The sequence below is a fragment of the Crinia signifera genome, chromosome 12, assembly GCF_055691185.1.
Source record: "Crinia signifera chromosome 12, ASM5569118v1, whole genome shotgun sequence".
In the NCBI taxonomy this organism is placed as follows: Eukaryota; Metazoa; Chordata; class Amphibia; order Anura; family Myobatrachidae; genus Crinia; species Crinia signifera.
In genome coordinates, this window is record NC_139228.1 from 49,702,140 (window position 1) to 49,990,497 (window position 288,358).

The following is a 288,358-nucleotide window of genomic DNA, read 5'->3' on the forward strand; positions in this document are numbered from 1 at the left end:
TGTATATTTATATATATATATATATATATATATATATATATATATATACAGAGAAATACCAGCGCAAGAGTCCTCTGAAAATATCAATGGAATCAAGTAGTTCTTGATGTGTGCAGCCTTTTAAGGGATCCTCACCACAGGATCCAACACAGTACTTGTGGAAAAAAGTAAAAAAGCGCACTGGTGAGTATATTGAGGGTATAAAATTTACTCAAGTACATATGCTCACATACATCGAGAAAAAGGACAATCAGCTTGCCAGCAATACAGGAGGTACATCAACCAATTAGATGGATAAAGTCGGGGAACGCCAGATGGTAACAGGAACCAGCATCCAGCAACCAGCTCTCACCGCCGCACTTGTACGCTTGAACCCAGGGGCGTTATCACCACAGGACCTCGGGACCTCTCCACTCGATGCTGGAAGCAGTAGCCAAAGACGTAACATGTCAGGAGTCTTAGCCACGCCCAATGCGTTTCGTCACCGTTGGACTTCGTCAGGGGGTGTCAAGACGAAGTCCAACGGTGACGAAACGCGTTGGCCGTGGCTAAGACTCCTGATGTGTTACGTCTTTGGCTACTGCTTCCATCATCGAGTGGAGAGGTCCCGAGGTCCTGTGGTGATAACGTCCCTGGGTTCAAGCGTTTGGCATTCACAGGCGTTTGGCGTTCACAGGCCCATCACTAACCTGTGAAGCTCGCGAGGGGACGCGGATACCTGTGAAGGTATCCATGTCCCCTCGCGGGGCTCGATGCGCTCGCCACGCTTCGGGCTCGGTGGCTCGCTGCGCTCGCCACACTTTCTATTCTCAACTCCACGCCGACGTGGATAGTGGGGGTATGAAAAGGTCGTAGGACGCATACCGCCACCCCTCACGGGGCTCACTGCGCTCACCGCGCTTCGGGTTCACGTTTATAGTGGGGGTTTGGCGTGGGGCTGCATCGAACATCGTAAGCAACCATTTGGGTACTTAACAGCACCCGGGGGGTTGGCGTGGGGCTGCATTTAACATCGTAAGCAGCCATTTGGGTGCTTAAAAGCACCCTTTAGGGCAGTGATTTTCAACCTTTTTACCTTATGGCACACTAAATACGATTTCAAATTTGCCAAGGCACACCATGAGATCCCAACAGGGCAAAACACATTGGCCCCCACAGAAAAAAAAAATCTATTGGCCCCCATATAAAAAACAAACACACTGGTAACAAACTAAAATACATTGGCCCTTTACATAAAAAGTAGAGACCAATAAATAGCAGTTGAACTGGTGATTGCTGTAAACTGGTTTTGGCATCTCTAGATCTGGGGGCACACTTGAGAACAGCTCAAGGCACACTAGTGTGCCACGGCACACTAGTGTGCCACAGCACAGTGCTTGAAAAACACTACTTTAGGGTGATTACACAATTTATACGTATAGGGGGCATACATACACCATAGTATATCGCACCCATCGCATTCATTGTACATCTACAACTACATACAATCCATACAATTGACTCGATGAGTGTGATGCATGCGATTTAAACGCAAACATCGCAGTCATCGCATCGCACGCATCGTAGCTAACTGTAGTACTGTTTTTCATACCATACCTGCGATTTAAAAACCAAAATCTGAATGCTGAAGGATTTTAGGCAAAGTGTGAAACTTGCGTTTTTGGCCCATTCCTTAAACACTTTGCCTAGGCATTGCATACAATACTCAGGCATTGTAAAGAATGACAAGTACAGAATGCCTAGGACATGTGATAATAAGAATCATTTCATACTTTTCTACCGCTTTTTTGGCATTGTATAGAATTCAACTTTCACTCATTGCCGGTAACATATAGAGTATGACCCATTAAGAACACATACACATCTGCACTTAATAATCTACCTCTAGTTAACGACCATTAGGTAAGTCCATTCCTATGATGCCTCTGAGAATCACGGAGATACTTACCATCCGCTGAGTATGGCACAGGATCCGTTCCTTATATATGGTAGGTGCTGTGGACCAGCTGTTACCACAGGAATAGGTTGTAGCTCCTTAGGGTTGTACACCGCAATGATGGTATGCTTGGCAGTAGCGTAACTAGGTAGGTAGGACAATAACCCTCCCCCCTGGACTTTAGAGTGTTTCTTTACACAGACCAACCCCCCCCCCCTAAACATGTTGGGGGTGTGACCTAATTACAGGGGGTGACCACGCCTCTTGTGATTAGGCCACCCCCCACGCATTTTTACCAGGGAATGGCATACCACTCGGCGGAAATGGACATGTGCAGTAAAAAAACATTGGTCCATGTGTGAATGAATGCACTTTGTAAAGGGACCTGAATAAGGTCCAGTATGCAGATGATGGTTCTCCTTCCTGACGTTGTGCTGTATGTGCAGCCTAGCAAACACTTCTAAATCAGCAGGCCCTTAGTTAAATCTGGCTTAGTTACATCTGGCTGCGCCCAATACTCTCACATCAGTACAAATAATTGTTCTAGCTACAAGGTTGCACAATTCCCAGCTGTGTAGTATCCAGCACACTGTCCGTGTAAGGCCGACGTCACCCTACATTGCAGCATTACATATGTGTGAGGTAATATCATTAGATAAAGGCATCCGTTCTTCTGTATGGGACATGTCTTGGGTCACTGACCTCCCGGTGGACGTGACACTAGGACTAGACAATGAAACTAGTTGGGGTGGTGCCAATCATTGGCCAATCCTGTAGTAGCAGCAAAGGTCCGTGTAGTGGGTCACAGTCTACTGTGTGCATGGCCTCTAGTGACCGTAGGGCTTACAGCCAGCTCTTATGCAAACATTGATCAATAAAGGCATAACAGACATACACACATGCACACACATACATGTAAACACGCAGACATACATACATACCGGGGCGGATCCAGGATAAAATGACAGGGAGGGCACCATGAAAATAGAGGATTTGGGTTGGGGAGGGGCGGTGTTAGTGGTGCTAGTGTACATGCTAAGAGAGCGGCAGAGAGAGGGTGGGAATGGGATTAAAAATAGGCCCTGGCATTTAAAGTACGCAGGCCCACCTTGGCGACAAAAGTAAAGAATGCAGTTGTGCGCGCGCCGAAAAGGGGGAAAAGGAGGGAAAGGGGTGTGGTCACTCAACAGGGGGCGTGTCCTTGAGTGTAGTGTACCACACCATATACAACTTCTACACATTATGCATCAAAATACTAGACCCCATTATACTTGCCCATTACACATGATGCCAAAAGGAATGAGCCAAAAGTCACATAATGCCACACGGATCGAGCCAAAATTCACATAATGCCACACGGATTGAGCCAAAATTCACATAATGCCACAAGGATTGAGCCAAAATTCACATAATGCCATACGGATTGAGCCAAAATTCACATAATAACACACGGATTAAGCCAAAATTCACATAATGCCACACGGATTGAGCCAAAATTCACATAATGCCACATGGATTGAGCCAAAATTTACAATACGCTTCATAAACAGGGACATTGGGGGACATTTACCAAAATGGATTCGTAGAAAAAAGGTGTATTCGTAGGGAGAAATACACCTTTTTTTTACGAATTTGTATTTTCGGGATTTACAATCCCGAAAATACAACAATTCGTATTCCTAAAGATGGAACATTCGTATTTGTATTTACAAATACGAATGTCTACACCATCGATAGAATATGACAGAAATCACCATTCAAAGAATGGTGGTTTCTGATTTACTAAGCAGCCGTACTGATAATACGGCTGCTCAGTGGTGTAAAACACCCACGCAAATACGACAGGAAAATAGAACACCATTTTCATGTCGTATTTGCGTTTTAGCCTGCACGGATCAGTCAGATCCGTGCAGGCTTCAGTGTAAAAAAATAGAAAAAATAAATAAATAAATAAAAAAAACGGCGTGGGGTCCCCCCCACAGCCGAAACCAGCACCAGGCTGACAGAGGCTGGAGCCGGTAATTAAAAATCAGGGAACCCGACAAATAGGGGTTCCCTGATTTTTAACAACCAGCCCCAGGCTCCTGCTCTGGGGCTGGTTCCCAAAATACCGGGGACAAAATGACTAGGGGTCCCCCGTATTTTAAGAACCAGCCCCAGGCAAAACCAGCCAGCAGGGTAATGCCACAGCCGGGGGGAGACTTTTTATGCAAGTCCCCCCGGCCAAAGCATTAACCCTACCGACCAGTCAGCCTGGCCAGGGGCCCTGGGGGAGTGGGGACCCCCCCAATAAAGGGGTCCCCCCCTCCAGGACTTACCTGACCAGGCTGAAGCCTGGTGCTGTCCTCGATGCCCCTGGGCGGTGGGCATCGAGCTGATAGCGGTGTAAAAAATAGAAAAAACGATTGTTTTTTACTGTGGCACTTTCTCGGCTCCTGATTGGCCTGCTAGGCGGCCAATAGAATTCAGTCTGAGGAGAGGCGCCGAATATGAAACATCTCAGCATCTCTCCTCAGCGCAATGCAGAGACAGCGGAGGCAGCGGGGACCGGCGACAGCTGTGAAGATTACCTGGATTACGTCGGATCAAGAGAAGACTTCTTCAGCGCAGGACCAGGTGAGTAGGATTTCCTTCCACAGCTCCAACATGGATTTCTACGGGCCCGGACACCGCCATGGACCTGGAGGACGACACGGACCGTCGACATGGACCTGGAGGACGACGCAGACAGCCGACATGGACCTGGAGGACGACACAGGACATCAGGACCAGGGCTACCTACGGGATCAAGAAAGGTAAGTATCAGTATGTATGTAATGTGTGTATTAAACTTTTATTTAAAATGGGTGTCAGTCAGTGTTCCCTCTAAGCTGTGCGCACGTGCGCGCGCACACAACTCGACAAGCGTGCGCACAGACATTACAACAGAGCGCACAAAGCAGCAGTGGTCCCTTTTTGCAGTTGTGGACTCAATTAATGTGTGTTTCAACCAATAACTACATTGTGTGCTATGTTTTGAATGTTTAAATGTTTAATATCATTTTGAAGTAAAGTTAACACAAATGCTGAACGTCATTTTCCAGTTATATATAATTGACGCACAAAAATTAAAATGTCCTTCCAAAGTTGCACAGCCAAAATCTTTTGCCGCACACAGCCTTCGTAAAATTAGAGGGAACATTGGTGTCAGTGTGTTTTATTTAACTATTTTTTTTACTGTGGCACTACAAGACCCAGCGGGCCCTTTAATGCCCAGCAGGCTGGGACTTGTGGTTCTCCAAGTCCCAGCTTGCTGGGGAGGCTTGCTGGCACTTGTAGTGCCACAGTAAAAAACAATAGTTTTTTCAGATTTTTACACCGCTATCAGCTCGATGCCCACCGCCCAGGGGCATCGAGGACAGCACCAGGCTTCAGCCTGGTCAGGTAAGTCCTGGAGGGGGGGGACCCCTTTATTGGGGGGTCCCCACTCCCCTGGCCAGGCTGACTGGTCGGTAGGGTTAATGCTTTGGCCGGGGGGACTTGCATAAAAAGTCTCCCCCCGGCTGTGGCATTACCCTGCTGGCTGGTTTTGCCTGGGGCTGGTTCTTAAAATACGGGGGACCCCTAGTCATTTTGTCCCCTGTATTTTGGGAACCAGCCCCAGACAAGGAGCCTGGGGCTGGTTGTTAAAAATCAGGGAACCCCTATTTGTCGGGTTCCCTGATTTTTAATTACCGGCTCCAGCCTCTGTCAGCCTGGTGCTGGTTTCGGCTGTGGGGGGGACCCCACGCCGTTTTTTTTTTATTTAGTTATTTAATTTTTTTTTACACCTTGCAGCCTGCACGGATCTGACTGATCCGTGCAGACTGCCTACAAATAATTCGTATTAGCAGCCGTATATACGGCTGCTAATACGAATTCCTACGACATCGGAGGGTTACAAAGCAGTCGTATATGACTGCTTTGTAACTGATCCTCCGGAACACGACTTTGCATACGACTTAAACAGTCGTATGCAGTCGTAGGGAAAATACCAATACGAAAAACTAGGTTTTTCATATTGGTAAATTTCCCCCATTGTGTCCGCCAAAGGTGCGCATTAAACATTTACACCATAATGTCCATTACACGTTAAGTTACACGCCATTATGTCCATTATGTATTATGCCAAACACCATAATGCCTATTAAACTTTATGCTACATAAGTGCTGCTTATCTATATGTTCATTGCCAAGGGTTCCATGCTCATTGCCAGAGGTTCCATGCTCGTTGCCATGTGGGATTACATGCTCATTGCCAAGGGGGAATACATGCTCGCGGTAAATGGGGGACAGCCAGGCAGAAGTGATAGCCACTCACAGTGGCAGAGCCTGGCTAAATTCAAAGCACTGCAGGTCCCGGCTATTTCAAATAATACCCCTCTCACACACCAGAAAATGCATTCCCAGGTTGGCCCCTTTTACACGAGCCTAGTCCATGCATTTTCTGGTGTGAGGGGGAGAGAAAACCACCCCTCCCCCCCCCCCCCCCCCTTTAACCAGTTATCACATTTAACCGGTTATATCTTCGGAACCAACTGACCCATTTACATGAGACAAGTATCATATTGAATAACTTTTGAGTGGGCTTTGAATGATTTTGGTCCAGTGAAACTGGAACGTTTGGTTCCAGGGTAATTTTCCCTCAAAGAACATGAACAGCCATGAAATTACATTTCAGAAAAAAATCGGTTTACCCGCAATATCTCTGGAACCGATTGACCGATATGGACTAGCCTGGTATCATATTGAAGGCCCAGCTATTTGGAATTGAATGAACCACAAGCTTCTGTGATGCCAGGGTTGGAACTGTCAGCCGTCGGAACCGGGTGGGGGTCGGAATTAATGGGTCCCATATTATCCTATGGGGAAAAACTTTACAGCTTTGCCAGGCGATATCTCCAGGCTCCCGGGGGGCTAGAGACACGGGGCTGGGCTCGTTGGAAAGCCCTGGTCCTCAGCTTAAAAATGAAATTGTAAAGCGCAACGGAATCTGCTGCGCTATATAAGAAACTGCAAATAAATAATAAATAAATAAATGACAGGGGAGGCACGTGCCCGGGTGCCCCCCCCCCTTGAATCCGCCAATGCATACATACACACACATACACGCACCTACACATACATGTACACACATACCTGCACACAATCATTCATGTACACACGCACACACAAGCATACACCCACACACATACATGTACACACACAGGCTCCCGTTACCAGCCCCACTCATCTGTGCCCATTACCAGCCCCTCCTATCCACACCCATTACCAGCCCCTCTCATCCCTGCCCGTTACCAGCCCCTCTCATCCACACCCGTTACCAGCCCCTCTCATCCATGCCCGTTACCAGCCCCTGTCATCTACATCCGTTACCAGCCCCTCTCATCCGCACCCAATACCAGCCCCTCTCATCCACGCCGTTACCAGCCCCTCTCATCCTCATCCATTACCAGCCCCTCTCATCTGCGACTATGACCAGCCCCTCTCATCTGCAACTATTACCAGCCCCTCTCATCCCCGTGCCTTACCAGCCCCTCTCATCCACGTTCATTGCCAGCCCGTCTCATCCGTGTCCGTTACCAGCCCCTCTCATCTACATCCATTACCAGCCCCTCTCATCCGCACCCATTACCAGCCCCTCTTATCCTCATCCATTACTAGCCCCTCTCATCCGCATCCGTTACCAGCCCCTCTCCTCTGCGACCATTAACAGCCCCTCTCATCCTCATCCATTACCAGACCCTCTCATCCGCATCCCTTACCAGCCCCTCTCATCTGCACCCATTACCAGTCCTTCTCATCCATGTCCGTTACCAGCCCCTCTCAGCTGCGCCCGTTACCAGCCCCTATCATTGCACCTGTTACGAGCCCCTCTCATCCACACCCATTACCAGCCCCTTTCACCCGTGCCAGTAACCATCCCCTCTCATCTGCTCCCATTACCAGCCCCTCTCATCCGCACCCATTACTAGCACCTCTCATCCGCACCCATTACTAGCCCCTCTCATCCGTGCCCATTACAGCCCATCTCATCCGCACCCGTTACCAGCCTCTCTCACCCGTGCCCGTTACCAGCCCCTCTCATCCACGCCCATTACCAGCCCCTCTTATCCGCGCCCGATACCAGCTGCTCTCATTTGTGCCCATTACCAGTTGCACTCATCCACGCCCATTACCCGTCCCTCTTATATGCACCTGTTACCAGTCCCTTTCATCTGCCCCTCTCATCTGCACCCATTACCTGCCCCTCTCATCCGCACCCATTAGCGGACCTTCTCATCTGCTTTTCTCATCCACACCCGTTACCAGCCCCTCTCATCCACGCCTGCTACCAGCCCCTCTCATCCACACCCGTTACCAGCCCCTCTCATCCGTGTCCATTATCATCCCCTCTCATCCACGCCCGTTACCTGCCCCTCTCATCTCCACCTGTTACCAGCCCCTCTCATCCACGCCCATTACCAGCCTCTCTCATCCATGCCCGTTACCAGCCCCTCTCATCTACATCCATTACCAGCCCTCTCATCCGCACCCATTACCAGCCCCTCTCATCAACGCCATTACCAGCCCCTCTCATCCTCATCCATTACCAGCCCCTCTCATCTGCGACTATTACCAGCCCCTCTCATCCGCGATTATTACCAGCCCCTCTCATCCATGCCCGTTACCTGCCCTTCTCATCTACATCTGCTACCAGCCCCTCTCATCCGCACCCATTACCAGCTCCTCTCATCCATTCCGTTAGCAGCCCCTCTCATCTTCATCCGTTACCAGCCCCTCTCATCTGCGACTATTACCAGCCCCTCTCATCCGCTACTATTACCAGCCCACCCCATGCCCGCCCGTTACCAGCCCCTCTCATCCACGCCGTTACCAGCCCCTCTCATCCTCATCCATTACCAGCCCCTCTCATCTGCGACTATGACCAGCCCCTCTCATCTGCAACTATTACCAGCCCCTCTCATCCCCGCGCCTTACCAGCCCCTCTCATCCACGTTCATTGCCAGCCCCTCTCATCCATGCCCGTTACCAGCCCCTCTCATCTACATCCATTACCAGCCCCTCTCATCCGCACCCATTACCAGCCCCTCTCGTCCACGCCGTTACCAGCCCCTCTTATCCTCATCCATTACTAGCCCCACTCATCCGCATCCGTTACCAGCCCCTCTCCTCTGCGACCATTAACAGCCCCTCTCATCCTCATCCATTACCAGACCCTCTCATACGCATCCCTTACCAGCCCCTCTCATCTGCACCCATTACCAGTCCTTCTCATCCATGTCCGTTACCAGCCCCTCTCAGCTGCGCCCGTTACCAGCCCCTATCATTGCACCTGTTACGAGCCCCTCTCATCCACACCCATTACCAGCCCCTTTCACCCGTGCCAGTAACCATCCCCTCTCATCTGCTCCCATTACGAACCCCTCTCATCCACACCCATTACTAGCACCTCTCATCCACACCCATTACTAGCCCCTCTCATCCGCGCCCATAACAGCCCATCTCATCCACACCCGTTACCAGCCTCTCTCACCCGTGCTCGTTACCAGCCCCTCTCATCCACGCCCATTACCAGCCCCTCTTATCCGCGCCCGATACCAGCTGCTCTCATTTGTGCCCATTACCAGTTGCACTCATCCATGCCCATTACCCGTCCCTCTTATATGCACCTGTTACCAGTCCCTTTCATCTGCCCCTCTCATCTGCACCCATTACCTGCCCCTCTCATCCGCACCCATTAGCGGACCTTCTCATCTGCTTTTCTCATCCACACCTGTTACCAGCCCCTCTCATCCACGCCTGCTACCAGCCCCTCTCATCCACACCCGTTACCAGCCCCTCTCATCCGTGTCCATTATCATCCTCTCTCATCCACGCCCGTTACCTGCCCCTCTCATCTCCACCTGTTACCAGCCCCTCTCATCCACGCCCATTACCAGCCTCTCTCATCCATGCCCGTTACCAGCACCTCTCATCTACATCCATTACCAGCCCCTCTCATCCACGCTGTTACCAGCCCCTCTCATCCTCATCCAATACAGCCCCTCTCATCCGCATCCGTTACCAGCACCCCTCATCTGAGACTATTACATGCCTGTTACCAGCCCCTCTCATCCACGCCCATTATCAGCACCGATACCAGCTGCTCTCATTTGTGCCCGTTACCAGTCGCTCTCATCTACATCCGTTACCAGCCCCACTCATCCGCACCCATTACCAGCCCCTCTCATCCACGCCATTACCCGTCCCTCCTATACGCACCCATTACCAGTGCCTTTCATCTGCCCCTCTCATGTGCACCAATTACCTGCCCCTCTCATCCGCACCCATTAGCGGACCTTCTCATCTGCTTTTCTTATCCACACCCGTTACCAGCCCCTCTCATCCACACCTGCTACCAGCTCCTCTCATCCATGCCCGTTACCAGCCCCTCTCATACGCACCCGTTACCAGCCCCTCTCATCCGTGTCCATTATCAGATCCTCTCATCCGCACCCGTTACCAGCCCCTCTCATCCACGCCCATTACCAGCCCCTCTTATCCGCGCCCGATACCAGCTGCTCTCATTTGTGCCCTTTACCAGTCGCTCTCATCAGTGCCCATTACCCGTCCCTCTTAAACGCACCCGTTACCAGTCCCTTTCATCTGCCCCTCTCATCTGCACCCATTACCTGCCCCTCTCATCTGCACCCATTACGGGATCTTCTCATCTGCTTTTCTCATCCAAACCCGTTACCAGCTGTTCTCATCCACGCCTGCTACCAGCCCTTCTCATCCACATCAGTTACCAGCCCCTCTCATCTGCGACTATTACCAGCCCCTCTCATCCGCGACTATTACCAGCCCACCTCATCCCCGCCTGTTACCAGCCCCTCTCATCCATACCCATTACCAGCCCCTCTCATCCGTGCCCATTACCAGCCCTCTCATCTACATCCGTTACCAGCCCCTCTCATCCACACCCATTACCAGCCCCTCTCATCCATGCCGTTACCAGCCCCTCTCATCCACGCCCATTACCAGTCCCTCTCATCTGCACTGATACCAGCTGCTGTCATTTGTGCCCGTTATCAGTCGCTCTCATCTACATCCGTTACCAGCCCCTCTCATCCGCACCCATTACCAGCCCCTCTCATCCACGCCATTACCCGTCCCTCTTATATGCACCCATTACCAGTGCCTTTCACCTGCCCCTCTCATCTGCACCAATTACCTGCCCCTCTCATCCGCACCCATTAGCGGACCTTCTCATCTGCTTTTCTTATCCACATCCGTTACCAGCCCCTCTCATCCACGCCTGCTACCAGCTCCTCTCATCCACGCCCGTTTCCAGCCCCTCTCATATGCACCCGTTACCAGCCCCTCTCAACCGTGTCCATTACCAGCTCCTCTCATCCGCACCCGTTACCAGCCCCTCTCATCTACGCCTATTACCAGCCCCTCTTATCCACGCCCGATACCAACTGCTCTCATTTGTGCCCGTTACTAGCCGCTCTCATCCGCGCCCATTACCCATCCATCTTAAACGCACCCGTTACCAGTCCCTTTCATCTGCCCCTCTCATCTGCACCCATTACCTGCCCCTCTCATCTGCACCCATTAGTGGATCTTCTCATCTGCTTTTCTCATCCACACCCGTTATTAGCTGTTCTCATCCACGCCTGCTACCAGCCCTTCTCATCCACACTCGTTACCAGTCCCTCTCATCCGCACCCGTTACCAGCCCCTCTCATCCATGTCAATTACCAGCTCCTCTCATCTGCGCCTATTACCAGCCCCTCTCTTCCGCACCCGTTACCAGCCCCTATCATCCACACCCGTTACCAGTCTCTCTCATCCATGTCCGTTACCAGCCCCTCTAATCTGTCCCTCTCATCCACACCCTTTACTAGCCCCTCTCATCTACCTCTCTCATCCGTGCCTGTATCACCATAAATCACCAAATATCACCATACTGTATATCACAATATATCACTACCAGTTGCAAACTGTGCTGACTGCACTAATCTCAATAACTGTTCTCTTCCTACTCACACATTGCACTGACCCCAGGGTGACACTGCTGTGTGACCAATAGCATCAATCTGGCTGAACCCAGAAACAAAACTATCATTAGTGTAGGAGGTGCACTGCACTGGGGCCCCTGAGGACTAAGGGGTCCAGTGCTGCCCCTTTCACCATCTTGCTTTAACCCACTGTTTTTCTATGTCACATTCAGCCTCTCCCTGTCTTCCACTGCTGTGTTCCCTATTGTGTACTTGGGTTGGGGTGGAGGAGGGGAGACCTGGGCTCAGCATCCACAAGTTCTGTAACTAGCTGAACCAATATACCCTTGGTAGGATTTATCCTCATTAATCACCTTCCTATTTCCCTCCAGGCCACCTCCCCTTTATGAGAAGCCACACCCTCTTTTTAAATACGTACCAGGTGACTGTCAGGTTTTTGTTACTGATCTATTAAGGTTTTGTTGCCAAATGAATAATGCAAAAATACAGTAAATGAAGGTGATATACTGTATATTAGGAAGTATTCCTAAATATAGAAATAATATATTATTGCTTCTGAAATTCTTTAATTGTCATCAGGGAACTGGTTAAACATATTTCAGTTTCCAAAGAAATGTCCGATCACATGCAAATTTATCTCTGGTGTGTTTCCCAATGTTCTACGTCTTTTCATCTCAGCTGGACAGGCCACAAATATAAACAGCCGCTAAAAGGAAAGCGCCTTCATTGGGGTTGAAAAGTTTAGTTTAAGAATTTGTGAGATAACAATCAAAGAAAAACTATTCCAAGCTGTGGTTAGAAGGAAATGCAATTAATTAAGTGGATAAATAAAGGCTATAATCATCTAAAAAGTGTGCAACCAGCCAGGATGTCACTTTCCCTAAGATGTATGCTCAGGAGTTCGATCTTTGTAGTCGATAGCCACCAAAATGTTTCTTCCAAGTTTATACAGAAACTTCAGTTCTAGGAAAAATTATTTCAATTCCTCTTGCATACATTTTAATAACATGCCACTGTCATAAATAATTATATAGCGCTCATATAAACTGACAGCTAGGGTTGCCACCTCTCCCGGATTTCCAGGATTTTCCCATTTTGGGTGACAACCAGGGCCGGCGCCACCACTAGGCAGGTTTAGGCATTTGCCTAGGGCGCCGGCCCTGGAGGGCGGAAGTTAGGATCAGGTGTGACCCCCTGGACCGAGGTAAGCTGCAACTATCAAAGTATCCCTCCCCCGAGTGACTCGGTGGCCTTTGTCGCATCACTCGCCACCCGTTCCCTCCGGTGGTGCGATGCCGGGCACTTCCCCCCACCCATGGAGCAATGCAGATAGTACGCTGCTATGAGCGGTTGAGTGACGGATCGGGACTGCAGCCCCCTAGCGTCCGTCTTGCTGCCCATACACACCCCCGGCAGCCCGGAGTCTGACAGCAGCGATGTCCCCCCGAGGAAGCGTGGACAGTGGCTGACACATCTGAGCTCGGAGGAGAAGGCGCTCACGAGGTGCTGTTACCCTTACACTCCTGGGGGGAATGTGTGTGGCTGGGCACTGGCAGGGACGGTGCTGACAGTGTGTGGGAGATAGCTTCCCAGCAGGTGGAGCGGATGAGCGCTGAGGCGCCGTTGAAACCGCCCCCCCCGAGCGGATGAGCGCTGGGGCGCTGCTGAACTCCCCCCCTCCTTGTTGCCTGGGGCGCTCCAGTGGCTTGCACCGGCCCTGGTGACAACCCTACCAGAGGCTTTTCCAGTCTCCCAGATTCCGGGTGTCTAGAAAAGCCTCCAGGCACCTCAAGCCCTCCGCAGCCTCTCCGCTCTATCCCCACCTTCCCACCGCAGCCTCTCCACTCTAACACCCCCCCACCCCCGTGCGTGCCGCCATCAGACGCACCCGCCGGGCGCTGTCATCTGGCTGCTTGACTTCCTGCCCGACCTGCCATCTTCTAGTTGCCCTGCTGCCTTCCAGCTGCCCTGCCCAGCCACACTGTGCCAGCCTGCAAAATTATTACCAGTTAAAATGTAGTTAATCTACAAACACGGATAATGTATATATATATATATATATATATATATATATATATATATATATATATATATATATATATATATGATAGATAGATAGATAGATAGATAGATAGATAGATAGATAGATAGATAGATACAGAAGTACCAACACACTCGCCATTCCTAAGAATGGGGTGCAAACAGCACCCACTTCCCAGGATGGGGTGCATTGGCCTGTGACCACACACTCTAGTAAATACAAACACAGGGGGCTTAGCACTCACTACAACAAACTGACTCACCTTAACATTCAAATAATCAATTAAATAAATAATGAGGTTTTAGTTCATGAATTGATCAATGCATTTAAGCTTGCAGCCCATCGCCAAGGGACCCCATTTCACTGCAAGTCCTACACTAACAACTGGTTTTCATGGGAACCTGGCAACTGATTGCTATTGCTAGGGGGCGGCAGCACTCACAAATGAACACACTGTAGGCAACTTTATCACCAACATTTCGGAGCCTCTTGGTCCCTTTATCAAAGTGCAAACTATATAATTATACATTGTGTGTGTGTGTGTGCATATATATATATATATATATATATATATAGAGAGAGAGAGAGAGAGAGAGAGATTGGATGTAGTGGCACTCCGACTTATGGCTTATTGCAGCTATAATCAGCAACTTTCTGGTGCCCTCCGTGACAGCTAGCAGCAGGGGCGGATTGGGGACTAAAAGTGGCCCTGGAAAATTTCTGAAAGTGGCCTCATGTGGGTGGCAACAAAGCAATAAAGGGTGGAGCCAACATTACAGTAGCCGGGATTATAACATCACTATACTTAGATACATTGTTGACAGGCAAAACGATGCCACATTTTCATAAGATAGGGCTAACAGGGGTAAAATCCACACCGTAACGCCTATTATGTGTCACACACCCATTACATAGTATACCACATGCAACGATGGCCTGCAAGGCTTGCTGGTGCCGGGCCCCCCCAACTAACGACTACACTACAGCACTATGGCTAGGGCCGTACAAGAACCGTTGTTAGGGTTTTAATGCTAGTCCACAAAGTAACTTACTGCTTTGTGGGAGATCCTGTAGAGAGGCAAGGAGAGCGCAGAGAGAGAGACAAGGAGAGCGCAGAGAGAGACAAGGAGAGCGCAGAGAGAGAGACAAGGAGAGCACAGAGCGAGAGAGAGAGAAGGAGAACGCAGAGACAGAGAGACAAGGAGAGCGCAGAGAGAGAGACAAGGAGAGCACAGAGAGAGAGACAAGGAGAGCGCAGAGAGAGAGAGACAAGGAGAGCGCAGAGAGAGAGACAAGGAGAGCGCAGAGAGAGAGACAAGGAGAGCGCAGAGAGAGACAAGGAGAGCGCAGAGAGAGAGAAGGAGAACGCAGAGAGAGAGAGAGACAAGGAGAGTGCTGAGAGAGAAAGAGAGAAAAGGAGAACGCAGAGAGAGAGAGAGATGGAGAACGCAGAGAGAGAGACAAGGAGAGCACAGAGAGAGAGAGAGAGAGAGAGAGATGGAGAACGCAGAGAGAGAGACAAGGAGAGCACAGAGAGAGAGAGAGAGAGAGAGAGAGATGGAGAACGCAGAGAGAGAGAGACAAGGAGAGTGTAGAGAGAGAGGCAAGGAGAGTGTAGAGAGAGAGACAAGGAGAGCGCAGAGAGAGAGACAAGGAGAGCGCAGAGAGAGAGACAAGGAGAGTGCAGAGAGAGAGACAAGGAGAGTGCAGAGAGAGAGAGAGAAGGAGAGCGCAGAGAGAGACAATGAGAGCGCAGATAGAGAGAGACAAGGAGAGCACAGAGAGAGACAAGGAGAGCGCAGAGAGAGACAAGAAGAGCGCAGAGAGACAAGAAGAGCACAGGGAGAGAGAGAGAGAGACAAGGAGAGCAGAGAGAGAGAGAGACAAGGAGAGCACAGAGAGAGAGACAAGGAGAGCACAGAGAGAGAGAGAGACAAGGAGAGCACAGAGAGAGAAAGAGGGAGGAGAGCTCAGAGAGAGAGAGAGAGAGACAAGGAGAGCGCAGAGACAGAAAGAGAGACAAGGAGAGTGCATAGAAAGAGAGAAGGAGAGCGCAGAGAGAGAGAGACAAGGAGAGCACAAAGAGAGAGAGAAGGAGAGCGCAGAGAGAGAGACAAGGAGAGCGCAGAGAGAGAGACAAGGACAGCGCAGAGAGAGAGAGACAAGGAGAGCGCAGAGAGAGAGAGACAAGGAGGGAGCAGAGAGAGAGAGACAAGGAAGGTGCAGAGAGAGAGAGAGAGAGAGATGAGGAGAGCGCAGAGAGAGTGTGACGAGGAGAGCGCAGAGAGAGAGACAAGGAGAGCGCAGAGAGTGAAAGACGAGGAGAGCGCAGAGAGAGAGATGAGGAAAGCGCCGTGAGAGAGATGAGGAAAGCGTCGTGAGAGAGACGAGGAAAGCGCCGTGAGAGAGACGAGGAAAGCGCCGTGAGAGAGACGAGGAGAGCGCCGTGAGAGAGACGAGAAGAGCGCAGAGAGAAAGAAAGAGACGAGGAGAGCGCAGAGAGAGAGAGAGACGAGGAAAGCGCAGAGAGAGAGCGCAGAGAGGGACAAGGAGAGCGCAGAGAGAGACAAGGATAGGAGAGAGAGAGGAGAGCAAAGTGAGAAAAAGAGGAGGGGAGTAGATAGAGCAGAGAGGGAGAGAAAGAAAGGGAGGGAAGAGTGGGGGAAAGGGAGAGGAGAGAGTTGAAAATGGTATGTGTCCCCCCCCCTTCCTTCTTCACTTTCAATATACAAGGCAAATAGTGTACCTGATCAGAGGGGCAACAGCAGATACCATAAAGGAGGCTGAGGAGGCGGGTCCATTGGTGGAGGCAGAGGCGGCAGGTCCCGTAGAGGAGGCAGAGGCGGCAGGTCCCGTGGAAGAGGCAGGCAGAGGCGGCAGGTCCCGTGGGAGAGGCGGCGGGTTCTGTGTGGAGGGAGATCGGGCAGCAGTGGCTCACGTGGAGAAGACCATGGAATATGAGGCCGCCAGTCCGGCGGCAGGACCTGCAGGCAGTAGCAGGTCACATGGAGGATGTGCCTGCCAGGCAGCATCATGATCACACCAGCTCTTCCTTCCTCTCTGCTGTTTCTTGCGCCGGGGCTGTCACATGACGTGAAGTCCCGGCAGCAGCATTAGGAGAGGCTCAGACAGAACTGCGGGTGGGAGGAGGCGGGCCACTAGCTCTGACTGCAGCAACTCACCTCCAGTGACGCTGCCTGCCACTATGTGGCTGAGCAGCCCCTCAGCCCGTCACTATAGTTGTGTCAGTGCATGCGCATGCACAACCGCGGCGGCGGCCTCACTAGTGTCGGTCCCCGGGAAAGTTCCAGGCAGATATAATGGCCAATCCGCCCCTGTGTAACGCCGACGCCAGCTGCCGACAGTAGTAGCGCTGCCTATATGTAACGCCCACTCCAGCTGCCGACAGTAGCGCTGCCTATATGTAGCATCCACATCAGTTGCCAACAGTAGCGCTGCCTATATGTAACGCCCACACCAGCTGCCGACAGTACTACGCTGCCTATATGTAACGCCCACACCAGCTGCTGACAGTAGCGCTGCCTATATGTAACGCCCACTCCAGCTGCCGACAGTAGCGCTGCCTATATGTAACATCCACATCAGTTGCCAACAGTAGCGCTGCCTATATGTAACGCCCACACCAGCTGCCGACAGTACTACGCTGCCTATATGTAACGCCCACGCCAGCTGCTGACAGTAGCGCTGCCTATATGTAACGTCCACATCAGTTGCTGACAGTAGCGCTGCTTATCTCTGACGTCCACATCAGTTGCTGATAATAGCGCTGCCTATATGTAACGCCCACACCAGCTGCCGACAGTATTACGCTGCTTTAACAGATGGAACCAGCCTCATTGTTGTCATATGGCGAGCAGCCCGCCAGCATAAATGGACATGCAAGCGTCTCGGACACTCGCATGTCAATTGCCGGGAATGGGGCGGGCAAGCATCAGCACACATGCCAGAATCCCCAGCGCACCGCGGTGATTGGCGCTCCGGGGACAGGTACAATGAGGATGGCTCCATCTGGACATAGGGTGTTATTCAGGTTGATTCGCAAGGCTGCGAATTCGCAGCCTTGCGAGTCCACCAAACCCCGCCCGGCGAACGCACGCCCCCCCAGCAAAGTGCGGCTTCGCCCGCACAGCAGCGAATGGATGTTTTGCATAAACATCCATTCGCTTTGCTGGGGTGTCCGCCCACATCATTCGCTGGTCACCGACCATCGAATGATGTTTAGCGTGCACGCATATATAAGTGACTTTTTAGTTGCGTATATATGCGTGCACGCTGGCGTGATATGGGCGGGCAGCTGACATCCAGTGATGTCAGATACCCGGCCCACACACCCGCGTCACTGCCTCATTACCATGAGAACGCCCAGCGTTCTCATGGAAACGCCCATGGAACGCTGGGCGTTCCCATATGGTAATGGGGCAGCCCGGCGCTCCCCGCCCATCTCCGTCCTCCCCTCGCTGCCATGGGTGCGTGCACCCGATGACCCTAAAGGTCGCCGTGGGTGCACGCACCATGCGCCTGCACATGCGCAAAAACACGCCTGCGCATGCGCAGACGCACAACATCGGTACTGCGTGCGAATGCGCGCAGTACCGATGCAATCTGAATAAGGCCCATAGTTTGGTGACAGTATTACTCGCTCTCACACACATTTTTTTTTACCTTAAACTCTGTGGCAGCTCATCAGCCCTGCTGTGCTCCGATGTAGCTCCGCCCCTTGTCCCGTGTGGCTCCGCCCATCCGTCCCGTGTGGCTCCGCCCCCTTTTCAGTGTCTGCTGGCTGACGCTGAAGTAGTTAAAGGGGGGTTGGGACATGGGATGAGAAGGAGCCTCAGGATGCTGGCGCTGCTGTGCTGCCTGTAGTGTGACAGGCAGCAGCAGCCACGCACTGAAAGCAGCAGCAACAGGGGGGCAGCGGGGGCTCTCTGCTCCTCCGCTCCTGGCTCCCCTCTGGGCTCCTTTTATGTTGTGCCCGATCCTCGTGCGGCACCCCCGCTGTCTTTGCAGCCGCAGCTCCACCACCTGAGCTGCTGCTGCTGCTGTTTGCCTGGCTGGCCTCATCTCCCTGTAATGCGGGGAGCAGGAAGAGGGGCAGTTATGCTGGAGCTGGGGAACTGCTTCCGGGCACGGCCACTGCTACCCATAACTCCGCAGTGGCCGGCCCCTTTGGTCATCACATGCAGATTTCAGCCTCAGGGTTGGCCGGCCTCCCGGGAAACTTCCCGGTGCCTTTAATGGCCAATCCGCCCCTGGCTAGCAGGACGCCAGCTGTGTAGATATCGGGATGAGGGGGGCGGCGGCACTCAGCAATAAATGATACCAGGACACTGGTTACGGTCACCAACGTTTCTGAGCCGGTGCGGCTCTTTTATCAAGGTGCAGAAGACAAAATACTGTGATACATACAAGATATAAATACCTTTCCAGCTCCCGCGCTGTCCACGCCGGCCGTCGGGTCTGCAGGCTCAATCAGATGACGTCACTGCTATCCCAGCAGCCGGGTAGCAGCGGGGGAGGAGGGCGGGACATACACATTACTGAAAAACAAATATAAATATACATGAGAAAAGTGCGTGATTGCTTAATCTGTCAAACATACTGAATTATCTAAAAACTCTCTGTGTCACTATTTGCGCTAGCGGTGAATCACAATCAATAAGAGCATATGGTTATGCATATAAAACAGTGCAACGTTAAAACATCTATAAAAAACATATATATGAAGTGCAAAAACAGTGACATAGTGCTAATACATAGACAAGAACAAGAATTCCGTGCACCCTGCGTGTTGCCAATTGCTTGCTACGTCAGGTATAGATTAATGCATATTTTTACCAAATACTGTCGACGCAGCCCATTTAAATTTTGTCTATGTGACAATCGACACAACCTAGCTTTATGTATCAATATGGGGACCTCTTGAAATTAACCCCCCTACTTTTTGATACATGTATCTAGCCGTATGTTACAGAGATCGCAAGTGTTAACTCCTGATGTATTAAACCCAAGGCAGATGGATTTTTGACCTACTGAATAGATATATATATATAACAAACCAAATCTCTAATACCGCGCTAATAGTAATGATCGCCAATCGGTCGCCAGCAATACTCAGCCCCCTACTAGTGGGGCTCACCAATCCAAATATACTCCCACTAGTATTGCCAGGGGCCCTATGGTGTTTCAATGGTGATTCCTGTCTCTCTCAGCTATAGAATTCATATGCAATAGGTTTTAAACATAAAACATTTATTAAAAGAAAATATTTCAAACACTTTTTCCATATCCAGTTCTTTATCAGAGGTGAAATTTTCACAAGATTAGGGATGGAACATAAACCCAACGCGTTTCGTCTCGTTATGAGACTTCATCAGGGGTATATATGTTTTAAACCAATCTTTAATAGGTCTATTGATGGTTCTTTCCCAGTTGTACAGAGAGTAATATATATTGGCCCTCTGGTGGAATAAATGGTTCCTCCTGTGTTAGGTGGAACGCTTATTTTGGTGCACACCCTTTTATATGGGATATTTAGCTAAACAGGGGCTCTCCTATAATCCAATATTGAAATCCAATTGAAACTACCATCAAATAATGACCTCTGTTGGTCCTCTAATAATTAGGAAATTTGGTCACCTAGAATATTATTGTTCAGTGACGTGCGGTGAGGTCATTGCCTGGGGAGGCACTGACCTCACCGCACGTCACTGATATTAGAGGACACGCTGTGCAGCCATGCACTGTCCTGAACCCACCAGGTCTGCCAGAAGTCACCTGGCTCCCCTACGCCACCGTGTCTTGGAGTCCAAGTTGCGCGTCCTCCCCCTCCTGCTTCTGTGTAAGTCACCTCGTCTTCAACCCCACTGAATCGTCTTACCGGAGTCTCTGCGCCTCCTTTCCCACTCGCTGCTGGGGACTGTTCTGCACCCCCCCCCCGCCGGTACATGCGCGCCCCACCTGCCCTCCCTCCACCCGGCAAACTCACCTGTCCTCTTCTCGGCGGTGACGGCGGCCGGTCCTCTCCACGGCGGTGGCGGCGGCCGGTCCTCTCCACGGCGGTGACGGCGGCCGGTCCTCTCCACGGCGGTGAGTGTCAACGGCAGTCTACCAGCAGGCGCCGGACTCCCCGCTGCCCGCGCCCCGCTGCGCATCCTCTCACAGGTCCTGCATGTGTGATTGGACAGCGGATCCAGCACTGGATCTGCTGGCCCAATCACATCTGGGGGCGTGCGTTTATACTGGTGCCCCTGTCATTGCGGCACCAGTATAAGTGCCGCTTCCCCATTCATTTTCAATGGGCTTTTACAGCCCATTGCTGCACCCTGCCCCCCCCTTCCCGCCCCACGCTGCCCGGAGATTCAATGTAAACAGCGGGAGGCACCTCTCCCGCTGCCTCCCACCCTCACATGCAGCAGTGTAAGAGGGTGGGAGGCAGCCGGAGAGGGAGAATGATGAAAATAACAAAAGATATATAAATATCTTCTTTTTATTATTTTCATCATTATGACAGGCCTGCCTCCCCTGACTGCACGTCCCTGTTATTGTTCGGGAAAACAATCAGGCAGCTTCTGTGAAGTAGGTGCATGTGCTCACATCAAGACTCAACTTGCAGGCTGAGTCTTGAGATCTTTACAGTTGGAAGATGTCATTCTCATCCACACCCTCATCAGTATTTACATCTTACTCACGCAAATTTTATCTTACAATATCTCCGCTACAATCCAACATTAGGTAAGTCACTGTTGTTTGATGTAACTGGTGGTAAAGGTTTTTTCATGGAATTTCCAGTTCATTTTGATGAACATAAGATTTTCAACACCTTTAGGAAGTAGCCTCCACGCTGATTGCTGACAAGGTCCCCTGAGTACACACTGGAGGGAGGGCAGCTTAAGCAATGCAAAGCAAATTTGTACCACTACCAGTTGTTCCCAATCTCATCCTATAGAGATGTACAGGAGAACTGGTGATGTTGGGTTAGCATATCCTACAGTAGCATACACAACTGGATATCACCGCCACAGTATGGAGAACTGATGAATAATGACCTTTGTTTTCTCATTTTCTATGGTCAAATGGTAGCAATATGGTGTATATAGGAGAAGTGTATTATTCTCCTCTCATTACATATCCTGGGAACAGTATGGTCTTAGTGAGATTACTCACAGCTGCAATGTCCCTTTAATTGCATCCCAATTAGTACATAAAGTCGGTATGTGCCGCCAATCCACCATCGCTGGGACTAGATATCTCTCTGTCCTGACATATCTTTGCAGCTTGGTAATATGGGGAGGTGGGCTAGCAGCAGTGCTATGTGAAAAGTGTCAACACACTAATTAAAACATCATTAATGGTTCTAATTGGCACCCTAGGTGGTAGTCTCAGCAGAAAGGCAAATAAATGAATGGACTTATTAAATTGCTATGGAAACTTGACCGCAGACATACACATGTTGTCTGTAGGAAATATTAATAAGACAGAATTGGGGCACGAGAATAACTGCACGACTCGCTCTTCCCGTAAAGTCCAACAAACACAAACTGTGCTGCTGTTTCCAGACTGTCTAACACGTGGACGTCTTACTATGAACAGTCACATCACATTATACTGCCATGTGCTTGCGCTATTTACACATAGGTATGTGGCCATGCAGAGTCTGCACCAGGGCAAGCATGGTGGCGAGAGAGGTAGGTGGCCATGCAAAGTGTGCACTGGGGCACATATGGTGGTAATACAGATAGATGGCCATGCAGAGTCTGCACCGGGGCATGTATGGTGATAAGAGAGGTAGGTGGCCACGCAGAGCAAGCACCAGGACATGCATGGTGATAAGAGAGGTAGGTGGCCATGCAAGAGTGTGTAACGGGGCACGTATGGTGATAAGAGAGGTAAATGGCCATGCAGAGTTTGCATCGGGGCACATATGGTGGTAAGAGAGATAGGTGGCCACGCAGAGTCTGCACCAGGGTAGGCTGCTTAGCAGAGTGTGCACCGGGGCATGCATAGTGGTAAGAGAGGTAGGTGGCCATGCAGAGTGTGCACCTTGGCATGCATAGTGGAAAAAGGTAGGTGGCCTCACAGAGTCTGCACCGTGGCATGCATGGGGTGAGAGGTAGGTAGTCACTAAGAGTGTGCACTTGAGCATGCATGCATGGTGGTTAGAGAGGTAGGTGACCAGAGTCTGTACCGGGGTATGCATGGTAATTAGAAAGGTAGGTGGTCACAGAGTGTGTACTGGGGCATGCATGGTGGTTAGAGAGGTAGGTGGCCACACAGAATGTGTACCGGGCATGTATTCAAGGCCGAATCTGCCTGTATTAGGGGAGGGTGTGTGACAACAGACCCTGGCAGGATCTGCCTGTATTAGGGGAGGGTGTGTGATGTCAGCTCCAGGCCGGATATGCCGGTATAAGTGGAGGGTGTGTGACATCAGCTTCATGCCAGATATACCTATTAGAGGAGAGTGTGCGACGTCAGCTCCAGGTATTTATGACAGCGCCGAGTGCGTCTCTGGCTACTCTGAGCCTGTGATGACTGGTGCCAAGTGGGAAAATCATTAGATGATTAGTCTGTAATGATGGAATTTGGACATATAGTGATGGAGCACTCTCAGCCAGCGCCCAGGCTGGCCAGAATCCCTCCTCCCGGAGCTCCATCTGACTGGGACACCGAGCGTCTCTCACGCACACGCGGCACAGTTTCTGGGCAGCAGGGGACACGAACCCTGGCCGTCTCCGCTTCAGGGAGACGGGCAGGGCATGGGGGGGTGCAGGGAGATGGGGGCAATCGGCAGGGAGCTCCGTTGGAAGGGGATGTGAGTGTCTCGTGCGTGCACGCCCCCTTCTGGCAGCTGGCGATTGTCGATCTGACCACCAGACCCCCGCTGGAAGAGAGCGGCTCCATCCTTTTCTGTTAGAGGAGGGTGTGTGATGTCAGCTCCAGGCCGGATATACCTTTTAGGGGTGGGTGTGTGACATCAGCTCCATGCCGGAAGTGCCTGTTAGTGGAGGGTGTGTGACATCAGCATCAGGGCGGATATGCCAGTATTAGGTGGGGGGGTGACGTCAGCTCCAGGCCGGATATACCTGTATTGGGGGGAGTGAGATCAGCACCATAGGTGAATCTAGGGGGTGGTCCGGGGGTGCACCGGACCACCCATTAGACCGCTGCCCACCGCAATTTAAAGAAATGACAGCCAGGCAGAAAAGGGCTGTATGCTGCCTGGCTGTATAATCACTGGCTAACTAATGCATTGCAAACAGGCAGCTAGCCTCTGTCCCCCATACCCATGGACCGCAAGCCAATAGGAGCTTGCGGTCCGGCAGCCAATCAGGAGAGGCCACCAATGCCGCTCCTGATTGGCTGCCGGCCACGAGCTCCTGGCCATACAGATCCATTCGCACAGCGAGCATATTCATTCGCAAGGCGGATTTACTATAGCAGGGCAAAAATAGGGATGAATGCGCCAATGTTTTTATAGCACCATGGATATACCCGAACAAATGAATCAATCCAATTACAGTATATAACACTTATTTAATATAAAGTTTGAGGTGGCCACCTACAAGAAAAATATTATGCACACATAATGCCGGCTGCCTAGCAACGGCTGCCTAGGAGAAATGCCGGTTCCAAAGAAATTTATTGGTAAAATATACAATGAGTCTGGCAGGATGGGGGGTGATCGCAGTTAACGTCACTGTGATCAGGGTAATGTCCAGAGCTCAGGGTACTACCGCTTCACCCAGTGGTGTCTGCGGTCTATTCCCCAGATTGTAAGTGGATGCGGTCCCGCACAAATGTCCAAACATGCACTTCAGTTGTCCGTTGCACAGTGGAGGTGGCGTAAGGGGGGCGGAGATGGAATTCAGCACAAAAGTCAGACTTAATAAATTCCAGACATACATAGACCTACATAAATTCACCAGGAAATTGTCACTAGCCAAATACTACAATAAACCACTTCCACACCACCAAAAAAAAGACACAACTCCAGACCCATACAAACACTCAGAACTTAAACCCAAGTCAAAATTTTACCCACAACACATGCGAGGCCACTTAGTGGACACTTTCGAAACATTAGTCACCAATGACATAGAAAACCTCAAATTAGAACACAAAACACCACTGAACCTAACTAAAACAGAACGCGAAACACTCAAAGAACTAAAAGAGAACAGCCAGGTTACAATCAAACCAGCAGATAAGGGGGGGGGTATAGTACTTCTGGACACATCAGACTACAACCTAGAATGCAACCGGATTTTGTCAGACAAAAACACATACGAGATACTACATACAAACCCAACACAGATGTACCAACAAGAACTCAAAACCCTCCTCAGCAGAGGATACGATTTAGGCATCCTAACAGATAAAGAACACCAATTCATTGACAACAATAATCCTACCATTCCAGTTTTTTACTATCTTCCAAAAATACACAAAGACACACACAAACCACCGGGCCGACCGATAATATCAGGGATCAATTCACTTACATCAAATCTTTCACAATACATCGACAGATTTCTCCAACCATACGTACAACAACAGCAATCATACATCAAGGACACCACAGACATCCTCAGAACACTGAAAGAAATAACATGGGAAGAACAATTCTGGTTATGCACAAGTGATATTACATCACTTTACTCCGTCATAGGGCACAACCAAGGTCTAGATGCCATACAATACCAGTTACAACAAGACAATACAATACCACCAGAACAGATACAATTCATCCGTGACTGTATAAAACACATCTTAGAACACAACTACTTCTGGTATGACGACAAATACTACAGACAGACAACAGGTACCGCCATGGGTACTAGATTCGCCCCGAGCTTCGCCAATCTCTTTATGATCACATGGGAGGACACTAACATCTGGTCCAAAGGGGAGCTCGGGGAGAATCTAGTACTCTGGCGTCGCTACATAGACGACATCATTTTCATCTGGCGAGGCAACGAAGATAGCCTCAGAACCTTCACAGACAAACTTAACACAAATGACAATAACCTATTCTTCACCACACAGTACAGTAAAACGGAGGTAAATTTCTTGGACTTAACCATTTTCATTAAAAATCAACAGCTGAACACCAAAATTTATCAGAAACCGGTAGACGTAAACAGCTACATACTTTCCACCAGTAGCCACCATCCAAACTGGCTGATGAGCATACCCCTCAGCCAGTTCCAGAGAGTGAGACGTAACTGCACCGATATTGAAGATTACCACACACAAGCAGAACACATGAGCAAACAATTCCTGGAAAGAGGGTACAAACAAGAAAACATCAAAGAGGCCTACAATAAAGTAGAACTGATGAATAGGGACCTCTTACTTGAATATAAAAACAAAACAATAGAGACAGACAACAAATACAAGCTTTCATTCATTACACAATACAACAAGGACAATAGGCAAATACAAAAAATCTTAAACAAACATTGGCATATCCTTCTCCAAGACAAAACATTAAACGACATACTAACACAAAGACCCAGAATCACATACAGAAAAGGGACAGACCTCAAACAACAACTCACACATAACCATATCAAAAATACACAGACAAATACAGAACAGAAAGGGTTCTATTATTGCGGGACATGTAAATACTGCATTAAAGGCCACAGATCAACCAAAAGACGTGAAGAATTCAAATCCAACACAACAGGAGAATTCCACAAGATCACAGACCACATATCCTGCAACCACACGGGAGTGATATATTTGGCCAGCTGCCCGTGTGGTCTCCAATATGTAGGCAGAACGATCAGAAAACTTAAAACCAGAACAGCAGAGCACATACGTAACATCATTAAAGGTAAAGAGACACATAGTTTATCCCAACATTTCAAAGAAAAACATGACAGCAACCCTGACGGTCTAGACGTGATAGGGATCAAATTAGTCAAAAAAAACTGGAGGGGTGGGGACTATATTAAGACAATCAATAAAGAAGAATTAAAATGGATGTATATACTGAAAACACTGACCCCCAGAGGACTGAACATCGACAACGAAGTCAGATCCATTAGCTTACTCTAGTAAGCTCCTTTTTTTCCCACACCCTTTTTCTCCATAGTAAGGGCAAATAGCCCCAGTCAAAGATGGCCGCTACCATTCACATACTCACCAGCTCCTGTGAGTAGAATCACTAGCGTTATTAATAAACCAGTAACCACACCAACCTGCTATCCTTATGAGGTGAAACAATCATCACCACACATGCTCCCACCCGCAATATCCCCCCTTCATTCAAAACAACCGCACAAAATACTGTATGGGCACTTTGCCCTCAACCATCATGGCCGCCAAGCACTCGTCACCTGACTTCCAATAGAGGTGAAATACCCTCCCCAATCCATGAACTACAATCATCATTGCTTCCTGAAGAAGACCCAGCGGGTCGATACGCGTTGGAGCTGCACCAGCACATCTCACAAAAGTCTCCTCTCCTCTGAGAGTTTGAGCGCGTGTCTTTCCGCCGACACAACACTCCCGCTGCCCGTTTTCCAGCGGCCCCGGGGAGTGTGTACCACCGGCGTTTGCAGAGACATGGAAGGAACTACAACTATTTCCAGCAACGCCGCATGTTGCACACATCCACACGGGACGTACGTTTGAACTACACCGAGGGACGTCTACAGGGTTAAAAGCCGGAAGGTATCAGGTAAGTGTGTCAGTGCACCACCGGGGGTGCTAGGGACGCCAGCCCCTGGTGCCACGGCAGCACTTGCCAAGACCTATAAGACTTTTGTGCTGAATTCCATCTCCGCCCCCCTTACGCCACCTCCACTGTGCAACGGACAACTGAAGTGCATGTTTGGACATTTGTGCGGGACCGCATCCACTTACAATCTGGGGAATAGACCGCAGACACCACTGGGTGAAGCGGTAGTACCCTGAGCTCTGGACATTACCCTGATCACAGTGACGTTAACTGCGATCACCCCCCATCCTGCCAGACTCATTGTATATTTTACCAATAAATTTCTTTGTTATACCCACAATTGTATCCATCCATTGATGTTAGCGCAGGTTTCCTTACCTTTTTTCCTTGCATATCACTAGGAGGGGGCCTCCCTTCATTCGGGTTACCTGCAGCTGCACTAGTACACATAAATCAGAGCGCCAGTCCCACTTTCTTGTTTAGCAGAAATGCCGGCTGCCTAGCACCGGTGGACGCTAGGCGGCGCGGCTATTAGTCCTGGCTATTACTAAGCAGCCAGGACGCGTTCTCATTCCCGCCCAGCCAGGTGCTGGCATTATTGTCATTAGGGGCTGGGCTGGCCTGCCTTCCATGTGGACACTGTGGGACGACCATCTCCCCTCTGCCATCCGATGTTGTGAGTAGTCTGGGACACACAGCTAGGTGTCAGACCTGCATTTGACCTAGTGGAGGTTGGGCTTAATTCCTCCTTTGGTTGTTTTGGGGTATAAACCCCTTAAAGTTGTGCTAAGCACAACTTTACCGTTTGCGACGAGGTCGCTTGGTTTTGGTTGCGACAAGGTCGCTTGGTTTTGGTTGCGACGAGGTCGCTGTATTTACGTTACCATTTGCGACGAGGTTGCTTGTTTTTTTGGTTGCGACAGGGTCACCATATTTACTGAACCGTTATACCTGTGTAATTTATCCTCTTTGCTGTACTTGTCTAACCATAGGGATTTGTGCTTCTGTGTGGTCCCTTTATTACAGTGGTAATTAGTTTAGTTAGATTCTCCTCTTGGACCTATCTTTGGCGGTCATTGTGGGCTTATCGTAACACCTGGCTACACCGGAGCTACGGCGGGCTTAACTCGCCCTTTCAAATGTGGCGGCTACAGGCGAAGCCTAGCATCCTACAGTCCACACCACCTCTGTGAGGGCCAATAGAGCTAGGTTAGAGGATAGCAGCACCATCCAGTCTGGGCGGCATTCAGTTACCTGAGTTACTCCCTGGATCGTAACAGTATCACCGGCCATAACAAGGGGAATTTTGCGAGACTCTATAGCAATTTCCCAACATGAATCCTGCGGAGCAGATCCAGGGTTTAACCCAGTTGATGCAGGACCTCCCTCTCCGGTTGTCGGTTCAGGAAGGGATCTCTCGCTCTTCCCAGAGCATCACCCCCGAACCTAAGATGAACCTTCCTGATAGGTGTTCAGGGAATCGGAAAGACTTCTTTATTTTAGAGAGTCCTGTAAACTTTACTTTCGGTTAAGACCTCGATCCTGCGGTTCCCCAGCCCAACAGGTGGGAATTATTAACTCTCTACTTCAGGCTGACCCCCAAACATGGGCTTTTAGTTCAAGAGCTGGAGATGAGGCTTTACAGTCTGTTGATAATTTTTTCAAAGCCCTTGGGCTCTTGTATGATGACCCAGATAAAGAGGCATCCGCGGAAAGTAATTTGAGAGCCCACAAACAGGGAAGAAATCCGGCAGAGGTGTATTGCATGAGTTTCGTAGGTGGTCAAATGATTGCGGCTGGAATGACCCAGCTTTTCGAGCCAGATAGCCAGTTACAGTATCCGGTTCTAGGGAGGCCAATTCCGGGATCGGCGGGATCCTGGGATTTGGCCTCAAAAAGTCCGGGATTTCAATCTCTTTGCCCACTTCTTCTCCTCCGTCCGTCCTCCCGCCTGCTGAGGAGGTGCACTTGCCGGGAGGCACCGTGCACCTCCAAACCCACTCCTGGCCGCCCGCCAGATCGCTAATGTGAGTATTTGTGAGGGTCGGCCGGTGTGGGGATGTCTATTGGATTATGATCCCAGGTAGGGATGCCAATACCGGGATCCCAGGAATCCCGGGATTGAGCATTTTTCAATCCCGGATCCCGGGATTGAAAAAATGCCCATGGATTGGCATCCCTATCCAGTTCCCAATACTCTGGATAAGCTCATGGAGCTAGCGATAAAAATTGATGGACGACTCAGGGAACGTCGGGCTGAGAAAGTTGTGGCCTCTTTGCCCAATTCAGGAGTATATACTGCTGCTGAGGAGCTGGATGAGCCTACGGAGGTGGGCCTATCCAGGGTCGCTCCCAGAGGGGGCTTTCATAAATGGACGTTTGGGGTCTGTTTTCTCTGTAATGAGAGGGGCCAATTTGTACAAAATTGCCCGCAGCATCAGGGAAACTTCCAGACCAAGTGAATAATGAGGAGGTTCACTTTGGTCTTCAGTTGGTCTCCTCGCAAAACTCGATGTTAGTTCCGGCTAAGATTTCTTTTAGAGATTCAGATTTTTCTTTAAAAGCCTTTGTGAATAGTGGGGCCACAGGCAATTTTTTGGGATGTTTCATTGGCCCAGAGATTGGGGAATCCTCAGGTTAAAATGCAGCAGTCCATTTCCATCCAAGGATTGGATGGAAACTATTTACCTAATGGTCAAGTTTTGTTTCAAACCCCACCCATTCGGTTAAATGTTGAGGCGATGCATGTTGAGGAGATTGTTTTATATCTATTCACTGTCCTATGGTGCCCTTGGTCTTGGGTCATCCATGGCTTGTAAAGCATAGTCCTATCATCCACTGGCAATCAGTAGTTGGGGATTTAGCCTCCACCATCCCATTCGAGTCGCCACAGTGCTGTGTGAAAATATTCCCGAGGTTTACAGGGATTATTGGGGGGGGGGGGGGGGGATCTTAGAATGCACACCCAAGATACATGAGGTGCTATCATGCTGGGACTTGTAGTTCTGCAAAGAAAAATACATGGTGCAGATGCACACTCCATATTATTAATCAATAATAGAGGATCTTGGTATATTAATTGGCCAAGAAATATTTGCCCACCAACCAGCTTCACGGTGGCTCATTTCTGGCGGATCCCTAATACTAAGTTTGAATCTGGGGCGCGGAACACCGAAAAGGTTGGCATAGGCCAGTCACCCCAGGGCAGCACACAAGTGAAAAACTAAGCTAAAGGTGTATTAATAAGAAAGTAGCAGAAGCTAGAGGTTAAAAAGTGAAGTGCTAGAATGTATAATATATTAGTGGGAAATAAATAGTGCTAAATAAATGTTAGGGTGTGCCACCCCGAAAGCAACTCAGCCACACCAACCCAAGGGGAGCCGCGCCCGCAAATCCATCCCCAAGACTAGCAATGAATGTCAATTTTAGGTCTTACCTATATTGTGCCTCCAGTTTGCAGTCTGGCTACCAGGGACCAAGCTGGTAAAATAATATTCAAATCAGGTGGGTGAGGTACTACTCTAAGTTGAAGGAGTCCCAACCTTCAGGTGTACAGGTGTACACAATATTAGCTTATTGGGGGGGGGGGACTTAGAATGCACACCCAAGATACATGAGGTGCAATCATGCTGGGACTTGTAGTTCTGCAAAGAAAAATACATGGTGCAGATGCACACTCCATATTATTAATCAATAATAGAGGCTCTTGGTATATTAATTGGCCAAGAAATATTTGCCCACCAACCAGCTTCACGGTGGCCTCATTTCTGGTGGGTCCCTAATACTAAGTTTGAATCTGGGGCGCGGAACCCCGAAAAGGTTGGCATAGGCCAGTCACCCCAGGGCAGCACACAAGTGAAAAACTAAGCTAAAGGTGTATTAATAAGAAAGTAGCAGAAGCTAGAGGTTAAAAAGTGAAGTGCTAGAAAGTATAATATATTAGTGGGAAATAAATAGTGCTAAATAAATGTTAGGGTGTGCCACCCTGAAAGCAACTCAGCCACACCAACCCAAGGGGAGCCGCGCCCCAAATCCATCCCCAAGACTAGCAATAAATGTCAATTTTAGGTCTTACCTATATTGTGCCTCCAGTTCGCAGTCTGGCTACCAGGGACCAAGCTGGTAAAATAATATTCAAATCAGGTGGGTGGGGTTTTTAACCTCTAGCTTCTGCTACTTTCTTATTAATACACCTTTAGCTTAGTTTTTCACTCGTGTGCTGCCCTGGGGTGACTGGCCTATGCCAACCTTTTCGGGGTTCCGCGCCCCAGATTCAAACTTAGTATTAGGGACCCACCAGAAATGAGGCCACCGTGAAGCTGGTTGGTGGGCAAATATTTCTTGGCCAATTAATATACCAAGAGCCTCTATTATTGATTAATAATATGGAGTGTGCATCTGCACCATATATTTTTCTTTGCAGAACTACAAGTCCCAGCATGATAGCACCTCATGTATCTTGGGTGTGCATTCTAAGATCCTCCCCCCCCCCCCCCCCAATAAGCTAATATTGTGTACACCTGTACACCTAAAGGTTGGGACTCCTTCAACTTAGAGTAGCACCCCACCCACCTGATTTGAATATTATTTTACCAGCTTGGTCCCTGGTAGCCAGACTGCAAACTGGAGGCACAATATAGGTAAGACCTAAAATTGACATTTATTGCTAGTCTTGGGGATGGATTTGGGGCGCGGCTCCCCTTGGGTTGGTGTGGCTGAGTTGCTTTCGGGGTGGCACACCCTAACATTTATTTAGCACTATTCATTTCCCACTAATATACTATACTTTCTAGCACTTCACTTTTTAACCTCTAGCTTCTGCTACTTTCTTATTAATACACCTTTAGCTTAGTTTTTCACTTGTGTGCTGCCCTGGGTTGACTGGCCTATGCCAACCTTTTCGGGGTTCCGCGCCCCAGATTCAAACTTAGTATTAGGGACCCACCAGAAATGAGGCCACCGTGAAGCTGGTCGGTGGGCAAATATTTCTTGGCCAATTAATATACCAAGAGCCTCTATTATTGATTAATAATATGGAGTGTGCATCTGCACCATGTATTTTTCGTTTACAGGGATTACGCTGATGTGTTCTCTAAGGGAAAGGTGGATACCCTTCCTCCACATCGGTCTTATGATTGCTCCATTACGTTAATTCCTAACTCAGTGTGGTCTAAAGCCAGGTTATATGCACTTACGGGGCCTGAGACCAAAGCTATGGAGGAGTAGATTGCCGAGAGCCTCAAGAAGAGGTTTATTCGGCCCTCTAAATCCCCTCTCAGTGCAGGGTGTTTCTTTGCAGGAAAAAAGGATGGGTCTTTGAGGCCTTGTATTGATTACAGGGCCTTGAATAAAATGTCAGTTAAGAATACCTACCCACTCCCTCTTATATCTGTGCTCTTTGATCAGCTCAGGAAAGATTGATCTCGGATCTCCGGGGGGCATATAATCTCATTCGCAGCAAATCCGGCGATGAATGGATGACCGCTTTTAGCACCTTGTCTGGGCACTTTGAATATTTGGTTATGCCCTTTGGGTTGTCTAACGCTCCAGCTGTCTTCCAGGATTTTATCAATGATGTCCTCCGAGAATTCTCGTCAAGCGCCATGGGCATTGTTGTTCACACATTTTAATTTTGTGATCACATACAGACCAGGGGTCAAAAATGTCAAGGCAGATGCCTTGTCAAGATGTTTTGTTGCTTCTCAGGACGTACGTGCCCCGGCAATACCTATTATTCCTGCAAAACAAATTCATGCTGGTCTTCTGCACGATTGGCAGACGCAGTTAAGACAGGCTCAAGACCAAGCTCCAGAGGGTATGCCTGCCAATCGTCTGTTTGATCCTTCTTGTTGAAGATGGGATATTCTTCTGGAGTTTCATGATAGCAAACTCGCCGGTCATCCGGGTGTGTGGAAAACTCAAAAACTCCTTTCTCGATCAGTGTGGTGGCCCAGCATGTCGAGAAATTTCAAGGAGTTTGTCTTATCCTGCCCAGAGTGTGCGCGACAGAAAGTGCCCAGGTCCTTGCCATTGGGTAAGCTTGTACCCTTGGAGATACCCACGAGGCCGTGGTCTCACATATCCATGGACTTTTTGGTAAAGTTACCCTTATCATCTGGTCATCAGGTAGTGTGGGTGGTAATGGACCATTTTAGTAAAATGGCACATTTTGTGGCACTTGCCCGGTTACCTTCAGCCCGAGGTCTAGAGGACTTATTTGTGCGCCATGTGTTCAGATTGCATGGGTTACCATCTGATTTTGTGTCTGATCGAGGTCCCCAGTTTATCGCTCAGTTTTGGCGAATGTTTTGCAAGTCTTTGGGGATTAAACTCAGTCTCACGTCTGGGTATCATCCGCAGTCAAATGGTCAGATGGAGAGACTTAATCAGTCCCTAAAACAATATCTGCACTGCTGCGCCTCCAATCTTCAGGATTATTTGGTTAGCGTCTCCCTGGTTGAATTCGCATACAATAATGCGTGTCATTTAGCTTCTAAGGTTTCCCCTTTTTATGCGGTTCAGGGGTTCCATCCTAGGTCTAATGCTCTGGATCCCAACTGGCCATCATCATCTTCTTCTTTGACCACTCGTTTGAAGGGGATGCGGTCATTTGGTCTACAGCATGATGGTCGAGTCATTAGGTCGACATGGGTCTAGGTCGACATAGGAAAAGGTAAACATGGTTCTAGGTCGAAAGGTCATTAGTTTGACAGGTCGTTAGTTCGACAGGTCATTAGTTCGACATTGTCTAGGTCGACAGTCAAAAGGTCGACATGTGGTTTTTCAGTGTTTTTTGAGCCGACATGTGCCAACAGGCGGTATTTCATGCCCTACAATTCACTGGGACGTGGCGGGAGAATCAAATAGTGTGCCGAGCGCAGCGAGGCACCATGCCCGACGCATTGCAAGTGCAGCGAGCAATGCGAGGGGATGCGGTGCACTTTAAACTGTGTCCATGTCGACTGTGTTGACATTCAGGTCACAAAAAAGTGAAAAACCACATGTCGACCTTTTGACTGTCGACCTAAACATTGTCGAACTAACGACCTGTTGAACTAATGACCTAGAACCATGCCGACCTTTTCCCATGTCGACCTAGACCCATGTCGACATTTTCCCATGTCGACCTAATAGTGTCAACCTGATGACTGTCGACCATCATGCTGTAGATCAAATGATCCCAACCCGTTTGAAGAAGGTTTGGCGAGAGGTCCGAATCGCCTTGGAGAAGGCAGTTGTCAAGGAGAAAGCACTGGTGGATCGGAATAGGCGGTCTTGTTCTTTTAAGGTTGGGGACAGGGTGTGGTTGTTGACTTGCAACATCAGGTTGCAACAACCATCGGTCAAGTTGGGACCAAGATTTATTGGACCTTTTACAATAATTAAACAGGTCAACCCCGTCGCCTTTCGCCTTCAAGTTCCTGGATCTTTGAAGATTGCTAATACTTTCCACTGGAAATTAATTATCAAGGGTCCTGTGACGTATATGACAGTAGGTGCGTGCCTGTGGTGATAGTACAATGCACCTATCTGAGGTACACAAATGGTATGAAATGAACACGCACGCAGGCAAGCACCTACTGTCATATACGTCACGGGACCCTTGATACTGATATCTGTCATATCAAGAGTCCAAGAAGGAGAGCGCAGTGCCATCTTTTTCTTATCTGCATTATTTTCAGAGCCTGGACCACTCTGGTCCTGCAGCCCCTTCGAACAAGGGTAATTCTAGCGCCAACCTACCCATCTCTTATCGAATATCTCTATTAAGTATACGAAGAGTTAAGTGTGAGCTACAAGTGTTTTTTATTTATTAGATCCAATAGGAAGACTCTGATATTATAACATTGGGTATATATAGGCATCAGTCTAAAGGACTGACACTCTTTGAAAAAGCCCTAAGGAGGACTACCCAGTTGCCAGAGGATCTACCAACCATCTCATATTCTGGTATTAAGCCCGTTTCCAGCTTTCTGTATCACTCTATAAAATCTCTATTTGAGTCCGGTAACCTACTCCGGCAAAGATTCACTCCAGACCATTTGGCTACACTACTACTGCTAACTAAACTGACTGCGGGAAACAGAGACAGGTGTTTTCATCAGCGTGGGTGAGAGATACGCTACCTGCTCTGGAGAGCTGCATGCTCCGGGAAACCGTCCGGCTTGCTAGTGTCCAGCTCCCTGTAACAAGTGGTATTCCAGGGGTTGAGCTGACACCTCTATGCATCAGCACCAGCACCCTGTATGGTCACTTACAGCAAACTGACTCCCCGCTAATAGCATCTGAACACGGGTCGGAGTCAGTACTAAAGCCGCTTCTGGAACAGAGACACACCATTTTGCGGTTGAGAGACGCATTGGCGGTAACATATACAATCTATTCCCATTTGAATTTCATATATCCTATTGGGATACTGAGTACTGTTGAACCTTCAACTAACTGTGCTATTAAAGCCTTTTACCTAATTACCGGGACTTATTAATAAGCTGGAATACGGACTATATCCAGAATAGATCCAGTATTTCTGATAACTGCATTTATTTGATGCTTCTATAAAATTGTCATATGACATACTTTTTTAAAATGTATGCTCACTATTCATGTTTTACTGTGTATTTGTGTGCATAATATTTTTCTTGTAGGAGGCCACCTCAAACTTTATATTAAATAAGTGTTATATACTGTAATTGGGATTCGGTATGAAATTCCGACAGTCAAAATCCCGTCAGGGTCAAAATCACGAATGGGTCAAAATACCGACAAGGACAAAATCCTGACAAGGTTAAAATCCCGACAAGTTCAAAATCTCGACATTTAAAATCCCGAAAAAGTCAAAATACCGACATATAGAATGTACAGGTGAAACAGTCAACACGACTTTGTGTCGACAGGTCACGAGGTCGACATGGGATTTTCACTGTTTTTTTACCCGAATGTCGACACGGTCAACATGGACACAGTTGGAAGTGAACCGCAGCCCCTTGCAGCGCTCACTATACTTCACTATACTCGCTGCGCTCGGCACACTATTTTATTCTCCCTCCACACCCTAGTGGATGGTAAGGCATGAAATACCGCCTGTCGGCACATGTCGGGTCAAAAAAACCATGTCGACCTCGCGACCTGTCGACACAAAGTCATGTTGATTGTTTCACCTGTACATTTTATATGTCGGGATTGTGTCCTTGTCGGTATTTTGACCCATTCTGGATTTTGACCCTGTCGGGATTTTGACTGCATCCGTGTAATTGTATTGATTCATTTGTTCGGGTTCATCCATGGTGCTTTAAAAACATTGGCGCATTCATCCCTATTTTTCTTTAAATTGTATTTTTTCCTAGCTCCCTTTTCCCCTTCTTAGTGGAATAGGGATAGGAATATTGGTGTGCATACACAATAGCACACCACGGGATTTACTGCCTATATTAATAGAACAGTTTATTGCTAAAGTATTTACATCAGTATTTTTATTTTTTAGTTTTTTTCTTCCATATAAACAATATATATTATCGCCCATTGCCTCCATTATTCTATAGTGGTTGTTGCTTAAGCAGGGCAGTATCTACCTGATCGCTGGCTGCTGTGAAATCGTGGCTGTGCAATCAGGTCTGAATTACCTCCAGAGTTTCCCAACAGCAGGACAGTGGCAACAACAGCTGGGCTTTCCATACAGTTTCAGCCTCTCCATATAAGATGCAGTGATTCTGAAATCAGATAGGTCAACGCGTTTCGTACCCGTGGTCGGCTGGGAACTTGAAAAAGTTCCCAGCCGACCACGGGTACAAAACGCGTTGACGTCACTATCATATGTGAATTGGAAACCCATTCAGCATACTCCCAGCCTGATCCACAGCTGAAGCGCAGCTTATCTCACGCTGCCGGAAATCAGTCGCTACACGCTAACCGGGACAAAATCAGCACAGGCTCATCATCTGGCTCCCCGCTGACCTCCCAACCCGGCCCTCAGCTGAAGTGCAGCCTCCATCCACGCTGCCGGCAATCAGCTGTTCCACACTGACCGGGACAACCTCATCTTCAACCCTGTGACTGCAGAAATCCTACCGGTCAGTCAACACATACTCCATTCATTTTTTGTGCACAATTTGGACCCCCCTTTTTTATTTTAATTATCAATATAAGCATACTACTGCAATATTCTGTCGACCAATTAACATTGCTGAATCCTCTAAAAGCTATTATAGCTCATAAAATTGGGATCCCAATTCACCATCAGATTTACTTGATTTTTAATATTGTTTTTATACTATGTATTAAATGTATATTTTTGTGTTTATTTACCTTCATATAAAATTGACAAAAAGCAACAGTGTGTCCAGCATTCATTTTCTACAGCCAAGTTCAGTGTGTTTTTAGTAACATTGTGTAGTCCAGCAGCGCAATTCACTTAAACTCCCCCCATTTTCCATTTTCATGGAATGACCCACCAGAGTTCAGTTAAGCCCCCTTAGAGTGAAATCCTGCCTAGTGAATTAATGTGGCTACTGTGCGAATACAAATACCTATCACAAAATTTCCTTATTAAGTTATAAGTCCTGACTTTGCAATTTACACTATTCTGTAAAGGTAAAATGAGCCAAGGGAGAGAGAGAGAAAGGGAGGAAGATATAGAGAAAGGGAGGGAGAGAAATAGAGAGAAAGGGAGGGATAGAGCGAGAGAGAAAGGGAGCCTGAAAGAGAGAAAGGGAGGGAGAAAACAAGGGAGAGAAAGGGAGAAATTGATAGAGAAAATAGGGTGGAAGAGATAGAGAAAGAGAGAGAGAGAAATGGAGGAAGATAAAGAGAAAGGAAGGAGAGAAAGGGAGGAAGATAGAGAAAAGGAGGGAGAGAGAGAGAGACGAGAAGAGGAAGAGAAATGGAAAGTGGAGAGAGAAAGAGAGTGCAGAAAGAGAGGGAGTGCAGAGAGAAAGCAGAATGCACAGAACGCCGAGAGATAAGGAGGAGCACCCAGAGAAAGAGAGAGGGAGCACCAAGAAAGAGTGCAGAGAGAGAAGGGGAAGCACAGAGAGGGAGTACAGAGAGAGAGGGGGAGTGCAGAGAGAAAGAGGAGTGCAAAGACAGAAAAAGGAACGCAGGGAGAGGAGTACAGAGAAAGAAGAGCACAGATAGAGATGGAAGACAGCAGAAACAGAGAGAGAGGGAATGGCCGGTATACTGGGAATGGCTGGTGCAATGAGTAGCTACAGGGAATGGCAGGTGTACTGGGAATGGCTGGTGCAATGCATAGTTACTGGGAATGGCTGGGATACCGAGACTGGCTGGTGCAATGCATAGTTACTGAGAATGGTCGGTACAATGTGTAGCTACTGGGAATGGTCAGTATACTGTGAATGGCTGAAGCAATGCGTAACTACTGGGAATTGATGGTATACTGGGAATGGTTGGTGCAATGCGTATTTTCTAGGAATGGACGGTATAGTGGGAATGGCCATTACAATGTGTAGCTACTGGGAATGGCAGGTGCAATGTGTGACTACTGGGAATGGTCGGCACAATGCGTAGCTACTGGGGATGGCTGGTAAACAGGTAATGGCCGATATACTGTGAATGGCTGGTGCAATGTGTAGTTTCTGGGAATGGCCGGTATACTGGGAATGGATGGTGCAATGCGTAGTTTCTGGGAATGGCCAGTATACTGGGAATGGCTGGTGCAGTGTGTGGCTACTGTGAATGGCCGGTACAATGTGTAGCTACTGGGAATGGCTGGTGCAGTGTATGGCTACTGGGCATGGCCGGTGCAATGTGTGGCTACTGTGAATGGCCAGTACAATGTGTAGCTACTGGGGTTGACTGGTGCAGTGTATGGCTACTGGGCATGGCCGGTGTAATGTGTGACTACTGGGAATGGGCGATGCAAGTTACAAGAAATACCTATAAGAAACCAAATGGGCTGCTGTTGTCTCCCCGAGATGTGTAAATTACACCACTCCAGGATTGTTAGACACAACATACTATGATGGAGAAGAGAACAGCAGAGCTTGTGTCAGAACAAAGATAACATCACTCTTTGGAAGCAATCCATCCTTTGAGGCTACGATGCCCTGGATGACTTCCCCTTCCAAAGAGAAAAGTGAACACACAAGACAAGGGACCTTTTCGACATATTCATGTGATGAATGGCAGCGCTGTATATCGACTCCCACACTGAGGAAATAAGTGCTACCACAATGCAACCTCAACAGTCAATGAGGCACCCCCAACCCCAGGCCTCTCAGGGCCCAGACTTGCCATGGACGCATGCTGCAATGCCAAGTGAATGTCCCTCCCAAGACGCATGGGTAGAATTCAGCAATTATCACTTGTGTATTTACTAGAACTGATCATTAAGCCAATTAAACTTAACAAACCCTCAACATGCAGGTCTATGTACTGCAAGATGCTGCAATTTGTCAATAGCATTCTTTACTGACACAATACCAACATGTTCTGGACAAGGAAATAATTAAGTTACAGTAGTCCCTGCCCCCAATAGAGCTTACAATCTAATTCTCCTTTGTGGGTACACAAGTGCCAGCACCAGTTATTCTTAAGGCCCCCATACACTATACGATTTGTATCCCGATTCAGATGGATCGGGCAGTGAAATCGGGCCAAATCGCAGGTATAGACATCCGGTCCGACCCAATGCGCGGTCCCGTGCTCCCGATCACAGTCGGGAGGTCGGACCGGCTGCACATAAGATTTGCTAAATCTTATGTGCAGCCGGGCAGGGGACACAAGCGGCGGATGCTGGCGAGGGAGATGGGCAGGGGGAGCCGGAGCAGGGAGCTGTCAATGCTCCGTCCGGTGGAGGGAGCAGGGGGGGGGCGGGGGGACGCTTCTAGTAGCACAGAGGCAGCGGACGCTGCAGGGGACACAGGCGGCAGTAACGTAGAGGCAGGGGGAGCGGGAGCTGTCAGCACTGGAGAAAAAAAAGCCCATAAAATGAATGGGCAGACTGTGATTGGCTGAGCGCTCTCTCAGCCAGTCAGCAATTGGCTGAGAGAGCGCTCAGCCAATCACAGGCAGCCCATTCATTGTATGGGCTTTTATTTTCTCCAGCGCTGACAGCTCCCGGCTCCCCCTGCCTGCCTCTACGTTACTGCCGCCTGTGTCCCCCGTAGCGTCCACTGCCTCTGGGCTACTAGCAGCGCCCCCCAGCCACCTTGCAGCGTCCTCCACCCGCCACCTGGATGTCCCTTGCCCCCCTGCTCCCTCCACCTTGTAGCTCCCCGGGAGTTGCAAATGATACATCGCATGCAATGTATCATTTGCAAAACTTGGCACATCAGTGCCTAATCGTGTGTCCCCCTCCCGGGGAGCTGCAGGGGGAAATCAGGTCCGACTTGTCCTTAGGCATTGATGACAGGAGACTAGAGAACATACAGTACATCATTTAATTCAGTGCTTGGCAAAGCTAAGTTCTGTGTTTCTATCTGAATCCTCATGGATCATAGAGACATCTCCTAGGGTACACAGATTTACCTAGAGTCTGACACTTTGAGATAGTAACAGCTAAGTATATCTAATAGCCTTCCTAATTATAAACAGGGGGTTTGACTTTGAGGAGTGACACAGTAGAAGACCAAAGATTCTCAGGTGAGGTCAGAGAGCAAGGTTCCTCAGGTGATGTACGAGAGTAGCATTCCTCAGGTGGATGTTGGGCAGCAGGGTTCCTCAGGTGAGGTCCGGCTGCTGGGTCCCTCAGGTAATGTAGGGGAGTAGGGTTCTTCAGATGATGTCAGGGTGTAGGTGATGTAAAAAAGTAGGGTTCCTCAGGTGAGGTTAAGGAGCAGGACCCTCAGGTGATGTAGTAGAGTAGGGTTCCTCATGTGATGATGAGAAGTAGGCTTCAAAGGTGATGTAAGCAAGTAGCTTTCCTCAGCATATGTCAGAGAGTGGGGTTCCTCAAGTGATGTCTGGGTGTAGGATTCTTCAAGTGATGTCAAGGTGTAGAATCCCTTAGGTGATGTAGCCGCTATTGTAGCACATGCTGTGGAGGGGCAGACCTGCTGCATGTCTGTGGCAGTTAGAGGAGGTGTGCCTGGTTCTCTGCAGTGTCTCCAGTATGGAGGCAGCCATGTTGGAGACCAAGGTTTCTCCAATCCCCTTGCCAGGGGTTTCTCCAGCCAATCAGGTGTGTCTTTCTCTGATAAAAGGGTTCTGGCCCATGTGTCCTTGCCAGCGCTTCAGTCTACCTTCTGGAGAGTGGTTCTGTGGCTTTGCGCTCCACAGTTGTTCCTGTTCAACCTGTTGTTGCTCCTGTCAGGTGTTCCTTAAAGGTAACCAGTGCCACAGTGATCCACCATTGTACTGCAGGGGACCCACCTCTTCCCTGCTGGGATAGCTTCTCTGTGCTTCACAGTTGTCTTCAAGTTCTTCCCAGCTATTCACAGTTGTTTCCAAGTCTTAAATAGAATAAAAGAGAGCACGCACTGTGTTGATCTATTTATAATTATTTTACTTAATTAATAACAAATTTAAACGGTACACTTGAATAAAAAACATACATAATATATAAAATACATACCGTATTTGCCGGCATATAAGACGACTGGGCGTATAAGACGACCCCCAACATTTCCACTCAAAATATAGAGTTTGTTATATAAGTGCACCCGGCGTATAAGACGACCCTCCCACTTAGAGGCATGTTTTTCAGGGGAAAAAAGTAGTCTTATACGCCAGCAAATACAGTAAGTAAATATACAATAAAAATCTTAATTGATGGGCATCCGACTTGTCTCCTTAGACCTGATTTTGTTATAATAGTGCCTCTGTTAAATCAATTGGATCCTTATGGAAATATCAACACTGACTCCCTTTTAAGAATGGTACGGATTAGTAAATGATCTTAGTTCACAGTATCAATGATATTACCACTTGCTGTCCTCGTCTGTGTGCGGTAGTTGTTGAGATCCTCACATCTGTCCGCTTCAACCGGTGTTGCTCCGTTGTAGGTGAGCTGGTACCGGGAGCAGACTCTGTGATCCGGGCGTCCACTCGTCTGCTGACAACCAGCGTGGCCCCAAGATGGAGAGGGCTGGCGCTGGGAGCTAACAAGCCGCAAGATGTTGGCTGCTGATGACCAGCGTGGCCCCAAGATGGAAAGGGCTGGCGCTGGGAGCTGACAAGCCGCAAGAAGTAGGTGTTAGCCCGGGCGTCCAGATGGACGGACGTCTTTTGAATTGCACCAGAACCGAGGGATAAGTCTGTTAAGGAGGTATAAACAGCAAAGTCCAGTATTGGGAGTATTTAAGGGTGTAGAAAGAGGCACCCAGAGGCAGTCAGGTTTCTTTGGCGAGGTCAGATGAAGGTATTCTAATTCTATTTTTGTTAATTCGATCCTAGAAAGGCTCTCTAGTCCTTCCTTTTGTATGGGAGCAGCCGTTAAGCTGTGGACCTAAATGTACAGATAATTATTAACTGTTTAATTACCTGCGCCTGATTTATCCATTTATTGGTAATTTGGTCTTGTTTCCAAGTCTTCACAGTTATCCACAGTTGTCTTCTAGTGCTTCACAGTTGTCTCCAAGTGCATCATAGTTATACACAGTCATCTCCAAGTGCTTCACAGTTGTTCACAGTTGTCTCCAAGTTCTTCATAGTTATACACAAGCGTCTCCAAGTCTTTCATAGTTATCCACAGTCGTCTCCAAGTGCTGCACAGTTGTTCAGAGTTGTCTCCAAGTTCTTCATAGTAATTCACAGTCGTCTCCAAGTCTTCACAGTTATCCACAGTCATCTCCAAGTACTTAAAGGTTGTTCACAGTCATCTCCAAGTCTTCACAGTTATCCACAGTCCTCTCAATGTGCTTCACAGTTGTTCACAGTTGTCTCCAAGTTCTTCATAGTTATTCACAGTCGTCTCCAAGTCTTCACAGATGTTTACAGTTGTCTCCAAGTCTTCACAGTTGTTCACAGTCATCTCCAAGTCTTCACAGTTGTTCACAGTCGTCTTCACAGTTATTCACAGTTGTCTCCAAGTCTTCACAGTTATTCACAGTTGTCTCCAAGTCTTCACAGTTGTTCACAGTCATCTCCAAGTGTTTCCAAGTTGTTCACAGTCATTTCCAAGTTCTTCAAATTTTGTTCACAGTCGTCTCGAAGTTCTTCAGTTATTTCCAAGTTGCTCACAGTCATCTCCAAGTTCTTTAAAGTCATCTCCAAGGTCTACACCATCATCTACAACTTCTTTACAGTGGGCTCCAAAATCCTTCAGTCATCTCCAAGTCTTAACAGTTATCTCCAAGGTCTTCACAATCATCTACAATTTCTTTACAGTGGTGTCCAAATCCTCCAGTCATCTCCATCCTCTTTACAGTTGTATCCAAGTTCTGTGCAACAGTCTATCCATTGATATACGAACTGCTACTGTTATTACTGTTGCCTGATTCTTTGCATTACATAGTAGATAAGGCTGAATAAAGACTTGTGTCCAACGAGTTCAACCTAGGTTTATTAGCTTATCCCTTGTAAAAGGCAGAATATGATTCTTATTAGTACCCTTGGATGTTTTTATCCAATAAATGTTTGTCCAACCTTATTTTGAACGTATTTATTGTGTCTGCTGACACCACTTCTCCAGGAAGAGAGTTCCACAGTTTGACTGCTCTGACCGTAAAGAAATGTTTTCTTTTGAGGTAACGAAATCTTCTTTCATCTAATCTAAATTCGTGCCCTTGTGTCCTAGATTCCTTTCTTGCAGTAAAAAGGGTGCTTGACAGTTCCTTATATTGGCCCCTGATATATTTGTACATGTTGAGCATGCCCCCCTTAAATGTCTCTTCTCTAGTGTAAATAGTCCCAAAGTGCTCAATCTCTCCTCATAGTTTAAATTCTCCATTCCCCTGATTAGCTTAGTTGCTCTTCTTTGGATTTTTTCCAATTCCAGAACTGTACTCCATATTTGAGGTGAGGTCTAACCAATGCCTTGTACAGTGGCATACTTACTTTTGAGTACCTAGTTTCCATGCCCCTTTTAATACATGCTAGAATTCTGTTGGCCTTTTTTGTTGCTATGTGACATTGAGCACTACACCCTAGACCCCAGCTTGTTATCTATTTGGACTCCTAGATCCTTTTCAAGTACTGAAATACCCAATGCCTCCCTGCTTAGGTTGTAACTAGCACACTGGTTATGCCTCCCGAGGTGCATAACCTTGCATTTATCCACATTGAACCTCATCTTCCACTTTTTAGCCCACTTATCTAGCTTGTTACGATCATTTTGAAATGCGGTTACATCCTCTGTTGATTTAATAACTCTACTCAATTTTGTGTCATCAGCAAAGATGGATACATTGCTGAGTATCCCCATCCCAATATCATTAATATATATGTTCAATAAGATGGGCCCTAGTACCGAACCCTGTGGCACTCCACTTAGTAATGGTGTCATATTTGATACAGCACTATTAACAACCACTCTTTGTTCTCTATTACACAGCAAGTTCCCTATCCATCTACAGATATTTGCCCCTAATCCCAGGTCCTCCATTTTATTTATCAACCTCTTGTGTGGTACTGTATCAAAAGCTTTTGCAAAATCTAGGAAGACTACTGCATTTCCACTATCAAGGTTTTTGCTGACATCCTCATAGAAGCCTAATAAATGTGTCTGGCATGAACGATTTTTCACAAACCCATGTTGGTTTATACTAAGTAAACTACGAAGGTCTAAATATTCCAGGACACCATCCCTTAAAATTCCTTCAAATATTTCACCCACTATTGATGTTAAGCTCACAGGCCTGTAATTAGCTGGGCCATCCCTTTTTCCTTTTTTGAATATTGGCACTACCTCTGCTATTTTCCAGTCTTTTGGTACCATACCTGATGATAGTGAATTATCAAAAATGCAATATAGAGGGGTCTCTAATTCCTCCCTTAATTCCATTACTACCCTAGGATGGATCCCATCTGGCCCTGGAGATTTGTTTGTTTTGATTTTGCTGAGCCTCATTATTATCTTATCGGTCGTGAAATCAATATTGAGATCAATATTTAGATCCCAATTGTGTTACCTGTGCATTCCTCTATCTGCTCTCCCCTAGTAAACATTGATGAGAAGAACCCATTTAACAGTTCTGCTTTTCCCTTATCCTCTGTAAAACTTTTACCATTGATATTGGTTAATGGGCCTATGTTCTCTTTAATTATTTGCTTACTATTTATGTACTTGAAAAACTTCTCTGGGTTAGTTTTTCTTTCAGTGGCTATGCGCTCTTCGTTTTCCCTTTTAGCTACTTTGATTACCTCTTTACAACTTTTGTTTGTATCTTTGTACTTGTTGAATGCCTCCTCGTTTACTTTTTTATAGAATTTAAACGCTTTTGTTTTATTGTTGATTGCTGTCCTTACTTTTTTGTCCAACCATGATGGCTTTTTTTTTATTGAATTTACCCTTATTTACTTTTGGGATGTATTTAGTAGTTAATGATTTGAGCACATTTTTTAATGTATTCCACATTTCCTCTGCATTCTTCTTCCCTTCAAATAGCTCTTCCTACTTAATTTCTTTTAGAGCTTCCCTGAATAATTCGAAGTTAGCTTTTCTGAAGTTTAGTATTTTGGCCGGTCCTGTATGTTGTAGTTTACAAAAGTTGATTTCCAGTGAAACCATGTTGTGGTCACTATTCCCAAGGTGTTCAATTACTTTGGTGTTTGATACTAAATCTGTGTTATTTGTTAATACTAAATCCAATAGTGCCTCATTACGAGTTGGAGCTTCTACCATTTGTGTGATACATTGATCTTTGAGCAAGCTTAGGAACCCACTGCTTTTTGCTGATTTACATGTCTCTTTTTTACAATCAATATCTGGTAAATTGAAATCCACCATTATTAGTACCTGCACCTAGTCTGACGATTTTTTGATTTGATTTAAAAGTAGAGACTCGTCCCTATCGTTCACGTTCGGCGGTCTGTAGCATACCCCTATTAAAATTTTATTATTATCAGTTATCTCTGCCCACACGGCCTCCGTGTTATCTTATTCTGTATCTGAGCTCCTTTCTTTCCCACATGATGTTAGGTTATTTTTTACATAAAGGCACACATCCCTGCCCCTTCTATTTTTCCTGTCCTTTCTGTAGAGAGTATATCCCTCCATGCTTAATGCATAGTTGTGCGACTCATTACACCATGTTTATGTTATATCAATAATGTCATAATCATCCCTAGTGACCATAGTTTCAAGTTCCCCGATTTTTCCTGCTAAGATTCTTGCATTAGCCAGTAAGCATTTAAATTTATGTTTATTTTTAGTTGCTTCCGTTGGGGCTAGGTTGAGTTCTCGATGCGTTATTGATTTCTTACTGAGTTTTTCTCCCCAACCCCCCTTCTCCAACCTCCAATCTTTTATTTGCCCATTCCTCACCGTTCTGTGTTACATGCCCATAGTTTATATCTGCATCGCCCCCCTAAGACTAGTTTAAAGACTCCTCCAACCTTCTAATCATGCTGCCTCCCAGCACTGCTGCCCCCTTTCCATTCAGGTACAATCTGTCTCGGCCTTATAGATGGCGCCTGTCTTAAAAGTCTGATCAGTGCTCTAGGAACCCAAACCCCTCTTTCCTACACCATCCCTTTAGCCACGCGTTCAGCTCCATAAGTTCCCTCTGTCTCCTTAGACTAGCGCGTGGCACAGGTAATATTTCTGAGAAAATTACCTTGGATGTCCTTGCTTTTAATCTTCGTCCTAAGTCCCTGAAATCATTTTTAAGGACACCCCACCTGCCACTGACTTGGTCATTTGTGCCAAAGTGCTCCATGCCCGCTGGGTCTTTCCCAGCCACTCCCAGTAATCTGTCCACCCGGTCCGCGATATGCCGTACCTGAGCACCCGGAAGACAACAGACTGTCCTATCATGGTCCCAGTAGTAGATTGCCCTGTCTGTCTTACGGATGATAGAATCCCCTACCACCATCTGTCTTGTGGTGCCTGGTTCTCTAGCCCCCACTAAGTCTGATGTGCCAGTCCTCTGGTTGCTAGAGGTGCCGGTCACAACCGACCCCACAAGTATTGAAGTAACATCGGCAGGAGTTACATCCAATCTGGGGAATCTACTGGGATTTGCATTGTCAGTATCTATTGCTTGTTTTCATTGAAGTTTATTCATTGACTGTATCGTAAGACTTTATTAGTAATCTAAACCTTGCTCAACTTCTCCTCCGTTTATCCTGTACTCCGGTACATGAGAAAGCACTACATCCGTCCACCAAGCTTCCGCCATCCAACTCCCATCTCCTCTAAGGTTACTCGTATTGTTGACAGTCATTAGGTCGATACCATTGGGTCGACAGGTGGCAAGGTCGACAGGGTTCTAAGTCAACATGGGTGAAGGTTGACGGGTGTCTAGGTCGACATGGGACAAGGTCGACACATGTTTTAGGTCGACAGGTCGTTAGGTCGACATGTGTTTTTTCACTTGTTTTTGAGCTGACATGTGCGGACAGGCGGTATTTCATGCCCTACCATCCACTAGGGCGTGGTGTGAGAATAAAATAGTGTGCCGAGCTCAGCGAGGCACCGTGCCGAAGCATCGCGAGTGAAGCGAGGGATGCGAGGGGCTGTGGCTCACTTCCAACTGTGTCCATAATGACTGTGTCAACACTCGGGTCAAAAAACCCTGTCGACCTAACCCATGTCGACCTTGTCCCATGTTGACCTAGACACCTGTCGACCTTCACCCATGTCGACTTAGAACCCTGTCGACCTTGCCACCTGCCACCCAATGGTGTCGACCTAATGACTATCGACCTAAGTGTGGTCGATAAAACGATCCACACCCGTGGGAGGCAGGGCTCCTTGGGTTATGTCTGAGTAGGGTTCCTCAGATGATATCTGGATGTAGGGTTCCTTGGGTGATGTCAGAGTGTAGAATTTCTCAGGTGATGTTAGAGAGCAGGGCCCTTAGGTGATGTAGGAGAGTAAGTTTCCGCAGGTGAGGTTGGGGAGCAAAGCCCAGAGGTGATATAGGAGATTAGGGTTTCTCAGGTGAGGTTACAGAGCAGGTTCCCTCAGTTGATGTAGGGGTATATGGTTCCTCAGGTGAGGTAGGAGATCAGAGTTCCTCAGGTAAGGTTAGTGAGAAGGACCAGTCAGATTCAAGACAGGTACAAGTTTTCAATGTGTCATCACAGCAAGCCAGTGTCTGGCTATATATAACAATAAAATTATAGGTGCGCTGACACTTTTTCTGTCCTTATAGGAACACTTTAAAAGTGATCCTTATCCACACTCACTCCAATGGGTTAACTTGTTTAGGGCAGCAGCACCCCTGCAGGCACTTGTAGTTCACTCACGGGACCTCTCACTGCTCCAAGAGCACGATGTCAATTCCGGAACCTGGCGCCTCAGCGTCTTTGAGCGAGAGCAGCCACACAGCTCGATCTCCAGCGGTACACAGTGCGTCATACAGGCCACGTCCCTACGCGTTTCGTCATAGGACTTCGTCAGTGGGGTCATATATATATATATAACAGCAGTGTAGACCCCTGGGCATAGCAATGTATTGGGGCCCCTAACTATCCTCCAGCGGTAGGGGAAGCTTTGATGTCCCGCTGGTGGTAGGGGGTATTATATCAACCGCTCAGCATGTAGGGCCTGGATCAGTAATTTCCACTAATAACCCCTTTACGGACAGATGGTGGGAGATGAAGTGGAAGAAGGGGGCATTGGGCTGAATGAAGGGGTCCTGATACATAACTTCCAGGGTGGTAGAGGATGTTTAATATGCAGAGGAGGGGTGTATAGTGGAGTGGGATTATTATTCATAATTTTCTGGTGGGAGGACAGCTTGCTTGACTGCAGATATCTCCAGTTGCCGGAACTAGATTTCTTAGCTTTTAATGGAATTAAAAACTAGAGAATACCACCTACCAAATTATGGTATTGGTATTGGGGACAAGGGGATCAGAGTTCAGGAGGCAGAGCAATCCGCCAACAAGTATATAAAACTACATACCAGGTGTGTGGAGCTGGAGCAGTAACCAGCTGCTGGAAGGCTGATATCTCTGGTTCTGGGAACAGTAGAGACAAGCTACTAGTGAACATCATAGGGGAGAGTCCCAGTTTTTGGAATATACCCTCAGAAAAACACTAAATCAGGGCCGATTTCTAAAATTCTTGTACCCATGGAAAGAGGGGACCCTCAGCTTTCAGTCTAGGGCCCTTAGATTCCTGGTGGGGGGGAGGGTTCTGACTACTCAGAAACCCCCACCTGCGTGCTCCACTGTGTATTGAGCCAAAATTCATGTCATGCCACCCAGATTGAGCCAAAATTCACATCATGCCACCCAGATTGAGCCAAAATCCACCCGGACGAGCCAAAATTCACTTTATGCAACAAGTATTGAGACAAAATTCATGTCATGCCACCCAGATTGAGACAAAATTCACATTTTGCCACCCAGATTGAGTCAAAATTCACATTATGCCACCCAGATTGAGCCACAATTCACATCATGCCACCCAGATTGAGCCACAATTCACATCATGCCACCCAGATTGAGCCAAAATTCACATCATGCCATCCAGATTGAGCCAAAATTCACGTCATGCCACCCAGATTGATCCAAAATTCACGTCATGCCACCCAGATTGAGCCAAAATTCACGTCATGCCACCCAGATTGAGATAAAGGGGGAAATTTACTAAAGGAAATTTGTAAAAAATTGGTGTATTTGTATTCCGAAATACACTTTTTTTTACCATTTACTATCCCGAAAATACGGCAATTCGTATCCGTATTGATAGCACATCAATACGACTACGAATTGCCGTATTTTCGGGATAGTAAATGTAAAAAAAAAAGTGTATTTCTGAATACAAATACACCTATTTTTTTTTTTACAAATTTCCTTAAGTAAATTTCCCCCAAAATGTATGTTATGCTACATGGATCTAAAAAAAGAATTCACGTTTTGCCACACGGATGGACACAGGGACAGGGAGCGGGGGGAGGCAGGGTCTGAGAGCGGGGGATGCAGGTACTGGGACCGTGGGGGGGGGGGGGGCGCAGGAACCCGGGGGATATACGCAGGGACAGGGACTGGGGAATGACGCAGGGATAGAGACCGGGGGATGCTGCAGGGAAATGACTGGGGACGACGCAGGGACGGGAGGAAGACGAAGGACCGGGGGGGGCGCAGGTACAAGGACAAGGACCGGGGACAGGGTGGGATGCAGGGACCATCGGGGGCTCAGAGACAAGGACTGGGGGGACCCATGGGGGATGCAGGGACAGAGACCTACCAGGAGTTCAGCAGTGAAGCCTGGCAGATCTCCAGTGGCGATGCCTGACAGGTCTCCAGCGGCGGGGATGATGAGAGCCGGGTGCACCCTTCTTGCATGCCCAGCTTTAATAGTAGAGTCCACAGCTGCTCTCCCTCCTCCATATGCAGTGACCGTGACACTGCGTCAACCTCCTGCACACTCACTGTTTATCACTTGGCGTCTCCTATCCCTCAAAAAGGGCTTTATGAGCAATTTATATTACTATATCATAGTTACATAGGGCCTTATTCTAGTTCACTCTTTCTGACAAAACCCTTCTTAGATGGGCAAAACCATGTGCACTGCAAGTGGGGCAGATGTTACTTGTGCAGAGAGAATTAGATTTGGGTGGGGTTTTACTTCAAAGTGAGATCTATATTTTAGTGTAAACAAAAAGCAGCCAGTATTTACCCTGTACAGAAACAAAATAACTCGCCCAAATCTAATTCTCTCTGCACATTTTACATCTGCCCCCCTGGAGTGCACATGGTTTTGTGTATCTAAGAAGGATTTTGTCAGAAAGAGTGAACTAGAATAAGGCCCATAGTGACATAGTAGAAAAAGCTGAATAAAGACTTGCGTCCATCTAGTTCAGTGGTTCCCAACCTGGGGTACTAGTACCCCTGGGGGTACTTTGCAGATCAGTTGGAGGTACTTGAAAATAATATTGGTAATGGCGGAAGAAGAAAAATAAGTCTCCTGATGGTGTAAGAAATCTCCCATTGCCATGGGAGCAAACAATTTTGCATCACGTCCGGTTTCATCTGCAGTGTCATCAGCATCTCCCTTTTGCCTGACCTGCAATCCACTGGGAGCTAGCTGCGCTGCCCACAGACATCAGTGATCATCTGCCCTGCATTGACACGGTGTGTAGGAAACAGCAGCATTAATCCTTCAGGCGTTAGCGGGAACCCCAGAGACAGTACACAGCCAGAGGCCAGACACAGAGGGAACCAATTCTTGACTGCACACTACTCCTCTACTACTCCTTAATATAAGGACACTCATACCGCTCACTTCCACTCCACTCATAAGTACTGTGGATATTTCAAACTGAGCGGAGGGGTACTCATGAATGAAAAGCCTAATCAAGGGGTACGGGAGAGAAAAAAGGTTGGGAACCACTGATCTAGTTCAACCTAGGTTAATAGAAAATTTAATTACAATGCAAATACACACTACCAAATTACTTTCTGTCAAAGTATAAGAAAGTTGATACTTATCTGTTCCTGCAGCTGTGTCCCATTCCTGATGTTCTCACACTCCTGGTGTGTCTGCAGCAGTGACAGTAGGGCTTTAATCCGGGTCCTCTGGTCACCTCCAGTATCTGGTCACCCGGCAGTCGCGTCCCGTAGTCCGACCTCCACCTGTGACCTGGGTCCCGGCTCCAGGATATATATATGGTCTCCTCTGTCCACACATGCCACATATACTCTTGTGTGTATACTTAATATCATTAACAAAGCACACTCCCGTGCTTCATCAACGAGACTCGCTGTCTGCTGAACATGCAGGTCAATTTATTGCCAATCACCTGCATGTTCAGTGGGTCACGGTGATGTCACTGAACAGGGGGGCAGATGTATTAAGCCTTAACAAGAGATAAATGCAAGTGTGATAGAGATAAACATCCAGCCAATCACCTGCTAACAGGTACAGGCTGTGTTTGAAAAAGGTCAGTAAGGAGCTGACATTTATCTCTACTTATCACACTTGAATTTATCTCTTTTTAAGGCTTAATACATCTGCCCCCATATTTTTTACCAATATCATTCAGTGTGTACACACAACATTGTCTAGTGTATATGGGGCTATGATCCCATACATACTAGAAGGGATAGTTCAAGATATTGCTCAGAAGGGCCCTTTACTGTCTCGTCTAGTGTGTACACTCAATGGGCAAGATGCAGCAAGCCGCCAGTCTCCACATGCATACCTGCATAGTCTTGTGCATGAAGAATTTGACAAAGGACGGCTCTTGCCATAAGAGCCGTCCTTTGCAATGATAGGACATCTGGGTTTCAGACTCGTAGTCCTATCTGTGCATGCGTCGAGTGACTTGAGCGCTGTCGGAGATGCTGGGAGGGATTCGGTTGGATCCCTCACAGGGGTAAACAGGGCATGATCTTTTGTATACATTCCACAACGTATGGACGTGCTGGCATTTGCAGATCCATAACAGCTGTGCCAGTGTGACAACAACACAGGTCTATGTCACCCAGTCACCCGAGCACATCCTGCAAGTGACACAGAAAGAGTATAACAAGGTGCTGCCTGAGACTGACCTGGAAATATAGGTAGACTCATCTCCCAGGTGGAGCTGGAAGTCCTTTCAGGCTGGGCTGGAATGCTCTTCTTCCTGATTGTCACTTTCAGAGACTCGGGGGGACCTCTGTGTCCCCATGGTGGGAATGTTGGCTTTCCCCACTGTTGGCACCTGGACGCCATTAGCGCCCAGGAAACCCATGACAAAGTCCTCAAAGGTGATGGATCCATCCCAGTCCGTGTCCCTGCAGAGTGACGAGCCTAGGACACAGAAGAGGAGCTCCACGCTGATGCTGATTGCCGCTCCCCCACTGTGTCCTAGGTTCGGTGCTCTGTAGGCTGCACTGTGCAGCATGCCTGACTGATGAGCTGCCTGGTGAGGAGAAACAGTGAGTGGTCAGGCAGCAAGGGAAGGTGCCCATGCTGCTGTCACTGCATGTGGAAGCGGTAGAGCAGCGGTGGACTCTACTTTTAAAGCAGATATGTCCAAACTATGGTCCTCCAGCTGTTGTGAAACTACAAGTCCCATCATGCTTTGCCACAGTTTTGCTATTAGGGAATGCTAAAACTATGGCAAGGCATGCTGGGATGTGTAGTTTCACAACAGCTGGAGGGCCACAGTTTGGACATGCCTGTTTTAAAGCATTTGGGGACAAAGAATGAGACAGGTGCCCCATACAGCTGTCACTCGGCAGCAGTAGTGTCCGTGGAGGGGGGAGCACCTCTCAGGTCCGGCGCCTACCTGCTTTGCAGGCTTTGCGGAGCGGGTAGCTCCGGCCCTGGGAGAATTTAAGCTATGAGGACAGATTGAACAAATTGTGATTATTTATAATATAGAAGAGACGTTTAAAGGGGGACGACATGCTTAACATGTACAAATATATCAGGGGCCAATATAAGGAACCGTCAGGCGCCCTTTTACTGAAAGAAAGGACTCTAGGACATGTGGGCATGAGTTTAGATTAGAGGAAAAAATATTTCGTTCCCTAAAAAGGAAACATTTTTACGGTCAGGGCAGCCAAACTATGGAACTTTCTTCCTGGTGAGGTGGTGTCAGCAGACACAATAAATATGTTTAAAATAAGGTTGGACAAACATCTATTGGTTAAAAACATCCAGGGGTACAAACAATAATCATAATCTGTCTTTAAAGATATCAGAATACACTACGTATAACAAGGGATGAAGATAATAGATCATACTCGCTAAAGGTTGAACTCGATGGACGCAAGTCTTTATTCAGCCTTAACTACTATGTAACTATGTAACACTCCCATAACACACACAGCACACTATCATAACATGCCCGTCACACTCACATAACACACCTACACACTCCCATAACATACCCGCTACACACCCATAACATGCCCATAACACACCCATAACACACCAGACACACTCCCATAGCATGTCTATACAGCAGTTCATCCAGGGGCAGAACTACAATTGGTGCAGCAGGTACCCACTGACATGTTGCACATTTTAAACTTGGGTTGGGGTGGAGGAGGGCCCAAATTATATATTCGTACCTGGACTCACATCCCACAAGTTCTGCCACTGGGTCCCTCTACAAGCGTCTGTATGTGTACCAGTTCAGAAACACACCTGCAACCCATAAAGTGGTCCCTCTTCTGGAATCTGTATTCACAAACACTACAGCACCACACCCACCACACTCACATAACACGCCCATAAAGTGATCCCTCTCCATGCCCCTGTGTACACAATCACTACAACACCACGCCCACCACACTCACATAACACGCCCCTTTAAGATGAGTTAAAAGGTCAATTACCTTTAAAGAGAAAAATGTGCTTGTACTTCTGGCAACTCCCAGGTAGCTTGACTCAGTGGGTAAGTGACCTCTCATTGTAGATTTTTCATTCAGTTCCTGGCTCTCACTGAGCTGGAGACAACAGTTTTGAGTGTTCTGAATATGTGTCCTTCTGCCAATGGTTTTCTGCTCACACTTAGTGGAAATGCTCAATTTACAGAAACAGCATGATGTCACCAGCAGAATCTGGAATCTGATTCAAGAATCCAGTGATCTGGAGTAAGGTGAAAAAAGCTGATGGAGCAAGTGATTCTGAGTTTGTAGAATCAGTTCTGCTGTCCACCTACACCACTCCACTTGCACTAGGCCACCTGCACCACTTTACCTGCACCTTTCCACCTGAACCAGGCCACCTGCACCACTCTACCTCCACCACTCTACCTCCATCTTTTCACCTGAACCAGTCCACATGCACCACTCTACCTGCACTATTTAACCTGCACCAGTCCACCTGCACTATTCTACCTGCACCACTCCACCTGCGCTATTCTACCTGCAGCAGTTCATGCATTGTCTGGTACACACCTTGTAATCATGGGGGAAATCATGACAGCAATGGGTAGAGGGATGCCAGGCAGTGATGGGGGTAATTAGAGAAGCAGAGGTAGGTACTAGGCAGTGATGGGTTAATTAGTGCAGCAGAGGGGGAGGGCAGTGATGGGGTTATTAGTGCAGCAGAGGGGGAGGGGGGTTTCCAGGTAGTGATGGGGGTAAACAGGGCAGCAGTGGGTAGGGGGTGCCAGACAGTGATAGGGTAATTAGTGCAGTAGTGGATGGGGAGGGGGATAGCAGGAAGTGATGGGGGTAATCAGGGCAGCAGGCGGGGCGTGTGGGAGGTACCAGGCACTGGCAGTGATGGGGGTAATCAGGGCAGCAGTGGGTAGTAGCTAGTGGGGTGCCAAGCAGTGATGGGGTAATTTGGGCAGCAGAGGGTGGCGGGTGCCAGTCAGTGATGAGGGTAATTAGGGCAGTGGTGGGGGGATACCATTCAGTGATGGGGGCAATCAGGGCAGTAGTGGGTAGGAAGTGCCAGGGATGGGGTAATAAGTGCATTAAAAGGGGAGGAGGGGGTAATTAGGGCAGCAGCGGGCAGGGGGATGCCAGTCAGTGATGGGATAACTACGGGCCGGGGGAGGGGGGGGACGGGGACTAGGCAGTGATGGGGGTATATAGGTTCAGCAGACAGGTGGGGAGGAGGTACCGGGCACTGATGAGGGTAATTAGGGCAGCAGAGGGGGGGGGGGGGGTACCAGGCAGTGATGGGGTAGACAGGGCAGTGCGGGCATACATCCTTCCCCTCCCCCGGCGGTCGCAGAGTCATCAGCCGCCTGTTGCGGAGACTTTGGCTGGCCGCCCCGTTCTCTGCAGCGAACGCTGTCCTCACATGAACCCAGCGAGGCCGCTGCCAGAGGCTACGGGAGGTAACGGTCGGACGGAGGAATCACACGCTCCGGGCGCAGACGGAAAGGTAAGCGCATCCAGGGGCAGGACCGGGCCGCAGCTACCCGAAAGGCTGAGGGGGACCAGAACAATTATATTTGATGCTGCTGTGCTGGGGGGGGGGGGGGGACACAGGAGCCATGAGCCATATGTGTCTACCATGTTGTACAGTGTATGGAGGGGGAGGGAGTGTGGAGGGAGGGAGTGTGGAGGGAGGGGGGGAGGGAGGGAGTGTGGAGGGAGGGGGGCACAGAGAGTGGGAAGCCGGGGGCAAAGAGAGGGTGGTTGGGGTAGAGACAGCGGTAGAGGGGAGGCAGGGGCTTGGAGAAAGTTGGGGAGCACGGTGAGGGAGCAGGAAGAGAGAGGGTGGGGGTAGGGAGGGTTTGGGAGAGAGTTTGTTCGGGGGGCAGAGAGGGGGTGGGTAGAGTCAGAGAGGGAGGGGCTGAGAGAGTTGGGGCAGAGAGAAGGGGCAATGAGAGAGGGTTGTGGGGTAGACAGGGAGGGAAGGATTGGAAGAGTTGGGGGCAGGGAAAAGGGGCAAGGAGACGGAGGGTGGGGGTAGAGAAGGGGGAGATATCAGGGTTATTACCGCAGTTATCTGGGTTTTTACCGCATTTTGGGATGCTCTAAGCATCCCTTCCCGGTAACGCGACGGGGGGCATCGCCAGAAAAATCTGGCAATGCCCCATAGAAGCCTATGGGCTACTAACGCGACCCACCGCCGCCCCGCACTCACCCACCGCCGCACCGACCCCCGCTGCCCCGCACCGACCCCCCTCACCTGTGTCTGGACCTGTGATCTCCTCCTCCCTGCACTATGATCCTCTTCCGGGTGCAGGGAGGATGAGAGCCCGGCGCAGCAGCAGCAGCGCCGGGTAAGGGAGGGAGGGAGGAACCGCCGGGACCCGATGGGACCTGCCGACTCTCACCGCAAAGGACAGCTCTTAACGCAAGAGCTGTCCTTTGCCACAATTATTGCATATGTTAGTGTATATGCGATAATTATGAATGCGATGGGGGGGGTGGAGCTGGGGTGCGGATGTTAGAACATCCCCCCCAGAGGCTGGGAGAGAGATGGGGGGGGGGGGGGGGTAGAGACAGGGAGGAATTGGGAGATAGTTGGGGGCAGGGAGAGAGGGGCCAAGGAGAGGAAGGGTAGGGTACAGAGGGAGGGGGCAGGGAGTGGCTAGAAGAGAGTTGGGGGCAGGGAGAGGGTGTAGGGCAGGGACAGAGGGGGCAAGGAGAGTAAGGGTGGGGTTAGTGACAGAGAGGGAGGGGCTGGGAGAGAGTTGTGGGGCAGAGAAAAGAGGCAAGGTGAGAGAGGGGGTGGGGTAAGGAGAAGGAGGAGGTTAGGGAGAGAGGGGGAAAGGAGAGGGGGAGGGGTAAAGCAGTGGGGCTGGGAGAGAGTTGAGGGGCAGGGAGAGGAACGAGGGCAGGAAGAGGCTGAGAGAGAGTTGGCGGCAGAGAGAAGGGGCAATGAGGGAGGGTTGTGGGGTAGAGAGAGGGAGGGGCTGGGAGAGAGTTGGGGGCAGGGAGAGGGAAGAGGGCTGGGAGAGGGAAGAGGGCAGGGAGAGAGGGAGAGTGGAGGTAGAGAGGGAGGGGGCAGGGGGAGAGAGGGGTTGAAAGAGGGAGGAGGGTAGCAAGAGGGAGGCAAGGAGAGGGAGGATGGGAGTAGAAAGGGAGGGGGCAGGGAGAGGGAGTGGGCAGGGTCAGAGGGGGCAAGGAGAGGGAGGTGGGGGTAAAGACAGAGAGCAAGGGGGCCGGGGGGAGGCAGGCTGGGAGAGAGGGGGCAAGGAGAGGGAGGGTGGGCGTTGAGAGCAAGGGGGCCAGGGGAAGGAGGGGCTGGGAGAGGGAGGAGGGCAGGGAGAGAGGGGGCAAGGAGAGGCATGGTCTGAGAGAGAATTGGGGGGCTAGGAGATGCGAGCAAGGAGTGAGAGGGTGGGGGTAGAGAGAGGGCGGGTTGGGAGAGAGTTGGGGGTCAGAGAGAGGGAGTAGGGCAGGGACAGAAGGGGAAAGAAGAGGGAGGGTGGGGGTAGAGACAGAGAGGGAGGGGGCAGAGGGAAAAGTAGGGGGCTGGGAGAGCGAGGGAGGAGGCAGGGGCTGAGACTGGGAGAGAGTTGGAGTGTGGGCAGAGGGGACAGGAAGAGAGAGGGAGGGGCAAGTAGAGAGAGGGGGAGATGGAAATAGGGAGGTCAGAGAAAGCGAGAGAGAGAGAGAGAGATAGAGGGTGCTGAGAACAGGTAGATAGGGATGGAAGAGGGAGAGTAGGGGTAGAGACAGAGTACGGGGGACCAGGTGTGAGATAGAGAGTGGGTGTGTGGATAGATAGACAGACAGATAGATACTGCGGTTCCCTGCCTCCCCCACCCCCCTTATTGATGTGAGTGGCATATGCTGATGCAGCGGTGGATATGTGCCCTGCACTATTGTATTCACCTGTAAGTCACTGATTCCTGTTCTGCTTATTGGTTTATTTATTATGTAAATGAGGATGCCTTGTGGTGCCATATAAATAACTGATAGATAGATGACCCTAAGGCATTACATGGCCGTCTATTAGAGAGATGAGGTAGGTATTGCAGGTAAATAGATATTATTATGATGTTTATAAGGCGCAGATAACAGCAGCGTTATTATACAGACAAACGTGAATATTATCTGAGACGCATAGTAGGACCACCCTCTCCACAATCTCCAATAATGGCTGCCACTGTGTGGGAAGGGGAGAACGGATTCTCAGTCAGGGGTACATGTAGCGGCAAGGGTAAGAGGAGGGACCCCTCATGCCTTATCCTGGTGTCTCCCTTGATGTAACCCAGGTAGCAGCAGAATTATTATGTTCGGTAATGTCGCTCTGTAAGCACTCTGTGTAATAACGTTCTGTAATAAAGCTCCGAAATAACGCTCTGTAATGATGATCACTAATAACGCTCCAAAATAACGATCTGCAATGATGATCAGTAAAACGCTCTGTAATGCTACATAACAACGTTCCATAACAATAATGATGATCGGCAGTAGCAGTTTTTATCTATGGGCTTCAGGGCTGCAGCCCCCCTGGGTAAAATCCGCTACTTTCTCTGCCTAAAGTGAAGCCAAATTCAGTCTGTGAGACTGCTCTGGCTTCAATGTGACTGGCAGTGACTTCCTAGTGGATGCCTCTCTGATGCCTCTCTGTGCGCAAATGCATGGCAGCCCCCAAAACGGGTTCTGCGCATGCACAGTAGCGCCGATGATACTGTGCATGCTCCAGACCCAGGATCCTGATTAAGCCTTCGGGCGCTGCTGCAAAGGCAGCCCATGGAGGCTTGGGCCAGCGCATGTATGTATGACGTTACTGTGCATCTGTTGGCCCTGTGGAGGGGGGGGGGGGGGGGTTTGAGCATTGCAAAAAATGGTAAGAGCCACCACTGACGATCAGTAATAATGCTCCATAATAACCATAGGCGTGCGCACAGGAGGTGCTCAGGCACCTCCTAATGAACCGACACCCCCCACAGGACTGCACGCAAAATGGATTTTCAGCAGCAGCACCCGCGGCGGTCAGGACTGCTGCATGACTTGCCTGCCGCTGCCAGTCTCCAGCCCGCCAAACAGATCACGGCGGCTGGGGACATAACTGGTGTTGCTGCTGCGTGGATGGACCTGCAGCGCTACCTCGCTTGGCTCCATAATGTCAGCCCTTCGGCCCCGCTCTGACCTTTAGACGTCACGGCGCACAGTGCACACACCCGCTCCGTCCCACCTCCCACCAGTCTGGACTCCTACCTGCTCTATCCCACCTCGCGTCCGCCTGGTCTCCCACCTTCTCCATCCCACCTCCCGCCCGCCTGGCTCCCACCTTCTCCATACCACCTCCTGCCCACCTAGTCTCCCACCTGCTCGGATTCAGATCACTTCACCTCCCCGTGACCTGCAAGTTCTGCCTGCAATTGTGCCACACCGAGCAGGAGCCAGCTGCAGGCAGTGTTCATCCTAGGTGGAGGAAGATTGCTTTTTAAAAATAAACCCCCTGGGCAACGAACACCTTGGCATTAAGCATGCAAGTCCCCTTGGCAATGATACAAAGTATAGAAATATAGGATATGGCCACCTACTGGCACCCTGCTGCCTAGGGTCTGTACTGGCCCACAGCTATCACTCAATAACAATTTTAAAATACCATACAAAACAAAAATTGGGAGTTCCAGACTTCTAAGGCGCAGATAATCAGGATTGTATCTCAACGGATCTTGTTTACGCTTTGAATGTTCTTGGCAATGAGCATGTAAGTCCCCTCTGCAACAATATTACAGTGGGTGGAATGATGTGTACTGGGCATTATAGTGGGTGGCATAATGTTTCATTGGCATTATGGTAGGTTGTATTATGCTTGATGGGCATTAAGGTGTGTGTCAGTATGTGTAATGGGCATTACAATGTGCTGCATTATGTGGAATGAGCATTATGGTGTGTGGCATTATGTTAGATGGCCTTTAATGTGTGATGTGCATTATGGTGTTTGGCATTATGTGGAATGGGCATTACAGTGTGCGGCATTATATTGAATGGGCATTACAGTGTAAATATTTGCAGCGCACCTTTGGCGTGCACTGTCCAGATTTCTAGTGCATTTAAGGGGTATTATTCATTCTGAAGTGCATATACATAAATAAGTCACCTTGTATTGTGTGTGCATTGATAAGAGTTTATAGACACGCCCAGAAGGCGGTGATGGACATGCCCAGAAGGTGGTGATGGACACACCGCTCCAATGGTTCACCCCCTAAAACAACGGGCTGCTCATGCCTATGATAATAACGGTCTGTAACAATGGTCTGTAAGTACCTCCTAAGCACATGGAGTTACACAGCGCTCGCTGTGGATGAGGGGAGAGTCACCAGGCCATATTGACGGTTGGAGAAGAATGGGACACTGGGCGGAGGTACTGTACAACACCTTTCAAGCCCAAATAAGTGATCAGGGCCGTTTCTAGAGGCGGACAAGCCGTGCAGCAGCCCGGGGCGCAGCACGTCTTGTCCGCCTCTGTTGAATAGCCGGGGCGCCCGGCAGCTCCCCCCACGCCGCTGCCCCCACCTTACTCCGCCTCTCCCCGGCTTCCGACACTGTTGGATAGCCGGGGCGCCCGGCAGCTCCCCCACGCCGCTGCCCCCCCCCTCCTCCGCCTCTCCCCGGCGTACGTACGCCGCGGCCACACCAGCAACAGATGATTTGAAAGGGGAGGAGAGGAGCGCATAGCGCGTCTCTGCCTTCCCCTGTCTGTGTCACTGGGCTGTTAGCGAATCATCTCGCGGGCCGGCAGCCAATCAGGAGCCAGCCCGCGAGTTATGATTGGCATAGTGAAGGGGAAGGAGAGATGCGCTAGAATGCGCTCCCCTGATCCCCTCCCCTCCCCTGGGAACTGATGAAGCAGCAACAGCAGCAGCAGGAGACCCGGACTCTGCTTTCCCCAGCAGCAGCAATGGTGAGTTGTGCTGCTGCTGGGATATAATATTCTAGCACTGTGGGGGCATATAGGTCTTGCACTGAGGGGGGCATATGTGTGGCACTGTGGTGGCATATATGGCACTGTGTGGGCATATGTGTAGCACTGTGGGGGCATATGTGTGGCACTGTGGGGGCATATATGTGGCACTGTTCGGGCATATTTGGCACTGTGGGGGCATATATGTGTGGCATTGTGGGGGCATAGCTGTCACTGTGGGGGCATAGCTGTCACTGTGGGGGCATGTTTGGCACTGTGGGGGCATATTTGGCATTGTGGGGGCATATATGTGTGGCACTGTGCGGGCATAGCTGTCACTGTGGGGGCATATATGTATGGCACTGTAGGGGCATATATGTGTGGCACTGAGGGGGCATATCTGCCACTGTGGGGGCATATATATGTGGCACTGTGGGGGCATATATGTGGCACTGTGGGGACATATTTGGCACTGTGGGGGCATATATGTATGGCATTGTGGGGGCATATATATGTGGCACTGTGGGGGCATATATATGTGGCACTGTGGGGGCATATATGTATGGCACTGTGGGGGCATAGCTGTCACTGTGGGGGCATATATGTATGGCACTGTGGGGGCATATCTGCCACTGTAGGGGCATATTAGTAAACAGCATCAGTTGTATGGCAGCGGCGTGTGGGGCATAATGTGTAATAGGCATTACGTTGTGGGGAGTATTGTGTAATTGCCATCATGGTGTGCGGCATAATATGTAATTGTCATCACAGTGTGCGTAATGTGTAATTGTCATCACAGTGTGCGTAATGTGTAATTGTCATCACAGTGTGCGGCGTAATGTGTGATTGTCATCACAGTGTGCGACATAATGTGTAATTGTCATCATGGTGTGCGGCGTAATATGTCATTGTCATCACAGTGTGCGGCGTAATGTGTAATTGGCATCACGGGTAAAAAGTGTATAATGAATTAAGTAGCCAGTCATTGTTTGGCCTTGATCTGTGAGGCGTACTAGGTAACTGTGTGGGCCTTTATATTTTTATGTCACTGTGTGGCCTTCAGCCCGCCAACTTAAGTGCGGGAGGACAATGTCTAGACGTGCAGGTTGCAAAAGTGAGATGTAAGGTAATTGTTTCCTGATAGACCACGCCCTTATATTAAGCCACGCCCCCTTTAAAATAAACCACGCCCCCTATTTCGGCGCGCGCCTTCGGCGCGCGCAATTTCTTCTATACCATGTTATGTGTTGGGGGGGGGGGGGGGGGGCGCATTTTTATTTCTTTGCCCTGGGAGCTAAATTGTCTAGAAACGGCCCTGTAAGTGATTCACTTAGGAAATGAGCTACAAACACTTTCCTGCCAGAAAGCGCTGCCGCATGGCAGTGCTATTATAAATGTTGTCAGCGTGCCATCTGATACTTGTAGTGCCACAACAGCTGGTTTGCCAGAGTTCATGGCTCCCATCCTCTGTACATCCCTTGTGACAGATGTGGCCTGTGTCCCCGCCCATGGCGCAATCTTACAGGGGTTCTGTGCCAGCCTTCTGATGGCGCAGATCTGGCAGAGGACATCTGAGGTGAAGCACACAAGTCTCCCACGCCTCCAGATCTCACAGCAGTGCACAACAAGCTGCTGAAATAAAACAAGTACATTTCTCTATTGTGAGATCCTTGTAATTTGTACCCACAAATTAGGAGCCGAGGGGGCTGACAATCCCCCAGGGCTAAGAAAATCACAAGGTCTCTGTACAGCAACAGCCTGCTTCACAAAACAGTACCCCCTGACCAAAATGTGCGCCTGTATACTGCCAGCCCCCCCAAACTCTCACCACTGCTCCTGTACTAAATAGGAGGTGCTATTGTATCTACACCCGCTAAGCATATGATTATCTCCGAGAGGGGCTCCGGAAACATATTTATCCTCAAATGACTCAGATATGCGCAGCTGCCATTGTCTGCCCAGCACCGTTCAGGAAGCAGTGATATATAGCTCTATGATGGTGTATACAGCAGTATCTATATTGTATGGCATAGAATGGTTATCACAGACAGACAGACAGACCAATAGATGGATAGTGGATAGCTAGACAGATAAAGAGATAAATAGGGGATAGATAGATAAACAGATAGGGGATATATAGATAAACAGGATATATATATATATATATATATATATATATGGATACACAAACAGATACAGTATACTGTATATATAAGCCTGATGACAACATATCTTTGTTGAAACGTTGCTGGATATGAATATATTTCTCACTAAGATTGTGATTTAATCTGGAGTGCTGCACCCTTTGTTCTCTGATGCTGCCACATAGTGCAGACACCTGCTATTATCGTTGAATGCTGTGGCTGTTCTGGACCAACTTGTTCTTTCTCTCTCTCTCTCTCTCTCTCTCTCTCTCTCTCTCTCTCTCTCTCTCTCTCTCTCTCTCTCTCTCTGTATGTATGTGTATATATATATATATATATATATATATATATATATATATATAGAGGTAGAGGTGTAGGCCTGGCACTCCTCCAGCAGTACAGGTAACCCAGGTGCCTTCAGGAACAGAAGTACAGGATAGTGAAGAAACAACAGCGGCACTCTGGGGATTTTTAGAAAAAAATATATTTTCAGCAAAAAAAGCTTCCAACGTTTCGGGGTATGTGACACCCCTTTGTCAAGGTTATACGTGCATATACATATATATATATTTAGGAGGAAAAATAAGAGCGCTCCATAGTGCAGTATCAAAGGTATAAAGTTTTTTGGTACTTATGTAGTATCTGGGCGTCCGATTTAGAATTCGGATCGGATCGCATCGCATCGTATCGCATCGCATGCGACCAAATCGTATGCGATGCGATGGTCAAGATTTTTCCATAGGATTCAATGTTAAAATGGTCTGAGTCCATTTTAACATAGAATTCAATGGGAAAAGGGGTCCTTTTCCTTTCCCCACTATCCAAGTGGGCATGGAGTTGGATATAAACCTGTGGCGAGCGTAGCGAGCCACCGAGCCCGAAGCGTGGCGAGCGTAGCGAGCCCCGCGAGGGGACACAGAATACTTTTAAAGAAATATGCGTCCGCTCGCCACGCTTCGGGCTCGGTGGCTCGCTGCGCTCGCCACGCTATATAAAATCAACTCTATGCCCACTTGGATAGTGGGGAAATGAACAGGACCTTCTTAACATTGAATCCTATGCAAAATCGCATCGAATCGCATCGCATCGCATCTGATTGTATGCCTTAAGGTAAGGCATACAATCACAAAATCGGCAGCCCAGATACTACATAAGTACCAGTTTTTTATTTAAAAGACATCTAAAGGTAAAACAAATATCGGGTAACGTACCAGAGTGGGCGGTTAAACCACTGCACTTTTACAGCATGAAAATCTGTGTATCCACACAGAAAGGTTGGAGCGGTTACACTCGTGGTCAGCGGACAAGACAGCAAGTGGCCTGGCGTTTGCTGTCTTGTCCGCTGACCACGAGTGTAACCGCTCCAACCTTTCTGTGTGGATACTGCACTATGGAGCGCTCTTATTTTTCCTCCTAGACTTAATCACCTGTGGAATCCAGGTGCTGAGAGCTGCCAGGTGGATTGGACCTAAAGTGCAAGGACAAAAGTTTTGAAGGAGATAATCAATCTCTGTGTTATACAGGACTTTAACTGCCGGTACTAAAGGTTATTTTGCGCACTTATCTTCCCATTGTTTGAGAGATATATATATATATATATATATATATATATATATATATATAAACGATAGGATGGGCAGCACACCTCCTGTTCATGTTACCTTGCTCCGGTGCCCTTCCTTAGCGGGCCTTGTTAAGGGTCCCCACGAATTTACACAATGTGATGATGGCGGCACCCGGAGGCAATAAACGAGACAGAGACGCAGTCTAATCAAACGTTTTCGATGTATTCAGGTTCACATTGTCATCAGGATTACAAAAACAAACAGTGAGCAACATACCTATATACAGTGTCTCCCACACCTCGTGCACCCTTCCAAGCCCGATGTCAGGATGGCGCGCCCCTTAGTGACGCAGACATCCTGTGCCGGTTGTCATAGTAACCAAGTGAATAAACATGATTGGCATCAATTAAGACAATTAATGCGGCAACAATTAGAAAGATCAAAATGAAACATGACATTAAAGCAACAAAACTTAAAGAGAAAGCATTGAAGCAAATGTTTCAAAAATGTAAAAGAAAGTGTTGAAAAAAATATTAGAGAAAATATTAAAGAAAATACAAGATGATACCTCCGGCGGGATGCCATTTATGCTCAGTAGATAATAAACAATAAATAAACTAAATGAGATTATCAGGCATAATGGGCCCATATATACATCAACAAAAAAGCAACATCTTGAGCATAAAGTTAATCAATGGGAAACAAATGTGTATATATATATATATATGTATCAGCATCTGGGACACAGATGTAGCAGCATCAAAGGGTAGGGAACCTAAGAGAGCAACACAGAGTGTGGCCAGCCGTCAGCAAGGCTGTGTCGACAGCCGGTAAAAGTTCAACCGCTTGTGCTAAAAAGGCTGTAAGGCAGACCAAGCGGGTAAGTAGATGGGATTTTACAGGAAACAGTGTAGATTCATTGAGGCCCCGGGGCGCCAGTGTACCTAAACGATTAATCCAGTGTGCCTCTCTCTGGAGAAGACTGTCACCCCTTCTCAGGTTGGCAGGCTCATGGTCAATGATCGTGTATTTGAGCATTGCCAGAGTGTGTTTATTATTGGCAAAATGCCTGGCCACAGGTTGGTCACTGTGGCCAGTGCTTAGTGCAGTGCATATGGAATGCTTATGACCCGCAATGCGTTCTCTTAATGTGCAGTCCATCTTGCCCACATATGACAAGCCGCATGGGCATGAGATGAGATAGATGATGAATTTGGTGGTACATGTCACTCTGTGGGTGATCGGGATGCGTTTACCAGATAGAGAATGGGCAAAGTTGCTACCAGTGATAAGGGAACGACAGACTACGCAATTTAAACAATGGAAGCAACCTTTTTGCAGAAAGGAGTTCTATTCTGATTGGGCACTTCTCATTCCTGTAATGACTGGTTTAACCACCCAGTCTCGCATATTCTTGCCACGGCTGTAGCATGACATGATTTTGGTGTCATGAAGATTGAGGTCAGGGTCACTACCTACGATGGGCCAGAGGTCTTTGGTAATATGGTGTATGGTGTATGGTGCCACTCAAATTATTGTAGTGGTTGACCCATGGAAGCCTTTTGGTGTACATTTTTTGTTTAGTGTTTTTTTTTTTAGAGTGGTTGCTAATGCTCTACTTCTTGCTTTTGCCAATTGTATGGGATCATAGCCCCGGATGATATAATCGTCGGTCATCCTATCAATGTGTTTGAGGGTGTCAGAACTGTCAGAGCAGATTCTGATGGCTCGTACGAACTGAGAATAGGGTAGTGAGAATTTCAGTTTATCGGGGTGGAAACTCGCTGCATGGAGTGAGGTATTGCGGTCAGTGTCTTTCTTATCAGAAAGACACTGACTGCAATATCTCAGTCTGGTGGAAGTCTCACTAGGTAGAATTCTCCTCAAGGTATTGGTTACCTGATATCGGTTCTCTGCTAATAGTAGGAAAGACCTCTCCATCAGATTGTGGGATACATTTCTCTCTATGCTTGGCCATCAGCCTCTCCAAAGGCTGTGAAAAATCCTTACAAATAGTAGAAAAAGGCCCATCTACTAGACTGTAGGATAGGTCCCTTTCCATTTGTGATAGGCTTCTCGCCATCCCAGATTTCTCTAAAAAGATTGTGAAAAACTAAAGAATTATTCCGGGCTTTTTGCCACTGGACCTCTTTTTACCACTATTGCGGGAAGTCTTACTAAAACCGACACTTCCATCAATGATTGATTCTATACTGTTCTTTTTCGTGCACATGTATATAAAAAAAAACCTGATGAAGCCTTTGTGAAAGGCGAAACGCGTTGGGTTAGTTTTTGGCATCTTGAAAGAAACTAAAGAATATGTCTATGGAATTTTTAAGAGAAAAACTTTTTAATAAAAGATTTTTTTAATATCAAGTTGTATATATTGTTATATGCGGTGTAAAATCACACTCTAACCAGGTGGTGGAACATAACTTAGCGCTCTCTATATCTTGGTATATATATATATATAGTTAGATAGATGAATAGATAGACCGATTATATAGATGTTACTGTTAGTTAGATAGACAGACAGATAGATAGATAGATAGATAGATAGATAGATAGATAGATAGATAGATAGATAGATAGATAGATATGCAGACTGATCTATAGATAGTTAGAGAGATAGATAGCTATACAGGCCGAAATATAGATAGGAGTTAGATAGATAAATCAATAGATAGACCAATATATAGATAGGGGTTAGATAGATAGATAGATAGATAGATAGACAGAAAATTAGATAGATATATAGAGGGGATAGATAAACAGATGGGGATAGATAGGCAGATATATATATATAAAAATAGATATGGGATAGATACATTTATATACAGACCGACAGATATAGCTAGAGAGATAGATAGATATACAGACCTACAGACCGATATATAGATATGGGTTAGATATATAGCATACCTCCCAACTGTCCCGCTTATCACGGGAACGTCCCGATATTTTGGGACATTCCCGCGTCCCTCCCGCCGCCGGCAGTGTCCCGCGGCGGGGGGGGGAACAGTTGGGAGTCCCCCCTGTGGTCCATGAATAGATGCTGTGCGCATGCGTCTATTCTTGCAGGCAGAGGGGCTGGGGGCTGGCCAGCAGCTCACAGAGCTGCTGGGCATGCCCCCACGAGGCGGAAAACGGGGTGTGGCGTCGCGGTAGCGTCTCGAGTATAGACCACGCCCCCTTTCCGGCAAGCCACTCCCACCAAAAGTCGCTGCGCGCCTTCAGCGCGCACACCGTCCCGCCACTGCCTTCACAGATGTTGGGAGGTATGATATAGATAAATATACAGACTGATAGATAGAGAGAGAGATAGATAGCTATACAGACCGATATATAGGTAAGAGCTAGATAGATAGACCGATATATATAGATAGGAATAGATAGAAAGATAGATAGATAGATAGATAGATAGATAGATAGGGGGTAGATAGATAAATAGATAGATAGGGGATAGAGAGATATAGAAGACCGATATATATAGAGAGAGAGATAGACAGACAGAGATAGATAGATAGAAGTTAAGCTGGCCATACATCTACAGATGGATTGTCAGATTGGGCTGGTTGGAACAAAAACCTGGTAATGGATGAGAGCAAATGACAGCTGACCATTTGCTTTGAAATGCTGGAAAACTGCCAAACTGTCATTCAGATATTACCAGGTTTTAGTTCCAACCAGCCCAATCTGACAATCGATCTGTAGATGTATGGCCAGCTTTAGATAGATAAATAGATAGATAGACTGATTCATAGATAGTGGTTAGATACATAGATAGATAGACTGATATATAGATAGGAGTTAGATAGATAAATAGATAGACCGATATATATAGATAGATATACAGACCGATATATAGATGGGAGTTAGATAAATAGATAGACATACAGACAGATAGATAGATAGATAGACAGACCCATATATAGATAGGAGTTAGATAGATAGACCGATATATAGATAGGGGTTAGATAGATAGATAGATCAGGGTTGCCGACCCTCCCGGAACTACCGGGAGGATCCCGAAAATCGGGTCCTCCTCCCGGCCCCCCGGAAAGGTGGGCAGCCCTCCCGGATTTCGGGGGACCCCCACGCCACCCCCGATTGCGGGGTCTTCCCCCATACCTTTGGATTGAATTGCATCAATTCCCGGGTCTCAGAGGAGGGGGCGGAGCTAAAATCGCGGCATTTTAATGATGTAAAGCTCAAGCCCCGCCCCCCGAACTGCAGCTGGAAGTCTCCTCTCCGGGCTTCTCCCGGAGAGGAGACAGAAAAAGTCGGCAACCCTGAGATAGATAGATAGATAGATAGATAGATAGACAAACCGTTATATAGATAGGGATTAGTTGGATAGATAGATTGATATATAGATAGATAGATAAATAAATATACAGATGGATATATAGATAGGAGTTAGATAGATAAACAGATTGGGGATAGATAGATGTATAGATAGATATACACACCATTATATAGACAGGTATTAGTTGGATAGATAGATAGATAGATAGATAGATAGATAGATAGATAGATAGATAGATAGATATACAGACCGTTATATAGACAGGGATTAGTTGGATAGATAGATAGATAGATAGATAGATAGATAGATAGATAGATAGATAGATAGATATACAGACAGATATATAGATAGGAGTTATATAGAGAAACAGATAGGGGATAGATAGACAGATACTGTAGATAGATAGATGTATAGATAGATAGACAGATAGATAGGGGATAGATAGACTGATATACAGATGGAGTAAAAAAGTATTTGTCTGTGTATGAGGTGATTCATACTAACCAATTAATCCATTAGGCAGCGATAGGCGCAAGGTCTAACTAAAACACTACTTATTTTCGATATACAGATGAAGCAACCTTCATTCTTGCAGGGGCTGGCGGTAGATGGGAACTCGCCTCAGGTGACGTGCGGTGAGGTTTGTGGTTTGTGAGGCACTGGCAGTGGGGAGCCTTGGGTCCAGGTTGCTCATGCGCTGACAGGCAGGTGCGGTAGCTGCCCCCTGCATAAGCAGCAGTAACCAGAAAGAACAGCTCCTGCCTGTCAGCACTGAAAGAAGCAACCTGGACCCAGTGTTCGCCATCGCTGGCTCCACCAAGCCGCCATGGTGTCTGCCCACATACATTTTTCAATAAAAAAAAAAATGCGGCCAAATGTAATAGCCTCTTAAGGGGCAGACTTGTTTGTGTATGTGTTGTGACAGTGTTGTGTATTTGTGTAAAATGACAGAGGTGTGTACTGTTTCTGTGTGATTGTGTAAAATAAGTGTGATTTTGAATGAAGTATATTGGCCCAATTCTCTTTAAAAGAACCTCTGAGGCTAGTACATTAGGCAAATATACTTCATTTAAAAACACTTATACACTGGAAAACTGCCAAACTGTCATTCAGATATTACGCGTGCGTGTGGGACGCTCCTGCATCCCAGTCATATAGAGCACCGGCTCTCCAGCGGGGGTATTCTGGCAAACCCCAGCGCTAGCTGAGAGGCGCTCCATCTGTATAGATAGATATACAGACCAGTATATATATATATATATATAGATAGATTGGAGTTAGATAAACAGATAAATAGGTAGACCGATATATAGACAGCGGTTAGGTAGATAGATAAACAGATCGGGGATAGATAGACAGATAAACAGATAGATAGATAATCATAGGCGAATCTAAGGGGTGGTCCGGTGCACCCCCGGACCACCCCTTAGATTCGCCTATGATTATCTATTAGACTGCCCGGCCATTCTGTTACAGTAACCTTAATTATGAATGCTGCCGACGCAGCCCGTTTTGCCCCCTATTCCCACAATAAAGATGGCCACGGGAGGTCTGCATGCATGGCGACTGTACGCAGCTCCTCGCATGGTCCTTTGTGGAGCTGTGAGCGACGGGCGGCTCCCTCTGTCTGTTCCATCCACTTCCTGCTCCATGGTCGGAGACGCATGCGGCGCCGGCGGGGGTTGAAAGCCTGGGTAGCTTAAAAATGTAAGTGTACTGTATGTCTACACAGTGTTCAGTGCTGCCAGTTTTAAGGCAGGCAGCCATCTCTCCCCCCCCCCCCCCCCCCCCCCGCCCTGCCTTTACTTTAAAAGAAATACCCGCGAAAATCTGTCATAAATATACTGTGTGTGTGTATATATTTATATATATATATATATATATATATCTATATATATATAGATATATATATATATATATATATATAAATAATATAGTGGATAGAGTTCTGGCTTGCGGCACACGAAAAGTGTAAGTGCGCCAGTTGCAGGCCGGCAGCATGTCCATCCCCCCGCCTTGCCTTTACTATTTAAAAACAGAAAAACATATACTGTATAAGTCATTGGCAGGCAGTCTGTCCACCCTTGGCCCTGGGTGTACAGATTTTTATTTATAGCTTTCCCAGTTCTAAAGCCATTTGAAAAAAAAATGTTTAAAGCAATAATAATAAATTAATCTGGGCATGCCATCACAGCAGGAATAAATGCCCCCTCAGACGACACAGCACCCCCTTTTTTTGCACGTGCGGCTATGCCGCGCACCAATCCTTTCTCTATTGGTGGTTTATTTTGGGACCACCCATTACCTTATTTCTAGATTTGCCTATGTAAATAATATATTGCACTCAAAGCGTGTAAGAGCAGCACCTCTAAAGGATCCTCTGTTAGGCAGAATCCGGAAATAGGTATGGAAAGAAAAAGAAGTTTCAGAGGGCGCTATGAGATAGTTTTGAATTTATATTATAACAATATTTAATAATCACTTCATATGAAATGGCATAAAAATAACATAAAAAATGACATAAAACATACAGATGTACAATTTTGGCTATATACAGTAGATACACTTCAAAATACTTGGAACTTGATGTCTCCTTTAATAAATCGTTAGCCAATGTTAGTAATGTTCTTTGGCTACTTGTTAGTAGGAGTTAGTCGGTTCAGGTGTGAAGCCCAGATATACATATACGGTATATAGATAGGTGATAGATAAATAGCTGCATAAATGAAGCTTTATGAGACACATTGCAGATATTTGGTTTCTATGTCTGTCCTTCTGTTACGTTGTATCTAAGCAACATTTTGTGTTGTTGTGTGTTACACTCAGTTTTACTTGTGTCCTTGTCAGAAGAAACATTTTAATTTGTGTTTTTGTGCCAGAATAATCTCATTTGATTTCCAATAAACATGGAATATTTGCGGCAAGTGCAGAACCTCAAACCGATATTGATCTCACACAACGCGTCCCAGGTGCCGTTTGCCTGCGTTCCACTTCCCTGTAATAAAAATTCAATAACCTTACTCATTAATAAGGTGTCACCATGTGCTGCCCAGCGGGTCGGGGATATAATGGGAGTATCCTGCCGGGGTCATTTCCTGTATAGTGACCTTTCTACAGTGCACCAGTTCTGGTACCTGTGTCTCCCACACATTACTGGTCACATAACCATCATCTAATAGTTATGAGATCCAAGAATATCAATTATATTCCTCTAATAGCAGAATGCTTGGCCTTGGTCTAGGGCAGGGGTGTCCAAACTTTTTGCGATGAGGGCCAGATTTGGTGAAGTGAAAATGTGTGGGGGCCGACCATTCAGCCTGACATTCTTTGAATCATTAATCACATCAGAATGGTCCCACACTCTGCCCCCATTCACTCTATGTCCCCCATTCACTGTATGTTCCCCACTTTGCACCCATTCACTCTGTACCCCAGCCTGCCCCCTTCTCTTAATGTCCATCAGTGCCTCCATTCATTGTATGTCCCCAAGCCTGACCCTCCTTCACTGTATGACTCCCATTCACTGTATGATCCCCAGCCTGCCCCTGCTCCCCCTTCTCTGAATGGCCATCACTGCCTCCATTCACTGTATGTCCCGCAGCTGGACCCTCCTTCACTGTATGTCCCCCACTCTGCCCCCTCCCTTCTCTGTATGTTTCCCAGCCCCTTGTGTGAGCCAGAGGAAGGAGAGGCAAATCAGGCACTGCAAGGACAGGAGAGCTGGGGCTCCCGCTGCTGCTCTCCTCCGCTCTGCATGTTACGGGAGCAAGCTTTCCCCTTGCTGCCCCCCTCCCCAAACACTGCTGTCACTGTGATTGTGGAGTAGGGTGATATACGATTGCAGCAGCAGGGGTAGGATGCCAAACACATCTGACTGTGGCGGCTGGCACCTCCTCACTGCAGCAGACAGCAAGGGCCCCACCTTTAGTGTCCTGTGCTGTGCTTCCCACATTTGATGCTCTGCCCGCTTCCAGCTGGTGGCTGCGGGCCGTTTGAAATGACAGCATGGGCCGCAATTGGCCCCTGGGCCTGACTTTGGACAAGCCATTGTCACTGAGCTGATCCACACCCAAAGTGACGATATGGTTGTTAACATAGGGGAAATTTACTAAAGCTCCTAAAATGAAAAGTTAGGATGTTGCCCAGATCAGATTATGCCTATCTTTTTCTAGGATGCAATTGGGAAATGGGAAATGGTATACAGATTCTGATTAGTTTTTTTAAACTGATATCAGTAGGCTGGAATGTGTGTTCTACCTACTGTGGGCAGCCTCCACATTGCAGGGTTACTTCCCATTAACACACAGAGGCCAATTCCCAGGAATCTCAATGGGACTTTTGGCGATATAAAAGTTACAGATAATGCGCAAGATGCGCCACCCCCCAGTGCTGGTGCATCAGTGTGGATAGAGGGTTACTGTAAAAAGAACATATGATGTGTAGAGTATCCAGATTGTCAGATATAGGGCCAGATTCTCTAAGCTTCAAAAGTGATAAAATGGAGAGTGATAAACAGCCAGCCAATCAGCTCCTGTCTGACATTTTTCAAACACAGTCTGTGACATGGCAGGTAACAGCTGATTGGCTGGCTGTTTATCACTCTCCATTTTATCACTTTTGAAACTTAGAGAATCTGTCCCATAACCTCTACATGAGGACAGCTGGCTTTATAATATGTCCGATATCTCCGTATAGCCTTCTTTATAGACAGTTCTATTCACAGTTTGTGCTACAGGGAGCTGAGTGCTTATAATTGGTATTAATAATTACGAAATCCGCTCTGAAATGATGTTGCCTGGTTACAATCCTTATGCTGCATTTTACATTTACACAAATTTCTGCCTGAAAGTGTCTGTTGAGAACTCGCACAAACACTTGTTGCTAACTGACAACCGTTGAGAATGATCCAACCTTCATTAGCAGCCACATATACTTCCATCATTAGAAATGTTGTTAAAGAAGGTGAGTTCACAATGCAAATAGAAAATGTCAGCAAGTCTATGGCCGGTCACTGGTCACAGGTAATAACTCGATAAGCTGGCTCGTGCTGTGGCTTATTGGGGATTTGAGGAGAATTAAGTAGAACCCCTGAAAGCAGCCCTATTTTCATCCAAACTGGGGCTTCTTCTGGACTAAATCACAGATTTCACTAAACCTGTATGTCTTTGCTGCGAAATGGGAAAACTGATATAAAGCATTGGCAAAACATCAGGAAAAATAACTAGAAACGCCCATTTTCTGCTCCCCATGCTTTATTGGGGTAATTGAATACCACCCGCACACTCTGAGTGTGCAACAATGCATTTCAGACATATGATACTAGGTCCAATATCATGAGTTAATTCAATAACTAAATGATTTCTGGTTTGAGATAGAATTTGGAAACATTTTGATTGCAATGTTTCTGTTATCAGTTGTCACTGCTGAACTCAGTGCTGGTATTTTCTGGACCTCACACTGGCCACAAAAAATCCTTGTTTCTATAGTTGATGGGAAATGGGCTTGTACTGCTTGATGTTCCCAGGATGCTCTTGTGTGATTGGGCTGCAGGGTGGCCGCAGTCCATCTTGGCACTGGCTGATACTCGCAGTAATGCCCCTTACAACACATTACACATGTGTCCATCTAGCATGTTTGTACCATAAAGCATGATGTACCTGGTGCAAGCTCTTTGAGACTGATATGCTGGGAATACAGGGATTGTCATGGAGAGAGCAAAAGTGAGGCAGCTGTGAGCTGGGAATACAGGGAGTGTCAGGGAGAGAGCAGAGGTGAGTCAGCGGTGAGCTGGGAATACAGGGAGTGTCAGGGAGAGAGCAGAGGTGAGGCAGCGGTGAGCTGGGAATACAGGGAGTGTCAGGGAGAGAGCAGAGGTGAGGCAGCTGTGAGCTGGGAATACAGGGAGTATCAGGGAGAGAGCATAGATGAGGTGTCTGTGAGCTGGGAATACAGGGAGGGAACAGAGGTGGGCAGGCTGCGATATAGGTTTTCAGGGACTGTCAGAGAGAGAGCAGAGGTGAGGCAGCTGTGAGCTGGGAATACAGGGAATGTCAGGGAGAGCACAGAGGAGAGGCAGCTGTGAGCTTTGAATACAGCAAGTGTCAGGGAGAGAGCAGAGGTGAGGGAGCTATGAGCTGGGGATAGAAGTAGTGTGTCGCTAGGCCCCATGCAATACTGCTAGCATCCAGCTCTTTGAGACTGATATGCTGGGAATACAGGGATTGTCATGGAGAGAGTAAAAGTGTGGCATCTGTGAGCTGGGAATACAGGGAGCGTCAGGGAGAGAGCAGAGGTGAGGCAGCTGTGAGCTTTGAATACAGCGAGTGTCAGGGAGAGAGCAGGGGGGAGGGAGCTGTGAGCTGGGGATACAAGTAGTGTGCCACTAGGCCCCATGCAATACAGCTAGCATCCAGCTCTTTGAGACTGATACTGTATGCTGGGAATACAGGGATTGTCATGGAGAGAGCAAAGTTACTGGGATGTAGTGCCCATTGTAATGTAGCTACAAAAAAGGCCAACAAAATTCTGGCATGTATTAAGAGGGGAATGGAAACTAGGGACTCAAGGGTAATTATGCCACTGTATAAAGCATTGGTTAGACCTCACCTCGAGTACGGAGTGCAGTTCTGGGCCCCACACTATAAAAAGGACATCATAGAATTAGAAAAAGTCCAAAGGCGAGCAACAAAACTTATTAGGGGAATGGAGAATTTAAGCTACGGGGAGAGATTAAGCAATTTGGGACTATTTACATTGGAAAAGAGACGTTTAAGGGGGGACATGCTCAACATGTACAAGTATATCAAGGGCCAAAATAAGGAACTGTCACACAGCCTCTTTTCTACTAGAAAGGAATCTAGGACACGAGTGCATGAGTATAGATTAGAAGGAAAAAAAATTCATTCAGCTAGTAGAAAGAATTTATTTACGGTCAGAACAGTCAAACTCTGGAACTCTCTTCCCAGAGAGGTGGTAACGGCTGGCTCATTAAATGCGTTCAAGGCAAAGTTAGACAAACATTTACTGGAGAAAAACATCCATGGGTACAAATAAGAAATATAATCTGTCTGTAAAATATCAGAACCTACCAAATCAGCAATGGATATCTATACCAGGTTGAACTAGATGGACGCAAGTCTTTTTTCAGCCTTACCTACTATGTAACTATGTAACTATGAGTTGAGGCAGCAGTGAGCTGGGAATACAGGGAGAGAGCAGAGGTGAGGCAGCTGTGAGTTGGGAATACAGGGTGTGTCAGAGAGAGAGAGAAAGAGAAAGCAGAAGTGAGGCAGCTGTGAGCTGGGAATACAGGGAGTGCCAGGGAGAGAGCAGAGTTGAGGCAGCGGTGAGCTGGGAATACAGGGAGTGTCAGGGAGAGAGCAGAGGTGAGGCAGCTGTGAGTTGGGAATACAGGGTGTGTTAGGGAGAGAGAGCAGAGGTGAGGCGGCTGTGAGATGGGAATACAGGGAGTATCAGGGAGAGAGCATAGATGAGGTGTCTGTGAGCTGGGAATACAGGGAGGGAACAGAGGTGGGCGGGCTGTGATCTAGCAATACAGGGAGTATCAGAGAGAGAGCAGAGGTGAGGCAGCTGTGAGCTGGGGATAAAAGTAGTGTGCCGCTGGGCCCCATGCAATACTGCTAGCATCCAGCTCTTTGAGACTGATATGCTGGGAATACAGGGATTGTCATGGAGAGAACAAAAGTGTGGCAGCTGTGAGTTGGGAATACAGTCAGGGAGAGAGCAGAGGTGAGGAGACTGTGAGCTAGGAATATGGGAAGTGTCAGGGAAAGAGCAAAGGTTAGCCGGCTGTAAGCTGAGAATACAGGGAATGTCAGGGAGAGAGCAGAGGTGAGGCAGCTGTGAGCTTTGAATACAGGGTGTGTCAGGGAGAGAACAGAGGTGAGGGAGCTGTGAGCTGGGGATACAAGTAGTGTTGGGGAGAAAGCAGAGGTGAGGCGACTGTGAGGTGGGGATACAGGGAGTTTTGGGGAGAGAGCAGAGGTGAGGCAGCTGTGATCTGGAATACAGGAAGTGTCAATGAGAGAGTAGAAGTGAGGCGACTGTGAGCTGGAAATACAGTTTTGGTCAGAGAGAGCAGAGGTGAGGGGGCTGTGAGCTGGGAATACAGGGAGTGTCAGGGAGAGAGCATAGGTTAGGGGGCTGTAAGCTGGGAATACAGGGACCGTCATGTAGAGATCAGAGGTGTGGAGGCTGTGTGCTTGGAATACAGGAAGTGTCAACAAGAGAGTAGAAGTGAGGCAGCTTTGAGCTGGGAATACAGTTTTTGTTGGAGAGAGAAAAGGTGAAGGGGCTGTGAGCTGGGAATACAGGGAGTGTCAGGTAGAGAGCAGAGGTTAGGTTAGAGGGCTGTGAGCTTGGAATACAAGGAGTGTAAGGGAGAGCAGTGGTGAGGGGGCTGTGAGCTGGGAATACAGGTGAAGTCAGGGAGAGAGCAGAGGTGAGGGTCTGTGAGCTGAGAATACAGGGGGCACCAGGCAGAGAGTAAAGGTGAGGCAGCTGTGACATGGGAATACAGGGGGTATTAGGGAGCGAGTAGAGGTAAGGCTGCTGTGAGCAGAGAATAAAGGGAGTGTCAGGGAGAGACCAGAGGTGAGGAGGCTGTAAACTGGGAATACAAGGAACTCTCAGGGATAGAGCAGACATGAGGCAGCTGTGATCTTGGAATACAGGGGGCATCAGGGAGAGAGCAGAGTCAGGCGGCTGTGAGTTGAGAATGCAGGGAGTGTCAAGGAGAGATCAGAGGTCAGGCAGCTGTTAGCTGGGAATACAGGGAGGGTCAACAAGAGAGTAGAAGTGAGGCGGCTGTGAGCTGGGAATATAGTTTTTGTCAGAGAGAGCAGAGGAAACTGAGCTGTGAGCCTGGAATACAGGGAGTGTCAGGGAGAGAGTAGAGGTGAGGTGACTGTGAGCTGGGAATACAGGGAGTGTTGGGAAGAGGGTAGACGTGAGGCGGCTTTGAGCTGAGAATACAGGGAATTTCAGGGAGAGAGCAGAGGTGAGGGGGCTGTGAGCTGGGAATACAGGGAGTATAAGGAAGAGAGCAGAGGTGAGAGGACTGAGCTGGGAATTCAGAGAGTGTCAGGGAGAGAGCAGAGTGAGGTGGCTGTGTGCTGGGGATACAGAGACTGTCAACGTTAGAGCAGAGGTGAGGCAGCTGTGAGCTGGGGATACAGGGGCTGTCAGGGATAGAGCAGATATGAGGTGGCTGTGAGCTTGGAGTACAGGGGGCATCAAGGAGAGAGCAGAGGTGGGGTAGCTGTGAGCTTGGAATGTCACCACTGCGGACTCTCGGCAGCGGGAGGTCGGTGTCCGGAGGGCGCACACGGCACTTCCGCCCGGCACCGCCAAGTGTCCGTGGCTTCCGCCCGGCAGGGTGACGTGGCTTCCGCCCGGCGGGAGGGGACGCGTCCTGTAGCTCTCGGCATTCCCCTGCAGCCTCAGCGGTTGCTTGGCAACAGGGGATGCCGAGGGACGTGTGCTCGGCCACCTGAAAGTAATTTAGATCAGGGGGCTGGGTCCAGCGGCGGTGGCCGCTGATTCGCCTGTCCATCCTTCTTAAGGGATGTGCACAGGCAACATGGCGCCGGTTATAGCTTTTGGACAGCTGCATCTGGTCCTCGGTCCTGCTCCTGGTCATTGGCTCCTGCTAGTCTTAGCCCAGCTTCCTAGTGCTTTGGAACATCCTTCTGTCTGTTCTCCCTCCTTGGCTCACGTAAGTGCTCCTGTGGAGTCAGATTATTTCTTTACTATTTCATTGGCAGTTTCACCGGATATCCTTTGGTTATTTGGCTGCCCAGCCATCTTCCTTATTTGAGGCTTTGGCCTAGTTTTCTTTCTGCTCTGTTTACCTCCCCTTTGGCAGATTGCCTGTACCTTAGTTCCGTCTTTCATATATCTCTCGCATTTAGGAGTTATCGTTAGGCAGGGAGGTCAATTGTTCTTTAATCCTTGTTTGCTTTGGGGGTTCGCTTAATTTGTCTCCTGTTTTTGCTTGGTGGATATTCCCTGTGTTTACGACTGGGTCGCATTACCATCCTTGGCCTGGTGCCGGTAGATAAGGTGTATTTCCCAGTCAGGCCCGGTAGTTAGAGTTTCCTCTTGAGTCTACCTCCATCGATCACAAGCTCTTTGTCACCACATAAGACCTGGCTGCATCGGGGTTGGAGCGGACCTAACTTGCTCCTTCAGATGCGGAGGCTAAAGGTGAACACTAGCGCTCGCAGGGGTTTGTCATCTGCCGGAGGTACTCAACAGAGTCAGTGTAGGGTTCGCCATGGCCATCCTAACCAGGCAGTGGGCTCATGCCTAATTTCTCTCCCCCCTTCCCCTGGCATAACAACCGGCCAGACAGGTTATATGACGTTCTTTATATAACATCTATTCCAGTGTGTGGATTCGTAAGTTGTTTTGTGAAATATGAATCCAACTCCTCAGACATTTGCAGATCCAGGGGTTAACTGAAATGGTTTGAGACTTGTCTTTGAAGGTGGCTTCCCAAAAACAGAGGATTCGTCCTTCTGATCCTGGGGTACTTGAGCCCAAGGTGAATTTTCCAGACCGATTCTCGGGAGATCGGAGGGCTTTCTTTAATTTCCGTGAAAGCTGTTTATTGCACTTTCAGCTTAGACCCCGGTCTTCCGGCTCACAGTCCCAGCGGGTAGGCTTAGTCATGTCACTCCTGCAAGGAGATCCTCAAACTTGGGCATTCGGTCTTCCTCCCGATAGTCCAGCATTGGCCTCTGTAGATAATTTCTTCAGTTCTCTAGGGCTTCTATATGGCGATCCCGACCGAGAGGCCTCCGCAGAGACCCATCTATGGGCCCTTAAGCAGGGTAAGGACCCAGCTGAGGTTTATTGTACAGAATTCCGTCGTTGGTCCAACGATTGTGGTTGGAATGACCCTGCTTTACGGAGTCAGTTCCGCTGTGGGTTGTCAGACGCCATAAAAGACAGCATAATCCAGTATCCAGTACCCAACTCCCTGGATAAACTCATAGAATTGGCTATCAGAATTGACCGACGACTCCGCGAGCGGGGATCGCAAGCTCGTTCACTTCCGTTTGTTCCTCTAGTTCCCGAGGACAGCGAAGAACCTATGCAGTTAGGTGCACTTCGCATCTCCCCAGAGAAAAGAGCCCGCCGGTTCAGTTCCGGCCTTTGTTTGTATTGTGGAGGTAAAGGACACCTCCTCCGTAACTGTCCTAATAGGCCAGTAAAAGCCCTGGCCAAGTGAACGAGGAGAGAGTTCACTTAGGCCTACAGCTTTTTTCCTCTCACGATTCTTTATTAGTTCCCAGTTGCATTACATTTCAGGGCATTAATTTTTCTGGTACCGCGTTCATTGGTAGTGGTGCGGCTGGAAATTTCTTAGACATTTCTTTAGCCCAGAAATTGGGTATTCCTCTCCTCAAACTCAATGGGTATATCACCTTACGGGGTTTGGACTGGAATGTCTTGTCCAACTGGGCAATTTCTTTCCAGACTCCCCCTGTATTGTTAACCATTGGTTGTTTCATTCGGAGGAGATCTCGTTTCTTTTGACTTCTTGTCCAGTCGTCCCTATAGTTTTGGGTCACCCCTGATTAGTTAAACATAACCCCGACATTGACTGGAGTTCTGGGGAGATAGCTCACTGGAGTCCCTATTGTTCGGGACATTGTGTTAACATCCCAGTGTTACAAGCATCCGTGTCCCTCTCCGAGATCCCCTCTCCTTACCTCGACTTTGCTGATGTGTTTTCAAAAGGGAAAGCAGACAGTCTTTCTCCACATTGTTCTTACGATTGTGCTTTAAAGCTTATACCCAGTGCTCCTTTGCCTAAAGCGAGACTGTATGCCTTATCCATCCCGGAGACCAAGGCAATGGACAAATATGTCCAGGAAAGTCTTATGAGGGGGTTCATCCAGCCTTCAAAGTCCCCGCTTAGTGCCGGATTCTTTTTTGTAGCCAAGAAGGATGGCTCCCTCAGGCCTTGTATTGATTTCCGTGCCCTCAACAAAATCACAATTAAAAACACTTATCCTCTTCCCTTGATTTCGGTACTTTTCGATCAGTTACGGTCGGCTACCATCTTCACTGAGATCAATCTCAGAGGAGCTTACAATCTTATCAGAATCAAGGAGGGCGACGAGTGGAAGGCGGCTTTCAGTACTCAGACGGGGCATTATGAGTATTTAGTTATGCCCTTTGGCCTTTCCAATGCCCCTGCCATTTTTCAAGATCTGATTAATGTTGTCCTCCGTGATTTTTTGGGCAAGTTCGTGGTCGTTTATTTAGATGACATTTTGATATTTTTCCCGTAGAAATCAGGGGTACTTCTTTACTTTCATGGCGCCACTCTAGATAGGACAGATAGGATACTAGATAGGATACGATTTGTATGCGATTTGACATAAGATATCGCATAAGATATAGGATAGGACAGATAGGATACTAGATAGGATACGATTTGTATGCGATTTGACATAAGATATCTCATAAGATATAGGATAAGATTTACTATCCATTTCATTACCCCACTATCCACTAGGGCGTGGAGTGAGAATAGAATAGTGTGGCGAGCGCAGCGAGCCACCGAGCCCGAAGCGTGGCGAGCGCAGCGAGCCCCGCGAGGGGACACGGATGTTGTTTGAAAGCAAGTTTCCAATATCGCATGCCATTTGCATGCAATTCCATAAAATACATTCCGTGTCCCCTCGCGGGGCTCGCTGCGCTCGCCACGCTTCGGGCTCGGTGGCTCGCTGCGCTCGCCACACTATTCTATTCTCACTCCACGCCCTAGTGGATAGTGGGGTAATGAAATGGATAGTAAATCTTATCCTATATCTTATGCGATATCTTATGTCAAATCGCATACAAATCGTATCCTATCCTATCTGTCCTATCTGTCCTATCTGTCCTATCTAGTGGCGCCGTGAAAGTAAAGAAGTACCAAATCAGGGCCCTTATTCTGATTGACGCGGACTTTACCGCGTACTTACGGATCGCGTCTTTATGGCGTCTGCGCATGCGTGGAGAACGCTACGCGCATGTGCCACGCCTTGACTCGGTACCAGTTCGGCCAAATCCCGTCCAAAACTGTTCACCGCTATCAGTCGGGAAATAGGGGCGTATTATGGGCGTCATGCGGAATGACACATGGGCGTAGTTTCAAAGTGGGCAAAACGGGGCGGAAACATGGGCGGACACGGGGGAGTACACTTATGTTGGGGGGCGTACATTCGGAAACCACTCCGAATGCACGCGATCAAAAAGGGCAGAAATGTGCGGTGTCCACAAGTGTACTATTGCTTTGCGGACACCACTCGTTCATGCGGTAGGCGAACGTACGCCTAATGACTACAACCATTAACACCTGAACCCAATAGAATCTACTCCTTTACTCCTTTACTCATTACTCACTAATAGGACGCTTGTCAGTGCTTTAATTGAAACCACTGTGTGCAATGCATGTGTTAGGCATGCTTGTAAGGATATATTGGCATCTAATTGATTCCAATTCCAAATAAGCAGTTTTTTATGAGGATAGGTAATTGAATAAGTGGGTCATGTGATGTATTGCAGAAGATACTTCATAGTGGGTTGTTTGGCGTAAATACTCCGCTTACGTGCGGTAGCACCGCTTGGCTCCCGTTCGGATGCGGTATTCCCGAGCATACTCTGTAATACTCTGTAATACCGTGCCGAATCGGAGTGTTTCTCCCGCACACGCATGCTTTGTATGTCGTCCGTAAACACGCCCTGTTCTTAAAGAGTGAGTCCGTCCGAATGCGGAGGACACGTGGGCGTTTCGACGGACGATGGCCGCATGCGGCAAAACGCCGTGGCGTGCGGACCGCTCCGTAAGAATGCGGGAATATCCGCACCAACCAGAATAAGGGCCCTGGTTATGCTGTGTACACACTAGTACAATCTGCATAAGATCCAGATGCGATTACAATTTAGACTATCTGCATACAATTTACACTATCTGCATTCAATTTAGACTATAAAGTGCAGATCTGCACTATATAGACAGGGCAGCCAAGACTTTCTGGTTAAGATATGGGAGCGCGCATCTTGAACGCATCTGGATCGCTTGGGATAAAACCCATACAATCTGCATGAGATCCAGATAAGATTTTGACTATATAGTCAAAATCTTATCTGGATCTTATGCAGATTGTATCAGTGTGTACACAGCATTAGACAAGTCCTGCAAAAGTTACGGGAGAACCAATTATTTGCAAAACTTGAGAAATGCGAATTTGAGGTGACTCAGGTGTCATTTCTTGGATACATCATCTCCTCCAAAGGGTTTCAGATGGATCCCAAGAAACTCCATGCCATAGTGGATTGGACCTGACCCACTAACTTGAAAGCGGTCCAACGGTTTCTGGGATTTGCTAACTATTACAGGCGCCTTATCCATTCGTTTTCTTCCATAGTAGCTCCCTTGATAGCATTAACCAAGAAGGAAGCCGATCCATCCAAGTGGTCCCCTCAGGTGGAGCAGGCCTTTGAGACTCTTAAACAGGCCTTTGTCTCGGCCATCCGGATCCCGATCTCCCCTTCATAGTGGAGGTGGATGCCTTCGAGGTGGGAGCTGGAGCTGTATTATCCCAAAGAGATACTAAGTCTCTTGAATTGCATCCCTGTGCGTACATGTCAAAGAAGTTTTCCCCAGCCGAGGCCAACTATGATGTGGGGAACAGAGAGTTACTTGCCATTAAGTGGGCCTTTGACGAGTGGCGTCACTGGTTGGAAGGAGCTGTCAATCAGATTCTAGTTCCTACCGACCATAAGAACTTACAGTATATTGAAACAGCTAAAAGGCTCAATGCTCGGTAAGCGCGTTGGGCTCTGTTCTTTATTTGGTGAAGAACATCAGAGCTGATGCCCTTTCTCTGTGTTTTCTTCCTCAACACGAAAACAGGGATAGCAAAGCCTCCATTTTGTATCCATGCAGGGGTCAATCAAACCTTGAAGGGTCTTATTCGCCAGGCTCAGAGTCAGGCCCCTGCCCGAACCCCATCAAACCGACTGTACGTCCTTGCGATGTAGAGTACTGTCGGAACTGCATGATTCCAAAATTGCTGCCCATCCAGGAGTTTTTAAGACGTTGGACCTTCTTTCCAGTGTTGTCTGGTGGCCAGGTATATCACTGGACACCAGGGAATTTGTGCTGTCCTGTCCGACTTGTGCTCAGCATAAAGTTCCTCGGTCACAGCCTCTTAAGGAACTTATGCCCTTATCCATTCCTTCTAGGCCCTGGTCGCACTTGGCCATGGATTTCATAGTCAGTGCGCCTGTTTCTTCCCAGTGTCAAGTAATTTGGGTCATCATCGACAGGTTTTCAAAGATAGCGCACTTTGTGGCTCTTAAGCAATTGACAAAACAAGAGTTGCATGAGCAACAAAAACTGGGCGCTGGTTAAGGTTGCATTTGTGAAGCAGCTACTAGAAAGGGGTGAGTAATCCCTTAAGAAAGAGGGTAAAAAGAAGAAAAAGTAGCGCTAGTACACCAATGAACATTCACAATATTTAATAACATATAAAATCATGTAAAAACACTTGAATTGAGGACAGCAGGATCCGTTCCTATAAATGCCACCAGAGTTACCACATAGACTCCAATGCAGTCCAAAATGATAAATCAACCCCACATGAGGGACACCAATGGATGGTATGATGAAGGTGGGTAGATGTTGATAGTTACCACAATTAGATCACCAGGAGGAATAGTTCCATTAGGAATGCATAGCAGCAATGTCTCTCCCAAATGGGTGAAAGTACCAGGTCCAGTGGTGGTGGTGGATAGCTGGAGTGCGTGGTAGGTAGTCGCTGGAGGTGGCTGGTCCGGATCCAAAAGGAAATAAAGTGCTGGGGCAATGTCCAGGGCTTGGCTCCTGACGCTTTTCCCGGCAACTAAGTCCAGCTTTGTCAAAGGAATATCCCTGTGGCTTTGGGGATGGTATATATACCTGTCTCTGATTGGACAAATCAGCACATGTGTGATCATTAAATCACTATGTTCATTTGTGTATTCATATACAATATAAAAATCAATGTATAAAAGAAAGAGTAGAGAGTAGAACTAGAAGGCTTATTTTTAAAAACTATAATAGTAAAAAATATAAGAAGCAATAAGGGAAATTGGCATAAAATAATAATAGCATGTACGATCGTGTTCACTAATGCTTCCTGGTTATGTAGTCATGGTAACCAATCAACATGCATGTTAGACCAATCCCAAATGAGGAAAAAGGTAATTTGCTCATAAGATGCGGTGTCATGTGACCCGCAGATCGGGTATGTGTAACACCGTGAGTCAAAGCGAAAGTGTATTAGGCATGCGCTCCAAGCCTCATTGTGAGGCAAGTATGTCATAGGGGCGCCTTTAATCCAAGCCTCATTCGGGGAATAAGCTGGTCATGTGACCCGCGGTTCTCTCAACAGGAAGTATTCCTGTGTATGCATTTCAAGCCTCTCTATCGGGGCCAATTGCTGATGATAATATACACATAATGTCAGGCACGTGACCCATAACGTGGTGTGGAGACAGACTCCCATTGGATGGGATTGTGCTCCAGCTTCCCTATAGTGCTGCATGTTGATAGGTGACAATATGTAAGTTCACATAAGCAGCAAAATACATATAACAAACAGTTTTAATACAGTAACTAAATTGGTCTATTAAGGAATATTCGTGAACAATTCTAAATGTATTTTAAGACATTTTGCGAACACCAAAAATAAAATAAACAGGGGTAGGAGCCCCCTGGTGGTTGATCATAAAAATACATTGTATTATATTTCCCCAATGTCTCAAATACAACAAGAAACATTTGAAGGTGGTAATAATCGCATATGTTGGATCATATGTAGCAGATATGTTAATTGGAGAGTAATTTTAGAGGAAAATAAATAAATAAAAATATATATATATGGAAAATATTGAATTAAAAAATTGATAATAAATAATAATAAATGATAAATAATGATAATAAATAAATAATAAATAAATAATAATAAAAAAATAAATGAATTGTAGTATAATGTAAGTAGAATAAACATAACTAACCATATATTGTGCAGAGAAGAAATATAGATGATTATATAGGGATATATGAATCAAATTATAAAAAAGTCAAATAACTCTGTTTAATTCTACTGCCTCGTTTAGACCAGTTGGATATATTGAGTTCATCTGGTACATCCAAAATACCTCTCTTCTACAAAGTGTTTTAAAACGGTCCCCACCCCTTGCAGTTTTAGTATGTGCTTGACCCCTATTAATCTGATCTTCGTTGGGTCACTGTTATGAAACTGAAAAAAGTGGTTCGAAACACTATGTGTACAAAGTTTTTTAGTGATGTTTCGCCGATGTTCCAAGAACCTCTGTTTGAGCGGGCGTGTTGTTCGCCCCACATGTTTTTGTCCACATTCACAAATTAAAACATAAATTACATAGCTTGTATTACAATTGATAAAGCTTTTTATATCCTACATTTTGTCCCCATCAATTAGGATTTGGGATGTTTTTCTCATTGTATAATTACAAGTTATGCAACGGCTAGCGCCGCATTGAAAAAAACCCTTTGGTTTTATCCCTAACCAGGGAGTGACTGTTTTTGGATCTTGTGGTTTGTCAACAGGTTTAAGGAACCTGGGGGCCAGTAGATTTTTTAGTGATCGTTTTTTCGGAAAATAAAAATAGGTTCTTCTGGTAGAAAACCGCTTAATAGGTTGTCCCCTTTTAAAATATTATGATTTTTCTTTATTAGATTTCTAATTGTATGACTGTAGTCATTAAACTTAGAAATAAAAGCTATTTCTCTATTTTCTTATTTTTTCGGGAACCTGAGGAGTCTTATTTAAAATTGTATCTCTTTCAATTTTCGATACTTCCACCAGTGCTTTGTTAATGATATACTTAGGATATTGGCATTGGTCAAATGCTTCACCCAATATTTTTGCTTGATTTTAAAAAATACTATTATTGGAACAGTTCCTTTTCAAACAAAGGAACTGTCGTTTAGGTATATTTTTCTTCCATGCTGGATGGTGGGAGCTATGGAAGTTAAGGTAACTGTTGGTACTAACAATTTTGAAAAATGTACTTGTAATGATTTCATTGTTTTGGATTTCAAGAGTCAGATCCAGGTAATCTATCCGGTTTGGGTGATAAGTGTCTACTAAATTAAACTGATTATCATTAAGGTGCCGGACAAAAGAAAGTGCTGAATCGTGATCCCCATCCCAAATAATAAACAGATCATCTATATAACGGCCATAGAGGACCAGGTTTGCACTGAACGGACCTCCCCAAATGAGGGAGTCCTCAACCTCCCCCATATAGAGGTTAGCATAGCTCGTCGCAAACCTGGTCCCCATGGCCATACCCATCACCTGAAGATAAAAAGTGTCAAGAAATAAAAAATAATTGTGCTGAAGAATAAACAAGATACAATTTGTGATGAATTTCCTGTGTTTCTCCCCCAGGTCACCGTCTCTTGTAAGTTTATTATTTATGGATTGTACTCCCAGTGAGTGTGGAATATTTGTATATAAACTTTGTATGTCTAAAGTAAGGAAAGCATATGAATTTTTCCATTTGACATCCTGTATTAGTTGTAAAAAATGGGTGGAGTCTTTAATGTGGGACCTGAGGGAAGAGACACGAGGCTGGAGAAAAGAATCAACATAATAGGATAAGTGAATAATACCTGAAAAAATAGGGAGACCAGGGGGTGCAGAAAGTGACTTGTGAATTTTGGGTAAGTGATAATAGATAGGTGTGAGGGGGTGTTCGTTATAGAGAAAACGGAAATCAAACTTGGAAATGACTCCATCATTTTGTGCCTCTATTAGTAGTTTAAACAGTTCAGTTTGAAACAAATCAGTGGGGTCTTTTGTTAGTTTCTGATAAAATTTAATATCATCCAGTTGGCGTTCGGCTCTATCCTGGATTACTTGTCAGAAGCCAAACGCCAACTGGATGATATTAAATTAATATTTAATTAATGTTTTATTTTTGGTGTTCTCAAAATGTCTTAAAATACATTTAGAATTGTTCACGAAGATTCCCTAATAGACCAATTTGGTTACTGTATTAAAACTGTTTGTTATATGTATTTTCCTGCTTATGTGAATTTACTATTACATATTGTCACCTATCAACATGCAGCCCTATAGGGAAGCTGGAGCACAATCCCATCCAATGGGAGTCTCTCTCCACACCACTTTACGGGTCACGTGCCCGACATTATTTGTATATTATCATCAGCAATTGGCCCCGATAGAGATACACTTTCGCTTTGACTCACAGTGTTACACATACCCGATCTGCGGGTCACGTGACACCGCATCATATGAGCAAATTACCTTTTTCCTCATTTGGGATTGGTCTAACATGCATGTTGATTGGTTACCATGACTACATAACCAGGAAGCATTAGTGAACACGATCATACATGCTATTATTATTTAATGCCAATTTCCCTTATTGCTTCTTATATTTTTTACTATTATAGTTTTAAAAAATATGCCTTCTAGTTCTACTCTCTCCTCTTTCTTTTATATATTGATTTTTATGTTGTATATGAATACACCAATGAACATAGTGATTTAATGATCACACATGTGCTGATTTTGTCCAATCAGAGACAGGTATATATACCATCCCCGAAGCCACAGGGATATTCCTTTGACAAAGCTGGACTTAGTTGCAGGGAAATGCGTCAGAGCCAAGCCCTGGACATTGCCCCCAGCACTTTATTTCCTTTTGGATCCGGACCAGCCACCTCCAGCGACTACCTACCACGCACTCCAGCTATCCACCACCACCACTGGACCTGGTACTTTCACCCATTTGGGAGAGACATTGCTGCTATGCATTCCTAATGGAACTATTCCTCCTGGTGATCTAATTGTGGTAACTATCAACATCTACCCACCTTCATCATACCGTCCACTGGTGTCCCCCATGTGGGGTTGATTTATCATTTTGGACTGCATTGGAGTCTATGTGGTAACTCTGGTGGCATTTATAGGAACGGATCCTGCTGTCCTTAATTCAAGTGTTTTTACATGATTTTATATGTTATTAAATATTGTGAATGTTCATTGGTGTACTAGCGCTACTTTTTCTTCTTTTTACCCTCTTAAGCAATTGCCGTCTGCCAAGGAATTAGTTGGCTTTTTTTTTTTCCACATATTTTTAGACTGCACGGATTGCCCACAGATATCGTGTCCGATCGTGGCCCTCAATTTGTAGCACAGTTTTGGAGACTTGTTTGTTCCTCTCTTAAAATCAAGACCGGTTTAACCTCTGCCTTTCACCCGCAGTATAACGGGCAGGCCACGCCCCCCGCCCTCTCGCCTACCCTCCCCATTGGACAGCCGCATCATGTGACAGTCTGACAGTGATTCTGTCAGACTGTCATGGCGGCGCCCGTGTTGTGTCGGCGCGACAGCAGTGCTGCACCGCACACATAATGTGACACAGCAGGCAGCTCAGTGCGCCGGGCGGGAGCCGGTGGCCCGGCGCCCACGTAGCCCCCGCTCCCCCAAGCAGTGGCGGGGGCTGCCTTGTGCAAATTACGCCACTGCTTTCGTCTTTGTCTGCCCAAGTCCCTCAAGATTGACAACACCTTTCATGCCTCCATTCTTAAGTTGGTGTTCTTCTCGTGGAAGTTTCCTCGTAGGATTAATGCTGGGTCTTTCCCAGTGGTTATACGGGGACAACAAGAGTTCCGTGTAGAGAAGATATTAGCCTCCAAGTTTGTTAATAATAATAATAATAATTTTATTTATATAGCGCTCTTTCTCCAATAGGACTCAAGGCGCTTAGCAGATAGAATGAATGTAATACAGTACAGAAACAATGAAGTACAGAAAGCTTTTCATAAACCATACTTAAGGGACTGAACGAAACGCTTGAGTAAATAGGAAAGTCTTGAGTCTGTTTTTTAAGCATTCTAGAGTGGTGGTCTCTCGAACTGTGCGGAGAAGTGAGTTCCATAAAGTCGGTGCTGATTGGCTAAAAGCTCGACCCCCAGATGAATTACGGGAGATCCTAGGTACTGCTAAAAGTCCTTCATCTACAGACCACAGTAATCGGGTTGGACAGTATGGAATCAGAAGCTGCTTCAGGTAACTTGGGCCTTGGTCATATAGGGCTTTTGAAACTCAATAGATTGATCTTGAAAATTATTCACCATTTTATTGGCAGCCAGTGAAGGGAGTAGAGAATGGGAGTCATGTGGCTAGAATGGTTCTGGTTAGTTAACAGCTTGGCAGCTGTGTTTTGTACCAGCTGTAATCGGTGCAGTTCTTTTGCTGGGAGACCAAGGTAAAGGGCATTGCAGTAATCCAAACGAGATGATACAAATGCATGTATGACTTTTGGCAGATCTTCAGATGGTATTAAGTGTTGGATTCTGGCTATGTTCCACAGATGAAAGAATGAGGATTTGATTGTGGCTGATATCTGATGTTTAAGTGTCAATCCACCATCTAGTACCACGCCAAGATTCCGCACATGATCAGAGTTTTGTAATTCTGCATCCCCAAGTGTCAGTCCAGTTGGGTGGCTGTGCTATAGTCTTGTCCTTTGATGTTGAGGTCCAATCATACGGACCTCTGTCCTTATGACCTCTGAATCAGGATTCAGTCTCAGCCAACTTGGCACTCATCCATTCCTGGAGCTCAGCTAGACAGCCATTTAGTGTTGCTATTGAGTTTTCAGTGCCTGGAGCATAGGACAAGTACAGCTGTGTGTCATCTGCATAGCAGTGGTAGACAAGGCTATGGCACCTAATTATTTCACCCAGTGGCAGCATGTACACTGCAAAAAGCATGGGGGATAATATAGAACCTTGTGGGACAGCGCATGACAATGGCATGGATGAAGATGAGTATACTCCAGATGAAACTCTCTGTAACCTGCCATCGAGAAATGATTTAAACCAGCTTAGTACAGTGCCATCCAGTCCACAAAAAATGTTTAGGCGCTCAATCAGAAGCCCATGGTCCACAGTATCAAATGCTGTAGAGAGATCCAGAAGGATTAAGATTGAACAGTCACCTCTAGCTCTTGCCATAAGAAGATCGTTTAGCACATACCAGGGCTGTTTCAGTGCTATGTCTTCTCCTGAATCCTGATTGGAATGGATCATACATATCATGAGATATCAGGCGGGTTTCTAGTTGATTTGCAACCACTTTTTCAATGACTTTTCCTAGAAAAGGAAGGGTTGATACCGGTCTGTAGTTGGTCATGCAGTCTGAATCTAAATTAGGTTTTTTAAGAAGAGGTAGGTTTTTTAAGAAGAGGTCTAACAATTGCTTCCTTTAAGGGTTGAGGAAAAATTCCTGTCTGCAAAGAGCACTGAACAATTTTTGCAAAGACCGGGCCAATTATATCCATGCACCCTATTAGGAGCTTGGTTGGGGCAGGGTCCAGATCACAGGTAGTGGGACGCAAAATCTGGACAATTTCACCAATGTCCTTTACATCCATTGGGTCAAATCATGTATTTATACAAATAGAGACACACCCATGAGACCAAAACCAGAACATTAGTTGTGCCCCCCACATTATTAGATGCTAGCCACAACCCCTATTATTGCGCATAATAGGCCCTTGATAAATTTTCAGCTTCAGATCCATTTATATATTAATCTGACAGAGCAGATGTGAGGCGGCTGTGAGAAGGGAAAACAGGGAGTTTCAGGGATAGAGCAGAGGTGATGCAGCTGTGAGTTGGCATTACAGGGGGTGTTGTAGAGAGCAGAGTTAAGGCAGCTGTGGGCTGGGGATACAGGGACTATCGGGATAGAGCAAAGGTGAAGGGGCTGTAAACTGCAAATACAGGGAGTGTCATGTAGAGAGCAGAGGTGATGCAGTTGTGAGCTGAGAATACATGGAGTGTCAAGGAGAGAGAGCAGACGTGAGGTAGCTGTGAGCTGGGAATACAGGGTGTGTCAGGGAGAGTGCAGAGGTGAGGCGGCTGTGAGCTGGGAACACAGGGAGTGACCAGAGGTGAGAAGGCTGTGAGCTGGATATACAGGGAGAAAGCAGAGGTGAGAGGGCTGTGGGCTGGGAATACAGGGAGTATTAGGGAGAGATCAGAGGTGAGGCCGCTGTGAGCTGGGGATACAGGGACTGTCAGGGTTAGAGCAGACATGAGGCGGCTGTGAGCTGGGAATACAGGGGAATCAGAGAGAGAACAGAGGTAAGGAGGCTGTGAGGTGGGAATACAGGGAATTTCAGCGAGAGAGCAGAAGTGAGGGGTCTGTGAGCTGGGAATACAGGGAGTCAAAGGGAGAGAGCAGAGGTGAGAAGGCTGTCAGCTAGGAATACAGGGAGTGTCATGGAGAAAGGAGAGGTGAAAGGGCTGTGGGCTGGAAACACGGGGAGTATCAGGGATAGATCAGAGGTGAGGAGCTGTGAGCTAGGAATACAGGACAGCGATGTAGTGCTGGGTACAGGGGACACGACATCTGCAGGTGGGTAAATTGACAGCGATGTAATGCTGGGTACAGGGGACACTACATCTGCAGGAGGTTATACTGACAACGGCGTAAAGCTGAGTACAGGGGGCACTCTATCTGCAGGAGGGTATACTGACAGCGGCGTAATGCTAGGTACAGGGGACACTACATTTGCAGGTGTGTATACTGACAGCGGCGTAATGCTGGGTACAGTGGACACTACATATGCAGGAGGCTATACTGACAGTGGCATAATGCTGGGTACAGGGGACACTACATCTGCAGGAGGATATGCTGACAGCGGCATAATGCTGGTACAGGGGACACTACATCTGTAGGAGGGTATACTGACAGCAACGTAATGCTGGGTACAGGGGACACTACATCTCCAGGTCGGCATACTGACAGCGGCGTAATTCTGGGTACAGGGGACACTACATCTGCAGGAGGGTATACTGACAGCGACGTAATGCTGGGTACAGGGGACACTACATCTGCAGGTGGGCATACTGACAGCGGCGTAATTCTGGGTACAGGGAACACTACGTCTGCAGGTGTGTATTCTGACAGTGGCGTAATGCTGAGTACAGGGGACACTACATCTGCAGGAGGGTATACTGACAGCTGCGTAATGCTGGGTACAGTGGACACTACATATGCAGGAGGCTATACTGACAGCGGCATAATGCTGGGTACAGGGGACACTACATCTGCAGGAGGGTATACTGACAGCGACGTAATGCTGGGTACAGGGGACACGACATCTGCAGGTGGGCATACTGACAGCGGCGTAATGCTGGGTACAGGGAACACTACGTCTGCAGGTGGGTATACTGACAGCGGCGTAATGCTCGGTACAGGGGACACTACATCTGCAGGAGGCTATATTGACAGTGATGTAATGTTGGGTACAAGGGACACTACATCTGCAGGAGGGTATACTGACAGTGGTGTAATGCTGGGTACAGGGGACACTACATCTGCAGGAGGGTATACTGACATCGGGGTAGTGCTGGGTACAGGGGACACTACATCTGTAGGTGGGTATACGGACAGCGATGTAATGCTGGGTACAAGGGACATGACATCTGCAGTTGGGTATACTGACAGCGGCGTAATGCTGTGTACAGGTGACACTAAATCTGCAGGTGGATATACTGACAGCGGCTTAATGCTGGGTACAAGGGACACTAAATCTGCAGGAGGTTATACTGACAGCGGCGTAATGCTAGGGATAGGGGACACTACATCTGCAGGTGTGTATACTGACAGTGGCGTAATGCTGGGTACAGGGGACACAGCATCTGCAGGTGGGCATACTGACATCGGTGTAATGCTGGGTACAGGGGACACTACATCTGCCGGTGGGCATACTGACAGTGGCATAATGCTGGGTACAGCGGACACTACATCTGCAGGAGGTTATACTGACAGCGGCATAATGCTGGGTACAGGGGGCACTACATCTGCAGGAGGTTATACTGACAGCGACGTCATTCTGGATATAGGGGACATTACATCTACAGGAGGTTATACTGACAGCGGCGTCATGCTGGGTACAAGGAACACTACATCTGCAGGTCGGTATACTGACAACAATGTCATGCTGGGTATGGGGGACACTACATCTGCAGGAGGGTATACTGACAGCCGTGTAATGCTTGGTACGTGGGACACTACATCTGCAGGAGGGTATACTGACAGCGGCGTAATGCTGGTTACAGGAAACACTACATCTGCAGGAGGTTATACTGACAGCGGCGAAATGCTGAGTACAGGGGACACTACATCTGCAGGTGGGTATGGTATACTGACATCAGCGTCATGCTGGATCCAGGAGACACTACATATGCAGGTGGGTATACTGACAGCAGCGTATTGCTGGGTACAGGGTACTCTACATTAGCCGGAGGGTATACTGACAGCGGCGTAATGCTGGGTACAGGGGACACTACATCTGCAGGTGGGTACACTGACATCGGTGTAATGCCCGGTACAGGGGACACTGCATCTGCAGGTGGGTATACTGACAGCGGTGCAATGCTGGTTAAAGGGAACACTATATCTGCAGGAGGGTATACTGACAGCGGCATAATGCTGGTTACAGGGGACACTACATCTGCAGGAGGGTATACTGACATTGGCGTAATGCTGGGTACAGGGGACACAACATCTGCAGGTGCGCATACTGACATCGGTGTAGTGCTGGGTACAGGGGACACTATATCTGCAGGTGGGCATACTGACAACGGCATAATGCTGGGTACAGCGGACACTACATCTGCAGGAGGTTATACTGACAGCGGCGTCATGCTGGATACAGGGGACATTACATCCGCAGGAGGTTATACTGACAGCGGAGTCATGCTGGGTACAAGGTACGCTACATCTGCAGGTGGGTATACTGACAACAATGTCATGCTGGGTATGGGGGACACTACATCTGCAGGAGGGTATACTGACAGCGGCGTAATGCTGGTTACAGGGAACACTACATCTGCAGGAGGTTATACTGACAGCGGCGAAATGCTGAGTACAGGGGACACTACATCTGCAGGTGGGTATACTGACATCAGCGTCATGCTGGATCCAGGAGACACTACATCTGCAGGTGGGTATACTGACAGCGGCGTAATGCTGCGTACAGGGTACTCTACATTAGCCGGAGGGTATACTGACAGCGGCGTAATGCTGGGTACAGGGGACACTACATCTGCAGGTGGGTACACTGACAGCGGTGTAATGCCCGGTACAGGGGACACTGCATCTGCAGGTGGGTATACTGACAGCGGTGCAATGCTGGTTAAAGGGAACACTACATCTGCAGGAGGGTATACTGACAGCGGCATAATGCTGGTTACAGTGGACACTATATCTGCAGGAGGGTATACTGACATCGGCGTAATGCTGGGTACAGGGGACAACCCATCTGCAGGTGCGCATACTGACATCGGTGTAGTGCTGGGTACAGGGGACACTATATCTGCAGGTGGGCATACTGACAACGGCATAATGCTGGGTGCAGCGGACACTACATCTGCAGGAGGTTATACTGACAGCGGCGTCATGCTGGATACAGGGGACATTACATCTGCAGGAGGTTATACTGACAGCGGCGTCATGCTGGATACAGGGGACACTACATCTGCAGGTGGGTATACTGACAACGGTGTCATGCTGGGTATGGGGGACACTACATCTGCAGGAGGGTATACCGACAGCCGTGTAATGCTTGGTACGTGGGACACTACATATGCAGGAGGGTATACTGACAGCGGCGCAATGCTTGGTACAGGGGGACACTACATCTGCAGGAGGGTATACTGACAACAATGTCATGCTGGGTATGGGGGAAACTACATCTGCAGGAGGGTATACCGACAGCCGTGTAATGCTTGGTACGTGGGACACTACATCTGCGGGAGGGTATACTAACAGCGGCGTAATGCTGGTTACAGGGAACACTACATCTGCAGGAGGTTATACTGACAGCGGCGAAATGCTGAGTACAGGGGACACTACATCTGCAGGTGGGTATACTGACATCAGCGTCATGCTGGATCCAGGAGACACTACATCTGCAGGTGGGTATACTGACAGCGGCGTATTGCTGGGTACAGGGTACTCTACATTAGCCGGAGGGTATACTGACAGCGGCGTAATGCCGGGTACAGGGGACACTACATCTGCAGGTGGGTATACTGACAGCGGTGCAATGCTGTTTAAAGGGAACACTACATCTGCAGGTGGGTATACTGACAGCGGCATAATGCTGGTTACAGGGGACACTACATCTTCAGGAGGGTGTACTGACATCAGCGTAATGCTGGGTACAGGGGACACAACATCTGCAGGTGCGCATACTGACATCGGGGTAGTGCTGGGTACAGGGGACACTATATCTGCAGGTGGGCATACTGACAACGGCATAATGCTGGGTACAGCGGACACTACATCTGCAGGAGGTTATACTGACAGCGGTGCAATGCTGGATACAGGGGACATTACATCTGCAGGAGGTTATACTGACAGCGGCGTCATGCTGGATACAGGGGACACTACATCTGCAGGTGGGTATACTGACAACGGTGTCATGCTGGGTATGGGGGACACTACATCTGCAGGAGGGTATACCGACAGCCGTGTAATGCTTGGTACGTGGGACACTACATATGCAGGAGGGTATACTGACAGCGGCGTAATGCTTGGTACAGGGGGACACTACATCTGCAGGAGGGTATACTGACAGCGGCGTAATGCTGGTTACATGGTAAACTACATCTGCAGGAGGTTATACTGACAGCGGCGAAATGCTGAGTACAGGGGACACTACATTTGAAGGTGGGTATACTGACAGCAGCGTCATGCTGGATCCAGGAGACACTACATCTGCAGGTGGGTATACTGACAGAGGCGTCATGCTGGGTACAGGGGACACTAAATCTTCAGGTAGGTACACTGACAGCGGCGTATTGCTGGGTACAGGGTACTCTACATTAGCCGGAGGGTATACTGACAGCCGTGTAATGCTGGGTACAGGGGACACTACATCTGCAGGTGGGTACACTGACAGCGGTGTAATGCCTGGTACAGGGGACACTGCATCTGCAGGTGGGTATACTGACAGCGGTACAATGCTGGGTACAGGGGACACTACATCTGCAGGTGGGTATACTGACAGTGGCGTAATGCTGGGTACAGGGGACACTACATATGCAGGAGGGGATAATGACAGTTGCATAATGCTGTGTAAAGGGGACACTACATCTGCAGGAGGGTATACTGACAGCGGTGTAATGCTGGGTACAGGAGACACTATGGGGGAAATTTACTAAGAATACGAATACAAAAATTTTTTATTCGTATTCTTGCTACGAATGAATACGACTGCATACGTTCCCCGATTTTTTAAAACCAGCCCCAGGTTCCCAAAATACGGGGGACAAAATGACTAGGGGTCCCCCGTATTTTAAGAATCAGCCCCAGGCCAAACCAGCCAGCAGGGTAATGTCACAGCCGAGGGACACTTATTATATAAGGTCCCGCGGCCAAAACATCACCCTACCGACCAGTCAGCCTGGCCAGGGGCCCTGGGGGAGAGGGGACCCCCCAAATAAAGGCCACCCCCCTCCAGGACTTACCTGACCAGGCTGAAGCCTGGTGCTGTCCTCAATGCCCCTGGGCGGTGGTCATCAAGCTGATTTGATTGTAAAGAAATAGAATAAAAAACTATTGTTTTTTACTGTGGAACTATGAGTCCCAGCAAGCCTTCCCCGCAAGCTGGGACTTGGAGAACCACAAGTCCCAGCCTGCGGGGCATTAAAGGGCCCGCTGGCACTTGTAGTTCCACAGGAGCCGACTTTTTCAGCTCCTGATTGGCCGCCTAGTGGCCAATACAATCAATCAGTGGAGAGGCGCGAAAGATGAAAGATCTCTGCGCCTCTCACAGTCCGATGCGGGGAGCTGCTGGAGTCGCCGGAAGGTGCCAGAAGATGACAGAGGACCAGAACTACGTCGGTTCAAGACGACAGATCTTCACAGGAGGACCTGGGTGAGTTGGATTTCCTTCCACAGGTCCCCCATGGATTTCTTCGGAACCCGGATGGACGCCGACAGACGCCGCCGACATGGACATCGACATGGGTCGAATGCCAACATGGATCCGGACCAGGACAAGGCACCGGACCAAGACCCAGGGACCTACCTACGGGCTCAAGATAGGTAAGTATCAGTATGTATGGGCTTTGGATGTATTAAAGTTTTATTTTTATTGTGTGTCAGTGTGTGTTTATTTCACTATTTTTTGTTACTGTGGAACTACAGGCTGGCACTTGTGGTTCTCCAAGTCCCAGCTTGCGGGGGAGGCTTGCTGGGACTCATACAGTAGTTCCACAGTAAAAAACAATAGTTTTTTATTCTATTTATTTACACAGAATCAGCTTGATGCCCACCGCCCAGGGGCATCGAGGACAGCACCAGGCTTCAGCCTGCTCAGGTAAGTCCTTGGGGGGGTCCCCACTCCCCCAGGGCCCCTGGCCAGGCTGACTGGTCGGTAGGGTGATGTTTTGGCCGCGGGACCTTATATAATAAGTGTCCCCCGACTGTGACATTACCCTGCTGGCTTGTTTGGCCTGGGGATGTTTCTTAAAATACGGGGGACCCCTAGTCATTTTGTCCCCAGTATTTTGGGAACCAGCCCGGACCTGGAGTCTGGGGCTGGTTGTAAAAAATCAGGGAACCCCTACTTGCCGGGTTTCCTAATTTTTTATTACCGGCCCCGGCTCCTTCAGCCTGGTGCTGGTTACAGCTGTGGGGGGACCCCACGCTGATTTTTTTCATTTATTTATTTAATTTGATATTTTTTAATCACTAAAGCCTGCATGGATCTGACTGATCCGTGCAGGCTAAAGCCAAATACGACAGGAAAATAAAGTGTATTTTTCTGCCGTATTTGGACGGCCGTTTCACGCCAATTAGCAGCCGTATTTTCAATACGGCTGCTTAGTAAATCGGAGTCACCATTCTTTTGAATGGTGATTCCTGTCGTATTCTCACGATGGTGTATGCATTCATATTTGTAAATACAAATACGAATGTCCCATCAATATGAATACGAATATTTGTATTTTTGGCATACTAAATGCCAAAAATACGAATACATCCAAAAAATTCGTATTTTCCTAGGAAAATATGATTTTTTTCCCCGAATTCATATTAGTAAATTTCCCCCTACATCTGCAGGAGGGTATACTGACATTGGGGTAGTGCTGGGTACAGGGGACTCTACATCTGCAGGTGGGTATATGGACAGCGATGTAGTGCTGGGTACAGGGGACACTACATCTGCAGGAGGTTATACTGACAACGGTGTAAAGCTGAGTACAGGGGACACTACATTTGCAGTAGGGTATACTGACAGCGGCGTAATGCTGGGTACAGGTAACACTAAATCTGCAGATGTGTATTCTGACAGTGGCGTAGTGCTGTGTACAGGGGACACTACATCTGCATGAGGGTATGCTGACAGCGGCATAATGCTGGTACAGGGGACACTACATCTGCAGGAGGGTATACTGACATCGGGGTAGTGCTGGGTACAGGGGACACTACATCTGTAGGTGGGTATACTGACAGAAACATAATGCTGGGTACAGGGGACACTACATCTGCAGGTGGGTATACTGACAGCGGCATAATGCTGGGTACAGGGGACACTACATCTGCAGGAGGGTATAATAACAGAGGCGTAATGCTGGGTACAAGGGACACTACATCTGCAGGAGGGTATAATGACAGCGGCATAATGCTAGGTACAGGGGACACTACAATGAGTTATAGCTTTGGGATAATTCTGCAGGTAGCTGATTCCAATAATCCTGACCATTGCAGTATAAACAGAAGATCTGTCACTTGAGAACAGAAATGGACATTTCCCTGACAGTATTATGGAGTGATTGCATACAGACTGTTGGCTGAGTGTCAGCTCCGTGTCTCACAGCGTCCTGGGATCAGGCAGTGAGGCCGCGTTTGTGCTTTTATCTCTGCCTCATAATTACATGACCCGGTGAGAACTTCTGGCAGCGAGCAGTGTAATGATCCCTGTGAAGGGACCAACGGTGTACTCATTAGCCTCCTGATAGTTTTTGTATGTATGTATAGGTCTTTTGTCAGTGAGTTTATTTTGTGTTTATTTTCAAGTTAACAAATGCAAATGAACACAGATGGGCAGGACCTGGAGTGTGGGTGTAACTATGGGGGTATTGGGGTACTCTTGGTTAATTATAGGCATGACAGAAAACAGACGCTCTGATAAATTATTGATAATAAATATAAAATGTATGAATAGTTATTAGAGATGTGCAGACTCAGATTCCAGAGATCCGAGCCCCCACGGACGTCATTATTCCGAGCCCGGTTCCGAGCGGCGCTCAGAGATTCCCGCCTGAATTGGGTCTGTCCGCGTGGTCAGAACATCATCTCCCGGCGCCGGATTTCGCGAGGCTTTAAATAGCGGCTGCTGCGCCCGCCATCTTCACTCCAGTCTAGTAGTGGGTTGGGAGAGGGTGTGTTGGTGCTGCTGCTGGGGCTTAAATTTGAGATTGCGCTTGACCTTGAACGCAATATTTTTTATTCGCTGGGGCTGTCTCTCAGTGCTGCTGTGTAGTCTAACTGTGTACTTGTAGTACTACTGTCTCCTCTGTGCGGTCTTCCTCTGGTGTGCTGTAATTATTTTATTCGCTGGGGCTGTCTCCCTCAGTGCTGCTGTGTACTCTGTTCTCCTCTCTGCTTAGGGTGGGCTCTCCCTAGCAAGGAGGACAGTCTAACTGTGTACCTGTAGTACTACTGTCTCCTCTGTGCTGGGGCCTACCTCTGGTGCTGTGCTGTAATATATATTATATGAATAATTAATTATATTATATATATAGTCCACTGGTGCTGCCTGCACTGAATCTGACAGTATTATTTAGTTACTCAGTCCACTGTTGCCACTGGCAGTGCTACTGCCTACCTAGTGTACCTACCTAGTACATACTAGGCTGCTATATAATTTAATTAAAAAATAATACTTGTGCTGTGTGGGACTGTAAAAAATAATTCCATGCTGCTGGTGCCACTGCCAAGCAGTACCTAATAATAAAATTAATTATTATAAATTCTGCTGGTGCACTGCATAAAGCTACTGGTGGTGTGTAATACTGTATAACTACCTTTTGTGGTGACCACTGGCAGTGCTACTGCCTGCCTGTCTACCTACCTAGTAGTTTATTTTATCTACCTACTAGGCTGCTATATTATTAATACTTAATTAATTGAATTATATATAGTCCACTGGTGCTGCCTGCACTGAATACTGTGAATAGAGGTTGCCAGTATTATTTACTCAGTCCACTGTTGCCACTGGCAGTGTTACTGCCTAAGTGTACCTACCTAGTAGTACAACTACATACTAGGCTGCTATATCTAATTTAATTAAAAAATAATACTTGTGCTGCGTGGGACTGTAAAAAATAATTCCATGCTGCTGGTGCACTGACGTGTGCCACTGAGTGCCACTGCCAAGCAGTACCTAATAGTAAAAGAAATTATTATAAATTCTGCTTGTGCACAATACTAGTATTGCTGACGTATCTACCTGTCTTGTGCCTAGTACTGTCTTATTTACCTGTCTGGTGCCTAGTACTGCCGTATCTACCTGTCTGGTCTGGGGCCCACTGCTTAATACTGCCGTATCTACCGTCTGTTTTGGGGCTCACTGCCTAATACTGCCGGATCTACCGTCTGGTCTGGGGCTCACTGCCCAATACTGCCGTATCTACCGTCTGGTCTGGGGCTCACTGACGTATCTACCGTCTGATCTGGGGCTCACTGCCTAATACTGCCATATCTACCTGTCTGGTGCCTAGTACTGCCGTATCTACCGCTGAAGTGCCACTCTTACATGAGCCACGTGTTTGTGCCGCACACTTGTGTGGCTTAGCATAGTTATCCTGCTACCTCGGTGCAACCTTTTGCCCTAAAAAGTGAGTGGAAAATAATGTTATTGAGGTAAATATAGCATAAGAGCGATTTCAGCAGTTTTTATGCTTTTTAACAAAAAATCAGAACCCAAAACCCCAAAAATCCAAACACAAAACACTTAGGAGGTGTTTTGCCAAAACCCATTACAACCCAAAACCTCAAGGTAATCAGAATCCAAAACACGAAAAGTGGCCGGTGCACATCCCTAATAATTATTATCTGTACAGTGATGGGGCAGCTACTATAATAACACTAAGTGTATTTTATATAATACACTCAGCGCTGCCTGTAGGAGGCACAGGTAGAAGGTACAGGTGGGAGGCACAAGTAGGAGGACAGGGGGAGGCACAAGTAGGAGGACAGGTGGGAGGCACAGGTGGGAAGCACAAATAAAGGCACAGGTGGCAAGCATTGGTGGGAGGCACAATTGGAATGTGCAGGTTGGAGGCACAGGTGTGGAGGCACAAATGGAGGCACCAGTGGAGGCACAGGTGAGAGGCACAAGTGGGAGGCAAAGGTGGGATGCACAGGTGGGGAGGTACAAGTGGGAGGCACAGGTGGGAGGGCCAGTTGGAGGCACAGGTGGCAGGCACAAATGGAGGGAAAGGTGTGAAGGCACCAGTGGAGGCACTGGTGGGAGGCACAAGTGGAGGCACCGGTGTGGAGGAACCAGTGGAGGCGCAGGTGAGAGACACAAATGGAGGCACGGATGGGGAGGCACAAGTGGAGGCATAGGTGGAGGCATAGGAAGGAAGGCACAAATGGGAGGCACAGGTGGGGAGGTACAACCTGCCATGGACGCTGGAGGACTCCATGGATGCTGAGGGACCATCGGGGACCCACCAGGGGACAGGTAAGTATGTAATAAAAAAATTATTACAAAAAAATGAAAAATCCCTTATCCGGAATGCTCGTGGTCCCGATAATATTCATATTAGTATAATATTAATAGGAGAATGGTGTCTATATAATATTGCTATTTGTGTAATATTAACAGGAGATTGGTGTCCATATAATATTGCTATTTATTAAATATCAGTATTAATAGGAGATTTGTGTCTATATAATATTGCTATTTGTGTAATGCTAATAGGAGATTGGTGTCTATATAATGCTATTCTATAATATTAATAGCAGATTGGTGTCTATATAATATTGCTCTTTAGATTATATTAATAGGAGATTGGTGTCCATATAATGTTGCTATTCTATAATATTAATAGCAGAGTGGTGTCTACATAATACAGGTTGAGTATCCCGTATCCGAGTATCCGTTATCCGAATTATTCCGAAAACCATACATTCCAGAAAGTGAAAAAAAAAATATTTTTTTTGCTAAAAACTCACTGGAGACATTTGTAACAGCATCACTGGGGACATGATATGTAACTGGCACTATATATGTGCAAGAAAATGATTGCTTGGCATTCAAATTCAATATCTGAGATAGTACACAAATTTTGTTTCATGTTTTAAAACCTTGTTTTTTGAACAAATAAAATATATTTGTGTGTATTTTATGTGGTAATAAAATATATTTGTGTGTATTTTATGTGTTTATACAGCATACATGCAAGATACTTCAAAATACATAATTGAAATATTAAAATATTCCGAAATACGGAATAATCCGTTATCCAAAATTCTCCTGGTCCCGAGCATTTTGGATACGGGATACTCAACCTGTATTACTATTTATATAATATTAGTAGAAGATTGGTGTCTATATAATATTGCTATATATATATAATATTAGTAGGAGATTGGTGTCTATATAATGCTATTCTATAATATTCATAGGAGATTGGTGTCTATATAATATTGCTATTTCTATAATATTAATAGCAGATTGGTGTCTATATAATGCTATTCTGTAATATTAATAGATTGGTGTCCATATAATATTGCTATTTCTATCATATTAGTAGGAGATTGGTGTCTATATAATATTGCTATTTATATAATATTAGTTTTATGATATGTGGGTTTATATAAAACTGGCATTTATTTTACATGTATTTTATAATGATACTATATAATACAATCTAATGGTATTATTACTTACATAATATTGGTGACTATATAATCTGTATTTCTAAGAAAATTTATGTCTATAATATTTATATTTCTATAATATTGATTTAATATATATATATATATATATATATATATATATACATACTGTATATTGGTATCGAGCACAGCACTAATTGCACTTTACAGTACAAGTCTTAAAGAAAAGACCTGTTGTTATAATGTGTACACACGGTGAGATTCCCTTGCTATTCGACTTAAGATTCGAGTGCTATGCAATCTTTGCTATCTCTGTACTTTTTACATATAATTCATACAATCTGCACTATATAGTCATTGCTGCCCTGTCTATCTGGATTTCGATTTGTGCTGTCACGGGAGCGCGCATCTGGATCGCAAGGTAAAAAACCTGTGCGATCTGCATGCGATCTGCTTACGATTTGCATGCGATTTTGACTATATAGTCAAAATATAATGTCAAATCTCACCGTGTGTACACAGCATTAGGTCTTGAAAAGTTGATTGGATGTACTTGTTATAATTTTCACTTATATGGTTTAAACATCCATCTGCTAAGTCCGTGGAGTGCCGCTTCTCCTTACTCGGTCCAGTTGGACCAGGAGGTAATTACTCTATATCAGTGGTTCCCAAACTGTATGCCGTGGCACCATGGGGTGCCTTGGGGGACTTGCAGAGGTGCCCTGGTTGGTGCTTCAGGACCAATTTAAGTTTTTTATATCCATTATAATAGTCAAATTGTGCATAAGCAGAAGTGAATACTGACCATTAACACATAACTGATCCTAAGGATGAGATATACAATTTATTTAACTTAATATTTGTTTCTGACTTTCTCAATGAGAAACCTTTAGCCCAGGGGTGCAGCAAAAACCTGATGCTTTGGGGTGATTCAAAAACTTTGGGAACCCCTGCCCTAAATATATATATATTCGATATTTGTATTTATCTAACTTTTATATTAATTTTAAATTGATATTTATATAGTTTTGGTATTAATATAATATTAGTATTCCTATGATATTGGCAACTAGATAATTTCGGTATTTATAAGAAATTGGCATCTAATATTATTCATATAAGATTTCTATTTGTATGATAGTGATAGTTATATGAATTTGTAATTTATATGATGTTGCTATCTTAGATTTTAGTTTCTACATAATATTATTTATATAATTTATATAATATTTATATTTGTGGTATGTATAGAATTTTGGCATTTATATACTGTTACATACTTTTGGTATTTATGGTATTCATATAATATTGGTATTTATGTTAGTCTTTATATAATATAGTTATTTATATGATTTTGGTACCTATATTTAATATTGGTATTTATATAACAGATATATGATTTTGTTATCTATATTATAATGGAATTTATAGGGCATTAAGGTTTTTATTATTAAGGCTTTATTATCAAGGCATGAGATAAAATGATGAGAGATAAAGTAGCAACCAATCTACTCTTAATGGTCTCAGCCTGGTAAAAGTAACATAGAAACTGATTGGCTAGAACTTCATATCTTACAATTTCATTTCACTCCAAGCTTATATAAATAAATCCTCCACTAAGTATCTTTATAAAAATTAAATTGATATAATTTTGGTATTGATATGTTATTGGTATTTATATAAGATGAATATCTATTTAATATTGATATTACATAATATTGTTTTTGTATAATTATGGTATTTATATACACTGTAATATTATCATTTAGGTAATATTGGTATTTATATGATATTGGTATTTATATAAGATTTGTATCTGTTTAGTATTGGCATTTATATATTATTGTTTTATTTATATATATTTATGATATTTTATACACTGTAATAGCAGAATGTACATATCTGTATTGATATGATATTGCTATTTATATAAAATTTGTATCTGTTTAATACTGGCATTTATATATTATTGTTTTTTTATATATTTATGATATTTATATACACTGTAATAGCAGAATTTATATATTTGTATTTACATGATATTGGTATTTATATAATATTTGTATCTGTTTAATGTTAGCACTTATATAATATTGTTTTTTATATATATTTATGATATTTATACTCACTGTAATAGCAGAATATATATATTTGTATTGATATGATTTTGGTATTTAAATAATACAGGTTGAGTGCCCCTTATCCAAAATGCTCAAGACCAGAAGAATTTTGGATAACAGATTATTCTGTATTTCAGAATATTTTTATATTTCAGTGATGTATCTTTAGGTATTTTGCATTTATGTTGTACAAAAACATCAAACACATGACATACACACAAATATATTTTATTTGTGCATAAAACAAGGTTTAAAACATGAAACAAAGTTTGTGTACTATCAGGTACTGAATTTATGTGCAAGAAAATAATTGCTTAGCAAACATTTAGGGCCAAATGTAATAGGGTGAGAGTTTTCCCCTTTTATTTAAAGCAGCAATAAATTACACTGCAAAACCAGATTTTGCCATGTAATTGATTGCTGCTTTAAAAAACATGGGAAAACTCTCCCAAAATCTCTCACTTTCTGAAAATCTCACCCTGGCCCTTATTCTGATCGGTGCGGCCTGAGCCGTTTATGCGGCCAGGACCGTGCGTGCGAAACCCCGCCTTCCATACGGATCGCCAACTCCGTCCGTATGCGGTAAGAAGCTGTCCGAACGGACCGCACGTGTATTTTTCACGGAATACGCCTCCTCCATCTAAGGAAACCTCCCCCATCATTCGATGCAGGACCGAGTGCTCCACCAGCACCCGCAACCTCAGACCACACGGACATTTTTTCGTGCAAAAGCAGAGATCTGGGCGGGCAGCTGACATCCGGCGATGTCATATGTCCGCCCCCTACACGTGCGTCACGGCCGCATTACCATACGTACGCCCAGCGTTTTCATGGGAACTCCCATGAAACACGGGGCGTATACATATGGTAATGAGCCCAAATAGCCCTTCACGCCCCTCTCCACCCCCTGTTCGGAGTGTTCACATATCATGCGGAATTTGGCCGTACGCCCCGCTCGCACATGCGCAGAGACGCCTCTGCACATGCGCAGACACAAAACATCGGCAGGCCGAACGCACGCGGATATATCCGCACCGATCAGAATAAGGGCCTCTATTACATTTGGCCCTTAGTGTCAGTTACATATCATGTCCTCAGTAGTGCTGTTCCAAATTTCCCCAGTAGGGCTTTTAGCAAGACAAAAATAATATTTTCACTTTCTGGAATGTATGGTTTTCAGAATAATTTGGATAATGGTTATTTGGATAAGGGATACTCAACCTGTATTGGTATTTATATGATAAAATATAAGAATAAATGTCCCAAAGCACAATCTGAGTCAATGTAGCCTTACCACTAACCGAGGACCACCAAAATTCGCCCAAATTTCACAGCTAATAGTCAAAAAACCCTTTTTTGACTATTCATTGGTATTTATATGATTTTTGTATTTATGTAATATTGGTATCTATTTAAAATTGACATTTACATTATATTGGTATTTATATAATAATAGTATATATATATATATATATATATATATATATATATACACTGTAATATTGGAATTTATAGAATATTAGTATTTATGATATTGGTATTTATATGAGTATGGTATTAATATAAGATTGGTATCTATTTATTATTGACATTTATATAATATTGGTATTAATATAATGATGGTATTTATACACTTTAATAATCACAGTTATATAATATTGGTATCTATATATGAATGTTATTTATATACTTTGTAATATTGGCTTTTATATAATATTGGTATCTATGTAATCATTTTATTGTTACACACTGTAATATTGGAATTTAAATAATATTGGCATCTATATAATAAAATTATTTATATTACATTGTAATATTGCTATTTCAATAATATTGGTATCTCTATGATATTGGCAGTTCTATAATAATGGTATCTATATAATAATGGTATTTTGTACATGGTAATATTGACATTTATAGAATATTGGTATCTACGTAATAGTGGTATGTATATATACTGTAGTATTTGCATATTGGAATCTATATATTATTGATATTTATACTGTATATGTGCGTGTGACTTAAGATTGACCTCTGCATGTTTCAGCTACTGTATACTGTATGCTGATAATCTTTTTGCTGTTCATAGAACTAACATATGAACAGTGTGTGATATCCCGAGTTATGGTATGGAGAGTCATATCTCATTTGTACATTGTGTGCGATATCCCCAGGGCCGGTGTAAGGCTTCTCAGCATCCTAGGCAAATCTTCAACCTACCCCCCCCCCCCCCCCCCCCATTAAAAAAAAAAAAAAAACATGTGGCCCTCCCAGCTCCCCCCGGAAAGGTGGGCAAGTCCCCTGCTTTCCTTGGAGGTCCTCTGCACCCTCCCCTTTGCCACCCACAACAGAGTACAAGGGGCAGCAATTTAGGGAAGTATGTCTCAAGGGAAACTATAGAGGTGAGGTCTTACAAGTTCCACAGGTCTTACAAGTTCCTGCATTAAGTACAACAAGGATCCTCATAGACATCCTTGATTTTTTGATTTGCAGACTTGGTGGCGCCCCTCAGATCCCGGCACCCTAGGCAGCTGCCTAAACCTGCCTAATGGTAGAGCCGGCCCTGGATATCCCGAGCTATGGTATGGATCATATCTCATATGTACTGTGTGTGTGTCTGTGATATCCCAAGTCATGGTATGGAGAGTCAAATTTCATATGTACGTATGTGTGTATGTGTGTGTGTGTGTGTGTGTGCGCGTGTGATATCCTGAGTTCTGGTATGTGATTCGGTATGAAATCCCGACGATGAATCCCGACAGGGTCAAAAACAGGGTCAAAAACCCGAATGGGTCATAAAACCGTCAAGGACAAAATCCCGAAAAGGACAAAATCTCGACATTTCAAATACCAACAAGGACAAAATCTCGACATTTAAAATCCTGACAAGGTCAAAATACCGACATATAGAATTTGCAGGTGAAACTGATTTTGGGTCAGAACAACAAATGTCTACGGCGCTCGGGGCTAGCGTAGCGTGTACTGGGCAGTGTCCCTTCTGCAGCCACCGTACTGGAGGAATGCCAATCTCTCCAAATACCACAAAAATACCAAAAAATAGCACGGGGCGCTTTAAAATTCTTGGTTTTTATTATGTGTATTTCTAATGTGATTATTGTTGCGCAATTTGCACATTAACTAATATTAGATGTGTACCTAATAAACTTTATTGATTTTAACTGTCTAGTGTGTCACTTCAGCGCCCCGTACTATTTTTTGGTATTTTTATGATTTTGGGTCGACTGGTCGCGAGGTCGACATGGGGGTTTTTTCACTGTTTTTTGACCCGAATGTCGACACAGTCGACATGGACACATTTGGAGGTGAACCGCGATGCTTCGGGCGGTGCCTCGCTAAGCTCGGCACACTATTTTATTCTCCCACCACGCCCTAGTGGATGGTAGGGCATGAAATACCGCCTGTCGGCACATGTCGGGTCAAAAAACAGTGAAAAAATCCATGTCGACCACACGACCTGTCAACCCAAAGTCATTGTTGACAGTTTTACCTGTACATTCTATATGCCGTTTTTTTTACCTTGTCTGGATTTTAAATGTCGGTATTTTGTCCTTGTCGGTATTTTAAATGTTGGTATTTTGTCCTTGTCGGTATTATGACCCATTCGGGATTTTGATCCTGTCGGGATTTTGACCGTCAGGATTTTGACTGCATCCCCTGGTATGTATATCTCATATGTACAATGTGTGATATCCAGAGTTATGGGTCTGCAGCAGGAGTGTCGGTGCCCAGTGGCTCTGCCGCAGGACTGTCAATGCTCAGTGGGTCTGCGGCAGGAGTGTCGTGTCCAGTGGGTCTGCATCAGTGCCCAGTGTGTCTGTGGAAGGATTGGCAGTGCCCATTGGATCTATGGCAGGAGTGTCGGTGCCCAGTGGATCTGCAGAAGGAGTGTCGGTTCCTAGTGTGTCTGCAGCAGGAGTTTTCGGTGCCCAGTGCGTCTGCGGAAGTATTGTCGGTGCCCAGTGGGCTGCAGCAGGAGTGAGAGTGCCCAGTGGGTCTGTGGCAGGAGTGTCAGTGCCCAGTTTGTCTATGGCAGGAGTGTTGGTGCGCAGTGGTTCTGCTTAAGGAGTGTCGATGCCCAGTGGGTCTATGGCAGGAGTGTCATGCTCAGTGTGTCTGCGGCAGGATTGTTGGTGCCTAGTGGGTCTGCGGAAGAAGTGTCAGTGCCCAATGTGTCTGTGTCAGGAGTGTCAGTCCTCAGTTGGTCTGCGGCAGGAGTGTCAGTGCCCAGTGGGTATGTGGCAGGAGTGTCAGTGCCCAGTGGGTCTGCAGAAGGAGTGTTGGTGGCCAGTGTGTCTGCTGTAGGAGTATGTCGGTGCCCAGTGGTTCTGCAGCAGGAGTGTCAGTGCCCAGTAGGTCTGCAGTGGGTGTGTCCATGCCCATTTGGTCTGCGTCAGGAGTGTCAGTGCCCAGTGTGTCTGCATCAGGAGTGTCAGTGCCCAGTGGGTCTGCGGCAGGAGTGTCAGTGCCTAGTGGGTCTGTGGCAGGAGTGTCAGTGCCAATTGGGTCTGCAGAAGGAGTGTTGGTGCCCAGTGGGTCTGCAGAAGAAGTGTCAGTGCCCAATGGGTCTGCAGCAGGAGTGTCAGTGCCCAGTGGGCCTGCGGAAGGAGTGTTGGTGGCCAGTGGGTCTGCTGTAGGAGTACGACTATGCTCAGTGTATTTGCAGAAGGAGTGTTGGTGCCAATTGGGTCTGCAGAAGGAGTGACGGTGCCAGTGTGTCTGCAGCAGGAGTGTCAGTGCCCAGTGGGTCTGCAGCGGGATTGTCCATGCCCATTGGGTCTACGGCAGGAGTGTCAGTGCCCAGTGTGTCTGTGTCAGGAGTGTCAGTGTACAGTGGGTCTGTGGCAGGAGTGTCGGTGCCCAGTGGGTCAGCAGCAAGAGTGTCGGTGCTCAGTGAGTCTGCAGCAGGAGTGTCGGTGCCCAGTGGGTCTGCAAGCGGGAGTGTCAGTGCTCAGTGGGTCTGGAATTACAGTGGGCGATTTATTGGTACATTTATTGACAGCTCCCTATTCCTACATTGTATCTCTGTGCCAATCTGCTTAGTGTGGGAGAAAGGTGTGCCCATATTTGTGCTATGGATGGCTTGTTAATAAGTGGTGCGGCTGATACAGGCTGAGTCCCATAACCCATGTTCCTGCACTTCCTTTCATCTGTCGCCCCTGTCCCTAAATGGCCTGAGTGGAAAATGTCCCTGCTTACAGTTGCTGAACTGGAATGAGGACAAGTTGTTTGCCGTGGCCCATTTCCAAAATGCCTGTGCGGTAACCTTTGTCTTCGCTAGCCTTCAGTGGCATTTGGGAGTGGGCGTCCCAATCCGTGCAGACTTATCCCAAGGAAGCGAAGGGTCTGCACTCACCGGCCGGAAGTATTCTCCTCACTTTAAGTTTTATCAGCAAATTGAATATGATACTATCTATCTATGAGCAGCTCATTGTCACAGATACGTAGCGAGCGCCGCAGAAACTGCTGGAAATAAACAAGCAATGCTAATAACAATAAATAGAATATGGAAATTTGAGAGGTTGGGAAATCCATTTATTAATTTCCAGAGTTGTTTGCCCAGAAGTGAAGGAAGAAAAATCTTTTTTTTTTTTTTGTGTGTGTAATTGGCGCCTCTGCCAAATACATAAAAATTGTTTACCAGAGATCTTTATTTAATGGAAACCATTAGAGAAAGTATTTTTGTTGTTTCTCACTAGGAAAGGGACAGACGCACCCTAATAAATGAAACAATATGGTAGCTGCTCTTCTTCCCTATTCTCTTTGCCTGTGAGCGGCACGATATATACACTCTGTGACTTCCCTATAGTACAGTGTAAATTCATAGTTACTAATTGACCCTAATTTGCTGTGACACTGCCAAGTGCCAAGCGCTCAATGAGAATCAGTTATTTTCTGCAGGTACTCACAAAGTATTTCAGAATTTCTAGAACTTATATGCTAATATTTATTTATATGCTAAACCCCAAATCAGAATATAGGGGATAATGCATATTGTGCATAAGTTCCACAGAGACAGTTCCCAATGTCTGCATTCTCATCGCATTATGTTCAAAGGATGCAAATAATCTCTATGCTCTGCCAGTATGTTTGGAGCACAGAGCTCTCTCTGTTTTGTATGTTTGAAAAGCAGAGCTCTCTCTGTACTGTATATTTGCAGAGCAGAGCTCTCTCTGTACTGTATGTTTGGAGAGCAGAGTTCTCTCTGTACTGTGTGCTTGGAGAGCAGAGCTCTCTCTGTACTGTATGTTTGGAGAGCAGAGCTCTCTCTGTACTGTAGGTTTGGAGAGCAGAGCTCTCTCTGTACTGTATATTTGAAGAGCAGAGATCTCTGTACTGTATTTTTGTACTATATGTTTGGAGAGCAGAGCTCTCTCTGTACTGTATGTTTGGAGAGCAGAGCTCTTTCTGAACTGTATGTTAGGAGAGCAGAACTCTCTCTGTACTGTATGTTTGGAATGCAGAGCTCTCTCTATTATATGTTTGGAATGCAGAGCTCTCTCTGTATTGTATGTTTGGAATGCAGATCTCTCTCTGTACTGTATGTTTGGAGAGCAGAGCTCTCTCTGTACTGTATGTTTGGAGAGCAAATCTCTTTCTGTACTGTATTTTAGGAGAGCAGAACTCTCTCTGTACTGTATGTTTAGAATGCAGCGCTCTCTCTGTATTATATGTTTGGAATGCAGAGCTCTCTCTGTATTATATGTTTGGAATGCAGAGCTCTCTCTGTACTGTATGTTTGGAGAGCAGAGTTCTCTCTGTACGGTATGTTTGAAGAGCAGAGCTCTCTCTGTTCTTAATGTTTGTGATGCAGAACTCTCTCTGTACTGTATGTTTGGAGAGCAGAGCTCTCTGTGTACTGTATGTTTGGAGAGCAGAGTTCTATGTGTACTGTATGTTTGGAGAGTAGAGCTCTCTCTGTACTGTATTTTTGGAGAGCAGAGCTCTCTCTGTACTGTATGTTTGTAGAGCAGAGCTCTCTCTGTACTGTATGTTTGGAGAGCAAATCTTTGTCTGTACTGTTTGTACTATATGTTTGTGATGCAGAGCTCTCTCTGTACTGTATGTTTGGAGAGCAGAGCTCTCTGTGTCCTGTATGTTTGGAGAGCAGAACTCTCTCTGTACTGTATGTTAGGAGAGCAGAACTATATCTATACTGTATGTTTGGAGAGCAGAGCTCTCTTTGTTCTGTATGTTTGGAGAGCAGAAATCTCTCTGTACTGTATGTTTGGAGAGCAGAGCTCTCTGTTCTGTATGTTTGGAGAGCAGAGCACTCTCTGTTCTGTATGTTTGGAGAGAAGAACTCTCTCTACTGTATGTTTGTAGAGGAGAGTTCTCTCTGTACTGTTTGTTTTTACTATCTGTTTGTGATGCAGAGCTCTCTCTGTACTGTATGTTTGGAGAGCAAAGCTCTCTCTGTACTCTATGGTTGTACTATATGTTTGGAATGCAGAGCTCTCTCTGTGCTGTATGTTTGGGGAGCAGAGCTCTCTCTATACTGTATGTTTGGAGAGCAGATTTCTCTCTGTTCTGTGTGTTTGGAGAGCAGAGCTCTCTCTGTACTGTTTGTTTTTACTATGTTTGTGATGCAGAGCGCTCTCTGTACTGTATGTTTGTAGAGCAGAGCTCTCTCTGTACTGCATGTTTGGAGAGCAGAGCTCTCTATGTACTGTATGGAGAGTAGAGCTCTCTTTGTACTGTATGTTTGTACTATATGTTTGGAATGCAGAGCTATCTCTGTACTGTATGTTTGGAGAGCAGAGCTCTCTGTTCTGTATGTTTGGAGAGAGAGAGCTCTGCATTCCAAACATACAGAGAAAGTTCTGCTCTCTGTATGTTTGGAATGCAGAGCTCTCTCTGTATTATATGTTTGGAATGCAGAGCTCTCTCTGTACTGTATGTTTGGAGAGCAGATCTCTCTCTGTATGGTATGTTTAGAGAGCAGAGCTCTCTCTGTTCTGTATGTTTGGAGAGCAAAACTCTCTCTGTACTGTATGTTTGGAGAGGAAAGCTCTCTCTTTAATGTATGTTTGGAAAGTAGAGCTCTTTCTGTACTGTACTCTCTAGGTATACTGTAGTTCATGTTTGTACACATATGCAGCTGCTTAATTTTTCTAGGTGAACTGGTTATCATCGCTAGTGGAGCTTCTGCCTCAGAATCGGTCATGACACTCCTGTTTGTTTGCCACCATTCTCAACCCCCCCCCCCCCCCTCCCCAATGCTCACTACCTTTCAATCACTCTGTATATAAAATGTCACTGTGTGATTGTGACACATGCACAGTCTGCTGACAAAATAGGTAGGGCCCACCTTCCATTGTTAATCCCCCGGCATGCCTGGTGAGACCTCTGGTATCCACAGCACTGGTCAAACTTCTCAACCTACATTGCGTCAATTGAAATTTTGACAAATTATACTTGATAGACTCCAGTCCTGGACCCCATTTCTGTCATGGCCTGGGACCCCCTGATAGCTGCCCTGGCAACATTAGAGAACCTTTGCCATTGACATGAATCAGGATCTCTGATTGGGGTGCCGGACGGGGTCCCGACAATCGGGATCCCGACAGTCATTTACCCAACGTCGGGATCCCGACTGTTAAAATACCAACAGACGGGTTCCCGGTGGCCATCAGCTATTCTCCCTCGTGGGGGTCCACGACCCCCATAGATGGATAATAGAATAGGTGGCGAGCGTAACGAGCCACCGTGCCCCAAGCGCAGCAAGCCTGCAAGGGGCTTTGTTGCGCTTGGCATGCTGTCTGAGTCTGGCCAGTTGGGATCTCGATGTCAGGGTAATGACTGTCGGGACCCTATACTACACCCTTTCTGATTGTTGCCGCTCTTATAATTCTTGATGCCTTTTGCACTTTGTGACTTTGAAATCATCCAAAGTCTTATTTCCTTTTCTGGGGCTCCCACGCCATTTTGTTGTCCAGGGCCCCCACAAACCTTAATCCGGCCCTGTCTCCAGCTACTGGTATATCCAGTTAGACAACTGTCTTATGTCTGACAAATGTCACTATAGCATCCCTTGTTGTGACAGTCTTTCTGGTATTTATTCATCTGCAGCCTTTACGTTTATGGCAGTAGTCAGACATGATGCACTTTGCTGGTATTAAAACAAGGCCGCGTCCTCTTTTTTAGGGGTGTGGGTCATTTGGTCTACAGCAAGTTGGTCGACAGTCATTAGGTCAACACCACTAGGTCTACATGCTAAAAGGTCGACATGGGTCTAGGTCAACATAGGTTTAGGTCGATATGAGTCTAGGTCGACACAAGCATTAGGTCGACATGGTCAAGTTCGACAATCAACAGGTTGACATGGGGTTTTTCACTCTTTTTTTACCAAATGTTGACTCAGTCGACATGGACTCTGAAACGTAGCACCATGTCCTCACTATGCTCAGCACACTATTTTATTCTCCCTCCATGCCCTAGTGCAGGGGTGTCGCAAACTTTTTGCGACGAGGGACAGTTTTGGTGAGGTGAAAATGTGGGGGCCGACTATTCAGCCTGAAATTCTTACAATCATTAATCGCATCAGAATGGTCCCCCACTCTGCCCCATTCACTTCATGTCCCCCAGCCTGTCCCTGCTCTGTATTTCCTCCAGTCTGCCCCGATTCACTGTATGTCCACCATTCACTGTATGTTCCCCACTCTGCACCCATTCACTCTGTCCCACAGCCTGTCCCCCCTTCTCTGAATGTCCATCACTGCCTCCATTCACTGTATGTCCCAAAACCTGACCCTCCTTCACTGTATGTCCCCCAATCTGCCCCCATTCACTATATGACTTCCATTCACTATGTCCCCTACTCAGCCCCCATTCACTCTATGACTTCCATTCACTATGTCCCCTACTCTGCCCCCCCTTCTCTGAATGTCCATCACTACTTCCATTCACTGTATGTCCCCCAGCCTGACCCTCCCTTCTCTATATGTTTCCCAGCCCCTTGTGTGAGCCAGAGGACGAAGAGGCAAAACAGGAATTGCAAGGACAGGAGATGATTGGGCTCCTGCTGCCACCCTCCTCCACTCGTGCATGTTACGGGAGCAAGCTTCCCCCTTGCTGCACCCTCTTCCCACACACTGCTGTCACTGTGATTGCAGAGGAGGGTAATATACAATTGCATCTGCAGGGGTTGGATGCATACCCACCCGATAGACGCCAAACACATCTCACTGTGGCGGGTGGCACCTCCTCACTGCTGCAGACAGCAAGGTAAAGGCACGCTCGCCGGGGCCCCACCTTTAGTGCTGCGTGTCCCACATCTGATGCTCCACCTGCTTCTGGCTGTAAGCTGTAGACCGCTTGAAATGACAGCACGGGCCGCAATTGGCCCCCAGGCCGGACTTTGGACATGCCTGCCCTAGTGTATGGTAGGGCATGAAATACTGCCTGTTGCGCATGTCGGCTCAAAAAAAACGTGAAAAACCCAATGTTGACCTTTTGACTGTCAACCTTGCCCATGTTGACCTAATGCTTGTGTTGACCTAATGACCTGTCGACCTAAACCCATGTCCACCTAGACTCATGTCGGCCTAAACCATTGACGACCTAGACCCATGTCAACCTTTCAGCATGCCGACCTAGTGGTGTCGACATAATGACATAATGACTGTCGACCAACTGCTGTAGACCAAATGACCGGTTCCCCTTTTTAGTATAAGTATCTCATAGGTTCTGACATGTTTCACATTGGCTTTCTCTGTGGCCGCGCTTTATGTACTTTAAGACAACACTTGTTGGACATGGTCTCTGTTGGTCTGATCACAGTACGGGCAGTCAGCATTTCATGGTCCATTCCATATTTTCTAAGGAATTGTTCCACCTCCTTGGTGAGATTTTCTCCGCAATCTTCAGTCTACGACTTGTTTCACTGTTTTTAAGTGTCTTGTTATCTGCAATATTCTGTTATAAAGTACATGGTTGAAGTCCTCTATGAGTGCTCTGCAGTGTCTGGATCCACTCGCATACTTTACTTCGATTGGACCACACACATCTGTATGTACAATGGATTTATATTTTATCCCAATATTTTGTGCTTTAATTATCCCAACTTTTGTTTCTGTTAGTGTGTGCTTGCCAAACCTTTTAATTGTGATGTCACACTCGGTTGTCTCTAGCTTACCATAGTACATAGTAGTTGAGGCTGAATACAGACTTGCGTCCATCTAGTTAAACCTACAGTATGTATATAATGGCTAATCCCTTGGGTACTCTTTACCTAGCACGGCGCCCACGATTTTGATCGTGGGCATCGCAGGTAAAAAAATCGCGGGCATCGCGGTATTGAAGTACATTTATTTATATATGCAAAGTCTATCTAATTTATTCATTTCGCACGCAACCAATAATTGAATGTCCAGATTTATAACCAATGAATATTATTTATGAATGTAAACTGATGAAACTGTATCATGGATTACAAAAATATAACAATACAGGTATTATACATAATAACGATTATTGCTCCAGCATCCTTAAATAAAGCTAACCTCAGTGATGTATAATGTGTATGTGAATACAGTGTTGGGGGCGTGGCTATGAAGAAGCAGCCATTTTGTGAAACCAAGTCTTTGTGTCCGCCATTTTAGATACCGCCGCATGGCATTCAGCCATCTTATAATAACTGTCGGCCATTTTAGATTCCACTACATAGCAGACAAAGGAACCTTAACTAAAGACTAATAACTTCCGCCTGGCGATCACACATAAACTGACTGTACTATCTTTTGACTTTCCACACCATTTACTCCAAATTTAACCTCTGACCTGCATCATGCAATACTCACAACTATTATATAACTTGCACTTTCACCAAACACACTTTACCTGCAGCATACACAATTGAATATCATTTAAGCTACAATGTACTTCTCTGTACAGAACACCTAACAGGCGCTATACAATCTATGGCCTTGTTATATCATACTCACATCACATGCCGATACACACACACCATCCGAGCATCATGCTATCAACATTTGTATCATATAAGTTGGATTTATCCGATAGTTTATCTAGATATTCTCACTGGATATCACACAAAGCATTCACACTCTTCAATACACAGAGTCCATACAATGTTCACGCATAGCCTTACACATGCATTCAAATACCAAGAATCCAGGCAATCGAGGACTACCCTCACAGCACATGTTATCTTGCAGTTACATCCGATTATCTAGATATTCTAGCCAGACAATATATTACAGAACTCCATTACAACCACACTAAGACACACAAGGGCTAGTTTAAATATCCAGACACATAGCAGACAAAAGGAAGCTATTTACACTCCTTGCATACAAAAGATCCAGGAACTAGGCCTCTGCTTTTCCACATGGCAGCAGCAGGTTTAGGCCTCACTTTGTCCACATGTAAACGTACACGGCTATATCTACCAATTTAAGCATATCCTTACTCACATTCATAACTACAGGCTAGCTAAACATCATCCACACAGATCAACTTCGACTACAGACAGAAGCTTTCTTTGTCCAAACCATAGGTAAACATACACTGGGCCTATGCACATGTTAATATCTGAAACTAACTAAGAATGGAAGTTAACTATTCCTATACTCTATAACATAAACCATATACCATAACCGGGATCCTAGTACAAAATATATCGGTCCTACAAGTTTATACATTACTCAAAGCCATGTGTCCAATCTTATCCAATCTTTCTCCAGGACTGTTGCACTGCATGTTGACTGGCTCAGGTTCCAAAAACAACTAACTTAAAACTGTATTTTTACTCCTCAAGAAAACTTTCTAGGGGGAGGGGTTGATCCTATTGTCTTCCCCTGGTATCACTAGCTTTTGTTTACAGTATCTGATGACTGGCTTAGCTGCTTTCCAGAGAACCATTCATTCACCTCCTTTCATTAGCTTATAGACACGCCCCTCTGATTGCTGTATCTTAATATAGTGGGAGCTTATTAATTTGTAATAACATGTGAGTGCAATATGATATGGAATTCTAATAACTGTCATCTGATAGCTAGTGTAATTTTGCACATGTAGAGTCCAAACATGACATGTATGGGATAAAAGATTATTTATCCCTGACTATATTAATTTAGTGGGCATGGTAATAATTATGATTATGGAAATTATATGCTGGGAAAAATTAGGCATTGACAGTCGCCCATTTGACAGATTATAATAACTGTCACATTAATAATGCATAATTTCCGCATTAATTTTCATAATTCATAAAATTTCAATATTTTTCATAAAAATTATTTTTCATTGATAAAAAAAAAGATTTTTAAAGGGTGGAACTTATGTGTATGTGTATAAAGAAGGGGATGTATCATTTTTGCGCAATGGCTTAATCCGAGATTAATAATAAATGGGGGGAGTGCATTTACTTAACGCCGGCATGTCCAGACTATGACCTCACAATAGTTGTAGGGCCACAGCCCAGACACACACGACTGAATGATACATTTGGGGAGTGTATGTGTAGTCTATGTGGGTGTAGTGTTCCTGCATAGGTGTTGTGTAACCTACCGCAGGGTGTACAGGGTTGTACAACCTTCATATGTCCTACAAAGGATGCTGGGGAAACATTGATGCACAATCATAACGAACAATTTTTACAGAGTATTATAAAGATTTCCTGAAAGAGTGGAGAACAGTCATTTCTCCTTGGGCAGTAGGGGATTAAAAAACCTGAATAGGGTCCCAGGATAAAAAACCTTCTACGCCTTTTGGGTCATTCCTAGTGTCTCTTGACATTAAACTAAGTGCCAAAGAAAGTCTCTAGTGGGTCTTCTGCTCATCACGACGTGGGGTCGTCATTCTCTTGGTCGGCTTGTGTAGTTCGTCGGCTCTTGGGGCTTTCTAGCTGGGTTCCTGTCTAGTCATCTGTCGGTATCCAAGTCGTCATCTCGAGGACCATCATCTGTCTACTGCTGGGCTCGTCTCTCCCTCTCCATTGCATCTGTAGGAAAAAGAAGTATCAATATTTTTGCATTTCTACCTATTTTCCCTACCATTCTTGGCTTCTTGTATTCCATCCGATCCACTTGTAGACTTCCGATAGTTCTGTCGTCGACTTGTTTTCCCTGCAGAGACATAAACAGAAAGAACTTCCCAAACGTTAAAAATATCCCGCCTCCCACATCTGTGAAGCTTCTACACTCTAGAGTGCTATAGTTTAACCCTCGCCTTACTGTCTTTTGACACTAGGTGGCGCTCTAATTTATTTAAGGGTATTTCTACCCTGTACTATCAAACTTCTTTCAATCTAACCTCTATACCACTCCATATATTACAACTACAGTTGTCTGAGCCAAATTAATCTGTGTTCTTCTTCGGAAAAATGTGACTAGAGGAAGTCTGAGATATTCAGAATATTCAATCTCTCATTTTCCTCTTCTCTGTCTAATCACTAGGGACTATCAGTTACTTGACATCTGGACCTAACACTATCAATATCTTGAGATTTTTAAATCTCATTTAAAAACACTGTTATATATATCTCGTTGTCTAGGGGATGAAACTTTTTCAATGTTAGGTCCATACGCTCTCCATGCAATTAGGAGCAATAGGGGTTTCCAAATCCAATGCGTCACATTTGACCGGGTCCAATCACAGCTCTTTCCGGCTTACTAAACAACACAAAGAAAAACAAATCGTTAGACACCTTACATGACATATGTCTGATTCTGCGAACCATCAAAACAAACAATGACAATCAAACAAACAAAAGAGAGTACGTATAAACTAACTTCCATTTCTCCTTATCTCCTTACCTGATTCCTAAGAACCTGGACTGACAATTTACATCACATACAAGTCACCACTAGGTGGCTATTAACCTTTTTAACCACTTCCCTATGCCTATGTGTTCACATACATATGTGTCATGGGAACTATATGTCATGTAATGAACAAGCATGTTTCAAAAACAAATTTCCTTACACGTCGTTACCCTGGTACCAAGGGCGGATCGTATGCAGTACTCCTTTGAATAGAACATGTTATCTTGTTCTCTACCTTTCCTTGTGTTCTATACCTGTATGTCTTACCATCTTCTAAACCTTCATGTGTTCGCTGTAATATTGTGTTCTACGTTTAAATCTTTAATCTACTTGTTAAAAGGGGAGAAAGAAAGTTTAGGAGTCTTGTTAGCTACTGTTCTTCATTTGTGCGACATCTCTGCTTTTCTATACCTACAGCAGTTATTAACCTGGGGATGTAATTAATTTCAAATACAATTTGGCATTCTCAATTTATCTTGTTACCTTAATACTTATTACCTGAGTCAGTGTGAAACCAGTATACCTACTTCTCCAGCTGTGTCAATTTGGCGTCAACTGTACCGTCTCTTACCACTTGGGAAAACACCATCCTCTCTGGCTGTTTGACTCCGTCTTACATTTGACTTCTCTCGTCTCGGAGATGACAGCTGTCTTGAATATTGCGTCAACACTTACTAATCCTTAACAAGGAGTTGACACAGGGTATAGGTTAGTCAGTTTCACAATTACATCAGACACTTTAGAATAACTGGTCCCATTATATACGAATGGGGGGGGGTGTTGCTATTCCGCATTAACAGTCTAATTGCACTTGTAACATCACTCTTCCCATTGCCATTTTCCTATACCACAGTTTTAAACAAACACTATGCCTCCTCTTACCTCGCGTTGATGAGAGCAGACATTATTTTTCAATTCTTATTGTGTAATTCATCCGGTTCGAAGCTGCCAGTACCTGGAAATTCTACTATCCATATCTTGTGGTGAGTTACTGCATTACTCACCTGTATGTCTATCTGACATCTCCATCCCTACGTATCACGCTATCACTGTGTGACCCGTTATTACCCATAATCACAGGAATAAACGTTCACAGCTAGTAGATACCGGTGGGTTATTACTTATCTGAGAGCTCCCCAACCACTCACTTCTCCACACAGCGACACTACAACGCAATCAAGCGAAGAGCCCACAATGCGAGGCAACGTTCTCAATCGCCAAGTCTTTCAACTAGTAGCGAACTACTAGTCAACTTGCAAGGCGCGGCCAGCTTCTCCAGGGCACAGCAAACTTGTTTTCCTGTGCCCCCAGAAACCGGAGGAGCTCAGCGGAATTCGAAGTTCCGATTTTCGCTCCTATACCCTTCCGGTAGACCAAAATAGGTAGGTCGACGGAAGGGGCAGTAAAATGGGTACGTCGACTCGTACGTCGTCGCGTATCCCCCGTGTGTCCTATTTCAACACACAATCCTTAGCGCTAAGGGCAATCCTTTCACCTTCCAGGAATTTCTACATCTGGGTACCATTCACTTTAACATTACTATCTATATTTCTGTACAGAAAGATCCCATGGTTGGCAGCTCTTATACTGGATGTCACACGAGTGTTCCCTTGACTATCAATGGGAATTTAATCAATACCATTTGAATTTCTTGAATTTTGAACAATAATAAAAGAATCCTGTTTGTAACTCAACAGGAGTCTTACTCAATTTCACTTAATTAATTATCACTACCCATCCTTGGGCATTCACCTGTACAGCGTACCTAGGCAATCACATGCGCCCGCACATGTGTCCGTCACGCAAACAGTGTCTCACTGAGCGGCAGACGTTGACACCCATGTGTCCGAGTCCCGCCTTCTTTTGTATACTTTGCAATCATTATTTGCACTTCTATTTAACTTAACTATTCAAGAAATCCCAATAGCACACTCTTTCTATAACATTTGTGGTTTGCAGGGATATGGCACTATGAATATAACACCTCTTACAATACTGTAGATATCTCATATTCACAGGGGAAAACAAATGCAATTTTACTCTTAACAGGTACAAACTCCACACAGTACAATACCTCTTACTAGTTTTTCCATGCACTTATGCATTTGGGGTAACAGATCATAACAGAAAAAAAAACTTTTGTTTCTATTGTGAACTATTGAAACTACAGTTGCTGTTGAGAGAGAAAGCAAATAAATCAATCCTATTCAAATGCCCCCTTTCTAAGAGAAGTTCCTTGTCTAAGTTTCCAGGTTCAATCTATTGTCTCAACACCTTAATTTACATCTAAATACCCTCTGGCTGGCCTTTTTTAAAAGTTAAGAATCTTTTTCTTTGCTGTATTATATGCTTAGGAGAAAATCTGTCTTTTAGCCTGAAATAAAAAAAGAAAAATGTTATATATCATATCTTGGTAATAATTACTTTCAGTTTCAGGTTTAATACTTTAGAGTAACATTCAAATTTCATACTGCTTGGAATTTGTTGATTTTTAACTGTACCTGATTTTTCTATTGACTGGTATTTTATCTCTCTCTGCTTTTATCTTTCTAAAGCAAAAAATACTTATGACTCAATCCTATCAATTATGGGAATGAAAGTTTACCATTAAACACTCTTAACACTGTCCTATTATTCTCATTACCATATATTGAAGGATATACTAAAAATAAAATAAATTTATTTATTAGAAATAGCATTTTTACCCAGAATTCTTTGCAGCATACAATTATACATATGGCTTTCTCAGGTTGAGATGGTCTGCAGTAAAATACCTGCAATTTATGGCTATACATTATTCCCTTATAATCCGCTTCTGCTGCACTTATAAAAGATGTGCATTTATTTTAAAATTTGCACTGCTTATAAAACAATTCAAATTTAAAAAAAAAAACAATTCAACCTGAAACAGCCCTTGCCAATCATATCTGGCTATTATTTAAAAGATAAACATCAAAAGGAGATAACATTGCGTGTGAGAAAACAAACTATTATAACAAATATATACTTATAGAATTGCATCTTGATATTTAAATATAAATAAATGTTTTTCCTTTTGTCCCAAAGTTCAAATTAGAGCTTTGTAATACTACAGATCCAACACAGGCCCCTAACCGGCAGTAACATGGAAACACACAAAAACGCACCAGAAAAAAAAGAAAAAAAAACTTTTTCTTCCTTTCTGGTAGATGATCCCACACCTGCCGATATTCGCAACCCTGCGCATATCTGCACATCGTCAAATGCTTAATCCCCGGACTGAGGCCCCATCTATTGAAGTACATTTATTTATATATGCAAAGTCTATCTAATTTATTCATTTCGCACGCAACCAATAATTGAATGTCCAGATTTATAACCAATGAATATTATTTATGAATGTAAACTGATGAAACTGTATCATGGATTACAAAAATATAACAATACAGGTATTATACATAATAACGATTATTGCTCCAGCATCCTTAAATAAAGCTAACCTCAGTGATGTATAATGTGTATGTGAATACAGTGTTGGGGGCGTGGCTATGAAGAAGCAGCCATTTTGTGAAACCAAGTCTTTGTGTCCGCCATTTTAGATACCGCCGCATGGCATTCAGCCATCTTATAATAACTGTCGGCCATTTTAGATTCCACTACATAGCAGACAAAGGAACCTTAACTAAAGACTAATAACTTCCGCCTGGCGATCACACATAAACTGACTGTACTATCTTTTGACTTTCCACACCATTTACTCCAAATTTAACCTCTGACCTGCATCATGCAATACTCACAACTATTATATAACTTGCACTTTCACCAAACACACTTTACCTGCAGCATACACAATTGAATATCATTTAAGCTACAATGTACTTCTCTGTACAGAACACCTAACAGGCGCTATACAATCTATGGCCTTGTTATATCATACTCACATCACATGCCGATACACACACACCATCCGAGCATCATGCTATCAACATTTGTATCATATAAGTTGGATTTATCCGATAGTTTATCTAGATATTCTCACTGGATATCACACAAAGCATTCACACTCTTCAATACACAGAGTCCATACAATGTTCACGCATAGCCTTACACATGCATTCAAATACCAAGAATCCAGGCAATCGAGGACTGCCCTCACAGCACATGTTATCTTGCAGTTACATCCGATTATCTAGATATTCTAGCCAGACAATATATTACAGAACTCCATTACAACCACACTAAGACACACAAGGGCTAGTTTAAATATCCAGACACATAGCAGACAAAAGGAAGCTATTTACACTCCTTGCATACAAAAGATCCAGGAACTAGGCCTCTGCTTTTCCACATGGCAGCAGCAGGTTTAGGCCTCACTTTGTCCACATGTAAACGTACACGGCTATATCTACCAATTTAAGCATATCCTTACTCACATTCATAACTAAAGGCTAGCTAAACATCATCCACACAGATCAACTTCGACTACAGACAGAAGCTTTCTTTGTCCAAACCATAGGTAAACATACACTGGGCCTATGCACATGTTAATATCTGAAACTAACTAAGAATGGAAGTTAACTATTCCTATACTCTATAACATAAACCATATACCATAACCGGGATCCTAGTACAAAATATATCGGTCCTACAAGTTTATACATTACTCAAAGCCATGTGTCCAATCTTATCCAATCTTTCTCCAGGACTGTTGCACTGCATGTTGACTGGCTCAGGTTCCAAAAACAACTAACTTAAAACTGTATTTTTACTCCTCAAGAAAACTTTCTAGGGGGAGGGGTTGATCCTATTGTCTTCCCCTGGTATCACTAGCTTTTGTTTACAGTATCTGATGACTGGCTTAGCTGCTTTCCAGAGAACCATTCATTCACCTCCTTTCATTAGCTTATAGACACGCCCCTCTGATTGCTGTATCTTAATATAGTGGGAGCTTATTAATTTGTAATAACATGTGAGTGCAATATGATATGGAATTCTAATAACTGTCATCTGATAGCTAGTGTAATTTTGCACATGTAGAGTCCAAACATGACATGTATGGGATAAAAGATTATTTATCCCTGACTATATTAATTTAGTGGGCATGGTAATAATTATGATTATGGAAATTATATGCTGGGAAAAATTAGGCATTGACAGTGGGCATTGAATGCACTAAAAATCGGGTGCGACGCGACCGACGCGATGCCCACGATTTCCCATAGGGATCAATGTTAAATTTCTCAATTGACCCGATTTTTCCATAGGAAACAATGTTAAATGGCCCACAGAGGCCAAATAGGCACCCTAAATTGTGAAATGGCCCCCACAATTGTTAACGCCACCCCACGATCAACGTGAACCCGAAGCGTGGCGAGCGCAGCGAGCCTGCGAGGGGCGGCGGTACGCGTCCTACGACCTTTTCATACCCCCACTATCCACGTCGGCGTGGAGTTGGGAATAGAATAGTGTGGCGAGCGCAGCGAGGGGACGCGGATACCTTCACAGGTAAACGCGTCCCTTCGCGGGCTTCACAGGTATCCGCGTCCCCTCGCGGGGCTCGCTGCGCTTGCCACGCTTCGGGCTCGGTGGCTCGCTGCGCTCGCCACACTATTCTATTCTGAACTCCACGCCGACGTGGATAGTGGGGGTATGAAAAGGTCGTAGGACGCGTACCGCCGCCCCTCGCGGGCTCGCTGCGCTCGCCACGCTTCGGGTTCACGTTGATCGTGGGGTGGCGTTAACAATTGTGGGGGCCATTTCACACTTTAGGGTGCTTATTTGGCCTCTGTGGCCCATTTAACATTGTTTCCTATGGAAAAATCGGGTCAATTGAGGCATTGAACAGAAAAATCGGGTCAATTGAGACATTTAACATTGTTCCCTATGGGAAATCGTGGGCATCGCGTTGGTCGCGTCGCACCCGATTTTTTAGTGCATTCAATGCCTGCGATGGCCGCGATGGGCGCCGTGCTAGGTAAAGAGTACCATCCCTTGTTGTATAGTATGTTCTGATAATTTAAAGACAGAGTATGTTACTTATTCGTACCCATGGATGTTTTTAACCATTAAATGTTTATCCCACCTTATTTTAAATGTATTTATTGTGTCTGCCGACACCACTTCTCCAGGAAGAGAGTTCCAAAGTTTGACTGCCCTAACCGTAAATAATTTTTTTCTACTAGATGAATAAAATCTTTTTTCTTCTAATCTAAACTCATGCCCTCGCATCCTAGATTCCTTTCTATCAGAAAATAGGGTTTTTTGATAGTTCCTTATATTGGCCCCTGACATATTTGTACATGTTAAGCATGTCCCCCCTTAAACGTCTCTTCTCTAGTGTAAATAGTCCCAAATTGCTTAATCTCTCCTCGTAGGTTAAATTCTCCATTCCCCTAATAAGCTTTGTTGCTCTTCTTTGGATTTTTTCTATTTCTGTGATGTCCTTTTTATAGTGTGGGTCCCAGATTTGAACTCCATATTCGAGGTCTAACTAATGATTTGTATAGTGGCATAATGACTTTTGAGTCCCTAGTTTCCATGCCCCTTTTGATATATGCTAGAATTTTGTTGGCCTTTTTTGTTGCTATATTACATTGTGTTTCCAAGAATTTGTACAGAAAGACTGCGCTTATAAAAACCAGGTGCATGTATGTCTGAATTAACGCTCACCACTTGTTTGTAAACAAATGTATTTATTTATAAAATATATCAAATTCAGAAAAATATATCATATCAATAAAATATACACATACAAACTATACACAGAGATAATCGGTGGCCACCTATAATGAGTATAATAATAAAATAATGATGCTTCTCAAAAGAAGCTTTCTTTGGGCTTGTTGAGCTCTAGAAAAAGCTCCGATACGAGCGAAACGCGTTAGAGGTAGAGGTATTTCTAGAGCTCAACAAGCCCAAAGAAAGCTTCTTTTGAGAAACATCATTATTTTAATATTATACTCATTATATAATTTTCTGAATTTGATATATTTTTATAAATAAATACATTTGTTTACAAACAAGTGGTGAATTCAGACATACATGTACCTGGTTTTTATAAGCGCAGTCTTTCTGTACAAATTCTTGGGAGTATAGGTGTGGTTGCACGCAAGTGCACCCAACACCTTAAATAGGTGTGAGTTCACAGTCACACTAATTAGCCTGCTGCTAAATAAATTGTATCTTGCTGTAGAGCTACATAGGGATATTGGAATAACAATTTAAAAAAAAATTTGCTAGCGCCTATCACAAGGGGTGGTCTCTTCCCAAGAAGTATATTACATTGTGCACTACACCCCAGTTTGTTGTCTATTTGGACCCCTAGATCCTTTTCAAGTACTGAATTACCCTATTCCACCCCGCTTAGATAGCCTAACTAGCACACTGGTTAAGTCTCCCAAGGTGCATGACCATGCATTTGTCCACATTGAACCTCATCTTCCATTTTTTTTGCCCATTCATCTAGGTTGTCAAGATCATTTTGAAGTGTGATGACATCTTCTGAAGATTTAATAACTCTGCTCAGTTTTGTGTCGTCTGCAAAGATGGATACATTGCTGAATAACCCCAACCCAATATTGTTAATAAAAAAAGTTGAACAAAATGGGCCCTAGTACAGAACCCTGTGGCACTCCACTTAGTACTAGTATCATTTTTGATAAGGCACTGTTCACAATACACAGCCAATTCCCTACCCATCTACATGTATTATCTCCTAATCCCATGTCCTCCATTTTATTTATCAACCTCTTGTATCAAAAGCTTTAGCAAAATCTAGGAAAATCACATCTACAGTGGTTTTATTATCAAGGTTTTTGCTAACCTCCTCATAGAAACCTAGTAGATTAGTTTGGCATGAACGATTTTTCATGAAACCATGCTGGTTAATACTGAGTAAATTATGACGGTCTAAATATTCCTGGATACCATCCCTTAAAAATCCTTCAAATAGTTTATCCACTATAGATGTTAAGCTCACAGGCCTGTAATTAGCTGGATCCTCCCTTTTCCCTTTTTTGAATATTGGCACTACCTCTGCTATTCTCCAATCTTTAGGTACCTTACCTGATGATAGTGAATTATCAAAGATGTAATGAAGAGGGGTCTCAAGTTCCTCCCTTACTTCCATTAGCACCCTAGGATGAATCCCATCTGGCCCTGGTGATTTATTTGTTTTGAGTTTGCTTAGCTTCAATTTTATTTACTCGGTCGATAAAACAATATTTATATCCGGCTTGTTCATCCCATTTGTGGTACTTGTGCGTTCCACTGTCTGCTCTCCCTTAGTAAATATGGATGAGAAGAACTCATTTAACAGTTCTGCTTTTCCCTTATCCTCCGAAAAAACTTTTCCATTGGTATTGGTTAATGGGCCTATGTTCTCTTTAATTATTCGCTTACTATTTATGTATTTGAAAAACTTCTTGGGGTTGGTTTTGCTTTCAGTGGCTACAGTATGTGCTCTTCATAATCCCTATTAGCTACTTTGATTACCCCTTTACAAGTTTTGTTTGATTCTTTGTATTTGTTGAATGCCTCCTCATTTAAGTTATTTTTTATAGAGTTTAAACACTCTTGTTTTATTGTTGATTGCTGTCCTCACTTTTTTGTCCAACCATGTTGGATTTTTTTATTGAAATTACCCTTATTTACTTTGGGAATGTATTTAATAGTTAATGATTCAATCACATTTTTTAGATTATCCCACATTTCATCTGCATTTTTTCCATTAAATGTGTTTCTGCCCATGATGCCCATGGCTCTCTATATCATCTGTGCTTGGACCATCACCAGGATGATCTACTGTTAATTAACCCCTTCCCGACATTTGACGTATATATACGTCATGGCCGGGATGTACTTCCCGACACATGACGTATATATACGTCATGACTTTAAACTGTCACCGCGTCTAGGGACGCGGTGACAGAGGGACGATGTCTGCTGTCCCTGACAGCAGACATGTCCCAGCATGCCCAGGGGGGGCGGCGATGCCTCACCCCCGTCGGCGATCGCTGCGATTGGCTGTTCAATGTGAACAGCCAATCGCAGCGTTTTCCTGTGTTACCGGCGAATCAGACGCGAATCAGACGCTCGGTAACACAGGGATCAATCACCGCCGGGTGTGAGGGGGCGTGAGGGGGTCACCGGTGATGACCACACCTCACCCCACCTGCCCCCAAGGCTGTGATTGGTCCGTCGGACCGACGGACCAATCACAGCCATGGCGCGTGATTTAAACTAACGGTGACTGCGCTGCAGACGCTATTCCGGTCTGGAATTGCGTGCAGAGCGGTCACCGTGCCAATCTGTCGTGATACTGACCTGATCCTTGCCTGATACTTACCTGATCACCGCTGGTAGCGTGCTGCCAGCAGCTGGATGCTTCCTGGATCTTGTGACTTCCTGTGTGCTGCTGCTGCAGTGTCATAGAGTGACAGATAGTGAGAGATAGTGAGAGATAGTGACAGAGAGTGCTATATTTTGTGTCTGCTGCCCCCCCTTTTGTGCTGATCAGTATATCTGTGCTGATCAGCAACTTCTTGGGGGTGCAGGTTTTTTTTTAAATATATATATACCTGTCAGTTGCACCAAAGGTTGTGCTGCCTGTGCAACTGACTGCTGCCCCCCCTTTTGTGCTGATCAGTATAAATTAACTGATCAGCAACTTTTTGGGGGTGCAGGTTTTTTTTTTTTTATATATACCCTGTCAGGTTGCACCCGCAGTTGTGTGCCTGCTGCCCCTCACTGCTAATCAGTGTTGCATCACTGCATCACTGATCTGCAGTGGTTTTTTTTTGGAGAGTGCAGTGGGGTTTTGTTTTTACACCCACGTTGCTTTTGTGGGTGTCCTGTGGCCGCTGAGCGCTGATCAGTGACGTACATCACTGAACAGCATTTTTGGCACAGGGTTGATATAATTTTTTTTCTGCAGTTTTTTTAAATTGTTTTTTTTTTGGAGAGTGCTGTGGTTTATTTTTTTTAAATTGTTTTTACACCCACGTTGCTTTTGTGGGTGTCCTGTGGCCGCTGAGCGCTGATCAGTGACGTACATCACTGATCAGCATTTTCGGCACAGGGTTGACCTAATTTTTTTTTTTTTATTATTGGGATCAAATTCCTGTATAAAGTATTTTTTTTTTCTGCACTACATACACACTACACACTACATACCCCCCGTGTTGAAATAAAGTTTGTACCCCCCCTACACTATACACGTGTTGAAACATTACACTTACAGAAACACAAAAATAAAAATGGCATCCCAAATGTCATCCCAGTCATCCAGAAGAATGTATTCAGCGGAGGAGGCATATGCCATGCTTGCCTCTGACTCTGACACAGCCAGTGATGCAAGCGGGGAATTTGAAGGATTCGTCTTAACCTCCTCTTCCTCCTCTAGTGATGAGGGACCACCTCAAAGACGCCCCCGTAGAGCAGATAACTTTTACACTAGCATCCCCCTGTTTAAGGCCCTTGGTTCAAGAGGTACAGCAGCTTGCGGTACTGTGCGCAAGAACCAAAGAGGCCTCCCAAAAACGCACATTGCCCAAGTACTGAGAAGGGGTGAAAGCAGGGCACAATCCACCGAAAATATGTTGTTGGTCAAATATAAGGACAAGAGGGATGTCCTTATACTGACAACAATTCATGGAGACAGTACCACCTCCGTCCCTGTACGAGGTACCAGTACCCACACCTCAAAACCTAATTGTATCCTAGATTACAATAAGTACATGGGCGGAGTGGATCTTTCAGATCAGGTACTGAAGCCGTACAGTGCCCTGCGGAAAACAAAAATCTGGTACAAGAAGCTGGCCGTGTATATCATCCAGATGGCACTGTATAACGCTTACGTGCTATTCCGTTCTACCAGCCAGAGGGGGACATTTATGCACTTTCAAGAGGAAGTCATAAAGGGCCTAATATTTGGGAACCAGCAGGCAGAGGGCCCCAGTACTTCTAGTACTGGCCCCCGTATTGTACCAGGGCAGCATTTTCCTACCGAAATCCCCTCCACTGCAAAAAAGGGCAGGACACAAAAAAGGTGCAAAGTTTGCTATAAAAAGGGAATAAGAAAGGATACTATTTTCCACTGTGAAACTTGCCCCGACAAACCCGGCCTATGTATAAAGGAGTGTTTTAAAATATACCACACATCTATGGATTATTAGGTTCATCATTTCACCGTGCTTCGGGGTCTTGCTAATGCCACATAGCACCCACCATTCATTCCACCAGAATCTGAGCTGCAAAATCCAAAAATCACTCCTTCCTTTCTGAGTCCTGCCATGCACCCAACTGGTATTTTTTGGTCACATATGAGGCATTGCCATACTCGGGAGAAATTGGGGCACAGATTTTGGGGTGCTTTTTCTCCTTCATACCTTATGAAAATGAAAAATTTTGAGCCAGAACTGCATTTTTGTGTAAAAAATTTAATTTTTCATTTGCACAGCCCAGTTGTATCAAAATTGGTGAAACCCCTGGGGGTTTGAAATGTACACTATACCCCTAGTTGAATTCCCTGAGGGGTGTAGTTTGCAAACTGGGGTCACTTGTGGGGGGGTTCCACTGTATTGGTGCTTTGGGGGTCTTGCTAATGCGACATAGCACCCACCAACATTCCACCAGAATCTGTGCTGCAAAATCCAAATATCACTCCTTCCCTTCTGAGTCCTGCCATTTTTTGGTCACACATGAGGCATTGCCATACTCGGGAGAAATTGGGGCACAGATTTTGGGGTGCTTTTTCTCCTTCATTCCTTGTGAAAATGAAAAATTTTGAGCCAGAACTGCATTTTTGTGTAAAAAATTTAATTTTTCATTTGCACAGCCCAGTTGTATCAAAATTGGTGAAACCCCTGGGGGTTTGAAATGTACACTATACCCCTAGTTGAATTCCCTGAGGGGTGTAGTTTGCAAAATGGGGTCACTTGTGGGGGGGTTCCACTGTATTGGTGCTTCCGGGGTCTTGCTAATGCGACATAGCACCCACCAACATTCCACCAGAATCTCTGCTGCAAAATCCAAATATCACTCCTTCCCTTCTGAGTCCTGCCATGCACCCAAATGGTATTTTTTGGTCACATGTGAGGCATTGCCGTACTCGGGAGAAATTGGGGCACAGATTTTGGGGTGCCTTTTCTCCTTCATTCCTTGTGAAAATGAAAAATTTTGAGCCAGAACTGCATTTTTGTGTAAAAAATTTAATTTTTCATTTGCACAGCCCAGTTGTATCAAAATTGGTGAAACCCCTGGGGGTTTGAAATGTACACTATACCCCTAGTTGAATTCCCTGAGGGGTGTAGTTTGCAAAATGGGGTCACTTGTGGGGGGGTTCCACTGTATTGGTGCTTCGGGGGTCTTGCTAATGCGACATAGCACCCACCAACATTCCACCAGAATCTGTGCTGCAAAATCCAAATATCACTCCTTCCCTTCTGAGTCCTGCCATGCACCCAAATGGTATTTTTTGGTCACATGTGAGGCATTGCCGTACTCGGGAGAAATTGGGGCACAGATTTTGGGGTGCTTTTTCTCCTTCATTCCTTGTGAAAATGAAAAATTTTGAGCCAGAACTGCATTTTTGTGTAAAAAATTTAATTTTTCATTTGCACAGCCCAGTTGTATCAAAATTGGTGAAACCCCTGGGGGTTTGAAATGTACACTATACCCCTAGTTGAATTCCCTGAGGGGTGTAGTTTGCAAAATGGGGTCACTTGTGGGGGGGTTCCACTGTATTGGTGCTTCGGGGGTCTTGCTAATGCGACATAGCACCCACCAACATTCCACCAGAATCTGTGCTGCAAAATCCAAATATCACTCCTTCCCTTCTGAGTCCTGCCATGCACCCAAATGGTATTTTTTGGTCACATGTGAGGCATTGCCGTACTCGGGAGAAATTGGGGCACAGATTTTGGGGTGCTTTGTCTCCTTCATTCCTTGTGAAAATGAAAAATTTTGAGCCAGAACTGCATTTTTGTGTAAAAAATTTAATTTTTCATTTGCACAGCCCAGTTGTATCAAAATTGGTGAAACCCCTGGGGGTTTGAAATGTACACTATACCCCTAGTTGAATTCCCTGAGGGGTGTAGTTTGCAAAATGGGGTCACTTGTGTGGGGGTTCCACTGTATTGGTGCTTCGGGGGTCTTGCTAATGCGACATAGCACCCACCAACATTCCACCAGAATCTGTGCTGCAAAATCCAAATATCACTCCTTCCCTTCTGAGTCCTGCCATGCACCCAAATGGTATTTTTTGGTCACATGTGAGGCATTGCCGTACTCGGGAGAAATTGGGGCACAGATTTTGGGGTGCTTTGTCTCCTTCATTCCTTGTGAAAATGAAAAATTTTGAGCCAGAACTGCATTTTGTGTAAAAAATTAAATTTTTCATTTGCACAGCCCAGTTGTATCAAAATTGGTGAAACCCCTGGGGGTTTGAAATGTACACTATACCCCTAGATGAATTCCCTGAGGGGTGTAGTTTGCAAAATGGGGTCACTTGTGGGGGGGTTCCTAACTTTTAGCATCTTATGGTGCCTAGAAACCTACATGGTGCCTAAAAAATAATCTCATAAAAAGGAGGCTCCAAAATCAAGTAGGTGCTCCTTCTATTATGAAGCCTGTGGTTTGGTCAACGTGCACACTAGGGCCACATATAGGATATTTATGAAAACAAAAGAATTGGGGGAATCAATTTTTAGTCACATTTCTCTAGTAAAATCTACTGTGTTCCTTAGAAAAATGTATTAAAATTGAAAATCTGCAAAAAAAATGAAATTTTGAAATTTCACCTACACTTTGTTTTAATTCCTGTGAAACACCTAAAGGGTTAACAAACTTCCAAAATGCTGTTTTGAATACTGTGAGGGGTGCAGTTTTTGAAATGGCATCATTTATGGGGGTGTCTCACATACAAGTCCCTCAAAGTCACATCAGAACTGAACTGGTCCCTAAAAAAATCAGTGTTTGAAATTTTCTTGAAAATTTGAGAATTTGCTATTCATATTTTAAGCCTCCTAGTGTCCAAAAAAATTAAAAGGAGGTTGAAATAATGATGGAAACATAAAGTAGACATATGGTCTATGTTAGTTATTAACTATTTTGAGTGGTATGATTATTTGTCTCACAAGCAGAAAATTTAACATTTTGAAAATTGCTAAATTTTACATTTTTTTACGACATTTTGGTATTTTTCACAAAAAAACACAGACTGTATCGACCCAAATTTACCACTAACTTGAAATACAATGTGTCACGAGAAAACAATCTCAAAATCACTGGGATAAGTAAAAGCAAAAAAAAGTTATCCCCACTTAAGTGATACATGTCAGATTTGAAAAAAAGGGCTCTGTCAGGAAGGCAAAAACATGCTGCGTCAGGAAGGGGTTAATATCCCCATTGTGGTGGGGAAGCTTCCATATGTCTTCTTCTTATAGACATTATCTTGTTGCTTTTAAATTCTAATCTCTGTTGCAACACTCCAAGCTTTAAACACTCTGTGCAGTTTTACCTCTGTATTATGGAGCATTCTGTGTCTCTATATAAAGGAGAAGACCTATTTGAGGTGAGTCCATTGTAAAAGGTGGTGTGAAGGTGCATTGTTATCCAGAGAAAACCCTGCATTATACATCAAAAGATACCTGAATATGAAAATAGGGCCTGTTGTTAAGGTCAGTATCTGTTCAAATGTCTGATCGGATGGTCAAAAAGAAGGAAAGGAATCTTGTTATTTTATTATTCATCATTGGCACAGGAAGGAACCCCTGATGCACATCTAATGAGCGATAAGCCAGATCTGAAAGAAATCTTTATGTGCATTTAGTGCACCTCCACTAGGTCAGTTTGGTGGTGAGGTGTGCTGGATGCATAATGAAATTGCTACACTGAATATCTGCACCAGTGATATTGAAATCAGGACAGCGCTGGTGGCTTAGGGGAAGATGTCCATCTACCACTGTGTTGCTCTACACAGTAACAAGGGGTTCGGTATGATTTGTCTACTATCAAAATCCCGATGGTCAAAATACTGACAGCATTGACCGATGGTCAAAATACAGACTAGGTCAAAAATTAGACACGTTTTTCATATTTTTGGGGGTCTGTATGTTGACATAGGTCGACATGAACCCCGTGCTTCGGGCCACGGTGTCTCGCTGCGCTCGGCACACTATTATGTCCTCCCTACATGTCCACTGGGATGGTAAAGTATGTACAAGTCGATATTTTGACCTTGTCGGTATTTTGAACACCGGTCAATGGTTGTCGGTATTATGACCGTTGGGATTTTGATTGTAGGTAAATTGACCGCATCCCGTAACAAGACAGCGTTGCACATGCATAGTACTATATTGTTTAAGGAAATTCCAGGAGAAACCATGATGGAGTATATACAGTAGTGCTCTCCTACTTTAGCACATTGCTGTCAGGATGTGTCCCAAGGTGAGTCAGACCACAAGCAGAGGTCGATATGTCTTCCCGCATGTCAGCCCTCTGTAAGGCTTGGCAGTGCCCGCATAGTACAAACTCATTCATTTTGCTCAGTGTTACATAACTAAATTCAATTAAAAAGCAGCCAAGTTGTTCATGTTTTTTTGGAATTGTTGCGGCACAAATTCTTGTCCGCAGCTCTTCCCAACAGCAATGTGTTTGTTCAGTACATACTTTTAATTTTTAAAACACAAGTTGGCTGTGCCGGCTTCATTTTTAACTTTGTTTAATAATTGACTTCTTTTTATTGGATGGTGCAGAGCATAACAGCAGCTGTGTTTTGTTATCTAATGCACTATTTAATACCTTAAAAAGGAGATAGAGGTCTCAAGCCAATCAGTTAACTTCATCGGGAGTAGTTTCCAGCAGGGCTACATCCAGCGCGCTCATTATCACAGCGCAGGAAGGCTTGGAGGGCGAACCTTACTATATGGCTCACAGCAGTCACAGGAAAAGCTTGTATGGTTTGCCATATTCCAGCCGCTGGTCATACATTAACCCTGTGGGGACGTCTCTGTGCGAGACCTTAGCTGGTCCCTGGCTTCTCCGTTTCACATAATCTCGACATTAGGAGGGTCTGTACAATGTTGGACTGAGGCATGAAGGGTCCACTTGGGTAATGCAATGGCATGGGCCCATTCTTAGGGCTGTGGCCAGTCTCCAGATGGGGTGTGCTCATTCACCACAGAGGCACGGCTAACCTATAGAGTGTACATGATCCGGACACCTTCATAAATATATAAAGTCAATAATATAATGTTTCAGATTAATAGCAGGAATGCACTGTAGTAAGTACACCATAGTCCTGTGCAGCATAATGTCACTTGCCTCTTCTATGACCCGTAGCCAAATCTAGGGCCCATATTCCCCTAAAGCTGGGTGTGACTGTGTACCCTGTGATGTTGGTGGCAGCGGGTACCTGGTGGAGTGCCGGCATCACCATGTGTATACCTTTTGTCTTCAACCAAAGTAGAGGGAATCTGTACCCTAAGAAATATTTTACTTAGAACTCATAAGGTCTTAATGTGGTTCCAATAATACCCAGCCATCGGTGTCTTGTGGCAGATTTCCTGCAACCAATGCCAGGAGAGATTTGGGTTTCCACTGTTAAGATACATTGGACTACAGTATGGCAGTCATTGCAGATTGCAGAATGTTAATGAGCTGCACAGAAGAGGGGAAAACTGAGCATCTTGGATTAGAAACAGAGGAAGGAAAGATAAGCAGTTAGCTATTCCTGGGAACTAGAACACTGGAATGCTAAAGACTATAACAGGGTGAAGCTTGCAGCTGTTTGAGACCTATCCACCCTTGTGGCTCAGTCTGCAATGAGAAATGGAGCTACCTTTGGTTCCCTTGGGCAGATTGGCCTGAGTCGTGCTCTGGAACTTCACCTGCAAAAGCAGGAAATCCAGCAATAACTAGAGCTGCTCCAGAGGGAACATCAGGGATATACAGAGCTGAATGGTCGGCAGGTTGAGAGTGGGAGCAAACTGAGGGCTTGTCACCGAGATCCAGCTGATGGGCAGATTGCCACATGTGTGTTCTCTTGCTCTGTGGATGTTCACAGTCATGAATTACCATGTTAGAGCTGATGGCTTGGTGGTGCAGTTAGGCTAAATGGGTCATAAGAGTCAGAGAGCAAACTGAATGACTAAAGCTGAGTATATGGCCAGCAGGAGGCAATCCTCATGGCCTAAAAACACCATTAGTGGTCCAGTCAAACTGCAGTCAGGTCTAGGAAGTCTGGTGAGAGAAAGTTTGGTCATGATCTGCCAATGAAGGATTATGGGAGGTCAAAACAGACTGAATTCGAAATATTTGCTGTACCCGCTCCATCCTCAGCCTTAACATCATCTTCTGCTATGACAACCTTGGCCATTTGTCACATCTGTGTAATGTACTGTACAAGTCAGTTCTTCCTTCTTTAGGTCCGTAATGAGGGATTCACAGGCTGTCCTTACCAGGTGGACTTGTGGTGCCTGGACCTTATATGCTAACTGGTGCTAGCACTAGGGAGAGAATGCATGCCAATCCAGGAAGTGCCAGTGCAATCAGAGTACCTTTCTTGTTGTCTCTGTGGAGCCACCTGCAAGGGAAATACCATGTGATTGTGTCTGAGAGTCTGAACATAACGTGTCCTTATGCTGGGACTGTACTGAGTGATCATTTTTTGGGTGTCCTAATGCCAGACTTGTGCATCTGCATGGTGGAACAGTCCAACGGAGTCCATCACAGACACCAACACTGCCTCCTCCATGGTATCTCTGACAGAGCATTCTATGGTGGCTAATCTCCTGGGCCTATGAACATCTGCTGGACCTACTGCTGGACAGAGGTGGAACAGATCCCATCTAAAAGAGGGGAAGCACAGGATGCAACATGCGTACTGATACCAGAAGGTGGTAACAGGTGGCTTGGAAGGAGCATGTACCAAAGGACATCTCAATAGTATGCAGACAGTGAGAGCGCCATCACATTGGTTATACTTATGCCTCAGCCAGGGGGGAGACTTTTTACACAAGTCAACCAAAGCATTCAACCATACTTTGGAGTGAACTTCCGGAAGGGGCCGGGGATGGTCGCATGCTGTGGAGCTCCGTCACCATCCACGGAGCTTCCACCATCCCCGGCCTCAGGAGCAGCTTGCGGCGGAGGGGACGGAGTCAGAGGAGGCGGGCAGGCAGCGGTGGAGGAGGGGGGAAGCGTGCACCGCGATCCCCCGAGGACGATGCGGCCGGAGCGGGGAGAAGGCTGACCCCACGCGCTCGCCGCAGCTCAGCAGCTCACCCGCACGGGGCGGGTGTGCAAATCAGCCCAGGCGCCCGCCACAGCTCACCCGCATGGGGCGGGTGTGAAATCAGCCCAGGCGTCACCCCTTCACTTCCCCCGGGACCCGCCAGCATCCCGACGCGGCCTCCGGAAATCGAGGCCCGGACCAAGCAGTGCAGCCGCGGCCTCTCCTGCCGGCTCCTGCCGGCTCTGACGCGGCCCCTGCATCTCAGGTGACGCGGCCGGCTCACAGTGGCTGAATAGTGAACGGATGCCCCCGGCAACACCACCGGCCGGGGGGGACACCCTAGGACCACCTCCACTGCCCTTTGGACGCAGTGCCGGGCAAAGGAAGGCGAAAGAAGACCAGCAGACCCGGTGAGAAGGGACCCATCCCCCGCCACCTAGGACAGGAGGCAGATCAGCCAGGGGGACCCCCGGCAATTTCACCGCAGTGGCCGGTAGGATCCCCCCCCCAAACAGGCCGCACCAGCCCCGGGTAAACTCTGTGGCAGCTCCGCGCCCCCCCCCCCCGCCTCCACTTCCACTGACTCTCCCCCGGCCTCACTGACTTTGCCCCCTCCTCCCCCCACCACCCACGGCTCTCCCCCAGGAAGATTCAAGTTGGCGCCGCAAATGGCTGCCTAGGAACTGTGCAAATGTATCATGTGTTAACTGTACTGTCCCTGCTTAACTGTACTGTCCCTGCTTATATTGCTACCTGCCTGGCTGCTGCAACGACCAGTGGCGCCGCTGATGGCTGCCTAGGCGCTGTGCAGCTCGGCAGGTATGTGTTTCCTGTGTGATAACTGTACTGTCCCTGCTTATATTGCTACCTACCTGGCTGCTGCAACGACCAGTGGCGCCGCTGATGGCTGCCTAGGCGCTGTGCAGCTTGGCGGGTATGTGCCCCCTGTGTGATAAATGTACTGTCCCTGCTTATATTGCTACCTACCTGGCTGCCGCAACGACCAGTGGCGCCGCCGATGGCTGCCTAGGCGCTGTGCAGCTTGGCGGGTATGTGTCCCCTGTGTGATAAATGTACTGTCCCTGCTTATATTGCTACCTACCTGGCTGCCGCAACGCCCAGTGGCGCCGCCGATGGCTGCCTAGGCGCTGTTCAGCTCGGCGGGTTCATGTCCCTTATGTGATAAATGTACTGTCCTGCTTATATTGCTACCTACCTGGCTGCTGCAACGACCAGTGGCGCCGCTGATGGCTGCCTAGGCGCTGTGCAGCTTGGCGGGTATGTGTCCCCTGTGTGATAAATGTACTGTCCCTGCTTATATTGCTACCTACCTGGCTGCCGCAACGACCAGTGGCGCCGCCGATGGCTGCCTAGGCGCTGTTCAGCTCGGCGGGTTCATGTCCCCTATGTGATAAATGTACTGTCCTGCTTATATTGCTACCTACCTGGCTGCTGCAACGACCAGGGGCGCCGCTGATGGCTGCCTAGGCGCTGTGCAGCTTGGCAGGCATGTGATCCCCGCAAGTGATGTCTTAATGCTCTCAATGTAATGCGTTTAATGTCTCAATGGAATGTGTAAAATGTCTCAATGGTATGCATGTAATGTGTCGTCGTTCCCCCCCCCCCCCCCCCATTTCATCCCTGCTTGATGCTGCACTGTACTCCACAAAAAATTCCTAGTGTGCGCAAGCACACATGGCCAATAAAGTTGATTCTGATTCTGATTCTGATTGCTGACTTTTTTAAACTGTGGAGTTTAAAAAAGGAGTGAAAGCAGGGCTGGACAAGGCTTCGTTTTGGGGGCGAGTCGAGGCTGACGTCACCAAGCCCTGCCCCCATGACCGGCAGCCGATTTAATTATCAGGTCCGTGGATGGGGCGAGGTGTTAAAATTATGCGAAATGCCACGATTCACATAATTTTAGCCCCGCACCCTCCCCGCGGACCCGCGAAATTCAGACATTTTTGCCACGGGGTAGGGGGGAGCAGGGGCTGGTGCTACAATGCGGGAGACTTGCCCACCTTCCCGGGGGGGCGGGAGGGGGACCCAATTTGCGGGGCCATTCCGGGAGGATAGGCAAGTATGCATTCAACCCTCTGACCAGTCAGCATGGGCAGGGGTCCTGGGGAAGTGGGGACCCCCCCAAAGAAGGGGTCCCCCCCCTCCAGAACTTACCTGCCCATGCTGAAGCCCGGGGCTGTACTCGATGCCCCTGGGCGGTGGGCATTGAGCTGATTATTGTGTAAAAAAATAGAAAAACTATTGTGTATTGCTGTGGAACTATGAGTTCCAGCAAGCCTGCATGGCATGCAGGGACTTGGAGAACCACAAGTCCCAGCATGCGTGGCAATAAAGGGCCTGCTAGGACTTGTAGTCCCACAGTAGAACAAATAGTTAAATAAACACACACACACACTGACAGCAAAACTTTGTTGCACACAGAGCCCATTCATCCAATACTCACCTATGTTGCAACAAAGCATCGCTCCACTTGTCCATTAGTATCCACTCGGGTACCTGTGGAGAGAAAACATACTCACCGGACATCTTCATCTCATGGGAACGCCCATGGAACACTGGGCGTTCCCATATGGTAATGGGGCAGCCCGGCGCCCCTCGCCCATCTCCCCCCCCCCCCCCCCACGCCGCCATGGGTACGTGCACCTGGCGAACCGAAAGGTCGCCCTGGGAGCACGCACCATACGCCTGCACATGCGCAGATACCCGCCTGCGCATGTGCAGACGCGCAAAATCGGTACTGCGATCTGAAGGAGGCCCCAGGACCGGCTCTTTGAGCCCGCGGCTGGTTATGCTCAGGAGGGGGGACCCCGCGCCGTTTTCTTTTCTTCACTTTTTTTTTACACAAATCGCACATGTCTGAAAATGGGCGGATTTTCATTACTGAAAATCGCACATTTTCATGACTAAAAATAGCACTATATCGCACTTTATCGTGCTTTTTTGCTGCAAATTCGCATCTCATTAAATATGCGGTCTTGAAAGAAAAAATGCGAATTAAAAAAATGCGTTGTGCGGCGATACGGTGCAATTTTAAAATGTGCGGAAAAAAACGCATTCTATTACTGTAAATGTCACCCCACAGCTACGTTACACAGCAGGGCTTTACACTAACATCACATAACAGGGCTACACAATGATGTAACACTCTATCCCTGACACCCCCTCTCTCTCCCCTTCTGTCTATTCCTGACCCCTCTCTCACCTTCTCTCTATCCCTGATACCCCCTCTCTCTTCCCTTCTCTCTATCCCTGACACTCCCTCTCTCTTCCCTTCTCACTATCCCTGATACTCTATCTATCTCCCCTTGTCTCTATCCCTGACACCCCCTCTCTCTCCCCTTCTCTCTATCCCTGATACCCTTTCTCTCTCCCCTTCTCTCTATCCTTGACACCCCTCTCTCTCTCCCCTTCTCTTTATCCCTGTTACCCTCTCTTTCTCCCCTTGTCTCTATACCTGACACCTCCTCTCTCTCCCCTTCTCAATATCCCTGATACCCTCTCTCTATCCCTGAAACCTTCTCTCTATCCGTGACACCCCCTCTCTCCCCTTCTCTCTATCCCTGATACCCTCTCTCTCTCCCCTTCTCTCTATCCTTGACACACCCTCTCTCCCCTTCTCTGTATCCCTGATACCCTCTCTATCCCCTTCTCTCTATCCCTGACACTCCCCAGTAGCGTAACTAGAAATTTTGCTCCCCCAACCCGAAAACCTTTCTGGCGCTCCCCCAAGGAAAAAATTAAACAATAAAGAATTTGTGCACATTTATGGAGTGCCTATTCCAGAAAGGGTGCATGTCCTTGCTGCAAGGGGGTGTGACATTGCAGTAAAAGACCACCTTATACCCCAGTTTTGCTACCTGCACATCCAGACATTGGCAATCACAGGGGAAAAAAAGCCTGATTTATAACCCTTTTTTGTTATTTTTCCATCTTCTAGTAGTGCCCCTTAGACAATATGCCAGACACTGTAATGACCCTTACACATTATGCCACACACAGTCGTGCCCATTAGACAATGCCACACACAATGTCCTGTACACATCATGTCACACACCATAATGTCCATTAGACAATATACCAAACATCTTACCTTACACATTCCGCGTAGGGTAGGGAAATGCTGCGCAGTAGGAGGATTAGGTTTAGGCAGCGGGGTACAGGGTTAGGCTTCGTGGGGGGGGGGGGGGGGATTAAGGTGTTATAGTCTATCTGTACCAACACATACATTTTATATATATATAATGATTGGATGGCTGCGGCACTCCTCCTGGGTCTATGAGTGTACGGCTGGTGAACCCCGCAGAAGATCCCCTGGGGGTATCGATAGAGAGCGTGGTGGGTGCGGCAGCACTCAAATAAATTGACACAAAACGACCTGGATAACCCAACGTTTCAAGACCTGGTGGTCTCTTTATCAAGGAGTGAAGAAATAAATTGACACAAAACAACCTGGATAACCCAACGTTTCAAGACCTGGTGGTCTCTTTATCAAGGAGTGAAGACCTAGAGTCTTCACTCAATTTATTTGAGTGCCGCCGCACCCACCACGCTCTCTCTCTCTCTCTCTCTCTCTCTCTCTCTCTCTCTCTCTCTCTCTCTCTCTCTCTCTCTCTCTCTCTCTCTCTATATATATATATATATATATATATATAATAGTTTGGAATGAAAGACAGCACTCAAAGGGTCTTATCAAAATGTGCTATAATGCAAAGTGTTTTTTACTTCGCATTATAGCACGTTTTGATAAGACCCTTTGAGTGCCGTTTTTCATTCCAAACTACATTCATCTGCCAGGGGGCACCGGGGCAAGTGACCAGGAGAGGAGAGTGCCGGGCCGCACTCTCTCTCTCATTCTCTCTCTATATATATATACACACATACAAAATCATGTCTAAGTTTGGAATGTCACTCTAATTAAAAGTAGTGTAAATGGTGGGGTGCCAGAAAATACATGTTTAGAAGTAAATTGTCATACCCAGTCAAGGCACTCCCGTTCTGTCAATCCTCAAGAAATCTACCGGTACGCTGTGTTCCGGTGGGAATGTTTCTTGAGTGAATGACAGAATGGGAATAACGTGACTCAGTATGACAAGTCATATACACACACACATATATACACACAAATACATACACACACAAACATTTATATATGTATATATATATATATTTCACAATGCAGCTTGAACACTTTTTAGCTTTTTTTTTACTTTTAGTGAATCCCAGCAGTCAGAGCAGGATTAAGATCCCACCTGCACCTCTCTGCCCCCTGATCCCACCTGTACCTCTCCGTTCCCTGTGCACCTCTCCATCCCCCTGCACATTTCCATCTCCCTTGCACTTCTCTATCCTTCTGCCTGCGCCCCCCCCCCCCTCCTTCACCTCTCTGTCACTCCTTTACCTCTCCATCCCCCTGACTTCCTTCACCTCTCCGGCTCCCTGTCCTCCCTGCATCTGTCAAATAAAATATATGTAGAAAACATAACAAATATGCAACAAAATTTCTGGCATTTGCCTAACTTCAGGCAGGCAGCAGGTGGAGGATGGGGCATGTGGAAGGTAGCAAGCAAGCACTGGGGCGGGCAGAGGAGGTAAGGTGCAGCATTAGCCAGTCCCCGTCTATTGTAGCCTGTGCGGCAGCCACTCCCGGCGCAGGCTGCAACTTCACATATGGAAGTCAGCTGTCACAGTCCAGCACGACCCTGCAGCACGTGTGGCTGTGACAGCTGCCACTGGGGAAGCAGTGCCATGGCTGCTATAACACGCACATCACATGCATAGACATACCATACATATATACAAACAAGACAAACATGCACACATACAGTAATCACATGCATGCCATACATACACACAGGACATGCCATACAGACACGCACATACCATACAGACACACAGGACATACACACACATACCATACACACAGGACAAACACGCACACATACCTTAGACACAAAGGACATACACGCACACACACATAGCATACAACCACAGATACCATACAACATGCACACATACAGCATATTTATAAACATACACAAGCTGTAGACACACATAGCATACACAAAGGACACACACACACACAGCATACACAAAAAGTATACATACATACAGCATACTTACAAACACCAATACTAAATCAAATAACCCCCACAAGCAATGGAGGGCAACCAGTTTCCATATACCCAGTCCTCCCCCTTCCCACTGCAGCTACCAAGACATAGTGCTCACTGGGCCAGCATACATTAATGGTGCCGAAACTTTTCTCCCCCTGTGCATGCCCCTGCAGCTGGCACCCACAACAAGGGACACAAACCTGTAGAATCAGCATGTCACCTCTTCATAGCTCCGTCTTTCAGGCAGCCCCATGTCCTGGAGACAGAGAGAGGAGCTTCCTGACAGCCGAGGAGCTCAGCTCAGTGTGCGCTGCAGTGCCACCTACCGCCTGTATAGTATATATCGAGCTTCCTCCCAGCAGAGCACTGAGCAGAGCTTGCACGGCTTTGAGAGTGCCGTGACCCTGCTGCGCCCCAGTGGCACCGGCTCCCCCCCAGCCGTGGCTTCCAATTTTTGTTGGAAGCCAAACCTACCAGTATATTTTTGGATTGTGGGAGGAAACCGGAGTACCCGGGGTAAACCCATGCAAACACGGAGAGAATATACAAACTCCGCACAGTTAGGGCCATGGTGGGTATTAAACTATAAACATAGGTTGAACTAGAAGTCTTTATTCAGCCTCACCTACTATCTAACTATATGTAACCCATCTTATCACAATTGCTGTCCCTTGTGTTAATAATCGCATATGTTATAGCATATGCGATTATAAAGAATACAAAGCCCAGCAAAGGGGTGCGATGTAGGGCAGCGGATTTTAGAACATCCCGCCCACTGTGAGTACCATCCAATTACCTCCGATAATTTTTCAGTCATCAGCCAGTAGCATAGCAGATAGGAGCTGATTAGCCATTTTATCACTTTTTAAGCATAGTACATCTGGCCCCTGAATGAGAGCTCATGGAGAGGCTGCTTGTTGGCAGCACTGGCATCCTTTCTCCCCAAAGGTTAATATGGGTAACCATGTGAGGTTAACGTGAATAACGTTCACTACATGTGTTGTGTAATGTGAATAGGATTGTTCTACGCCATTTTCTCTGCGCCATTTTCTCCGCGCACCGGACCATAAGACCTTTTAAGGAGAGTGCCAGGCAATATTCCACATATATATATATATATATATATATATATATATATATATATATATATATATATATATATATATATATATATATATATATATATATATACAGGTTGAGTATCCCTTATCCAAAATGCTCGGGACCAGGAGAATTTTGGATAACGGATTATTCCGTATTTCGGAATATTTGAATATTTCAATGATGTATTTTGAAGTATCTTGCATGTATGCTGTATAAACACATAAAATACACACAAATATATTTTATTACCACATAAAATACACACAAATATATTTTATTTGTTCAAAAAACAAGGTTTCAAAACATGAAACAAAATGTGTGTACTATCTCAGCACTGAATTTGAATGCCTAACAATCATTGTCTTGCACATATATAGTGCCAGTTACATATCATGTCACCAGTAGTGCTGTTACAAATGTCCCCAGTGAGTTTTTAGCAAAAAAAAATATTTTTTTTTCACTTTCTTGAATGTCTGGTTTTCAGAATAATTCGGATAATGGATATTCGGATACGGGATACTCGACCTGTATATATATATATATATATATATATATATATATATATATATATATATATATATATATATACATAATGGTGTCAACATCTGTGACATCTCCATGTTATCACCCCAACGTCAGTTCCCTTGCACTGTTACACTAACAGAGTGAAGGGTTATGTCCTGCTTGGGGGTAGTAGTCCCCTTACTGCATTATATACTCAGTTACAGACAGCTCTACTGGAATTACTATCACATGTGTGTTACCAATGCCAATAGCATAATAATCATAATGATGAACTCTATGGCTTACATGGCTCACACTGAATGAGCAGAGATAATTATTTCGGGAGCAGCAGACGCCTAATCAAGGCCTACAGCTGGTCATGCCAATTTGGCTGATTTTCTGTAACGTATTGCCAACTTGCTGACAGAAGAGAAGTGTTCTCCTGACATATGCTTTCAGTCAGCGGTAATGCGGATTACTGCTGTACATCGCAGCAGCTGCATCAGGGGCCACAGCTACTGCTAATAACTACACAAGACCGGCCCCACCCAGCAGCGTCACATCACCAAAGGTAACACCGTAGTCATGGGTTCAAATCCACACTAGCAGGGCATGTTTTCCAGGTGTTTCACAGGGAAAATTAGCCTGTGGATCATTTAAAATGTCAATTAGTAATAACTCCTGTGCTTCAGAAAGGCAATCACTAGTGAGGAGAAGCAGATGGAGTGTTACAAAGTGATATAGATAAGCGGCAGCAGCTACCATGTGTCAGGGTGAGAGATACACGTGTGATAAATGTTATATGGATAAACAAAGTGTTGCATTGTGATGTCTTGCGGCTGACAGGTGCATACCCCCCCATACTTGCCTACCTGACCCTCTCCATGAGGGAGCAAATGCTCTGTTCCTGGAATTCCCTGGTAATGTATGATTGTCATCACCTGTGGGGAGCTAGTTAATTCATAAGAAAGGTGTTTCACCACAGGTGATGGCACACCATACATTAAGATAAGATAATAAGTTAATAGTTTATTGTCATTGTCAAACAATATAAAACTGAACAACAACGAAATTAAATTCTAGGACACAAAGAGAAACAATTAACAATTTTGATTAAAATCAGTAATTGCCATAGGGAAAAAAACTATTGCTCATACGCAATGTTCTTGACTTGGCGCACCTTAACCGTTTTTTAGATGGTAAAAACGAGAAGATATAATTATACGGATGGTTACAATCATGCATAATGTTATCTCTTTTCCGCCGACAATTTCTAACAAAAATATCTTCCATAGGACAGATCACAGCCCACACTACAATACAATATGATAGGATGCTTTCAATTATACCTTTATAGAACCTAACCAAATTTTCCTGAGAAAATCTCGCCGTTCTTAGCTTCCTCTGGAAAAATAAACGTTGATGAGCCTTCTTAACCAACATAGTAATATTTACCGACACCACAATAGGTCCTGTGAGATAATTACCCCCAATAACTTAAACTCCTTGACCCTCTCTACTTCCAAGTTATCAATCTGTAGGGGCACTAAATCGGTCCTCCTCCCTCATCTGAAATCAATGATAATTTCCTTGCACATTGTACATTACCAGAAACAGAGCATTTTCTCACTGCTGGAGAGGGCCAGGTAGGCAAGTATCCCCCCCCCCCCCCTATTCATTTATATAGTATGTCAGTGGTGTGGTGAGTTTATCTGTCACCCCAGGGGCAGGGTGTGTGGCCAACAGCTCTCACAGCACATGACCCCACAGTGGCAAAAAAGGAGATTTTTGTAAGACCTTACCGTTCAAATCCTTTTCTCTGAGTCTATCCTGGTGATGCAGCTCAACCTTGGGATGTGGGAGGGTCCGCAGGAGCCAGGCACCTATGCTAAACTTTTCAGGGGGCAGGCTCCTCCCCTCCGCATTCCATCATTCTTCAGTTAAATTTTAAGAGCACACTAGGATTCAAAAACTCAGAACATCGCCTGAACATTTTATATGCACAAAACCACTTTATAACATAACTAGGGATGTGCACCGGCCTCTTTTCGTGTTTTGGGTTCTGATTACCTTGAGGTTTGGGGTTTTAATGGGTTTTGCCAAAACACCCCCTAAACGTTTTGTGTTTGGATTTTTGGGTTCTGATTATGTTTTTAAAAAAGCATAAAAACGGCTAAAATCGCAGAATTATTATTTTTTTGCTCCTACGCTATATTAACCTCAATAACATTCATTTCCACTAATTTCCAGTCTATTCTGAACACCTCACACCTCACAATATTGTTTTTAGGGCAAAAGGTTGCACCGAGTTAGCTGCATAACTATGCTAAGCCACACAAGTGTGTGGCACAAACACGTGGCTCATGTAAGAGTGGCACTGTAGCGCCAGACAGGATGGCAGTTTAAAAAACTAGACCCCAAAAAGACCCCTATCTGGCTTGATCGTGCACTGTATACCATGTGCAGCCAAGGAGCAGTGGGCATTTCGTGCAGCACAGAGTTTGTCTGCAAGTGTGTAACTGTTTCGATCAGTTTAACATCCAACAAGACCCCTATCTGGCTTGATTGTGCGGTTATGATTATTATTAATTAATGTAATCTGATTGTTTAATTTTGGGATTATTATTCATTTATTAGCAGTTGTCTCTTAAATCATTGCCTAATGGGTGGAGGGGAGGGGGCTAATCAATTTTATGGTGGCAGATGGAAGAGTTCCTCCACCTCTCTAGGACCCCTGGGTTAGAGATGTATCGCTTTTCAGCAACCGGTGTGTTACTGCCTAACCGTACATGTACGGGTAAGCAGCCAACAAGACCCCTATCTGGTATGTGAGGGCTATCTGTCTGCTACTTCTCTCACTCAATTGATCGTTAGGGTGGATTCAGCTATCTGGCTCGCTAGGCGGGTGTTTCCTTTCCTCCCTCACCGCTTCACATGTGTCAGGTGCAGCCCCGCTCCTCTGCCTATGTTGTAGGTGGCCGTGTAGGCTTCAATGGCCTTTTGCTGCTCCTCCATCCTCTGCAGCATATAGAGGGTGGAGTTCCAGCACGTCACTACCTCTTTAAGCTGATGGCAAGGCAGGTTGAGGAGTTTTTGCTGTTGCTCCAGCCTTCGGTAAGCAGTGGCAGTATGCCGAAAGTGTCAGCAAATTTTGCGGCCACCGCAAGCATCTCCTTTGTTTGTCTGCAAGTGTGTAACTGTTTCGATCAGTTAAATATCCAACAAGACCCCTATCTGGCTTGATTGTGTGATTATGATTATTATTAATTAATTTAATGATCTGATTGTTTAATTTTATGATTATTATTCATTTATTACCAGTGTGATTATGATTATTATTAATTAATGTAATCTGATTGTTTAATCTTTTGATTATTAATCATTAGCAGTCGTCTCTTAAATCATTGCCTAATGGGTGGAGGGGAGGCGGCTAATCAATTTTAAGGTGGCAGATGGAAGAGTTCCTCCACCTCTCTAGGACCCCTGGGTGGAAGATGTATCACTTTTCAGCAACCGGTGTCTTACTACCTAACCATACATGTATGGGTAAGCAGCCAACAAGACCCCTATCTGGTATGTGAGGGCTATCTGGCTGCTACTTCCGTCACTCAATTGATCGCTAGGGTGGATTCAGCTATCTGGCTCGCTAGGCGGGTGTGCCCTTTCCTCACTGCTTTACATGCGTCCCTCCCGAAGCTGCGCGCTTGGTCAATTTGGATGTTCTTTCCCGATAGAGAAGTACTGATCTTCGCTCAAGGTTTAACGAGTAGCTGCACTCCCCTGCTACAACCTCAAAAAAGTACCACGACCCCTATCTGGCTTGATTGTGCACTGTTTACACAGTGCAGCCAAGGAGCAGTGGGCGTTTCGTGCAGCACAGAGTTTCTGTGCAAGTGTGTAACTGTTTCGATCAGTTTAATATTCAACAAGACCCCTATCTGGCTTGATTGTGTGATTATGATTATTATTAATTAATTTAATTATCTGATTGTTTAATTTTATGATTATTATTCATTTATTACCAGTGTGACTATGATTATTATTAATTAATTTTATCTGATTGTTTAATTTTTTGATTATTATTCATTAGCAGTCGTCTCTTAAATCATTGCCTAATGGGTGGAGGGGAGGGGGCTAATCAATTTTAAGGTGGCAGATGGAAGAGTTCCTCCACCTCTCTAGGACCCCTGGGTTGGAGATGTATCGCTTTTCAGCAACCAGTGTCTTTCTACCTAACCGTACATGTACGTGTAGGTAAGCAGCCAACAAGACCCCTATCTGGGATGTGAGGGCTACTACTTCTGTCACTCAATTGATCGTTAGGGTGGATTCAGCTATCTGGCTGGCTAGGTGGGTGTTCCCTTTCATCACTGCTTCAAGTGCTCCCTACCGAAGCTGCGCGCTTGGTCGATTAGGATGTACTTTGCCGGTAGAGAAGTAATGATCTTCGCTCAAGGTTTTACGAGTAGCTGCACTCCCCTGCTACAACCTCAAAACAAGTACCAAGACCCCTATCTGGCTTGATTGTGCACTGTTTACACAGTGCAGCCGAGGAGCAGTGAGCATTTCGTGTAGCACTGAGTTGTTCTGCGAGTGTGTATCTGTTTTGGTCAGTTTAATATCCAATAAGACCCATATCTGTCTTGATCGTGTTATTATTAATAAATTTAATCTTGGGAAGTAGGAAGACCCCGTGGACTCAAGTCACCATGTATCCATGCGACAGAACAGCGGCCGCTAATGCAGCTTTTTGGTGCTGAGTGACAGCCCCAGAGACAGCGGTATGGAGGTCATGAAAGAAAGTCAGGAGATGGAATACCACGTGGATCCCACTAACTCTGCCGTTTCACCAAAGAAACGTGATTGTTGCAGCCCAATGGGATTATTTGAGAAATTCATGGTAGAAACCCCGTTTAACACCTTGTCTGATCCTGACCCTGATGTGCAGTTTGTCTCTGTGCTGAAAGATCCCAATCTCAAATGGCAGACTGAACAACCTGTGGATAGCCATATTTCTAAAAATGTGAATGGACTTATTCTGAGCAATTCCTCGTTGACTGAGAAGATGCGATTGATGATGAGCAGAGTAAAAACTAAGAAAAATGTCGAACTTGCCAGCTGCGGGATACTGGAATGCAGATTGCAGTGAAAATCATCAAATTTGCAGATGACACCACTATCATCGGCCTAATCAAGGATGGTGATGAGACCGCGTACAGGCATGCAGTGGTGAAGCTGACACAGTGGTGCAGCAGCAACAACCTCAATTTAAACCCCACCAAAATGGTGGTCGACTACAGGAAAAAAACAAATGCACTAGTCCCGCTAAATAGCCAACGCACCGCTAAATAGCCAACGCAGTGGTGTCGCGGGTTGAATCCTTCAAATTCCTAGTGACAACCATGTCCAGTGACCGAAGATGGGGATTAAACATAACACAAACATCAAAAAGGCCCAACAGTGCCTGTTCTTCCTGAGGCAACTCAGGAAATTCAACATCCCACAGGAGCTGCTGTGCGTATTCCACACCGCCATCATGGAGTCTGTCTTATGTTCCTCGATCACAATCAGGTACGGTGGCGCAAGCGAGAATGACAAACAAAAACTGCAGAGGGTAGTGTAGACTGCGGAAAGGATCATAGTGACCGACCTCCACCCGATAAGGGATCTGTTCTCATCCAGGGTAAGTAAACACGCTGAGAAGATGGCAAAGGAGAAGCTGCATCCTGGTCACCACCTGTTCGACATCCTAACATCTGGAAGACGGTTCAGGTCCATCCCCGTCAAAACATCCATATCCGCAAGAAGCTTAGGTACTTGTGTATTATCACGGCGCCCCCAATTTCCATTGCAGGGCATTGTTCAACCACAAAATTGCGATTATACCCGAATTTTAATTGTACAGGCACCCATATGCCTGATTCTTATGTTAAATGCCCCCCAGACCCGATTTTAGATAGTACAGCACACCCTGATGGGTAATGACTATGTTCAAATCCCCCCCATTGTTAACGTCACCCCACTATCAACGCCAACCCGAAGCGTGGCAAGCGCAGCGAGCCCGCGAGGGGTGGCGGTACGCGTCCTCCGACCTTTTCATACCCCCACTATCCACGTCGGCGTGGAGTTGATTTTATATAGTGTGGCGATCGCAGCGAGCCACCGAGCCCGAAGCGTGGCGAGCGCAGCGAGCCCCACGAGGGTACGCGTAATACTTGTGAAGTAATGCGCGTCCGCTCGCCACACTTCGGGCTCGGTTGCTTGCTGCACTATATAAAATCAACTCCACGCCGACGTGGATAGTGGGGGTATGAAAAGGTAGGAGGACGCGTACCGCATTGATAGTGGGGTGTCGTTAACAATGGGGGGCATTTAACATTGTCATTACCCATCAGGGTGGGGATACAATTTAAAATCGGTTTTTGCACCTTTGTAGACTTGTGTCCACCAGAAACAGAGACAAAACATACGCTTTAAACCGAGGATCGAGCACGGTGGCCAAAATGTATTCCTCTGACTTTAACAGACTGACCACCCTCGCATCCTGGCAAAGCATATGGAGGGCTTCATCCACAAGAGCGACATGCTTTGCGGAATCGCTACGCTTTAGCTCCTCCTTCACTTTCTCCAGCTGCTTTTGCAACAGCCTGATCAGAGGAATCACCTGACTAATGTAGGCAGTGTCGGAACTGACTTCACATGTGGCTAGTTCAAACGGCTGGAGAACCTTGCACAACACGGAAATCAGCCTCCACTGCGCTTGAGTCAGGTGCAGCCCCGCTCCACTGCCTATGTCGTAGGTGGCCGTATAGGCTTGAATGGCCTTTTGCTGCTCCTTCATCCTCTGCAGCATATAGAGGGTGGAGTTCCAGCACGTCACCACCTCTTGTTTAAGCTGATGGCAGGGCAGGTTAAGGAGTTCTTGCTTCCGCTCCAGCCTTCAGCAGGCAGTGGCAGAAAGTGTCCACAAATTTAGCGGGCCACCGCAAGCATATCCTGCACGCTCCTGTCATTTTTGATGAAATGCTTCACCGCCAAATTTATTGTGTGTGCAAAACATGGCACGTGCTGGAAATTGCAGGTAGATAAGGCAGTACTAGGCAGTACTAGGCACCAGAGGGTAGATACAGCAGTATTAGGCAGTGGGCCCCAGACCAGACAGGTAGATACGGCAGTGTTAGGCAGTGGGCCCCAGACCAGACAGGTAGATATGGCAGTATTAGGCAATGGGCCCCAGACCAGACAGGTAGATACCGCAGTACTAGGCACCAGACAGGTAGATACGGCAGTACTAGGCACCAGACAGGTAGACAAGGCAGTACTAGGCAGTGGGCCCCTGACCAGACAGGTAGATACGGCAGTATTAGGCAGTGGGCCCCAGACCAGACAGGTAGATACGGCAGTATTAGGCAGTGGGCCCCAGACCAGACAGGTAGATACGGCAGTACTAGGCACAAGACAGGTAGATAAGGCAGTTCTAGGCACAAGACAGGTAGATAAGGCAGTACTAGGCACAAGACAGGTAGATACGTCAGCAATACTAGTATATGTGCATCAGCAGTATTTATAATAATTCATTTTTTTAGGTACTGCTTGGCACTCAGTGGCACACTTCAGTGCACCAGCAGCATGGAATTATTTTTTACAGTTTGACGCAGCACTGTGGGACAGGTATTATTTGTTAGTTAAATTATATATAGCAGCCTAGTAGGTACTAGGTAGGTACACTTAGGCAGTAGCACTGCCAGTGGCAACAGTGGACTGAGTAAATAATACTGGCAGCCTCTATTCAGTGCAGGCAGCACCAGTGGACTATATATAATTAAATTAATTAAATTTTAATAATATAGCAGCCTAGTAGGTAGAGAAACTAAACTACTAGGTAGGTAGGCAGTAGCACTGCCTGTGGCCACCACAAAAGGTAGTTACAGCAGTAGCATTAATTTTATTATTAGGTACTGCTTGGCACTCAGTGGCACACGTCAGTGCACCAGCAGCATGGAATTATTTTTTACAGTTCCACGCAGCACTGCAGGACACGTATTATTTTTTAATTAAATTATATATAGCAGCCTAGTATGTTAGTACTAGGTAGGTAGGTATCACTGGCAACAGTAGACTGAGTAAATAATACTGGCAGCCTCTATTCAGTGCAGGCAGCACCAGTGAACTATATATATATAATTAATTATTAATATAATATATAATAATAATTACAGCACAGCACCAGAGGTAGGCCCCAGCACAGAGGAGACAGTAGTACTACAAGTACACAGTTAGACTGTCCTCCTTGCTAGGGTGATCCCACCCTAAGCAGAGAGGAGAACAGAGTACACAGCAGCACTGAGGGAGACAGCTCCAGTGAATAAAATATTGCGTTCAAGGTCAAGCTCAAGTTTAAGCCCCAGCAGCAGCACCAACACCCTCTCTCCAAACCCACTACTAGACTGGAGTGAAGATGGCGGGTGCGGGAGCCGCTATTTAAAGCCTCGCAAAATCCGGCGCTGGGCGATGACGTTTTGCCCGCGCGGCCAGACCTGAGTCAGACGGGAATCTCCGAGCGCTGCTCGGAACCGGGCTCGGATTGATGACTTTCTTGGGGGCTCGGATCTCCGGAATCCAAGCCCGCACATCTCTAAACATAACCATTATAACATATGGTTATAACAACTCATGAAAACGGCAGTACTTACTGAGCATTGGGGAGGGATCTCTGCATCACCAGGATAGACTCTGAGAAAAGGATTCGAATGATAAGTTCTAACAAAAATCTCCTTTTCTCTATCATCTATCCTGGTGATGCAGTTCAACCTTGGGATGTTCAAGAGCAGGTCCTTTGGGAGGGTACGTTCAGGTTTGCAGTTGTCATCACTGCTCGCCCGAATTATGCATTCTCTGACGCGAACTCATGGAACCTATACAATTTGGTGAAGGTGTGAACAGATGACCAAGTGGCTGCCCTGCATACCTGTTTTGCTGTAGCCCCATGGTGCACCGCCCAGGAGGACGCCACTGACCCACCTTAGTATAGGCAAATGTGATGACAGATCTCAACCACCTGGTAATGGTCTGCTTTGAAGCAGGCCAACCCATCTTATGTACATCATAAAGAACTAACAAGGAATCCGTCTTACGTAGATCCTTCATTCTGTCCACATATATGCGCAAAGCACGCACCACGTCCAATTTTTTTCGTTTGTACCTTTTCTTCTTTTCTTCTGGAGGATTAAACACTGGAAGAACAATCTCTTGATTTAAAGAGACTACCTTGGGTAGAAACTTAGGTATTGTTCTCAGCACAGCCCTATCTTCATGAAAAATAAAAAATGATACTTTACAAGATAATGCCCCTAACTCGTAGACCCGCCTCGCTGAGGCAATGGCCAACAAAAAGGTTACTTTCCATGTGAGGAATTTTAGGTCTGCCGACCTTAAAGGCTCGAATGGAGCTTACTGTAATACCGATCAAACCAAGGCCAAGTCCAACGGCGCCACCGGTTGTTTATAAGATAGATTGTAAGCTTGCGAGCAGGGCCCTCCTACATTTTGACTGTCTGTAAATACCCTTTCTTGTTGTATCACTGTCCCCTTTGTAAAGCGCAACGGAATATGCTGCGCTATATAAGAAACTGTTAATAAATAAGGAGGCTTCGATCTAATCACTCCTTGGAGAAACATCTGTACTTCAGGAATTAAAGTCAATCTTTTATGAAAATATATTGACAAGGCCGAAATTTGCACCTTCAAAGATTGGAGGCCTAAACCCGAAGAAAATCCATCTTGCAAAAATTGCAAAAATCTAGAAATTTTAAATCTGGATATGTGAGCCCTCTGACGTTCACACCAGCGAATATAAATCTTCCAGACCCTGTAGTAATTTCTGGATAAGACCGGTTTCCTTGCATTTATCATAGTAGAGATTACTGAATCCGAAAACCCTTTCCTCTTTAGAATGGAGGTTTCAAAAGCCATGCCGTCAAATTTAGATGAGCAAGGTCCTGATGATAAAAGGGGCCTTGTATGAGAAGGTATATTAAGCTCTCCTGGCATAAAGTGAGACCCCTAACACTGGAAAGCATTTTAACTGCTTCCTCTCCTGCTTCGCAGGTGTATTCCGCTGCTGCCTTGCATGCGAAAGCCTCAGTATCTGCCTGTAAATTGGTAGAAAGGGTATTAGCCCACACTATCATGGCCTTTGACACCCAAGCTGAAGCAATGATGAGTCCCAGGGCGGGATGTATTAAAATACATCGCCGCCCTTCGCGCCCCCCCCCCCCCGCCGTGATGCCGCCGCATATGTACTAACATATGCGGCTGGCATCGCGGTGCGGTGATGGAGGCCCCCACGATACCCCCCACGATACCCCCCCACGATGCTCCTGCATCCCTCACGCGGCGTCACGCCGGGGACAGCTAAGCAAGCTGTCCCCGGCGCCTCCTCCTCCCCCTGCAGCCGGAAGGACGTCCGGCTGCGTCACTAGGGCAAAAGGTTGCACCGAGGTAACTGGATAACTATGCTAAGCCACACAAGTGTGCGTCACAAACACGTGGCTCATGTAAGACTGGCACTGCAGTGGTAGATACGGCAGTACTAGGCACCAGACAGGTAGATACAGCAGTACTAGGCAGTAGGCCCCAGACCAGACAGGTAGATACGGCAGTATTAGGCAGTGAGCCCTAGACCAGACAGTAGATACGGCAGTATTAGGCAGTGAGCCCCAGACCAGACGGTAGATACGGCAGTACTAGGCACCAGACAGGTAGATAAGACAGTACTAGGCACAAGACAGGTAAATACGTCAGCAATACTAGTATTGTGCACCAGCAGAATTTATAATAATTAATTTTATTATTAGGTACTGCTTGGCAGTGGCACTCAGTGGCACACGTCAGTGCACCAGCAGCATGGAATTATTTTTTACAGTCCCACACAGCACAAGTATTATTAAATTAAATTAAATTAGATATAGCAGCCTAGTATGTAGTTGTACTACTAGGTAGGTACACTTAGGCAGTAACACTGCCAGTGGCAACAGTGGATCGAGTAAATAATACTGGCAACCTCTATGCACAGTATTCAGTGCAGGCAACACCAGTGGACTATATATAATTAAATTAATTATTAATAATATAGCAGCCTAGTAGGTAGAGAAAATAAACTACTAGGTAGGTAGACAGTAGCACTGCCAGTGGTCACCACAAAAGGTAGTTACACACCACCAGTAGCAGACTATTATGAATATGCACCAGCAGAATTTATAATAATTATATTTATTATTAGGTACTGCTTGGCAGTGGCACTCAGTGGCACACGTTGGTGCACCAGCAGCATGGAATTTTTTTTTACAGTCCCACGCAGCACTGCAGGACACATATTATTTTTTAATTAAATTATTATATATAGCAGCCTAGTATGTACTAGGTAGGTACACTAGGTAGGCAGTAGCACTGCCAGTGGAAACAATGGACTGAGTAACTAAATACTGGCAGATTCAGTGCAGGCAGCACCAGTGGACTATATATAATATAAATAATTATTCATATATATTACAGCACAGCACCAGAGGTAGGCCCCAGCACAGAGGAGACAGTAGTACTACAAGTACACAGTTAGACTGTCCTCCTTGCTAGGGAGAGCCCACCATAAGCAGAGAGGAGAACAGAGTACACAGCAGCACTGAGGGAGACAGCCCCAGCGAATAAAATAATTACAGCACAGCACACCAGAGGTAGACCGCACAGAGGAGACATTAGTACTACAAGTACACAGTTAGACTACACAGCAGCACTGAGACAGCCCCAGCGAATAAAAAATATTGCGTTCAAGGCCAAGCTCAAGGTTAAGCCCCAGCAGCAGCACCAACACACCCTCTCCCAACCCACTACTAGACTGGAGATGGCGGGCGCAGCAGCCGCTATTTACAGCCTCGCGAAATCCGGCGCCGGGAAATGACGTTCTGACCACACGGACGGACCCGAGTTAGGCGGGAATCTCCGAGCGCTGCTCGGAACCGGGCTCGGAATGATGACGTCCGTGGGGGCTCGGATCTCTGGAATCCGAGTCTGCACATCTCTAATAGATATACATATATATAGATATATAAATACACATGTAAAGCAGCACTCTACAAATTATGCTCTCTGGGGTACTTCCACTGCTTGGGGTCCAATATACAGTCCAAAACGGTGGCAGGGCCACCTATGGTGAGTTATTGTGAGTGTAACAGTTCTGGACTGTGTGTGTGTGTATGTGTGATATATATATCAGCGGTGGCTCCTACCTTATAGTAGGAGGGGGCTGCCGCTGGCCAGCACACCCTCCGCCACTGCTGCTCCTGTTCACGGTGATCTCCGCCACCGCTGCTCCTAGGCAATTCTAAGCACCGATGTTCCCAGGCAGTCCCTGCCTAAACTGCAGTCCCGGCACTTGGATGATGACAGGCACCGACACACGCGCAGTAGCGATCTCTGTACTGTGCATGCAGTGGCCCCTAGCTTCTATGGGCTGCTTCGGTGACTATAGAGGTTAAATCCTGGTGCGCCTGCCCCTGGCTCTGCTGTGGCTACTGCCCATAGAAGCCAAAGAAGTGGAGGTGGCAGGTTGGATGTTGTAAAGATGAAAGGGGGCATTGTGTGGACACTACTCTGGGCATTATGCATAACTGTCACTACTCTGGCAATTATGCATAAGCACTGCTATTGTTGGCATAAATGTGTGGGCATTATGTGAAAGGGCACTATTCTGGCCATTAAGTGTAAGCAGCCTTTACGGTTTGTGTTATGTGTAAGCTGCACTACTCTGTTTATTTTGTGTATGGGGCACTACTATGGGCATTCTGTGTATGGGGTATTATGTGTAAGCAGCCTTACTGTGTGCATTATGTGTGAACGGCATTACTATGCACATTATGTGTACAGGGCATAATGTGTAAGCAGCATTATATGTGGTACTTATGTAATATCTGGGCTCCCGTTTTTCTTATGAGACCGCGTCCGCTCGCCACGCTTCGTGCACGGTGGCTCGCTGCGCTCGCCACACTATATAAAATCAACTCCATGCGTAGTTGGATAGTAGGGGTATGAAAAAATGGGGTGCATTTAACATGGGAGCCCAGATAATACATAAGTACCTTATATGTAAGCAGCATTATTGTGGGCAGTACAGGTATGTGTAACCTGCATTCCTCTAGTCTAGACATTATGTATAAGCAACTGGTACTATGGACATTATGTGTAATCTGCATTACTCTGGGCATTATGTGTAAGTGGTGTTATTGTTGGCATTATGTGTAAGCAGCATTACTGTGGGCATTAGATGTAACCTGCAGTACTCAGGGTATTATGTGTAGGTGCCAATACTGTGGGCATTAGAGGTGACCTGCATTACTTTTGAGCATTATGTGTAGGTATGGGAGAGAGGGTGCAAAGAGTTTGCAGGGAGGTGCCGAACACCCTAGCACCGGCCCTGCTGTGCTGAAACACCTTCCTTATCAATTACCTAGCTCCCCACAGGTGAGGCCAATCATATATTACCAGGGAAGCCCAGGAACAGAGCATTTTCTCCCTGAAGGAGATGGTCAGGTAGGCAACCCCACCTTACACCTGTGTGTTCCTGTTTTACAGACAGACACACAACAATACTGTCCCAGGGTCCCCGGAAAGGTGGGCAAACCTCCCGGTTTTTGGGGGACACCCCCCCCCCCCCCCGACGCACCATTTAAATACCCTGATATGCTTATCTCCGGTGAGGGGGCGGGGCTAAAATGTCATAATCTCGCCATTTTAGTCCTGCCCCCTCCACGTAGATATGCAATCGGGTAATTTTCAAGCATGGTGGTGGGGCTTAATGACATCACGTTCAAGCCCCGCCCCCGATCTCCTGCTGAATGTCTCCGCTCTGGGCTTCTCCTGGAGAGATTTAAAAAGTCGGCAACCCTGTACTGTCCTTACACCTGTGTGTCCCTATGTTACATAGAGACACACAACAATGCTGTCCTTACACCTGTGTGTCCCTGTGTTACATACAGACACAACAATACTGTCCTTAAACTTGTGTGTCCCTGTGTTACATAGATACAATAAACACTGTCCTTAAACTAGTGTGTCTCTGTGTTGCATACAAACACACAACAGTACTGTCCTTACACCTGTGTGTCCCTGTGTTACATACAGACACACAACAATACTGTCCTTACACCTGTGCATCCCTTTGTTACATACAGACACAACAATACTATCCTTACACTTGTGTGTCCCTGTGTTACATACAGGCATTGCGGCCAGCGGCAGCCCCCTCCTACCATAAGGTACGTGGCACCACTGGACCCAATGTTGCGCCTTCAGACACACGTAGCAGGTCTGAGAAGCCGGCTGCGGTACCAGAAGCATTAGAATAACTTCCAGAGATGCAACACCAGGCCCCCTGGCGTCCACCTCTCAGTACCAAATGTACAGAGTTCAAACCAATACCACTTTGTTTTTTGGAGGGCTTGAAATAATGTGCGGAAAAACAGGAAATTGGTAGGCGGGTGCCTGCAGTATGGGAATGCCTGGACGTGTAGAGCATGGTTAATGCCAAAGCCACAAGTCTCCAGTGTAGAACGCAGTGCTGAGAACACTTTCCCTGATTTGGGGAATATTTGTTTTAATTACTTTAAAATTTATAAACAGATTATCTTGTTTTAATTGGCCAATATGGGAGATTAAGTGGGAGTATAATGTTCATAAATCTTCATTAAGGCCCATACACACTAGTAGACTTTCATTTCAAAAGACTTTGCCAAAATCTTTGATAGATATATCTGTCACCAAAATAGTGCGTACACACTGAGTTATTTTTCTCAAAGAGCAAGAGATTTTCAGTCAGAGAAAGACTTTGCTGAAAATCTTTCATATAAAAGGCGATTTACATAAAGGGCTGGGTTTGAACTCCAAGGGTGGGAGCAGCGGCCATTTTATTCAGTGCATTCCTGTTCTTGGTGCCTGATTCAGAACTGTTAGGCTGCGTATATTCAGAGCCCAGCAAAACATATACATTGCTGGCCTGTGAAAAATGTAAGGCATGGCTTTGTGGGACAGGGGACTAAGCACACCGTAATGCCCATTACACATTATACCACATACCGTAATGCCCATTACACAATATGCCACACACCGTAATGTAGGAGCCGGACTGGAGGCAAAGCATAAGGGTAGGCTCCCTTGACAGGTTTTGTAGGGAGCTGATTAGCAAGATAGTCTTAGAAGGGGTGGCTAAGGAGAGGGTCATAGGGGGAGGGGCCTAACGGGGTGTTGAAGGGGTTTATAAGCAGGGTTCAGGCGGGAAATAGGGGTCACTGGGAGAATTTTCCAATAGCTAAGCAACGCTGGCATCTCCCATGGCTTCCCCAGGCAACGCTGATGCGGAGGTATCTGCTGCGCTGGCTGCCCTTAGGGAGGCAGCGGGCACCAGAGGGGCAGAGTGGCTGCAGCAGCAGATGTCAGGTCTGCTGGGGGGACTGGGAGCAGCGGAGCAAGAGGCTGCTCCAGCGAGTGCACGGCCTCGGAGGTCCAGGCCTCCGGAGCGCTTCAGCCCATCTGTGTCCCCCAGGGTTCAGCGCCGTTCACGGAGCCCCGTTAGGGACCCTCCAGGTCTGGCTGCGAGCCGGGCAACTCCCGCCCGCAGGACCAGGTCTGGGAGGAATCCAACCAGCAGGCGGAACCCTCCGCGCGGGGGGGATCCCCCCCCCCCGTGCAAGAAGATCCGGCGGGGCGAGGTACTGGACCAGGAGCGGCGGGGCATGCGGCGCATGCTGCTGCCCAGCGCGGGGTGAGTCGTGCCAGGGAGGCAGAAGTACAGGCTGCGGACCGCAGGCCTGGTACACGGAGCGAGCGGCGTCGAGCTGGCTCCGCCTCCGATGAGGTCACGCCGGCTGGCGCTGTACCTGTAAGTCGGGATGACAGAAGAAGGGAGATGGCAGCGTCAGCAAAGGATGGAGAAGTACCTGGTCCTTCCTCATTGGCTGCGGCTCGTCAGGACACTGGATCTGCGGCTGCTGGGTTCACAGCCCCCAGGCAGCCTGGTGAGTCTGTCTCTATGTCTATTAATGCTTTAGCGCAGAGTCCGGGGGGGGGGAGGGTTAGCCCTCCAAGGGGAGATGAGTAGGGGTTTTACTGAGTTATTGAGTGGTTTTGCAGATTGGGTAGCGGGTCTGCGACAGGGGGCGGGGCCGTCCCCGGCGGCGGCGTGGGTGCCGCAGAATGCGGGCACACCAGCCAGCAATATTGTGGCAATCAGCAGTAGTGTGCCAGTTAGCAGTGGGTTGCCGGTGAGCAGCGGGGTCCCGATAACGGGTGGGGGGCAAATCAGCAATAGTGCGGGGGCAGAAGCGAGCAGTGTGGCGACGCAGGAGGAGACTGGGAGGCTCAGTGACACGGCAAAAGGGGAGGTGTATGTATGTTTTGAAGGGCCATTGGGGGCCCACCTTAAGCAGGAGGTGAGGGAGAAGATTTGGAAAGGGGAATACGTGGATATATTTTCACTGCTCCCTCTGGAGCGTTTTAATTTGGATAGGCCCCGTAAGGAGGAGAAGAAGGAGGAGGAGGAACGGCGGCGGTATCGGCTCATACCGCGGTCATTCACGAACTGGTTGCAAGCATTTGCTATATTAGCTAGTGTGATTGGGGAGAAGGCACCTGACAATTGTTCAGGTTTGTTTTGTTACATGGATGCGATAGGGGAGGCGCACCGCGTGTACGGGGGCCTGGCTTGGCTACGGTACGATGAGCAGTTTAGACAGAGGAAGGCAGTGCGCCCTGACATACGTTGGGACCATAAGGATATTGCTTTATGGTTAAAGGTGACGGCTCCCATGAAAAGCGGGCAGCCCTTTCGTGGGGACGGGGGGGGGCCGAGAGAGGCCTCAAATGGGACGGCCGTGCAAAAGGGACTTTGATTTGCCTTCAACGATGGGGCATGCCGGTTTGGGGCGAAGTGTAAATTTAAACATGAATGTTCCTCGTGTGGAGGGACCCACGGTGCAAATAAGTGCTTCAGAGGGAAGTCACGGGACGGTAATTCAAAAGGGGGTGACACCAGTTCGGCTGGAAAGGATGCTGGGCTATCTGCGTAGATATCCTGACCAACAGACAGCCGCGTTGTTGGAGGAGGGGTTTAGGGAGGGTTTTAGGATACCTTCCGACGTGCAGGTTTCAGGGGGCTTTAGGAGGAATTTGAAGTCTGCAAGGGAGCATCCAGAGGTGGTGCAGGAGAAATTGCTTAAGGAGGTGCTGCTGGGTCGTATGGCTGGACCTTTTGGGTCGGCACCATGGCCAGATTTGATAGTTTCTCCATTGGGGGTGGTGCCAAAAAAAAGAGGCGAACAAGTTTCGTCTTATACACCATTTATCTTTTCCAAAAGGGGCGTCGGTCAACGATGGCATTGACCCCGACATCTGCTCGGTGGTTTATACATCGTTTGACGCGGCTGTGCAGTGGGTGAAGCGGTTTAGGAAAGGGGCTAGGTTGGCCAAGACTGATATTGAATCGGCATTTCGTTTGCTGCCGGTTCACCCATCCAGTTTGCGTTTGTTAGGATGTTGTTGGGACGGGGAGTTTTTTGTTGATCGTTGTTTACCAATGGGTTGCTCCCTGTCGTGTGCTTATTTTGAGGCCTTTAGTTCTTTTCTGGAGTGGGTGGTTAAGGATGTCTCCGGGTGCAGTTCAGTTATTCATTACCTAGATGACTTCTTATGTATTGGTCCCGGGGGGTCCGGGGTCTGCGATTTATTGTTGAGGACGGTTGAAAGGGTGTCGGCAGATTTCGGGGTCCCGCTTGCACCGGGCAAGACGGAGGGTCCTGCGACTGTAATCAGTTTTTTGGGTATTGTCATTGATACTGAGAAGATGGAGTGCTGGTTGCCCGAGGAGAAATTGCTGGGTTTGAAGGCGGATGTGGGAAGGGCATTGCTGTTGAGAAAAATTAGATTGAGGGAATTGCAGTCCTTGCTGGGTAAATTGAATTTCGCGTGTCGCATTATGCCTATGGGCCGCATATTCAGCAGGAGGCTGGCAGCGGCGACAGCGGGGGTGGTTCTTCCCCACCATTTTGTCAGATTAGGTAGTGAGTTGAAAGGTGACTTGCGGGTGTGGGCAACTTTTCTAGAAGCTTTTAACGGCAGAGCTTTGTGGATGTCGGACACATGTGTGGCCACGGAGTTAGACCTCTTCACAGACGCGGCCGGTAGTGGCGGTTTCGGGGCTTATTGCCAGGGACATTGGTGCGTAGGCCGGTGGCCGGAGTCTTGGGTGCAGAAGGGCATGGTTAAAAACTTGGCATTGTTGGAGTTGTTTCCTATTTTGGTTGCTGTAGTTGTGTGGGGGGATTTGTTCCGCAATAAGAAGATTTGTTTTTACTGCGACAATTTAGGGGTTGTCATGGCCATCAACCAATTGTCGGCATCTTCACCACCAGTGGTCACTATTTTGCAGCAGTTAGTATTGGAATGCCTGTCCTTGAATTTGTGGGTGGTGGCGAAGCACGTCCCCGGCGTCTCTAATGGCATTGCGGATTCTTTATCTCGTTCACAGTGGGAGCGTTTCCGGGAGTTGGCGCCAGATGCGGACAGGGAGGGGACCGGGTTCCCGAGTCGGCTTTGGGATCTGCTGGACGGGTAGTCGACCAGCTCATCAGGGAATCCCTGGCCCCGAATACATGGGCGGCGTATAATCAGGAATGGAGTAGCTGGATGACATGGCGTGAGGCAGCAGGTTTGAAAGATGAGGAGGATGAGTTAGCTGTCCTGCTATATATAGGCCATTGTAAGGAGATTGGTTGGTCAGTGGCAAAAATCACGCGCTGCATGGCGGGTTTGGCTTTTGGGTTTCGCGCCGGCAGTAGGCCGGATGTCACTAAGAATTTCCTGATTGCACAAGCTTTGAAAGGTTGGAGGAGAGGACATGTGGTTAATGATAAGAGAAGGCCGGTTTCCTTTCAGTTACTGCAGAATATGGGCATTAAGTTAGGGGCAGTCTGTAGTTCCAATTTTGAAGAAAGGTTGTTTGGGGTAGCTTTTTCGCTCGCCTTCTTCGGGGCACTACGGATAGGTGAGCTCGTGAGCCCGAGCGTGTCCAGGCCCGGGGGCTTGTTAGAAGAGGATGTGGATTTATATCCGGATAGGGTGGAGCTGGTGGTGAGGAAGTCAAAGACGGATCAGTTAGGGAGGGGGAAGAAGGTAGTTCTCTTCTCTGTACCAGGGTCAGAGATGTGCCCGGTGGCACGGCTGAGGAGATTTAAGGAAGTCAGAGTAGGCAGGTAGAGGGATCCTTTGTTGATGCATGCGAATGGATCCTTTTTATCACGGTTCCAGTTCACAAGTGTGTTCAGAGCAGTCCTGCGTACGTTGGGCCTCAAGGGAGAGGATTATGCGGGTCACTCTTTCCGCATTGGGGCCGCAACGGAGGCTGCTAGAATGGGATTTGGGGATGAGTTAATTAAGCGTATTGGGCGGTGGGAATCGTCTCGTTTTCGCTCTTATGTTCGTTTGGGGGATTGTTGAGGTTGACTGTGTTCTTTTCTGTTTTAGGGCATTCTCCGTGCCTGATTTGGATTTTAGGACATTCATATGTCTTTTGGGGAGCTTTACGGGCTGATGTCAGACCGAACGGCCGCCAGCTGGGTTTGGATAGAGAGGAGGCAGTGGTTCGCTGGCTGGGGAAGCGCGGTATGGTATGGAGTGGAGTTTTGCAAGAATTTCACCGTTTTGTTCGGCTTGATAGGGCCCCTGATATATTAGTGTTGCATGTGGGTGGGAACGATCTTGGGGGCAGACCGTTTAGGGAGTTGATACGGGATATCAAGTTTGATCTCCTACGTTTATGGGCAACGTTTCCGGAAGTGATCACAGTTTGGTCGGATATCGTGCCACGCCATTATTGGAGGGATGCTAGGTCGGCTGACAAGCTCAACAAGGCGCGGATTAAGGTTAACAGGGCGATTGGGCGTTTTATGGCCAGGAACGGGGCTGTGGTGGTGAGGCACAGGGAACTTGAGTCTGGTGCCGGGGCATTTTGGAGAGGAGATGGTGTGCACCTGAATGCGGTGGGAATAGATGTTTGGTCTTTGGGACTACAAGAAGGAATAGAAACAGCGTTCCGAATGTGGGGGGGGCGCACGGGATTAAGGGCTTAACCCCGTGCTTGGTGGCGGAGGGGGGGTCCTCGAGGTTAGTGGCATTGAGGCTTAATTATGCGGCGGGGAGGGCCCCATGAGTGGGCTGGACTCCCCTGGGTGAGGTTAATTAATGAGCACTGGGTGTTGACAATTGGTGCCCTCGAGCCAATCGCTATCGGCTGGGGGTAAGAACTCCTGGAAGTGCTTAGACGTGGAATTGATTTATTGAGGGCCTCGGGGACCACCTTCCGTGGGGAATGTTTTGGTTATTGTTAACTTGTATTGTTTCAATAAAGATGGCCGCTGTGGCCAATTTTATCCAACAAGAGAGTTATGTCATTTTTGGGTGGATATATGGGCACAGCGATTAGACAATACCCTGTCATGTAGGAGCCGGACTGGAGGCAAAGCATAAGGGTAGGCTCCCTTGACAGGGTTTGTAGGGAGCTGATTAGCAAGATAGTCTTAGAAGGGGTGGCTAAGGAGAGGGTCATAGGGGGAGGGGCCTAACGGGGTGTTGAAGGGGTTTATAAGCAGGGTTCAGGCGGGAAATAGGGGTCACTGGGAGAATTTTCCAACAGCTCCCACCCACCCTCCCTGTTTTTCTATAAAGTTTTAGGTAGAATAATTGGTAGGATGTCTTTTTGTCACAGTGGCCTGTGCGGAGGGGGGGTCCTCGAGGTTAGTGGCATTGAGGCTTAATTATGCGGCGGGGAGGGCCCCATGAGGGGGCTGGACTCCCCTGGGTGAGGTTAATTAATGAGCACTGGGTGTTGACAATTGGTGCCCTCGAGCCAATCGCTATCGGCTGGGGGTAAGAACTCCTGGAAGTGCTTAGACGTGGAATTGATTTATTGAGGGCCTCGGGGACCACCTTCCGTGGGGAATGTTTTGGTTATTGTTAACTTGTATTGTTTCAATAAAGATGGCCGCTGTGGCCAATTTTATCCAACAAGAGAGTTATGTCATTTTTGGGTGGATATATGGGCACAGCGATTAGACAATACCCTGTCACGCCCATTACGCAATATGCCACACACCGTAACGCCCATTACACAATATGCCACACACCGTTCAGGCTTCGTGCCAGGGGTAACATGCACACTGCCACGGGAAGTTACTGTGTGCCCTGCACTGTGCGGTAAAGGAGACAGTCGGTCAGAGAGGTGGGAAACCCGGCTGTCTTAGAGCGGGTCTATCCGTCCATGGCGTGGCTATTTTATTGGTGCCATTTCGACATCACCTGTCGGCACATGTCGTGTCGACATGGACAACGAAACATACCGCCGTGTCCCCTTACATGGCTCGCTGCGCTTGCCTTGCTTCGGGCCCGGTGCCTTGCTATGCTCAGCACACTATTTTATTCTTCCACCACGCCCTAGTGGATGGTAGGGCATGGAATATTGCCTGTCAGCACATGTCGTGTCGGCATGGACACCAAAATGAACCACTGCGTCCGCTGACATGGCTCACTACGCTCGCCATGCTTCGAGGACACTATTTTATTCTCCCACCATGGCCTAGTGGATGGTATGGCATAAAATACCGCCTGTCGGCACATGTCATGTCGGCATGGACACCGAAACATATCACTGTGTCCCCTTGCATGGCTCGCTGTGCTTGCCTTGCTTCGGGCATGGTGCCTCGCTATGCTTGGCACACTATTTTATTTTCCCACCACACCCTAGTGGATGGTAGGGCATGAAATAACGCCTGTTGGCACATGTCGGCTCAAAAAACAGTAAAGAGCCCCATGTTGACCTTTTGACTGTCAACCTTTCCCATGTCAACCTTAAGTCATGTTGACCTTCCTGCGTGTCAACCTTCCTGCATGTTGACCTAGTAATGTCGACCTAATGATTGTCGACCTACTTGCTTGTGACCCAATGACCATATCCCCCCCAGACTTTCTCCCCAGCGAGACCAGTAGGCTGAAGCTGAGTTACCTGCTCCTATGCTGCGCTTGGGACCCTCTCCCCAGCAGGACTAGAAGGCTGAGGCTGGGCAGGGACAGTCTGAACAAGCATTTTTGTAGTATACACAGGATTTGCCACGAAGGCTAATGCTCACCACTATCCGCACTCCTTACACAGGTTCTGTGACCATGGTGAGCAGGTAATATGCAGATACCATGCCACTTGCTGTGTGTAGTGGGGTAACAATGGCATTCCAAGACTTTGTTTTGCTAATCATCCATCTAGGTAAGTCATTATTTCAAATATGAGACAGATTTATCAATAAATATTTGCAATATCTCCAGAACATCCATTTTCCATAGCTACAGATGGATATACTAATCACTCACTGGTTTCCCATTTGGTAAGTATTCTGAGGTTGCCCCTAGTAACTAACACTATTCTCATATGTGCTTATGTGATACATTACACAAAATGTTCTGAAAGAGGGATCCAAAGGATTCTACCCCTGCAATGGCCTGCATATGCCCTGTCAGATGACCCAAACGATGAAGTAACATGATGACCTTAGAGACCACTAACACATCAAAAATGCGTCAGAGCTAGGGTTGCCACCTCTCCCGGATTTCCGGGATTCTCCCGGAACCGGTGGCAAGCCTCAAGGAGGCTTTTCCAGTTTCCCGGATTCCGGGATTCTCCCGGAATCCGGGTGTCTAAGAAAGCCTCTATTGCCTCTCCCCGAGACCCCTTATGTCAGAGAGGGCATCAGCGCTGTTGGTGCTGATGTCCACTGCCCGCCCCTAAGTCTGCGGGGCGCAGAGCACTGCTGGGACTCTGGGAGGAGGGGACGGCGTGCAGCCACTGTACTGTGGACCGGCCTACTAACCAATGGCATGTTTCCGGAGGCAAGATCCCTGCTGTAGCCAAGTTCTGCTCTCTGACTGTGTAGCAGGGCCGGCCCGGCACTTGAAGCCACTTCCTCCCCTCCTCCTAGACCAGGGGTGGGCAGCAGCAGGCCCGCGGGCCGGATGCAGCCCGCAAACCGATCCTGCCTGTCTCGGAGAAGGGAGGCCGCCACACTTGAAGGCCCACGGGAGGAGCTGTGCGCTGTTGCGCATGCGCAGCCCTCCCGCGGCCATTTTGCTTGTGGGCAAAGTGCTGCGGCCCAGCCAGTCCAGGGGGGAGCGTGGCCGGCCCCAGTTTCCCGGCGGGCCAATCCACCTCTGAGTGTGACCACCCGGACTTCTGCAGTAATAAATTAGGTACTTGTGTAATAGCATGGCGCCCGTTACATAGTTAGCGTAGTGTCCCTGTCAAAATCAGCGTAGTGTTCCCGCGGCAAGCGTAGTCAGTGTCCCTGTCAGATTCAGCATAGTGATCTCACGCCCAACGTAGACAGCATCCCTGTCAGGTTCAGCATAGTGTTCCCTGTGGCCAGCGTAGTCAGCGTCCCTGTCAGAATCAGCGTAGTGTTCCCACGGAGCTTAGCGCAGTCAGCGTTACGCAGTTAGCGTAATCAGTCATTGTTTTGATAGGGCTTTGGCGCTGCCTGTCTCTTGTATTGATTTTTGTAATGTAGGTGTAGGAAATGGAAAGAAGAAGAAAAAAAGAAAAAGATTGCGTTCGTGTATAAAAAGTAGATATTTATTGATCAAGAAATTAGTGATGGAGGTGATGGGCCATTGGTTAATATTTGGCTTTACTTGGTGCTTGGTAAGGAATTGCACCTATATGGGGTGTCACACATTTAGATTCCCCACAGGGATTCAGGTAACCCTTCTTTGGCACCTTAAACTGCAGTAGGTTTGTTGTTACTTGATCTACGGTCTCAATTGTTATATGCCGTGGAATTTATATGGGTGTGGTGTTGTTGTTTGAAAATAGGAAAGGGGCCAGTATGGCTTACGGCAGTTCTTCTGAGCTCCGTTACAATCCCATAGGTGTCTTGCACCTATGCCCCTTCCTTTTTTTTTTGTCTTTAGAGCTGGGTGCTCAGTTTGTGTTGGTAATGTTAGGGTTAAAGTTTGATAGGATCTTAGTCTGAGTAAGTATGGAGTGTATGTGCGGGGAAGAGCCTTACGGCTTCAGGCGATCCTAATAGGACCCCTTTACACAGAGCCGGATAAACAATGGGCCTGATGGAGCTATAGCTCCAGGCCCACTCTCTAAATAGGCCCATTTTGTAGCTGAGGGTCAGGGCTTTCCAACGAGACCAGCCCCCTGAGAACCGGAGATACCGTCAGGCAAACCTGGAACGTTTTCCCCATAGGATAACATGGGACCCGCTAATTCCGACCTCCACCCGGTTCCAACGGCTGCCAGTTCCCCCTACAGCATCACAGAAACTCGAGGTTGATCTCAGTCGAACCCAAATCGCTGGGCCTTCAATCTGATACCTGGTCCATATGGGTTCATTGGTTCTAGAGATATTGCAGGTAAAACAATTTTTTCTGAAATGTAGGGGGAAATTTACCAATATGAAAAACCTAGGTTTTCGTATTGGTATTTCCCCTATGACTGCATACGACTGTTTCAGTCGTATGCAAAGTCGTGTTCCGGAGGGGAATGTACAAAGCAACCAATCAGGAGCCGCTAGGCCGCAAGGCGGCCAATAGCGGCATTCGGGAGGCGGAGCCGCACGATGTACACAAACACCGTGCGGCTCTCTGCTGTCCGTCTGGTTTCGCGTTCTCGGTTTGTTTTTTTGCAAAGACCCTTACCTGGACTACGTCGCCCTGGGACAGGTGAGTATGGTTTCCTTCCACAGCTTCCTCCATGAATTTCGTCGGACTCCGGACGCCATCGCCGACAGTGACGTCGACATGAAGAAGAACGCCGACACAGGACTGCAGGACATCAGGACCAGGGCTACCTACGGAAAGAAGATAGGTAAGTATCAGTATGTAAGGGCTTTGTATGTATTAAAGTTTTATTTTAAGTGTGTGTCAGTGTGTTTTATTGGTACTTGTGAGTTATCTGGGCGTCCGATTTTTTGATTGTATGCCTTAAGTTAAGGCATACAATCAGATGCGATGCGATACGATATCGCATCGCATCGCATCGCATGCGACCATCGGATGCGATGACCCGATTTTTCCATAGGAATCAATGTTAAAATGGACTGAGTCCATTTTAACATGGAATTCAATGGGAAAAAGGGGTCCTTTTCATACCCCTACTATCCAAGTGGGCATGGAGTTGGATATAAACCTGTGGCGAGCGTAGCGAGCCACCGAGCCCGAAGCGTGGCGAGCGAAGCGAGCCCCGCGAGGGGACGGTATTCCGTGTCCCCTCGCGGGGCTTCGGGCTCGGTGGCTCGCTACGCTCGCCACAGGTTTATATCCAACTCCATGCCCACTTGGATAGTAGGGGTATGAAAAGGACCCCTTTTTCCCATTGAATTCCATGTTAAAATGGACTCAGTCCATTTTAACATTGATTCCTATGGAAAAATCGGGTCATCGCATCGCATCGCATCCGATGGTCGCATGCGATGCAATGCGATGTCCCGATCCGACCCGATTTAAAAATCGGACGCCCGGATAACTCACAAGTACCGTTTTATTTTACTATTTTTAATACTGTGGCACTACAAGACCCAGCGGGCCCTTTAATGCCCCGCAGGCTGGGACTTGTGGTTCTCCAAGTCCCAGCTTGCGGGGGAGGCTTGCTGGGACTCATAGTGCCCCAGTATTAGACAATAGATTATTCTATTTTTTACACCACTATCAGCTCGATGCCCACCACCCAGGGGCATCGAGGACAGCACCAGGCTTCAGCCTGGTCAGGTAAGTCCTGGAGGGGGGGCCCACTCCCCCAGGGCCCCTGGCCAGGCTGACTGGTTGGTAGGGTTAATGTTTTGGCCGCGGGACCTTATATCATAAGTGTCCCCCGGCTGTGACATTACCCTGCTGGCTGGTTTGGCCTGGGGCTGGTTCTTAAAATACGGGGGACCCCTAGTCATTTTGTCCCCCGTATTTTGGGAACCAGCCCCGGACCTGGAGCCTGGGGCTGGTTGCTAAAAATCGGGGAACCCCTATTTGTAGGGTTCCCTGATTTTTAATTACCGGCCCCGGCTCCTTCAGCCTAATAATGCCGATTTTATTTTTATATTTATTTATTTTTTTCAATTTTTTTACACTAAAGCCTGCACGGATCTGACTGATCCGTGCAGGCTAAAGGCAAATATGACAGGGAAAGCAAGGTGTATTTTCCTGTCGTATTTGCGTGGGTGTTTTACACCACTTAGCAGCCGTATTATCAGTACGGCTGCTTAGTACATCAGGAACCACCATTCTTTTGAATGGTGATTTCTGACGTATTCTATCGATGGTGTAGACATTCGTATTTGTAAATACAAATACGAATGTTCCATCTTTAGGAATACGAATTGTTGTATTTTCGGAATTGTAAATCCCGAAAATACAAATTCGTAAAAAAGGTGTATTTCTCCCTACGAATACACCTTTTTTCTACGAATCCATTTTGGTAAATTTCCCCCGTAATTTCATGGCTGTTCATGTTGTTTGAGGACAGATTTCTCTGGAACCAAATGGCCCAGTTTCACAGGACCAAAATCATTCGAAGGCTACATGTAAATGGGTCAGTTGGTTCCGAAGATATGGCTGGTTGTTCAAAGGGGGGCGGGGGTGGTTTTCTCTCCCCCTCACACCAGAAAATACAGGGACTAGGCTGGTGTAAAGGGGGCCAGTCCGAGAATGTCCCTGCATGATCCTGGGACAATATTCCCTGCATTTTCTGGTATGAAAGGGGTATTATTTCAAATAGCCGGGACATACAGTGCTCTGAATACATCCGGGCAGCCCCCTGCTCTCTGCCCGGCTGTTAATGGCTGTCATTTCTGCCCGGCGGCAACTGTCCCCCAGTTACCGTGAGCATGTATTCCCCCTTGGCTATGAGCATGTAATTCCACATGGCAACGAGCATGGAACCCCTGGCAATGAGCATGGAACCCCTGGCAATGAACATGTAGGCAAGCAACACTTATGTAGCATCATTTTTAATAGGCATTATGGTAATGGAGATTATGGTGTGAGGCTTAACATGTAATGGGCATTATGGTGTAAATTTTTAGTGTGCCCCTATTTATGAAGCATATTGTGCATTATTGCTCAATCTGTTTGGTATAGTGCACGCATGTCCAAACTATGGCCCTCCAGCTGTCAAACTACAAGTCCCATCATGCATTGTCACAGTTTTGCAATTAGGGAATGCTAAAAATATGTCAAGGCATGCTGGGACGTGTAGTTTCACAACAGCTGGAGGGCCACTGTTTGGACATGCCTGGTATAGTGTGTATTTTAGCTCAATCCATGTGGCAAAATGTGAATTTTGCCTTAATCTGTGTGGCATAACGTGAATTTTGACTCAATCTGTGTGCCATAGTGTGAATTTTTTCTCAATCGGTGTGAATTTTGTCTCATTCCATGTGGCATAATGTGTAAGAAGCAAGTTCAGTATAAGGGGTTACTATTGTGTTGCATGATTTATATAAGGGGTATCTGGTGTGTTAAACCACATAAAAGGTGCTGACATATTGTCTACCAAGTTTCGGTTTTCAGTATTTTTTTTATGACTGGAGTGCCAACTCACCCCGCAAGTATCTTAGGACATCGGCGTCCTGCGGGTGCACCTTTGGAGTGCACCCACCAATATATCTCCCAGCATTTTTCTTATGCCAGCCCCCTGCCTTTTCCAGGCATATATAATTAGTTTAAAGTATTTACACAAATAGAGACACACCCATGAGCAGACCACCCAACCAGAACACTGGTCACGCCACCCACATTATTAGGTGCTGGCCACAACCCCTATTATTGCCCATAATAAGCCCTTGATAGTTTTCAGCTCCAGGCCCATTTAGACCTTAATCTGGCTCTGCCTTTACAATCACATAGACTACTGTCTATGTCTTCCCCCACTTGCGGTGTGCGTCTGCAGCTCCCCTCCGTTCTAAGTGTGGTGCAGGTGGTTTTAACACTCACAGTTTCTACGGGGTGCCAGGATGGTTCTTTGCACTAGGAAGCCGCAGAGTTTGTTCAGCCGGCGGTGAGGCTTCACAGACGGAGCTTCTCCGTCTCCGTGTCCCGCTGCTGGCGTGCGCAGTATGATGACGTCACCCTTGCTCCGGAGTTCTCACGGAGCTTGGTGCCGTTCGTCTGTCGTTTTCTCCCTGTGCTGTCGGGAGTGAGCGATGTTAGTGAAGTTTGATCTCAGTGTCAGTGAAGGTTGATCACCTACGCGTTTCGGCCTATTACAGCCTTTTTCAAGGATAGTGCTTGTTGAGGCTGGATGTGATTTTATACCTTCCTCCTGCATCTGATTGGTTGTTGTAGCTGTTCCCTATTGGCTCACACACTGTGATGTTGATTGGCTTCATTCTCCACAGCTTTGGAATGATCTGGTACTCTTTACGCGGGCATCGCATGTACATCGCATGCCATTATAATGGCATGCGATGCGACCGATGCGATGCCCGCGATTTAACATAGAAATACATGTTAAAATGTAAATCGCGTCGGTCGCATCGCATGCGACCAAAAAATCGCAAGCGATGCGACCGACGCGATTACCGCGATTTCCCATAGGGAATAATGTTAAATGTCCCAATTGACCCGATTTTCCATAGGGAACAATGTTAAATGGCCCACAGAGGCCAAATAGGCACCCTGAAGTGTGAAATGGCCCCCCCAATTGTTAACGCCACCCCACGATCAACGTCAAGCCAAAGCGTGGCGAGGGGCGGCGGTACGCGTCCTACGACCTTTTCATACCCCCACTATCCACGTCGGCATGGAGTTGAGAATATAAAGTGTGGCGAGCGCAGCGAGCCACCGAGCCCGAAGCGCGGCGAGCGCAGCGAGCCCCGCGAGGGGACGCAGATACCGGTATTTACCGGTACTTTACCGGTACTTCACAGGTATCCGCGTCCCCTCGCGGGCTTCACAGGTGTCCGTGTCCGCTCGCCACGCTTCGGGCTCCAACTCCAACGCCAACGTGGATAGTGGGGGTATGAAAAGGTCGTAGGACGCGTACCGCCGCCACACGCTTCGGGTTCACGTTGATCGTGGGGTGGCGTTAACAATTGGGGGGGGCCATTTCACACTTCAGGGTGCCTATTTGGCCTCTGTGGGCCATTTAACATTGTTCCCTATGGGAAATCGCGGTAATCGCGTCGGTCGTATCGCATGCGATTTTTTGGTCGCATGCGATGCGACAGACGCGATTTTTTACCTTGCGATGCCCAAGATCAAAATCATGGGCGCCCTTCTAGGTAAAGAGTACCGATGATTGTGATTGTCCCATGTGTTGGTTTCCAAAGTACATACACCTGCATATGTTAGTGTAACATAAGCAGTTGGTGCTGTTGCAGAACAGGTTGATATTAGCAATCCAAGTTTTACGGAGAGATTTTAGTGGAGAGAGATAAAGTAGAAGGGGTAGGTAGGATATATTTGTGAAAGAAGTAGGTAGGATAATGCAGAGGGTCTATGTGTTATGCGTGTATGATGACTAAAGAGGGTTGCATGTTTAGCTGGGTTTGTTTAGAGGTGTTTCAGAATAGAGAGATAAAGTCATGAGATGTCTTGTGGGTTAGTGTCATCTGGATGTGTTTCGTATGGGTTTTCTATTGCTGATGGGTCGGTGTATCTTTTGGTCGCTTATTGGAGTTGAAAAAGGTGTGTCTAAAGTGGGAGAGATAATGTTGTCCATTTTTATTTTTATTGCTAGTCTTATAAGGTGGTTAGATATGTCTTAATTAACTGATGTCCGGATATGTCTTGTTCTGGTTATGGCGGTACTGTGCAGTTAGAGAGATAAAGTTGTGTGTTTATACAGTAGATAGTTTTATTTACAGAATGACGGCTACGTTAAAATCAATGTTGAGACCATTCGGTTCTAGTGTCTTTAAGGTGTATATCCACTTCAGTTCCTCTCGGTCCAGTGTTTTCCCGTAGTCTCCTCCCCTCCAGTTTGGTATGACCTGTTTTATGATTGTAAATTATAGGCTAGGGGTCTTGTCCGTGTTTCTGTCTGTAGTGTGCCGACACACTGTGTTGTTCATACCCTTTTTTGATATTTCTTGTGTGTTCAGCAAGTCTTAATTTGAACGGTCGTACTGTGCGTCCTACGTACTGTAGTCCGCATGGACATGTGAGTAAGTATATAATGCCCTTCGTGTGGCATGTTAGTTTTTCTCTAATTCTAAATGTTTGTTTTGTCACTATGGAGGTAAATGATTTTTGTACTTTCTCTTTAGATCTATGGCATGATTTACACCCTATACATGTTCCACAGTGTTGGTACCCTTGTGTCATGGATTGGTTGTCTAGCTTACTTTGTTTTAACTTCTGTGGTGGGATGTGGTTCCTTACTAGGCTTTGTTTTAAATCAGGGGCCTTTCTATATATCACTTTTGGGTGTGTGGGTAGTATGCCTGCCAATGTCTCGTCTTTCAATAGGATCTTCCAGTTTTTATTGATTATGGATTGTATTTGTCTTGCTCCCTTGCTGAATTCTGTGATGAAGTAAATATCATTTTTTGTTTTGTTTTTGTCAGTGTCATTGTTCTTATCTTTCATTTTTAAGAGGTCGTCTCTGTCCCTTTGTTCTGCTGTTTTGTATGCTGCCTCTATCATTTGGGTATTGTAGTTTTGCTCTTTTAATTGTGATTTCAGTTTGTTACTCTGGGTTCTAAAGGTGTCTATACTGCTGCAGTTACGTCTAAGTCTAGTGAATTGTCCGAGTGGGATGCTGTGTAACCAGTTCTGATGATGTCCGCTGTCTGATAGGATATAACTGTTCACGTCTACTGTTTTGTAGAATGTTTTGGTTTCAATTTTTGTTGTCCTGTTATGTGTATGTCCAGATCGAGAAATTCCACTCTTGTTTTACTGTATGTGGTTGTGAAGATGAGATTTTTGTTATTGAAGTTGATGTGATTAATAAATTGTTTGAGTGTTTCTTCAGAGCCCTGCCAGATGAACAGTATGTCATCTATATATCGTCGCCAGAGGACCAAATTTGCTCCGAACTCATGCCCACTCCAGATTGACTCTTCCTCCCATTTACTCATGAAAAGGTTAGCATAACTCGGAGCAAATTTGGTCCCCATAGCGGTCCCTGTGTGTTTTAGGTAGTGACTGTTGTTAAACCAGGTGTAGTTGTGCGTCAAGATAAACTGTATGGATTTTATTATGAATTCTTGTTGTGTTGTGATAAGCCTTCATTCAGAAGTGTCTGAAGTTCCTGTTTTATTTGTTTGTTGGGTCTGAATTCAGTCTTGTATATGTGTTTTGGTCGTCAAGTATTCTGTTTGATTCTGTGATGTATGCTTCTTTGTCCAGTATGACTATCCCCCCTCCCTTGTCTGCTGGTTTGATTATAAGATTTTTGGTACTTGTTTCCTAGCACGGCCACACCGATTTACATCGGGGTGGTCGTGTCGGAAAAATCGGGTCGATCGCATCGCATGCGATTTGGTCGCATGCGATGCGATCGACGCGACCGACCCGATTTTTTGATTGAATGAAATGTAAATCGGGTCCCTGGGACCCGATTTTACATTGGATTCAATGTAAAATATTCCCAACCCCCCCAAATTTAACGGCGTAAACCCCGCCCCACGATAGACGCCAACCCGAAGCGTGGCGAGCGCAGCGAGCCCGCGAGGGGCGGCGGTGCGCGTCCTCCAACCTTTTCATTCCCCTACTATCTACGTCGGCGTGGAGTTGAGAATAGAATAGTGTGGCGAGCGCAGCGAGCCACCGAGCCCGAAGCGTGGCGTGCGCAGCGCGCCCTGCGAGGGGACGCGTATACCTGTGAAGTTATACGCGTCCGCTCGCCACGCTTCGGGCTCGTTGGCTCGCTGCGCTCGCCACACTATTCTATTCTCAACTCCACGCCGACGTGGATAGTAGGGGAATGAAAAGGTCGGAGGACGCGCACCGCCGCCCCTCGCGGGCTCGCTGCGCTCGCCACGCTTCGGGTTGGCATCTATCGTGGGGTGACGACGGGGACATCTATAATGTGAAATGGGTCTTATTGGCCCATTTCACATTTTTCACATTTTCTCACGATTTCAATGTTAAAAAATATTTTTAACATTTAAGCCTATGGAAAAATCGGGGGCATCGCGTCGGGACCAATGTTAATGGTCCCGACCGACGCGATGCCCCCGATATTTTACCTTTCCCGACACGATTTCAATGTTAAAATATTTTTTAACATTGAAGCCTATGGAAAAATCGGGGGCATCGCGTCGGTCGCGTCGGGACCAATGTTAATGGTCCCGACCGACGCGATGCCCCCGATATTGTGTCTTAGCCGGCCAAATGGACCTGATTTCAAAGGAAATCGGGTCCATCGTGTGGATCGTGTACCTTAACTTAAAGGTACACGATCCATAAGATTGTGGCCGTGCTAGGAAACAAGTACCAGATTTTTATTGTCTTTGAGTTCTTTAAGTGCTTCCCATTCGTTTTTATTCAGATTGTTGTTTTTGTTTGTCCTTGTTGGTAGGTGTTCTAGGTCATGTGTCAGCATTTGCTCAAAAGTTTTTATTGTGTGCCCTGTGGTGTGTTGTGGGTTGAAGGTTGATTTTGGTTTCAGATCTGTGTGTTTGTAATTGTCTTGTTGTGTTTCTGTCGGTCTTATTGGGTTTTGGGCGAAGAATTTCTTTAGGGTGAGTTTACGTGTGTATATGTCCAGGTAGGTCTCAAATTTGTTGAGCTCTTTGCTAGGGGCAAATTTGAGACCCTTCGGGAGTACGCTCTTGTGTATATCCTTGAGTTCAGTACTGCTGAGATTGAATATCCCTTGTCCTGTGTTGGTTACTCTGTCTGTTGGTGTTTTTTTACTTTTTTTACCTCCCCTGCATCCTCGTCTTCCTCTCTTGTTTTGCGTTTGTGGGGTGTAGCTGTTGGATGTCTTTGGCAGGTTTTCCGACCTGCCTCCAGATCTACAAAATCTATATCCCAATGTTCGGTTTGGTGTGCGGTAGTTTTTTTTGGTTGTTTCTCTAGTGTTTTTTGCCTGAATGTTATGTGACCTGCTTCCAGTGATTGTCTTGCTGTGTTGGTATAGTCTGTCTCTTCTATTTCGTATGTCGAAAATGATGATTCCTCTTGTTCTGAGCATGTTTCGTCTGAGCTGATGTCGCTAATCTCCATGGCGAGTATGTGTTCTTGCTCGTGTTTTTTGTTTTCTTGTTTGTGTTTATATGTCATAAATTGCTGATATGTGAGTGATTGATTGGTCTCTGGGTGTGTATATTTCCTGGTCGGTCTTTTGGTGGTAATCTGCTTTTTATCTTTTTTTGTATGTTTCTGGTGGATGTCTGGTTTGTGTGTTTTTTGTGAGTCTGGTGTTGTGATGCCCCACCTATCTCTAAGGAATTTTCTTTTTTCTAATCTCTGTTTCAGTAATCAGTCAGAGGTGAAGGTGAAGTGACTGCGGCTGTATTATTTCTGAAGCTCCTTGTTCATTTGGATAAGCGCCTTGTTAATTTGGAATGGCTGCTGAACCACTGACGAAATTTAACCTGCCGCAGACATTGGAGGAGTCGGTGGCATTTTGACAACAGCACCACTTGCTGCCACAGACACAAACCTGTCCTAATGGCCACCCAATGTGTTTGAGCATAAAGGAGTATATGTGGCGCTGCCACATTAAAACATGCCGAAAGAAGGTCAGTCTACATGCGGCACATTGGTTTTACGGCTGTCGCATCCCATTTCTTACCCGTCTTCATTTTAATTTTTCATGGGCAGAGGAGCTTACAAGCATTTATTTTTGTGAGTGGCACATAAAGTTGTAAAAAAAAAAAAAACACAGTTTTGTATAATAATTTGATGCGTGAGGCCTGCACCCTTGATTTGATGTCCCAGCCCCAACGCCGGATTGGTGGACCCGACAAAATAATTGAGGTGAATGAAAGTCTCTTTGTTCCAAAAAATCTTTGCGAAAAAATCATGTCGGATGCGTCCTGCCTCAGCAGTGGCTGTTTGGAGGCATATCCAGAGACACAGGTGAATGTTTAGTAATGCCTGTGGCCAGCCGTGACGCCTGATGTCCGCTATCAACACACATATTGAACTGGGTACCACTATATACTCTGTTGGCGTGCATATAACACTCAACATACGGTGAATGTGAGACACAGGCAAACACACTATATACACAGATGGCCGGCCTAGCGACCAAGCAAGGGAGTCCCACAAGTACCTATGGTAGAGATTGGTACTACAGGTGGAACCCTTAACAAACTCTAAGAATGCTGCTGCCACAATAGGGCTCAGGTACTCACGATGGTAAGGTGACTGGTACACTGATCAGGGAATGGCATAGTCAAAATTGGCAAGTATTTCAAGATGGTCGTCCCCAGGATGACCGGTCCATGGCATAATTCCTCTCCGGTGACTACCATTATCCCTTTTTATCCTAGGGATCAGCCGTACAGTTCCATCTCCAGCCACACAACACCCAGGATGGGGATGGGCAGGTTGTTGGCAGCCATGAGCGTCACCCAATCCCCTACTGCCATTTTCTTCATGTGGCCGTAGTCCCTCTGGAAGCATCTTTCCAAAATTGTCGACATCTGGGAGACGGTGTTCAGGAGGCAGCACTGGTCTTGGCCATCGAGGCAGGCTACTACAATGGGGCAGTCTCCAATCAAGTCCGACAAATGGGTGATCCTCACCTGTTCATCTAGGGGCCCGCAACCTTGAAGGCCATTAGTTTAAAGGCTACCTGTGGGGGGCTCGGCTGCACCGGGCCCTGGGGCATTCCTGTGCAAAGTGTCCCAGGCATCCGCATACCCAGCAGTCCAGGCCTCTGCGTTCCCTCCATTGGGGCCCTGTTGACCCCGATGGGACATCTCATCCCATTGGTGTGGTCTCGGGGATGCATCCTCCTCCTCCCTTTCGGAGTCCCACATTTTGGCATTCTTGTGGTGCTTTTGTGGCCTTCCGATCATTGTGGCCGGTGCTTTAGGCCAGCCACGTCATCCTGGACCAACCTAAGGGCACTAGTCAGGTCCTTGATACAGTTCACCAGTGCACTGGCTGCCCCAGAGTTGGGGGTTGGGGCCATGGCCTGGGCCTGTTGGATGGTCACAGCACCAAAATTCCGGGTCCTGATCCTCGGTCAGAGCCTCATCCAAAGCGTCATGGAGGGTCATGACTGGATTGATCTCCATCTTTCCTTGGATGTAGCGCCTTTGTGGGCGGCTCCTTAGGCCTGCCACAAAGCTGTCCCACAAACCAGCATCAGCGCTTCCGGTCATCCCCTTCTCCTCAGGTGCTCCTTGATCTGCTTGGCGCAAGCCACCAGGACGTTGGCAAACTAAGGGAGCGTCTCCCCCTCGCATTGTAACCGCACAAAGAGGTGATTGCGGAGCTCATCCGGTGTCACCCTCTCTCGGAAGACACCTCGGAGTACCTTAAATACCCCCTCAAGATCTGTATTTTGGCCCGTGGATTTGGCCATCGGTCTCCCGTGCTTCCCCCTTGCGGACTTGTAGGGCAAAGTCCACATGCTATACAGGGGTGGGGTCCTGGGGTGCACACCAATTGAGAGGTGCGACCCTGCGGAGACCTTTCAGTAGAACTGCATACAAAGTCAAAGGTGCAGGTGCACAAATTAAACTCCCAATTTAAAATTTTTGCAATACAATTTTGCATTTTTAGCGAGGTTCTTCGCTTAGTTATGGCCATAAGTAACGGCTTGCCCACCGCGTCCAGGTGACCTCATTAGTCGGGCAAGTCCCTAACATTTTGGGGGGTACAAATCTAGGGCACAGGGCACCCCAAAATGGTGCAGCCGAGTGACCCCAGGGCAACACAAGACTGAAATAAATATATAGTGAAACAAAGTGAGGATAGGTTAGTGAGAGAGGCTGCTAAAGATAGCAGGGGTAAGTAAGTGAGAGGTAAAAAAATGAGAGATAAAGTAGTGAGAGGTGAAGTAGTGAGAGGTAAAGGTTAGAAATGAATTACATTGAAATAAAACACACAATAGGGATGAAAGTGAAAATGAAAATAAGTGTTAATTTGTGTTGCTCCTGAGGCCAAACAGCCACACCAGTCCAGGGGGGCCCACAACCCAGAAATGCACCCCCCCATCTGATAATCCATTAAACATTTGTGCAGGTCTCACCTTGCTCTGCATGCAGTCTAAGAAATGTCAGGAACCTAATTAAAACCAATATATAGGACAGGTGGGCGTGGGTGCTACCACCAGGCGCAGAAGGGGTCTCTGGCCTTCTAATGTGTATAGAAATACACGACATTAGATATACAGGGGTGGGGTCCTGGGGTGCACACCAATTGAGAGGTGCGACCCTGCGGAGACCTTTCAGTAGAACTGCATACAAAGTCAAAGGTGCAGGTGCACAAATTAAACTCCCAATTTAAAATTTTTGCAATAAAATTTTGCATTTTTAGCGAGGTTCTTCGCTTAGTTATGGCCATAAGTAACGGCTTGCCCACCGCGTCCAGGTGACCTCATTAGTCGGGCAAGTCCCTAACATTTTGGGGGGTACGAATCTAGGGCACAGGGCACCCCAAAATGGTGCAGCCACATGCGACTTCCTGGGCAGGCGGTGTAGCTGAATGGCCGAATCCATCTGGCACTTCCATTCATCCGTTCCGTCCGTCATAACTGGAAATTAAATGGATTGCGGTACTGATGGGCAAGCCTCCCCAGGAGGTGCCTGGATATGGTCTCGACGCTGGTTCTCAACTATATCCATAATCCTGCTGACTACACCAAATGTAAGAGGCAAGGGGGTGGGTCTACGTGCACCAATCGCTGTGCTTACTCAGCGATTGGTGCACGTAGACACGTAGCGAGGTGTCCTCCTCTCACCTTCGGGCCAACGATGGTCCTGGTACGGTTCTACTCCTGCTGAACTCGAATGTGGGCCTATCTGGAAAGGAAGGGGATGGGGAGTCCTGCTGGGGGGGGGGGGGGGTGGTCATCACAGGTGCTACTGGCCTCAGAGGAGGGAGAAGGAGCACATACAACACAGAAATCAGACACAACACCGATTATACTCACTGGGCACTTGTCTCCTTGATCGACAAGCTGACGAGGTTCTGGCACCTGGAATTCTTGCAAACAAACGGGGCGAGGGAGGGTACATTGGTGCGGTATACCTAACGCTACCTGTAAGTAAGTAAGTCTTATTTATATAGCGCACTTTCTCCCACAGGACTCAAGGCGCTTTACAGACATTAAAAGTAACAATGCACATACTTTCATGCAAAGGGTTATCAGTACAAGGAACAGGCAACAATGGCAGTACAGATATACATCACATGTACAGATATGCACAAGATGCATTATAATAAGGGACACGTACATGGGGAACATATTTACGGAGCTGTGCAGTACCCAGGCAGCCATTCAGCGGTGCCACATGGTGATTGCACAGCCAGATACAGTAGGTAGCCAGTAACAATACAGATAGTGTATATATATATATATATATATATATATATATATATATATATATATATATATATATACTAGATGTACTCTAATGAGCGACACAGACATGGGCAACATATAATTACTGAGCTGTGCAGCACCCAGGCAGCCATTCACCGGTGCCACATGGTGATTGCACCAGCCAGCACCGTACATATAGAACACATTAGAACAGTACAGGGTACACAGAACTAGACATAACACAATTAAAACACAATTCTTAGTACACAATACAGCTGAGATATAAGGAAGTAAATGAGAATAGATGCAGGTATAGATTGTACTGCTTGCACATCAGTTGCCAGGTTCCCATGAAAACCAGTTGTTAGTGTAGGACTTGCAGTGAAATGGGGTCCCTTGGCGATGGGCTGCAAGCTTAAATGCATTGATCAATTCATGAACTAAAACGCCATTATTTATTTATTTGAATGGTAAGGTGAGTTAGTTTGTTGTAGTGAGTGCTGGGCCCCCTGTGTTTGTATTTACTAGAGTGTGTGGTCACAGGCCACTGCACCGCATCCTGGGAAGAGGGTGCTGTTTGTACCCCATTCTTAGGAATGGTGAGTGTGTTGGTACTTCTGTATATCTATCTCTATATATATATATATATATATATATATATATATATATATATATATATATATATATGTTACTTGTGAGTTATCCGGGCTGCCGATTTTGTCCTTAACTTAAGGACACCCGACCGACGCGATGCCCGCGAATTAGCCCAAATCGGGGGCATCGCGTCGGTCGTGGCCGTTATAAGGGGCCGCGACGCGATGCCCGCGATTTCCCATAGACAGTAATGTTAAAAGACACGATGGACCCGATTTCCCATAGACAGTAATGTTAAAAGACGCGATGGACCCGATTTCCCATAGACAGCAATGTTAAAATAAAATGACAATGTGAAATTGGCCAATATGGCCATTTCACATTGGATATGTTTTAAAAAAAATGTTTCATGGCCCCCCACCACCGTTAACGCCACCCCGCTATTGACGCCAACCCGAAGCGTGGCGAGCGCAGCGAGCCCGCGAGGGGCGGCGGTACGCGTCCTCCGACCTTTTCATACCCCTACTATCCACTAGGGCGTGGAGTGAGAATAGAATAGTGTGGCGAGCGCAGCGAGCCACCGAGCCCGAAGCGTGGCGAGCGCAGCGAGCCCCGTGAGGGGACGCGGATACTTTCACAGGTATCCGCGTGCCCTTGCGGGCTTCACAGGTGTCCGCGTCCCCTCGCGGGGCGCGCTGCGCTCGCCACGCTTCGGGCTCGGTGGCTCGCTACGCTCGCCACACTATTCTATTCTCACTCCACGCCCTAGTGGATAGTAGGGGTATGAAAAGGTCGGAGGACACGTACCGCCGCCCCTCACGGGCTCGCTGCGCTCGCCATGCTTCGGGTTGGCGTCAATAGCGGGGTGGCGTTAACGGTGGTGGGGGGCCATGAAACATTTTTTTTTAAAGCATATACAATGTGAAATGCCCATATTGGCCAATTTCACATTGTCATTTTATTTTAACATTGTTGTCTATGGGAAATCGGGTCCATCGCGTCTTTTAACATTACTGTCTATGGGAAATCGGGTCGGAAATCGTGTCCATCGTGTCTTTTAACATTACTGTCTATGGGAAATCGCGGGCATCGCGTCGCGGCTCCTTATAACGGCCACGACCGACGCGATGCCCACGATTTCGGGCGCGATGAAAAAATCGGCAGCCCGGATAACTCACAAGTACCATATATATATATATATATATATATATATATATATATATATATATATATATATATCCCCAAGATTCCAAATCGCGCTAATAGCCTGTTTAACACACTTAGTTAATAGATATCAGGCAGCCTCACCACTATGCTCCCTGAGGGGTAGGGAACAAACAGACCACAACACTTTTCCCCAATAGTGGTATGGCGCCAACAATTATAATGTAAATGTCCAAATAACACAATCGTATCCAATGAAGCACATAAGAGGAATCTTCCAGCACTTATTTATTGGTCTTCAGAGAATTATCTGAGTAAAATCAACGAGTAGACAGTTTCCTTATATATATATATATACAAGCAGGAGATCCGGCACTCTGGCAGATGATGTGCAACGACTTAGGTGCGCTTCTGTCTCACGGTGGAGAAATATGATCAAAGCAGCAAGAAGTCACTCTAAGAATTATTCAGGACTGCACGGCGGCAGTCTATGCAAAAAACGGGAAGACACTAGTATAGTGCAAAGCCAACGTTTCGGGCGGGTAGCCCTTTATCAAGACATCCATGTCTTGATAAAGGGCTACCCGCCCGAAACGTTGGCTTTGCACTATACTAGTGTCTTCCCGTTTTTTACATAGACTGCCGCCGTGCAGTCCTGAATAATTCTTAGAGTGACTTCTTGCTGCTTTGATTATTTATACATATATATATATAATCCCAATATTCCACCTTGCGCTCTATACACAAGTCAATACAACCTGATATATATCAGAAGGTTGGCATCCTTTACCACAATGTCCCTAGAGCAGTGGTTCCCAAACTTTTTTGAATCACGGCGCCCTAGAGCATTTAAACATATTTTCAAGGCACCCCTAAGCCAAATGCTTTTTATCGAGAAATTCAGAAAAAAATATTAAATTAAGTACATTGTGTTTATATGTCACAGTTATCTGGTGAGGGGCAGGGTTTGCTTATGTTTGTTCACATATATTATGATTGGTAGCCACAAGCACTGGTTTTGCCTTGAACATTGGCCAAAAATAATATGAATTGATCTTAGTCCACCAACCCAAGGCACCCCTGTAAGTGCCCAGGGTGCCTAGGCACACAGTTTGGGAACCACTGCCCTAGAGGGTTAGAGGACCACCCTACAACAATATAACACCCAGTTGTGGAATGGCGCCTCTATTTAATAAATAATGTCCATAAAAATGGTGGTCCAATGTTGAGTGAAGCAACTGAAGAAATTCTTTTGATATCTTTATTTTTCATAAGAATGTACCAGGCATCAACAGCGATACAAAGAAACATCCCACTTGGTTAAGGACTTTTCTAGTTGATTTATTTGTCCTTCTAATGTGGTTAGTTCTCTTTTTCTTTCATTGACTATCAAGCCAACCAGCTTGCTTCCACATTCCTCCAAGATTCTATTCCAGTTTGTGGTAAATTCCTCATTCTGGTTTGCAAGGGTGGGGCTTTTGTTGAGGCATAAGTCTCTAGGGACCCTGCCCACCTCCAGGTATTTCTCCAATGTGACTAGATCGTACCAACACTTTAGTTCTTTACTGGTCAATCTTTCCATGTTGTTTAAGGTTTTATAGTATTCAACATCCTCATCACCTCCTAACTCTCCTAATTCTGCTTCTTCATCAAATAGGTATGGTCTTTGTTTAATGACCACCCTGGGTGAAGTCACATCATGGGCGAAATGTAATGGGAGGCGATTTTTTTTTTTTTTTTTGCGTTTTTTTTCGCAAAATATGCCGTTTTCGGGCATTTCCCGAAAATCACATATTTTATAGGGTGCGATTCGAGGCAAAAAAATCGAACTTTTTGCCGCGAAATCGCACATATTGAAGTGGTGATTTTTAGTCACACTTGAATTCGCATCCAGATGTTTTCCCATTGGAAAGCATCTAACTCGCACATGTAATAGGGTGCGATTTTTTGTAAAGGTTACCAAAAATCGCAAAAAAATTAGACCAGGTTCTGGCTGGCGAGTTTGACAGAACCATGCACAGATCATTGTGATCTGTGCATGGTTCTGTCCAAAAAAAAGGGTTAAAATAAAAAAATGGAAAAAAAAATGTGTGGGGGGTCCCCCCTCCTGAGCATAACCAGCCCGGGGCTGAAAGAGCCGGTCCTGGTTTCATAAAATCACAGAAACAAGCAAGTCGGGGTTCGTGTATTTTATAAAACCAGCACCAGGCTCAAGGGCCGGTCCTGGTTCCCAGAATACGGGGGACAAAATGACTAGGGGTCCCCCATATTTCAAGAACCAGCACCGGGCCCAACCAGCCAGCAGGGTAATGCCACAGCCGGGGGGAGACTTTTTATACAAGTCCCCCCGGCCAAAGCATTCACCCCCTGACTGGTCAGCATGGGCAGGGGTCCTGGGGAAGTGGGGACCCCCCCAAAGTAGGGGTCCCCCCCTCCAGAACTTACCTGCCCATGCTGAAGCCCGGGGCTGTCCTCGATGCCCCTGGGCGGTGGGCATCGAGCTGATACTGGTGTAAAAAAATAGATGAAAAACTATTATCTTATACCGTGGAACTATGAGTCCCAGCAAGCCTCCCCTGCATGCTGGGACTTGGAGAACCACAAGTCCCAGCATGCGGGGCATTAAAGGGCCCGCTGGCACTTCTAGTTCCACAGTAAAAGAAATAGTTAAATAAACACACTGACACTCATTTAAAATAAAACTTTAATACATACAAAGCCCATACATACTGATACTTACCTATCTTGAGCCCGTAGGTAGGTCCCAGGGTCTTGATTCGGTGCCTTGTCCTGGTCCGGATCTATGTCGGCATTCTTCTCCATGTCGATGTCCGTGTCGTTGTCCGGTCCGTGGTCCGAAGAAATCCATGGGGGGACCTGTGGAAGGAAATCCTACTCACCCAGGTCGTCAATGGAAGGTCTGAAGTCTTGATCCGACGTAGTCCTGGACTTCTGTCACCTTCTGTGACACGCCGGCATCCCCATCGGCTCCCCGCATCGGACTGACTTTCTCAGCTCCTGATTGGCCGCCTAGCGGCCAATAGAATCATTCTATGCAGAGGCGCGGAAGATGAAACATCTCTGCGCCTCTGACAGTCCGAAGCGGGGAGCCGATGGAGATGCCGGCGTGTCACAGAAGGTGACAGAAGTCCAGGACTACGTCGGATCAAGACTTCAGACCTTCCATGGACGACCTGGGTGATTACGACTTCCTTCCACAGGTCCCCCATGGATTTCTTCGGACCGCGGACCTGACGACGACACGGACATCGACATGGAGAAGAATGCCGACATAGATCCGGACCAGGACAAGGCACTGGATCAAGACCTTGGGACCTACCTACGGGCTCAAGATAGGTAAGTATCAGTATGTATGGGCTTTGTATGTATTAAAGTTTTATTTTAAATGGGTGTCAGTGTGTTTATTTAACTATTTCTTTTACTGTGGAACTACAAGTGCCAGCGGGCCCTTTAATGCCCCGCATGGTGGGACATGTGGTTCTCCAAGTCCCAGCATGCGGGGGAGGCTTGCTGGGACTCATAGTTCCACGGTATAAGATAATAGTTTTTCATCTTTTTTTTACACCAGTATCAGCTTGATGCCCACCGCCCAGGGGCATCGAGGACAGCCCCAGACTTCAGCATGGGCAGGTTAGTTCTGGAGGGGGGGGACCCCTTCTTTGGGGGGGTCCCCACTTCCCCAGGACCCCTGCCCATGCTGACCGGTCAGGGGGTGAATGCTTTGGCCGGGGGGACTTGTATAAAAAGTCTCCCCCCGGCTGTGGCATTACCATGCTGGCTGGTTGGGCCCGGTGCTGGTTCTTGAAATACGGGGGACCCCTACTCATTTTGTCCCCCGTATTTTGGGAACCAGGACCGGCCCTTGAGCCTGGTGCTGGTTTTATAAAATACACAGAACCCCGACTTGTTTCTGTGATTTTATGAAACCAGGACCGGCTCTTTCAGCCCGGAGCTGGTTATGCTCAGGAGGGGGGAACCCACGCCGTTTTTTCACGATTTTTTTAAACACATAATCGCATGTTTTAAAATACGCACATTTTCATGACTGAAAATGCGCACATTTTCATGAGTTAAAATCGCCGTAAATCGCACCCTATCGCACTTTTTAGCCGCAAATTCGCATCTCAGTACATATGCGAATTAGCGGCAAAAAATGCGATTTTTTTTTAATGTGCGATTTGGTGCGATTTTTTTCTGACGAAAAAAAACGCACCCTATTACATTTCGCCCCATGTTGGATGATCTGTGTCTTTCCCGGAATGGCAGAAAACACATATTGTGTTCAGGAGTAAGCATGACTTCCATGGGCACAGGGGCGGATTGGGAATTAAAAGCAGCCGGGAAATAATTTGAAGCAGCCCTCGGAGTCACGCGCACATTTTTAGGGGACGTGGCCTAGTGATATGGGGCGTGGCCTATTTCAACGAGGTCACGCCTCATTTTCCCCACTGTGAGGGCATGGCTAGTAGCTCACCCACAGCCCACCCATTGACCCGCCCCTTGACCCGCCTTATTTTTATTTATTTTTTTCCATTTGCTTCAAATCTATTTTTGATTTCGCACACGGTAATACCACATACACGTTACGTCACACACTGTAAAGCCCATTACATGTTATGCCACACACTGATGCCCATTATACATTATGGCACACACCGTGATGCCCATTACATGTTATGCCAAAGGCGCGCACCAAAAATTTGCCCCATAATGCCTATTACACGTCACACATCCATATTATACCACATGCCATAGTGCCTATTACACATTATGCCAGGGCTCAACAATTTTTCATAAAAGGACAACAGTGACAGTGCGCACCAGTGGCCATGATGCCCATTGCGAGTTATGCCAGGGCTCAACAATTTTTAAAAACTAAGAATAACAGGTATAGTGCGCGCCGAAGGCGCGCGCGAAAAATTTACACCGTAATGCTTGCTACACGTCACACACCCATTACATATACCACGTGCCATAATACCCATTACATGTTATGCAACACACCGTAATTCAAACGCAACACACTATAATGCCCATTACACATTATACCAAACACTGTAATTCCCATTACACATTATGCCACACATCGTGATGCCCATTACACATTACTCAACACACAATTATGCCCATTACACATTATGCCCCGCACCATGATGGCCATTATACATATGCCCCACAGATTGGAGTCAAAGGCAAATTGAACTACTGTGCACTTCACAAAGCAGATCCACACTGCACAAATAGAAAGCACACACACGGTTTAAAAAATAAATAAATAGAAGTTTACCAGATACAGGAGGCCCAATTGGACCAGTGGTGGTGGCGGCGACAAATGAGCACAGCATGAGGCAACGGAGAAGGCGCAAAATCTCGCGCTGAGGAAGTCACCTCACTCAGCAAGAGAGTGACCTCCTGCCGCCAAGCGAGATCACTGCCGCCAAGTGAGGACCCGCAATGCGTCGGAGCTCAGCCAAGCTACTGCTGAACACCCGGCGAACCGGACGGGTGGTAACCCTACACACACATTGTATAATGACATGGGGCACGCTGACACACACATTGTATAATGACATGGGGCACACTGACACACACATTGTATAATGACATGGGGCACGCTGACACACACATTCTATAGGGACGAGGGACATGCTGACACACATATAGTACAGCATACAGATTTATGCAATCCCTTGGATCCCTCCTCCCCCAGGACGAATACCTTTGTGGTGTGGTGTGCATTTTGAAAAGTAAACGTAAAGGAAAAGGGGAACCGCTGATTGGCTGAGAGCCGTGACAGACGGCTCTCTCAGCCAATCAACGGCCGCTGATTCCCCTGTCTGCCCGACGCTCCTCACCAGGGCTGCCAAGAGAAATCCTGGGTCCCGGTACAAAAACTTCCCAGGGCCCCCCTGGAGGTGGTGTGACCACAGCACATTAGGGGCATGTTTAGCACATGAGAATATAGAAAATTTTATAAATTTTACATACATACACACAGTGGTAAGAGGGGAAAATTTTAAATGATGGTATGGTAAAGTGAAGTTTGTAGCTCCGCAAAAGAGGATGTGGACACTCAAAAGGGCCATGTCCTTAGCTGTAGTGTTCCACACTATATACCCTTTATACACATTATACATCACAATAGTAGACCCCAGAATGAGTAAAAAGCCACATTATGCCACACAGTATGAAGCAAAATTCACAATATGCCACATGGAATGAGCCAAAATGTACGTCATGCCACATAGAATGAGCCAGAATTCAATTTATGCCACACAGCATGAGTCAAAATTTATGTTATGCCATACAGCATAAGCTAAAATTCACGTTATACCACACAATATGAGCAAAAATTTGTTATGCCACACAGCATGAGCTAAAATTCACGTTATGCCACAAAGCATGAACCAAAATTCATTTTATGCCACACAGCATGAGCGAAAATTCACATTATGTCACTATGTATGAGCCAAAATTCAGGATATCGGCAACACAGGTAAAATGCGATGGGACACAGAGAGTGCAGTGGCCATTTGTTGGCCTAAACACTTATGGTGCGTACACACGGGTGCAATTTCAGCACATATCGCTGGGAATATGGTCGCTGAGCGACCATATTGCCAGTGATTTGTGTGTGCTGTCGGCGATGAATCGCCGGGTGCGCGCTCCCGTGTGCAGCCCCTGATGGTCGCTGGTCGCAGGAGCATGCTCCTGCGACCAGCGACTTCCCCCGGCGCTGAGCAGGAGGTCAGCGGCAGAAGGATTCCCTTCTGCTGCTGCTCCCTCCTCCGTTCGGGTCTCTCTCGTCCCCGCCAAGTGATAGCAGCAGCGTCTGCTGCTGCTGCTCCCTCCCTCCCTCCTCCGTTCGGGTCTCTCTTGTCCCCGCCGCGTGATAGCAGCAGCGTCTGCTGCTGCTGCTCCCTCGCTCGCTCCCTCCCTCCTCCGTTTGGGTCTCCGGTCCACCCCCCCCTCCTCCGTTTGGGTCTCCAGTCCACCCCCCCCCACTGTGTGATAGCAGCAAGCAGACGCTGCTGCTCCCCCCCCCCCCGCCCCCTGACAGTAGCAGTGTCTCCTTTTCATCGCTGATGAAAAGGAGACACTGAGCAATATGATTGCTGGCAATATATTGCTAGCAATATATCGCTAGCAATCATATTGCTCCGTGTGTACTCAGCATTACTCCCAGGCCTTCTGATGCAGCGTCGGCGGGATGAGGCAGGAGAGCCGACATCAGAAGGGGTCTGGGGATTCAGCCGCAGCATGCAGGAGCCGGGCCACCTGGTGGGGCTGTGGCGGCAGCAGGAAGGAGGAGGGCCAGCTCCAGGCCTACTAGCACCCTAAGCAGGAAAATGTTGAACCGCACCCCCCACACACACCCATGTGAACGAACGCTCTTGAAAAATTAAAATTGGGCGTTGCCTTGCAATAGCGGGCAAAGGAGAAGCAGTAGGTGATGCCAGGGAATGGGTGACGGGCAGGCAGTGGGTAATATATAGGGTGGCAAGAGAGAGTGAGACATAAAGGCAGTTGGTAATATATTTCAGTGGCCCTGGGATGGATGGGAAGGGGACAGAGAGTTGATGGTGGGCCGAATGAGGGGGGTACATTATGACTGGAGTAGCTGAGGGGGTAATGAGGGTTATTTAGAAGAGGGACGTGGTTAGTTGGGAGAGGGAAGAAAGGAGACACGGCTGGGAGAGATGGTGGGGAACACTGAGCTGGATGGGGGATCACTGAGAATAGTGGCCACTGGGCAGGAATAGAAGGGGACAGTAAGTGGTGGGAGGAGGGAGCACTTGACTGCATTAGGAGGGGTGGATCACTGTGTAACTGGCAGGCTGGGTTCTATGTATGGGGGCAGTGATATGGGTAGCTAGAGAAGGGGCAGACACTGGGACTGGACTACTAACCTTGCATCATATCCCCCGCTGCATGTTCTTTGCGCTGCCAGTCAGATGCAGGGATCTGTTCCCCGGCGGCAGGTTGCCTGGCTGCCCTCTACACTTTAGTGCTGGTCCTGGATGTGGCTTCCTTCTGGCAGAGGCACCTTCACCCCCTCCCCTTCCCCTGTCTCCGCATGGCGCACACTGCTGCGGCTCCTGGCAGATCCCTTCCCCTGCTTCCCGGTCCCAGCACTGCCCAACTACGGCGTCGGCTGGGCTCCCAGCAGCTGACGGCAGCTCCAAAGGTGCGCGCCATGAGATGACCCTGCCGCGTATTCAGTGGGAGGAGACACCGGATTTGCGGCAGTGCGGCAGTGGAGGGGAGAGGAGGGAACCAGCAGCAGTGTCTATAGAGCTGCCCGGCCCCTCCTCAAACACACCTCCCGCTGACAACTCGCCGGATGACTGGATTTTAGACACTGCACCCGGGGGGGCTGCGGACATTACTCACCGCCGTGTCACCAGCGTCCCCAGACACAGCATTGCCCAAAACAAATATGGCCGCCACATATGTGCACTTAATATATGCATATATGCGGCGGCCATATTTGTATTGGGCAATGCTGCCGTTTGTGACCAGGCTAGGCTGCGGCCGCTTCTAACAAGGTAAGCGGCCCAGCCAGAGTGACATCTGGTCCGGCCCACCGGGAAACGGCCCGGTTTCCCGGTGGGCCAATCCGCCTCTGCATGGGCACCTGGTATTCTGGAACCTTTTTAGCTATCAAAGAGTGCTTACTGGCAGTTTCCTTCCAGGGTTTTAACAGGTTTACATGGTAGATTTGTACATTCCTCCTTCTACCCTCCTTTAGGACCCCGTAATTGACCTATCCAACTGCCTTTATGATCTCATAAGGGCCCCACCATTGTTCATACATCTTGCTTTCTGTGGTGGGTACCTGCACTAACTTTGTCTCCCAGGTTAAAGGACCAGTTGACAGATGTATCCTTTGCTTCTGACGTTGTTGGGCTCTTTCCAAGTGTTCATTCAGGAGTGGCACAATCTGCCTTAGATGGCCATATAACTGTGCCACAAACTGAACTACGGTTAGGGTCCTGGCACGGTTGGTCTTCCCACCCTTCTTTTAATAGCTCTCTGGACTGTCTCCCATAGAGGAGCTCAAAGGGGCTAAACCCTGTAGAGGATTGGGGTACCTCTCTGACCGCAAACATCAAGTAAGATAGGAGCAGATCCCAATCTTGTTTTTCTTGAGGCACTGTCCTCATTATCATTTGCTTAAGGGTTTTATTATATCTTTCTACCAGGCCATCTTTTTGCAGGTGGTACACTGAGGTGGTAATCCTGTCTTCTTTTAACAACTGGCATAAATCCTTCATAAGTTTAGAAACAAAAGGGGTTCCTTGGTCCGTTAAGACCTCTTTTGGTATTCCAAAGCAGGTATACATGGTTAGTGGCTCACTGGCAATGGTGCCAGATTTCATATTGTGCAGGGGTATAGCCTCTGGGTACCTGATGGCATAATCAACTACCACCAATATGTATTGGTGCCCTCAAGCAAATGTTTCCATTAGCCCTTTCAGATCCATACCAATCTGCTCAAAAGACATGGAAATAATAGAGAGGGGTACCAGTGGTGCTCTGGCCATGGGGATGTCCTCTGGCAAGCTGGGGATTCCTGACAAGACCACTTAACTGAAGCATAGATGCTGGGCCAAAAGAACCTTAACTGGAGTGTTTTCTCCTACTCCAGATGGCTGCCCCACAAATGCATATGTGCAGCTCCTAATACCAACCGCTCCAGTTTTCTGGGAAATAAGAGCTGATATATTATTTTCCCTTGTACAGTAGCAACAAGGTAAAGTAAATCATTTTTCAAAACAAAGTATGGTACACCCTCTGATGGTAAAGAATCAATTACCATGCCATACACCACTTTAACAGTCTCAAAGGTGTGTACCGAATTGCTGTCATCATGTTGATCTCTCCCAAGGTCCTGAAGTGATGGATCATTGTTTACATTCTCCACCAATTGTGACAAGGATCACAAACACAGGGTCTCAGATGACAACTTTTTTGTTTATTCTCAACAGCAGGTTACAGCATAGCAGGTTAAATTCATATGCAGTTGATGTCACAGGCATTAGCATACAGGCTCTCTGAGCATAGCAGGCTCTGAAAAGGCTCCAATGGTCCCTATACTATAACACCCCAGGCCTATCACTCGGGTAGATATTTCACCATTGAGAACAAGGGTACTCTGCCCTGGAAACCCTCATGTCAGGAAATCCCAGGTGCCGCTGATTACACCTGGAATTCCGCTACTGCTTCCAAAACCTGGTATGGATCTTCCACATTACTTTCATGTGGGGGAATGCTGCCACAATAGAATATGTATTTTGTTTGCAAATATAAACCTGTGTATTATGCTCCCGGTGTCTGTAACTTGCAAATATTTATACAGGTCGAGTATCCCGTATCCGAATATCCGTTATCCGAATTATTCCGAAATACGGACATTCCAGAAAGTGAAAAAAAAAATTTTTTTTTGCTAAAAACTCACTGGGGACATATGTAACAGCATCACTGGGGACATGATATGTAACTGGCACTATATATGTGCAAGACAATGATTGCTTGGCATTCAAATTCAGTGCTGAGATAGTACACACATTTTGTTTCACGTTTTTAAACCTTGTTTTTTGAACAATTAAAATATGTTTGTGTGTATTTTATGTGGTAATAAAATATATTTGTGTGTATATTATGTGTTTATACAGCATAAATGCAAGATACTTCAAAATACATCATTGAAATATTAAAATATTCCGAAATACGGAATAATCCGTTATCCAAAATTCTCCTGGTCCCGAGCATTTTGGATACGGGATACTCAACCTGTATATATATATGGGTTACTATGATGACTACTATATGACTTTTCATGAAATACTGGATCAAATTGTGCTGTGAAAGAATCTTGCATGATTGTTCATTTTTAAAGATTTTTATTAAAATGTCTATAAAATGTTATTTCAATTGATTACATGAGTGATACTTACCATTGAATCCTGAGGTGGTGGTTATACACTAAGAGGCACACTCTATATCCTTTCTGTGTATTTTGTTCTCCTTCCCCCACTAACGGGGGACTTATAGAGTTGCAGCCATACACACGTTTTCAGCTCAGTGAAAGGGTTATTTCTATCTATCTATCTATCTATCTATCTATATATATATCTATATATATATATATATATATATATATATATATATATATATATATATATGCAACAGAAGTCAATGGCACTCCTCTGGACTTGAATAAACTATAATGGGTGTACAAGAAGAGGTCTGCCCTGCATGTCCCAGACATGCAGGGTGGGCTTCTTTGTGTACACCCTTTATTGTTTATTCAAGTCCGGAGGAGTGCCATTGACTTCTGTTGCACATGTATCTTCTTGGATTGGCACCCCAGCATGAGAGGATCGTTTGACCTGAGTGCCTGCAACCTCTGAATGATGTGTATATATATATATATATATATATATATATATATATATATATATATATACACACACAGACACACACACACACACACACAATTATCATTCCAATGGCAGGACAGCAATGACGATATGTTTGCAGGTCAGGCCTGTATATGAGCAATGACAGAAGCGATATGTGAGTACAGACTTTGGCTGTCTTAGTCATTGCTGTTCCCATAACTGTCAGGAGGAATGTAAGCGCTGGATGTGAGGTGTGGAGAGCGGAGCAGCTAGGAAGTCACCTCAGGTCACCCACCAGTTGTGAGCACAATTCTAATCACTTCTCTTCCTCCGCTCCCTCAAATGTATTTTTAAACCATTCATTCTTTTTTTTGTGTGTTGTTACTGCACATCCCCTTGCAGCAGGGCTGTCATGTGGAGAATACAGGTCATGCATGGTACATGGCTATAATCCAGGCTGAGAGGTACCAGCTGGGAGGCTGTACACACCATGTGCCGGAAAACAGAAAGCTGTGAGACGTCAACAAGGGGGGAAAGGACTGGCGCAGACACGGAGGACGGCAGCTGCAGACTGAGACCTGGAGAGGAGTCAGCAGGAAGGAGACAGGGGGCTGAGGCTCCAGGACATCATACATGGCCAGAATATTCCATTCTAAATGCCTGTGTGTGCGCAAGCATGTCTGTGTGTGTATAATGTGTGCACGCGTGTGTGTGTGTGCGTGTGTGTGTGTATATATGGTACTTATACATTAGTTGGGTGCCCACTATAGTTAGTACGCTCATACCCCCACTATCCATGTCAGCATGGAGTTGATTTTATATAGTGTGGTGAGCGCAGCGAGCCACCGAGCCCGAAGCGTGGCGAGCGGACGCGTAAAACTAAGCAAATAGCTTAGTGGGCACCCAACTAACATATAAGTACCGTATATACGGTATGTATATAAATAATCATGGGGCTCTGCACTCACTATATTAACTAACTATAATAAACAGTGGAAATTTAGGCGGTTATTCTGGTTGATTCGCAAGGCTGTAAATTCGCAGCCTTGTAAATCCACCAAACCCCGCCTTGCGAGTCCACCAAACGCGAAAAGTGTCCGGTGCACATCCCTACCACTAATTAGCCGTAATTGCCGACCAAATACGCCAGGAAAATAGACTTCAATTTCCTGGCATATTTGGCTTTAGCCTGCACGGAACAGTCAGATCCGTACAGGCTTCACTGTGTAAAAAATAAATAAATAAACCGGCATGCCCCCATGGGGGGGGGGGGGGGGGGCAATGCCCGTTTATTTATTTATGGGACCTTATATAATAAGTGTCCCCCCAGCTGTGACATTACCCTGCTGGCTGGTTGGGCCTGGGCTGGTTCTTAAAATACGGGGGGGACCCCTATTCATTTTGTCCCCTGTAGTTTGAGAACCAGACCCGGCCCTGGAGCCTGGGGCTGGTTTTAAAAAATCAGCCGAGCCCTACGCAAAATTTTCCCAGATTTTTTAAAACCAGGCCAGGCTCTTTGAGCTTCCTTCTGGTTACGGTCGTGGGGGGGACCCCACACCATTTTTTAAATTTATTTTTCTTTTCTTTTTTTTTTACACTGAAGCCTGCACGGATCTGACTGATCCATGCAGGCTGCCAATACGAATTTGTATTTAAAAATATGAAATTGTATTTAAAAAGATGAATTTGTATTTAAAAATATGAATTTGTATTTAAAATACAAATTCATATCGGAAAATATACGAATGGATACGCCATCAGAAAAATATGAATCAGTCGAATACGAATGATTAGTAAATTTTCCTCCGGAATACGAATTTGCATACGGCTAAAACAGCCGTATACATTCGTATCCATTCATATTAACAATATGAATACGATTTTTCGCTGGTCCTGATATTCTGGCAGTGTTAAGGCCCCCATAGACAATGAGATTTATCTGACCTATAAAATTGCATCTGATTTCCCTTGAATTTCCCCGGCAGCTTCCCAGGACGCCTACATACAATTTGACAAATGAGGTGCCATTTTTTACATCCAATTTGTGTCAGAGAAATCACATTGGATGTGCCATGAGATTTATCTGATTGGATGGCTCTAGAGAGTGGCCTGAACAGAGAGATTATATCTCTCATGTCTTTTAAGAATCAGATTATATATATATATATATATATATATATATATATATATATATATATATATATCTGACATCCAGCAGGGGAAGGGGGTTACCCACTTGCAATCAGTGGGGCAGTGGTCCGCCTCTGTGTGTATCCGTTTTTTCTTACTTTCTGTGTTTGTCCTCACGAATGTGATTTTGACTCAAATTGAAGGTTAGCAGCACTGTGATAAATCTATATTCCCGCAGATTGGGAAACTAGCGTGCACATCAAAAGTATAGCCACTTTTCTGTTTGCCTACTCTACTGCTTTGATCTCCCAGATATTGTTAGGGGTGCCACTGTTGGGGAGCCTGTCTCCGTTCGTATCTTGCGGGCATATCAGCATTGATTGTGGCATGAATGAACGTAGGCTGTATTGTATGCTACGCAATACACTGTGTGCTGGATTGGTGAATGAGATTCTTCTCAGCAGCCTGTTAACCCACTGCGGGCACCGTGGTTGAGATATTGACTGCAGGAGATACATTGTCACAAGTGTTACAGGTTTGAACTTGAGTGTGGCTATATTGTTACTTGCAATTTTGTTTCAAAGACCATTCTCTTGTTTCATTTCTGAGACTATATATATATATAAAAAATTAGACTACCCGCAGGATTGAGGACAGCACAGAAATTCATGGATATTCTTTGTCCAATTTTTGTACATGTTGTATATATGTAAATTTTGTATATACTTTATTTTGCCTTGGCATGTCCTTTGAAAACTTTTTTCTTTGACCAATGATTAAAACCTTATTGTCACCCACCTGAGTGAAACACCGATAATACCCATGGTGTATATGATAGGGTAATATGATGGTCATACATTTTTGTGGACACATACATTTTTGTGGGCATTTTTGTGGACACTTTCATGCCAATGCATTTTTTGAGAAGTGAATACACACATTTGGATACTGGTATCTGATCCAATTATTTTTATATAATCGCTGGGATTGAATGATCAACCCTTTCGCACAGCAATACTAGCAATAAAAATAAAAATTTTATGAATTTATTGATAAAAGATTTTTAGTAAAATATGTTAAAATCAAAATAAAATATGCACAGCAGAAAAAATACACATAAAAAAATTATTATCTAAATTAACAGAACAATCTAAGTTAGGGGATCTAGAGTGCACCCCACCCGAGTTTCTTTTTTCTTCTTTTTTGTTAATATGACATTTGCAAAGCAACAAGTCTTTTAAAAGTTCAATAATATATAGAAAGCTGGTAGTTCCACATCATTGCTACCTTCACTACAGCCCGTGCTGACTTCAGCAGCTGGGGAGAGGGAGGGGGGGGGGGTCCGGGCACTACAGCCTGTGCTTACATTCAGCAGCAGGGGAGAGGGAGGGTCCGGGCTCTACAGCCCGTGCTGTGCTGTCATCCAGATTGAAGCAGGGAAGAGTGTCACTGCCGCCCTCTGCCCTCTTCCCTCCCATTGCACCTGCCCCTTCCTGTGACGCCGGCTACTGCTACTACACTGACTGGGAGTTGGAGGATGGCCACGCACCTGAAGGAGGTACCCGGAGTTCTACGTATAGATATATTGGATCTAAAACATTGTGGGTGCTAAAAAACACCCATGATGGCTCAGATTTCGATATATCTTATCTTCAGCAGGTCCGACCACCTGATCCAATCTGATGAGCATGGGAACACGCATCAGATTGGATCAGATGTCACAAACATGCAATTTTGGGCCGATTTCACCCGATTTATCGTCCCAAAGTGCCGAAATCGGGTGAAAACGGCCCAAAATCGCATAGTGTATAGGAGCCTTTAGATTTATTTAGGGGTATGGCATGGAAGGATAATTACATTCTCAATACATCTGATGTTACCTCACTTTATACTTTGATTGACCACACTTTAGACCTTCAAGCGGTCAATTATTTTTTAAATCAGAAGTTACAGTATATCACAAGAAAAGAAAAAAGTTTTATAATAGAGGATATTTCATTGTTTCTCACCAATAATTATATTTGGTTTGACTGCTGTTTGATGGGGACCGCTATGGGCACCAGGCTAGCACATAGCTATGCCAACATTTTCATGGCATGGTGGGAAGCACACTCCATATGGGAGGGCCACACATTTGATGCTAGCCTGGTGCTCTTGCATCGATACATCAATGATATCTTGTATGGGACGGTGAAGAGTCTGATTTAAATTAATTCTGTCTCCAATTGAACCAGAATACATCAAACATTAAATTAACATTTAAAGGAAGTCGTACATCTATAGACTTTTTGGACTTGACCATATATACAGAGGATGGTCACGTTAAAACTAAAAACTTGATAAAACCTACCGATTGTAACTTGTTCATTGGAGCAGAGAGCAATCACCACCACAATTGGATCAAAAGACTGCCCAATAGCCAAGTTCAGTGCATAAGTAGCAATTGTACTGATTTGGCTATATATGAAGATCAGTACGACAAACTCAGTTTTTAGGTAAAGGGTATGTCCAAACAGCCAGAGAAAAAGGGAAGGAACTAATTCTTAATATGATTTTTAACATTAATACAGGTTAGGGTAAAAAACAGATAGATAACAAGGAACTTACATTTATTATGCAATATAATAGCCAATATAAGCAGATAGAAAGTATTAATAAAAAACATTTGAAAGTTTTGGAGAATGATCCACTCCTGAATATGTAAAATCGAATCCAAAGTTTGTATATAGATGGGCTAACAATATTAAAATGTCATTGTCAATAGTGCCATTAATGTCCCCTCTCCATACAATCAAGTTCTATATATGGGGTTCTATCGATGTGGGATTTGTACCTCAAGAATACATCACTATACATCCACACATCCACACACATGAAGAAAATGTACAGCATAGATTACTTCATCTCATGCAATACCAAATATTGTAAATATGTTTGAGACCCAAAATGTTGCTGCCCATCTCAAAAAATACCATGAGTGTAATAAATGAACACTTGGGGTGAGATTTAATAGGATGAGAGTTTCAGAAAGTGAGAGATTTGGTGAGAAATCTCCAGTTTTTTTTAAAGCTGCAATCATTTACACTTCAAAATCAAACTGGTTTAGCAGTGTAAATGATTGCCGCTTTAAAAAAACTGGAGATTTTTTACCAAATCTCTCACTTTCTGAATCTCTCATGCTATTAAATCTCACCCTTGATTTTTTTCCTGTGGGATTAAAATAGTTAAACCTCATTGGAGGAATAACTATATTGCTTTAAGATTATCTCACACTGAATAGAAGTCTATATATGAATTAAAAATGTTTGAACTTTTTTATAAATGCAATGATGTTTTTGGGATGTTTTACAATGTTTTATAGATTCTAATTTTTGTTGTTATTGTTTTTGTTTGTTTGGACCACAATGATTTGGGATTTTACAGTTTCTACTATGCATGGAATATTCCGGGACATACACAACAAAAAGATGGTGCCGGAAAAACATGGCTGTCAGAATTTGCATTCCATGAAGCAGGAATTAACTGTGTTCCATTGCCGGACAGGAAATGGACATCACTTCCAGTATCCGGGCAGGGTGCGAGAACGCTTGAAATATCAGCCAATTTTTGGCCCCATAGATAAAGGTTGGTTAAGGCCAATACCCAGATGTGGAATTCCCAGTTTGGGGGGAATATTTTATATGAGAATTTTAACTGTGTATGATTGAAAATTTGTTTTTAAGAGTCACTTTACACTATGTATTAGAATAGTGAATATGCATATGCATCTATGGGAAAGGGGGTTTTGCGGGTAAAATTTTCTGTAAAGATATTTTTTCATTCTCCGGTCCTGGATTTGAGGTTGACACTCGTGTTTTTTACTCGTGTTTTATTGGATATTTTTTGTATGTGGAATAAACCCTTTACTTTGTTAGTACCCCTTGTGTCCTGAGTATTTCTCCTCCACAAGGGTTGGTGGATTCATACTGTCGGAGAAAAAGAAACCTTTGAGGAATATAGGGCACTTACCTGAAGTGACCTCTTACTTCATGGGAAATTGAGAAATGCTGATATTATACAAAAAACGTTAATGTGCATATAGGGCCTGGCTTTATGGTCAGACCCAGAACTCCAGTGGTTCTGTAAAGAACTTTGTTTCCATGATATATGATTTCTTCTTGTTTTTCCGAATACTGACGTCTGAAAATCACACGAAAGTAACAAGGAGAATTATATTTTAGCTATTCCTAAAAAGAGACAGCGCACAAGTGTCCGCTATTTTTGTATTTGATGGTGTAGATAGGAAGGGTTTGAGTTGAGGGGTTAGGCAGTAGGTAGGGAGGGTTTGGGTTGGTGGGAAGGGTAAGGAATTAGGTAGGGTTAGTTTGGGGCGAGGGTTAGGCTGTAGGTACTGTAGGAAAGATTTCTAGGTAAACATACTTATGCTGCTTTCCCACTGCCTACACGGGTTAAGACCCATTTTTTTTAAACGGGTAAGAGCCATAAAGACCCTTTCCCACTGCAGCTTTTAAACGGTAAATTACCGTTTAAAAACCGTTTTTGGCACATTCACACTTACCCGTTTAAAACCCCTTTTAAACTATAGTAAAAATGGGGGGGGGGGGGGTGTGGATTAAAAAAAAAATACGGCGTGCCCCCCCCTCCCCCACTGCCGTAACCAGCACCAGGCTGAAAGAGCCGGGCTGGTATTAAGAAATCAGGAAACCCGACAAATAGGGCTTCGCTGATTTTTTTTAAACCAGCCACAGGCTCCAGGTCCGGGGCTGGTTCCCAAAATACGGGGAACAAAATGACTAGGGGTCCCCCGTATTTTAAGAACCAGACCCAGGCCAAACCAGCCAGCAGGGTAATGCCACAGCCGGGGGAGACTTTTTATACAAGTCCCCCCGGCCAAAGCATTCAGCCCTCTGACCGGTCAGCCTGGCCAGGGGCCCTGGGGGAGTGGGGACCCCCCCAATTAAGGTCCCCCCCCCCTCCAGGACTTACCTGACCGGGCTGAAGCCTGGTGCTGTCCCCGGTGACCCTGTGCGGTGGTCACCGGGCTGATTGAAGTGTAAAAAAAAAGAATAGAAACGATTGTCTTTTACTGTGGAACTATGAGTCCCAGCAAGCCTCCCCCGCATGCTGGGACTTGGAGAACCACAAGTCCCAGCATGCGGGGTATTAAAGGGCCCACTGGCACTTGTAGTTCCACAGAAAAAAAATAGTCAAATAAACACACTGAGACACAATAAAAATAAAACTTTAATACATCCAAAGCCCACACATACTGATACTTACCTATCTTGAGCCCATCGGTAGGTCCCTGGGTCCGCTGCCGGTGCCTTGGTTTATGGTTACGGCAGTGGGGGGGACCCCATGCTGTTTTTTTTTTACGTGTTAAAGGGTTACCCCTTTACCACTGCCGAAAAAACGGCTTTTAAACGGGAAAACTCTGCTTTTTACCCGTTTTAAAAAACCCGGTATTTTTAACCGGGTAAAGCAACCTGGAGCTTTGCCACTGCAGCTCTAAAAAAATTGCAAATTACCGTTTAAGAGCTGCAGTGGGAAAGGGGTATTACCTAGAAGGTGTTGGGATTATATTCTTCAGATTGCTGTTGTTGGTCTTCTGATCGCCAGGACCCAAAGTTCTGAGACAATACCATCCTATCAGATATACAGTACAGTACTTGACTCAAAAGGCCATGAAGGTGAGCAGTCAGTGATGGTATATAACACACAGTGGGTACATTAGGTGCAAATAATAGGTTAGGACAGAATCAGGGAGAATAGGTTAACAGTGTTTAGGTCGACAGGCACAACACACACAAAATGCTGACACACTCAAAAGGTCAACACAGAAATGCACAACACATGAAAAGGTTGACATTGTTTTTGAGTCACTTTGTAGATTTGATAACATGGACTGCAGATTAGTGTACTGCGTCCATTCCGCTCACCAGCCTTCAGCCCTGATGTCATCCTGCACTCAGCACCCATTACAATTCCCAATCAGAGTCCACGAGGATGGTAAAGTATGGGGGGGGGGGAAATGTCAACCATATTGTGTTGTTGTCTATGTCAACCTATCATCCGGATCCCGACTAAGAAAAGGAGCCATTCTCCTGTGCAATGACTGACCATTGATTCTGATCATCAGGTTAGTGATGATGGAGCCTCCCCAGGTGAATACGAGTGACCTAGGGCCAGATGCACTAAGCTTCAAAAGTGATAAAATGGAGAGTGATAAACAACCAGCCAATCAACTCCTAACTGCCATGGTACAGGCTGTGTTTGGAAAATGTTCAGTAGGAGCTGATTGGCTGGTTGTTTATCACGCTCCATTTGATCAATTTTAAGATTACTACATCTGGCCCCTAGTCAGAAACTGTCCAATATAGTTTAATCATCATTCCTGAATCACCGGTTTATTGTTCACATAATTTATATGCGCCAATAACGGTCTCCTTATTGTACCATGATACTGTGTGTCAAAGTGTATGAACGGATTGGTATAGAACACAAGTGGCAAAGGATTACATCATAGCGCATAACTATTAGTGTGTCAGAGGGCAGCCCTACAGTGCAAATGCTGCAGTCAGGGAGGTAGTGTATAGGCCGCCTGCCTCTCTGCCTTCACAGACTAAGCTCAGTTGTCACTCAGCAGCCCCGAGGGGCAGGGCTACCATTTTTAGGGCCACAAGCTTGAGCTGTTATTTACAACTAGGAACAATGGGGAAACATCCATCAAGGTGCAAAGGGCATAGCTGCTGCTGCAATGACAGTACATATGAGCACAATGACCTTTATAGATGCCTCTGTGTATCCTTCCTAGGATGGGCCCGCTCAGCCTCCATGTCCCGTGCTCCATCTCCCTTAGCATTGCTCCCAGCCTCATTCCTAGGACAGGCCCTCTCACCCTCCGTGTCACAAGCTCATTCTCACCGGTCATTGCTCCCAGACTCCTTCCTAGGATGGGCCCTCTCAGCCTCGGTGTTTGAGGCTCCTTCTCACCTGTCATTGCTCCCAACCTCCTTCCTAGGATGGGTCCTTTCAGCCTCATTATCCCGGGCTCCTTCTCACCTGACATTGCTCCCAGCCTCCTTCCTAGAATGAGCCCCCTTAGCCTCCATGTCCCAAGCTCCTTATCACCTGTCATTGCTCACAGTCTCCTTCCGAGGATGGGCACCCTCAAACTCCATGTCCCAGGCTCCTTCTCACCTGTCATTGCTCGCAGCCTCCTTCTGAGGATGGGCACTCTCAGCCTCCGTGTCACGGGCTCGTTCCCACCTATCATTGCTAACAGCCTCCTTCCAAGGATGGACTCCCTCAGCCACCATGTCCCGGGCTCCTTCTCATCCGTCATTGCTCCCAGCTTCCTTCCTAGGTTGGGCCATCTCAGCCTCTGTGTTCCAGGCTTCTTCTCACCTGTCATTGATCCCAGCCTCCTTCTTAGGACGGGCCTCCTTAGACTCCATGTCCTGGTCTCCTTCTTACCTGTTATTGCTCCCAGTCTCCTTGCTAGGATGGGCCCCCTCAGCCTCCGTTTCCCGGGTTCCTGCTCATCTGTCATTGCTCATAAGAAAAGCAAAAAGGTGGAGCACTAAGAATTGGATCAATATGGTAGTGTAAAAACAGTGTATAGTTTTATTTGCTTATTGCTCAATATCAAGTGAGTTAGTGGTCACTTGATGGGTATAAAAATCTTTTACACAGTAGAATTACATAAAAACATAATTGAACAAAATACAAAAAGGTTTAAAATGAAATAATAATGATAAGAATAAAAGAATATGGGTTATACGTATGGCATGGATTCCCGTGTTAGTGTCCTTATTGGAGGTACTTGCAGTGGCTGGATTTAAACGTACTGAGGCTGAATTTTTGAGGGGTCCATGAACCTTGCCGGATGAGTGGCGCTGGAGGGAGATAGTAGACCCGATGGATTGTGGGTATGCTCAACTATGTGCGCCCTTGTAATCCTTATTATGCAGGTGGTGGTGTCCCAATTTTAGAAATATAAGAAGTTGTTTTAGCCCAGTTGACGATCCAGGTGTTTGTAAGGCAAGTTTTTGCTCCAAGATAGGGTATCCAATTGCAGCCAAATAAACCCAATAAAATCAGCAGGTGCTGAAGGGAGCACCCGGAAGTCGCGCCTGGTACTAGTGGTACGCGTACGCCGGTGAAAACCAGCAGAAAGCAATACATGGACAAGATGGACCGGAGTACAATATCTGTAATCGTATATATAATTGCTATCTATACTTGAATGTAGCTTTTTTGTTTAGCGGAACAGTTGTATTATGTAAAATGTGTGTTTACTCACTGTTTTATAAAAATGTATGAGAATTTGAGGGATAACCATTGGAGGAATTGGTAACACTCTACTACTGTTTTTACATGTAACCTTTTTAATTGTACTGTCTGAAGGGGTATAAATACCTGTTCAGGAGTTCAGGTCTCCACACCGTGAAAAAGGACCAATTAGGTCTGAAATGCGTCGGTGGTAGTGGAGTCAGGTAACCAGCAGCATATACCTTTCTTGTCCTTTTTTTGACACCAAGGGACACCCACCCTCACTTGAACCCGGGAGAGTTGGAGGTGGGCAGAAGTGTACTATCTGCGGGGTGTTACCCCTGTTTTCTTTTAAACATTTTATATGTTTTGTATGCTGGTTGGACTTTCTGGAATAAAAGACTATAAAAAAGGAATGTTTTTACCCCCTGTGACTGAGTTTGGATTGGCCATTCGCTCTGAGAGGAATGGGACGTAAAGAAACCTTTCCATGCACATAGGGCATTGGCTGAAGGTGAGCACAATAATAAGGGGACGGGGAACCTCTGAGGCTTTGTATTTTGGAGAATCATAGAGATACCTTTACAGGCACATAGGGCCTGTTCTGCAGGTCAGTAAGCAGGAGAACCTGCAGATCTACCTTATGTTGTTACATTGAATCTTCAGCTCATATATACCTCTTTCTCTCTCTTTTGGCTTGAATAAGCAAAGTAGCAGTGGAGAGAACCTCATTTGAACCGGCAGGAGTGAACAACACATCTTTATTGTAGAGACAGCGCACCATTGTCCACCACTGTTGTGTATTGTGTGTATTGGAAGTGGGTTTGGTATCCCAAGGTTGGACAGGGTGTTGCAGTCAGGTTTGGTGCAGTGATATCTTTACTAAAAAAACATTTGTCTTGTACAGTGAACACATAGATCTGCTGTCCCCTCAGCCCCCACTCACTTTAGAAAGGCTGGCCACGGCACTGCTCCTCTGTCTCTCTCTCCCCTCTCAGGGCTATTTCACACGCTCCGGCTCCTGCCGGGCGGTGAAACCCCCCATGGCGAAAAGCCGTGCCGCACACCATCGTTAATAATGGACACAAATGTGTCCATTCACACGGGATGTAGTAGTAGTAGTACGTTTATTTATAAGGCGCCGCAAAGTGTCCGCAGCACCGTACATAGCAAACAAAAAAAAACAAATTACAAGGTAACGTACAGGGTGTGTTGAAAAATACAGTATAAATAGGGGTATAGCTGGTAGAACTAAAATCAGCATCAGTTCTGGAGTAGGTGTGGAAATTGTCGAGGAGACTGAAGATGAAGTAGAGGAAGGGAAGAACAGGACAGGAGCACAGGTGAGGTAATGAGGTAGGGTGAGTACGTGAGGAAGGAGGACCCTCCTTATAAGAGTTAACATACTAAAAATAGGTGGGTGGACGAACGAAATACAATAGGATAAGTAGGAACGGAGGGGAACGGAGGCAGGATAGGAGGATCAAAAGAGGTTAGGAGGAGGGATAGGCTAGTCGAAAAAAGTGGGTTTTGAGGGAGCGCTTGAAGGAGGTAAGGGAATCAGATAGCCTGATGGGTGGCGGGAGGTTGTTCCAGTGCAGGGGGGCAGCGCAAGAGAAGTCTTGGACACAGGAGTGGGAGGAGGTGATTAGGTGAGAGGTCAGTCGGCGGTCAGCAATGGAGTGAAGAGGACGGGAGGGAGTGTGGATAGAGATCAGTGAAGAGAGGTAGGGAGCTGTGGAGGAGGAGAGAGCCTTGTAGGTGGTGGTGAGGAGTTTAAAGAGAACTCGGAAAGGAATGGGGAGCCAGTGAAGAGATAGACAGAGGATGGCCAGTTAAGCTCCCCACCTACCACTGTACACCACTGGAAGGGATGGCAGCCGGGCTGTGGCCATCCCCACCATTGTAATTTGCTGTGTGGGGCACGGCTTCCTGGCCGTGCAGGGTTTCACAGCCCGGCAGGAGCCGGAGCGTGTCAAATAGCCCTCAGGCTGTAAGTTTCAATTTCAATATCAGCCTTAGAGGGGCTCCCCCTGCCTGCCAGCGGCTGCATCTTCAGCTCGCAGTAGCTGCAGCAGCAAGGAGGAGAGAGACAGGGCACCGAGCTGTACAGCGCCCCTTGAACTTTCTGGCGCCTGGAGCATAAGCTCCACTGGAACCACCCTCCTGATTATAACATATATTAAATCATATGCAATCCCATAATAATAAAAAATATATATATAAAAGGATTTCAGGGATGGTGGGTAGACCTGGATGAACAAGCAGTTTAGTAGCCACCTCAGAACAGCCTCCAGAATGTTATTAGTGTAGATCCTAATGGGCAAATCTGTCAGCGCAATGGTGGGTCTAGGACATGTCACCCAGGTGTGTAAACAGCTTTACATAAGCACCAACCTGTGTGCACATTTATTTTTTATTATAATGGAATTCCATATGCTTTAAAATATGTTATAATTGTTTATTAAATATTATTTATAGAAGAAACCATCCAGTCTATATAATTCTTTATATAGAGCAAGCGCTGGTGCACTCTCTCATTTTTATTTATATCTCTAGATATTTGGGGCTGACAACCCCAGTACCAGCTGCTGAGAGTAGCGCACCTCTCCAGCTCGCTTTTCCTTCTCACCTGTCATTGCTCCCAGCCTGCTTCCTAGGACGGGCCCTCTCAGCCACCATGTCCCGGGCTCCTTCTCACCTGTCATTGCTCCCAGCATTCTTTCTAGAACGGGTCCTATCAGCATCCATGTCCTGGGTTCCATCTCTCCTGCTATTGCTCTCTGCTTCCTTCCTAGGATTGGCCCACTTAGACTCCGCTTTGTGTCCTGGTACAGATCAGACTCCGGGTTATGTGCTGCACTGAAGTAATGCTAAACACTACAACGTCTGTGATGCCCTTATTGCAGTGGTTCCCAAACTATTTTGCATCATGGCACCCTAGATTATCAGGATATGTGTCACGGCACCCCTAGGTGCAAAGTTTGCTACTGAGAATTTCAGAAAACAATATTAAATTAAATAAGTTGTGCTTATATGTCATCCTCAGGTCCAGTTATGTGATGAGAAACGCGATTCACTTCTGTTTATCCACATATTTGAAAACTGGAAGCCACAAGCTCTGGTTTTGCCTATTACATTGACCATAAATAATTTGAATCGGTTCTGGACCACCAAACTGAGGCACCCCTGCAAGTGCTCTGAGGCACCCCAGGGAGCCTAGGCGCACAGTTTGGGAACCACTGCCTTATTGTCTGTCTATTTTCTAGCACTATGTTAACCTGCTTTCAATGGCACAATACTATATTATTTTTGTTTAATCGATTACACGTTAGAATGGTAAACACAGTGATGCCATTAGCTGTAACATTGGTGATACTTGCAGGATGCTATTAGATAACAGTATGCAGGACATTTGTCTTGCTGTTATCCATATACATGTATTTAGCTAAGAACTTGGTGTAATGTCAGCTGGGGCTCTAAAGAATCGTTATTTCATCTAATGCCAATAGACGCAGCCTCCCAGAACATGTTGTACCCAGACGAATCCTCAGTACTTAGCCCAATACCGGCCTCTGCTCTCTATGCAGCAGAAGCTTCTCCCCCACAAGCACTGGGAAGGGGCATGGTGCAGTCCATATTGGTAGAAAACATAGTATATATTATACAATGGACCTTATTCTGGTTGATTCATTCGCATGCACAATCGCATGCACCCATGCGATGCTACGCCTAAATGGGAGTGGTCTCAAAGTACCTGGACACTTGCGTGTGCATACGCACGTTCTTATGTCTGCAAGCTCAGCCGCTGTGTGTGCATGCGAACATCCTCTCTGGGTGAATTCATTCGCAACTCTAACAATACGCACGCAGCCAACCCATTCTTAACCCATTAATTGATGACATGATTAGTCTCATAAAATGCTGTTTATTGGAACTCATTTACTTATTTAGTGGGCAAAATGAGGAATGAAGTTTTATTACATGGCTATTAAATGTGTTTTAAATATATTAATTCCACAACTCAAATTAAATAGATGTGTCCTCGGTGTCGCCGAAAAGGGGGGGGGGGGTACTAATTACCCGGGCCCAGGCTTGCTGGAGGGGCCCGGCGGAGGCCCTGGTCCAATCTCCCCTTCCCCCTCCGTCCCTCCCGGGCAGCACACACCTACCGCATGTGCTGTGCTGACAGCAGGCTCAGCATGAGTGTCTCACTGACAGCATGAGAGCTCATGCTGAGTCTGCTGTCAGCACAGAACATGCTGTAGGTATGTGCTGCTACTGAGGAGGCGACAATAACACTCCCCTCTCGACTTTAAAGTGTTTTTCCACCCCTTAAACATTTTGGGGGTGTGGCCTAATCGCGGGAGGTGGCTTCTACTGCTGCAATTAGGGCACACCCCCAAAATTTGGCAAATTTAGTGTGTCCTACACATGTTCTGGATCAGTGGCGTAGCTACGTTTTGGCCGCTCCCTCGCCATTAGGGGGGGGGCGCCCATACCCACCCCCCGCCGCCGCCCCGTCGAGCACCCCCCCCCCCGGCCGCCCCGTCGAGCACCCCCGGCCGCCCCGCCGCCTATGCTAACCCCCTCCCCCGCAGTCTTACCTATCGCGCTGGTCCCGGCGGCTCCGTCCGTTCATCTGCTGAGGACCACCACAAAATGGCCGCCCCCGTACAGCAGACAGTTTCAGAGAACTGTTTGCTATATGGGGGCGGCCATTTTGTTGTGGTCCTCATCAGAAGAACGGAGCCGCCGGGACCAGCAAGATACGTAAGTCTGCGGGGGATTGGGGGGGGATAACTATAGCACCGCAGCCCCCGGCGCCCCCACATGCACAGCGCCCCATCCCCCCCCCCCCCCCCCCCGCGGTGGCGGGGGCTGCGGTGCTATAGTTACGCCCCTGTTCTGGATGCATACTTGCCTGACTCTCTCCATGAGGGAGAAATGCTCTGTCCCTAGTTAATTGATAAGAAAGGCATACTTCACAACTTTGAGAAGGGAGGAGGAGGGACGGTGGTGTACACCAGAGGCGCGTCTGAAATTTTGTGGGGTATGGCCTATCAGAAAGGGAGCATTGCCTATACTTGTGATGCTCCCACAAGGCTACACCCACGGTTTTGACGCTGTGGGGGCATGAATAGACGCTGTGCGCATGCGCACAACATCTATTCAAAGGTGATAGGGGGACTCCCAACTGCCACCCCCTCTCACAGCAGGACACTGCCGGCCCTGGGTGAGACGTGGGAACGTCCCCTAAATGGGACATTCCCGTGGAAAAGCGGGACAGTTGGGAGGTATGAGAAAGGTGTTTCACCACAGGTGCTGGCGATCATACATTACCATGGAAGTCCAGGAACAGAGCATTGTGTCCTCATGGAGAGGGTCAGGTAGGCAAGTACAGTATGTCTGCATATGAATGTTAAAAATGCATCGGTCATTATAGTGGGAACGTCCCCTAAACGGGACATTCCCGTGCATCAGACCATTCCTCTCCACTGACGCGACCAAAATTCTCATTAACTCTCTTTTCATCTCCCACCTTGACTACTGCAACATCCTTCTCTCCGGGCAACCTCTCGCCCGCCTCGCCCCGCTCCAATCCATTCTTAATGCCGCTGCTAAGATTATCTTCCCCACCCGCCGCTTTACCTCCGCCTCCCGCTCTGTCTATCTATCCCTTTCCGAGTTCTCTTTAAACTCCTCACCACCACCTACAAGGCTCTCTCCTCCTCCACCGCTCCTTACCTCTCTTCACTGATCTCTATCCACACTCCCTCCCTTCCTCTTCGCTCCACCGCCGACCGCCGCCTGACCTCTCACCTAATCACCTCCACCCACTCCCGTGTCCAAGACTTCTCTTGCGGTGCCCCCCTGCACTGGAACAACCTCCTGCCACCCATCAGGCTTCCTGATTCCCTTACCTCCTTCAAGCGCTCCCTCAAAACCCACTTATTTTGACTAGCCTATCCCTCCTCCTAACCTCTTTCGCTCCTCCTTTCCTGCCTACCCTACCAATCCGTTCCTATCCATTCCTACTCATCCTATTGTTTTTCGTTCATCCACTCACCTCGTTTTAGTCTGTTAACTCTAATGAGTAGGGCCCTCCTTCCTCCGTACTCACCCTACCTCTTTACCTCACAAGCGCTCCTGTCCTGTTCTTCCCTTCCTCTACTTCATCTTCAGTCTCCTCGACAACGTTACCTTGTAATTTGTTTTTTTGCTTGCTGCGTACGGCGCTGCGGACACTTTGTGTCGCCTTATAAATAAACAAACTACTACTACTACATAGTGAATTAGTAGTGGTGTTTCCAAATAAAAGTGTCCATATGCAGAGAGCTACAGTTTGTAAAGCGAATAATATTGAGATGTTACATATACGCAGACATATATATTAGATATGAAGCATGAAAGGGATAAATGTTTAAAGGTCCAACAGTTTGCTGACCGTGTGCCTGCATTGAGTTAATGTTTGTGTTCATTTGTTAATGAGAGAAACTTGTATGGTGCTCGGGTGAGTATTGTATGCAGGTGCATGTATTTTAGGTATTGTGCGTGCTGCGTGTTGCGAACGTTGGTCCATAAGCTTTTGCCTTGCAAGGCCTGAAAGTCATTTTTCCTTGCGAATAATTTGAAGCTTGAGCACTGCGAGTGTTTGCACAGTGCTGCAAAGCCACAACCCAGCACATGTGGGCAACACCCTTGTCTACGCCTCAGTTTGGACCAATTTTTTCCCGCTTTCCAGGCCGCACCCACAGAAACACCCACATCATGCCTACATTGGTAGGGCTCGTTCGCAAGCGTATTTCTGTTTGCAAGGATGCGAGCCTGTACGTGTGATCAAACATGCACAGATGCACTGTGGATGATGCGCATGCGTACCAAGAAGAAAAATGCACTGCATGCATATTCACATGTGTAACAAATCAACCAGAATAACCTCCCATGTGTATACAGCCATGCCACACGGGGTCGGTATCACAAGAGACTGCAGGCAGCACAATTTCAACTAGAAAGTGTAGTATGAGCTATGTCTAGTGTCTCACCATGTGTACCAATGACCTAATCAGAGATAAAGGGCCTTATTCTAGTTCAATCTTTCTTACAAAATCCTTCTTAGATGGACAAAACCATGTTCACTGCAGGGGGGCAGATGTAAAATGTGCAGGGCTCAGGGCTGTGTCTATGCCAGAGACAAAGTGGGCTATGTGACAAGCAGAGAGTTATACACCGATTTGGTTTGGGGTGTGGATCTCCAGGAATTGGTGATGCGTTGTTACTTATGGGCCAGTGCTCTGGACTTGCCCCCCCAGGCTAAAAGTTGCCAGCCAGCCCTTGGTGTGATGTCAGCTCCAGGCCGGATACGTTGGTATTCGCCGCAGTTGCTGAGTAAGTGTCTGGCTACTCTGAGCCTGCGATGCTTGGTGATCAGTGGATAAACCATTCAATGAATAGAATGTTACGAGGGGTTGTGGACATATTTGCTCAGCTGTATTGTCTTTGCTAGCCATACACAACTATTCACACGGCATGCAAATTAGGTCCCAAGGTGAGATTTCACTATTGCAGGGTGGCATCTACCTGATTGCTGGATTAACCCCATAAATGGGACACACAGCGTGGAGATTTAACTGCAAGAGGAATGTACCTCAGAACATGGGTAAAAGTGTGGGTGGGGGCAATAATCCTGATGAGTTTCTTGCAATAGAACAGAAGCCATTGTCATAGGAATATACTGTATACCTCTGCACATTACACGCAGCAAAGCTGGAACACTGCTTTACTCTATGTGGCCTCAGTAAATACTAGTATTATAGCTTCATCTAAGGCTGGGGGGCATTGTCCTCACCATTCCAGCTACGATTAGAGATTGTCCTCAGTAGCCGGTAATGAGAGGTCAGTGCTAAGGCCATAATATTCCAGGACAGCTTCAAGTGGAAGAAGAGTTAACTCTGCACATTGAAGGTAATTGGTCATGAAGTCAGTGCCCCTGGTTGACCACTACAGGCCAGATGGGTGAGAGATTAAGGGGGGCATGGCCTGCCTGCGCTCGTGTAACCTTAGAAATTGCAGCACCTCTCCCCTGCGAGGTGCACGCAGAGTTTGCATATGCTTAGAATGTCATCTTCTTCATCATAATAATAATAGTACAAATGTTACTGCTTTTAAAGGGCCAGATGGTTGTACAAAATTAAATTAAATTAAAATTAATTGTATTTTTTTTATAAAAAAATGGTCTACATTTAATCATACCCCCAACATGGCCCTCTCCAGGAGGAACACAATGCTCTGTTCTTGGACTTTCCTCTTAATTTAGGATTACCATCACCTGTGTTGAAACACCTTTTTGGAGTAATTAACCTGTTTTAAATAGTTGGCTGCCTTCATAAATTAAGAGGGATGTCCAGAAATAGAGCATTGTGTCCCTCCTGGAGAGGGTCATGTTGGGAGCTATGATTTAATATTGAATGATGTTAATGTTCTTATTTTAAAGTGGCTCATCATTGGATCTGCTTCTAGCACTAGGGCTGATGAGCCTGACTAAATGTTGGACTTGAAAGGGTTAAGGAGTTTCTCAGTCTCCAGTTAAATTAAAATATTGTCTACCAGTCTTAAGGCCCGCCTGGTAGACAGGCGAAAGTTTATGCTTATGCAATTCTCAAAAGTTTTGTAAATTTAAAATGTTTTTTTTTTTTTATTTAAGGGACACTTTAACCCCTTCGGTGGTATGGACAAAAATTTCTCGGGCTGAGATGCGCTGCAGGAGCGGGCTCTCCCGAGAAATGTATGTGCATGCCACTGTAAAGAAAGGGTGCACCAGTGGTACCTCAAGCATGGAACCACAAAACCACAAGCACACCATCCCCCCTGTTGCTGATTCCCCCCCCCCCCTTACCAACCCTCCCCATCACCGATGCTCACCGTTGCTGCTCAGGCAGGATCGGGGCCACTCGTGGAGTTTCGGATGCATTCATGTGTTTGGTCGTCCAAACACTAGAAAGCCCAAACAGCCAAATGGCTAATTGCCCGATCACCTGAGTGCTCCCAGGTGCTCGCGAGCCCCCCAAGCGGGCCTGAACTTCTTGAAGTGACTGGAAACAGCAAAAGCCAACAGCGGCCCCAGGGGGAAAACCCACCACTCAAGGGGTTAAGGGTACATTTAAGGGAGTCTGTTTATAGTGTTCTATTCAGTGTCGTCGAGAGGTAGGGGGGGGGGTGGATACTTTTTCTGGGCCCTGGTCTGTTGGAGGGGCCTGGGTCCTTTTGCAGAGACCACTGTGGTCAGTGCCATGTGCTGAGTGGGGGAGAGAGACAGCAGCAGCAGCCTGTGCATCTGCATACAGCCCGCACCCCCTGCAATTAGTTTTTTTTAAAGGTACTTGGCCACACATCCTCCCATTGGCTACACCCCTTCATTGACCATACTCCTTTTACCATGGCGCTTTCAGCAGCTCTGGTTGAAATCTGAGTCATAACCTTTCTACTGACATATTACAATGCATGAAAATAACAGAAACCACCGAATAGGATAAAGACATTTATGACAGCACCATTAAAGGCTTGTCCAGTTAAACCCATTTTCAAACTGAGATTGTCCCTTAAGATAATAAGGTAGTGTGCAAAGTTTGAAGGTGATTAGTTAAAGCGTTCAAGAGTTATCGTGGAACATCCATACACACACACCATAGTTGCCTAACCTCCTGCATTCTGCAGGAGACTCCCTAAAATAGCAGCAATCACCCTCTCTCCCTGATTAGTCTAGCAATCTCCCTCATTTCACCTAACCCGTATTACACTGTTACATTTTTGGGGAAAAAAAGGAATAAGAGATAGATACATTGAATAATCAACACAATTTCCCAGCATTGGTGATAAAACACAATGATCCCTATGGCTACATGCATTTCTTGTGGCCATTTATATGGAACCATGTGTAAAACTAGGTATGAGCGTGTTCGGATTGGGGGATGCCGAGCACCCCCGAACACCCCTCAAATCGAACGTGCTTCCTAGCCTGTTCGGGTTTTCCCATCCAGGCTCAGAGCGTGCATTTCCGCAGCTAGAGAGATCCCGCTGTCGGATCTCGCGAGATCTATACACTATATGAGAACAGGAGGGCACCATGTTCACTCCAGTATAGGAGATTGAACAGTGTGCATGTGTCTGGCTGTCTTCCCTGGTGCCTACCCACGTGCTCATTCTCCCACCCGCTGCCTGTGTCTGTACCAAGCTGCGTGGTGTAGTAGTTTTAACTACTGCACTGCTAAGTGTTAGTGTGGTACCATACCTCCCAACTTTTAGGTCCTGGAAGGAGGGACAAAGGCACGCATCGCAGACGCGTGTCTGAAATTATGGGGCGTGGCTTGTTGCAAAAGGGGCAATGCCTATAATCACGTCGTCCCATGAGGCCCCTGTTTTGCCGCTGTGAGGGCATGGCCCAGAGGCTCTGTGAGCCTCTAGCCATGCCCCCAGCCCCTCTGGCTGCGGGAATAAACGCTGTGCGCATTTGCACATCATCTATTTAGCGCTGGTCATCATCTGACAAGGGGGACTCCCAACTGCCCCCCCCCTCCCGGGATATAATCTCCGTGTCCCCCCTGCTGTTGTAAAGCCCTCAGCGCCGCACATCAGTTACCTGACAGGTGCTGGGTGGTGGATCGGACAAGTCCTGTGGCCGGGATGGTACTTTTTTTTATTGCCGCGGCTGAAGATATACCAAAACTCAAAATCTCTGTGGATATTTGCAAGGGTGATGATATGCTCCTGGGTGGCCCAAGGGGAAGAAAGTTTCTTTCCTTGACGTGTTTCTCTGTCTATAAAGCTCGACGGTTTCATCAGAAGGTACCGGCATGACTGAATTCTCTTCCATCCGGGATTCCTACGGAGTATCCTGCTGCGTTATGCCTACTACTGCTGCCACTGTTGCTGGTGGGAGTCAATCATCATCCCAAAGAGGAAGTCATAGGACCACTACATCTTTCACTAAGCAATTGACCGTCCAACAGTCATTTGCCATGAGCAAAGCGGATAACTGCAGCCTTGACAGCTATGTTGGTGTTAGATGTCCGTCCGGTGTCCACCATCAGTGGAGTGGGATTTAGATGATTGATGGAGGTATTGTGTTACCGGTACCAAATCCTGTTAAGATTCCACTTCACTAGGCAGGCAATACCGAGGATGTGCAGAGACATCCAAAAAAGTGTCCTCGGTGCCCTGAAAAATGCGGTTGTACCCACTGTCCACTTAACCACAGACATGTGGACAAGTAGTTCAGGGCAAACTCAGGACTATATGGTGACAGCCCACTGGGTAGAGTTATCTCCTTCCGCAGCAACAGCTCTTTCCTACTGCAGCAACAGCAGCAGTAGCTGGGTATCCAGGGCAGCCGAGAGGAATGCCGGGCCCCGGTAAAATTTTGGGGGTGTGGCCTAAGTGTGTGTGGTGTGGGCACCTCACACACTTAGGCCACACCCCCAAAATGTTTAGAGGTGGGTAAAAGAAAACTCTAAAAACTGTAATCTCAGACGCAGCACACACCTACAGCATGTGCTGTGCTGACAGCAGGCTCAGCATGACCTCTCACGCTGTCAGTGAGACACTCATGCTGAGCCTGCTGTCAGAACAGCACATGCTGTAGAAGTGTGTGCTACTGGTGATACCCGGGAGGGTCGGAGGAGGAAGGGAGGGGTCGAACCAGGGCCCCTGCGGGGCCCCTTCAGCAAGCCTGGGCCCGGGTAATTAGTACCTGCTCCCCCCCTCTCTTGGCTCCCCTGTGGGTATCACCAGTGTCAGTAAGAAGCACATCACTGAAAACTTCTTAGATAAACTGAGGGAAATCATCTCACAGTGGCTTACCCCACTTAGATTCTCCTGGGGAGTTGTGGTGTCGGACAACACCAGTAACCTTGTGCAGACGTTACATATGGGCGATTTCCAGCACATGCCATGTTTTGCCCACACTATAAATTTGGTGCAGCACCATTTCCTAAAAAGTGACAAGAGCATGCAGGAGATGCTTGCGGTGGCCTGCAAAATTGCTGGACACTTTCGGCATTCTGCCACTGCCTGACAAAGGCGGCAGTAGCAGCAAAAACTCTTCAACCTGCCCTGCCATCACCTCAAACAAGAAGTGGTGATGCGCTCGAACTCCACCCTCTGTATGCTGTAGAGGAGCAGCAAAAGGCCATCCAAGCCTACTCGGTCATCTACGACATAGGAGCGGGGATGCACCTGACTCAAGAACAGTGGAGACAATTTCCATGTTGTGCAAGGTTCTCCAGCTGTTTGAACTTTTCACATGTAAAGTCAGCTACAATACTGCCAGCTTGAGTCAGGTGATTCCCATAACCAGGCTGTTGCAGAAGCAGCTGGAGAAAGTGAAGGAGGAGCTAAAACATTGTGATTCCGCAAAGCACGTAGCTCTTGTGGATGAAGCCCTCCTTACGATTTGCCAGGATACAAGGGTGGTCAGTCTGTTAAAGTCAGAGGAATACATTGTGGCCACCGTGCTCAATCCTCAGTTTAAAGCGTATGTTGTGTCTCTGTTTCCGGCAGACACAAGTCTACAAAGGTGCAAAGACCTGCTGGTCAGGAGATTGTTATCTGAAGCGGACCATAACACGGCAACAGCTCCTCTCTCATTTTCTCCCACACATGTGGCTGCGAGGAAACAGCTGAAATTTCCCACACAAACCGCTGGCGGGGGTGCAGGGCAAGCAGGAGCAAGTTTGGACATCTGGTCTGAACTAAAGGACTTTGGATGCTGTCACCATTTAAAAAATGGTGGAGGATAACTTTGGAGACAGCACCCAAGTAGACATGTCAGACAGTCCTTACATGTACTGGCAGGAAAATAAGGCAGTTTGGATGCCCCTGTGTGTACTATGAAAGATTTTTTAGTGCAGCGGGGAACCTGGACAGTAAACGATGTAGGAGGTGATATTTATCATAATGAATTATCAATTCTTGAATGAAGACCAGCAATTGCCTACAGAGACAACAGAGGGACCTGTGATTGTGGAATCCAGCAGGGATGAATTGATAATCTGTGAGGATGAGGAAGTACATGCTGAAGGGGGTGAGGAATCAGAGGAGGAGGATGAGTAGGACATCTTGCAGGGAGAGGAGAGTTGATTCTTTTTTTGTGGGGGCCCAAACAAACCAATCATTTCAGCCACAGTTGTGTGGCAGATCCTGTGGCTGAAATGATTGGTTTGTTAAAGTGTGCATGTCCTATTTACGCAAGATAAGGGTGCTTGGGAGGGCCCAAGGACAATCCCATCTGGCACCTCTTTTTTTGACCATTGCGTGCTTTGTGGGACCTAGTTTTTCAAACAGCCATCCTGTCTGCCGCTGCAGTGGCACTCCTAGTTGAGCCACGTGTTTGTGCCACACACTTGTGTGGCTTAGCATTGTTAGCCAGCTTCCTCAGTGCATTCATTGGCTTTTCTTTTCCACCTGGGTAAGAATATTTGTGTATTGCTTCCACTCGCCTAACTTGCTGGAAAACAGAAAGTTGCTGATTTTCTTTTGGAAGCTCGGAGCAGATCTCAGTGCTGCCCAAATCATCCGCTGCTCTTTGGCTATATGTATTTAAATTCCTATCAATCAATCAATCATGTAAAATCAGCTAACATGTGCATGTCCTATTTCCGCAACATAAGGGTTGGTGGGAGGGCCCAAGGACAATTCCATCTTGAATCACCATTCATTAATCCCACTGCTGAGAGTCATTGATATGTAAGATAAGTGGACTTGTCTTAAATCGCATACAACTGTTTGCGCTCCACTTCTTGCTTCAGCAATGTATTGCGAGATGAGTGGTAATAATCACAGAGCTGAGCAATCCCACTGCTGAGTGTCATTAATATGTAAGCTAAGTGGACTCATCTTTAATCAGAACCTTTTGCCCTAAAAACAATATTGTGAGGTGTGAGGTGTTCAGAATAGACTGGAAATGAGTAGGAATTAATAATATTGAGGTTATTAATAGCGTAGGAGCAAAAAAAATAAAAAATTTATGGGTTTTTTTTGCAAAAACATACAGATCCAAAGCACGAAAACACGAAAATGGTGGTGTTTTGGAACAGATTCAGATCCAAAACACTGCCCGAGATACAGACCCAAAACATGTTTCACGAAACACGAAAAGGGGCCGGTGCACAGCCCTATGTAAAACCCAATAGATCAGGGATCCTCAAACTATTTTGCTCTGGGATGCCATCAGACAATACAAATAATTACAGGACCCCAGCAAATTTCTGTAGAAAGTCATCACATCACAGGTGCAGTCAGCAGCCAGCACATGCATGGCAGCATTGTGGAGGCACAACATGATGTGAGGAGTCTAAAATAACAGATAATTCAACAGACTTTTCAGACTCCTTGAATCACTGCCTGCCTAATGGCCTGCCTAATGATGCTGCACACATAATGCAGAGAGGAGCAGAGCGCATCCCAGAGCATGCTCCCACTCCACGTGTCCCCTCTAGCCGAGTGGACATTTGAAATATTGTGTGCGCTGTTGTTGTGCGTGACGTCGGGGGGAGCACGCCGGGCGCCGGCACCACATGATTAAAGGGGGCGGGCTGAGGTGAAAGTGGGGAGAAGAATTGGAGCGGAAGCTGCAGGGGAGACAGTCATTGACAGCTGGGCAGAGAGCAGGGGGCTGCCCGACTGTATTCAGAGCACTGCAGGTCACGTTTGAAATAATACCCCTTTCACAACAGAAAAGGCAGGTATTTACCCAGGAATATGGTCCCAGGATATGACCACTTCGAGCTTCAGTGATGCCAAAAGGGGAACTGGCAGCCATTGAACTGGATGGGGGTCGGAATTAGCGGGACCCATGTTATCCTATAGGGAAAATGTTCCAGGTTTGCCTGGCAGTATCTCCGGTTCCCAGGGGGCTAGAGACTGGGGGCTGGGCTCATTGGAAAGCCCCATCCCTCAGCTACAAAATGGGTGGTCCGGTGCACCCCCGGACCACCCCCTAGATTCGCCTATGGTTATGTAGATTACATTCCCATCTCTAATTAGTGCTAATTGCTCAGCAATGTCCAGTGGCGTAAGTTCATCCAAGTTGCCCGGAGGCAAGGTAAGTATTGGTGCCCCCCCAAATAGCTCAATCAGCAAGGTGTCTGTCTCCAGTAAGGCCATGGGATCTAATACAGGGTGTGATACTTGCAAAAATGATGTTAGGAGGGGGAGTCAGCCACATTAGCAATATCAACTGCTTTCAATTAACTGATTCAAACTTGATGGGGAAGAGAGGTGCCCCCTTGGGAGCATGAGCCCGGCGGCAGATGACTCCATTTCCTCCCAGAGTTCTGCCTCTGGCAATGTCTCTGTATAATGAGGCAGAGCTGTCCAGTGTGCAGCACAATGCAGAACTTGCCAGTAAGAATTAGGGATGGCCATCGACCATCGATGATTTAAAATCATCCATGGTTTATGGCTGATGTCGAATACTTTTGCCATCGATGGGGGAGAACCAGAAGGTTTCCCTACATTGATGGCACAGCAAACCCGATGGTTGCTGTTGTTTTTTTTTTGTGCCGGGACATGGAGCCGGGACATGGAGCATAGCTTCTCCCCTGACACCCACAAAGCCCCACCCACATTTTTTATTTGCCAAGCCAATCAGTCAAACAAAATGGATGACCATAGATAGGTAAAAATATGATAGTCATCCATTGGATAGTTTCACGCTATTGATGGCCAGTTGAACTATTGCCATTAATGGCAACTATCGATGACAATAGCAACGATGGCCTTCCCTAGTAAGAACACATATTGCTGGATGATTACAGTAATGTGCAGCTACCAATCAGTAGGGTGAATGAGACCGCAGTGTAGTTTGTACAAGGCGGGGGGAACATGGAGTAAATCAGTCACCTGAGGGAGGGAAACCAATCACAGCAATCATTATATAACAGGACCCTGATGTAACCTGCAGAAAATAATTTTGTTCTACTAATGCAGTGGTTCTCAACCTCAGTCCTCAAGGACCCCCAATAATGCACACTTTCCAGGTCATCCGGCAGGTGCACTCATTATTCACCAACTAATTTTCTAAGATCACAGGTGGAGCTAATTATTTCACCTGTGATTCTGTGTGGAGACCTGGAAAACATGCACTGTTGGGGGTCCTTAAGGATCGAGGATGACAACCACTATGCTAATGTACAATTTCTAAATGTTCTTCTTGCGTCCGCGCTGCGTGTTAGAAATAAATGCAGATCTGCACTCATATTTATTATACGCAACTATGCATTCGCACTGCCCCATCCAGTCACTTGTAGTAATAATAGGAAGAAGATTTGTGTGACTGGCAGATGGTTTGGTAAATATTCGCATTGTGATCTTTTCTGATATTAATGTAATTCATAGGGCACCATCCTTTCATTTTCTGAAGCATTATACTAGTAACATAGCAACATAGTAACATAGTAATTAAGGATGAAAAAAGACGTTAGTCCATCGAGTTCAACCTATCTAACTTGTAACTACTGACTTGAGTAAGATGAGGCACCTGGCGGGGGGGGGGGGGGGGGAGTTGCTCATGGGATGAAAAGGTCCATCGTCATGCCTAGGCAGAGGACCAATAAATCCACCTCTACAGTCTGGAATTTTTTTTTATCCGAATCCGGACAACAAATGTATTGCCATTTGTAGCTTATGTAAAACTCCAATAAGCAGGGGTAAGGATCTTGCCTACCTAGTAGTACTACCTACCTACTAGGCTGCTATATATTATTTAATTAAAAAATAATACCTGTCCTGCAGTGCTGCGTGGAACTGTCATAAATAATTCCATGCTGCTGGTGCACTGACGTGTGCCAACCAGTACCTACTGCAATAATATATATAATTAATTATTATAAATTCTGCTGGTGCATATAGTAGTCTGCTACTGCTGTAACTACCTGGGTGTTGCCCACTGGCAGTGCTACTGGCTACCTAGTAGATTCTCTACCTAATAGGCTGCTATATTATTTAATTAATTATATATACAGATGGAGCCGGGTTCCCTCTTGCTGGTGAATCGCCAGACTGTCACCGCTGGCGATCCGCTAGCAGCCCGGCTCTCCATCTGACTTAGATGCGCGTGCGTCTCACGCGCACGCGCGTCTCAGTTTCCGTGTGGCGGGGTGAGGGGAACCTGTCCGTCTCTGCTTCAGGTAGACGGACAGGGTTAGGGGGGGGGGGGGTGCGGGGAGGCGGTGGGGACCCCGGGTGACCGCCGACAAGCCTGCAAAGACAAGCCCGGCTCCATCTGTATATATATAGTCCAATCCGTCCCAGCAGCTAACTGCAGGGTTACTGAACACTCGCCAAAGGGATAAAAATAAATCCAATTTCTCAGTCGAAAGGAGATAAATAATTATTGATGGTTTGGTACTTGTTTCCTAGCACGGCCACAATCTTATGGATCGTGTACCTTTAAGTTAAGGTACACGATCCATAAGATGGACCCGATTTCCTTTGAAATCAGGTCCATTTTGCCGGCTAGGACACAATATCGGGGGCATCGCGTCGGTCGGGACCATTAACATTGGTCCCGACGCGACCGACGCGATGCCCCCGATATTTCCATAGGCTTCAATGTTAAAAAATATTTTAACATTGAAATCGTGTCGGGAAAGGTAAAATATCGGGGGCATCGCGTCGGTCGGGACCATTAACATTGGTCCCGACGCGATGCCCCCTATTTTTCCATAGGCTTCAATGTTAAAATATTTTTTAACATTGAAATCGTGAAAAAATGTGAAAAATGTGAAATGGGCCAATATGACCCATTTCACATTATAGATGTCCCCGTCGTCACCCCACGATAGACGCCAACCGGAAGCGTGGCGAGCGCAGCGAGCCCGCGAGGGGCGGCGGTGCGCGTCCTCCGACCTTTTCATTCCCCTACTATCCACGTCGGCGTGGAGTTGAGAATAGAATAGTGTGGCGAGCGCAGCGAGCCACCAAGCCCGAAGCGTGGCGAGCGCACACGTATAACTTCACAGGTATACGCTGCGCTCGCCACGCTTCGGGCTCGGTGGCTCGCTGCGCTCGCCACACTATTCTATTCTCAACTCCACGCCGACGTGGATAGTAGGGGAATGAAAAGGTCGGAGGACGCGCACCGCCGCCCCTCGTGGGCTCGCTGCGCTCGCCACGCTTCGGGTTGGCGTCTATCGTGGGGTGGGGTGTACGACGTTAAATTTGGGGGGGTTGGGAATATTTTACATTGAATCCAATGTAAAATCGGGTCCCAGGGACCCGATTTACATTTCATTCAATGAAAAAATCGGGTGAAAAATCGGTCGGTCGCGTCGATCGCATCGCATGCGACCAAATCGCATGCGATGCGATCGACCCGATTTTTCCGACACGACCACCCCGATGTAATTCGGTGTGGCCGTGCTAGGAAACAAGTACCGATGGTTTTTATTCCAACATAATAAGCACATCCTGTTCCGACTTTCGGTCATAGCCTGACCTTTTTCAAGGAGCCTATAATGTAAACAACAATAACAGTCTCAAGGTGTATCCAGTCGCAGATAAAAGATTACACCTGATAGAGTACAAAAAAAGTTACATACTTTTAGAGGATGCATCAATGGTACAACAGAACGGTGCCTCAGCCCAGAGCGGGAGAACAGCTACACTACAGAGAGAAAGAAAGAACTAATATATATATATATATATATATATATATATATATATATATATATATATATATATATATAGTCCACTGGTGCTGCCTGCTAGTGCCTGCATTGAATAGAGGCTGCCAGTCCACTGGTGCCACTGACAGTGCTACTGCCTAAGTACCTAGTAGTACTACCTACCTACTAGGCTGTTATATATTATTTAATTAAAAAATAATACCTGTCCTGCAGTGCTGCGTGGAACTGTAATAAATAATTCCATGCTGCTGGTGCACTGACATGTGCCAACCAGTACCTAATAATTAAATATTATAAATTCTGCTGGTGCACATATACTAGTATTGCTGACGTATCTACCTGTCTGGTGCATAGTACTGCTGTATCTACCTGCCTGGTGCCTAGTACTGCCTTATCTACCTGTCTTGTGTCCACTGCCTAGTACTGCCATATCTACCTGTCTTGTGTCCACTGCCTAGTACTACCGTATCTACCTGTCTGGTCTGGTGCCCACTGCCTAGTAGTGCCACATCTAGCTGTCTTGTGCCCACTGCCTAGTACTGCCGTATCTACCTGTCTGGTGCCCACTGCCTAGTACTGCCGTATCTACCTGTCTGGTGCCTAGTACTGCTGTATCTGTAATACCTGCCTGCTGGTGCATACCTACTGACGTATATAATTGCACTCCAATGGTGCTGTCCTGTGACATAACTCCACAATAATAATGGAGATCCAAAATATGGAGAATAAAAAAATAGGGAAAGATGAAGATCCACTTTCTCATAGTTCTGAAGCTGCTGCCACTAGTCATGACATAGACGATGAAATGCCAACAACGTCGTCTGCCACGTCCGATGCCCAGTGTGAAAGCAGAGGGCATGTACAATCGAAACTAAAGTTCCGTAGAAGGAATCGAAAAAGTAAATGTAAATCGTTGGAAGAGAAACTTAAGCTTGGCAATATGCCATTTACGACACGGAGTGGCAAGGAACGGCTAAGGCCATGGCCTAAGTTCATAACTAGTGGTTCAGCTTCACATGACGATCAAAGTCCTCCTCCTCTCCACCCGCCCAATAGTAAATTTAAGAGAGTTAGGCTGACACTGACTAAAAAATCTAAGAAAACAACTCTGCCTTCTAAAGATACATCCCAAATCCCCAAGGAGAGTCCTAGGGTGTCGGTGGTTGTGATGCCGGACCTTCCCATCACTGTACGTGAAGAGATGGCTCCTTCCACCATTTGCAGTACGCCCTCTGCATATGCTGGAACGATCACCCACAGTCTAGTTTCAGATTTTATTAATGAAGGTGATGTTGTACACCAGGAGGAACTTATTGATGTAGCTGGCACTGAGGAGGAAGTTGACGAGAAGGATGGAGAGGTGGTTTGTTTAATTACGCACCAGGGGGGAATGAGGCACCTGGCGGGGGGGTAGTTGTTCATGGGATGAAAAAGTCCATCATCAAGCCTAGGCAGAGGACCAATAAATCCACCTCTACGGTCTGGAATTGTTTTTTATCCGAATCCGGACAACAAATGTATTGCCATTTGTAGCTAAGTAAAACTCCAATAAGCAGGGGTAAGGATCTTGCCCACCTAGGGACATACTCCCTTCTACATCACCTAAACAACCTTAATAAATCAGTGTTTAGTTCAGGAACTGCGGTAGGCAGTCCAGGGACACCTAAATCCCTTGAACCTCCTTTTGGAGCCAAGCACCTGAAAAGCACTCCACCAACTCCCTCCTCGTCAAATTCCACCTCGATACGGATCAGGGGGAGTCCTGCAGGCCATGTCACCTGCATGACTGAATCCATAGATTCCTCCAGAGGATCCTGCAGTGCTAAGCTTACTGCTACTGCCGCTGCTGCTTCTTGAAGTCAGTCATCATCCCAGAGGGGAAGTCGTAAGACCGCTACATCTTTCACTAAGCCAACAGTCCAACAGTCGTTTGCCATGAGGACAAAATGCGACAGCAGTCATCTTATGGCAAAGTCGATAACTGCGGCCTTGACAGCTATGTTGGTGTTACATGTGTGTCCGGTGTCTGCCATCAGTGGAGTGGGATTTAGACGGTTGATGGAGGTATTGTGTCCCCGGTACCAAATCCCATCTAGATTCCACTTCACTAGGCAGGTGATACCCGCGATGTACAGGGACGTCAGAAAAAGTGTCATCAGTGCCCTGAAAAATGCGGCTGTACCCACTGTCCACTTAACTACCGACATGTGGACAAGTGGATCAGGGCAAACTAAGTACTATATGACTGTGACAGCCCACTGGGTAGATGCATCGCCTTCCGCAGCAGCATCTCCTGCACGCCAGCTCCTTCAAAGGCAGGCTATGCTGTGTATCACCAGTTTCAGGAAGAGGCACAATGCAGACAACCTCTTAGGGAAACTGAGGGAAATCATCTCCAAGTGGCTTACCCCCCTTAGACTCTCCTGGGGATTTGTGGTGTCGGACAATGCCAGTAACATTGTGCAGGTATTAAACATGGGCAATTTCCAGCACGTGCCATGGTTTGCCCACACAATAAATTTGATGGTGCTGCATTTCATCAGAAATGACAGGAGCATGCAGGAGATATTTGCGGACAATTTTGGCATTCTGCCATTGCCTGGCGAAGGCTGGAGCGGCAGCAAAAACTCCTCAACCTGCCCTGCCATCAGCTTAAACAAGAGGTGGTGACGCGCTGGAACTCCACCCTCTATGTGCTGCACAGGATGGAGGAGCAGCAAAAGGCCATTCAAGCCTACACGGCCACCTACGACATAGGCAGAGGAGCGGGGCTGTATCTGACGCATGTGAAGCGGCGACGGAGGAAAGGGAACACCCGCCTAGCCAGCCAGATCAGCTGAATCCACCCTAGCGATCAATTGAGTGAGAGAAGTCGCAGCCAGATAGCCCTCACATCCCAGATAGGGGTTTTGTTGGCTGCTTACCTGTACATGTACGGTTAGGTAGTAAGACACCGGTTGCTGAAAAGCGATACAGGGGTCCTAGAGAGGTGAAGGAACTTTTCCATCTGCCACCTAGTAATTGATTAGCCCCCTCCTCTCCACCCATTAGGCAATGATTTAGGAGACGACTGGTAATAAATGAATAATAATCACAAAATTAAACAATCAAATTAAATCAATTAATAATATTGATAATCACACAATCAAGCCAGATAGGGGTCTTGTTGGATGTTAAACTGATCGAAACAGTTATAGACTTGCAGACAAACTCTGTGCTGCACGAGACCCCATCGAGCCAGATAGGGGTCTTTTTGGGGCCTAGTTTTTTAAACTGCCATCCTGTCTGCCGCTGCGGTGCCACTCTTACATGAGCCACGTGTTTGTGCCGCACACCTGTGTGGCTTAGCATAGTTATCCAGCTACCTCAGTGCAACCTTTTGCCCTAAAAACAATATTGTGAGGTGTGAGGTGTTCTGAATAGACTGGAAATTAATGCTATTGAGGTTAATATAGCGTAGGAGCAAAAAAAAAAAAAAAATTCTGCGATTTAAAAAAAAAAATGCTTTTCAAAAAAAAAATCAGAACACAAAACCCCAAAAATCCAAACACAAAACACTTAAAACCCATTAGAACCCAAAACCTCAAGGTATTCAGAACCAAAAACCCATAACCCGAAAAGTGGCCGATGCACATCCCTAATATATATATACTAAAGATGATGCCCGGCACTCTGCACAACCAAACTCCAACTTCTGCGGTGTCCTGTCCACCCGTATGGGAAACATAAGAAACAAAATTATGCTGGACGGCACTCGCATACACAACCAATGCAATCAATCAGGAAAGAAGAGTCTACACACGGAGGTGCATTTGGTTTCTTTTATATATATATATATTAGTGGTGGGCAACGATTTAAATTTTTAATCGCGATTAATCGCATGAAATATTTTGCGATTAACTGCGATTAATCGCACTGATAGGCACATAAGTGCCGCTTACCTAAAATCTCGTTGCCAGGGGTTCCATGCTCATTGCCAGGTGGGATTACATGCTTGTTGCCAAGGGAGATTGCATGCTTGTTGCCAAGGGAGATTGCATGCTTGTTGCTATAGTGGGTTTCATGCTTGTTGCCAGGGTTTTGTGCTCCATGCCGGGGGGTTACTTGCTCCATGCCAGGGGGGTGGTGGGTTGCTTGCTCCATGCCAGGGGGAAGGCGGGTTCCTTGCTCGTTGCCAGGGGGGTGGTGGGTTCCTTGCTCCCTGCCAGGGGTGTGGTGGGTTGCTTGCTTCCTTGCAGGGGGGTGGTGGGTTCCTTTCTCCATGCCAGTGGGGTGGTGGGTTGCTTGCTTCCTTCCAGGGGGTTGGTGGGTTCCTTGCTCGTTGCCAGGGGTGGGGGTTCCTTGCTCGTTGCCAGGGGGGTGGTGGGTTGCTTGCTTCCTTCCAGGGGGTTGGTGGGCTCCTTGCTCGTTGCCAGGGGTGGGGGTTCCTTGCTCGTTGCCAGGGGGGTGGTGGGTTATTTGCCCAATGCCAGGGGGGTGGTGGGTTTTTTGCTTCCTTCCAGGGGGAAGGGGTGTTTCCTTGCTCGTTGCCAGGGGTTGCAGGGTCCACAGCGCTCCCGGAATCTGCACTTCTGGGTAGCGCTGGTCACTCTGCACATCCCTGACAGACGCTAGAGGTAAAGGAGCACCTCTAACGTCTGTCTCCTTCACAGCGGCGGCCATATTTGGAGGGGCGCAGGGTCTCCGTCAGTATGTGGACAGAGACTCTGCACCCTTGCGGGGAAGACCGGTCCGTTTCCCCGTGCCCGGCAGCCCCCTCCCAATCCCTGCCACGGCAGTGCCCCCATCCCGCCGCGCCCCCCCCCCCCACACACACGTTAACGGCGTTAATAAATTTAATCGCCGTTAATGTGCTGGCGCGTTAACGCAATATTAACGCGTTAACGTGCCCAGCACTAATATATATATATATATAGTTCGAGGGGAGACCGCACTCTCACTCACCCGGTGCAACTTGGGGTGCCTTACAAGAGGTGCATTAGAGCATGCACCCAAATATAGTCCAGGGTTCCCACACTAATTCGTGAGAGATGTGAGGCACTCGCCTAAATAACAAGTATCCAAACTTTGTTATGAATTTATGGATTTTATTCCAATCATGGGATTGTGCTGAGATAATCTCCTTCCATATGCTCCAATGTTTCGGTCCTGCCTTGGACCTTTGTCAAGGAGCCTATAATATATACAAGCCATACACATACAATAGTTCAATACAGCAATGGACCACTGACAAAGTAATAAAACAATAGCATTTAGTAAAGCACACAATCAAATACATTACTTGGTATAGAGGAGCTTGAGACAGTCAATGCAGTCAAATTAAAAAAAGCCTCTGGAGTGAGGGATCAGCACATGTAATGAGACTGCCTGGGCCCGATATATATACCCCACTGATGCCTCACATAATAGACGTTTTTGGCGCCAATTCACCGTCCGGGCGCTCCGAAACCGGAAGTTTGGGTACACCTTGAAAAAGGTAAGTTCGCTGAGTGCCGCCTCTGCTTCCAGTCGATATCTATATATAATATATATATATATATATATATATATATATATATATATATATATATATATATATATATATATACACAGATATAAACAATATATTGTTTAAGAGAGCGCACATATGACACCTATTGAATTTTTAAATACCAATAATAATTTATTCATAAATCACATAAAAAATCCAAACCATGGATACATATCACATATAAAAAACATAAGAAAAGGCCATATAGGGTAATAGTATTTTTGGAATATATTGCAAATAGGCTGCAGTTTAGAGCCAAGTCTCTAAATAGTGACCAAGTGGTTTATGATATTAACAGTTAGATGGTCCATATAGTTAATCACTCAGGTGTAGCCGTTTCCATGAAATTAACCATTAGTATTATTTGTGCTCCAATCTTATATGATTCTGTTATAACTGGCGTCATCGTTTATGCTGTAACTTTAAACATGCACAGTTACTTCTGTAATTCACAGGCACAGTCTCGTATATACTTGATTAGAGATTGGTGATATTAATCATTTATGATGGCAAAGATCACTTTTAAAGGCTGCTGACATACTGAACCTGGTTTGCAGAAAGCCACGGAGGGACACAGGCTGGCAGCGTGATATTATTATTATTATTATAATTTTATTTATAAGGCGCCACAAGTGTTTCGCAGCGCCGTACAAAGGAACAATACAGGGAGACAAAACTTGGCATAACATTGAATAAATAACAAAAATACAGTACAAATAAAGAGCACCACAGTTCAATACACATTACAGCTTAAATGTAAGTAGTGAGGACCCAATCAACATACAACTAGAGGCTTGAGGTCAATGATGGAGATGAGTATGAAGATGGTCACTGAGTGTTGGAGTATAGGAGAGCTGTGAGTGACATGTGAAGAGAAGAGGGCTTTGACCAGGGCCGTCTTAACATTATATTGGGCCCCTGGGCAAAAAATTCATTGGGCCCCATGGCAAAAAATTCAGTAACCCCCCCCCCTTCCCCCGCAAGTCCGGGATGGATATAGGGGCAGGCAGGTGGTACCTTTGCAGCGTGGGGTCCAGGCAGTCCGGGCAGCAGTAAGGACACTCCGATCCGGTCAGCACCGCAGCAAGGGTCCGGGCAGCGGCGGCTGGGAGGTTGTAGTAGTCTGCAGACTGCAGTGTCCGGGAAGCGCTGAGTGAGTAAGCATCGGACACTGCGGACAATGGCGGCAGAATTTGATAATTAAAAAAGATAGGCCAGCTGTGAGAGCAGTGTTTGATGTGTCCGATGCTCACTCACTCATCGCTTCCCGGACACTGCGGACTACTACAAGCTCCGAGCCGCCAGCACTGCCCCGATCCTTGCTGCGGCGCTGACCCTTATCCCCGCTGTAGCGCTGCCCACCACCCGCCACTGCAGCTCCCAAGAGAGATATGTCTGCACACTGCTGGGCGGGTGTATAGGGTAACTACAGCCCGTACTGTCCTCACCTGCTCCCTGGCTCGTCTGCCACCAGCCACGTCCTTCCAGCCACTCTCCCCAGTGCCGTCTTTCCAATTGGGATGGGCCCCTAGAACACTTGGGCCCCAGGGCAACTGCCCATTAAGCCCAATGGGAAAGACGGAACGGGCTTTGACAACAGGAGGGAAGAGGGCCCTGCTCAGAGGAGCTTACAATCTAGTAGGAAGGGGAGACATACAGATTACAAGAGGTGCAAGCGAGGGGGTGGTGGTTAGATAGCAGGATGTAAACAGGCAAGGGGTCGGAGAACCAGCTGGTTTATGCAGTGGAAGGGTACGCTTTGATGAATAGGTGAGTTTTCAGTGCCCGTTTGAAGCTTTGCAAGGTCGGGGAGAGTCTAATGGAGCGAGGGTGTGCGTTCCACTGAAGGGGTGCAGCACGGGCAAAGTCCTGTACTCTAGCATGGGAAGCAGTGATCAGGGTGGAGGAGAGACGACAGTCGTCAGCTGACCGTAGAGGGCGGGAGGGTGTATGAATGGAGATGAGGTTAGAGATATATGGAGCAATGAAATTAGAGATGGCCCTGTATGTGAGTGTGAGGTGTTTGAAGAGGATTCTGTAGGGGAATGGAAGCCAGTGCAGATTTTGTTGAAGGGGAGTAGCAGAGTTAGAGCGGCGGGAGAGGAAGATAAGCCTGGCTGCAGCATTGAGGACAGATTGGAGAGGAGCTAATTGGGATTGAGCGAGGCCATTGAGAAGAGCATTACAGTAGTCAAGCCGTGAGATGACCAATGAGTGGATGATCAGCTTAGTTGCACTCTGTGAGAGAAAGGGCCTGATGCGAGCAATGTTGCGTAACTGGAACCGGCAAGAATGGGCCAGGGCTTGGATGTGGGGTGCAAAGGAGAGGGAGGAGTCAAGAGTGACACCCAGGCAGCGGAGTTGGGGAACAGGGGAGATGATGGTGTTGTTAACAGTGATAGAGATATTAGTAGGGGGCATAGCTCTGGGAATATTATACAACATACACATAAAATAACATAAACCTAGCTGCCTAAGGCAGGCATGTCCAAACTATGGCCCTCCAGCTGTTGTGAAACTACAAGTCCCATCATGCATTGCCACAGTATTGCTAATAGGGAATGCTAAAACTATGACAAGGCATGCTGGGATGTGTAGTTTTACAACAGCTGGAGGACCACAGTTTGGACATGCCTGGCCTAAGGGCCTCTAGATGACGCCATCGGCACCTCCCAAGTGCCTTCCCCAGAAGATAGAGCCCAGCAGGAGGATGAATTGGAACCTTTGAAGATGAGTTCCTCCTGCTGATCACAGTCTTCGTGACCCCTGGGTAAGTATGCTCTCCTCTGCTCCAGTCCAGAGGGTTGCCAACATCCGACTGCGCGCGGGCTGTGAGGCGACAGTCTGCCTCCCCGACATTGGTTGCTACGGCCACCTCCCACACTCCCAGTAATGCTGTGCGGAGCGGGCGGGCATTGGCAGCGGCACCGCACCTTCTGCTGTATTCGGGATATATAGGCTGCAATCAGGGGTGGGGGCTGCCGGCCCCTGCCTGTTCCCGGACATTGGATAGTCCGGGAACGTCACCCATCCGGACTCCGGGCTTAATCACCGGATTGTCTGGAGTAATCCAGGATGGGTGGTAACCCTAATAGTTCAGTAGGTGGTAAATAACATTCTCCTTATTACTGCTGTATCTCAGTTGTACTTTAAATATGTGCACATTTCTCAGAACATTCATTGATTACACAAACAGCAGAATTGGCCAAATATACTGAAAACAAGTAAAATTGATTGTTCGGCGCCGTGTTGGTGTAAGTAGCCCGGCTCCTCCCCAGATACTTCAACGCTGCACTGGCTTGTCTGCGTTCTATGGCTTCTACTGCAATTATCTCCAGGCATCTTTATCCAATTCTGTGTTCTCATTGGACACGAGTCAAACATCCCTCTGTTTACTCGGCAGGATAACATCGCTCAATGACGCCGAAGCTCATGTTTCACACTATCTAAACAGAAAATGCAGCTAAGTATGTGGTAATGTGCGTGTGCAGGGGTGAACATGTGTGTGTATGTACAGTAGATTTTTTACAGTTTCTTATATGGTGCAGCCTATTCTGTGTCGAAAAAAATATATATCCCTGTGCAGTCCGGTTCATGAGGATAAAATATTAAAGACAACAGGTTTAAAAAAAAAAAAAGAAAAAGAAAGAGATAGAAAGTCTGATATACCCTGCAGGACAAATTGCTTGCATTCTCTGTAATGGACACAGACCAGGGCCGGCTCTACCATTAGGCAGCTTTAGGCAGCTGCCTAGTGCACCAGGATCTGGGGGGCGCCACCAAGTATGGCTATCAAAAAATCACTGATGTCTATGAGGGTCCTTGTTGTACTTAATGCTGGTGGCTGCTGTGGAACTCTAAGACCTCACCCCATACTTTTACTTGAGGCATATGTCCCTACTTTGCTGCCCCCTCCTCCTTGTAATCTATTGTGGATGGCAAAGGGAGACCTCCTGGGAAAGCAGGGGACTTGCCCACTTTCCTGGGGGCTGGAAGGACCACCAAATTTTTGTTAAACCTCCCTGCCAATCAGGAATGTTAGGTAAGTATGCCTTAAGGGGTTGCAAAGTGGGTATTGGTGGTGGCAGTATGGGGGGTGGGGGGTGCAGTAGGTTGAAGTTTTGCCTAGGGTGCTGAGAAGCCTTACACCGGCCCTGACACAGACACTGGTATATAGATAATGGGTGAAGTTCATTGGCCCCTGGGTCCTGAGGGACCGCATTTACATGATACACCCATTTTCTGGATACTTACATTTCCACAATGGCAGCCAGATAGTGCACATGCAGCAGCTGCATAGTAACACTGCAGTGACACAGAGGGTGACATTTAATGTGATAACATTTTTAGTAAGTTACCAAAATCCTCCATTATTGCACTTTTTAAAATTGCATTGTTTGCCATGAATTCGCATATTTAATGAGCTGCGAAAATGTGAGGAATTGAGGAAGTGTGCGATTTTGTGTTAAAAAAAATGGGTACTTGTGTATTATAGCGGTGCCCCCGATGTACATCGCGCAATGTTTTTATCGCATCGCATGCCATGCACCCGATGGCATGCGATGCGACGCGATTTTGGCCCCCTATGCGATGAAACATTGTATAAGCACCCTAAAGGGTGCTTTTAAGCACCCAAATGGGTGCTTACAATGTTAAATGCACCCCCACGCCACCACCCCACTATAAACGTGAACCCGAAGCGTGGCGAGCGCAGGGAGCCCGCGAGGGGCGGCGGTACGCGTCCTCTGACCTTTTCATACCCCCACTATCCACGTCGCGTGGAGTTGAGAATAGAAAGTGTGGCGAGCGCAGCGAGCCACCGAGCCCGAAACGTGGCGAGCGCAACGAGCCCCGCAAGGGGACGCAGATACCTGTGAAGCCCGCGAGGGGACCCCGATACCTGTGAAGGTATCCGTGTCCCCTCGCCACGCTTTGGGCTCGGTGGCTCGCTGTGCTCGCCACACTTCTCAACTCCATGCCGACGTGGATAGTGGAGGTATGAAAAGGTCGGAGGACGCGTACCGCCGCCCCTCGCGGGCTCGCTACGCTCGCCACGCTTCGGGTTCACGTTTATAGTGGGGTGGCGTGGGGGTGCATTTCACGTTGTAAGCACCCATTAGGGTGCTTATACAATTTTTTTTTATTTTTTATTCTTTTTATTCAATTTTAAATACAAAAGACAATACATCACACATACAGAGCCGGTAAGCATAGTGCTCTCGGATAGGCATACTGAATACATGTACATGTACATTAGCGTAGATTATTCTCAAATTTCCTCAGCATTTCTGCTTACCATACAATGACAAACTAGACAATACATTAAAAACAATAGATTTTAACAGTCCTACCCCTGACTATCGACATAATCCTTCCCATTTTCATTCCTGTACCCTTTCTTCCCTTATGACCTCCCAGATGGCTACTTTATCCTACTTGTGTGGTGCATAGCCCTCTCGTCTTTATTGATTCTCTTTATCTGTTCTTACTCTTGGTCCTACTACATTGACTATACTGGTATAAATTGTTATATTAAGTAGTGAAAAATTTTAGTATACCTGCTGTTTCCTTATAACCTTAGCTTGTGTTGTGCGTGCTATGTATTGTTTAATTATCAATTCAACCTACGCTTTTGCTTTGTGAGATAATGATTAGTGGATCTCTTTAACTATTCTTTACTTGAATCCAAATACGTTACCATACTAATGTATGTTATTACTTGTTTGTGGTATTGTGCCTTTCTTCTTCCTCCTATATACCCTCTGGTTACGTGCTGTGCATTATATATTTAATTTATATTATATTCGATGTGTGTTATGTGATTACCTATTCGGCTTATACAATTTTTAATCGCATCGCATCACATTGTATGGCATTGTATGCCATACACAATGTCATACAATTTTAAAATTGTATGACATTGTACAATATCGCGCGATATTGCGTCGCATCGCATACCATTGCATGCCTTATGGTATGCGATGCGATGGGCGCCGCTATAATACACAAGTACCAAAAAATTAAATAAAAATGGCGTGAGGTCCCCCCTCCTGAGCATAACCAGCCCGGGCTCATTGAGCCATAAATTCACAAAAACAGAACAATTATTCCCATATGTATGCACTTACGGACTCTCGGTCCTTTTTTATGACATGATTTAGACATGTGCAATTTTTTACGGTAAAACCCGCACATTTTTACATGCCCCCCCCCAATAAAATGCACATTACAAAATCGCAGATGTTTTCTCATAGAAAACATATGAATCGCAAATGTAATAGGGTGCAATTTTTGGTAAACATCACCAAAAATCGCACACAAAATAGAGCAGGTCCTGGAGGGTGAGTTTTGTCTAAAAAAAAAAGTGTGTACAAGAAAAATGTAATAATAAAAATAAAGTGGCGTGTGGTCCCCCCTCCCGAGCATAACCAGCCCTGGTCTCATTGAGCCAGTCCTGGTTTCCAAAATACAGGGAATAAACTAGTGGTGATTTCCCTGCTATTTAAGAAATCAGCACAGGCTCTTAAGGCCCCCATACACTAGTTCAATTTTCCCTTTGGACCAGTTTGCCCTTGGGAGTCCCCCAGCAGCTCCCAGGGAGGCTCACATGAGATCTGGCACTTGATGTGCCATTTTTACATGCAATAAATCGCATGCAATTTATTGCATGTAATACTCCTGGGGAGTTGCTGTGGAAGCGGGGTGAGGGCAGTTCTTACTTGCGAGCAGCGTGGTCTGTCTGAATAGCGGCGGCTGGGAGCTTGTAGCCGCATTTTGCCGGGCTGTGGGGCGGGATGCGGCTGATGAATATTTTTAAATGACTGGCCGGACAATGATTGGCTGAGAGACCTCTTAGCCAATCAAAATCCAGCCAGTCATTTTAAAATAATCAACAGCCACATCCTGTCCTGCTGACCAGCAAAATGCTGCTACTGTAATTCCGAGCCCCAGCTGCCCGGCAGGACGAGCTGCCCGCCCCCACCACTTGGAGCTGCCAGGAGCATACTGCCCGCCCCACACCTTCACGGGGAGGGAGGGCCCTTGTCAAGTGGTCAGACAGCCAGCAGGTCAACACCTGGAAATGGTCGATATATGATAGGTCGGCATTGACACAAGGGGTATGGGCCATTGGATCGACCTTTATTAGGTCGACCATTGAACATTGCTTAGATTGACACATGAAATAGGTCAACAATAAAAAGGTCAACATGAGTTTTTCAAGTTTTTCCCCGAAAGTCTTGTGATGATAGGGCAGGAAATACCATCTGACAAAACATTTCGGTTAGATTTTCCTTTTTTTAAGTGAAAACTCATGTCGACCTTTTGATTGTTGATTTTACCATTGTTGACTTAATGCTTGTGTCGACCTTCCAACCCTGTCGAGCCTATTTCATGTGTCAACCTACCATAATACTTCTAATACCAAATGTAGCATGTCATAATGCCCCTTACCCTTATGCACCACACCGTAATGCTCCTTACACATTATTCCACAAACTGTAAATCCCCTTAAATATTATGCCACATGCCGTAAAGCCTCTTATTCCTAATGCCACTTATACCTTATGCACCCCACCATAATGCCAATGACATGCGGTGGCAGAATGGGGAGCAGCCACACACATAGGAATATACTGTAGCCAGCAGGAATGGGTCTTAACCTGAATATGCTTCTCTATTTGGGGGTAATGCTTGAAACCAGGCTGCCCAAGTGGAAGAGGCCGCTGTTGTAGTCATGTGCTGCGGTAGGGGGGGATGGTGGGTGGATGCCTCCAAGGCAGTAGATATAGGAAGGATGGCACACAAGGGAACAGCTAGGACAGGGTGTTGATGAATACCAGAAACAGGAGAACGGAATCTAACCAGCTGGTGGTCTACGTCAGGGAGCCCCGCAAGGAGCTTAGGACTTCGCTGTGCGTGTGAGGAGCAGGTCACGGCCCCCTGCGCTGGTACCTAACTGGCTGTGACCGATGTCCTGGACACACTGGGAGATATAACTGTGGGTCCTGAATACTCTGGAGATCGATGGAATATTCTCCTCCTAGGAACCAATGACAACAGGTAGCTTGGGAGCTGGTGATGAAAGGTGTCCATCTGGGAACCAAATGCAGGTATTTGGCCTGGGAGCCAAGAAGGTATAGTGGCCTGGGAGCCACTGGGGGTAACTATCCATCTGGAAATTGATGGTTGCAAGTATCGGTCAGGCAACCGATGGTGGAGTTCATTGGCCTGGGAGCCGGGAGGGTGGTACGCAGTCTGGGAACTGAAAATTCACTCTCTATCCACTAATACTTCCATGCCACCCTCTACCCACTAATACACCCACATGCAAACCGCTACCCACTAATACACCCACATGCCATCCTCTACGTCCTAGTACTTACACCCACAAGCCACCCTCTAGCCACTAATACTCTAATGCCACCCTCTACCCACTAACACACACACTAACATCCCACCCTCTACCCACTAATACTCCCATGCCACCCTCTACCCACTAGTACATCCACATGCCACAGGCTACCCACTAATACACTCACATACCACCCTCTACCCACTAACACATCCACACTAACATTCCTCCATCTACCCACTAAGAAGCCCATGCCACCCTCTAACCCTAACACTCCCACACTAACATGCCACCCTCTACCCACTAAAACACCAATGCTACTCTATACCCACTAACATGCCACTCTCTACCCACTAACACACCCACAAGCCACCCTCAACCCCTAACACACCCACACTAACTTGCCATCCTATACCCACTAACACACCCACACTAACATGCCACCCTCTACCCACTAACACACCAAAGCCACTCTATACCCACTAACACACTCACAGTAACATGCTACTCTTTACCCACTAACACACACAGACATGCCTCCCTCAAACCCTAACACACCCACACTAACATGCCACCCTCTACCCACTAACACACACACTAACATGCCACCCTCTACCCACTAATATTCCCATGCCACCCTCTACCCACTAATACATCCACATGCCACTCGCTACCCACTAATACACCCACATGCCCCCCTCTACCCACTACCACACATTCCACCCTCTACCCCCTAACATACTCACAATAACATGCCACTCTCTACCCATTAACACACCCATCTACCTACTAATACACCCATGCCACCCTCTAACCCTAACATACCCACACTAACATGTTATTTTCTACCCACTAATACACTCATGCCACCCTCTACCCACTAATACATACATGCCACCCTCTACCCACTAACACACGCCACCCTCTACCTACTAATTCTCCCATGCCACCCTCTACCCACTAACACACACACTAACATGCCACCCTCTACCCACTAATATACCCATGCCACCCTCTACCCACTAATACATCCACATGCCACTCATTACCCACTAATATACCCACATGCCACCCTCTACCCACTACCACACACATTCCACCCTCTACCCCCTAACACACCCACACTAACATGCCACTCTCTACCCATTAACAGACCCACATACCACAGTCTACCTACTAATACACCCATGCCACCCTCTAACCCTAACATACTCACACTAACATGTTATTTTCTACCCACTAATACACACATGCCACCCTCTACCCTCTAATACACACATGCCACCCTCTACCCACTAACACACACATGCCATCCTCTACCCCCTAACACACCCACACCACTATCCTCTACGTGATGGTACTTACAGGGCATATCCCTCCATTTTGTAAGTGACCCCTCAGGGGTCTCCTAGCTCTCACAGGTTTACAGTAATAGTCGTCACTATAATGGCGTTTATGGAGCTGCGCGCTACATTCCCGATTATTTCATCCCATTACCTAAAATAAATGAGACAGCAAAACCAGCAGGCCCGCGTATGCTCATACACTGGGCGCTCATGGTAATGGAACGATGAAGCGGGTGTGGGTTCGGCACAGTGAGAATTTGGGGGAGTGGCCTAGCTAAAGGGGGCGTGGCCTATAGTGACGACATCCCTTCCCCCCCCCCCATTTTGCCGCTGTGCGGCTTGGAGAAGCACATAGGGTATGGTTTGGTTCACAGTGGACCACCCCCTCAAACCTGCAACAGAAGCCGCTCAGCTCATCAGCTAGGTCCTGGCACATGGCGGTGGGCCTGGGTGTTCCCAGCAGCTGGCCATAAACTGCATTCTCCTCCACACAGACACAGGGTCACTAGTGGACAGGTCACCCGTCAGCCTGTCAGAGAACCGCCTCTCCACTAGCCTGATCTCCCTTGCCAGGGAGCTCCTGGCCCGGCTGCACCATATTCCGTAACCATTGTTGCATGCCTCCTCTTTGGCTCGGCAAAGTTGTCTGAGCTGGGCATTGAACCAGGGATTGTTGTTGTCAAAGATGCGGTAGGTCTTGGTGGGTATACACATGTCCTCACAGTAGCTTATGTATGATGTGACGGTGTCAGTCAGGTCATTCGGGGAAGTTGCCGAGGCTTCAAAGACCCCCCAGTCCGTGCAGTCAAGGCAGGACTGAAGTTTCAGCTTAGCCTCGTTAGTCCATTTCTTAACTGTCTTGACGACAGACTTATCTGCTCTCAACTTCTGCGTATAGGTAGGGAGTAGGTGGACGAGGCAGTGGTCAGATAGTCCGAATGCAGCATGGGAGATTGACCGGAAGGCAGACTTAAGGGTGGTGTTGCAGTGGTCAAGGGTACGCCCTTCCCTGGTGGGGCATGTGACTTGTTGTTTGAACTTGGATAGCTGCTGGCTTAGGTTAGTTCTGTCACCCAGCACTATGAACAGAGAGTATGGGTGTTTTTGCTCCATGTCAGATATGCTGGTGGCCAGGTGGAGCAGGGCTTCCTTTGCACAGGCAAGGGGGGTATGTACACTCCCACTAGGACAATCTAGGCAAATTCCCGGGGGGAATAGAAGGGTTTGCAGTTGATACATAGGATCTCCTGGTGAGGGCTGCATGATTTGCCTAGGATCATGACATTGCAGCACCATCTATCATTGATATAGAAGCAGATGCTGCCACCCTTTGTTTTCCCTGAGAGAACCTTGGAACGATCAGCCCTGTAGAGTCCAAATCCTGGCAGGGACACCGGGGGGTCAGCAATGTGGTCGTCCAGCCATGTCTCTGTGAAGCATAGGACAGATGATCCTGCAATGCTCAACCTTGTGCTTCCCAGCTCATTGAACTTGTTTGCCAGGGAGTGCACGTTTGAGAGCAGGATCGTGGGGAGTGCGCAGGGCCTGACTGGGACCAGAAATCGGCCCTGGCATTTCGAGCACACAGGCCCACCAGCAGAAGGCGGGACCCTTGCGCGGCGGAGCCGTGCAGCAAAAATGGGGCGTGGCCTCATGGAAAGGAGGTGTGGCATCACAAAAAGAAGGCATTACAAGTTATGGAACACACCGTTATGCCAATTACACATTATGGAACACACCGTTATGCCCATTACACATTATGGAACACACCGTTATGTCACACACTGTCATATTTTTTTTTTATTAACACTCCCCTCACATCCCACCATGGATCAGTGGCATAACTAAAAAGTTTACCCCCCCCAGCCAAAAAAGGTTTCTGGTGCCCTGTTTCTTACACATTATACCACACACTGTGATGCCTCTGACTCTCATTGCATTACAGTGCAGTAGTATATAACACTCATACATATAATTTATCCACATATATACATTTCTATATACATATATACAAGTATATAAAGATTTGGTACAAATTTACAGCCCTGGCCAAAATTCATTACTATACTGCTATATAAATAAATATATTCTAAAGATAGATAGATATATACATAGTTACATAGTAGGTAAGGCTGAAAAAAGACTTGCGTCCATCTAGTTCAACCTGGTATAGATATCCATTGCTGATTTGGTAGGTTCTGGTATTTTACAGACAAATTATATTTCTTATTTGTACCCATGGATGTTTTTCTCCAGTAAATGTTTGTTCAACTTTGCCTTGAACGCATTTAATGAGCCAGACGTTACCACCTCTCTGGGAAGAGAGTTCCAGAGTTTGACTGTTCTGACCGTAAAGAAATTCTTTCTACTAGCTGAATGAAATCTTTTTTCTTCTAATCTATACTCATGCCCTCGCGTCCTAGATTCCTTTCTAGTAGAAAAGAGGGTGCGTGACAGTTCCTTATATTGGCCCTTGATATACTTGTATATGTTGAGCATGTCCCCCCTTAAACGTCTCTTTTCTAATGTAAATAGTCCCAAATTGCTTAATCTCTCCCCGTAGCTTAAATTCTCCATTCCCCTAATAAGCTTTGTTAATAAGCCTTTGGACTTTTTCTAATTCTATGATGTCCTTTTTATAGTGTGGGGCCCAGAACTGTACTCCGTACTCTAGGTGAGGTCTCACCAATGCTTTATATAGTGGCATAATTACCCTTGAGTCCCTAGTTTCCATTCCCCTCTTAATACATGCCAGAATTTTGTTGGCCTTTTTTGTAGCTACATTACAATGGGCACTACATCCTAGTTTGCTGTCTATTTGGACTCCTAGATCCTTTTCAAGTATGGAATTACCCAGTTCCTCTCCGCTAAGGTTGTAACTTGCACACTGGTTGTGTCTCCCAAGGTGCATAACCTTACATTTATCTACATTGAACCTCATCTTCCATTTTTTTGCCCACTCATCTAGAATTGCAAGATCATTTTGAAGCATGGTGACATCTTCTGATGATTTGATGACTTAGCTAAGTTTTGTATCGTCCGCAAAGATGGATACATTGCTGAGTAACCCTATCCCAATATCGTTAATAAAAATGTTAAACAAAATGGGCCCCAAAACCGAACCCTGGGGCACTCCACTTAGTACCGGTATCATATCTGATACGGCACCATTCACAACCACTCTTTGTTCTCTATTACATAGCCAATTCCCTACCCATCTGCAGATATTTTCACCCAATCCTAGGTTCTCCATTTTATTAACCCCTTCCTGACAGAGCCAGTTTTTGCGTTCCTGACAGAGCCCTTTTTTTCAAATCTGACATGTCTCACTTAAGTGGGGATAACTTTTTTTTGCTTTTACTTATCCCAGTGATTTTGAGATTGTTTTTTCGTGACACATTGTACTTCAAATTAGTGGTAAATTTGGGTCGATACAGTCTGTGTTTTTTTGTGAAAAATACCAAAATATCGTGAAAAAATGGAAAATTTAGCGATTTGCAAAATGTTAAATTTTCTGCTTGTGAGACAAATAATCTTACCACTCAAAATAGTGAATAACTAACATAGACCATATGTCTACTTTATGTTGACATCATTATTTCAACTTCCTTTTAATTTTTTGGGACACTAGGAGGCTTACAATATGAATAGCAAATTCTCAAATTTTCAAGAAAATTTCAAACACTGATTTTTTTAGGGACCAGTTCAGTTCTGATGTGACTTTGAGGGACTTGTATGTGAGACACCCCCATAAATGATGCCATTTCAAAAACTGCACCCCTCACAGTATTCAAAACAGCATTTTGGAAGTTTGTTAACCCTTTAGGTGTTTCACAGGAATTAAAACAACGTGTAGGTGAAATTTCAAAATTTCTTTTTTTTTGCAGATTTGCAATTTTAATACATTTTTCTAAGGAACACAGTACATTTTACTAGAGAAATGTGACTAAAAATTGATTCCCCCAATTCTTTTGTTTTCATAAATATCCTATATGTGGCCCTAGTGTGCACGGTGACCAAACCACAGGCTTCATAATAGAAGGAGCACCTACTTGATTTTGGAGCCTCCTTTTTATGAGATTATTTTTTAGGCACCATGTAGGTTTCAAGGCACCATAAGATGCTAAAAGTTAGGAACCCCCCCACAAGTGACCCCATTTTGCAAACTACACCCCTCAGGGAATTCATCTAGGGGTATAGTGTACATTTCAAACCCCCAGGGGTTTCACCAATTGTGGTACAACTGGGCAGTGAAAATGAAAAATTATTTTTTTTACACAAAAATGCAGTTCTGGCTCCAAATTTGTCATTTTCAGAAGGTATGAAGGAGACAAAGCACCCCAAAATCTGTGCCCCAATTTCTCCCGAGTACGGCAATGCCTCACATGTGACCAAAAAATACCAGTTGGGTGCATGGCAGGACTCAGAAGGGAAGGAGTGATTTTTGGATTTTGCAGCTCAGATTCTGGTGGAATTTTGGTGGGTGCTATGTCGCATTAGCAAGACCCCCCAAGCACCAATACAGTGGAACCCCCCCACAAGTCACCCCATTTTGCAAACTACACCCCTCAGGGAATTCATCTAGGGGTATAGTGTACATTTCAAACCCCAAGGGGTTTCACCAATTTTGATACAAGTGGGCAGTGAACATGAAAAATTACATTTTTTACACAAAAATGCAGTTCTGGCTCAAAATTTTTCATTTTCAGAAGGTATGAAGGAGAAAAAGCACCCCAAAATCTGTGCCCCAATTTCTCCCGAGTACGGCAATGCCTCACATGTGACCAAAAAATACCAGTTGGGTGCATGGCAGGACTCAAAAGGGAAGGAGTGATTTTTGGATTTTGCAGCTCAGATTCTGGTGGAATTTTGGTGGGTGCTATGTCGCATTAGCAAGACCCCCCAAGCACCAATACAGTGGAACCCCCCCACAAGTGACCCCATTTTGCAAACTACACCCCTCAGGGAATTCATCTAGGGGTATAGTGTACATTTAAAACCCCCAGGGGTTTCACCAATTTTGATACAAGTGGGCAGTGAAAAAGAAAAATTACATTTTTTACACAAAAATGCAGTTCTGGCTCAAAATTTTTCATTTTCAGAAGGTATGAAGGAGAAAAAGCACCCCAAAATCTGTGCCCCAATTTCTCCCGAGTACGGCAATGCCTCACATGTGACCAAAAAATACCAGTTGGGTGCATGGCAGGACTCAGAAGGGAAGGAGTGATTTTTGGATTTTGCAGCACAGATTCTGGTGGAATGAATGGTGGGTGCTATGTTGCACCAATACAGTGGAACCCCCCCACAAGTCACCCCATTTTGCAAACTACACCCCTCAGGGAATTCATCTAGGGGTATAGTGTACATTTCAAACCCCCAGGGGTTTCACCAATTTTGATACAAGTGGGCAGTGAAAATGAAAAATTACATTTTTTTACACAAAAATGCAGTTCTGGCTCAAAATTTTTCATTTTCAGAAGGAATGAAGGAGACAAAGCACCCCAAAATCTGTGCCCCAATTTCTCCCGAGTACGGCAATGCCTCATGTGTGACCAAAAAGTGGCAGGACTCAGAAGGGAAGGAGTGATATTTGGATTTTGCAGCACAAATTCTGGTGGAATGATGGTGGGTGCTATGTCGCATTAGCAAGACCCCCAAAGCACCAATACAGTGGAACCCCCCCACAAGTGACCCCATTTTGCAAACTACACCCCTCAGGGAATTCATCTAGGGGTATAGTGTACATTTCAAACCCCCAGGGGTTTCACCAATTTTGATAAAACTGGGCAGTGAACATGAAAAATTACATTTTTTTACACAAAAATGCAGTTCTGGCTCAAAATTTTTCATTTTCACAAGGAATGAAGGAGACAAAGCACCCCAAAATCTGTGCCCCAATTTCTCCCGAGTACGGCAATGCCTCACATGTGACCAAAAAATACCAGTTGGGTGCATGGCAGGACTCAGAAGGGAAGGAGTGATTTTTGGATTTTGCGGCTCAGATTCTGGTGGAATGAATGGTGGGTGCTATGTGGCATTAGCAAGACCCCCGAAGCACGGTGAAATTATGAACCTAATATTCCATAGATGTGTGGTATATTTTAAAACACTCCTTTATACATAGGCCGGGTTTGTCGGGGCAAGTGTCACACTGGAAAATAGTTTGCTTTCTTATTCCCTTTTTATAGCAAACTTTGCACCTTTTTTGTGTCCTGCCCTTTTTTCCAGTGGAGGGGATTTCATCAGGAAAATGCTGCCCTGGTACAATACGGGGGCCAGTACTAGAAGTACTGGGGCCCTCTGCCTGCTGGTTCCCAAATATTAGGCCCTTTATGACTTCCTCTTGAAAGTGCATAAATGTCCCCCTCTGGCCGGTAGAACGGAATAGCACGTAAGCGTTATACAGTGCCATCTGGATGATATACACGGCCACCTTCTTGTACCAGATTTTTGTTTTCCGCAGGGCACTGTACGGCTTCAGTACCTGATCTGAAAGATCCACTCCGCCCATGTACCTATTGTAATCCAGGATACAATTAGGTTTTGAGGTGTGGGTACTGGTACCTCGTACAGGGACGGAGGTGGTACTGTCTCCGTGAATTGTTGTCAGTATAAGGACATCCCTCTTGTCCTTATATTTGACCAACAACATATTTTCGTTGCATATTCCCCTGCTTTCACCCCTTCTCATTACTTGGGCAATGTGCGTTTTTGGGAGGCCTCTTTGGTTCTTGCGCACAGTACCGCAAGCTGCTGTACCTCTTGAACCAAGGGCCTTAAACAGGGGGATGCTAGTGTAAAAGTTATCCACATAGAGGTGATAACCTTTATCCAGGAAGGGGTGCACTAAATCCCAGACAATTTTTCCACTAACACCTACGAGGGAGGGGGGGCATTCTGGCGGTTCAATTCTAGAATCCTTCCCTTCATAAACCCTAAACCTGTGGGTGTACCCTGAGGTGCTTTCACACAGTTTATACATTTTTATGCCATACCTTGCCCTCTTACTGGGAAGGTACTGGCGGAATTTAACCCTTCCTTTAAAATGTATAAGGGACTCGTCGATACAAATAAATTTTTCAGGGATGTACACCTCTTCAAATTTGGCACTGAAATGATCAATGACCGGCCTGACTTTAAATAGCCGGTCAAAGGTGGGATCATCTCTGGGTGGGCACTGTGCATTATCGGTGTAATGTATAAATTTAAGAATTGTCTCAAATCGAGTCCGGGTCATGGCCATACGGTAAAATGGAGTACTGTACAGAACATCTGTACTCCAATATTGCCTAATTTCTGGCTTTTTTACTATGCCCATATGAAACACCAGACCCCAAAACGTCATCATCTCTACTGCATCTACAGGGGTCCACCTAGCAAATGATGACGTGGGGTTTTGAGCAATAAACTGCTGGGCATATAAATTAGTTTGGTCCACCATTAAATTTACAAAATCATCAGAGAAAAATAATTTGAAAAAGTCAATTTCTCTGAGACCTGTGGAATCAAATTGGATTCCTGGCATGGCCAAAAACTCAGGAACCTGGGGCTCAAAATTGTCTGGTGGTGGGGTCCATACGAGATCAATTGTTGGGGGGGGGGTCTCAGCTGCTCTACGGGGGCGTCTTTGAGGGGGTCCCTCATCAGAGGAGGAGGAAGAGGAGCTTAAGGCGAATCCTTCAAATTCCCCGCTTGCATCACTGGCTGTGTCAGAGTCAGAAGCAAGCAGGGCATATGCCTCCTCCGCTGAATACATTCTTCTGGATGACTGTGATGACATTTGGGAGGACATTTGGGAGGACATTTGGGATGCCATTTTTATTTTTGTGTTACTGGTAGTGAAATGTTTCAACACGTGTATAGTGTAGGGGGGGGTTCAAACTTTATTTCAACCCGGGGGATATGTAGTGTGTATGTAGTGCAGAAAAAAAAAAAATACTTTATACCAATAAAAAAAAAAAAAAAAATGAAGGGGTTAAAAATAAAAAATTGAAGGGGTTAAAAAAAAAAAAAAAAAAGGTCCTGCGCCAAAAATTGAGCACAGATGTTGGTCAGTAACGTCTGTCACTGAACAGCGCTCAAAGGCAACAGGAATTTGATCAAAAAAAAAAATAAAATAGATCAACCCTGTGCCGAAAAAGCTGATCAGTGATGTACGTCACTGATCAGCGCACAGTGGCCACAGGACACCCACAAAATCACAGTGTGTGTAAAAAAAAAATTAAAAAAAGACCCCACAGCACTCACAAAAAAAAAAAAAGGTGATCAGTGATGCGACACTGATTACCAGTGAGGTGCAGCAGGTGCACAACCTTTGGTGCAACTGACAGGTATATATAAAAAAAAAAAAAACCTCTGCACCCCCAAAAAAGTTGCTGATCACCTCAGATATAGTGATCAGCACAAAAGGCGGGGGCAGCAGACACAAAATTTAGCACTCTCTGTCACTCTCTATCACTCTCTGTCACTATCTCTCACTATCTCTCACTATCTCTCACTCTAGGACACTAAAAAACCTGCACCCCCAAAAAGGGGGGGTAGCAGACACAAAATATACACTCTCTATCACTCTCTGTCACTATCTCTCTCTATCTCTCTCTATCTCTCACTATCTATCACTATCTCTCACTATCTATCACTATCTCTCACTATCTATCACTATCTATCACTATCTATCACTCTATGACACTACAGCAGCAGCACTGACAGGTATATCTATATATAAAAAAAAACCTGCGCCCCCAAAAAGTTGCTGATCAGTTAATTTATACTGATCAGCACAAAAGGAGGGGGCAGCAGTCAGTTATATAAAAAATATATAGCACAATCTGTCACTATCTCTCTCTATCTCTCTCTCTCTATCTCTCTCTATCTCTCTATAACTATCACACTGCAGCAGCACAAAATATAGCACTCTGTCACTAGGCCTCTCTATCTATCTCTCTCTCTCTATCTCTCTCTATCTCTCTATCTCTCTCTCTCTATCTATAACTATATCACACTGCAGCAGCACAAAATATAGCACTCTCTGACACTATCTCTCTCTCTATCTCTCTCTATCTCTCTCTATCTCTCTCTATCTCTCTATCTCTCTCTATCTATCTCTCTATCTAGCTATTACACTGCAGCAGCACAATTTCACAGCACAGGAAGGCACAAGTAGCAACAGGATCCAGGAAGCATCCAGCACACTACTAGGCACAGATCAAGCAGTGATCAAGCAGCGATGAAGCAGTGATCAGGTAAGTATGGAGCAAGGTTCTGGTCAGTATATGGCGGCAGGTGGCACGGTGACCGCACTGCACGCTATTCCAGACCGGAATGGCGTCTGCAGTGCAGTCACCGTTAGTTTAAACCCCCCTCCATGGCTGTGATTGGTCCGTCGGTCCGACGAACCAATCACGGCCTTTGGGGGCGGGCGGGGTGAGGTGGGGTGACACCAGTGTCACCCTTACACCCCGCGGTGATTGGTGCTGTACTTTACAGCACCAATCACCTCCGATCCCGTGTCACCGGCGAACGTTATTCGCCGGTGACACAGGAAAACGCTGTAATTGGCTGTTCACACTGAACAGCCAATCACAGCGATCGCCGACGGGGGGGCGGCATCGCAGCCCCCCCGGGGCATGCACGGACATGTCTGCTGTCAGGGACAGCAGACATGTTGAAACTGTCTATAGACGCGGTGACAGTTTAAATCCATGACGTACATTTACGCCATGTGTCGGGAAGTGCTTCCCGACCATGACGTAAATGTACGTCAAATGTCGGGAAGGGGTTAATCAATCTCTTGTGTGTGACAGTATCAAATGCTTTAGCGAAATCTAGGAAAATCACATCTACAGCATTTCCATTATCGAGGTTTTTGCTAACCTCTTCATAGAACCGTAGTAGATTAGTTTGGCATAAACGATTTTTCACGAACCCATCTATCTTAATACACAATATATAATCAGTGAAACCTTCAATAATCAGTGGCAGTGCATACCTTTTTCCCATGCACTGCAGGACACTAACAGGCTGACAGCCCTTCCCCGATCAGCAGCAGCCCATCACCAGTCATCAGCAGCAGGCAGTCCAGTCATCAAAGCTGCCGCCTTCAAGGAGCTGAGCTTGGCTGCAAATACACATACTATGGTGGAGCGGTGGCCTCAGATCACCGGGCGGGATGTGATGGGACATCACGGCGGCGTGGAGATGCAGAGGGGCGCAGGGAGCGCTTTTGTGAGCCTCCCGCGACTGCCTGACAGACCAAGCGCTGCTCCCCAAGCCACTGCCATTGATGCTGATCAGTGCACAGCACACTGCATCCGCCTTGAACCTTCGGCATCTCTCCAGCCCCTGAGTGCGGGATGGTCCGCAGGCCGCGTGACGTCATGACGCGACGTACGCTGCTGGGACCCACCGCAATGCACAACTGGGAACGGAGAGGATGCCAGAGAGGGGCTAGAATTAATTCTTCTTTCGGATTACAAAATAGGCCCACAATGCCATCGGCCCTTCTGGCATTTGCCAGAAGTGCCAGATGGCCAGTCCGGCCCTGGGAGTGCGGACCGGTGCCCCTGCTGCATCCACCTCACTAAGGCACCGGCACGACAGCCTCTCCTCCATGACCAGGACAGGTACACACTGGGGTACCACCATGCTGCTTTGCAGGGGGGGAAGGGGGGTTAGATCAGGGTTGCCTACCCTCCCGGAATGGTAGAAAGGGTCCCAGAAATTGTGTCCCCCTCCCGGACACTCCAGCCGTGCCCCCAAACAGGTCAGCCCGCCCCCCTGCCTCGCTGAGAAAGTCTGCACGTATGGGGTAGATGTAACTTGCAGAGAATTAGGTGTGGGAGGGGCCTGTCCTAGATCAGAACTGCATTGCAGTGGGCTACATGCAGACGCAGCCAGTAACTGAGCACCTGGGTAGCACCATGCTGTGATGCAGGGGGGGGGGTAGATGTAGCATGTGCAGCAAGTTAGGTGTGGGAGGGGCATACTTGCCTACTTTTGAAAACTAGTTTCAGGGAGATTATAGTTGGTAGTAGAATTTTGCAAAGCGCCCCATTGAGACTTTAGAGAGGGTATCATGCTCCACCAACAGGCCGTGTCTAGCTCCATATATGGAGAGATTGTGAAAAGAGATTGTAAACGTGGTGCCTAGAAGCGTGGGTGTGTACTGCTACATCTGAGAGGAAAAGTTTATAATGACTTATATTCAAATGTAGATGAGACCCAAAGCTGGGAAATGGTGCTGATGATTCAATATAAATCAGAGTTGCCTACCCTCCTGGAATGGCCGGGAGGATCCCAAAAATCCTCCTCCCGGCCCCCCCGGGAAAGTGGGCAACCCTCCCGGATTCTGGGGGACCCCCACCCACCTCCCCGGTTGCAGCGTGTTCCCCCATACCTCTGGGTTTAAATGCGGCAATCCGCGGGTCTCAGAGGAGGGGGCGGAGCTAAAATGTCCACAATTGCATCATTTTAGCCACGCACCCTCCACGGAGATCCGTGACTTGGGGGTTTTTACATACTGGGGGTGGGGCTTAATGATGTAATGCTCAAGTCCCGCCCCCCAAACTATTGCTGGAAGTCTCCTCTCCGGGCTTGTACCGGAGAGGAGACAGAAAAAGTCGGCAACCCTGATGTAAATGTATCTATCTCTCATTTCTTTTTCCCCAAAAAATTTAACAGGAGCTAGGTGAAATGAGGGAAATTGGTAGACTAATGAGGAAGAGGGGGAGATTGCTGCTATTTCAGGGAGTTTCCTGCAGAATGCAGGAGGGAAGGCAGCTATGGGGAGGGGCCTGTCCGAGATCAGAACTACTGTACATTGCAGTGGGCTATGTGCAGAAGTAGACAGTATTTCCTCTGCATACATAAATATGGTCTGTCCAAGAATCAGGCCCTAAGTGTCTGCACTGCTGGCGGATATGCCAAAGACATTTATTTCATTTATTTGAAAAACCTATGCTTCTAATCTGGAGCCAGCAACGGTTATACACTAATCCCCTTGTTTTATTGTGACAACCTTTTCTGTGGGTGAGGAGAATACAAGTCCAGCAGGGTCCTGACAATAACACAACCCTTACACACAAGATATATGCAATGAGGTCTGTGGGGTGAAATGCAGAACGAAAGCTTCAAGGGGCTTCGCAGAAGATTATGGTTGATAAATGACTGAAACAAAATAGAGCACGTTTTTCCTTTTCCAAAATGCCATTCTAAATTCATTAAAATAATTTATCTGTCAGAAAATTGCCAAGAAAACCATTCAGCGAATATATGTGCTGCAGAGTTACTCCAGATGTCCACTTCAGCCCCTTCTAGATATTTCAGATTCCGCGTTACAATTAGATAGCGGAAGTTTAAAAATCTAGAAACTATTCAAGAGACTTAATAGAGTGAAAACATAAACTTTGGTTACTGCAGACAGGAAGCAGCGCAGACAGAAACAGTTCTGCAAATGTGCTTCATATCTAGCGCAGAGGTGTGCCCAGTACAACAAAATGGCAGCCATTACAGGAAATTCACAGAAGACCTAAAGTATGTCATCTATTTATTAGACAGAGGAATCTACATCAAAATCGGTCACATCTGGAAGATTGGGATTCGTATCATGGTGGATGAGATGCCGCAGTAACAATACAATCCCAATCGCTATGTTAAACAGGTTAGCGTTGGGGGGGGTGGGGGGTGTAGATTTAAGCATGGAGGGTGACTGTGGTATGACGGTTAGGATTTGGCTGCAGGAATGGAGGGTTAGGGTTGGGGTTATATGACATGACAGACACATATATGACAGGACAGACACATATATACGACAGGACAGACACATATATAACAGAACATATATGACATACACATATATGACATTCAGTTTACATGACAGAAAATACATATGCATCACAGGAGAGACATATATGACAGACAGGCAGAGCCGGCCTTAGACATAGGCATACTAGGCAATTATGTGTGTCTTTATGTGTATGAAGGGCATTAATAAAGGTTGGCATAATGTGTAAGGTGCATTATGGTTATAAGGTCATTAATAATGTGTGTTATGTGTAAGGGGCATTACTGTGTGGTATTATCATGGGTGCTGAGAGAAAGGGGTAGGGGGTACAAATTACCCAGACCAAAGTCTGATGGAAGGGCCCAGTGGGGGCCTCGGGCCCTCTCCCCTTAACCCCTTCCCGACATTTGACGTATATATACGTCATGGCCGGGATGTACTTCCCGACACATGACGTATATATACGTCATGACTTCAAAGTGCCACTGCGTCTAGAGACGCAGTGACAGAGGGAACAGCCATTCGCAGCGTTTTCCTGTGTTACCGGCGAATCAGACGCTCGGTAACACAGGTGTCAATCACCGCCGGGTGTGAGGAGGCATGAGGGGGCATGAGGGGGTCATCGGTGACGACGACACCTCACCCCACCTGCCCCCAAGGCTGTGATTGGTCCGTCGGACCGACGGACCAATCACAGCCAAGGCGCGCCATTTAAACTAACGGTGACTGCGCTGCAGACGCCATTCCGATCTGGAATTGCGTGCAGAGCGGTCACCGGCCACTCTGTCGTGATATACATACCTGAACCTTGCCTGATACTTACCTGATCACCGCTGATCACCGCTGGTAGCGTGCTGCCAGCAGTTGGATGCTTCCTGGATCTTGTGACTTCCTGTGTCCTGCTGCTGCAGTGTCATAGAGTCACAGATCGTGAGAGATAGTGACAGATAGTGAAAGAGAGTGATAGAGAGTGATAGAGAGTGATAGAGAGTGCTATATTTTGTGTCTGCTGCACCCCTTTTGTGCTGATCAGTATATCTGTGCTGATCAGCAACTTTTTTTTTTTTTTTTTTTATATATATACCTGTCAGTTGCACCAAAGGTTGTGCTGCCTGTGCAACTGACTGCTGCCCCCCCTTTTGTGCTGATCAGTTTAAATTAATTAACTGATCAGCAACTTTTTGGGGGTCCAGGGTTTTTTTTTTTATATATACCCTGTCAGGTTGCACCCACAGTTGTCTGCCTGCTGCCCCTCACTGCTAATCAGTGTCGCATCACTGCATCACTGATCTGCAGTTTTTTTTTGGGGGGGGGGGATTGCAGTGGGGTTTTATTTTTACACCCACGTTGCTTTTGTGGGTGCTTTTGTGGGTGTCCTGTGGCCGCTGATCAGTGACGTAAATCACTGAACAGCATTTTTGACACAGGGTTGATATCATTTTTTTTCTGCAGTTTTTTTAAATTGTTTTTTTTTTTTGAGAGTGCTGTGGTTTATTACACCCACGTTGCTTTTGTGGGTGTCCTGTGGCCGCTGATCAGTGACGTACATCACTGAACAGCATTTTTGGCACAGGGTTGATATTTTTTTTCTGCAGTTTTTTAAAAAAAAAATTTTTTTGGAGAGTGCTGTGGTATTTTTTTTTTTTTTTATTGTTTTTACACCTGTTGCCTTTGAGCGCTGTTCAGTGACGGACGTTACTGACCAACATCTGTGCTCAATTTTTGGCGCAGGACCTTTTTTTTTTTTTTTAACCCCTTCAATTTTTTTTTTTTTTTATTGGGATCAAATTCCTGTATAAAGTATTTTTTTTTCTGCACTACATACACACTACACACTACATACCCCCCGTGTTGAAATAAAGTTTGTACCCCCCAACACTATACACGTGTTGAAACATTACACTTACAGAAACACAAAAATAAAAATGGCATCCCAAATGTCATCCCAGTCATCCAGAAGAATGTATTCAGCGGAGGAGGCATATGCCATGCTTGCCTCTGACTCTGACACAGCCAGTGATGCAAGCGGGGAATTTGAAGGATTCGTCTTAAGCTCCTCTTCCTCCTCTAGTGATGAGGGACCCCCTCAAAGACGCCCCCGTAGAGCAGCAGAGACCCCCCCCCCAAATGATTGATCCCGTATGGACCCCACCACCAGACAATTTTGAGCCCCAGGTTCCTGAGTTTTTGGCCATCCCAGGAATCCAATTTGATTCAACAGGTCTCAGAGAAATTGACTTTTTCAAATTATTTTTCTCTGATGATTTTATAAATTTAATGGTGGACCAAAGTAATTTATATGCCCAGCAGTTTATTGCTCAAAACCCCACGTCATCATTTGCTAGGTGGACCCCTGTAGATGCAGTAGAGATGATGACGTTTTGGGGTCTGGTGTTACATATGGGCATAGTAAAAAAGCCAGAAATTAGGCAATATTGGAGTACAGATGTTCTGTACAGCACCCCACTTTACCGTATGGCCATGACTCGGACTCGTTTTGAGATAATCCTTAAATTTTTACATTACACCGATAATGCACAGTGCCCACCCAGAGATGATCCCACCTTTGACCGGCTATTCAAAGTCAGGCCGGTCATTGATCATTTCAGTGCCAAATTTGCAGAGATGTACATCCCTGAAAAATTTATTTGTATCGACGAGTCCCTTATACATTTTAAAGGAAGGGTTAAATTCCGCCAGTACCTTCCCAGTAAGAGGGTAAGGTATGGCAAAAAAATGTATAAACTGTGTGAAAGCACCTCAGGGTACACCCACAGTTTTAGGGTATATGAAGGGAAGGATTCAAGAATTGAACCGCCAGAATGCCCCCCCTCCCTCGTAGGTGTTAGTGGAAAAATTGTCTGGGATTTAGTGCACCCCTTCCTGGATAAAGGTTATCACCTCTATGTGGATAACTTTTACACTAGCATCCCCCTGTTTAAGGCCCTTGGTTCAAGAGGTACAGCAGCTTGCGGTACTGTGCGCAAGAACCAAAGAGGCCTCCCAAAAACGCACATTGCCCAAGTACTGAGAAGGGGTGAAAGCAGGGGAATATGCACCGAAAATATGTTGTTGGTCAAATATAAGGACAAGAGGGATGTCCTTATACTGACAACAATTCATGGAGACAGTACCACCTCCATCCCTGTACGAGGTACCAGTACCCACACCTCAAAACCTAATTGTATCCTAGATTACAATAAGTACATGGGCGGAGTGGATCTTTCAGATCAGGTACTGAAGCCGTACAGTCCCCTGCGGAAAACAAAAATCTGGTACAAGAAGCTGGCCGTGTATATCATCCAGATGGCACTGTATAACGCTTACGTGCTATTCCATTCTACCAGCCAGAGGGGGACATTTATGCACTTTCAAGAGGAAGTCATAAAGGGCCTAATATTTGGGAACCAGCAGGCAGAGGGCCCCAGTACTTCTAGTACTGGCCCCCGTATTGTACCAGGGCAGCATTTTCCTAACGAAATCCCCTCCACTGCAAGAAAGGGCAGGACACAAAAAAGGTGCAAAGTTTGCTATAAAAAGGGAATAAGAAAGGATACTATTTTCCACTGTGAAACTTGCCCCGACAAACCCGGCCTATGTATAAAGGAGTGTTTTAAAATATACCACACATCTATGGATTATTAGGTTCATCATTTCACCGTGCTTCGGGGGTCTTGCTAATGCCACATAGCACCCACCATTCATTCCACCAGAATCTGAGCTGCAAAATCCAAAAATCACTCCTTCCCTTCTGAGTCCTGCCATGCACCCAACTGGTATTTTTTGGTCACATATGAGGCATTGCCATACTCGGGAGAAATTGGGGCACAGATTTTGGGGTGCTTTGTCTCCTTCATTCCTTGTGAAAATGAAAAATTTGGAGCCAGAACTGCATTTTTGTGTAAAAAATGTAATTTTTCATTTGCACAGCCCAGTTGTATCAAAATTGGTGAAACCCCTGGGGGTTTGAAATGTACACTATACCCCTAGATGAATTCCCTGAGGGGTGTAGTTTGCAAAATGGGGTCATTTGTGGGGGGTTCCACTGTATTGGTGCTTCGGGGGTCTTGCTAATGCGACATAGCACCCACCAACATTCCACCAGAATCTGTGCTGCAAAATCCAAATATCACTCCTTCCCTTCTGAGTCCTGCCATTTTTTGGTCACACATGAGGCATTGTCGTACTCGGGAGAAATTGGGGCACAGATTTTGGGGTGCTTTGTCTCCTTCATTCCTTGTGAAAATGAAACATTTTGAGCCAGAACTGCATTTTTGGGTAAAAAATGTAATTTTTCATTTGCACAGCCCAGTTGTATCAAAATTGGTGAAACCCCTGGGGGTTTGAAATGTACACTATACCCCTAGATGAATTCCCTGAGGGGTGTAGTTTGCAAAATGGGGTCACTTGTGGGGGGGTTCCACTGTATTGGTGCTTGGGGGTCTTGCTAATGCGACATAGCACCCACCAACATTCCACCAGAATCTGAGCTGCAAAATCCAAAAATCACTCCTTCCCTTCTGAGTCCTGCCATGCACCCAAATGGTATTTTTTGGTCACATGTGAGGCATTGCCGTACTCGGGAGAAATTGGGGCACAGATTTTGGGGTGCTTTGTCTCCTTCATTCCTTGTGAAAATGACAAATTTGGAGCCAGAACTGCATTTTTGTGTAAAAAATGTAATTTTTCATTTGCACAGCCCAGTTGTATCAAAATTGGTGAAACCCCTGGGGGTTTGAAATGTACACTATACCCCTAGATGAATTCCCTGAGGGGTGTAGTTTGCAAAATGGGGTCACTTGTGGGGGGGTTCCACTGTATTGGTGCTTCGGGGGTCTTGCTAATGCGACATAGCACCCACCAACATTCCACCAGAATCTGAGCTGCAAAATCCAAAAATCACTCCTTCCCTTCTGAGTCCTGCCATGCACCCAAATGGTATTTTTTGGTCGCATGTGAGGCATTGCCGTACTCGGGAGAAATTGGGGCACAGATTTTGGGGTGCTTTGTCTCCTTCATTCCTTGTGAAAATGACAAATTTGGAGCCAGAACTGCATTTTTGGGTAAAAAATGTAATTTTTCATTTGCACAGCCCAGTTGTATCAAAATTGGTGAAACCCCTGGGGGTTTGAAATGTACACTATACCCCTAGATAAATTCCCTGAGGGGTGTAGTTTGCAAAATGGGGTCACTTGTGGGGGGGTTCCACTGTATTGGTGCTTCGGGGGTCTTGCTAATGCGACATAGCACCCACCAACATTTCACCAGAATCTGAGCTGCAAAATCCAAAAATCACTCCTTCCCTTCTGAGTCCTGCCATGCACCCAAATGGTATTTTTTGGTCACATGTGAGGCATTGCCGTACTCGGGAGAAATTGGGGCACAGATGTTGGGGTGCTTTGTCTCCTTCATTCCTTGTGAAAATGACAAATTTGGAGCCAGAACTGCATTTTTGTGTAAAAAATTAAATTTTTCATTTGCACAGCCCAGTTGTATCAAAATTGGTGAAACCCCTGGGGGTTTGAAATGTACACTATACCCCTAGATGAATTCCCTGAGGGGTGTAGTTTGCAAAATGGGGTCACTTGTGGGGGGGTTCCACTGTATTGGTGCTTCGGGGGTCTTGATAATGCGACATAGCACCCACCAACATTCCACCAGAATCTGAGCTGCAAAATCCAAAAATCACTCCTTCCCTTCTGAGTCCTGCCATGCACCCAAATGGTATTTTTTGGTCACATGTGAGGCATTGTCGTACTCGGGAGAAATTGGGGCACAGATTTTGGGGTGCTTTGTCTCCTTCATTCCTTGTGAAAATGAAAAATTTGGAGCCAGAACTGCATTTTTGTGTAAAAAAAATAATTTTTCATTTTCACTGCCCAGTTGTACCACAATTGGTGAAACCCCTGGGGGTTTGAAATGTACACTATACCCCTAGATGAATTCCCTGAGGGGTGTAGTTTGCAAAATGGGGTCACTTGTGGGGGGGTTCCTAACTTTTAGCATCTTATGGTGCCTAGAAACCAACCTACATGGTGCCTAAAAAATAATCTCATAAAAAGGAGGCTCCAAAATCAAGTAGGTGCTCCTTCTATTATGAAGCCTGTGGTTTGGTCAACGTGCACACTAGGGCCACATATAGGATATTTATGAAAACAAAAGAATTGGGGGAATCAATTTTTAGTCACATTTCTCTAGTAAAATCTACTGTGTTCCTTAGAAAAATGTATTAAAATTGCAAATCTGCAAAAAAAATGAAATTTTGAAATTTCACCTACACTTTTTTTTAATTCCTGTGAAACACCTAAAGGGTTAACAAACTTCCAAAATGCTGTTTTGAATATTGTGAGGGGTGCAGTTTTTGAAATGGCATCATTTATGGGGGTGTCTCACATACAAGTCCCTCAAAGTCACATCAGAACTGAACTGGTCCCTAAAAAAATCAGTGTTTGAAATTTTCTTGAAAATTTGAGAATTTGCTATTCATATTTTAAGCCTCCTAGTGTCCAAAAAAATTAAAAGGATGTTGAAATAATGATGGAAACATAAAGTAGACATATGGTCTATGTTAGTTATTAACTATTTTGAGTGGTATGATTATTTGTCTCACAAGCAGAAAATTTAACATTTTGAAAATTGCTAAATTTTTCATTTTTTTACGACATTTTGGTATTTTTCACAAAAAAACACAGACTGTATCGACCCAAATTTACCACTAACTTGAAGTACAATGTGTCACGAGAAAACAATCTCAAAATCACTGGGATAAGTAAAAGCAAAAAAAAGTTATCCCCACTTAAGTGATACCTGTCAGATTTGAAAAAAAGGGCTCTGTCAGGAAGGCAAAAACAGGCTGCGGCGGGAAGGGGTTAAGTGACAGCAGCAGCTGCAGCTCTTCTCCTCTGCCCTGCACACACTGCTTTGTGTTGGGTTGCAGTGTGGCCATGGAGGTGCTTAAAATACAATCTTTTCTCAGGATTTTTTCCTAAGGGTATAATGTGAGGAGTAATGTACATAAGGTAAAGTGGTACTACTGTGTGATGTAACATGAATAAGGGACACCATCGCATGATATAATGTAAATAAAGTTGCACTACTGTGTGGCATAATTTGAGGGGTATATTGTGTGGCCATGCCCCTTCCCAGCAAGAACACACCCCTGTTTGCACTGTTTCTACTTTCTAATATTGCTTGTAGGAGCACCAAAATGATGACTGCTATGATGAGGGTTGATGGTGCTGGGAAAGGGGAGAAGGGTCAGAGGCGGAACTAGTGGCGGTGCTAGGGGGCACCAGCCATAATCTTGCCTAGGGCTTCATTTAGGCTAGGGCCGGTTCTGCAGACAGGACAGACACATACATGACAGACATATATATTACAGGACAGACACATATATGACAGATATATACATGACAGAACAGACACATACATAACATGACAGACAAATACATAACAGACACATATATCACAGGACAGACACATATACGACAGATACATACTAAGGATGTGCACTGGCCACTTTTTGTGTTTTGGGTTCTGATTACCTTCAGGTTTTGGGTTCTAATGGGTTTTGCCAAAACACCCACTACACGTTTTGTGTTCGGATTTTTGGGTTTTGATTTTTTTTTTTTTTCAAGCATAAAAACTGCTAATTTTTTTTTTTTTTTGCTCCTACGCTATTATGAACCTCAATAACATTCATTTCCACTCATTTCCAGTCTATCCTGAACACCTCACAATATTGTTTTTAGGGCAAAAGGTTGCACCGAAGTAGCTGGATAACTATGCTAAGCCACACAAGTGTGCGGCACAAACACGTGGCTCATGTAAGAGTGGCACTGCAGCGGCAGACAGGATGGCAGTTTAAAAAACTAGGCCCCAAAAAGACCCCTATCTGGCTTGTTCGTGCACTGTTTATCATGTGCAGCCAAGGAGCAGTGGGCATTTCGTGCAGCACAGAGTGTGTCTGCAAGTGTGTAACTGTTTCAATCAGTTTAACATCCAACAAGACCCCTATCTGGCTTGATTGAGGGATTATGATTATTATTAATTAATGTAATCTGATTGTTTAATTTTGTGATTTTTATTCATTTATTAGCAGTTGTCTCTTAAATCATTGCCTAATGTGTGGAGGGAAGGGGGCTAATCAATTTTAAGGTGGCAGATGGAAGAGTTCCTCCACCTCTCTAGGACCCCTGGGTTGGAGATGTATCGCTTTTCAGCAACCGGTGTCTTACTACCTAACCGTACATGTACGGGTAAGCAGCCAACATAGGGGTCCTATCTGGTATGTGAGGGCTATCCGGCTGCTACTTCTCTCACTCAATTGATCGCTAGGGTGGATTCAGCTATCTGGCTCACTAGGCGGGTGTTTCCTTTCCTCCCTCACCGCTTTACATGCGTCAGGTGCAGCCCCGCTCCTCTGCCTATGTCGTAGGTGGCCGTGTAGGCTTCAATGGGCTATTGCTGCTCCTCCATCCTCTGCATCATATAGAGGGTGGAGTTCCAGCGCTTCGCCACCTCTTGTTTAAGCTGATGGCAGGGCAGGATGAGGAGTTTTTGCTGTTGCTCCAGCCTTCGGCAGGCTGTGGCACACGTTAGTGCACCAGCAGCATGGAATTATTTTTTACAGTTCCACGCAGCACTGCAGGACAGGTATTATTTTTTAATTAAATTATATATAGCAGCCTAGTATGTACTATAATCAAAGAAAAACAGTGTAAGCGGCGCTTTAGGGACTACAATTCAAATATCAAAATATGATTTATTTATATAAAAAACACAATAAATACAATGTACAGTACCACCGGCCGGCAGGAAATAAAATTATTCCAACATATATAGACAAAAATTAATTCTTAAAAGCACAATGCTGCATAATCAAAATGCCTCCTCCACAATTAAAGTATTCCAGCAAATGGACCTTTTTGTAGTCACCCCACTGGATATTTTCCTTTTTTAGAGGCTCTTTTTAGCCTTGGGTGAGATTTTGCATACAATGCTAATGAAATAATGTCCTGTTAGTTTCAGGGAGAATCAGCATCAAGTAATTAGCGGTAAGCAGGTTAGTCAGTCACACTTTCAGATTTTAGTTAGTCTTTTTAGACCAGGCAACTTTAAACAAGCTGTTAGATGCTCACTCATTCAGCATATTAGTAGAGAATGGATTTCATACTTATGCTCATTTCGACCCAGGCAGGAGGGTTTAGAAGTATACTTTGCTGGGGGTGAGATGGGTCCTTCTTAAGGGTTGAGTATCCCTTATAAGCGGCAGCATAGGACTATAATTAGTGCCCTGCGCTTGGTTATAATATTTGTCTATTTAGTATGTACTATGTAGGTACATTGGCAGATTCAGGGGGGGGGGGGCACCCGGGCCCCATGTCTCTAGCCCCCTGGGTACCGAAGATAACGCATGTCAAAGCTATAACGTTTTTACCCATAGGATAATATGGGACCCGTTAATTCTGACCCCCACCCAGTTCCCATGGCTGCCAGTTCCCCACCCTGGCATCAGTGAAGCTTGTGGTTGATCTCATTCAATTCCAAATCGCTGGGCCTTCAATATAATACCAGGCTGGTCCATATCGGTCAATTGGTTCCAGAGATATTGCGGATAAACCGATTTTTTTATTTTTGAAATGTAATTTCATGTCTGATTATGTTCTTTGAGGGCAGATTACTCTAGAACCAAAGTTTCTGTTTCACTGGACCAAAATCATTCAAAGCCCACTCAAAAGTTCTTCAATATGATACTTGTCTCATGTAAATGGGTCAGTTGGTTCCGAAGATATAACCGGTTAAATGAGATAACAGGTTAAAGGGGGGGAGGGGTGGTTTTTCTCTCCCCCTCACACCAGAAAATGCAGGGACTAGGCTGGTGTAAAAAGGGCCAACCTGGAAATGCATTTTCTGGGGTGAAAGGGGTATTATTTCAAATAGCCGGAACCTGCAGTGCTCTGAATACAGCCAGTGGCTGTCACTTCTGCCTGGCGGCGGCTGTCCCCCATTTACCGCAAGCATGTATTCCCCCTTGGCAATGAGCATGTAATCCCACATGGCAATGAGCATGTAGATAAGCAGCACTTATGTAGCATAATTTTTACTAGGCATTATGGTGTTTGGCATAATTCATAATGGACATTACAGTATGGGTGAAATTTAATGGAATGAGAGTTTTTCGCACTTTTTAAAATTGCACCATATCGCTGCAAATCGCACTTTTTTCAGGAGCCAAGAAAGTCGGCTCCTGATTGGCCGCTAGGCGGCCAATAGAATCATTTGGATGAGAGGCGCGGAAGATGAAACATCTCTGCGCCTCTCAAAGTCCGATGGGTACCGGCAGGGGACTAAGAAGACGGAGAAGATGAAGGGATCTTCGCCAGAGGACCTGGGTGAGTAGGATTTCCTTCCACAGGTCCCCCATGGATTCCTTCGGATCCAGGACCCCGGACTCTTCAGCCCTGGAGCCCCGGACCAGCTCCGGAACCAAGGCACCGGAACCGGACCCTGGGACCTACCGACGGGCTCAAGATAGGTAAGTATCAGTATGTATGGGCTTTGGATGTATTAAAGTTTTATTTTTAATAGGTGTCAGTGTGTGTTTATTTAACTATTGCTTTTACTGTGGAACTACAAGTGCCAGTGGGCCCTTTAATGTCCCGCATGCTGGGACTTGTGGTTCTCCAAGTCCCAGCATGCGGGGGAGGCTTGCTGGGACTCATAGTTCCACGGTATAAGAAATAGTTTATCTATCTATTTTTTTACACCAGATATCAGCTCAATGCCCACCGCCCAGGGGCATCGAGGACAGCCCCCGGGCTTCAGCATGGGCAGGTAAGTTCTGGAGGGGGGACCCCTTCTTTGGGGGGTCCCCACTCCCCCAGGACCCCTGCCCATGCTGACCGGTCAGGGGGGATGAATGCTTTGGCTGGGGGGACTTGTATAAAAAGTCTCCCCCCGGCTGTGGCATTACCCTGCTGGCTGTTTGGGCCCGGTGCTGGTTCTTGAAAAACGGGGGACCCGTACTCATTTTGTCCCCCGTATTTTGGGAACCAGGACCTGCCCTTGAGCCTGGGGCTGGGTTTATAAAATCCAGGGGAACCCTATTTGTTTTGCCCCGTGATTTCATGAAACCAGGACCGGCTCTTTGAGCCCGGGGCTGGTTATGCTCAGGAGGGGGGACCTCATGCGTTTTTTTTTTTTTATTATTATAATTTTTTTTTTACGTGCGATTTTTTAACGCACTTTTAGAAAGTGCGATTTATCGCCCAAATAATTTCGAAAAATCGGCTGTTAAATGTGCGATTTGGCCAAAAAATGCGAAATCACCATTTTTATGCGAAAATATCGCAAAAAAACAAACATAGACTCCTATTAAATGTCACCCTATGGCGTGTAACCTAACGTGTAATGGACATTATGGTGTAAATGTTTAATGCGCACCTTTGGCAGACAATGTCCCTGTTTATGAAGCGTATTGTGAATTTTGGCTTAATCTGTGTGGCAATATGTGAATTCTCGCTCAATCCGTGTGGCATTATGTGAATTTTGGCTCAATCCATGTGGAATTATGTGAATTTTGGCTCAATCCGTGTGGCATTATGTGAATTTTGGCTCAATCCGTGTGGCATTATGTGAATTTTGGCTCAATCCGTGTGGCATTATGTGAATTTTGTCTCAATCCGTGTGGCATTATGTGAATTTTGTCTCAATCCGTATGGCATTTTATGAATTTTGTCTCAATCCGTGTGGCTTTATGTGAATTTTGGCTTAATCCATGTGGCATTATGTGAATTTTGACCCAATCCATGTGGCATTATTTGAATTTTGGCTCAATCCATGTGGAATTAAGTGAATTTTGGCTCATTCCATTTGGCATCATGTGTAATGGGCAAGTATTATGGGGTCTAGTATTTTGTTGCATAATGTGTAGAAGTTGTATATGGTGTGGTACACTACACTCAAGGACACGCCCCCTGTTGAGTGGCCACACCCCCTTTTCTGGAGCGCACACCTACATCCTCACTTTTGTCGCCATGGTGGGCCTGCATACTTTAAATGCCAGGGCCTATTTTTAATCCCATTCCTACCCTCTCTCTGCCGCTCTCTTAGCATGTACACTGGCACCACTAACACCGCTCCTCCCATGGACATGAGGTGAGGTAAATGGCTCAAGAGTCCCTGGCAAGTACCAGAGCCAGATATGCACACAATATATGAGCCATGCGGTACATACCAGCATTATACACATGGGCAGCAGTGTGTATTGCTGGAGATTCACTGAGTTTTGAGAAGAGATGTGCAGAAAATGTAGCCAGGTGAGGCACTGCCTCACCTGCCATAGACTTTACTCCAGCGTTTTGACTATAAAAATGATTAGAATAATAAAAATAATATTTTTTAAAATAAATTATTTGTATTTTTGACATACTTTATCAATTCAAAACGCCGGCATATGCACTAGTATGACAGGAAAGGCTGTGCCTCACCCCACTGCACGCCACTGGCCCCTCCCCCATCCAAACCCTCTTTTATCATGGTACCCCCCCTGTCATTTTATCCTGGATCCGCCCCTGGCCAGGGGTGTCCCCATGTGTCCCGCCCAATCAGACCAGCGGCGGGATGTATAAATATAAATCGCCACCCTTCGCCGGCTGTCCGCCGCGATGCCAGCGCATATGTACTAACATATGCGACTGGCATCTCGATGCGGTGACGGAGCCCCCGCGATACCTGTACTCTGGTGTGCGGGGGGTCTCCGTCACCTTCCTGCCGCCTGGCTCTCCCCTCACACCGGGGACAGCTAAGCAGGCTGTCCCCGGCGCCTCCTCCTCCCCCCTGCAGCCGGAAGGATGTCCGGCTGCATTACTAGGGGGAGGCAGGGCTTACCTTCCTGGTCCAGGAGGACCTGGACCAGGTAACCCAGAGGGAGAGGGGGAGAAAGGGGTTGGCGGGTAGGCGGCGGAGGCATCGGGCGTTGAAAAGAAGCCCATAGGCTTCTATAGGGTATCGCCACCCAAGGGTGATACCCTTCCCTGCGTTAACGAGGCGGCGGGGTTTTAATACATATGAAAATGTGGTAAAACTGGGGTTTTACCACATTTTCCCCTTAGTACATCCCGCCCCAGGGGAGCTGCCCTTTTTTTAAATGAACATTTTTTTACTGCAAGGGCTGTTAAATGCGCTGTAGTCCAGGGGTGAGCCAAGAGTTCTGTATAATTCATGGGGTGTTGCTAAGTCTGCCGTATAATTCCAGGTGTGCTGCTCTTTTTTATAACTCAAAGAATAAATTTTTTTATTTTTACTGCAGGAATTTGTCTGCCGTATAATTCCATGCCTGCCGCCATGTGTGCCGTATCAGTCTAGGGGTGCCGCCATCTGTGCCGTATAATTCCATGTGTGCTGTATCAGGTCAGGGATGCCCACATGTGTGACACATAATTCCTGGGGTGAGCCAAGCGTGTCATATAATTCATGGGTTGCTGCAAAGTCTGCTGTATAATTCATGGGGTGCTGCTAAGTGTGCCGTCACAGTCCTGGGGTGAGCCAAGTGTGCTGTATAATTTATGTGGTGCTCCTAAGTCTGCTGTATCAATCCAGGGGTGCTGCAATTTTTTTATTAAAAGGATAACTCTTTTTACTGCAGGAGTGTCAATATGTGTGCCGTACAATTCCATGTGTGCTGTGTCAGGTCAGGGGTGCCACCATCTGTGCCGTATAATTCCTGGGGTAAGCCAAGTCTGCCGTATAATTCCTGGGGTGAGCCAAGTCTGCCTAATAATTCCTGGGGTGAGCCAAGTCTGCCGTATAATTCATGGGGTGCTGCCAAGTGTGCTGTATTAGTCCAGGGGTGATGCTAAGTGTGCCATATCAGTCCAGGGGTGATGCTAAGTGTGCCATATCAGTCCAGGGGTGAGCCAAGTCTGCCAAATAATTCCTGGGGTGAGCCAAGTCTGCCGTATAATTCATGGGGTGCTGCCAAAACCCATTAGAACCCAAAACCTGAAGGTAATCAGATCCCAAAACACAAAACACGAAAAGTGGGCGGTGCACATCCCTACTATATATAATTAAATTAATTAAATATTAATATTGCAGCCTAGTAGGTAGAGAAACTACTAGGTAGGTAGGCAGTAGCACTGCCTGTGGCCACCACAAAAGGTAGTTACAGCAGTAGCAGACTACTATATGCACCAGCAGAATTTATAATAATTAATTTTATTATAGGTACTGCTTGGCACTCAGTGGCACACGTCAGTGCACCAGCAGCATGGAATTATTTATTACAGTTCCACGCAGCACTGCAGGACTGGTATTATCTTTTAATTAAATTATATATAGCAGCCTAGTAGGTAGGTAGTACTACTAGGTAGGTACACTTAGGCAGTAGCACTGCCAGTGGCCTGAGTAAATAATACTGGCAGCCTCTATTCAGTGCAGGCAGCACCAGTGGACTATATATATAATTAATTATTAATATAATATATAATATTAGGTACAGCACAGCACCAGAGGTAGGCCCCAGCACAGAGGAGACAGTAGTACTACAAGTACACAGTTAGACTGTCCTCCTTGCCAAGAGGAGAACAGAGTACACAGCAGCACTGAGGGAGACAGCCCCAGCGAATAAAATATTGCATTCAAGGTCAAGCTCAAGTTTAAGCCCCAGCAGCAGCACCAACACTCTCTCTCCCAACCCACTACTAGACTGGAGTGAAGATGGCGGGCGCAGCCGGTCCCGAGTCAGGCGGGAATCTCTGAGCGCTGCTCGGAACCGTGCTCGGATTGATGACGTTCGTGGGGGCTCGGATCTCCGGAATCCGAGTCCACACATCTCTAATACATACATGACAGAGCAGATACAGTACATACATGACAGGACAGACACATACATAACAGACACATATATGACAGGACAGACATATATATGACAGACACGTGGTCCAAGGAAGGTGGTAGAACTCACCCCTCTCCCTCCCACCTGGCAGAAGCCACGCGCCTACTGCAAGCCTTACCCGGTACAAGGGTATTCAGTGGCGGGGGGCAGGTATTCGTCAGGGCAGCGTCTCAGGCGCTTGGTAAGCTGCAATGTTCTCAACTTACCGAGACAATCTGAATGAGGGCCTGTGTGTGTAAAACTTTTTTAGATATATAATGCACCTCCCTCCAGGGCCATTTCTAGACAATTTAGCTCCCAGGGCAAATAAATAAAAATGCCTTCGCCCCACCCCCACCCCCAAATACATAACGTGATAGTGAAGAAATTGTGCGTGCAGAAAAGGGGTGTGGCTTAATTTAAAAGGAGGTGTGGCTTAATATAAGGGCGTGGTCTATCAGGAAAACAATTACCTTACACCTCACTTTGCAACTTGCATGACCAAACATTGGTTACCGCAGGAATTGTCATTGTCTTCCCACAATTAAGTTGGCCAGCTGAAGGCCGCATAGTGACATAAAAACATAAAGGCCCACACAGTGACCTAGTATGCCTCACAAATCAAGCCCAACCAATGACAGGCTACTGAAATCATTATACACTGTTTATCTGTAATGCCAATTACACATTATGCCGCACTCCGTGATGCAAATAATACATTAAACCCCACACCATGATGCTAATTACACAATACGCCGCACACCGTGATGCCAATTACACCGCACAACATATATGCCCATTACATATGCCCCCACAGTGCCAGACACATATATGCTTCCACAGTGCAAGATACATATATGTCTCCACGGTGCCAGACATGCCCCCACAGTGCCAGACACATATATGCCCCCACAGTGCCAGCTATGCACCCACAGTGCCAGACACATATATGCCCCCACAGTGCCAGATATGCCCCCACAGTGCCAAACACATATATATACCCCCACAGTGCAAGACATGCCCCCACAGTGCCAGATATGTCTCCACAGTGCCAGACACATACAGTATATGCCCCCAGTGCCAGATATGCCCCCACAGTGCCAGACACATATATGCCCCCACAGTGCCAGACACATATATGATATATGCACCCCCCCCTCACAGTGCCAGATATGCCCCCACAGTGCCAGATATGCCCCCACAGTGCCAGATATGCCCCCAAGTGCCAGCCTGATATGCCCCCACAGTGCCAGCCTGATATGCCCCCACAGTGCCAGCCTGATATGCCCCCACAGTGCCAGCCTGGTATGCCCCCAATGTGACAGAATACCCCAGCAGCAGCACAACTCACCATTGTTGCTGTTGCTGATGGGGAGAGGAAAGTCTGTGTCATCCTGCAGTGCTGGCTGGCTGTCTCCTCGTCCTCTGCCGCCGATTCCCTTCGGAGGGAGGGGAGTGCATCCCGCGTCTCTCCTTCCCCAGGGCCATCAGTCAATCATACCTCGCGGGCAGAGCCGGTGCAAGCGCCATCTGCGCCCCAGGCAAATCCCCCCCCCCCCCCCCCACAGATTGCAGCACAGCACTACCCGCAGATTACCATGCTCGGGGGGGGGGGGGGCGTTGGGGAGTGCCGCATGGGCATTGCAGGTGGGTGCCGCACAGGGATTGCTGGGGGAGGGGGGTCATATCACTTAACTCACCTGCTCCCTGACCCTGCACCCTGCTGGGATGAGTTCCGGCACTGCAGTTTCTGCAGATTTCTGTGGTACTTGGCAGCTCAGTACCTCCCTCCAGTGGCCGGCGCCCTAGGCAAATGCCTAGAGCAGCCTAGTGGTGGCGCCGGCCCTGCTCGCGGGCTGGCTCCTGATTGGCTGCCGGCCCACGAGCTCTGATTGGCTCAGGGTTCGGCAGCCAATCAGGAGCCGATCCTCAAGCTCTGATTGACTGGAAGGAAGCCTAAGCCAGCCTCCTTTAAGAAATCGAAATGTTATTGTTGCCGTGCACGGTGGGCGGAAGGAGGCGGAACTGAGTTCCGGCTTCAATTACGTCCGGCCCACTTTATCCTTTGGACAGGGCAGGCACATATATGACAGGACGGACATATTTATGACCGGACAGACACATATATGACAGGACAGATATACATATATACAGATATATATATATATATATATCTCACAGGAAAGACATATATGACAGGACAGACAAATATATGATAAGACAGACACATATACGACAAACATATATATGACAGGACAGAGACATATTTGACATAACAGGCACATATATGACAGGAGTCAGGACAGACACATATATGACATGACAGACATCTATATGACAGGAGAGACACATACATGACAGACATGACAGGACAGACATATATGACACACATTTATGACAGGAAGGACACATATATGACAGAATAGACACATACATGACAGACACATATATGACAGACACATATATAACAGACACATATATTATAGGATGGACACATACATGACAGACACATATATGACAGGTGACACTGGGGTGCAGATTTAGTAGAGGAGCCATCTGGTGATTATTAGGATGTTAGTCCTGTGATGGAGACCACCAGAGTACAGGTATCGCGAGGGGGCTCCGTCACCGCATCGCGATGCCAGCCGCATATGATAGTACATATGCGCTGGCATCGCGGCGGGCGGGCAGCGAAGGGCGGCGATGTATTTTAATTCATCCCGCCCGTAGTGTGGGAGACCTCATCAGACCAAACCAAGATGGTTCAGAGTGTAAGCGAGCATGTAAGAAACAATGGGGCAGCAACAGGGGAACGCCCGTCGTTCCCCTGCTAATACAGGCGTGGTGCTACCTGCTTGCCATATGACATCAGCACCTCCCTGAATTTGACAGACAATGGCCATCTGAAAAGTAAGTACTTTCTCATGCAACATGCGAGGGGCGGTGTTTACCTGTTCGCTAGGCTACACACAGCCTAGCAAACAGGTCAGAATCAAACCCAATAAGTGTGAGTGTAAGGCTCTGGCCTGTGAGTGTCCGTACTTATGTGTGGGTGTGTCCTTATATGTGGGTGTGCCCTTAAAATGTGGGTGGGTTCTTATATGTGGGTGTGGGTGTCCTCATATGTGGGTGTGCCCTTATATGTGGGTGTGTTCTTATATGTGGGTGTGTTACCAAACTATGCAAATCTGTATTTCCAGAGAAAGTTCACCAATACAAAAGGGTTTTCCCTTTGCCCCATTTTTACTAATGGGCAGTTACCGCTCATGCTGATCACAATGGGGAAATTGCAGAGTTCTGACAGCGTCATCCTCCCATGGCACTGCCACAAGCATTAAGATATGATGACTTCTTATATAAAGCACTTATTTAATTTACAACTGTTATCATTGGCTACCTACTGACCTACTGCAGTAGCGTCATCTCTGTGTCATCCTCTTGTGTTGAGATGTTCCAGTGCATGACTCACATCACCAGCTCATTACTGGGAATTAGTGAGTCACACCGGGGGGGGGGGATGTCATGGAAAGGAGATGTTGGGCCTGATTCCGCATGGATTGTATATGATAAGGTATGATGTGCTGCAGCAGCATTACCACCCCCACCTGCATACCACCCCACACCTGAATACCACCCCCTGCCCTCATACCAACCCCCGCCTGCAGTAACACCCCCCCCCCCTGCATATCACCCCTGCCTGCATTACCATGCCCCGTCTGCATTACCACCCACCACCTGCATACCACCCCCTGCCTGCATACCACCCCCTGCCTGCATACCACCCCCTGCCTGCATTACTCCCCCCATCTGCATTACTACCCCCCACCTGCATTACCACCATCTGCCTGCATACCACCCCTGCCTGCAATAACACACCCCAACTGCATACAATCACCCACCTGCATACCTCCCTCTACTTGCATAGCAACCCCACCTGCATTACCACCCCCTGCCTGCATACCAGATGCGAACGCACACCGTGGTTTCTGACAGGCTGCTTGTAAAACAGTAACACTGGGGGGTGTCAGGGAGAAGCAGGTAAGTGCTGCTAATCGTCTTAGTGACTGTTGGCCTAGACATTGTTAATCATCTATACCAGGCATGCCCAAAGTCAGGCCCGGGGGCCAATTGCGGCCCGTGCTGTCATTTCAAGCGGCCCGCAGCCTCCAGTTGGAAGCGGGCAGAGCATCAGATGTGGGAAGCACAGCACAAGATACTAAAGGTGGGGTCCCGGCGTGCGTGCCTTTAGTGAGGAGGTGCCGGCTGCCACAGTCAGATGTGTTTGGCTTCTTTCGGGTGAGTATGCGTCCTACCCCTGCTGCTGCAATCGTATATATCACCCTCCTCCACAATCACAGTGTGTGGGGAGGGGGGCAGCAAGGGGGAAGATTGCTCCCGTAACATGCAGAGCAGAGGAGGATGGCAGCGGGAGCCCAAGCATCTCCTGTCCTTGCAGTTCCTGCTTTGCCTCTCCTTCCTCTGGCTCACACAATGGGCTGGGAAACATACAGAGAAGGGAGGAGGCAGAGTGGGGGACATACAGTGAAGGAAGATCAGGCTGGGGGACATACAGTGAATGGAGGCAGTGATGGCCATTCAGAGAAGGGGGAGCAGGGGCAGGCTGGGGAACATACAGTGAATGGGGGCAGAGTGGGGTACATAGTGAATGGGGGTCATACAGTGAATGGGAGTCACAAAGTGAAGGAGGGTCAGGTTTGGGGACATACAATGAATGAAGGCACTGATGGACATTAAGAGAAGGGGGGCAGGCTGGGGGACAGAGTAAATGGGTGCAGAGTGGGGAACATACAGTGAATGGGGGACATACAGTAAAAGAGGGGCAGGCTGGGGTACATAAAGTGAATGGGGGCAGTCTGGGGGAAAATACAGTGAAGTGGCAGGCTGGGGGACATAGAGTGAATGGGGGCAGAGTGGGGGACCATTCTGATGTGATTAATGATTCAAAGAATGTCAGGCTGAATGGTCGGCCCCCAAACATTTACACTTCACCAAATCTGGCCCTCGTCGCTAAAAGTTTGGACACCCCTGATCTATACCATAACTGGAGGAGGCAGGTACATGTACACATTGGGGAGGAGGGTGGTTAGGGAGAGGAAAATAAGGACCCATAGTAAAACAGTCACACGGGGGGGGGGGGGTCAGGAAGAAACAGATAAGGGCAGCTCATAACGGGGGGGGGGGGGGTGTCAGGGAGAAGCACAAAAGGGCTGCTAGTAAAACATTTAGGCTGTGGGGGGTGTCAGGGAGAAGCAGATAAGGGCCGCTAGTAAAACAGTCACACTGGAAGGGGGTGGTAGGGAGAAGCCCTAATAATAACAGTCACAGAGGGGGGGTTTCATGAAGAAGCAGATAAGGGCTGCTAGTAAATCAGTCACATTTGAGGGGGTGTCAGGGAGAAGCAGATAAAGGCCGCTAGTAAAACAAAGACACGGGGGGGGGGGGGGGTGTTTCATGTTGAACCAGATAATGGCCGCTAGTAAAACAGTCACACTGGGGGGTGTCAGGGAGAAGCAGCTAAGGGCCACTAATGAAACAGTCACGCGTGGGGGGTTGCCATGGAGAAGCAGATAAGAGCCGTTAGTTCTTCCGTTTTGTTATTTTCCGCGGTCCCCAGTGGCTTGCTCACATTTACGCATGTCACTTCCGTCTATCGAAGTTAACTGTAGTTTGCAGCGTCTTCATTTCTCCTGATGGATAAGTATATTTGTATGGCAAAGATGATGTTTTTCATATGCGATGAATCTTTAAGTTATTTCCTTGTCTTTACTGGATCTTTTATTTACAATTACATTCATATCTGACATGTTTCTTCTGGGTAGGTTTATGGGCAAAGTGTTTCAGTACTAATTCCCGATGGCGCATTAGATCTCATTCTCCTCTTATACCTTGTCTGTAACATACTTGGTATTCCGGTATTGTCCATCCCTTCTTTACCGAGAGAAGGGATCCAAATACACAAAAATTCCATAAACTGTATAATCCAAGGGTGCATGCCAAATTTTGCAGCTCCTGATTGGCCGCTAGGCAGTATTAAACAATAGTTTATCCTTTTTTTTTTACACTGAATCAGCCCGGTGGCCACCGCTCCAGGGCTTCAGCCTGGTCAGGTAAGTCCTGGAGGGGGGGGACCCCTTTATTGAGCCCTGGTCAGGCTGACTGGTCAGTAGGGATGAATGCTTTGGCAAGGGGGACTTGTATAAAAAGTCTCCCCCCAGCTGTGGCATTACCCTGCTGGCTGGTTTGGCCTGGGGCTGGTTCTTAAAATACGGGGGACCCCTAGTCATTTTTTCACCTGTATTTTTGAAACCAGCCCCGGACCTGGAGCCTGGGGCTGGTTTTAAAAAAATCGGGGAACCCCTATTTGGTTGGTTTCCTGATTTTTTAATACCAGCCCGGCTCTTTCAGCCTGGTGCAGGTTACGCCGTGCCTTTTTTAAAATTTATTTATTTAACCATTTTTTTAACACTGAAGCATGCACGGAACTGACTGATCCGTGCAGGCTAAAGCCAAATACGACAGGAAAATACAGCCACCGAGCCCGAAGCGTGCTCACCACGCTTCGGGCTCGGTGGCTCGCTGCGCTCACCACACTATATAATATCAACTCCACGCTGATGTGGATAGTGGGGGTATCAAAAGGTCGGAGGACGCATACCGCCGCCCCTTGCAGGCTTGCTGCGCTCGCCACGCTTTGGGTTGGCGGTGATAGTGGGGTGGCGTTAACAATGGGGGGGCATTTAACATAGTCATTACCCATCAGGGTGGGTATACAATTAAAAATCAGGTCTGGGGGGGGCATTTAACATGGGAATAAGCCCAAATCGGGCATGATCGTGTCGCATCGAATCGCATGCTTTTATAATGGCATGCGATGCAACGCGATATTAAAATTGTATGCTCACGACCGGGGCAAGGCTCAAATCGGGTCCCATCGCATGCCATCGCATACCTTAATTAGTGGCATGCGATGCGATGGGCGCTGTGATAATACACAAGTACCATTTTTTCTAAATCAACAATTTAATAGGTATCGATTTACTGCTTAATTCGCATGTTTTGGTGTCTAACTCGCACATGTTGGGAACGCGATTTCATATCGCATTTTTTATCGCATCCAGATGTTTTCCCATTGAAAAGTATACAATTCGCAAATTTAATGGGTGGCGATTTTGTGTATTTGGATCCCTTCTCTCAGTAAAGAAGGGATGGACTATACCGGAATACCAAGTATGTTACAGACAAGGTATAAGAGGAGAATGAGATCTAATGCGCCGTCGGGAATTAGTACTGAAACACTTTGCCTATAAACCTACCCAGAAGAAACATGTCAGATATGAATGTAATTGTAAATAAAAGATCCAGTAAAGAGAAGGAAATAACTTAAAGATTCATTGCATATGAAAAACATCATCTTTGCCATACAAATATAATTATCCATCAGGAGAAATGAAGACGCTGCAAACTACAGTTAACTTCGATAGACGGAAGTGACATGCGTAAATGTGAGCAAGCCACTGGGGACCGCGGAAAATAACAAAACGGAAGTATTAAAACACAAATCAAAGTATTATTAAAGAGAATGACATCAAGGTTGCAGGTAGCAAAAATATTTTACTTGCTGAAAAACACTTTTTTATGCAAATGGAACAAAATAGTGCAACATGACAATGTCATCAGGACACCGGATGCATGTAAATGAACTGAACAATCCACTATTTCTACCCTTAAACTTTTTTGCTGTGAGACTGGGAAATGCCACCCTTTCCAATAGACCCAGACCCACCCCTAGTACGTACACTACAACGGGGGGGGGGGGAGTAGTGTGTTTACCAAAATTTGTGGTTTAGCCCCTAATGGCCTGCCCAATCTCTCCTAAGCGTGTGTCTATTGTGGATGAAAAATTAATTTGCATACCTACACTTGCACGCAGACTTTGATAAACTTTTCTAATTTGCTGGCCAATGCTTTGCACATACCCCTTCATTTGCTCAATTTGGAGGCTCTGAGACTCCATAAAAAATATTTGCTTCTCTTTAAATGTGTGAATGTATCTGGCCAATTCTTCGGCATTGGTAGGACTATTGGTGGGTTGCAGAATTGGGGCCTACTGCACATGTATAGGGCGGAACATTGATTGGCTCTGGTCTTTGTTGTGCAGGTTCCAATGTGCTGAAAGGTTCCAGTATTATTTCACTCCTATCATCCAGCATCTGTATGGGATCTGTCCGCTCTGGCATCGGTTGTGATGTTCCTACAAAGAACATGACAAAGGTAAGTATGTTGATGTAGCCCCCAGGGACAGGTGGGCGGTACCTTGCTTGGTGCAGTGGGGTTCGGTTCTGCTGCTGTCCTTCGTAACCGGTCCAGAGTCTTCTCGCTGCGGTGGGATGGGCGGTACAGACCAGGCGACACAGGTGTAACTTTGACTTTTTATTCTGGGCCTGCAACTAGGGGCGCCAGCCTTTGTTTTGCGCCTTCAAACAGGGCGATTGCTTCAACATAAATCACGACAGTACAATATTACAAATATACACATAATCCCGGCACACAGTACAGGGTTTCAACAATGCTTCTGGCAATAATCAATTTCAGCACCTTTTACCTTAAGAGCACTAGTGCACCGATCCTATTCTATATAGGGTCATGCGACTCTTTTTACACTACTTGACTGCGGTAAGTATAAACCGCTTGAACACACGTATAAGGTTGGGTGCAGTATCACCGGCGAATTGAATGAGGTAGAACTTTACACTTTAACTTGCATATACGTTCAAGGCACATAACATTAATATCACAATATCACAATCCTAGAATAACACAAAACCCACGTACCTGGGTACTCTTATAACTAAGGCCGGCTAGTCCTGTAAGGGGCCTATGCATAGGACTTAGTGTCTGGGGACAATGCTAGGATCCAAACTCCGCTACCCTGGCAGTCCGCGGGTACCACAATAGGGGCGTTGCTGGTGGGGCGTTAGGCGATGTTGCTGGTGGGGCGTTGGGAGGTGTTGCTTGTGGGGCCCAATGACAGTGGGACAGTTAGGGCCTACAAAGGGGTTGTCCTGGGCTGAGGGGATTTGTACCTGTAGGACGGTGTTAACTCCGGCTGGGAGGCTCAAATCTTCACCAGTCGCAGTGTACCCCTTGGGGACCGCTAGTGTGGGCGCCAGGCGTTGCCACACTCCGCTACACTGCGCCCCCGGCTGTTGGTGGACTGGCTGCTGTAGATGCTACTGCTGGGCTCTGCTGCTCCTGTTCCCTGGCCCTGCATATCCAACTGCTGGTGGACTGGCTGCTTTAGATATTTACTGCTGGGCTCTGGCAGCTTGATTGCAATTGCAGTGTTCTTTTGAACAGTTTGTACGCTGCCTGACTGGCTCCTTCTCTCACAGGCCGGGTTGTCACTCATTACTGGAGCTCTCTGCTGCTCAAGTGTCTGGCAGGTCAGGGGTCACAGGTGCCACGCTGCTGTCTTCCTCTCTCTAGGTTGCCCAGTGTCTTTCAGGCTGCATGGAGAAGTCTCCTCTCTCTGTGCTAGCTGCTAACTTCCTCAGTCACCTCTGACCTCTCTCTTCCTGTCACACTCCAGCCTGTCTGTGTTTAACTCTTTAGGTCTGAGCTGTGCCTAGTGCTGGGGTATATTAACCCCTGGTTAACTGGAATGCACAGCACCTATTATTCCACAGTTATGGGGTGTTACATTATGCTGAATTTTGGTTGGTGCCTCAGGGAAACTGAGTTATAATGGTGTTGTTTGCAATATGCATATTGCATCTACATACCCTCCAACTGTACCGATTTTGCCGGTACAGTACCGTTTTTTAATGGTCTGTACCGGCAAAAATCAAAGTGTACCGCAGGGTTGCCGACTTTTCAGCTGCCCTCTCCGGGAGAGGGCAGCCAGCTCAATCAAGTAGGGGGCGGGCCCGGCAGACATGACACCAAAGGGGGCGGATCCGTGGGCGTGACTATGGTAATTAGTTTGCTAGCGGTACTCACCGCTGCCGCTCCAGCCGTTCCCACTCTCCTCTCCCTGCTGCTTGTCTCTGCGGGTCTATGCGGCGGCTGTCATCTAAGAGGACAGCGACGCCGGGCGCTGCTGACTCCTGCCACCTGGCACTTTGCGCATGCGCAGTCAAACTTTTCGGCAAGAAGGCTGAAAAACCGGGAGGATCCCGGGACCTTCCGGGGGACCGGGAGAAAGAGTCAAAACGCGGGAGACTCCCGCTAAAAGCGGGAGAGTAGGCAACTATGGTGTACCGATGTACCGATTTCCAGCAATCGGCCCCGGCAGGTATTACCATCGGTGCAGCGCGTGTGTCGCGCTGACGTCAGGACTCAGGCGGCTTCGGCATGGACCAGTCCCAGTCCGCCCTCCTCCTTGTCTGCCCGGATCAAACTCTATGCCACCCCGCGCGGCACTGTGGGAAATGTAGTCTTTGGTCACTGATGTCACTGAGCAAGCGGCTGTGCTTGAGTGAGTGACGGGACTACATCTCCCAGGCACCAATGCAGTCACACTGTAAAACGCTCCTTCCTGTGTCTGTGGGGAGCGGGTAGACGGCGATGTTGTTGCTGTGCCTGTGTGACTGTGCTGGCTGTTAAGCAAGCGGCTCCCATACACTGCCCCATGCCTGTAACATGGCAGGACTTGGCTGGTACTTTATCTGCAGCTGGCGGGGAGCGCGGTTCAGCGGCACACAGTGAGTGGGCACACATATATATATATATATATATATATATATATATATAATATGTGTTGATTGGCTACGTGTTTATTCAAAAATGACCACACATTCGGGAAGGGAATGACCACGCCCCTTTACGGTAACCACGCCCATGTTGCCATTGGTCACGCCCCTTTTTGGGTAGTGTACCGAATTCTACCTTTCAGAAGTTGGAGGGTATGCATCTATGTGGTGGATTTTGTACCATGAAGGGTTTATGGTTGATGTTTTTCAACAATGCTTAGTTTTGTTGATTTTTTACTAAATTGACACATTCCAATGTACTGTCTTTTAAAGGAATTAATTTCAAACACTTTAATCTGCCATTGCAATGTCACGTGCTGTCCAAACACATGTCAATCATAACTGTAAAGTGCATGTGTTAGGTAGAACCCATGCTTCACAAAATATTATTAGTAATCAGGATGTGCAAAGTAGTTTAAACTCCCAGGCATGGTTGTGTAGTTGAACAGTGCAGGGTGTAGGTTTCAGCCATGTGTGATATTAAGAAATGCTTTGCATAACAATATAACATCTCACCTGCAGGGTCGAAATCACCAAGATTGCGATGAGATGGATGAGCCACAACAGCAGGCTGGGAGTCTGGAGCTGGAGCTATGAAAACAAAATGGCAGATTTAGCAATATGTACATCAGGGTTGCCGACTTTCTCATTCTCCTCTCCGGGAGAAGCCCGGAGAGGAGAGATTCAGTAGCCGCTCAGGGGGCGGGGCTTAAGCGTGACATCACTAAGCCCCGCCCCCATGCTGGTAAACCAGCTAGTTCAGTGATCTCCGTGGGGGGGCGGGGCTTAAATGACGCGATTGTGTCATTTTAGGTCCGCCCCCTCCTCTGAGACCCCAGGATTGCGGCATTTTAATGCCGCGATCCGGGGGACAGCGGGGGTCCCCCCTGAATCCGGGAGGGTTGCCCACCCTTCCGGGGGGCCGGGAGGGAACCCCGATTTTTGGGAGACTCCCGGAAATTTCGGGAGGGTCGGCAACCCTGATGTACATTTCCACTTAAAGTGCATTTTTTTTAAGGCTACTGTAAAAAATGTGAAATGTAATTATGCTAGCCTAATGTACCTTGAACATTGTGAAATTATGCAAATATTAGCCTAGCATCATTTCTAAAATAAATTACACATGGGCACTCTGCAGTATAGTATGGCTGCCATTTTAAATCATCATGAGTACAGCATCATGTTCAACATGTATAATTTTCAAAAAAAATCCTAGAAAACCTACTCAGTCTCTAGGTGTACAAACACATGGCCAACCAGTACAGGTCCACAGTGATAAGGCCAACACACAGTAATTTGTTATGTGGAACTACATGACCCAGACAAACCCACAATGCATTTATTACCAAACAACACATCAGGGGCTGGATGGCAATGTTTAGCCTGGGTGGCAAGTCCAGAGCACTGGCCCGTAAGTAATGGCCCATTTTCCTCATGCCATGTGCCAGTGTGTTTGTGCGCAGTACTATAGCATATACACATAAGAATCTAAAATGAACTGAAATTGAGCTGGCTTTTTGATGTGGTCAGGTGGAAATCAGGGGAACTGCTGCTGCGTATTGAGAGGTCAGCCTGCCATTGCTCCTCCTTGCCTCCCATATAGGATGATTGGTGTCATCTCACCAAACAATTCTCCTGGCTGGGAGTCTCTGAACCTACCATCTCTGAGTCAATCCTCGTTGGCAGGCTGCTGCATGCAGTTGGGAGGAGCGGTGCAGCATCTGCAGCCCCAGGTACCGGCGCTGGACGTGACATGCCGACAGGGAACTAGGGAGAGATGCTGGTCAGCTGCTGGAACAATTGCAGCTGGGAGGCACGGCGGTTCATCTTCTGTGCCAGCCAGCCAGCTGCAGTGAAGCCGGGGAGCCGGGGTCTGAGTACAGGACTGAGCGGGGGAACTTAGCGACTGTGCGGCTGATGTGAGGATTGGCTTGAGGTGACGGTCCCTCAGACAGTCAGGCCCGGGTCGGCTGTGCCCTGTCATCGGGCCGGCCCACAAGCCAGGACTTTGAAACTTTTGAAGGGGAGGAGTTGATAGGAGAGGGGAGAGCGGCTCTTCCTCCCCTTACAGCCAGATCTGAACTGCTGCGCTGGTGGCAGGTCCCGCAGCGGCTGGTGGCAGTATGTGAAATACCTATACAGGTCTCTGAAATAAGCGGCCTGAGGCATCATTAGCTCTCAATGCAGCCCGGGGGGCATATGGCACCCTGCCCCCCGGCCCAGCCCGCCACTGCAACACATTCATAGTGGCACCTTTCTGGGCTATATTGTTCCACAAAAAAATTCTATTGCCCACATAAAATAATGCATCATAATTACTGGTGAACATTACAATGTGTTCACACTTACTAGTTTGCGGTGGAGTAGGGGGTCTGTCTGTGTCCGCAGTGTGCACGCCTGGAAGCACCTCGGGTGGTATTATTCTGTGTAACAGCCTCTCATATGCCTTGAATGCGACATGCTGCCTAGGTCCGCCTCCCATGCGACATGCCTCTTTCTGTTCCAGGGCGAGCTTCGATTTGAGGAGTCGCTTAATGTCATTGTATCGTTTTTTAACGTTCCGCACACTCCTCTTGTGTGCGCTCAATGCATTAACAGAGTTGGTTATGGTCTCCCACATCACCTTCTTGCGTGCCACAGTTGTGCGGTGGTGGTGGGGACCCAGCAGCTGGTCATAGAGTGGCAACAGAGCACGCACCAGGGCCATATTCTCTTCATAGGAGAACCGCACTTTCCACCCACTGGCAGTACGGGTTGGATCCACCTCCTCCTCATTCTCTGGGTCACCCTCCTCTTCCTCCTCATCCTCCTGGCCTGCGTCTTCCTCTACCTCCTCCTCCTCTGCATCATCTTCCTCCTACTGAGCCAACTCGACCTCAGAATTAACTTCCTCCTGCAGCTCCTCCTCTGTGTATCTGCCACTCTGTTCCTCCTGTGAGGATACATAACTTGTTTCTGTATCTTCCTCCTCCATGTCCACCTGCTGAGCTTCCACCATGTGGCCTCTCCCTGCCACAGCTCTTCCTGTCAGCATGCTGTCTCTCCCTGTCCTGGCTCTCACAGCGCTGCCTGTGTGAGATACAGTGCTGCCTCTCACTCCCCTACCTCTCACAGTGGTTGGAGTAATTGCCCCTCTGCTGCCTGTTCCTCTGCCTCCTGTTTTCTGTCTCATGCCTCCTCTCCATCACCAACGCCTAACTCCCTTTCAAAGGGTAAAATGGCGCCTGTGCCCCTTTATATAGGGGGTGTGATGCGTATTGTAAGTGACTAAGGTGGCCCAATAGGTTAGGAGGTTCTATGGCCAGGTCAGGTGGATTTTTGTAATTCGCATTCCGGTTGGCCACAATATCGCACATGACCTAACCTGGAAATCGCATTTTTATGGCAATATAAATCGACTCCATTCGCCCCATCTCGCCCGTTACCGCACTTTTTCAGCGCTAAATCGCTACACATTAAATACGCGATTTTGGAATAAAAATGCGAATTAAAAAAAGTGCGATAGATGGCAATTTGCAAACAATTCGCACTTGGGTAAAAAATCGCCATTCACTAAATCTCGCCCAATGACTCTTTCCCTTGTAATGGATGGGAACAGTGACTCTCTGCCCTGCAATGGATGGGCACAGTGACTCTCTGCCCTGTAATGCTTGGGGACAGAGACTCTCTGCCCTGCAATGAATGGGACAGTGGCTCTATGCCTTGTAATGGATGGGGATGTGAGGATACGAGTTCTTCAATCACTCAGACACCGAGCAGATGAAACCAAAATATGGTTTATTTTTATCACAGCACACAAAAGTAGATGAAGACAGGAAAAAGATTCAAATGGTAGCATAAAAACATCCGGGTAGCAAAGTCCTTGTAGCATCACAGTCCAAATAACGAAACTATCACTTATTCCACACAGCAGTGACAGCAGAAACCTGTGCGAATCCACACAGCACCGGACGCTCCACACCAGAGCTTACGTAGGATGCCCCCCCCCCCCCCAGGCAAACGATGCGCTCACAAGGTCCAGTGGCAGAGTATGACCTCTTAGCCAGGATTGCGACTAACATTCTGAGCTGGCAGGTGTACAAGTCATTTTAAAAACTTCCAATTTCCCACAGGGCTTAAACTGCCAGGGGGCCGGTACTTGGTTCGGATTGGTGGACCCAAGAGTCAGACACATCCTACCAGGTAATATCCAGCTGGCCATCTGCTGCTGCCCCCTGCTGGGTCTGGTTCCAGAAAGTCTGGAAGTGGCCAGAGATATGCAGAGAAGTGTCAACACAAGATACAATACCCAGCTGATTACGTTGTGTGGTGGTCACCCCCTGTGGACAACCTTCCTGTTGATAGCAGGGGAATTGGATCACCCCCTGTGGACATAACATATGGGTGAATCCATGCAATGTTCTTTCCTGGCTATTTCCTGTCAGACCATATTTGGGCAAGAGCGATCTGATCTGGAAATACACGCAGCTATGGGGAATATAGACATATATGGAGAACAAGAGGGTACCGACGGACTAAAAAGTACATTAATCACTACACCTAATAAAATATAATAATTACAGTCTTACAGTGAGTCTGATAACTTCACATTCCTTCCCCTACTATTTTAGTCCCGGTACCAAGTTGTTCAGGAACCAATAACAACCTGTAGTGGGATGCAGAGCAGAGAATCTGAGGTTTGGATGTACCACCTGAGTCCCACAGAGTGACATCATACCAAACCCATCTTGGAAGAGGCGGCTGGTTTGCAGAATCAGCAAGGGCAATATCACAATATAAGTTATGCATGTTAACTAACAAGTGAGTTAGCAATTCCCCGTCTTCAAATGTTGGGTACCCCCCCTCTGCAACATCGTAAACTTTCACACCGGGCACACCTATAGGGTGTGCTAATACTTTTGCCTCTGGCACAATGGGGCAGGGAGCAGTTTCCACCTCCCCCTCTTGCCCAAGGAACATCTGCCAAACGGCAGCCCAATATCGGAGCTCTGGCCCTGGCACTTCCGCCCCTCTGTCAAGTCCTTCCTCCCTCAAACCCAAACTAGGGGCATGGCAAATTTTAGTACAGCATTTGGTCTCAATGCTCAGGGCTGAGGAGGGACCCTCCATCAGAAACCATTCCGCTGGTGGCTGCAGGGCAGGCTGGTCCAAGGCCAGTACTACCCCCTCAAAAGCCTGGGTCTCACCTGCCGCTTCCTCTGTGCAGTCCTCAGTCTCCAGGATAACCTCCTTCCCCAGCTGAATATGCTGGGCAGCCCGAAGCAAGACATCTTCTGCGACTGGTATGCTTGTGGCCTGGATGTTGTCGGATACTCCTCTAACCACGGTGATCTCCTCTTGAATAAAGTATTTTTATTTTGCAGGTCGTAAATACAGAACAGAACAGCAGATCAGACTTTGTGCATGTGAATCGGTCAATCCAAGTCAAGCATATAATGTTAAAACGTACATTGCATTCACATACAGTGTCAACATCTAAATATATATCAAAATACATTGTAGAATCAATTGAATAAAAGAAGAGAGAGGAGATGATATCGCCCTTCTATTCTGACTGAGTAGCAATATTAATTTTCTTTGTTGATTTTGAAATAAACCTTAAGAGAACTAACAATAGAAGAGGAAAGGAGAGAAATAAAAATGAAGAAATAGAGAAAGAAGAGAGATCATTAGTCACGAATGGGTGCACATATTAGGGGTTCAGTCCCATTCAGGGTGGCAGACCAGTGTACACTCATGGGTTGAGCAGTTCTTAGATGAGTATGAACGGTATGGTTATCAGCGTCCACAGTCAACACTGCACCCAAGCCTCACACCATCAAACATGTGCAGAGTGCGGAGACTCCAGCCACCTGCCCCATATCTTGTCAAATTTAGGGAGGGTGCCCCGAGACATGTATACATATTTTTCGTGCTGTACTGTGGTGTTAACCAGAGCTTTCCATTCCATTACCGTGGGTCCCAGGCTAGCCATCCAATGCCTAGCTATAACGACTTTAGCTAGGGAACACAAATTGGTCACGTATTGTCCTTCCGTATTATTTAGTGACGTATTTGCTTTACTACCCAAAATACACATCTTGGGAGTCAGGGCTTGCCCAGATATTCCCGTGGATGTAATGACCGACCTAACCGTCACCCAAAATGAGTTAACCAGAGGACATTCCCAGAGGAGGTGCCACAGGTCCCCCTGTGTGGAGCCGCACTTTGGGCAGGCCGAAGAGGCCCGTCCACCGAATTTAACCAGAGTAGATGGAGTAAGATACGTTCTGTGTATGATAAATAGCTGAACTTGTTGAAATCTTGCGGAGACCGTGGCATAACGTGGTGACGCCAGTGTCTCCTCCCACTCCTCCTCCTCAAAGGCACCCACATCAATCTCCCATTTGGTCTTAAGGGCGGGGAGCGAATCTTTATGTAAGAAGGATAGTAGAAATGAATAGGCCAGAGAGATGGTCTTGACCTGTCCGAGATTAGCCAGGAAAATCTTTGCCGGGGAGGCTAGCAGCTCAGGGGGGCCGTTGTTAAACTGGGTATTTAAGGCGTGGCGCAGCTGCAGGTACCTAAAAAAGTGCACCCGGGGCAGCCCAAACTCCTCCCTTAACTGCTGGAAGGACTTCAACACAGCTGCCTCATACAGTTGTCCAATCGTCACCACTCCCCCAGACGACCACAGACTCCTACCCGACAGACAAGCAAGTTCAGGTAATTTGGTAGAATGCCAGAGGGGAGCTCCAGGATCTATAGCCGTGTATCCCATCAATGATTGGGCCTCCTGCCAGATCTTGATGGCTTGAACCACCAGAGGAGGGGCACCCCGGGGTATCCTCCCACCCAATAGTAGCTGCATGGGTGTGATGTCGGGACATATTTGGTGTAGGAATGTGGTCGGGAGCGAACTCTGATCAGTGTCTTGTACCCAGTGCCTTAGGTGCGAGAACTGGC

General features: G+C 46.6%; 1 long non-coding RNA gene across 1 annotated transcript; it reads left to right on the top strand.

The window, feature by feature from the left end:
* The first annotated feature begins 56,359 nt into the window (after nucleotides 1-56,359).
* Nucleotides 56,360-204,681, top strand: LOC146049944 (uncharacterized). Its single transcript, XR_014466240.1, has 3 exons — nucleotides 56,360-56,568; nucleotides 181,449-181,714; nucleotides 204,219-204,681. It is a non-coding gene; the product is annotated as an uncharacterized LOC146049944 (long non-coding RNA).
* The last annotated feature ends 83,677 nt before the right edge of the window (nucleotides 204,682-288,358 follow it).